General features: G+C 43.9%; 4 protein-coding genes, 1 long non-coding RNA gene and 1 pseudogene across 11 annotated transcripts; 2 read left to right on the forward strand and 4 right to left on the reverse strand.

Moving 5' to 3' along the window:
* Window positions 1-8,317: 8,317 nt before the first annotated feature.
* LOC146894647 (uncharacterized) lies at window positions 8,318-12,056 on the reverse strand. Its single transcript, XR_015001848.2, has 4 exons — window positions 11,895-12,056; window positions 11,696-11,798; window positions 11,039-11,207; window positions 8,318-10,766 (listed from the first exon to the last, which is right to left on the reverse strand). It is a non-coding gene; the product is annotated as an uncharacterized LOC146894647 (long non-coding RNA).
* Window positions 12,057-12,987: 931 nt separating this feature from the next.
* Window positions 12,988-16,384, forward strand: Foxl2 (forkhead box L2). The gene has a single exon (XM_085689598.2). The coding sequence runs from the start codon at window positions 13,935-13,937 to the stop codon at window positions 15,054-15,056; it is 1,122 nt and encodes a 373-aa protein (XP_085545724.1). The 5' UTR covers window positions 12,988-13,934; the 3' UTR covers window positions 15,057-16,384.
* Window positions 16,385-52,724: 36,340 nt separating this feature from the next.
* LOC125388857 (fas apoptotic inhibitory molecule 1) lies at window positions 52,725-66,874 on the forward strand. 3 transcript variants are annotated; one of them, XR_015001850.2, is made up of 7 exons: window positions 52,725-52,861; window positions 57,141-57,199; window positions 58,206-58,338; window positions 58,646-58,874; window positions 62,889-63,000; window positions 64,252-64,301; window positions 66,411-66,500. XR_015001850.2 is itself a non-coding variant. In XM_048417205.3 (6 exons), the coding sequence occupies exons 2-6, from the start codon at window positions 57,156-57,158 to the stop codon at window positions 66,558-66,560; spliced, it is 606 nt and encodes a 201-aa protein (XP_048273162.1). In that variant the 5' UTR covers window positions 52,725-52,861; window positions 57,141-57,155; the 3' UTR covers window positions 66,561-66,874. The 3 variants fall into 3 exon arrangements, 2 of the variants coding, with proteins under 2 accessions (XP_048273162.1, XP_048273163.1); XM_048417205.3 differs by lacking the exon at window positions 62,889-63,000 and having other exon boundaries at window positions 66,411-66,874; XM_048417206.3 differs by lacking the exons at window positions 57,141-57,199; window positions 62,889-63,000 and having other exon boundaries at window positions 52,728-52,861; window positions 66,411-66,874.
* Window positions 66,875-70,732: 3,858 nt separating this feature from the next.
* LOC125389095 (coxsackievirus and adenovirus receptor homolog) lies at window positions 70,733-100,998 on the reverse strand. Of its 3 annotated transcripts, none has more exons than XR_015737698.1 (9): window positions 93,536-94,255; window positions 87,801-87,970; window positions 83,970-84,174; window positions 81,404-81,573; window positions 79,900-80,104; window positions 77,052-77,221; window positions 74,558-74,762; window positions 74,357-74,432; window positions 70,733-71,019 (listed from the first exon to the last, which is right to left on the reverse strand). XR_015737698.1 is itself a non-coding variant. In XM_087905482.1 (9 exons), the coding sequence occupies exons 1-8, from the start codon at window positions 100,886-100,888 to the stop codon at window positions 74,384-74,386; spliced, it is 1,212 nt and encodes a 403-aa protein (XP_087761608.1). In that variant the 5' UTR covers window positions 100,889-100,998; the 3' UTR covers window positions 70,733-71,019; window positions 74,357-74,383. The 3 variants fall into 3 exon arrangements, 2 of the variants coding, with proteins under 2 accessions (XP_087761608.1, XP_087761607.1); XM_087905482.1 differs by lacking the exon at window positions 93,536-94,255 and adding an exon at window positions 100,846-100,998 and having other exon boundaries at window positions 74,357-74,427; XM_087905481.1 differs by having other exon boundaries at window positions 74,357-74,427; window positions 93,536-94,272.
* A 3,030-nt stretch (window positions 100,999-104,028) lies between these two features.
* Window positions 104,029-211,808, reverse strand: Pik3cb (phosphatidylinositol-4,5-bisphosphate 3-kinase catalytic subunit beta). 3 transcript variants are annotated; one of them, XM_085689599.2, is made up of 24 exons: window positions 211,619-211,806; window positions 191,794-191,893; window positions 173,824-174,010; window positions 169,248-169,473; window positions 160,902-161,125; window positions 157,025-157,204; window positions 151,424-151,594; window positions 150,057-150,134; window positions 141,434-141,685; window positions 139,425-139,524; window positions 138,403-138,533; window positions 134,622-134,672; window positions 131,936-132,124; window positions 129,728-129,849; window positions 127,467-127,610; window positions 124,357-124,456; window positions 120,090-120,268; window positions 118,606-118,715; window positions 117,386-117,464; window positions 111,802-111,969; window positions 110,045-110,168; window positions 108,409-108,554; window positions 106,330-106,462; window positions 104,029-105,508 (listed from the first exon to the last, which is right to left on the reverse strand). In XM_085689599.2, exons 3-24 carry the CDS (start codon window positions 173,992-173,994, stop codon window positions 105,371-105,373), a joined length of 3,216 nt encoding a protein of 1,071 aa, XP_085545725.1. In that variant the 5' UTR covers window positions 173,995-174,010; window positions 191,794-191,893; window positions 211,619-211,806; the 3' UTR covers window positions 104,029-105,370. The 3 variants fall into 3 exon arrangements, 2 of the variants coding, with proteins under 2 accessions (XP_085545725.1, XP_085545727.1); XM_085689601.2 differs by lacking the exon at window positions 211,619-211,806 and adding an exon at window positions 211,140-211,160; XR_015001849.2 differs by lacking the exon at window positions 108,409-108,554 and having other exon boundaries at window positions 105,370-105,508; window positions 211,619-211,808.
* A 43,598-nt stretch (window positions 211,809-255,406) lies between these two features.
* Window positions 255,407-255,762, reverse strand: LOC125388789 (SRA stem-loop-interacting RNA-binding protein, mitochondrial pseudogene; annotated as a pseudogene).
* Between the last annotated feature and the right edge of the window lie 32,596 nt (window positions 255,763-288,358).

Consider the following 288,358-nt stretch of genomic DNA (forward strand, 5'->3'; position numbering starts at 1 on the left):
TGTGGAAGGAGAGGACCAGCTCCCAAAAGTTGCCTTCTGACCTCCACACACACACATACACATAAACATACATCATACACGCATACATCGTGTACATGCATATGTACATGCACACACCTGCACATGAGCACACAAAATAAATAAATGTTATCTTTTCAAAAAGAACCATTCTTGTCTGCCAGATTCTTAGGCGGTGACAGTGGCTGAAGGTTAAGGGTCTGACAACACAAACAAAGCCTGGGAAGCCACACAGCATGACTTCCACGGTAGCACATGGCTCCAGGCAGCCACAAGCCCACCAAGATTCAAGGAAGAGGACAGACACCCCACCTCGAAGAGAAGAATGCACGGGATTTGGAAGCCACAGTTTTAAACTGTCGCCCGTATTTGTAGCCCACCTGAAATTAGGTGCGCTTCGCAGAGGGAGATAAGGTGTAAGGTCTATTACTGCTGCGTACACAGTGTTCTGTCGATCGTCCATTTTGACATCACAGGACTGTGTGCTCAGACTGTTGCAAACGTCCAAGGTCTGACACTAATGAGTGGCCACGTTCAGATCAAGGGTAGTGACATGGCAGATGTGTGACTCTTGGCTGTTGCTCTTTGGAATGCTGGCTGGCCTTGAGCTCATGTTCTTCACGCAGCCTCTGCTGTGCTGGGGTTTTAGGTTTGCGCCATCATACCGAGGAAGGCCACCCTTTTACTCTGCTTTCAAACAGAAATAACTGGCTTTAGTCACACTCATTGAACCAGCCTGTGAGGATACAAGTTTAGAGTCAGCCATCAAGAGAGGGAGGTGTTACCCAGCAGCAAGGAGCGGGCTTCCTGTGTAAACAGGAGGTTCATGGGAAGCAGGACTGTGGTGCTGGGACAATGGGCAGCGAGCAGGCAGGGCTTCCAGTCTCCGGTGGGTGATGAGGACTGTAAGGACCAGGCAGGAACAGCTGGGGCCCAGTGCTCTGCTGCTTGGCCCAGGAGAGGAACTGGCCTGCTCCTGGCTTTCCCAGGAGGAAGTTCCCCACTGCTTCTCGGGAAGCCCTTCCCATCCCAGGCCTCCCTGTGCCTCAGCTTTCTTCTTCAGTAGCCTGTTGTCTTTTGGGCTAATCTGGGAGACAGGCCTCTTGTGAAGTCCCTGTGGCCTGGGGGTGGGGGTGGGCAAGGCAGGTCAGGCCCAGATGCCAATCAGGGAGGCAGTGCCTGCTGAATGTTCACTAAAGAAACACACACACACACACACACACACACACACACACACACACACACAAGGCAGAGAGAGAGAGAAAGAACCAGCAAGAAGACCCAACTGTAATCCCAGCCCAATTCTGAATAGTTTTGTGATTAAGGCAAGGCGCTTATCTTCCCAGAGTCACCATTTCCTCATCTGTAAAGTCAGGAAAACCATGTCTATCCTTGCTTGAGGATAAAACAAGCTAACATATGTAAAGCGACAGGCCCCAAACGTTGTATGAACGGAAACATGAGTACACAGAACGTAAGAACCTGAACGCTGAACCACATCTAAGAGGGGATCTGGGTGGGTGGTGTCCCTGAAACCCAGGGAGAAGGAATGTTTGTGTGCACAACTATGTGTGCATTCTTGGTGTGTGCATGCACACACATATGCACAGCACATACTGCAGGACATACAGCATCCTCAACATGTTTCCAAGTTAGTGCGTACCTTTATGATGCTGAGAACACTAGGTCACACAAGCAGTGCAATTTGGAAGAAGCGTGTTTAGAATCTTTTCAGGAGGTCATTCAAATTGCAGAATTGGAATTCTGTCCTAATATCAATCCAAAAGTTATGGGAGGGTGTGTTTTCATTGTGTATGGGTGTTTTACCAGCCTGTTTGCCTATGCATCAGCACGTATGTGCCTATTACCTTTAGAGTCCAGAAGAGGACAGACAAAGGAACCCTTGAAAATGGAGTTGAAGACAGTTATAAGCCACCAAGTAGGTGCTGTGATCCTCTAGAAAAGCAGCCAGTACTCTTAACCACTGAGCCATCTCTCCCGTCTTAACCATCCACTCTTTCGAACAGGGTCTCACTATGTACTTCTGGCTGATCTGCTACCCTCTTATGTGGAGCATTCTGGCCTCAAATTCACAATGATCCACCTGCCTCTGCTCCAAGTGTGGAGATTAAAGGAGTATGCCACCATGGCTGGCTTGTAGAATCATTTCTTATGTAACTGGAATCACCAACTCAAAGAACAATTTTAAAGACCAACTCATCTAACAAACTACCATCCAAGAACAGACTAATCTGATGCTTACATGATGGGAATGAAAAACATTTTAAAATGATCTTTACAGCGTGTGTGTGGTTGATTTGCCTGCATGTATGTCTGGGTGCCACATCTCTCTGTGCCTGCTGCCCATGGAGACCAGAAGAGAACATCAAATCCCCTGGACCTGGAGACAGACGATTAGGAGTCACTGGGAGGGTACTGGAAACCCAACCCTGCCCTCTGGAAGAGCAACAAGTGCTCCTGACCACTGAGCGTTCCCTCCAGCCCCTGAAAACATCCATGAAGTCTCTATTTCCTGTAGTTAAAGCCGTGTTTCTTTAAGAGCAGAAAACTTCCCTTGTAGAGTAAAAACATTCCTTTATAACACAGTAGCCTCCAGCCTGAGTTCATGGATTCTGGCAAGCACACCTGGGAGGTCAGAATTGAGGCAGCCCTTGTAGTCGCCCATGCGCTACTTTCAGGCAAGTCCTGCCAGAAACACCTGAATTATGTGTTTGGTTTTTTAACTCTTTTTTTTTTTAACCTTGACCATCAGAAAGTTTTTAGTGTTGCCATTTTTTTTCTAGGCCTGACGGTCTATTATGGCAACCCACAGTTAAAGAAGCTGGGCCTTGACATCCCGTCCCATAACAAGTTAAATCAGGCAATCCCAACTACCTTTAACGACTGTGCACAAGCCTCCCAGGGGTCTTCAGCTGGTCCTTAAGATTGTCCCTACCTGGGTAGAGCTGCCCTGGGCCTTCCTGGCCTGCAGGCCTGCCTGTACTCCTGTGCCACATCCTGGAGGAGGCAAAGTGGCGGGCGCTCCAAAGCGAAGACGCTCCCACTCCGGGAGCCCTGCTGCTGGCCAAGAGAGATGCCTGCATGAATCGCTGCACCAGCAGGCTTGGCACACAGAGAGGTAATGCTCCTTGGTCCTCCACCCAAGAGCCTGGCACTCAGTCTCAGAGCGCCCTCCCCATTTCCGTTCTGCTACTTCCTCGAGTGAACACCACTGCTTCCATGAGGACACTGATGAGAGCCACAATGCTGTGCCAGATTCCCTTGGTTTCTACCTCTCATCTACCTATAATTAAAATAAGAATGGCTCAGACTACAGAGATGGTTCAGTGGTTAAGAGCACTGACTTCTCTTTCAGAGGACCCAGGTTCGATTCCCAGCACCCGCACGGTAGCTCACAGTTGTCTGTTATTCCAATCCCAGGGGATCCGAAACCCTCTTCTGGCCTCCTCGGGAACCTAGCATGTACACTGTGCACAGATACACATGCAGGCAAAACACAAATACACATAAAAACCTCTAAATATGGAGTTATAAACACTTATTCAATAAACATTTTCTGACAGATACTATACATCAAGTACTTAAAAACGTGAGTAGTTGGGTAGTGGCGGCACGTGCCTTTAATCCCAGCACTCCGGAGGCAGAAGCAGGCGGATCTCTGTGAGTTCAAGGCCAGTCTACTCTACAAAGCTAGTTCCAAGACAGTCAAAGCTACACAAAGAAATTCTTTTTCTAAAAACCAAAAATAAAAATAAAACAATAAAAGAATATAAATATAGGGCTGGAGAGATGGCACACCCACTAAGAGCTCTGGGTGTTCTTGTCGAGGACTCTGCTTTGGTTCCCAGTACCCTAAAGGTGGCTCACAAACATTCGTAGGCACACAGAAGCTATACATACATATATACATGCAGGCAAAGTTATACACATAAATGAATCTTATAAAAGAATATAAAGATGAGTAAGAGACCAGGTGTGACAGGAGTGTGTAGTCCCAGCTTCTGTAAAGTGAGGCAGGAAGGTCCCTGGGATGCAAAAGTTTCAGGACAGTATGAACAACACAGCAAGGGAAGGCAGAAATGGGGATACAGAGATGGGAGAGAGCTAGCCAGCCCTGCCCTCTGGGAGTCCCCAATCTGGTGAAAGGAGACAGACAAATTAACAAGTAAATGACAGCATAGAATAGCAACTGCTCAGGCAGGAGTAAGCACAGGCAAGGCACCTAGGAGCCCAAAGAGGGCCATTCAAGAATGGGCCTATGAGTCCTCCAAGAGGCTGCAAGACTGAGCATGGGTGAAAAGCTGGCTGGTTATCTGGCGATGGATGGAGATAGAGACAGAGACCCACGTTGGAGCACTGGACTGAGCTCCCAAGGTCCAAATGAAGAGCAGAAGGAGGGAGAACATGAACAAGAAAGTCAGGACCGCAAGGGGTGCATCCACCCACAGAGACAGCAGGACTGATCTAATGGGAGCTCACCAAGGCCAGCTGGACTGGTACTGAACGAGCATGTGATCAATCGCACTCTCTGAACGTGGCTAACAATGAGGGCTGACTGAGAAGCCAAGGACAATGGCACTGAGTTTTGATTCTACTGCATAGACTGGCTTTGTGGGAGCCTGGTTTGTTTGGATGCTCACCTTCCTATACCTGGATGGAGAGGGGAGAACCTTGGACTTCCCACAAGGCCGGGAACCCTGACTGCTCTTAGGACTGGAGAGGGAGGAGGAGGGGGAGTTGGGGGAGGGGGAGGGAAATGGGAGGAGGTGGACATTTTTAATTAATAAATAAATAAATAAATAAATAAATTCTTTAAAAAAAAAAAAAAGAATGCAAGGAGAAGCCAGGGGGTGGTGGCACATGCCTTTAATCTCAGCACTCGGGAGGCAGAGGCAAGTAGATCTCTGTGAGTTTGAGACCAAGTCTGGTCTACAAGAGCTAGTTCCAGGACAGGCTTCAAAGCTACAGAGAAACCTTGTCTCAAAAATAAATAAATAAATAATAAAAGCAAGGAGAAAACCAACTCCACAAGGTTGTCATCTGACCTCCACACATGCTCAATGGCACATGTGCCCACACACACATCATGCTCATACACGTGAAATAATGCTTTTTTTGGAAAGACCCTGAGAGCAATTCAGCTTTGTCATGTCCATGGAAGGCAGCCAGAAGAATGCACTTCTATTTCCAGGCGGCAGGAAGTAGACAGGCAGAACACCCAGAATGTGGATATCCTGAGACAGCCAAGAGGCCACACCCACCCATCCTCCTGACACATGGGCACCTTGTTCAACCGTACCGAACACGTGGATATCATGGGCACAATGACAATACTGACACCTCCCAGCACACACAGGACCTACGTTGGCACCTGTTGGTGTGTGGTACCCCTGGACCTGGACGCTAGCACCTGCAAGACCTGGAGGTGAGGATCAGAACCAATCTGCTGTGTTCTGATCCTTGCCTGTGAGACCATCTCAGATGGCCCAGTCTCAAGCCCCCCACCTTTTCTTAATCTCCCTGCCTATAGTCCTAGACCACAGGCTTGAAGAGCTTCAGGGGACGGGGCCATGTGCCCTGGAACCCTGCTCGGCAGCTGTCCCTTAAAGGCCATGCAGCACATGTTGGCAAAGAAACCCGTAATGTGATGGGAAGTTGGCGTGTTTAATATTCTTTTTCTTTCTTTTTTTTTTCTCGGGCAGAAGACTATGCTGAACCTTTCAAAACTCATGAAATCAGCAATTTCCCAAGTGACTACTTGAAATCCCATTGTCATTGTTATAAACACACAAAACACTCCCCCCCTGCCTGCCTGTCATCCACAGCCCCAAATGGTGGTTATTGGTTTGTTTGTTTTTTTTTCTTTTCTTTTTTAAGTTTCTCTCTATGAAATGACTTAGTTAATTCCTGAAGAACGATAGAATTAAATTACCACTGTTTTTGCAATCGCTAATGAATAATGTCTCTAGGCAGTGATCATCACTGTTTGTTAAAATATAAAAGAAAACTAATTCAGATGCTGGTGTTGTCTGTCCCCTCCCCTGTGGAATTTCACACGATGCAGAACTATTCATAAGCTCTTGGTTAATCTGAGTGAGCCTCTGGCCCTGCTATATTGACCTTCCATCGCTGGACACGCAGGTATTCCAGCAAATACCCTAGACAAATCACCTTTAAAGGAGGCAGAGTTTATCTGAAGGTTTCCACGAGCCCTGTTACTGTGGGAGTGTAGTAGCACAGTGCCTCATGGCAGGGGTCTCAACCTCTAGAAAGGGTAGAAAGGGACTGAGTCTGACATCCCCTTCGCACTGTGACACTTAGTGTCTGTTGCTGTCATAAAATACCATGACCAAAAGCAACTTAAGGAAGAGTTTATTTTGGCTTTCAGCTCATGGCTCCAGAGGGATAGAATCCATCATGGTAGCAAGATCAAAAAACATCCACACACAGGAAGGATGGGGCAGTGGCGGGGGGGGGGGGGGGAGGAGAGAAGGAGAGAGACAGACAGGGGAGAGGGAGAGGAAAGTGGGGAGAGAGAGGGAGGGGAAAGAGAGGGAGGGGGAAGGAGGAGAGGAAGAGAGAAAGAACGGGAAGTGAGACAAGATTATAAACCATCCTGCCTCATTATTGGCCATTCAGCTTCTTATTAGACCAATCAGGGGCCTTAAGCAGGCAAGGGGGAAACAGCAACACATCTTTACATAATTAAACAAATGCAGCAAAACAAATGTAACACATGTTTACATTGTTAACAAAGGCAACAGACACAAATGAAACACACCTTCACATAGTTAAAGTAATATCCTGCAGCGTAAACAAAGGTGACACACCTTTATATCGTTAAATATACCACTACAATTATCAGTACTGTTGCTTATATGCTTATCTTATGAATAATAATTGCTGATATTTTTCTATTTCTTCCATGCCAGGCTCTATACTAAATGTTTACAAATGGAACCTCAATTTGTCTACTTGGGAAACCCACTGGATGCTACCATCACCATTTGCATTTGAGAGAGACAGGTCTCGGAGAAGCTGTGCAACCATTCTAGAGCCAGCTTTTACTGACAGGGCTGAAACCCAAGCTCACACTTTCTCCCACTGTTCCTTCTTGTCTGCTGGCTCTGACAAGATGGAGGCTCCACTGGGGCAGCTGAGGCTCTGCTTGCTGGTAATGCAGCAACTTACAGATGCCTGTCGCCTTTGACCCAGCTCTCCCACCCTTGGCAAACTGCAGCCCATGCACAGTAGCAGCCGTGTATAAAAAAGCCCAAAGCAGAGCTATGGGTAACAGTAAAGACTAGGAAATGATCCAATGCCTCTCAACAGGAACGTGGATAAATAAACCACAGCGTGTTCGTACAATGGAATGGTGCCACGCAGGGGTAATGAACAGCGCTTGTCTTTGTGCATCGACCAGGAACTTTTTCACAAACATCTGGTTGAATCAAAAAAGCAAGCACGTGTCTTTCAGAACAGCCGGACGCCGGTTAAATAAAGCTACAAAAACCCAGAACTTAATTTATTGCCTAGGAGCACATACACATGTCACACACATGTCATAACAGGTACAGAAATATTAAACACCAAATTTACTAGGATGTTCACTCCAGGAAAGAAACACACAGAAAGGAACCAAAGAAAGATGCAGATGAGTCCTTGACTAATCTGTAAGATTTCTATCTTGAGGGGCTGGAGACATGGCTCAGCGGTTAAGAGCACTGACTGCTCTTCCAGAGGATCTGAGTTCAATTCCCAGCACCCACAGAGCAGCTTACAACTGTCTGTAACTTCAAAATCTGACACCCTCACACAGACATACATGCAGACAAAGCACCAATGCACATAAAATAAAAATGAATTAAAAACAACAAGATTTTCTATCTTGAAAAGAAATGATGTAGTGGCCCACACCTGCAATCCCGGCACTTTTGAGGTTAGCCTGGCTACTTGGTGAACCTCTCTCTGGCCCCTAAAGTGTATACTGAAGTGAGGAAGACACAGGGATCTAATTCACTGTTGGTGGGAGCCCATATGGTTCTTCCTAGAAAGACAGTTTTCACAACCAACCAAACTTACAAATGTGCCATTTGACCCCATCTGCTAGAAATTTTGCTTTCAAATATATGGATATGTTTACAAAGTTAAGTACACAGATTGTACACTAAAGTATTGCTTGTGAAAACAAAGGCTTGTAAACAGCCTAGATGCCACTGAGTTAATTAAATTTTTGTTGCTATGATAAAATATCTGACAGAAGAGGCTGGAGAGATGGTTCAGCAGACAAGATGATTTATTGTTCCTCCAGGGGACCCACTTTCAGTTCCAACACCCACACTAGGCAGTTCACAACTGCCTGTAACTTCAGCCCCAGGGACTCTAACACCCTCTTCTGGAATCCTCAGGCCCCCTCACACACACACACACACACACACACACACACACGCGCGCGCGCGCGCGGGGCGGGGGGGCGGGGAGACTAACAGTTATGTTTCCTGGGTAATTCTAAATCCAATCACGGTGACGGTGAAGACGAACCAGCTCGGGCACTTAGTTTTATTAAAAAAAAAAAATGCAGTAAGATGGCGTGCCATGATGCATATCTGAAGCTGAAGAAGTGAGCGCCTAAAGGAAGAGTATCTCAAGTTCCATGGCAGCCTGGGCGAAAAGAAAGACCCTGCCGGGGGGGGGGGGGGGGGGGGGTGATGATACACAGGTGCAGAATGCAGGACACTAGTTGCTACCACATACAGAAAGTGGCAGTGTGCGGGAGAAAATGGTTTATGCTTGTATATGCATAAAATATGTGATAAAGCCAGGGTTCTGCCCACCTGTGAGATGGGCAGCTTGGCAACAGAGACTTTGCTCTGCAAGCATCTTATTTTATTTTGGTTTGGGTGAACATGATGCTACTCAAAAATAAAATGTAAAAATGTAAAACTCTCAAGCAAGACAAGATCCCTTAACTTCCCAGGCTGATATTGCTGATAATTAAAAGGGGCCCTTGTCATCCACTGTAGTGTCTTCCAGCCTGTCAGTACAGGTAACAGAGCCAGCATGCCCAGTGTGGTGGTGCATACCTGTAGTCCCAGCACTCAACAGGCAGAGGCAGGCAGATCTCAGGCAAAGACCAACCTGGACAACAAAGAGAGCTCCAGGCCTGCCGGGACTACACAATGAGGCCCTGTCTTAAAGCAAAAAGGCAGAGCCAAGCATAAGGACCCTCATGCTGCCTGCGCCAGGTATCTCTGTGGGCTAATGCAGACCCTGCATGCTTCTGGACTTGAGTTTCCGTCTTCCATACAACAGGAACTTTTCTGTTTCAGATGTGCTACTGAACCTTCACTCCACCAAGTAAAATGTCGAAGTCAAAAAGTGCTGGGGACAGGGCACACCAGGATCCTCAATTATCCACTCCCAGAGACCCCAAATTCAGACTATTACCTCCCCAACAAAAGCCTGCTTGTACCACCACAGCAGTCTGCCAGTAATTACTCCCAATCACAAACCCAGAGCCAGCAAGGCCTCAATTACTCTGCAAAGGGGCCAAAGGAAGGGTGGGTTACCCAGAGAGTGTAAAGCCCACATATGACCTCTGCGGTGACCTGGTAACAAGGGGTCCTGAGCAAAGGACTGTTGGTTGTCTGTCTCACACACACACACACACACACACACACACACACACACACACCAAGACCCTCTTCATAAATCCATTTTCTGTTCTCTCACTGTCTGCAAATTCTCCCCAGCTCCCACTTTTCCAGGTTAAGGTGCAGCATCTTTAAGCCATCGCCTGGTTCTACAGCGCGTGACCATCCCTGGACAAACACTGTGGAGAGATGCCCAGGCTGGGCCTCTGAGGGAATCTGGAATCTTCTTTGTGGTATCCAGAAACAAAAAGGCCCTGGCCTACTCTACAAATGTCCTGAGAACACCATTAGGTCTCCAAACCCACAGTCTGGCAGGTTTTCACGAAATGGAATCCCCCTCACATGAAGCAAAGTGCTGGGACACCATGAGATGGGAGGGCTTGCTGGGGTGTAAAGAGGCTTGGTTGGAATCTAAAAGTCAATTTAACACGCTCCTACTAAAACGTGTAGGATCTGACCTAGTATATGCAACAGGTGAGCTCAGAGGAGTGGTGAGGCAGAGAGGATTTGGAGTTGATGAAGAGAGATGGACAGAGATCAACGTGAGTGTGTCAGAGTGATGCGGATATCTGAGGTCTGGATGTGAAGTTGAAAGTCGGTAGTTATTGCCTGTGGAGTTGGGTAGGGAGGGCTAAGCCCCATCGAAGCCCTCTTTTCAAGGGCTTCAGGGCTTGTGCAGAAGAGGGCTTCAGTTCAGCCTCCTGGGTTCTTCTCTCCGGGCGAGGGAACGGGAAACTGGAACTGTTAGCCGATCCATAAGAAAGGGAACCTGAGAGACAAGCAGCCGATCCGGTGCCTGTGTGTCCAACCTGAACCATTCTGGGGAGCGCAGTTTGCCCCCCCCCCCGCGCGCACAGGGGCGGCAGGGCCTTCTGCGACAGCTGCCGGAAGCCCCAACCCGGAGAAAAAGTCTTCATCAGGGACCAGTGACTTGCTCAAGTCTGCCGGTCTAGACGTCGGAGCTCCCGGCCGGCTTGCTGAGAGACTGCTGCGTCGGCGACTTCCTAGCTCGGCATCTGCAGGAATTTCTCTCGCAGCACAAGGAGCTGGAGACGCTGATGGCTCCTGGAAACCCTGGCCAGAGAAACACGGTCCTGCTTCAGGACCGTGGCCGCTGGAGGTGTGCGCAGGCCGGAGGTCACTAAGCAGACGCCCAGCTTTGTCAGAAGGAACGGGGCGAAACGCGGTGGTTCACACAACCTCTGTAAACGGGCCTAGAGGAACAGAATCCCTCTCTTGCCAGAACGTAGGGCCCTCCCTACCCAGCCTGTCTAAAGGGGTAGAGTAGGAGTGGGAAGTAACTCAAAGTTCACCCCACCACTTTCTGGTACGCCTGCTGCACCCACCTCTCGCTGAACCGCGGTGCAGACAAGCACCTTCTCCCCAGTCTCCAGTCCTTAGCTCTGACTGCTTACCGCCCGCCAGATGCGGCCTGGGAGGTGATCCCCAGTTCTGTTTCCCAGCCTTGTGCACACATGAGGCACCCTTTCTCCACCTGGGATTAGGGTGCTGATCCTGCAAAGGACAGCAAGAAATCAATTCCCAGGAATGCAAGACTCCTATTTCCACAAAAAAAAAAAAAAGAAAGAAAGAAAGAAAGAGAGAGAAAGAAAGAGAAAGAAAAAAAAAGTTCCATAGAGACTCTGTCCTACACCCGCAACACACACACACACACATACACACACACACACACACACACACACAGGCTCCTTAAAGACTGAAAAGGGAGCCGACAGAGGAATTTGGGGAAGCGATGACACACACAACAATGCTGTCACACCTGGCTGCTGAGGAGCTGAGCAGCGGAAATAGAGCCGTTTGAGGGGGTGGGGAGAGAAGGACCCAGGGTCAGCTTGGGTGGTCAAAAAGAGAAAAAAGAAGAGAAAGAAGAAAAAGAAATTGGGGGGAGGAGAAGCCACCACCTCCAGAATGGGACCAGAGCCAGATGTTTTGCCCCTGCCCGGACCAACCAGACTCATCATGCCTACCGGAGCTGGACATGCCTGTTGTTGAGGAAGACAAACACCTGCAGGCCTGCTCAGATAGCAGTCGGATCTTGAAGAAGTGCTGTTTGCCCCTGGTGTGCTCCGGACTGCAAGAGATAGCCTAGAAAAACATTCAAGCCATTTGGGGATATTTTCAATAAGAGCTGGAAGTGGGTATCTCCCAGGGAAATCAAAAGAACTTCAGCTCCCCGCTCACCCCAGCGGTTAGGCCAGGTTTGCCCTGCTGACCTATCTGGAGACATCTTCAAGATGCTGAATTCCAGAGGCGAGCACCCACCCAAACCCCAAACACACACACACACACACACACACACACACACACACACACACACTGTCCTCCTTTCCCTTCATCTCAAAGTGGGGAACACACAATGTAGATAGGTGGTCTGTGGATTCTGGAGCCACTGACCACTGCCGGCTCTCGGGATTCTGGAGAATTCTTGAAGATCAAGCAGCCTAAGAGAAAGAAGTAAAAACAGACACTGAGCTAGCCACCTAGACATGCCAATCACCGAGACACCTTCAGGGTGTTCATTCAGACCACCACCCTTCACAAAGCGTCTGGGCACTCTGCGTGGGGCACCCAGGAGTTTGAAGATTTCAAACACCAGCCTCTCTTCTGCTTCAAGACTGTGGGCATGCCTTAAGGCTAAGTTAAACGGCACACCTGATTTTGGGCTGGCACAGATTTCCTCTGAGTTCTTTTCTGTTCTTGAGGGTGTAACTGGATACCCACCAGACTTCTGTTATCTTGACAAAACCTTTAGAGAAAGCAGATCAAAACTACTGCCCATCATGCCTGAGATGTGAGCAAGCGCCTCCCCAGCCTGTTGCTTTTCTTTTGAGTCAGTAGTAACAGAATTACCGAAGCTGGGAGGGGAGGAGGCAGGTAAAGATTGTGGGGGTAAGGAAAAAAGAAAAAAAAAAGATGTTATATCCACGAACCATGTTTAATCTGTACTTGATTCCTACACCTCACTAATGAGCAGATACAACTCTCAAACCTTGCACGTAAGCATACCTGTGTTTCCGAACAGCTCATTTGCACTTGCGCAGTATTTCTTACATCGCAGCCCATCCTCCGTGTGACACCTGTGCACACAACAGTCCTCTAAATCCCTCAGCAACATCCTCTTCGGTTTCCTAGCCGGAGTACAGGGAATGCTAGTTGGTCTTTAAAACACACATCCAACTCGTGGGATTGCAAGGAAAATTCCGAGGAGAAACCTGGTGCCTACATCCACCCGCAGCACAGAGAGAGAAGCAAAGTATCGATGCAAGCAGTACTCCTGGGTGCCTCTTCCCAGCGATCCTCTCCCCGGCCCCTGTTCGACCCAGAGAGCTCGAGGGACAGAGCAGGCCAAAACTTCTGCCTTCCGTGACACGAGCTTTGGGCTGGTTTACCTCCAGCTGCCACAAAGTTCTACCACTCCACCCCGGTCCGGCCCCTCGCCATCTCGCCCCTCCCTAAGCCTCAAGCGAGAAGTCTAGCCCAGCACAGCCCCAAGCAGAGAGCAAAGGAGTTGTTTTCTGTCACCTGAACGCTGCCAGGAGGCTTGGATCTGTGTTCCCGGGACACTGGCAGGGTGCAGCTAGCCTTCATCCGGACCTTCCGTGAAGCAAACACCCGCAGATTTCACGCACTCATGAGTGCGTGAGTCCGGCGGGGTCTCCTAAACTTCCAAGGCCCGGGGCAGGCCGGTCTAAGCTGTGCCGGCCGTTTAAAAAAAGAGAGAGATTTAGAGATGAACTCGCCCGTGCGCTGCTGGCTGCCCCGCTATAGGGGCGAAGGCCCCTGACGCAAGCGGAACTCTGCGGAGCCCATACGAATCAGAACGGAGCAAGGCTCCTGGCGCACTAGGGACTCCAGGAGGCAGCTGCGCCAGAGACGCGGGTCGCGCCTCGGGAAACCGGTTGGTGGGGGGAGGGGAAAGCTCCACCAAGAAAACCCACCGAGGCGGGGACTGGCCTGGGCGGGGAGGGGCGGCGGGGCCGGAGCCCCTCGCTGTTGGGCAGACTCCCGATGGCCAGAGGCTGACTTCCACTCCCGCCGACCGCTCCCCGGGGGGAAAGAGGAGGGAGAGAGCGATAGCGGCTCGAGGCCTCCGGTTCCCGCAGCCTGCAGAAGTTGGAAGCTCAGCCGCGAGCGCACACTTCTGCGCCCGCTTGTAAGGCGAGCCTGCACCCGAAGAGCACAGCCCCGGGGCAGCCCGGCCGAGGAGCTCCGGCTTTTGTCATGATGGCCAGCTACCCCGAGCCCGAGGACGCCGCGGGGGCCCTGTTGGCCCCGGAGAACGGGCGCACAGTCAAAGAGCCCGAGGCGCCGCCGCCGAGTCCGAGCAAAGGCGGCGGGACAGCACCGGAGAAACCGGACCCCGCGCAGAAGCCCCCGTACTCGTACGTGGCGCTCATCGCCATGGCGATCCGCGAGAGCGCCGAGAAGAGGCTCACCCTGTCGGGCATCTACCAGTACATAATCGCCAAGTTCCCGTTCTACGAGAAGAACAAGAAGGGTTGGCAGAATAGCATCCGCCACAACCTCAGCCTCAACGAGTGCTTCATCAAGGTGCCGCGCGAGGGCGGCGGCGAGCGCAAGGGCAACTACTGGACGCTCGACCCGGCTTGCGAGGACATGTTCGAGAAGGGCAACTACCGGCGGCGCCGCCGCATGAAGAGGCCCTTCCGGCCGCCGCCAGCGCACTTCCAGCCGGGAAAGGGACTCTTCGGGTCGGGAGGAGCGGCGGGTGGCTGCGGCGTAGCGGGAGCGGGGGCGGATGGCTATGGCTACCTGGCGCCGCCCAAGTACCTGCAATCGGGTTTCCTCAACAACTCCTGGCCCCTGCCGCAGCCGCCCTCGCCCATGCCCTACGCCTCCTGCCAGATGGCTGCGGCCGCTGCAGCAGCTGCGGCAGCCGCTGCAGCAGCCGGCCCGGGCAGCCCCGGTGCAGCCGCAGTGGTCAAGGGGCTGGCTGGCCCCGCCGCTTCCTACGGGCCGTACTCGCGTGTGCAGAGCATGGCGCTGCCGCCTGGCGTCGTGAACTCGTACAACGGCCTGGGAGGCCCTCCCGCCGCGCCCCCACCGCCGCCACCGCACCCCCACCCGCACCCTCACGCACATCATCTGCACGCGGCCGCCGCACCCCCGCCAGCTCCACCACATCACGGGGCTGCCGCGCCACCCCCGGGTCAGCTCAGCCCCGCCAGTCCGGCCACCGCTGCACCCCCGGCCCCCGCGCCCACCAGCGCGCCGGGCCTGCAGTTCGCCTGCGCCCGGCAACCCGAGCTCGCCATGATGCATTGCTCTTACTGGGACCACGACAGCAAGACGGGAGCGCTGCACTCGCGCCTGGATCTCTGAGTGGCACCGTGTGCGGGAGCGGCCCCGAAGTGGAGGAGCCGAGCTCGGGTAGCAGCCGCAGCAGTCAGCCGGACAGCGTACACTCCGGGACAGCCTTTTGAGCCAGAGCCCTCGAGTCTTCTGCGCGTCCTCGTTCCGCCCTGCTCCTGCGACTCCGCTTTGTCGCCTCCGCTGTTCCTCCGGTGTTCTTCCCCACCGGGCCTCTGTCTTCGCTCTGTCCTGACCGGAGACCGCCCTCTCCGCGCTTTCCACAGGCCTCCTCTCCTCCCGGAGTCCCGGAGTCACCGCAGGGAGTGTGTCTCCGGCCGAGCTGCGGCCGAAGTGTCGGCGGCGCTGACCTCTTGGCCTTCTCTTCCAGGTCGGTGGACCTGCGCTCGACTTTCTCCATCCCACAACCGCCGCGCTGTCTGTGGCTAGAAGCGCTGGACTGCTGGGGTAGCAGGACCCACGCTGCTGGAGAAAGGAAAGAACGTGCCTCGTCGCTCTGCGATCCCTCCAGGAACTGATCAGAAGCCGCTTGCAGAGGGGCCGGCTGGGCGGGGCGGGGGTTGAGCCCCAGGCTGGAGCAGGGACAGCCTCGTTCCGCGGCCTGTAATCCGGTTCACATCCCCTCGCCTAAAGAGGCCGCGGTGCCTCCGCTCTTCAGCGGACTGCTTCGGGTACCTCCATGCCAGGGTGGCTGGCTAACGTCTTGCTAAAAAGATCGGTGAGGTCTTTAAAATATATTAAAATATACTTTTTAAGGGGAAAAGAGAGAGAGAGAGAATAAAACTTTCATCGGGAAAAACGGTGAAGTGTTATGGCCTTTGCTAAAACCAAACAACAAAATCAAAAGTTTTAGTTTCTTCATCGTCCCTGCCGGGAGATTTGTGTAGAATTCCCGTAGTCACTTCAGAAGGCTGCGCTCAGAGCCAGGAGAAAATAACTAGCTAAAAGAAGAGTCCCACTACAAATCGGGAGTTTTCTATTTTAAAAAATAAATTCAAAACAAATTTCCCCGGATCTTCCGATTCTAGCCCGTGATGCCAGAAGATCTCTCGCTGCCTGGCTGGGCCCCACTTCGGGGATGACACTTCCCTCCCTAGTTTTTGTTTTTCAAACGCCTTGCTTCTACCTTTGGAAGGAGAAATGTGAAACCGGCCAAGGCCGGCCCACACGGGCTTGTGGCCCCAGCCGGCTAGCCCGAAATTTCCGAGACCTGGTGGTTGGGTAATGTCTTCGGGGACCAAATTTTCTAGAGTAAACCAGAGCACTTTTGCTGTATTCGTATGTGTGCGCGCCTCCCTTGTCAATTCCCAAATAAATTTTTTTTTTGTTTTTTCTTTTAACGCGGACTTACACTGTTTCTTTTTACGTCGTAGTTCAGCAGCTAGCTAGCTCAAAGAGAGAGCTCTTCAGCAAAACTGTGGCCTTTCAAAAAATGACACAAACAAGGGTTGAGAGCAACCAGCGTGGCAGTGGCTTATGACTGTCACTACTGCGCTACTGCTTTGTTTTTCTGGAGATTGGTTTTCTGTGTCGTGGCTGTTTAACACCGGCGAAGTTACCGGCGCCTCACTAGAGGCTACTCTAGGCATGGCTTGTTCTAATTTTTTGTGCCCGTGTAAGTTTATATTTTGCCTCTTATATAATTGTACTAGGTGTATGCACGGTGTTCTCACTACTATCCTCATACTACTAAGGGTTTTTTAGTCAAATATAAAACATTTTGTAGGAGTTTTTTCATATAAAATCCGGATTTCAGAAACACACTGCAAGCTTCAAACTTTTCTACACTATACTAGCTGACTTGCTGTACTGTTGTTTTTAACAATTCACATTCATTTGTCGTGAAATAAGAGTAGAAAGTTTGGTACTTTTCCGGAACTTGAGTGCACTACAGAGATGAACTTCTGTTTGTTTGTTTTTTTTCCTTTACTGAGCTCATGAAATAACGAATTAAGATCCATGTTTTCATTAAGATACAAAAGGTGTTTGACCTGGTGGCAGTCTAAATCTCTCCGACTGATTAGAGGTAGCTGGCTTTCAGTTTTCAGAGGGGGTGGCAGTGATTGGATCTCTTCCAGTGACTGGGAGCTGATATAACAAGGACTAGATCCCATGCTGAGCCCTGCGTCTTACACCTCCTTTCTCCCTCCTTCGGTAAGAGACAGGTCCAGAGAAATAAGCTGGGAGCAGCAGTGAGCTTGGGGAATGAGTTTACAGGTCTCCATGTCCCCTAACTGAAGATCTAACCTTGGGAATGTCTAATAGTATCTAGACTGTATGTTTCTGGGATCAAGGGGAAGTCATTCCCACTCCAAATGCCCTTTCCTCCTCCTCCTCCAAATATCTCAGAAGAAGGATCCAGGGTGGTCGAGAAGGTTCTGTGGATTCTCAAAGGTAGAGACTAAAGCCTGTCCAACCATTGCGGGCAGACTGAAAGGAGATACTCCATCGCTGCAGTGGGAAGTCAGAAAGTTTGATCAGGCCCGAGGCTGCTTCTGTAGCTGGATGTCTCGACTGTCTGATTAAGGGGAGGGGGTCCCAGATAAAGATAGCATGCTGTGTGTGCGTCTCCACGATTTCTGTATCGAATATGTGTCCTACGGATAGTTGTGTAGTTTGTGCCTGATGTAAATGTGTTTATAGTGTCTGTTATTTAACGGTGGTAGGGTAGGAGGTGTGTGTTTATATATCATTCACCTGCAAAGAGGGAGAATGGCATATTTAGGACCCTGTAATAACCGTATGATGAACATTAGAGAGTGCGTACTGGACCATAGTGTGTGCAGCCTGCATACCTCATGCTTATGTAAGCGGTTGTGCTCTGAGTGTGTATTTCTGGCTTGCTGAACGATAACAAAGTATGTACACCCTTCACTTCATCTGGCAGAGGCTCCCTGTTCTGGGACTAGTTGTCAGCACCCCTTCAAACTGCTATCCAGAGCAGAAGACGGGGACAGCTTCCGAGGCAGTGCTCTTGGTAGACAGGTCACTGCCCACCTCCAGTGAAACGGAGAAGCTGAGCAGAGCTGCACCCAAGAACTAATACCAGCAAGAGGCATCTACAGCGGGGAGGCTTTGCCAAGTAAGGACAATTAGATGAAGGAATTCCTGGGGGCTTCCCAAGAGTCTACACCGCGGTTGGAGGAGGTAAGAGAAGGGAGCCACTTCGGGCGTGGATGCCTCCCGAAAGACATCTGTCTCTAATTCCAGCCCTAAGGGGTTCTCCAAAGCGCGAAAGTTTAGTCGGTTTCCCTAGTTGGGGACAATAACAGATCTTGTTCGGCTCAAATTTCCTTTCTCTCCTCTCCCTCTTTGCACTTTTGAATTTGTTAAAGAATCTGACTCAGATAACTTCCTAAATGAGAGCAAAGGTATTTAAAAGAGTCCCTGACACAGCACAATTATGCCTTCCCATACACAGTTTGACTTGAATAGCTAGCAGCAGCCCATGTAGGTATGAGCATACATGTTTGTAGTGTGCTCTATAAATGTGACACAGAGTTTGATGCAAATATCCTGCCAATTTCTGAAGGTTCTGGGTAATGAGTTGTTAAATGTGGTGAATGATGTGTGGTGTGTGTGTGTGTGTGTGTGTGTGTGTGTGTGTGTGTGTGTGTGGTGACAGGGGGTGTATAAACATCTCCAAACCCTGACAGAATACAGCGTTTTCTCACTTTTACATCCAGATTCTTACAGTTACTTTTGCTTTCCCTAAAAGCCTAAAGTGGGTTGGTGGAGAGAGATACAACTCTCTAATGGGACTAGGGAAACATTTTCACCAATGCAGGAGATATACTGAGGAACTGTGCATGCGATGGTGACCTAAATAGTATTGTTCCTAATCAGTATAGTTCCACGCTCCTCGCTAGGGCTTGGAGGGGTATTTTTTCTTGGGCATCCGTAGAGAGTTCTCAGCTCTATACCCTGCTTGATGGGCAAGATGCCCAGGCTCTTTCACCTGAAGTTAGGGGCAGTTAACCTTTTCATCGTCTTCTGCAAGCCAAGCCTGAACAATCAGCCTTGTAGAGCCCCCTGGTGTTGAGTAGAAACCGGGAGGGGGGGTGCAAATCCAGTCTTCGCTGGAAAGTTCTTTGGTGAAGGCTAGGAGCTTTCCTACCCTGGCTAAAAATTTTGCCCCCCCCCAAAAGAGGGCCCCAAGGCCAGGAAGTGATTTGGTCAAACCCAAGATTCCCAAAGGGTCACCCACTTTTTTTAAATAGCCATTAACTGTGTCCTGTTAACTGTGTAATCACTGGATGGCAGTCCCTTTAGAGACACCCATGGAGCCTGTTAAAAAGGGTTGAAACCAGGGAGCCAGATCTCCGGCATAGGACAGAATAGGGACCAGGGGCAATGAACTGACAGGAGCAGTATTTTTGCCCTGCCTTCTTCCCCGATGATTCTTCAAACCAAGAGGGTCAGTGGCTGTGTGCTTTCTGGACAGAGAGGGTTCGGTGCAGTCCCAAAGGAGTGCCTGGGTCCCAGGAACCAAACAGACAATTGAGTACTTGAAGATCTGAAGTGGCCAGCTGCGGGTCACTAGCCTCAGAAATCCTCAGAGGAGCCTGGAGAGCAGGTGGCACTAGCTGTCTCCTGGCTCTGTGAGTCACTCTCTGAGACAAAGTGCCACCCTGAGTGTGAACTGAGGCAGACCCTTCAACAGGAACTGTAAATTGTGACTCTGGTTCTGACTTGAGATGAAGCTGTGACACCTTGTTCCGAGTCCATGTTACCCCAGAGAGGTGGCTCCTGCAGGGTGAGATATAGGTAGGAGCCTATATGCTGGGAAGAACTGGTGTGGAAGCCAGCTATCCTGTTTTAATAACTATAATCTTGGCTAAATGTTTGGTTCCAGACTTCAGTTTTCTCGTCTAAAGAACAGAGATCTACCAGTGTGATTACAATAGTTAAATATTCCGATTCAAAATACTTAATTTGTTGTTGACTAAGAAGGGAAGAAGGGTCAAGCCTTTAATAATAACTCCATGGAGTCCCAGTTGTCACTGCCAGGTCACCACTGGGTACCCCAGGAACTCAGACAAGTCAGCACCTACCGGGGTCCAGGCACAGATGATGGTGTCTGCCTTGCCCAATCCATTGACATCAGGAATGAGGCACCAATGGCATTGAACATTTGACCCCTGAGGGCACAGATGATGAACTCTTGGACTTACCCTGGAAATCTTCCTATGGCTTCCTTCAAGGTCATTATCTATGATATTCGAGGTTTTCCCTGAGAAAGATGCTTTTCCCATCAAAGGTCACACTCCTCACCGATGCTGCAATGTTTGGGGTTTCTATACCCTTTTCAGAAGAGCAGAAGGTGGCCACCCACTGTGGGAGATATGGAGTGGGGGTGTTAGCCTGTGGGTAAGGCTCCCTGGGCCTTTGGGTAGAAACAGGGAAAGGAGCAGACAAAGGCAGAATGCGGGCTGTATTGAGAGTCAGAGGAAAATGTGGCTGCAGATGAACCGCGGTAGTGCGGGACCAACTGCTGGGCAGGGGTCCGGGAACGGGTCCTGAGCCTCCAAGGACACGGGCACCCTCTTGTGGGCATCCTGGAAGCTCAGACCCGCAGGCTTGGACAGAAACTCTCCAGCTAGCCGCTCTGCACTTACTCTGGGGATGGGATGAAATGATTTGACAGGCAGGTCTGAGCCCAAAGTAGTTTTCACTGTAAGGGTAGAAATCTTGGGAAGGCTGGAAAGTCCGTAGTGGGGCTGCAGCAATTCGACCCCAGGCACGAAAAGAGACCAAACTGAGACCGCAGCCTGCTTAGCTGTCTTTGGTAATACCACTAGCACATCAAACGATGCATGCCTTTTCCTGGATTCTCATCTGTGTAAAAGGAACATTGGGCAGGCAAATGGGAAAAGCAGGATCCCAGAAAACGTTCATCCCTGTGGACTAGGGGGAAGAAACTTTGGCCATTTTCTTTTTTGTTGTTCGCTTCTAGAAGAGAAAAAAAGGAAATTCTCCACGTATTTTTGAAAAAAATTTTCCCAACTACCACTAAGGACTGTTAGAGCGAGCAGAGAGTCAGGAAACCGGGCCGCCGCCCGCGGTGACACGGGGCCTTTGTCCTCTTTCCTGAAGCCCCCGCGACTGCTGACCGTGCTGAGATAAAGCCCGGGTCAGGGCCCTGTAGAATCCCTGGGGAAGGGGCAGCGGGTCGTCCGATGGCCCCTTTCAACTCCCGCTTGGTGAGCTGACCATTCCACCCCGCTGACCTCGTGGGTCTACCGAACAGGGGCCACAGCCTGCCTCGGTTCCCAAACCGCGTTTGCCCTGAAAGGTTTCTGCCTGCTCCAGTCTTCCAGCACTTTTATTTTCTATTTAGAGACTGGGCCAGGCAAGAGCTGCGCTCCCTGTGGACCTGCTTCTCATAGGAGGGAACAGTGCTAAGCCTTTGCTAGGCTTGGTTGTCCCTGTCAGATTCGGTCTGGTGTCTGTGCTGCCATAACTACGTGCTTGCTGTTCTTTGTCCCCTCCTGCTGAATTTCAAATTGTCTGTACAGTGTCTCCTGTCCTCCCAAACACTCTACAGAGAAGGCACGAGAAAGGCTATGGGCCTAGGCTATCTACTGCTGGGATTTAGAAAGCTGAGTCTCCACAGAACTCAAACCTGCCTGAGTAACTTTTGTGCCATAGGCTCCCCGGGGAAGCCTAGACATACCCGAGAGCCCTCTGCTCTGATCCCCTTTGAAGGAACAGAGGAGCAGAGCCAAGCAACGGACTGGTACGGAAATGGAGAGTTAGCCTGCCTCCTTGTTGAGAGCATTGTTCATTCAAGCCTTGCAGTGTCCTGAGCTTCTTCAGCTCCAAAGGACCCTAGAGCCATATACTCTCCCAAGTCACCAAATCAGTTCTATTTCTTCCAAGGAGACTTGTGGGGTGGAGGCTCCACACAACCAGCCCTAAGCTGAATACTTGATCCCCAGGATAGTTATACTTGGAGAGGTGGACAGAAACAAGAAGAAGGCCCGGGGCACCCTCTACCACCTCCTTCTCCTGCTCCCTGCCCCCATTATCTAGCTCTGGGGTCTCTGTACCCAGTGAAACTGGAGCTGCCCACCGCCGGCAGATGAGAGATAAAGGAACCCGGTGGCGCCTGAGTCAAGCTGACCTACAGACCCGGATCCGGCCTTTTCCGCACCCCAGTGCAGCACAGGAGACCCTGCTTCCCCGGAGCCATTGACCTAGCTAGGGAGAAATAGGTCCGCTGAACAATGTAGACACTCTGCCTCCAAACATAGATCTTCGGTTGGCCTGCTAAGTACTCTTCACAGTAGGAGGATGTCCTGTATCTGTGTCCTTGTTCGAGCATCCTTGTCAATGTTTGTCATGTCTGCATAGAGACAAACGTGCACATTTAAAGTAGGAATGATGTAGATGTAGATGCGTGTGCACACAAATGAATGATTCCAGCGTCTATCTGTTGTCTAGTGGGCAAAACACACAGGCCTGGCTACTCTTGGGTCGCAACGAGGACTTACACTTAGGCTTTTACAATTCTCAAACATAATTTTCACAACAACCCTGGGAAATGCTCTCCTTTATTTTACAGAAGGAAAAAAGAGCCAAGAGTAATCAAATAGAGCCCGTTTACAATCAATCTGTGAGAGGCAGAAATTAGCCAAAGCTCTTGGGATCCTGGCTGCTGCCCAAAGCTCTCCCAAGTGAGTTTGCTTAGTGTTTTCCAGGGACCCCAGCTAGATGGGCCCTCTGACAGGCTTCCTTACCACCACAGCAAACATAAATCCCCCACCCCACCCCGTTCCTTTGCAAATGCCCCTTTCCAGGTCTGGGTGACCCAAGTGCTCTTTACAGAAGAGTTCCAGGCTGGTCTGAAATCTGGGTTTCTAAGGCAGCAATTCAGGCACGGAGAAAGAATCTTTTCCCTCAGAGTCAAACTGAGCAGCTCTGCGTAGAGCCAAAGCCAGTGCAGCAAAGAAACCTGAATCCATTTAGCTCCTGCTGTCTGGAATCCCTAACTTAAGATCCAGAGCCGACCGGGCCCATTTCACAGCAGTGCTTATTAGGAGAATGGAGCCGAACCGAACAGTGAGTTCCTTCAGCTCAACACCCAGGAAAAAAAGCCAGGGAAAGGCTGGAGTCCCCAGTTAGGTTTGTCTGGCCGCCTTACCCAGGTCCCTCTGCTCCCAGAGAGGATCACCTGGTTACTGATAACGAGGTGACTCCACGTTGGCGCTATCCCCCTATTAGCCTCTGATTTCCCTTGCCAAGGACGCGAAGTTTTCCCTAGCGTTCACTAACATAGTAAGTTTCTACACGCTTGGACTCTACTGCGGGGAAACATTCCTGGATGCAGAACCTTTGCTTTCTTTTCTAAGGCAATTAGTCCTCCGGCCCAGTCCCCTTCCCCGCAAGCCCCCATTGTCGCCGAGTGAGGTTGCCCGAGGACTGTAATTGAACAGCATCTCGCAGGGTGCCCTTGGGCCTCAGCCTCTGGCTCCTACGACCAAGGTTGCAGCTCTCGGTGCTCCAAGGCCACTCTTACTCTGCGGGGTCGGGTCATTGGAGCCCAGCCCGGGTTCGGCAAGGTCGTTGTTCGGCCTTACGGCCTACAGGCTGCCCTCTGCTGGCACCAAACGACATCACCGCCAGCCACCTCCTTTGCCACTCGGGAACAGCAGCCATAAAAGAGTGCAGAAAAAAGGCGTCCTACTCTCACTCAGAACTCCAAAGTGAACGTCGCACCTTCAACTACCGAACCCTCGATATTCACCAGCCACCTATACTTGCTCCCCACGGTTGCCGGAGGCTCTAGATGGCCAAAATAGAAGTTTCGAAGTCAAGCTGGCAACTCTGTTGCATTGCGGCTTCCGCGGTGTCAGGGCACGCTCAGCCCTCTGCAAAGCAAGCTTTCGACGTGGGAAGCCGCAACCCGGCAGCACTCGCCAAACCCTTAGTTGCAAGCCACTGGCGAACTCAAGGGACCCTAGGGAGGGCCTCAGGCTGTGCACAGGTCTTTCAGCCACCAGAGCACCAATCTGATGAAGCTTGGGCATCCTGACCCGCGCCGCCAGAAGCCTGCCTCTGGCGTACTCTTAACGCCACTTGGACGTTGCCTCGGTTCTAGGCGCCTCCTAATTTTTGCAAAAAATTTGTCTCCCCCAACAAATGGGCAGCGCTGCAGTGACAAGGAAGGGCTTCTCTCTCTGCCCTACACCACAGGCCCTCCTCCGGGTTTTCTGACTGAACCGATTTCTGACGTCTCATCCTGGTTCTGGAAAGACTTTGGCAGTGAGGCAGAGAGCGTTCCACCGACTGCAATCCACGAATCCACGCTGCAGTAGAATCAGTAACCACACCTGTGCGTTTCCAGGAGGATTCCGCACATTTTCACTTTTCCTCTAGTTACAAAAATAACTCAAATTAAAAATAGTAGAGTATTAAGGTTCTCCCCCTCCCTCCCTTTCTCCCTCCCTCCCTCCCTCCTTTCCTCCAACCTTCCATCCTCCTCCTCTTCCTCTCTCTCTCTCTCTCTCTCTCTCTCTCTCTCTCTCTCTCTCTTTCTCTCTTTCTCTCTCTCCACCCCCTAGCATCCTACCAAAATTACAGTAACTCCAGCCATCCTCTGGTAAAGGTAACCACAGCTAATATCTTGGTAACATTTCTCTTGTCGTTTATTCATATGTTGTAATAAAAATAAGTCCAATTTCCTAGTTAACAGACCGTAATTTCCATAGAATTTACAGAGTCTTGTATATATGTAGCCCCGGTTGACCTCCTGCTTCCTTGGCTCCCAAGTGAGAATTTTGTGCCCTGCTTGTCTTAAACTTTGTTTAAATGGATCTCTCCAGATCTTGTTGGAAAAAAAATTATGCAATGATTGCTTAATAACCCATCCAATGAAGGAACCACCAATTCTATTTCCTGACCAAGAGTATTTCCTTAGCCACACTCTTTGGGTCATTCAGTGCACAATTAGTATTTAATCAGTAAATATTTAATAATCTAATAAGGAGAGCTAGGGTCCCATTCTCAGGACACAAGGAATCCACCCAAAAATTTATGACCGGCTTGCTCTAAATTAGAAGAAAACCTTCTAGATCCTTCTAGACAGCTACTTCCCTCTGCTGGAGACCCAGGGAGCCAAACTGATTCGGAAGGATGGCTTGAAAACCATCGGGAATCAGTATTGAGTTGAACAGTCATCCTATGCCACTCTTAGGACCAAAGCCAGGCAAACTGAAAACAAAAGTATTTGTGACCTGAGTTTCTGCAAAGCCTTTCAAGGGTAGGGGGTCAAACATGCATTCAGTTGACCCTCAGAAAAACCACTTCTGTTCTCTGAACTGCCGACTACAAATTCCAATAATAGAGTCAATAATTGCACCCTCAGTCTGGTCCCCATGCAAAGAAAGCTGCAACTTGTGGTAGGTACCACTTGTCTGTCTCTGTCTCCATATCAGCTACGGCTGTTGCTTCTGGCAGTAGCTATGGGCTTTGGGTTTTGGGATCACGGCAATTGCCCTCTCCCTCAACTTCTGACCTCATCACTACCGTTAAATACAAGCCCAAATTCTGGCACAAAGCCGGGCACAGGTTCTCAGGGCTCAGGCAGTTGTTTCCAATGCTCTGGTTGGGCTGCTCATGACCTACTGACAATCAGGCCTGGACTTGGGTTGTTAAAACAGGAAAATATGCAAACCCTTCATTCACAGGGATCCGGCTATTGTTGGGTTAGAAGTGATATTTTTGTTTCTAAAATAAAAAGTACATTTGCGGCTACACACACACACACACACACACTTTGCTTTCATCTCTGGAGCTCAGAAGGCAACTGATCTGATTCATTTCACCAGCTCAAGAAGCCAAGCTAGAAAGACCCATTTGGCTTGAATTTATATCTTATGTACTCCAAGAGGACTGAGCTTCACTGGATTCTGGTTTTGTGTTCACAATAAAAGTAAGCCTTCACTGGTCTGCCAAACAAAATGCCTTCCAAAATCTATCCACCAGAAGGGATAGTATGATTAGAAAACCACTTCCTTCTAGGAAAGAAACTCAAAAAGAATTTTATTATTACTTTTTGTTGTTGTTTTTGTTTTGAGACAGGATTTCACTATGTAGCCTTAGTTAGTCTAGAATTCACTGTGTAGATGAGGCCACTCTCAAACTCAGAGGCCTGCCTCTACCTCCCAAAATCTTGGATTAAAGGCATGTGCTACCATATTGTGCCTAATTTTAAAAACCTTAGCTCAGACCCAGGTTTAGTGATATAATCTCAGCATGCAACAAACTCAAGCAGAGGATCCATATATTTGAGGCCAGTCTGGGCTACATCAAGGCAGAGCAATCTCCCTTGGCAAGACCTTGTCTTCAAAACAAAACAGCAAAACCCATTTTAACTCAAACAGTCTAATCCTGTAATCTCAAATTCACACACACACACACACACACACACACAAACACACACGTGGGGGTTGTAAAGGAGAGAGAAAGAGAGAGAGGGAGAGAGAGAGAGAGAGAGAGAGAGAGAGAGAGAGAGAGAGAAATAGATAATGTTGGAGTGGAAGTCTCACTTTGTAATCCAGACTGGCCTGAAACTTGCTACATGACCATTCTAGCCTTAAATGCATGGCATTTTTGCACCTTAGTCTCCTGAGTATTGTTATGAGAGGCATGAGCCACCCTACCCAATTGGCTGAGCAGGGTCAGGAGCTATCCTGGTCCTGTCAGCTGCAACTGTTGTTGAGGAAAAGAGTCTGATTATGAGCCCTTCCAGAAGGCGAAGATCAGTTAGCATTCATTAGGAAGCAGGCAAGCAGACACTCTCTAGCCTCTTATTATGGTTAGTCTGGAACCAATCCAAACATTTACATGCTGTGGTGGTTTGAATGAGAGTGGCTCTCATAGGCTCATATGTGTGAATACTTGGTCCCCATTTGGTGGAACTGTTGAAGAAGGATTAGGAGGTGTGGCCTTATTGGAGGAGGTGTGCCTTTGGGGAGGAGCTTTGAGGTTTCAAAAGTCCATGCCATTCCCAGTGTTTCTCCTCTGCCTCCTGTTGTTGATCCACTGCTGCTTCCAACCTCTAGTCTCCACACCTCACTCCACCATCACAGACTCTAGCCCTCCAAAACCATAAGCTCAATTAAACACTTTCATTTTGTAGGTTGCCTTGATCATGGAGTCTTATCAACCAATGAAAAGAATCCAACACACTTTCTCAAGAGTTTCTGATCCTAACTGGTATCTAAAAGCATCTAGATGGCTTTAAAAAATGACTCTTCCCAGGCTCCACGTGTAGGTGTGGCCAGGACACTTAGGATTTTTTAAGTAATCATGCTGGTTCCAATACAGAGCTAAGGTTGAGTCCTGTGGCAAAAATCCGATGCAGACCAATAAGCCAATTTAGTCATTCCCTAATAACATGGACTCAAAGTAACCAAAATCAAGAGGAAAATTATTAAAAGATGGTATTTGGGAGATGGAGAGATGGGTCAGAGGGTAAGAGCACTGATTGCTCTTCCAGAGGATCCAGTTTTGAGTCCCAGCGCCCACATGGCAGGCAGTTCACAACCGGCTGTAACTCCAGTTTCAGGGGATCTGATGCCCTCTTCTGGCCTCCTCAGGTACCAGGCACACACATAGTGCACAGGTATAGAAGTAGGCAAAACATAGACATAAAATGAAATAGATATATTTATTTTAAATTGGTTCTTATACAGCTTATTTTCATCTAGAGACTAGCATCTTTATCTAAATTTCAAATGCCGTGATTATTCACCTTTGGCATTTTCTTAATCTCTTAAAGGGTGTATTAAATTCCTAAAGAAACTTGCTTTTCTATAGATCTCAGGCATAATATTCCACTGTCCTTTCCTGGGATCTTTTGTCAGGGCAGTCTCAAAGCTCTCCAAATTGGACACTATTGACCTTGCTTGCCTCCATCCACAGTCCCAAACTTTAGGATGATCACAAAAGAGTCTCGAACCCATCTATCTCCCTGCCTTCAGGTCATAGGAGAGACTAGACCTCATTCAAGTTGGAAAATAATAACCCAAACCTGCTCTAGTCTGTGGTGCATTGGATGGGCGTCACTCTGCCTTGTTCATTTTGTTTCCACTCGGGTAGTTTTCCCTACACATTCAATCAACCAGCAGATATGTCAAACATGTCTAGGCGCATGGGTCCAATATAAAGAGAAGTAGCGTCTCAGAGACTTGTCCCTGGCAGAGGGGCCTGAGCTACCACTCTAGAGCACATGAAAGGGAGATCATCCTTTTCTCAACCACCAGAGAGCAAAGGAAAGCACGGAGAAGAGTTATGGGGAATGCAGATAGGGGAGTCACCCCAGGGACCCCACATCTCAGATGTTGCCAAGCTTTTGGAATCCCAAGCAGGTCCCAAGGAGCCAGACATAGTTCCAGTTTGTCACCTCGGCAAGAATCGCTGCTCTTCAGCTTGCTGCCAGCCCCCCTACACCCCCGATCTTGTCTCCAAACTGTTCCTGCCTGGAGTCACTGTGGCCCAACAAAGGGTCTGGAACATTCCTAGACCATGTGCAACTGGGAAAAAAAAAACCAAAACAACAACAACAACAACAACAACAACAACCCTCATCAGGAGAGGTTGCCAGGAGATCTTACCCGGTTTATTCCTCAGCTTTCAAAGGGGTTTGATAGCTGCACACACACCACCAACATGGGTGCAAGGACAAGTCTCACTGGCTTCAGTCTATCAGGGACCAATGTGTTCATCCGCTGGTGGGCCCGTGTGTGTGTATGTGTGTGTGTGTGTGTGTGTGTGTGTGTGTGTGTGTGAGAGAGAGAGAGAGAGAGAGAGAGAGAGAGAGAGAGAGAGAGAGAGAAGAGAGAGAGAGAGAATGGGGTGGTTAGGGGACAGACCCAAAAGCCAAGTTGCTCACCTGTTCCCACCTGTGAAATGGTTCTCAAAGTGATAGCACAGCCCAAATTACCTGGAAAACACAAATTGGGGGCTCCAACCTCACCACACCTATAGAACCAGAAATTCTAGGGGTGACGCTTCCAGCTCTTCAAACTTCACCTGGCCCCTCTGAGGAACCTTTGCCTAAACTAGAAGGTGACTTGGGGTTGCTCTGGTCTGCTCCAGTTCTGAGAGCAGCTCGCGTGCCCAGAATCGCGGGTCGTCAGGCCCCTGGGCCGCCGGCGAAGACTGGCGGGGAGGAATGACGGCCGTGAGATTCCGCCCTGACTGATTTTGTTCCATTCCAGGAGGAATAATTTGTTTCGTATTGGAATCAAAGCTCCTCTCGTGGTTCGTGCGTTTTATCTCGGCGGCTCTCAGGTCCCATGGGAAGGGGCTTGGCCGCTGCGCGCCGGCTGCTTTCCATTAGGCCCAGCATGGTCCCCATTACGGGGCCGACTCCGTGCGGAGCCTGTCCCCACTAACTGGACGCAGCTGACCCGCCTCTGCGCGACGACACCCAAGACTCGCCCCTCCCCGCTGGGTTACAGATGGCCCCACGGGGGAGAGGAAATGGATGACTGCTAGGACAGTTCGAAGGGACTCCCTTCTGACCAAATGCTGTCTGTTCCCCAAAGTGCATCAGAGACACCTGTGCCTTGTGTGGAAGGGAGTTCACAGGCCTCCTGGCTTTAGTTCTGAGCCTGCCCTACGTGGCACTTAAGGAGGAAGGAATAGCAGGGGCCCCTAAATCGGGAGAGAAAAGTGCGTCTCTTTCACCTGTGCACAAAAGTTGGGGCTCCCACACAGACTCTGTAGAACAGTTATTCTTCTTGAGTGGCATCCGTTTCACGAATCGCATCGAACACCAGTGAGAAGAGAGAAAAGCCACACCCAGTTCCCTGTCTTAACATCCCTGGCAGGCTTGGGGACAGCTCCAGAACCCACAGTGAAGCGAGAGAATTGCCACTTGGTTTGGGCAAACCAAAGAGCTGTTACTTCCACAGTCTGGCTTCCAGAGGGCCAACGAGTCTGCCTTGGGGACCTGCCTGGGATGGGAGAGACAGCTAATTCTACAGCTACAACCACAAGAGAAAAGACCAGACCCCCAAAGTCACACATGTTCTGATCGAATTTTACACTTATTTTCTTTGATTTCATTAACTTTTTATTACAAAACAATATTGTAGTAAATCATGGCAATTTATAAATAGGATGGGAAACCGACAATCTTCTAAAGTCTGACCACGAATAAGGCCATTAATGTATCCATTTTCCCATGCTGCTACACAGTTCTTAACCACTTAACAGCTGTAGATTGTTCAACTATGCAAAGGCAACCTAATTTATTTAGCTCCCCCACTTAGAAGGCTACCAAGTTTCCTCATGTAAAAAGAAAATGTGACAGTGAGAATTATGATTGCTTCTTTTCCTTAAATTATTTGTTAAGAAGTTCACAGTGTGTTTTTATGAGTTTTATGTGATTGTGCAGGTAGTAATTGTTGGTGGGTAATTTAAAAAATTTTAGAATATTATAAAAATGTAAAAACTAGCTGGGGTTACAATCCCTCTTTTGCTCCTTAAGATTTTCTTGCCTTGACTCTATATGTTCCCATGACTCCTGTCCTTCGGCTGGTGTATGTGTCTCGTTTTGCTTTGTATTTCACGGCTGCCTTTTTTGTGCTCCATAACTGTAATATGACTAAAGCAGGGTCCGTGTTTCTTTCATGTGGATTAGAACCACCATGGCTAGTTTGTATTGTGTCCCTGGTGTGTTACAGCCACAGTACTTTATCTTGCTTAAGTCCCCAAAACTATATTTTCGTTTCTTTCAACTTACAAAGAAAAGTAAGATTGATAAAAATGAAACAACTTGTCGGAGTGCCCAGTTTGGAAATAGCAACACCGGGGCAGAAACCGATTCCACATGCAAGGACTTTCCTCTATAGAATCCAGAGCAGAGTTACGTTGTACGTAGGACCTCTAAGTCTCCTTCGATTGATTCAGGATACACTGATTAAGTTGTAATTAATAGCCTGCCATATCTTTGCATCCATTACTTAAATGATGAAGATGATTCTCTCTCTCTCTCTCTCTCTCTCTCTCTCTCTCTCTCTCTCTCTCTCACACACACACACACACACACACACACACACACACACACACACGGAGATCGGTGCCTCTAGTACAGGTACAGGAGCTAAAATTTCCTTAGCTACTTAGCTACCTTTCACCACCTGAAACTGCAGCAAGCATCACATTCACATTTAAAATACCCAAGGCAGGGCAGGAGAAACCAGCTCTTGAGGATTCCTCTTAGGAATCTGAACTACATTCCCAGAAGTCTTTGGTGATTGCTACATTCACCTTAAGTGCTGACTGAGCATGCTCACTGAAGTTTGTTAGAGTGGACACTAGATTGCTTTAGCATTGAGTTACTTAAATCCCCAAAGTCAAGGTCCTCCAAAGAAGAAGACAGATACCACTCTAATCTTGAAGAGAAATGTATTGCCCAAGATTAACAAACTCGGCATGCCAGAAGCCCAGCATTTGGAAGGCTGAGGCAGGAGGACCACAGTCCAGAATAGTCGTGTACAGAGGAAGTTCTAGGCCAGTCTGGATTTTGAGACCCTGTCTCAGAAAATAGCTCATATATGTGAACTGTAAGTTAAGCAATTTGAAATTTTCTTTCCCCCACTTGGAATATTTATAAACGTACTTTAACTTGTTAATTGTTGGAAGTAAATCAATTAAATGCAGATTTTCACATTAGCATGGTTTGGACCATGAAGTTTCTCTGAGGAAAGAAAAGGGATTTCAATGTGTGGTTTAAGACTGGATACCAGTGGTACCAGGGGTGTCTCTGTGGTCTGGCTGGCCCTCCCTCCTGGGCAGTTTGCTGCTTCTCTTAGAATCTCCACAGTCTGTTGGATCAACTTCTCGCTCTCTCTTGGAGCTGGTAAACGTGTGGCCTCAAGTAACCCTCCAGTCTCCACCCCCTCGGCAAATTGACAGCCTCTCTGGAATTTGGAGAGCAAAACAATTTGCTTTGTTACCCAGCCTGACCTTGATGCCTGGACAAGCAATCCTCCTGCCTCAGCTTCCCAAGTAGCTGACTTGTATCACCACATTATGTTCAACTTACTAACTTTCTTTCTTCCTTTCTTTCTTCATTGTTCCAGTGGGGGTGTGAGTGTGGGTGAGACCATTTCCACTAAGTAGAATTAGTTATATATAAATCAGGCTGACCTGAAACTCAAGATCCTCCTGCCTCTACCTCTGAGTGCTTGGATTACAGACGTGATTTACCACACCCAAATGGTCTGACTTTATCTTTTTAGTATCAGACTTGGGGCCTGGAGGATGCCAGACAAGAAGTCTACCACTGAGTAATATCCCCAGCTCACCTGGTTCTTAGGTACAAACTCCAGGCAAATAAGTCTCTTTGGGGTTATATCTCTTGCTTATCTAAGAGGACCATTGATGTTACTATCCGGCTTCTTGAATCCCATCGTTCCAACCAGCAATGGCTGAAAATAGCCTTTGTTTGGGCCTTTGAATTTCTTTCCAGCCCAGAGCATCTGGGGTTATATGATTCCTTGGTTGTGCACTCTCTAGCCAGGATACCTGTGACCCATAGCCACACACACACTCCATCCTTCAGTAGCTGTGCTTGGGCAGTGCAACATGAGTGTGCTCCACGGCTTCATGCTCTCCAGACCACTATGGACATTTGGGTTGTGAAGAACTGTCCAATATAATACAGCAGCATTTCTAGTCTTTGCCACTAGATGTCAGTGCTCCTCTCCTCATGCCTCTTTGGACCTTAGCAACCAACACACAGTGACAAAAGTTTTGTGTGTGTGTGTGTGTATACATATTTCCCCAGACTGAGTAGCAATTAGGATTGGAGCTAGAAGCTGAGATCGGAAGGCAGTAGATCCTACCCCGAACAACCAAAAACAAGGCTAGGAATGTCCCTCACTTGAATGAGTGTTTGCCTACTGTGTAGAGCCCTTGGGTAAGTCACCAGCATCACATAAACCAGATGTGTTCACACAGGCTTGTAATCCCAGTATTCAGGAATCAGAGACAGGAAGATCAGTAGTATAAAGTCATTCTGGCTACATAGTGAGCTCCAGACCAGCCTGGATTAGAAGAGAAACTGTCTCAGGAAACAACATAAAACAAAGCACTGGTCCTCTATCAGAAGCATACACTTTGTGCCAGGCACACCAATAATCTCAAAAACCACTGCATGAGCCTGGTTGTGGTGGCGCACACCTTTAATCCCAATACTCGGGAAGCAGAGGCAGGCAGATCTCTGTGAGTTCGAGGCCAGCCTGGTTTACAAGAGCTAGTTCCAGGACAGGTTCTAAAGCTACAGAGAAACCCTGTCTTGAAAAAAAAAAAAAAGGAAAAAAACCCACTGCATGTGGTAGGCATCATGCTCTCCATTTTACAGAAGACAAAACCAAGGACTGGGGCTGGAGAGATGGTGATTCAGTGATTAAGAGCACTGACTGCTCTTCCAGAGGACCAGAGTTCAATTCCCAGCACCCACGTGGCAGTTCACAACTGTCTGAAGATCCAGTCCAGTTGCAGGGGATCTGACACCTTCACACCAATGCACATAAAATAAAGTTAAATAAACCATAAAAATATTTTTAAAAAAAAGCCCAAGGACTTGAGTCTACAGGATGTTGTAGACAAGGTCTAGGATCCCAGTCTTCCCTCCTCATCCACAGCTTCCTCTGCCTCACAACCACCTCCTGCTGTACTAGAGCACAAAAGATACTTCTAGACCCAATACCTCAGCCACTGACACACATCAGAATCAGCAGGAACATTGCTTAGACACATCCCGGTGCCCAGACACTATCTTTGGAGATTCTGGTTGAATCAATCAGTAGTAGGTCCCTGAGCATCACCACTCAGTTTTACCTCAATTAGGTGGTTCCAATGTGTGGTACGCTGGCTGAGAAACTGGGACCATGAAAGGCACGGACACCTTCCCTCTGAACCGTGTAGATGGCCAAGTCCAAGATACAGACCCAGAGGAAATCAAGCTGCTATAAAACGGCCTTTAGGGGAAACTATTTCCTCTTCCAGCACGGCATTAGTCACTTCCCCTCTCTTTGAAGCAGTATACAGCAAGTATTTCCTTAGTTACTTAATGGGAGATGCAAAAGAAGAGATTGGGCTTAATTTATTGGCGAACTCCCTATTGAGTGTTGGGCATACAGCAGCCAGGTCTCAGGAGATTTCTGTGTTAGTCAGCTAGTCATTAAGTGAGTCAGAGAGACTCATATACCAACACAGAGAGGGCCATGGCACAGCCCAGCCTGAAGATCCTGGCATCCACACACTGTACAGGTGAAACACCAAATTTGGTTCCATGAACTCTCTCTTCAGAAACTCGCTCCCCAAAAGGCTGGTCCTCTTGACTGTTGAGTCCCTTATCAAGGCAGCCCCCTCCTGTGAAGGGAGCCAGTAGGGATCCAGATGCCCATCAGAGTTCCTGCTGGTCTTTGTCTATTCCAACTAAAACTGATGTATTGGGGCAGGGGGACGGATCCCATATGGAAATTGTCAGTGTTAAAATGACCCTTCTTAGCTGGGTGTAGTGGCACACACCTACAATACCAGTGCTCAGAAGGTGAAGGCAGGAGAAAGATCAGAAGTTCAAGGTCATTCCTGGCCACATAATAAGATAAAGGCCAACTTGAAGAATGTAAGTCCTTGCAAAAATAAATAAATAAATAAATAAATAAATAAATAAAATCCCCTTGGTTTTTTTAAAATATTTATTTATTTATTTAGTATACAATATTCTGTCCCAGGCCAGAAGAGGAGGGCACCAGACCTCATTACAAATGGTTGTGAGCCACCATGTGGTTGCTGGGAATTGAACTCAGGACCTTTGGAAGAGCAGGCAATGCTCTTAACCGCTGAGCCATCTCTCCAGCCCCTCCCCTTGTTTTCTGAACTGCCAATATGATCTATCTTTGCTAACGTCCTGATCAGCTACACCAGTCAACATGTCTATATTGTCTCACCAGTACCTCAAGGGTTCATAAAGTCCAAAACCCTGGAACTGCCCACTAAGCAATAGTCTGGAGCTCACGGAAGTGGGAGAACCTTGGCGTGGCCACTGAGATTTGCCCTCCCTCTTCATTCAGAGTCTCTGAATGAGACCCGTGGCATGGAGTGCCAGCTGTACCACTGCAGTTCGCAACTGTAAAGCCTTTTCTCAGAAGGATGGCTGAACTGGCCGTGGATTGTCAAATGCTTAGGAGCAAACAAATACAATTTTGTACTATGGAATAAAGAAAATAAAGAGTGTGTTATTATTTTATTACCGAAACATTAGTTGTTGGGACTAGATACAACTGACTACACAGAGGAAATGAACCACAAACTTTGGCTTCTACCACAGCAGACCTGGGATCTTGGTTCATCATGGATGTGGCCCATTGAATGTCATCGTAACCAAGAAAGGGAATTCAAAAACAAAAGCAAAACAACCAACGAAAACAAGAAAGGGGCTTTAAAAGGTAAACCTGGAGGAAGGGGGGAAGGAAATTGAGTGGGCAAAAACCTGAAAAGTACAACAATAAATTTTTGGAATCAAGCAATAAAAAAGAGTCATGCGAAACCTTGGCCTTGCCACGAAGCCTCCCCCAGTCCCTGCTCTACCTTCAACCTGGTTCCCACCCTGGAGTGAGATGGGACAACCCTGTCAACATCCAGAAGGTGAACCTGGCTCTGCTAGGATTAACCTATTACTTCCGGGAAGCCAGATCCTTCTTGGATAAGAAGGGGAACCCTTCCAAGGGGAACTTCGCACAGTGGTTTAGAATCACTACTCAATGTTTTTACAACCACGCCCCTGTGTTTGATCAAAACAAAATTTAAATGTAGATCAATAGGTGGAAGACAGGAGAAGACAGAGACAGGAGGGAGCAAAGAAAAGGTCAGCCACTTTCAGTCCTGGGGTTACCCATGAAGGCAACAGAAACTACCTGACAAGTGGATTGTTCCTTCTTCAATTCCTCAAACCCCAGGCCGACTTCAGCGTTGTACAAAACCAGCGACCAGTATATCTAACTGACAAGGACTTGGATTCTTGGGGCAGCAAGGGCAGATCTGGAGCCAGCTGTGCACACCAGGATGAATCGTTGGGGCCTCCAGCCAAGGCCGGTGATTCGCTGGCATCCATTCCCAGGGGCTTACCACGCACCGCGGGAGAGCATCTCCTAGTGCCTGCGGTCGAAGAGATGCTCGACCCAGGTACTAGCCGCTCTATGTGACTCCAAAGCCCTAGCATCCGGTCAGGAGACACTGGGTCACAAAGTGCCTGAGAAGAGGAAGGGAAGAAGATGTCATTGAAGTGGGCGTCTGGAAAAAAACTAAAACTCTCCAAAAATAAGCGGTCTTTGCCCTTGAAAAAAGAAAGTCTTCCAAGTGACACAGAGAGAGAAGGCACAAGAACCCCACTTCCTTCTCCGGTCCCCACCGGTCTCGCCTTGGATCCGGCGCTCCCCAATTCTTATCTTCTTCACATCTCACGGAAAGCAGGAAAGCAAAAACCTCTGAAAGTCCCTATGAAATAGCAGGAATGTCTTCGGTGTCCAGCGCCTGCAAAGAGGAGCAACCTGAGCGGTTCAGGGAGTGCCCGCCAGAGGGCGCTGCCAGGAGGCAACCAGTTGAGTAGCTATAAAATGCGAGGTTGTCTGTCCTAGGCAGGGGATGTCTGCAAACAACAAAATAAAGCACAGTCCCTTGCCTTTGTGAAGCTTCTATTCAACTTCAGGGGGTGGGGCAATATTAAATAGACAGACATAGTAAACACATGTCAAAAGCGCTCGGATGCCACCAAGAACAACGAAGCGGGGCGGGGAAGAAGGTAACCTGGAGAGCTCTGTAAGCGGAGTGCCTTGGTCTGTACTTGAGGTACACAGGGGTACGATAGCAGACACTCACAGGAAGGGAGGGAGAGGTCAGCCAAGTAGCCGCTGGACGTAAACAGATGGGGTGGGAGGGCTGTATATATGCTAAATTTAGTAAACTTTAAAACTTACTACATTTTATTTATTTATTTGGGGGGGCGGGGCGCACATGTCTGCCCCAGTGAGGGTTCGGAGGCAACTTGTGGAGATGGGTTTTCCCTACCACTATGGATCCCAGGGAACAAACTCATGTCCTTGGGCAGAAGAAGCCTTTACCCACTGAGCCATCTCATCAGCCCTCAAATGAGTGAGCTTTGTTTATATTTTTGTTTTTTGTTTTTTTTTTTCCAGACAGGGTTTCTCTATGTAGCTCTGACTGTCCTGGAACTCTGTAGACCAGGCTGGCCTCGAACTCAGAGATCCACCCACCTCTACCTGCCGAGTGCTGGGATTAAAGGTGTGCGCCATCACTACCCAGCTTATGAGTGAGCTTTTAAAAGATGTTTTTATTAGACTTATTAATACACACAATGTGTTTCTTTATGACATTTTCATGAATGAATTGTGTGTTTTGATTATATTTAACTCTGATTACTCTCTCTGTCCGCTTGTCACTTACCATGATCCCTTTCCTTTCCTATTTAGTTCCCTCCCACTTTCGTGTCTTTATGTGTGTGCATGTGCGCATGCGTGTGTGTGCATTTGTACAGATACGTGTGTCTATGTGTGTGTGTGTCCCAGCGAATTTTACTAGAGTTCCTTACTGACGCATGAGAAAGATGTTAATTACAGAAGCCAGGGCATCTCACCAATAGCCACATTACTGAAGAACTCTCTCCCTCTCTCAGTAACCATAGTTGCCTATAAATTCCCATGGTAGTTGGAGGGCTTCTGGTTCCCCCATGACAGGCAGAATCTTGCATGGGTCTTAAGTAAGAATAGCTGGGAGTGCAGGAGAGCTGTGGCATGGCAGGTGTGGAAGGCGTGTCCCACATTGTTTACACAACACCCTCAACTCTGGCATGCTTTCTGCCCTCTCTTCTGTGATGCTCCTGTGTCACTGAGGGGTGTCCTATAGATGCCCCGCTTATGGCTGATCATTTAACAGTCACTTCCGCTTAGCATTTTGTCCCATTATGAGTCAATGAGTGAGTTCTGAAGTCCAGATAGCAAACTTTAGATGCCTCTCTGTTCCGGTTTATTCTGCCTTCCGCATCTGTCCACTCCCCTTCCAACTATCCATGCAAAACACTGTCCCTTTAGTCAGCCCTTGCTTACTCCAGGCAGGATTTTGAGAAGAGGTTTAATCATTGTGGTCCCACTGGGAGGGGGAACAGATGTCTGGCTTTGGGGCACTAACATGGGGTTTAGGCTTAAGTATGTAAGAGGTGTGTATAAGTGGTCTTGGTCACGGTGTGGTCCCAACCAGGAAGGTTTTTATCCTGGGTGTATTTCAGCTCTATATCCCCTACACACAGACACAGAAATAAAAGGGTTCTTAGAAAGGGGGCCTCAGTGTATGGTATACATGCATGTAATCCTAGCCCCGGGGAGAAAGAGCAGGAGGTTTGGAGGTTCTAGACCTGTAGCAGGCTTGTTCTTTGGGCTGTCAATCAGCTCTCAAATCAAGACGCAGAGACTTATTATCAGTTATGAATGCTCGGTCTTATCTTATTCTTGCCCCACTAGCTCTTATACCTTAATTTAACCTGTTCTCTTCATCTACATTTTGCCTTGGGGCTTTTTACCTTTCCTTCACCCTGCACATCCTACTCCATGTCTGGCTAGCTGGTGGCTGCCCGGCTGGCCAGCCCCAGGCAGCTCTTCTTTTTCTCCCTTGTTCGCTCTTTTCTCTTGAGCCTTGATTCCTCCTCCTACTGATTCTCTCTGCCCACCAGTCCTGCCTAGCCCTCTACTGCCTAGCTATTGGCTGTTCAGCTTTTTATTAGCCCAATCAGGTACCTTAGCAGGCAAGGTAAAACAGCAACACATCTTTACATAATTAAACAAATGCAGCAAAACAAAGGTAACACATCTTTACACAGTTAAAGTTAAAGCAATCTTCCACAACATAAATAAATGTAACACATCTTTACATCGTTAAAATACTGTTTCACAACATAGACCAGCCTAGGCTATCTTGTAAAATCATGTTTCAAACAACAATTAAAAAAATAAAGTAAAAGTCAGATAGTCTCATTCCTACTATGGTGGAGTCACAGAGTGTTTTGGAGACTGATGGGTGAGGCGACCATTCCCAGAAAGCCCAGTCAGGCTGAACATTTCCTATGGTGTCTGGGGCTGCTGTCTGGATCAAGCTGACTGGGTTTTAGAGCCATGCTATCATTTATCAGCCCTAGACCTTGGGGACGCTATTTACCTCTGGAACTCAGCTTTCATTTCTGTAAAATTAAGCCAAAGCTAAAAGGTGACTTGCCAGGTAAGATGTATCTATCCACTGGCACAACTGTGTCATGAAGGTTGGTTGTGTGACATTATTCCTGGATAGACATTAGCAAGCATCTGCTCTACTCATCCTGGATCAGGAACTGAAAATAGACTAAGGAAGGACACCACCAACACCCAACTTGGCAAACCAATGGGTTTTATTGGGGTTCCTTGCAGGACTATGAATTCAGTAAGGAATACTTATGGGAACAGAAGTGACTCAGACACCCACATCACCAAAGCCACCCCAGCATGGGTGACAGCTCATGAAGGCCAGAAACCTGTTTATGGCACCACTTACAGGCAGCTCAGTAGGTTGAAGAGTGTCTCTTCTGGGCACTGCAGACATCTGAGCCTCTTCTCGAAAGCAGAACTGGCCTCTGCCTGTCCTAGGCAGCTCACCTGGTCTGAGAGACTGTGTCTCAGCACGCTTTCCTGCTTATACATGCTTAGGAAGAGAGGGGGACTCTGAGTCCCTTGCTCAGTTCCAGGGACTTCCTGAAGCCTTTGAGCTGTTTACTTCCTGAGTTTAATGACCTTCCATGCAGAATGGAATGTTTCAGCTCCATTTTTACATCCCGGGTCTTAACAAGCTAACCCCTTCCCTCCAGGATGGAAGGTTTTAACCTAAGAGGAAATTGCTACACAACAGAGTCATGAGGGTAACCAACCAATTTCTGTTTGGATTGGAGGCCTGCTCTACAGCAGGGAATTTGTGCCTGGTACCATAAACTTGGTCAAAACCCCATGACCCTAGGGAGGAAACTACTATTGCTTTGCTAAAAGAACACAGTGTCAAATTGCCTTCAAAATATGTATGTTTATGCCTATAGATTGGTGCTTCCCTTGCCAGAGAAACTGGCATGGCATCAGTTAATGCTGGGTCTCCTAACTGCTCACAGTGCTGAATATGTGATTTCTGAACACTCAGCTCTGCATGGGACAGCTTGTCAACCCCATCAAGGTTCAGGAATACCGGGGAATGTTGCAGGTTCAGAGCTGAACTATCTTGAGCTTTCTTAGATCCCTAAATAGCTATTTATTGACTACTTCTGTGTGTCTTAACATCCCTGTAAGTAGTAGGTAAATTCTTTCAGAAACCATGAGCATCATCTACCTTCCTCCAGCACAAAGGCCAAGAATGTCATCATCGAGCATCTCGGGCCTAAGGCGATTTCCCAGCTTTGCTCTAGCATGCCTTCCTGAAGCTGCCACCAGTGTAACTGAAGAGTGTGTGCATTTATGACTTTCTCTGTTACACTATTATAAAATTTTCATGGAACGGGTATCACATTGGAACATGGAATTTGGGGAAATCTAGATTTATGTCCTAGGGTCACAATCACTTTGGTTCTATAATAAACTATCTTTTATTCTCTCTGAGATAACGGATGCACTTTTGTGTATCCCATTTTAAAATTAAGGGGTACACACAAGTTACTCTTTTTCATGCCAAACAATATACCAATAGCAGCCCTGACCCTTGTGAAATAGGGTATAGTCATGCAGCACAGGATAGTTGACCCGACTTCCAACTTGAGGTCTTCCTGCCTCTGCTTTCTGTGTGCTGGGATAACAAGTATGCACTTCTGTTACTGTAAGTGTGTGCCACCATGCTTTGTCAATAAATTCTTTATTGCCAAAATATTCTAAAAACCAATTGTATAAACCGATTGTGGTACTGCAGACTTGCTATCTCCTCTTAGGAAGTTAAACAGGAGGCTCTTGAGTTAGATGCCAACCTTGGCTCCATAATTGGATCTTGTCTCAAAAAACATCTTGCCGGGCAGGGGAGATGGCTCAGTGGTTAAGCACTGGCTGTTTTTCCAGGGGATCTGGGTTCAGTTCCCAGCACCCACATGGCAGCTCACAACTGTCTGTAACTCCAGTTCCAGGGGGTCCGGCATCCTCACCCAGACATACATGTAGGCAAAACACCAATGCAAAAGAAGGGTTTTTTTTTTTTAAATTAAAAAACAAACAAATAAAAAGTCATCACACATATTAGATGTTATCAGTTGAATTTTTGATTCTTCAACAGGAATGTTGACTCCCAGTAGGGTGAAGCTCCCTGGCAGTCCCAGCACTAGGGTAGCAGAGGCAGTAGGACCAGGAGTTTAAAGTCAGCTGCAGATCAAAGGTGAGAACAACCTGCATTTTAAGACAAGCATAACCCCAGACAGATGTCCTGAGAAAGGGATCCAGGTCTGATCTGGAGCTCATCATCCGTCTGTCTTGCCTCTCAAACCCCGGGCTACAGTCTTGTGACATCAGCGCTTAGTGCCATAGCTTTTTGTGTAGTTATTCATCTTAACAACTTCGATTCTCTTTACCATATAGCTTTCCTGCTCTAATTGCCACTTTTCTGTTGCCCTAAGGTGTGGGTCTGGAAGGTGGGGGAATGGTGAGAGCAGGTCAAGACTATTGGCACCTTGGACTGTTTTAAAGAATCCCAATGGTCCGGGCGATGGTGGCACACCCCTTTAATCCCAGCATTCAGGAGTTAGATGCCTATGAGTTCGAGGCCAGCCTGGTCTACAGAGCGAGTTCCAGGATAGGCTCCAAAGCTACAGAGAAACCCTGTCTCAACCCCCCATCAAAAAAAAAAAAAAAGGACCAGCGAAGGGCTCTGTTCCTGTGGAGGGGTAAGTGTATTGTTCCTGACCGCCACACAAGGCCGGTTAGGGAACACACAATACTCCCGCCACCCTTATCTCCCTGACTACTCCAAAGGGGCAGCTTCCCCAGCTAATCCCTCTCTCCTGCAACGCCATCCCAGCTTTCTGCCTGGAACCCATACCCTCCCCTCTCCTTTTTTCGGGGCTTAAATTCCTCCATCTCAGCCGGGGTGGGCACCGCGGGCCAGGTTAGGCGGTGAGTGCAAAGGGGCTGGAGTCCCTTTGTTCCAAAAGCCGGCCTGCAGCAAGCCAAGACTGCAGGCAGGGGCACCTCTGACCAGCGAGGGGCTCTGTTCCTGTGGAGGGGTAAGTGTATTGTTCCTGACCGCCACACAAGGCCGGTTAGGGAACACACAATACTCCCGCCACCCTTATCTCCCTGACTACTCCAAAGGGGCAGCTTCCCCAGCTAATCCCTCTCTCCTGCAACGCCATCCCAGCTTTCTGCCTGGAACCCATACCCTCCCCTCTCCTTTTTTCGGGGCTTAAATTCCTCCATCTCAGCCGGGGTGGGCACCGCGGGACGTACAGGCGGTGAGTGCAAAGGGACGGAAATCCCTTTGTTCTAAAGCCTGCCTGCAGCAACCTAAGGCTGCAGGCAAAGTGATTCCTGGATAGCAAGGGGCATTAATCCAGTAGCAAAAGACCCAACGGAGGGAAGAGCCATTGGAGAGCATCTGAAGGAAGAGATGGGCAGGCGCCAAGGCAAGAATTCCTCCAACAATCTGAAAAACAACACGAAAACACCAGATCCCAGCGATCTTATGACAGAAGGACTTGAACACCCTATACCGGAAGAAGTGGAAAACAGTGTCATTATAAAAGCAATAGAGTCTCTTAAACAGGGTATGAATAACTCACTTAAAGAAATAGAAGAGAAATATAACAAAAAGATGGAAGAAATGAGTAAAGAAATGGAAGACAAATATAACAAAAAGTTTGAAGAAATAAGTAAATTCGTAAATGATACCCTGGGAAACCAAGAAAAAATAATCAAACAGGTAATGGAATCAGTTCAAGAATTGAAAACTGAAATGGAGGCAGTGAAGAAAACACAAACCGAGGACCGGCTGGATATGGAAAATCTAGGTAAACAAACAGAGACTTCAGGAACAAGCATAACCAATAGAATACAAGAGATAGAAGAACGAATCTCAGATTATGAAGACACCATAGAGAAAATAAATGCCCTGACCAAAGAAAACAGCAAATCCAACAAATTCTCATCACAAAACATTCAGGAAATATGGGACATAATAAAAAAACCAAATCTAAGAATAATAGGAGTAGAAGAAGGAGAAGAATTGCAGTCCAAAGGTCCAGAAAATATATTCAACAAAATTATAGAAGAAAACTTTCCCATCCTAAAGAGTGATATTCCTATGAAGGTGCAAGAAGCATACAGAACACCGAATAGACTGGATCAGAAAAAAACATCCCCTCGCCATATAATAATCAAAACACAAAGCATTCAGATTAAAGAAAGGATATTAAGAGCTGCAAAGGAAAAAGGTCAAGTAACCTATAAAGGTAAACCTATCAGACTTACACCAGACTTCTCTATAGAAACCATGAAAGCCAGAAGGTCCTGGATAGAGGTACTGCAGAAACTAAGGGACCATGGATGCAAGCCCAGATTAATATACCCAGCCAAGCTTTCATTCACTATCAACGGAGAAAACAAAATATTCCAGGATAAAAACAAATTTAAACAATACGTAACTACTAATCCAGCCTTACAGAGAATATTAGAAGGAAAATTACATCCCAAGGAATCCAACATTGCCAACACTGACTACAATAACTCAGACATCTAGCGACCCTTCACTAGCACAACCCAAAGAAGGAAAACACATACACTCTACTACCTAAAAAAAAAAAAAAAAAAAAAAAAAATGACTCGAGTCAACAACCACTGGTCATTAATATCTCTTAATATCAATGGACTCAATTCACCTATAAAGAGGCACAGACTTAGAGATTGGATACGAAAACAGGATCCAACATTCTGCTGTTTACAAGAAACACACCTCAACCACAAAGACAGACACCTACTCAGAGTAAAGGGTTGGGAAAAGGTTTTCCAAGCAAATGGACCTAAGAAACAAGCGGGTGTGGCCATTCTAATATCTAACAAAATCGACTTCAAACTAAAATCAATCAGAAGAGATGGAGATGGACATTTCATACTCATAACAGGAACAACTCATCAGGAAGAAGTCTCAATCCTGAATATCTATGCCCCTAATATAAAGGCACCCACTTATATAAAACAAACTCTTCTAGAACTCAAGGCAGTCATCAAACCACACACACTAATAGTAGGAGACTTCAACACTCCTCTCTCACCAATGGACAGGTCAATCACACAGAAACCAAACAGAGAATTAAGAGATTTATTGGAGGTATTGAATCAAATGGACTTAACAGACATCTATAGAACACTCCACCCAAATAGGAAAGAATATACCTTCTTCTCTGCAGTTCATGGAACCTTCTCGAAGATTGACCACATACTCGGTAACAAAGCAAACTTCCACAGATACAAAAAAATATTAGTAACCACATGTGTCTTGTCAGATCACCATGGATTAAAATTAGAATTCAACAACAATGCTAACCCCAGGAAGTCAACAAACTCATGGAAGTTGAACAGTCAACTACTAAATCACCCCTGGGTCAAGGACGAAATTAAGAAAGAAATTAAAGACTTCCTTGAATTTAATGAAAACAAAGACACAACATACTCAAACCTATGGGACACTATGAAAGCAGTGCTAAGAGGAAAGTTCATAGCAATAGGTGCCCAAATAAAGAAAACGGAGAAAGCACACATTGGAGACCTAACAGCACACTTGGAAGCTCTAGAAAAAAGAGAAGCTGATTCACCCAGGAGGAGTAGAAGACTGGAAATAATCAAACTGAGGGCTGAAATCAACAAAATAGAAACAGAGAAAACAATCCAAAGAATCAATGAATCAAAAAGCTGGTTCTTGGAGAAAATCAACAAGATTGACAAACCCCTATCCAAACTAATCAAACGGCAGAGAGAGAACGTGCAAATTAATAGGATCAGAAATGAAAAGGGGGACATAACCACAGACACAGAGGAAATTCAGAGAATCATTAGATCTTACTACGAAAGTTTATATGCCACAAAGTTGGAAAATGTAAAAGAAGTGGACATTTTTTTAGATAAGTACCATATACCAAAGTTGAACCAAGAACAGGTGAACAATCTAAATAGACCTGTTAGTCGCGAAGAATTAGAAGCTGTTATCAAAAATCTCCCTACCAAAAAAAGCCCAGGACCAGATGGTTTCAATGCAGAATTCTACCAGAACTTCCAGGAAGAGCTAATACCTATACTCCTTGACGTATTCCACAATATAGAAACAGAAGAGTCATTGCCTAACTCCTTTTATGAAGCTACAGTTACTCTAATACCAAAACCACACAAAGACACAACCAAGAAAGAGAATTACAGGCCAATCTCACTCATGAACATTGACGCGAAAATTCTCAATAAAATACTGGCAAACCGTATCCAAGAGCACATTAGAAAAATTATCCATTATGATCAAGTCGGCTTCATTCCAGAGATGCAGGGCTGGTTCAACATTCGCAAATCTATCAATGTAATCCATCATATAAATAAACTGAAAGAAAAAAACCATATGATCATCTCACTAGATGCTGAAAAAGCATTTGACAAAATTCAACACCCATTTATGATAAAGGTGTTGGAGAGACTGGGGATACAAGGATCATACCTAAATATAATAAAAGCAATATACAGCAAGCCGACAGCTAACATCAAACTGAATGGAGAGAAACTCAAAGCCTTTCCACTAAAATCAGGAACGCGACAAGGCTGTCCACTCTCTCCATACCTCTTCAATATAGTGCTTGAAGTTCTAGCAATAGCAATAAGACAACATAAGGAGATCAAGGGGATTCAAATTGGAAAGGATGAAGTCAAACTTTCGTTATTTGCTGACGATATGATAGTTTACATAAGTGACCCCAAAAACTCTATCAAAGAACTCCTACAGCTGATAAACACCTTTAGTAACGTGGCAGGATACAAGATCAACTCCAAAAAATCAGTGGCCTTCCTATACACAAAGGATAAAGAAGCAGAGAGGGAAATCAGAGAAACATCACCTTTCATGATAGCCACAAATAGCATAAAATATCTTGGGGTTACTCTAACCAAGGAAGTGAAAGACCTATTTGACAAAAACTTTAAGTCTTTGAAGAAAGAAATTGAGGAGGATACCAGAAAATGGAAAGACCTCCCCTGCTCTTGGATTGGGAGAATCAACATAGTAAAAATGGCAATTCTACCAAAAGCAATCTATAGATTCAATGCAATCCCCATCAAAATCCCATCAAACTTCTTCACAGACCTTGAGAGAACAATAATCAAGTTTATATGGCAAAACAAAAAACCCAGGATAGCCAAAACAATCTTATACAATAAAGGAACTTCAGGAGGCATTACCATCCCTGACTTCAAACTCTATTATAGAGCTACAGTATTGAAAACAGCTTGGTATTGGCATAAGAACAGAGAAATCGACCTTTGGAATCGAATAGAAGACCCGGATATTAACCCACAAACCTATGAGCACCTAATTTTTGACAAGGGAGCTAAAGGTATACAATGGAAGAAGGAAAGCATCTTTAACAAATGGTGCTGGCATAACTGGATGTCAACCTGTAAAAAAATGAAAGTAGATCCATATCTATCACCATGCACAAAAATCAAGTCCAAATGGATTAAAGACATCAACATTAATCCGTCCACTCTGAACCTGATAGAAGAGAAAGTGGGAAGTAGTCTACAAGATATAGGCACAGGAGTCCTCTTCCTAAGTAGGACCCCAGCAGCACAGACAATAAGAGAAACAATGAATAAATGGGATCTACTGAAACTGAGAAGCTTCTGTAAAGCAAAGGACACTGTCAGTAAGACAAAAAGGCTGCCTTCTGACTGGGAGAAGATCTTCACCAACCCCTCATCAGACAAAGGTCTGATCTCCAGAATATACAAAGAACTCAAGAAACTAGGCACTAAAACTCTAATTAACCCAATTAAAAAATGGGGGTACTGATCTGAACAGAGAATTCACAACAGATGAACTTCGAATGGCCAGAAGACACTTAAGGTCATGCTCAACCTCCTTAGCGATCAGGGAAATGCAAATCAAATCCACTTTGAGATACCATCTTACACCTGTCAGAATAGCTAAAGTTAAAAACACCAATGATAGCCTATGCTGGAGGGGATGTGGAATGAGGGGAACACTCATCCATTGTTGGTGGGAATGCAAACTTGTGCAGCCACTTTGGAAATCAGTGTGGCGGTTTCTCAGGAAACTGGGAGTCAACCTCCCTCAGGACCCAGCAATTCCTCTCTTGGGAATATACCCTAGAGATGCCCAAACATACTACAAAAGCGTTTGTTCAACTATGTTCATAGCAGCACTATTTGTAATAGCCAGAACCTGGAAACAGCCTAGGTGCCCCTCAATAGAAGAATGGTTAAAAAAGGTGTGGAACATATACACATTAGAGTTTTACTCAGCGGTAAAAAATAATGACATCTTGAATTTTGCATGCAAATGGATGGACATAGAAAACGCTTTACTGAGTGAGGTAAGCCAGACCCAAAAAGAGGAACACGGTATGTATTCACTCATAAGTGGATTCTAACCATAATTAAAGGTCTTTGAGCCTATTATTCGTGATCCTAGAGAAGCTAAATAAGAAGACGAACCTGATGAAGATTATTTACCTATCCGCCAGGAGGTAGGAAATAGTCAAGAGTCCCAGGTAACCTTGGGTGCATGGGGGGGGGTGGTGGGAGGGTTGTTGGAAGGGGAGAGGGTTAGAGAGAAGGGAGTAGGGGAGGAATGGAGAAAGCTCGGTTGACCGGGATGGGGGGAAGGGAGGAAGGATGAATGTGGGATCAGGGAAGAATATATTTCAACTAAGGGAGTCATATTAGAGTTTACAGGAAACTTGATTATATATGGGATCCCAGGTCCAAGGAGAGATCCCCAGATTGTTCTCTGGACAGAGGAGGGGGTGCCTGAACCAGCCTTGGCCCGTGACCATACTGATGAATATTTTGCTTATCACCATAGATCCCTCACCTGGCGTTGGATGACGATACAGATGGAGGCCCGCGTTGGAGCACCGAACTGAGCCCCCCAAGTTCCAAACGAGGAGCAAAAGGAGGAAGAAAATGACGAAGGACTGCGAGGGATACTATCACCCACTGATACAAGGGGTCGGATCTAATGAGAGTTTACCAAGGCCAGATGGACCGTGACTGAAAGAGCATGTGATCCAACCAGATTCTCTGAATGTGGTTGGATTTTCTGAATGTGGCTGGCCTGCAGTCTTTCCGAGAAGCCATTGACAATGACACTGGGACTGGTTTCCTCTGCATATACTGGATTTTTGTGATCCAGTCTGTTTGGATGCTCACCTTCCTGGACCTGGAGTGAGGGGGGAGGAACTTGGACTTCCCACAGGGCAGGAGACCCTGACTTCCCTTGGGGACAAAGAGGGAGGAGGAGAGGGAGGGGGGGAGTGGGAGGGCGTTGGGAGGAGGGGCGTAAATGGAAACTTTTTATAATTTAATAAAATTACTAAAAGAAAAAAAAAAAGTAAAAAGGCATGAATGAAAAAAAAAAAAAAAAAAGAATCCCAATGTGCATGGCAGAATGAAGTGAGAATGTCAGGGGAGACTGTACCAAGCTATCTAGATGCCTTCACACTTTGAAATCTATATGCTTCCTCATATAAACAGAATACAGGGACTCATGAAGAGCCAATGGCAAAGAGAAGCAAATGCTTTTAATAAGGAGGCTTAGATGAGTATCTCTTACAGCAGCAGCAGCAGCAGCAGCAGCTGCGGCTTGGCCCCATGGGAAGGATAAAAGGTCCCTGGCAGCCATGGGCATGTTTTCACAGCGTGTTGTGCTCTGCATGGCTGGGCACAGCCTTGGGCACACACCAGGAAGTCTGGCCAGTTTTCCTGGCGTGACGTTGTCTCCTCCATATTTAAACATTCCTCATGGAGGGAAGGGGGGGCAGAATAGGAGGTTGCTCAGGAGACTCCGGAAAAGTTCAAGAACTCAGAAGAAAATCATTAAGATTCAGCAAGCCCCTCTCCTTGCAAGCCATAAAATATATGAATCTGCCCACCAAGCTAGTCATGGTTAGACTAGGTTCTTTGGCCGAGGCTTGGTCCACTACCTGGACTGAGAAGATATTTGTTCATATTACTCCAGGAAAAAGTTACACAACAAGTTTGAACAAGAAGGACACCTTGTCCCACTTTTGATTTCTAGTCAGTCAGTAGGAGGGGGACTAGTGTCTGTAAGCGTGACGTTATATGGTTCATGGAAAAAATGGTGAAAAAATGATGTGAATCCTTTCTTTTCCCAGCCCAACTCCAGCTGGCCCTCTGCCTGTAGTTGCTTGTGCTGTGCAATCATTCGCTTAACATGCTTCCCTTACGTTCAAGGTGCCTGCTGGACTAGTTTCCTACTGCGACTGTAACAGAAAGCCACAGGCTCAGTGGTGGCTTAAACCAAGGAAGAAAGAAGGAGGAGGAGGAGGAGGAAGAAGAGGAGGGGAGGAGGAGAAAGGGAGAAGGAGGAAGAGGAGGAGGGGAGGAGAGGAAGAGAAGGGGAGAAGGAGGAAGGGAGAAGAAGGAAAAAGAGGAGGAGGAGAGGAAGAGAAAGAAAAAGAGGAGGGGAGGAGGAGGAAGAAGATGAGGAGGAGAGGAGAGGAGGAGGAGGAAGAGGGGAGGAGAAGAGGAAGCGGAGAAAAGCATTCTCTTACAGTTCTAGAGCCCGATGGCCTGACATTATGCACTGGCAAGCCCTGCTCCCTCTGAAGCTTCTGAACTCTTCCCTGTTTTGCCTATTTTGATGATCACCAACAGTCCTTGGTTGTTCTTTGACTTATGACTGCATCGCTCCAAACTCTGCCTCTGCTTTCAGTTTCCCTCTGTATCTGTATGTTATGGGTTAAATTACTCCCTCTTCCAAATTCATATGTTGAAGTGCTAATTTGCAGAACCTCAGAATATAACTTTGTTGCCTGAGTGTTTTTACAAAGTTAAAATGAAGACTCTAACTGGTCTAAATGGTCTCTAATTCTATTCAACTTACATGTTATAAAAAAAGAAAATGGTTCACATATGTGTGCAACACACACACACACATCCATGTGAGCATGCACACCCACACTCACGCACACACGTTCACAGATGAAGCCAGAGACGAGGATATACCTTTATAAACTAAGGACTGTCAAAGATGTAAAACCAGCAGGAAGGGCTTCCCTCTCAGCCAAAACAACCAACTTTTCCAACACCCTGACTTGGGACTTGTTGTATCCCAAACTGTGAGGGAATACATTTCTCTTGTTTAAGTCACTCAGTTTATATACAGTCATCATCCTTTTGCTGTCTATGGAGAATCAGTTCCAGTCATTCCCAGTAGGTACCAAAATCTAAGGATGAGGGCTGAAGGTTTAACTCAGTGGTAGCACATATGCCTAGCATGTGGGATGCATTTTGTTTAGTCCCCAGCACTTAAAAAATCCAGGAACACTAATATTCCATATATAATGTCCCTGCATTTGCACAGAACCTATATGTCCTGTCCCATACATGGACTTAATCACTGCTAGATTATTTTAAATAACTAATATAATTGCTATATAAATAAATAGCCATATTCTATTTATGGACTAGAAAGACAGGAATAATGCATATATTCAGTCCAATTAAAATATATGTGTATACACGTATGCATATTGAGTCTGTATGTGTGCTTTGTAGTGTTGAGTATTAGACCAAGGGTTTCACTTATGCTAGCAACTGCTCAGACCTTACAAAATATTTTTGACTTACAACTGGCTGAGTTTGTGATAAGATTAAATTTTTTTCAGTGCTGGGGATCAGAAATAGTAAACTCTTTTTGAGTTCACCATTTATATTTCCTGTCCTCTTAATATCCTACTTGTATACTTCACCAAAAATTTTAAAACATTATTTGGTATTTAAAAAATACATTCACAGAAACTCTTTTATGTAAAGGGTGCAATGTGGCTGCCATCTGTTTTGTCCAGTTCTCTTGCATTTGTGTTCTTTTCTTTAAAAATGTATTGCCATGTCAGGCAAAATTTTCAAAATATTAGGTAGACTAATAATATTCTTTAATGTTCTTTAATGTGGGTATCCTGCCTAACACTTCTGCTTCACTAAGGCAGAAGTCACACTACTTTAGTTTTTGAAACGCAGTTTAGTTATAGAGCTCAGGATAGCCTGGAACTTGAAATCTGCCTTCTCAGCCTCCTGGGTACCAACTAAGCTCTGTATCCAAGCAGTGGGGACACTGAGGCAGGAGACTCTGGAATCCAAATGTGAGGCTATTACTGATTACACAGTGGGAGTCTCTTAAATATCAACCAAACAAGCACAAAACGCTCCCAAACCAAGATCTTTATCAACCTTTTTTGTTTTGTTTGTTTTTTGAGACAGGGTTTCTCTGTGTAAGAGTTTCAGCTGTTCCGGAACTCACTCTGTAGACCAGGCTGGCCTTGAACTCACAGAGATCCTCCTGCCTCTGCCTCCCAGGTGCTGGACTTAAAGGCGTGTGCCACCATGCTCAGTCACTTTTTTTTAAATCTCTGAATTGATTTGTTTTCTTTACTTTATAATATTTAGTTGTAGATTTATTTGTAGATTTTTCCCCCCAGACTGCAATTGTTTGCCTGAGATTTTCAATAGCCCTGGATTGCAATCGAGACAATATGGTGTTTGTGTGTTCATGTATTTTATATATATATATAAATATATATAAATAAAAAATATATATAATTATAATATAATATATTATAATATAATATATAAAAATATATATAAATAAAAGAAATAAGCTAAGTAGCAGGGCAATAGTGGCGCATTCCTTTAATCCCAGCACTTGAGAGGCAGAGGCAGGCGGAGCTCTGTAAATTCAAGGCCAACCTGGTCTAAAGATTCCAGGTTCCAGGACAGCCAGGGAGGGCTACACAGGTAACCCAGGACTTCACCCAGGGATAGCTAAGTGTCCCATTATTGAGCTCATCCGCCTCCCCCAAGGTCTGACTGTCAGGAAGAGAAATTCAAGCATCTCACTTAAAGGAAGGGCTATGAAATTTCCCTACAACAGGGAGATGAGGCAAGCAGAAATATCTGGGCTAAGACATCATCTGCGGTTGCGCAGAGATGAACACAGACGTGTTCCAGAGGCTGGACTTTTCCACCTAAAATGATCGCTCGTATTGCAAGGAATGGAAAGCCAGTTGGATTGTGAAAACAAAGGGTGTCTGCAGAGGAGCTGCCCAATCAGGAGGTGCGGGTTATCCCTGAGACTACAAGCAGAGACAGTATCCTAAAACGCCACCACCCGTAAGGCTTAGCGGCTGCAGGTCACACAACGGGGCGCACAGGGGAAGCGAGATTGGCTCCAGTTCGGAGGATAGGCGGGGCCTCGGGAGGCGGACACCGGGTATTGGCTCTGGCGCGGTTGGTGGGCGGGGCCTCTGGCGGGGGTGTGTATGGATGGGGGGGGTCTCGTACTTGCGCAGGCTCAGTCGAGCAGTGGGCGGGTGTCTCGGTGAGCCCGGAAGGCAATAGGAGGCTGGGACCCCGGCATGTGGATGCGGGAGCCGGGTGGGCTCGTCCGCGGGAGCTAGCGGCTGACTGCGCAGCGGGATCAGGAGCCCGTGGCCGGGCGCCGGGCAGGTGAGCGCGGGAGGTGGCGCTGGAGGTTCGGACGGGCTGGCTCCGAGGTGCGCGGTACCCAGGCCTCGGGCGGCAGATTACGAGTCGCGTTGGGCTAGGGCAAGAGGCCCAGGAGAGCGTGGGTACGGGACGGCCGGGCTGGTCAGTGCGGAAGCCTCGCAGCTGCGGACCCTCAGGTGCAGCGTTCGCGGTGCGATCCGAGGTTCTCCGACTTCTGAGCGGTCAGAGTCGGGGTGCAGCAGCAGACGCGTCCCGTGCGGCCTTGGCCGAAATACCCCGGGGAGATGTGAACCGAACATACGCTGCTCCCGGGGGTTGCGGGAGCCGAGCTAACCGTGCTGTAGGTACTCGGTGGACGGGAGCCCTTGGGAGCAGCCCGTTGCAGCATTCTTGCTGACTCTGGCTAGTTCTTTCGTGCAGGTTGGCATTGGGGGTACTTTTATTTCTGAACCTTTTTAATATTGCAATACGCTCAACTGGTGTTGCTTAATGCAGAAGCCTGTTATTTTACAGCGGCCAGAGTGGGATTCTGTAGTCTCTTCCTAGAATTCTGTAGTTTCTCCCTTGCGAAGGCCGACTTGGAAACCTGTCTCAGGTATGGAATGAAGTAGTTCAATGAAACCCCGCCAATTAACACTCAACTCAAGGTGGAAGATGGTGGGACAGGCAGTGTGAGTTGTTTTGCTGTTTAACCGATCTAACCTGGCATTTAATCTGTCACCTGTAACAGCTTGTAAAAACACGAGTATAAAAATCTACATTGCAACCAATGCTCAAGTAAATATCATTGTGGGCTTTGTTAGTTACTGCCTGGTGAAGTCATCATAATTAACTGAGTGGATGTTTGGAAATACAGTTTCTAGTAAAATCATCTCCACGGAGTCCGAGTGCTTAGCAGGTCCTTAGTCATTTGGGGGTTGTTGGCTGCTCTGTAAGGTTTTATGCTAAAGCAGACCTGCGCAGGTACTGATGTAGCATGTAACAGAGTGGTAGCTTTAGGGTCCGACTTTAGATCTGAATGCAGGCATGGAACAAAGGGGATATTGAAAGTTTTCCTATACACTGTATTGACCACAGCCAGAGTGATAAAAACAAACAAAAACCCACAACTGCTGGGCCAAGAGAGCAACTCCAACGAACTTTTAAAGTGCTGAACTTGGGATGAAATGTGTAAGATCACAGATCACAAGACGAGTGGAACTTCTGGCAAAAGCTTGTAGTAAATCCCAAAGGCAGGACCCTTGCAGAGTTATTCTGAACATGTTCTCAACGTTGTATGAGATTTGTTGCTGAGGATTACACTTCGAGATGGGATGCTGTGGAAGAAGCTTCTTTACACCCAGGGCCCTCTTGGCCTTGTGGGAAAGTTGAGCAGGTTAAGGTAAGAACCTAGAAAAAGCAGTGGGTGTCCCTTACAGGGGTGTCTCCTTCCTGCGATTTCCCCACAGTGAGGAAGAGGGTCTAGACGAGGTAAGCCCATTGGGTTTCGGTGTGACTTTTCTTTCAGAAATTGTATGGCTGGGTGAGGAAGAGGGTCTAGACGAGGTGAGCCCATTGGGTTTCGGTGTGACTTTTCTTTCAGAAATTGTATGGCTGGGTGAGGAAGAGGGTCTAGACAAGGTGAGCCCATTGGGTTTCGGTGTGACTTTTCTTTCAGAAATTGTATGACTGGGTTGTGGCAAGGTCTAATCCTTCTGTAGAAAACACTTTAAGGTTTCTCTCTCCTTGAAAATGTCTCAGGAGTTGAAGCTTCACAGCCTTTCAGAAGCCACAAATGCTGTTAAAGATTCCTCAGCTCTTAAAAGAGGAGTTTTAAGCCTTCAGGAGCCATGACAAGCGGTTAAGAGGGCCCCTGCTGTGGCAGAAGACCAGAGTTCAGAGGTGCACTGCCACCTGAAACTCCGGGTTCAGGGGCCCTGCCATCCTCTTATGACCTCCATGGGATTCGTAGTGGTGTGTGTGTGCGCACACACACACACATTTAAAAATAATAAAAACAAGAAATTAAGTCTTTTGCTTAAAAACAGCAGATAGCATAGAAAAACTGAAGTGCTGCTGACTTTCATTAAAGCAGCCTTTTTCTTATTTGACCATATCTATAGAAAAAACACATAGAAATTAGTTTTGTATTGATTTGTGAATTTGTGTTTTGCCAATTTGATATACACAAATATAATTTGTCAGGTAGTTGCTTACTCTGATCATTTTATATAAATGGTCACATATAAATCGTAAAATGTGCACTCTAAATTATTAGAGAGTGAAAAAAAAACATTTTTTTGTGTGTATGTTTTTTCCAGACAGGGTTTTTCTGTGTAGCCTTGGCTGTCCTAGAACTCACTTTGTAAACCAGGCTGGCCTCAGACTCACCGAGATCCACCTGCCTCTGCCTCCTGAGTGCTGGGATTAAAGACGTATGACACCCTGGCAGGCTTAAAATCACTAATCTATAAATATCTATGAATAATTGTTACGTGTATGAATATCTATTGATAGCTTAGAATGTTTTAGATAAAACAATCTTGGTTTTTAAATTCCGTTTGAATTCACTGTGGAAGACTCGCTGTGTCTTTTTCTTTATTTGTTTGTTTTAGATAGGATCTCTCTACATAGCCCTGACTGTCCCAGAACTCAACCTGTAGACCAGGCTGGCCCCAAACTCACAGAAATCTGCCTGCCTCTGCCTCCCAAGTACTAGGATCAAAAGCGTGCTTCATTATACCAGTGACTCAGTGTCTTTTATGCTTGGATTAGAAAAGGTGTTAAAATCAAGGTGATTTTGTGAGTCTTCTTTTTAAAAAAACTTATTTTTAAATTATGTCCGTATGCATGTGGGGGGTACCCGCATACACTCGAGTGCAGGTGCCCTCAAAGAGTCTTGAAGAAGACAGCAGACCCTCCTGGTGCTGGAGTTGCAGGTGGTTGTGAGCTGCCTGACCTGGGTGGTAAGAACAGATCTAGCGTTCTCTGAAAGAGCAGTAGGTGTTCTTAACCCCTGAGCCATCTCTCTGGCCCCCATGCCTTAAGTGCATCTTAGTAGTACTTGGAGTTCTTTATAACAAAATACATCAACACTTTTAGGTTTGAGTGGCAAACACTCTAAAAGTTGTATAGCAAAATTTGAGTGTCATCCCTTCCTTCTCTCTGATTTTCAGAGATTGCCTCCAGCAGTTATATCGCGCCCTGACTGTATTCCATTGCCATGCATAGAAACCTTTCTTCTCTAACATCTTGGAAAAGCAATCTGTGGCTCCTGACTTTTTCCAAAAGGGGTTGACAGCCTCCCACTGTTGAGCGCCTTTGGTCATCCAAGGGGAGAAGGCACTCGTTGAGGAGAGTGTTAAAACTGGGCTAGGCCTGGGGAGCAAAACACAGCCAAATTCCTAATAGCTTTGCAGGAGCAGGCTGCTCGCTGTAGCTTTCTCATATGCGCCTCCTGTGCCTGTTAGCGTCTGCACGCTTCTGAGTAGTTCCTTAGGGCTGCAGCCTCCTCCGTGCTGTGTTTGCTGCGCACCTAAGTGTAGACGCACTTCCGCCTTGTGAAACCAACACCGAAGCAGTGCCCTGTTGCCTGGTCCTGGTCTCTGCTTCTCGGTGAGACTCTGCTGATAAACTGAATGAGTCTTCAGACTGTGGAAACTAGCTTGTGGTAAACGAGTAAATAAACTTTGCTCCCACACAGCAGGCCAGCATATCCCTAGCTACTTCACACAGCTTCACAATTCCTTTGAAGGAAACTGGTTTAAATTATGTTTTAGCTTTCTAAAATAAAACTGTAAAGATTGGATTTTAAATTTCACCCTGAATATTGATGCTGCCATCGTGTTTGCTTTGGAGGTTTCCGTATTCACTGGGCCAAGCTGTTTATCTTAACAGTGATGTGCTCCCTGAAGCCCTGCCGTAAACCCACGGGGCTCCTGTGTTCCAGGCTGAGACACCTGAGAGTGGGACTGGCCTTAGCCTCTAATGTGCAACTCGAAGATGATGTAATATTCCAGATAAACTAGAGTTTATTACCCCGTTTTAATAAACCTATTTTTAAGAAATTATAAATGCTTAAGATAGAAAAGTGGAATTGGCTAATTTGTGTGTTCAAACTCTCTCTGAAAACAAAAGACTGCCCCTCTGCTGTACTTAACTGCTGCTTCACCGGAGCATGCAGGCAACTTCTGAAAGGATTGCAAAGTTAAAAAACCCCTTTGTAGCTGTCTTTGTTGCTCCCAACCTCTCTCTGCTGCATTTCTGCTTTTCTCTTTCCTGGCTGCTAATTGGATTGCAGACTGTGTTGCTAACCATGGCATCTGGAGATGACAGTCCTATCTTTGAAGATGATGAAAGGTAAATGTTTCGTTTTGCAATAAAACTAGCCTTTGAAAGTCCCGGGATGTTAGGATAGGTCCGGAGAGTTCTGTGTCTGTTGGAGACACGGTCTGTGTCTTTGCAGAATGCAGAGTCTGCTTTCTGACTTACACGAGGATAGTAGATCACCTGCGTGATTGTGGCCACCTTACATATGGCCTCGTCTTCCATCGATTCTTGGCACAGAAGTCGTGGCAATCACTTGAACATGATTTAGAGCATGCAAAGTAAGAGATTAAAACGAGCAAAGAAGGAAACAAAGAGAGCAGTGTTGGAGTCAGAGTTCTGGATTTGCAGCCTGCTCCTCCTGCTACTAATTTTGTGACTGTAGCTAAAACCTTAGCGGCTCTGTGCTTCCTCTGCAAAGTAAGGGACTGACAGCATCCGTCTCACGGAGAGGCTGCTGTGTTTTAGGGACTAGAGAGCACTGAGCAGCTGCCGTCAACTGTGACCCCCATTGCTGCAGAACATGTTACTTCTCAAAACTAATAATCTGTATCAGTATCAAATTCTTCCATTACAGTTTTTGAATACCAAATTGGAACAGCTTCTTTGTTGTTTTTGTTATGTTAAGACAAATCCCAAGGCACTGGTTCTGAAAAGTTTGAAGAATTCTTATTTGGGGTTGATCTGATCTGAAAAAGGAAAAACACGTTTTTTTGTGGAGATGGTCATCAAGTGGAGACTTTTACTGACCTTTACCTGTACTAGACCAGCCTAACCCAGAGTGCTGGTGGGGATTAACTGTTACAGTCTTAATCTTATTAGCATTAAGGTGACTTTGGGATTATTAGACTATACCTGTGCATAGTTGTCTCTTGAGGGACGAGCCAGTGAGAGAGAGAGAAGACAGTTTCATGTACTGTGAGTGGGATATCAGGAAACATCACTATATTATTTTATAATTTTAGGACTTTTGAAAATCTGGTATTATCAGGGTGGAAGAATTTTGGACCATTTTAATGGCTTTGTTTTATCCCTTTAGCCCTCTTTATAGCCTGGAAAAAATGGCAGACCTCGTAGCTGTGTGGGACGTTGCATTAAGTGATGGAGTCCACAAGATAGAATTTGAGCATGGGACCACATCTGGCAAACGAGTTGTGTACGTGGATGGGAAGGTAGGAAAACATGTGACTTTGTAAAATGTGACAATGAAGCTTGGTTTTGTCATTGTAGCTTCTTAAAAAGTAAAGTTTTTTTTTTTCTGACTGTGGTTGTTTTTCACTTATATGGTCATTACAGAATACACAGACTATAACATTTAACATTTAAACTTAGAATGACTACTTTGTGGAACCTTGACATGAAATAATAAAAATATAAATAGTATTGCCATTTGGACAGTCTTAATTTTTACATTATTTAAAAAATTAAATACTAATTTTTCTGTTTGTGTTTATGAAACTTTTATACCTTATCATCTAGGAAGAAATAAGAAAAGAGTGGATGTTCAAATTGGTGGGCAAAGAAACCTTCTGCGTTGGAGCTGCAAAAACCAAAGCCACCATAAATATAGATGCTGTCAGTGGTTTTGCATATGAGTACACTCTGGAGATCGATGGGAAAAGCCTTAAGAAGTACATGGAGAACAGATCAAAGACCACCAACACCTGGGTGCTGCACTTGGACGGCGAGGACTGGAGAGTGGTTCTGGGTGAGTTGGGGCTGCTTCTGCAGAACCCTTTGGCCTTGATGATGTCCTGCCCCCAGACTTCTGTAGGCGCTTTCAGTGGAGAGGAGATAGTACTTCTCCCTTCCTTCAGGAATGGGGATTCATTTAACCCACTGGATTTATATGTGGTGTCGTAATTCCAGGTTTGATAAGGTTGGCTTTGATGACTGTAACCCTGGGCTTAAGAAGTGATACTAATGCAGGCACTGATTGTTTAGTATTTCTCTTTATAAATAAAAAGCAGTTAGAAATTTAAGATTCATCATTAGGGCGAGAATCTTCATCAGGTAATAGTAGGACTAGGGGTTCTATTAGATCAGAGCCATCCAAGTCCAGCTAAGACTTAAGAAGTAACCTTTTTCACTATTCTGGTACCCCCATATTATGAAATTAAAATGGTTTAATAAACCATCTTAATTCATTTATTTAGGTCTTATTTATTAACTGCCTCTGAAAAGAAAGATAGTCTGTCTACCAGGGATTGAGGATGCACAGACAGAAGGAACTTTGACCGTGCCGTAGTGGTCCACAATCTAGTTGGGTGCTAGCAAATAGAGTTTTTGTTTGAATTTTATTTTTTTAGATGAGAAATGTTTATTATCTGATAAATCACATAAAAAACTAAAAGCCAGGCATGGTGGCTTATACCTGCAATACCAACCCTCCAGAGACTGAGACAGGAGAACCAGAAGGTTGAGGCTAACTGGGCTACAGAGTAAAACTATCCTTAAAAGGGGAGAAGTAAATAAAAGAAAAGAACCTAAATTAATTACTTACTATAAAAAGTCAGCTTGGCTTGTGGTGTGACCTGAGTTTTGCTGATTGAATGCCTGTGGATTTTCTGTAAAGTGATACCTAACTGAAGAATTGTCAAATTGAGTTTTGATTGAACATTCTTTCTGGCAAAACCAACTTACAGTTTGCTGGTATCTTGAAGCACACAGTTTATCATTCTCTTTCTCTTCAGTGTTGACAACTGTATTAGTCAGATTCTGGAGGAACAGAATCTAATAGAGTGACTGTGTGTGTGTGTGTGTGTGTGTGTGTGTGTGTGTGTGTGTGTATGAGAGAGATTTATCAGATTGGCTTATCTGCTATGGTCTGGGTATTCCACTAATGTTGGTCCCACACTGGTGAGGCTGAAGTCCTGGTTCCTTCGGTGAATCTGATGCCCTAGCAGTACCTGCCGCTGACTGCCTGGAGAACTCTTGGAGACCCCACTGGTCTCAGTCCACAGTGGAAGCCTGCTGAAGCTGGGTCCTGATATCAGTGAAGGATGATCCAGAAGCATCAGGGTGAATGCACTATGTAGAGCGAAGGCAGGCAGACAGAAAGGCAGAGCTTCCTTTAACCCTTTTCATTAGGGGTTGCCACTGGGAGGTGCCGCCCACATTCAGCTTGGATCTTCCCAATTACCTGATCAGGAACATTATGACATGCCCAGTGGCTTACCTTCTGGTTGGTTCCAGATCCAGATAAGTTGACACCAGGATTAAACGTAATGCTTAATGGCTAGACCATTCATCCATCAGTTGTTGCCAGATGTCATTCTTGGATTCTTTCATTCTTTGCTTCCTATCTAGGTGTTTATCTAACTAGAAACTTCCAGTCACATACCCTACATTTCTTGTAGAAGTGCAGGGTAGCTTTGCCATTCCCTGTAGTCACCAGCCTTCAAACTATTGAATTGTTTCCAGTTTTAAATCATTGTTAACACAGAGAAAAAACAATTTACTTCGCTTTAGTACATTGCAGTTACCATGTTCATTAATGCTTAAAATGTCCCTTTTTGGGAGAGGGGAATTCGTGTATGTGTGTGTTTATTCTGAGACTGGGTTTTGCTCTGTCTCTCCCGGCCTGGTGCTCACTGTCACCCAGGCTGATTTGAAACTTTTGTTAATACTCCTGCCTCTGCCTCCCAAGTGCTTAGATAACAGGTGTGAGCCATAAAAATGTGCTGTTTTGAACCACTGAGGGACTTCTCGTTAGAGTGGTCCCTGAGTCCTTGCAGCATATTTCTAGTGGGCTTTGGCAGCTTATCTCAGATTTTGCATAACAGGATGATTTGAACTGTTTTGAATATTTTGGCCTAGACATGAATATTAGATAAAAATGTATTTCAAGAGGATAATCTGACCAAGTACTGAGTGTTATTTCATCATTCCACAATCCTCAGTGAGCAGAGCGAGGAAGTTAGATTGGTGGGTGGGTAGGTAGGGGGATGGATGGATGGATGGATGGATGGATGGGTGGGTGGGTGGATGGATGATAGATGATAGATAGACAGTTAGGTAGATAGATATAAAAAACAGAACAAGGGGATGGGTAATAGGAGAAAGGGAAGAAGGAAAGCAGAAGGGATAGGGACAGATCTTTTCTGTTTTGAGGGGTTTTTTTGAGACAGGGTCTCTGTGTTTCCCTGGCTAGTCTGGAAATAATATGCAGATCAGGCTGGACTTGAACTCACATATCCACCTGCCTCTAAGAGATTTTTAAGGTGTCTTCTGAGTTCATAACTTGCAGATCAAGTTGAGGAGTATAGGTTTTACTTAATCTTATCTAACATCTGTATCTTCTTTTTTTCCTGACACTTAGAATCTTCCTTCTCAAGGACACACAGGATGATAGAATTACAATATCACTACTTAATTTGCTATTGCAGACACTTATAATAATTTAATAATACTAGCAGTACTACTGCCATAAATATAATTACCAAAAATCCTTCTACAGTTTCTGCATTGTCCTCCAGTTTGCCCTGTGCACCTTGTCAGGATGGATAACTGTTCCGTGCCCTGCCTTCCTCTTGTCAGCCCACACTTAACGCATAAATGAAGCCATTGTGCTGCAGCTTGTCTGGCTGCAGCTTGTCTGGCTGCAGCTTGTCTGGCTGCAGCTTGTCTGCCTGCAGCTTGTCTGGCTGCAGCTTGTCTGGCCACTGTGGTTCCTGAATCTTTCCTGTTAACTCCCCTTTTGAAGGATTCATGGGAACAGTATTTTGAGTTCTTATATACTGATAGCTTTGGGATATTTTGGGGGGGGGTGTTGTGTGTATGTGTGTGTGTGTGTGTGTGTGTGTGTGTGTGCGCACGCATGCACACTTGGAAGTCAGTTTCACTCTATGTAATAGTCTCAGTTTACATTTTCTTTCAAGAATCTTAGGTATTAGAGGGTAGAAGGGGAGCAGAGAGGAAAGGGAGGAGAGCACAGAAAAATATATAACTCAATAAAAACAATAATAAAAATCTTATTTAAAAAGTTAAAAAATAAAAAGAATCTTAAGTATTATGATTTGACTTTGAAAGTCCCAGACAGCTCATGTGTTTGAATGCTTGGTCCCCAGTTGGTGGCCCTGTTTTGGGAGACCATGAAACCTATTGAACCAAGGGTCTGACTGGCAGACACATGTCTACAGGGGCGGGACTTGAGGATGCTAGACCATCCTGCTGTCTGCTGAACTCTACTTCCTGGCCCACCAAGGTATAACATTGTAGTTCCCACTCCGGCTACATCGCTGCACAGCCATGCTTTCTTTGCCATTATGGGCTATATCTCCTCAAGCCACGCCCGGAATAACCCTCTATTCTCGTAAGTTGTTTCTGCCAGAGCGAGAGAAAAGGGACGGGCACACACATGGCTTCCTTGCCGGAAGTGTCAGTGAGAACGCTGAACCTTTAACCACTCTGGTTATTCTTACCTGGGTACCCAAATAAATTTTATCCCTTTCTTTAAAAGCCCTGTGTTCTGTGATGATCAATTGTATGAATGCGGTGAGTCTTTTCACTATATAATCAAAAACTTGGAAGAAGTTATATATATATACATATATATATACATATATATGTATAAAATCTGTGTCCATTATTCAAAATTACTCCATTTTCATCTCTTCAGATTTGAATGATATTTTAATGTATAGTTCTTATTTTCTGGGCTTTCATATTGATTTTCTCTTTTTATTTCTATTTATTTATTTATTTTGTTATTTTGAGACAGGTTGTCTTGAAACTCACTCTGTAGACCAGAGATCTGCCTCTGCCTAAGATTAAAGGCGTGCTCCACCACCACCTGGTCTAGCATTCGCTCTTCTTGTGGGAAGAGAGAAAGTGTATGTATTATTTATATATCCTTCCATTTTTTTTATGTCAGCATTTTTTCTCACATCTTTATTGCTTGAGTTCCTTTCTTTTAAAAAAAAATTTGAGCTGGGTGGTTATGGCACAGAGGCAGGCGAATCTGTGAGTTCAAGGCCAGCCTGGCCTACAGCATGAGTTCCAGGGCAGCCAGAGCTACACAGAAAAGCCCTGTTTGAAAAACAAAAACAAAAATTGTGATTTTCTTCCTTTATATGTGTGGTGTTTTGCTTTGTCCTTGGAGACAAAGGCTGTGGTGCAGCCTTGTCCTTGCTTTGTCCTTGGAGCCTGGTGCCCCTGCAGGTCACAAACACAGGCTCTCACTCTGCTTCCTCATCTGGCTCCTTGGAGATCACAGTCTTCTTCCAGCCAAACTCTTGGGACACTAATGTTGACAGGCAGTGTTGGGGACTCCCACCTGGCAGTCAGCTACGGTAGCAGACTGCTGCATGAGGTTGCCACAGCAGCACTGTGTTCCCTGCCGCCCCACACTGTAGAGTGCACATGCTTAATATATTTTTTCTTATAATCTAGTAGTTTTTTCCAGAGTAAAACCACTATAAAATATGATTATTGTCCTGTCCAGCACGAAACTAAAAGCTGAGTTCCTACTATGTGCCTTCTGCAAACCCCAAGGCCTATGGTCTTTACAACATCATCCAGTTAGCTCTGTCAGTGCGGGAGGCGGAAGTCATCTCGTCAGTGATGCTAAATCACATTTCCGATGTTGGTTTTATTTGTTAACCAGTTTCCTAGGAACCAGGTCCTCCTCGTGCCTTCATTCATCTGTCTGTAGCCCCTTTAAAAAGATTGTCCTTTAGAATCTATTTTAACAAGATTTTTATCACATTGTGATGAGACTGTGACTTTCTCTTTAAAAATTTCAAAGTCAGGCATGGTGGTACACACCTTTAATCCCAGCACTCTGTGAGTTTGAGGCCAGCCTGGTCTTCCGAGTGAGTTTCAGGACAGCCAGAGCTACACAGAGAAATCCTTTCTCAAAAATCTCAACAAAACAAAAGATTTTTAAAAACCTGGTTTCATCTATGAACAAAGTTTCTTCAAATTTTGAGTTTCAAAGATCTTCAAAGTATTGAGTTTTAGAACAGCAAAACTATATTGCAAAAGTATATTGCAGTTTAGAAATATACTGAATTTGGCTTTTAAAAAAGTGGTTAACCTTAGATATAGAACTATAACTTTTGGAATTTATGTTGCTTTTACAGAGAAAGATACTATGGATGTATGGTGCAATGGCCAAAAAATGGAGACAGCAGTAAGTTACCATTTACCTATTCCTAGTGAGTGTGACTAACAGGTCCTCATTCTAGACAAGGGGTGTGAGGAGGATGAGAGCTGTGGAGATGGCTGGGGTCAGTTAAACTGCCAGGCATGCACAAGGGCCTGAGTTAGGATTCCCAGTGCCATGTAAAAGGCATGTTCATACACACACAGAACATCTGTAACTCCAGTCCCAGGGGGTCCAGTGCCCTCTTCTGACCTCTGCTGGCACCAAGCACACATGTGGTGCACAGACAAAGCATTCAGACACATAAAATTTAAAAATCTATAAAAATAAAACTTTTTTTCTTTTGAGACAAGACTTCTCTGTGTAGCCCTGGCTGGTCTGCTGTCCTGGAACTCACTCTATGGACCAGGCTGGCCTTGGACACAGAGATCCACCTGCCTCTGGTATCAAAGGTGTGCACCACCAACACCTGCTTCTCAAAGTGTTTTTTTTTTTTTTTTTTTGTTAAAATAAATCTTAACACAATAAATCAAGGCTAGGGTTGTAGCTCAGTAGTAGGGCACTCACCTAGCTAACATGTGCGAGGCCCTCAGTGCTGTCCTCACCTCTGAAAAACTGACAATAAGGCGGGTTTCTAGAAATTATTAATGTATGTCATTTGTACAGAATAATGGTTTTCAGTATAAGTACATGTGACTTTAAATAGGATAAAATCTATGATGTGCTTGTTCCTAGTAACTGGCAGGAAACCAGTGCAAAGACAGCCCTCTATAACCCCACTGCCTGCTTGTAGCTACAGTGGCAGAAGCGTCCGGGCAGCTTCCCTATCTCAGCCTGCCCTGATCTGTGTGCATGCCCAGACTGCTCCTATACAGCATGCGCTGTTTTCACCCCAGTATCGTCACTAACGGGTGAAATTGCCAAGAAGCAACTTGGAGAGACTGTGTGTGGCCTTCCACAGGCTCCTTCCAAGGGCTCAGGATAAAGTGCCCCAGGGCATGCCTGGGTGGGCTTATAGTACACACCCTCCAAAGACCACCTGCTGGGGTTGCCCAGACCTCCAAAGAGCTTTCTCTGATGTCCCTGTACTTGCTGCTGCTTAGAGTGTGGACTCCAGGCTTGCTCGCTCTGTCCTCTGTGATGCTCAGGTGTGCTGTGTTGTAAGGAGCTGGGACTTAACGTTCTAAGCAGAGCCTCTAGCCCAGGTTACAGTCCCAGACCATGCAGGCAGGTTTTAAGTCTAACTGTGAAAGATTTCTGGCACAGTTCTTTCCTGTCCCCCAGCTCCTGATTTTTCATTCTAGAGCATCACCCTTCTAGTAGCAACACTAAGGAAATTTAAGGTGGATTAATTTTAATGTTTAATTTAAATCAGTGTATCAAAAATGTCATAAAGACATGTATGGTGGCACATGCCTTTAATCCCAGAACTCAGGAGGCAGACAGAGACAGGTGGCTCGCTGTGAGTTCTGGGACAGCCTGATACACATAGTGAGTTTTGGGGAGCCAGGGCTATGTAGAGAGACCCTGTCTCAAAAAAAAAAAAAATAGTCACTAGTTCTTCGCATTGTTTCATGCTAAGTCTTCTTATATTTCACACTGAAACCGTGTGTCTTATTCAGACTAGTCCAGGCTGTGGTGCTCCGTGCTCAGGGCTGTTGGTTACACTGGGTGTGTGCTAACCTTACGTCTGGAGAAGCCGCCTGTCTCTGCCTGTCTCCTGAGCCCTGTGGGAACCCTTCTGTCTTACTGGACAGGCTTTCAGCAAGTCATTAAATTTGCCGCTCTTCATTTCTGTGTCTATAAAATGAGGACAATAGTGTCACTTATGGCAGCTCTTGTGACCACAGTGACACGGTGCCCCATGCTAGGGTAGTGTACGTAACTGAGAATGTTTTTTGACACGCCCACTGTTTTTAGTTTTGTAAACATTGTCCACACTGCGGACACAGAGCTTTCTTCTCCTGAAACTTAAAATCCCTCAAGATTTCAAAAATTAGAGCAAACCACAGGGCTCTAAACATAACCTTTGGGCTCTGATTTTGAAGTTTGATGTTACGACTGGTACTTTTTAGATGATGCCAGTGCTCTGACAAGTATTTCTGGACACTGATGCTTCCTCCCTTGCTGTCCTAGGGCGAGTTTGTAGACGATGGGACTGAAACACACTTCAGTGTTGGGAACCACGACTGTTACATAAAAGCCGTCAGCAGCGGGAAGAGAAGAGAAGGGATTATCCATACACTCATTGTGGACAACAGGGAGATCCCAGAGGTCTCTCAGTGACTGCTTCCTAATGAGTTCTGGGCTGAAGAGGTGACATCAGGTCTTGCTAATGACTGTGGTAATTAAGTGTGTTCACGCTGTACATATTGGTAGATTTAATCTGCAATGTTTTTATTTTTATCTTTTGTTACTTGAAACTGTAATATTCCAATGGTCAAGAAAAATGGAATCATAAAAATTTATTTTTTAACTACTGTGTTTCTAATTCAAATGGAAAATAAAATATGGACCAAAACCACTAACATCTCACCACAGTAACCTTGACTACAGTAAACACTGTAAAATAAAAATGGTGCTGCTGGCTGTGTCCGACAGTGGGTGTGTTTTCATGTCTCACATGCGCAGATAGGTTGGCCTGTATTTGAAGCAGCTGGTTCATAATCATACAATTTGTGTAACCAGAGAAGACAAGAAGCATTTTCTGTCTGAAAACATGAAAAAAATCCAATAATGTCATATAAGAATTTAATATAGGTGCTAGAAAGATGGTTTAGCAGTTAGGAGTTCATGGTGCCCTCTTGAGGAGGACCTGGGTTCCATTCCCAGTATCCACACGGTAGCTCATAACCATCTGTAATTCCAGTCCTTGGTGATCTAGCACCCTATTTTGGCCTCCAACGATTATCAGATATGCATCTGGTGCATATACATACATTCAGACAAAACATTTATATACATAAAATAAAAATAAATCATTCAAAAATGAAAAGATTTTCATTTATCTGGGTGTGGTGGTATATGTTTTTAATTCCAGTACTTGGGAGGCAGAGACAGGCTGGTTTCTGTATTTTGAAGGCCAGCTTGTGAGATAGCAAATTCCAGGCCAGCCAGGGATGCATTGTGAAACCCTTATCTCAAAAAAAGAAGGAAGAAAAAAGATGGTTAAATAGGAAGGTGCCTGCCACCAGCCCAGTGACCTGTGTCCAGTCCCCAGGACCACATGTCAGAAGGGAGAACTGATTCCTCAAAGTTGTGCTTGGATGTGTGCTCTGTGGCACATGAGTCCAAATCCATACACACAAAATTAATTTTTTAAAAACTGAATTTAGAATGTGGGTTTATGAAGAGGTTGCTTTATTTTCATTCGTATGTGGGAAGAAATAAAGAGGAAAATAAATGATCTCAGTTACATGGACTGCATCAATCAGAAGAGAGTACCTCCGCTGTCCACAGCACTGCGCAGGCGCCTCTGCGGCAGAGGAGGGCACCGCTGCTGCCCACGGCACCACACAGGCCCCTCTCTGGATAGACTCGCAGAGTACTACTTTCCCGTGGTTTGCCTCCCTGCTCTTCTCTGAAAGTCTTTCATGGCTGGCACCCAGTGCCCACATCTGAAGGTCAGAAGACAATCTCTGGTGTGGTCCTCACTGTTACAGGGAAGAACCCGAATCACCACCTCAAGACCCACTCCGATGTAGAAATAGAGTCTTTATTCACTAGTTAACTCGGTTCCCTCTGCCCATCTGAAGCAGCAACAGGTACAGCGCAGAAGAGACCCACAGCAGAAAACAGAGGTTGATGGGAATTCCAAGCCCCAGGACTTGTGATTGGTTGCCCCCTAGTGGTGAGGGGGAATTCCAGACTTCCAAGCTTCTGATTGACTGCCATCCAATGATGTAAGGGGACTTTCCAGACTTAAGGGTAACTGCCTGAGGCTCTGATTGGTCTGTTTTTCCTGTTCGGGGATTGGCTGGTTTCAAGTCAGGGGCAGAGATGGCTCTATTTCTGGGGCCAAACTGTGTTTCTTTCTTTGGTTCTTTCTACCTTTGTAGCCCTAATTTTGGGGCCAAGACAACTTTCTTTGGTATGTCCTGAATCTAGGGACTTAGTGCGTTCTTTTGGTCCTAGTTTCAGGGTCCGGGAACTCGTCTCTGGCTCTAGGTTTGGGGACAGAGTGTCTTCCCCTACCTCTGGTTCCGTTTTCAGGGTGTGTTTCTTTCCCTGCCTCTGGAGCCAGGCTGTTTGGGGGTTGTGCTAGGGCTATGGACTCACTGAATGTGGGGACCTGGGCCTCTCACTCACCTTCCACTTGGTTTGGACGAGGCCTCTTGTTTGATATTGGCCAGGCACTTGGAGACCTAGGCCTAGGTGCAGGAGAGGATGGACCCCACACTTGCACTCCATTTAGACATAAACACTGAGCGGCCCCAAGTCGGAACCCCAACCACCATTCAGCTGGCCCATAACAACCTGACTAGGTGAGAGTAAACCCATATAAGTGTCCGCTCAACAAAGGCGGAACAGATAACATATCAAACACAACCAAAAACCAAACCTCCAGATAAAGGTACTACCACAAAAGCACAACATGAATGACCAAGATAAAACATCTCCAAAAGGGTGTATTCTCATACTCCCTGAGAAAAAGCAGCTTTAAAAAAACAATTTCAAAATAGCTATATAAATATGTTGAAGGAACTCAGAAAGGATGAATGCCAGAATGAAAACTGAAAATAGTTGAATGAAATAAAGGAAGCAATTCAACATAAGAAAATTGAATTGAATGAAGAGAATTTCTGAAGAAAAGCCAAAATGAAATAAACTCAAAATTAAAAATTCAGTAAATCAAATGGATGATGTGGAAAAGAGAATATCAAGGCTTAAAGACAAGGTAGAGGTATTTCTGGATAACTAAGTCAAAGAAAATGTTAAATCTAAAAAAATAAATAAATCAAACCAAACCCATGAACAGAACATGCAGAAACTCCGAGACAGTGTAAGATGGCAAAAACTGAGCCACAGAGAAGAAGAACCCCAAGTCAAAGGCACAAAAGTATTTTCAACGAAATCATAGAAGAAAGCCCCCAAAATATAAGAAAATAGAAATGGCCAGGCGGTGGTGGTGCACGCCTTTAATCCCAGTACTTGGGAGGCAGAGGCAGGTGGGTCTCTGAGTTGGAGGCCAGCCTGGTCTACAAAAGCTAGTTCTGGGACAGACACCAAAGCTATAGAGAAACCCTGCCTCGAAAAAAAGGAAGGAAGGAAGGAAGGAAGGAAGGAGGGAGGGAGGGAGGGAGGGAGGGAGGGAGGGAGGGAGGGAAGGAAGGAAGGAAGGAAGGAAGGAAGGACGGAAGGAAGGAAGGAGAAATGACTATCAGAGTGCATGTGCATAACACCAGTTAGACAGGGCCAGAAAAGAAATTCCCACAGCATATAGTAAAACACTGATGTACAGAACAAATAAGACAGGATACTGAAAGCTTCAAGAGAGAAACAAGTCACCTATAAAATCAAGCCTGTGAGAACAACTGACTTCTCAGTGAAGACTTTAAAAGCCAGAAGGGCTGGGACTAATTACCTGCGGTTGCTGAATGACCATATGTGCCAACCCAGACCACTGGACCCAGCAACACTATCAGCTGTAATATAAGGAGAGAACAATCGCCAGGACAGCCGATTAAAGGAGTCTGTGAGCACTAAGCCACCTCTGAAGAGGACACTGGGACAAACATTTTGATCAAAGAAAAGGATGAAAACAAGCAAGAGAACACAAGAATATAAACAGTTTAAGAACAATCAATCAAAAGATTTAAGAAAATGTATCAGAGTGATAATACATGTCTTTGAACAATAATTTACCATCTCAATTACCCAGTAATGAGACACAGACTAGCAGACTGGATTAGAAAGCAAGATTCATTTTTTTTTTTTTTTGCTGTCTCCAAGAAATGTATGTGTTTGTGTGTGTGTGGTGTATGTGCATGTGTGCATCTGTATAGGCCCCCTCAGAAGCCAGAAAAGGGCACTGGATGCCCCAGAGCCAGCACTACAGGCAGTTGTGAGCTAGCCAAAGTGGGGGCTATGCGCTGAACCCCAGCCTGGGAAAGACCAGCAAATCTGTGATCTCCGGGTTCAGGTCACAGACCCCAACTCAACAAAATGGAGTGGAGCCTGACTGAAGAACATGCATGCACGTGCACCACATGCGACACCCATGCATACTCACACCAATAAAGCAAAATTTACACATTAGTGTGACACCTTCAGTCCCCTGGGGGAGGTGCTTCCAGAGCTGAATTACAGGAGCCCTGCCCTGGAGAGCCACGGCTGTAAGAAAGGACAGAGCAGGACAGTAAGCACACTGTTGGTGTTTACACCTGCCCTCCAGAGAGCATGGAATGGAGCTACAGCAGTACTATTTGTTTGAAGGACTTAGATTCTTTTTCCAAAGCTCAAAATTCAAATCATGTTTATTTTCATCAACTGATATCCAGAAAAATTACATCTCTTATCTCCAAGATATTGCTGCTGGGTTCTCTAACATTAGAATACAGGGGCGAACTGATGGCAGAAAAATCAAAGAGAATGCCGAGACACTGGTTTATTGTCACAAAGGGTTCTTTCGAGGTTGAAGGAACGCAGGAGCACAAGGCACATTTCATGAGATTCACAGGATCAAATACTTGGCAAAACTTAATTAGAAGTTCAATTGATGTGATCTCTGGGGAAACTGATTAGCCTGAAAAGAAAGGTATTTGCTTAGGGAAAAGCAACTTGCATAATAGGTATGATTTACATATACCTTGTCCCATAGCCACACTGATGAATATCTTGCATATCACCATAGAACCTTCATCTGGCAATGGATGGAGATAGAGACAGAGACTCACATTAGAGCACTGGACTTAGCTCCCAAGGTTCAAATGAGGAGCAGAAGGAGGGAAAACATGAGCAAGGAAGTCAGGACCATGAGGGGTGCGTTTACCCACTGAGACACTGGGACAGATCTAATGGGAGCTCACCTAGGCCAGCTGGACTGGGAGTAATGGAGCATGTGATCAAACTGGACACTCTGAATGTGGCTGGCAATGAAGGCTGACTGAGAAGCCAAGGACAATGGCACTGGGTTTCGATTCTACTGCATGGACTGACTTTGTGGGAGCCTGGTTTGTTTAGATGCTTACCTTTATAGACCTGGATGGAGGGGGGAAGACCTTGAACTTCCCATGGGGCATAGAAACCTGACTGCTCTTAGGACTAGAGAGGGAAGGGAAGGTGGGGAGGGGGAGGGGAAAAGGGAGGCGGGGAGGAGGTGGAAATTTTTAATAAATAAATAAATTTTAAAAATTAGAAATCTTTTAAAAACCTCAACAATGCAAACCATTTACAGATACAAATATGCAATTCCAAGACTTGGGAGGTGAGGCAGAAGGAGCCCAACTTCAAGGTCAGCCAGGGGACCCTTAAAAAAGAAACCAATAGTACAGTTAAGAGTGCATGCTATCCTTGAAGCTTAAGAAATGGTTCAGTGGTTAAGAGCATTTGTTGCTCCAGAAAGGACCCAGTTTGAGTCCCAGGACCCATATAGTGACTCATAACCATAACTCTAGATGCAAGGGATCCGACACCCTCTTCTGACCTCTGAGGGAACGAGGCATGCCTGTGCTGCAGACATACCTACATGCAGGGAAAACACATAAAGCAAAGAAACTGAAGTATTTTTAAAAGAATCTGCTGTCCTTGTTAGAAAGCACAAACAGGGCTGGCTCAGTGGAAAAGCACTTGTTGATAAGTGGCGTACCCTGAATTTGACCCTCGGGACACACATGATGGAAAGAGACACCAGCTCCTGTAAGCTGTCTTATGACCTCCATCATGTGTCATGCATGGTACATGAGCATATACACACATGTCAATGAATGTGATAAAATAATAGCTGAAGTAGTAACTGATAAAGAGAGAAATGCAGCTAAGTGCACTGAGGAATGCCAAGTGTCTGGAACAGTGAGATCATGACTGAGAACTACAATCACTCAGGCTGGGTCACTTTTCACACTGTAGAAAGCATTTTTGACTGACGGCGCTCAGACCAGAGTGCCTTGGATCAGCGTCTGCACTCAGTGCTGCTGCCAGCAGGCAACAGCCCTTAATGCTGCCTGGGGATGTGTTCAGTGTGCCTTCTCTTTCCTGGTCTCCGTACGGATATTCCTGCTCTAGAGGACAGCAGTGTTCAGACGACTCCAATTCCCACATGCAACCCTTCTTCACCTGTCCCTTTGATGAGTCCATCAGATAGAAGGAACAAGGCATAGTTGGCATGTGTGTATGCGGGGAGGGGCACTGACTGTTTACTTCTAGGGTTGTGCCAGACAATCAGAAATACCTACAAAACGTGTGTCCAAGCATCTTCTAAAACGAGATCTTAGGTCGCAGAACAAGAGCTTGCTGCCCTAACAGAGGACTAGCCACCACCCACCTGTATGAAGCCTATACAGTAAGGCGCTCAAGCGTAATGCGAACTATCACCTTTCTGATTTCTGAACATGAGGGGATTGATATTGGGCACATTACCCCACGATCCACAGAAAGAAAAGAAACTTCGCAGCCCGACAATCATAGGAGTTCCCCTTTGTCCTCTTGACCATCAGCGAGAGAACTTCACCACCTCCCAGCCTGTCTCGTCTCCCACTTTAAGGAATGAAAACAGCGATGAAAATGTGACATCACTGCCTGATGTGGACTGGCTTCTCCATCAGCTTTCTCCTCTGTTTCGTCCCCAGCATCTAAACACCCAGCTCTGCACCATAGACACCTCATCTGTCTTTATACAATGAAAGCAAGAGCTCAGAGCGCTCCCGTGCCGCCCTGAAGGGGTGGCTCTGACACCCCTACAGTGACGATTAAAGATTTTTATGGTCAGCACTATGTTCCAGTACCCCATAGTGTATCGAATGAGGTCCAAGGAAATGTAGAAATGTATTTAATTCTCAGAGAAAACCTAGAGGAACTAGATCCAAAACAACAGTCACCATGACATCTGTGGCGGAATATTAATTTAAGAAGTGTTACATTCGTTGATGCTGTGGAACATCTGTTTAATGATGTACAGATGTCTTGCATTCTTTTATGTTGCATTTGTTTAACTCTCTGAACTGTGTTACTTTGCCTGCCTAAAATACCGGACTGGTTTAATAAAGAGCTAAAGGGACAATAGCAAGGCAGGAGAAAGGATAGGCAGGCCTGGCAGGCAGAGAATCTGAGGGGAAATCTGGGATGAGAGATCAGGGCGCAAGAGAACAAGAAGAGGACACTAGGGGCCAGTCATGAGTAAGAGTGAACATAAGACATACAGAAGCAAGAAAAGGAAAAAAGTCCAGAGGCAAAAGGTAGATGGGATAATTTAAGAAAAATTGTCCAGATATAAGTCAAGCTAAGGCCAGGGATTCATAAGTAAGAATAAGCCTCCGTGTGTGATTTATCTAGGAGCTGGGTTGTGGACCTCCAGAGAGTAAAGCTCCTAAAGAGTAAAAAAACAACCAACAACAGACAACAATGCAGCTTTCCTGAGTCCAGGCTCAGGGTTCTTTCTCAAACAACAGTTTTGGAAATCATAGATGTAAGTCCCTGTCTCTGATCTCCATCTTTGGAGGCCCCGCCCCTGTGCCCACCAAACCTTGACCCCTCCCCAGAGAAGTGTCTGTCGAGGCAGCCTGCCAAGCCTTGGCCCCTCCCTTAGTCTATTTAAACTGCTCCCCAGAGAGTCCCTTTGTGGTCCCATGTCCGTGCTGTCTCACCCCCCACCCGTGGTCATATTGGTGGCTTCCCGGTTCCCTTGGGGGGAACACCTAAGAATGCAGAAATCCCGTTAAACCTGGATATCCTTTAATTCAGCTTGTTATGATTTGACTTGGTTGGGATTTTTGGTGTCGGCAGAGAGCTCACGTTAGGAAATATTCCTAACAGTAAAGAATTTTGCAAAGGAGTTAATTGATTCTTATTTTTCTTATCTAAAAATGTGGTGGCTTTATGTTTTAAGATATGTGAGGACATTAGAAATACTTCAAAAGTTTACTTACAATTCTAGGGACAGGGGTGTGGTACAGTCATAGAGCTTTTTCATAGGAAGCATGAGGCCCAGGTTTCACTCCTAGCCTGTCAAAAATGAATAAATACAATTATTGGAAAATATAAGTTTGTCTTACATGAATGCTTGATTTTAGTACCGTGACCTTTCACCCTGTTAGTGAGCCATCTTTCTACCGACAACAGTAACTTACCGACAACTGTCAGCTGAATGGCCCTCTTAGCAGCAGCGGCACCATAGAACACTTCACACTGGTAGGTGCCAGCATCAGAGAGCTGAACATTGGTTATATTTATAGAGGCATCACCAGACCAGATATCATTACTTGTAAACTTCACACGTCCTTTCATATCTTGATAGAAGCCATCATAAATTTTGTCTGCTAAACTTACAATAAGCTAAAAGAAAACCAAAACATAAGAAAAAACAAACATTGGCTGAGGAAATGGCTCAGGGGTTAGACGCGTGTACTTCTCTTCCAGAGGACCCAGGATTGGGGCCTAGCACCCACATGGCAGTTCCCAGTGGCCTATAACTTTAGACCCCTGGGATTAAGCAGCCACTTCTGGCCTACACGGGCACTAGGCATGCACACGGTACACAGATGAACATAAAAACAAAAAGACTCACATGAAATGAAAAATGAATCTTAAAAAATCTTTTGTTAAAGCCTGTCTATACCATGTTATCACAGAATTTAAAAATGAAATCGAAATGAGAGACAAAAGAGAGAGAAAGGGAAGAAGAGAGAAAGAAAGTAAAGAGAGCCAGAGAGGAGACTCAGGAAATAAAGTGTTTGATGAACAAGCACAAGAACCTGAGCTAGGAATTCCAGTGTCAGTGTAAGAGCTAGACACGAGTTCACATCCTTCCACTAGAGGCTGGGGGCAAAGCCTAGGCACTGGTGGCTAGTCAGTCTAGCCGTCCGTGAGCTCCAGTTTCAGTGAGAGATCGTAGCACAAACATGTGACAGACAGAGAGAGGAGATGACACCCGGCCTCCACCTCTGGCTTCCACATGCATGCTCACGCATCTATACATGCATCTGCACACACATGTACTACATTACATACACAGAAAGAAGAGAAAGGAAGGAAGAAAGGAAAGAAGGAAGGAGAAGAAGAGAAAGGAACACATTACAAGGAAACCCACACTACTTAAAAACAGAATGAGGAAGTAGAAATGGGCCAGTGTGGCCTGGGGTGTAGCTCCACAACCCTATTTTTTATTATGATTTTAAGCTTTTTTATTATTTTAAATTATATTTAGGTTGCACTCACCTATAATCCCAGCATGTACTGGGCTTTTTTCTTTTGGGCCACCAACCAGCTCCCAAATCATGGTGCAGAGACTTATTTTTAGTTTTGAATGTTCAGCCTAGCTTAGGCTTGTTTCTGGCCACCTCTTTTAAATTAAATTAACCTGGGTTTTTTTTTTTTGTATCCTTTTTGCCTTGGGGCTTATTACCTTTCTTACTTCTGTATATTCTACCTTCACTGCTTCTCTGTGTCTGACTGGTTTTGTGCCCCAGGCTTGTTCCTCATTCTCTTCTTCTCTTGTTCTTTCCCTTCTCCTTCCAAGCCTAAATTTCTCCTGTTTATTCTCTCTGCCTGCCAGCCCCACCTATCCTTTTTCCTGCCTTGCTATTGGCATTTCAGTTCTTTACTAAACCAATCAGGTGCCTTAGGCAGGCAAAGTGAAACAAATGCAGCATATCTTTACATGATTAAACAACATCTTCATATCATTAAAACAAATGCAGCATAAACAAAAGCAATGGCTAAGCTAATATTCTGAAGCATAAAAAAATGTAATACATCTTTGCCCAGCTAAAATAATATTCTATACCATCAGTACTCAGAGACCAGAAGAAAGTTCTGGGTCACCTGGAACTGAAGTAACAGACAGGTGTGAGCTGCCATGTTGATGCTGGGAACTGAAACCAGGTCCTCCAGAAGATCCTCTAGAAGAGTAGCCAGTGCTCCTAAGTACTGAGCCAAATCTTTGGCTTCTCTATTCCCATTATAAATGGAAAACCCTGAGTCCAATGTGGTTAAATAATATTCATCATAATTAAATAGCACAGCCCAGTTCTGGAGGAGGGTTTGGTAACACTGAACAGGACCACACACTTGCTCATTCTGGTGTGCGCTCATTTTTCAGCTGCCTCTGAGGGTGTAGTAAAGAAAATCAAGAAAAATCAAGAACAGGCCAACCTTTGTCCCCCCACCCAAGAAAGCCATTGTAATTTGCCTATGAAATGTAACTAAAAAGGACAAATTGCTTTTCGTCTTATTGCGATTTAGACACCAGGCAGGATGGGCCATACCTGTAGCTCCAGTAACTCAGGACGCCAAAGCTTGAGGATGACAAACATAGCGGACATCGACTCTGACATGAGACAGAGCCTAGTGACTCTGTCACACACACTCAGCACACACACACACCCTTGCTGCCCAGCCCGCTCGGCACACCCCTCTTTTTCTATGCTCCTGTCACGTTCAAGTCCACATTTTCAGAACTTCCACAACATCTTCTTGTCCATGATGTGTTCAAGGAATCTGATGGCCCCTCCTCTTCTGAAATCTCCAGTCATGCTATCCATGTTCACAAGCCTGGGAAGTGGGGATTCTGGCCATGATACCACACCTGCCTAATGAGAGTGAGCAGGGACAGGGCACACTTACCAAATGATTCACCACCTCATTTTCAGGTCCAGTGAGCAGCATCCAGTCAACGTCCAGTGGTCCTTGGTCCTCGGGGCTAAGGGTGAACATGCAGGGCAAGTGCGCAGTTTCCCCTTGGACTGCCTGAACTGTCTGCTCTGGAGTAGTGATGCTCACACTCCCAGTGAAACCTAGAGAGAGACATGTGCATGACACTGAGCATCTGCTGTCACTCACTGGTTAAAGCCAATCAGGAGATGGGAGAAGGAGATGTGGGTGAGACCTGGACCTAGAAGAATGTAGTTCCCTCCCCGATGCCCAGGTTTTAGTTTGTGCCTTCATGAAAGTGGAATGACTGTGGACATTACGTCATCCTATATGATTCCCTTAGAGCACCACCCACTTCCCAAAGTTGTACTGACATAAGTTTCTGCTAGCGAGTGCTTGCTCTTCCCAGCAGATGTAGACAAGAGGATTTAGTCAGAGTTTTTGGGAGATGATGCGGGACAATTGTCTATATTCTGTCAATTATGTTTTAAATAAATGCTGATTGGCCAGTATCCAGGCAGGAAGTATAGATGGGACAACCAGACAGGAAGTGGAGGTGGGTCGATGAGAACAGGAGAATTCTGGGAAGGAGGAAGCCCATTCCTCCCCAGTCCTGTCCCAACCACAGAAGAAGGAAGATGTGATTGCCCTGCTGAAAAAGGTACCAAGCCATGTGTCTAACATAGAGAAGAATAATGGGTTAATATAAGTTATGAGTTAATAAGAAGCCTGAGCTAATGAGCCAATCAGTTTACCATTAATATGGACCTCTGTGTGATTTCTTTGGGGCTAAATTGCTGTGGGACCTGGTGGGAGGACAGAAACTAGGCAGGACAGAAACACAGACAACAGAGAGATCAGTTTTATCTATAAATGGGAGGTCAAAATGATCCATGCTAGCCACAGTGCCACAGGCTCCCTGGGGACTCTGTGTTTGTTGCCCCCAGAGGCCAGAAGAAGGCATAGAATCTGAGACTGAAGTCACAGAGAGCTGTGAGCTGCCAGCTGGGTGCTGGAAATCAAATTCTAGTCCTCTGGTAGAGCAACCAATGCTCTTAATCTCTGATCCATAGCACTAGTCACACACAATATTTAAAATTTAAATATTTAAAATTTTTAAATTTAAAAGCCTTTCAATTATATCACACTTAAGGATGATGCTGAAAATTCTGTTTTGTTCTGTTTGATGTTCAATAATCTGAGTACTAAACAAATAGTGGTTTCTACAAAGTTGGGGTGAAGCTCCATGGGTAAAATGCTTGTCATGCTAGCTGATGACCTAAGTTTGATCCCTGAAAGCCACCGTGAAAAAAGAATGTCAACTCCTGACATTCTTTTAAGATGCTATGGTGCCTGCGTACCCACACAAATACTCACATTCTCTCTCTCTCTCTCTCTCTCTCTCTCTCTCTCTCTTTCTCTCTCTCTCTGTGTGTGTGTCTTTCTCTTTCTCTTTTCTCTCTCCTCTCTCTCTCTCTGACACACACACACATGCAATTACATCCCCAGCATCCTAAACACCCACCTCTGCACCATAGAAACCTCTTTTGTCCTTTGTGCAGTGAAAGCAAAAACTCAGAGCACTCCCATGCAGCTCTGAAGAGGTGACTCTGACAGGTACAGTGACAACTACAGCTTTTTATACACCATGTGTCAGTACACATAGAGTAGACCGAGGCCCAAGGAAATGCAGATATTTATTTAATTCTCGGGGCAAACTCTAAAGACAAAGTTCAAAGCAACAACAACACAGCTCTCCTGAGTCCAGGCTCAGGGTTCTTCCTCATACAACAAAATTCTTGTCCATCCTGGCTGTCAGAAATATGGAGAGCCATTCATCTCCCATGGGCCTTCTGGCCTCTCAGGATCTCCCATCCCAACCTTCTGTTGACCAGAGCTTACTGAAGGTGGAACTAGACCTGGAAAGACAGGGGAGAGGGAGGGGAAACCCAAGGGAGAGGGAAAGAGACAGGAAGAAGTTGAAAAGGAAAACAGGGAAGATGGGAGGGATAGGGGAGTAATTGGAGGTACCAACTGGGGTAGAATTTTATAAAAATGAATTATATGTGTGGATGAAATTCTTAAGCAAAAAAATAAACCCCAACCTACACTTATTTTTTAAATTGTCAATGAATTTTACAAAGTTTGAAATAGGCTGGGGAGGTTGCCATATGCTTTTAAATCCAGCACTTGAGAGGCAGTGTAGGCATACATATCTCTGTTAGTTTGAGGCCATCGCGTTCTGCACAGATCCAGGCTATCCAGGAATGCATAGGGGGACCTTGTCTCAAAAACACAGAAAACAAGTGGCTGGAGCGACGGCTCAGTGATTAAGAGCACTGGCCATTCTTCTGGAGGACCCAGGTTCAATTTGCAACACCCACATGGCAGCTCCATAACTCTCTGTGATTCCAGTTGCAGGGGATCCATCACCCTTTCCTGGTTTCCAGGCATACATGCAGGCAAAACACTCATATGCACAAGATAAAATGAAGAAACATGAACAAAATGAAGTAACAACAACAAAAAGAAGTAATTCCTTTTGCAGAAGAAAAAAAAGTGTCCACTTTATGTCTCATACAACGTGAAGACATTAGAAATACCTCAAAGTTGAAAATTATCACTCTAGAGCTAGGGGTGTGGCCCAGGGCCAGAGCCCTTTCCTAGCAAGCATGAGCCCTGGGTTTCACCCCTAACATAGCAAAACTGAGTCTAATTATTACTCTAGAATCGAAACTTTGCCTTATAAATCGCTGTGACTTTAGTGCTGTGAGAGCCCACCCTGTTTCTAAGACACCTGTGACTAGCCACAGAAATTTACCGGTGACAGCTAGCTGGATGTTCCTGTTGGCAACGCCAAGGCTTTGTTTCACTCTGCACTGATAGGTGCCAGCATCCGATAGCTGGATACTTGTTATATTTATGGATGCGTCCCCAGACCCGATGTCATTACTGGTAAAATGCACTCGTCCTTTCAGACCTGGATAGAAGTCATCACAAATTCTGTCTGCAGAATATAAAATAACCTGAAAGAAAATGAAAACAGAAGAAAAAATAATAATAAACTGGCTAAACACCGAACCAAAGCGAGTGTACTTGTGCGCATGCGCATGGTCACCTGTGGGTGACGGCACTGAGGACAGAGAAGGGCACTGGGTATCTATCTTGTTCTGTACTCGCTGTCTTGTTTCTGAGAGAGGGTCTCAAATTGAACCTGGATGTAGACTAGCTGCCAGAAAGTCCCAGCCATCTTCCCGCCTCTGCCTCTCGCAAGTTGAAGCTAACTACATGAGTTACCACACACAGCTCCTCACGTCCAGGCTAGGGATTCCATCACAGTTCCTTGCTCTTGTGCATACACTCTCACGCACTGAGCCAACATTCCAACCCAGTGTTGATCTCTTAGATAAAATGTGTCCGATGAAGCTAATATGCAGCATTTGAGATAAAACAAAATACTAAAGAACCGTCTAAAAGACAAGTGTGATGCAGGGACTAGGAGCCGGGATCCTTGGATATGCCTCCTCCTCAGAGCTTTCTTTGCCTTTCCATTTGGCTCTGATCACTTTGATTATAGAAAACTTCTGCAAGCCGGGCAGTGGTGGCCCATGCCTTTAATCCAGCACTGGGGAGACAGGAGCAGGTGGATTTCTGTGAGTTCAAGACCAGCCTGGTCAACAAGAACTAGTTCCAGGACAGGCTCTAAGGTTACAGAGAAACCCTGTTTGTCTCAAAAAACAAAACAAAACAAACAAACAAAAAAGAACAAAAAAAGAGAAAACTTCTACAGCAATATTTTATATATCTTATATGATTTCTATAATTTAATGCTGATATTTTATAGGCTTTAAAATTGTGTTTGTTTGTTGTTTTATTTGCTACAGGGCCTTACTGTGCAGTTGAGACTGCACATAAGGCTACGTAGCCCAAGCTGGCCTCAAACTCTCAATCCCCCTGCCTCAGCCTACCTACATAGAGAAGGATTGCATGCATGTGCTGCCATGCTCAGCTTTTCCTTTGCTTTGAAAGAAATACACTGTGTGGGAGAGTGAACTTGAAATTAGAACAGACCGTGGGAATGTGGACGTTCATCCTACTGTGTACACCTCGTGACCCCTTTGCTGGTTATGGGAGCCAGGTGCAGTGAGGTACACTTGCACACCAGAACTGAGGAGGGGAGGTTACAGTAGGAGTCTGACTGGATCCTGGACCTCTCCTCTTCTGAAATCTCTGGTCATTCTATGTTCTCAAGCCTGGGCAGTGGGCCTTCCAGTCACAATACCAAGCCTGCCTTGTGAGAGTGAGCAGGCACAGGGCACACTCACCACACGGTCCACCTCTTCGTTATTAGGTCCTGAAAGCCGAAGCCACTCGATGTCCAGTGGTCCTTGGTCCTCGGGGCTAAGGGTGAACATGCAGGGCAGGTGCGCAGTTTCCCCTTGGGCTTCCTGAACTGTCTGCTCTGGAGTAGTGATGCTCACACTCCCAGTGAAATCTGGAGAGAGACACGTGCATGACACTGAGCATCTGCTGCCACTCACTGGCTGAAGCCAATCAGGAGACAGGAGAAGGAGATGTGGGTGAGACCTGGACCTAGAAGGATGCAGTTTCCTCCCCCTGCCCCCCCATGCCCAGGTTTTAGTTTGTGCCTTCATGAAGGTGGAATGACTGTGGACATTACGTCATCCTATGTGATTCCCTTAGAGCACCACCTACTTCCCAAGGTTGTACTGACACAAGCTTCTTCTAGCGAGTGCTTGCTCTTCCCAGCAGATGTAGACAGGAGATGTAGGCAGAGCTTCTGGGGGTGGGGGTCAGTTCTGTCTATAAATGTAAGGTCGAATTGATTCATGCTAGCCACAGGCTCCTGGGGACTCTGTGGGCAGGGCACACTTGGGTAAATTTTGATGAACTTTCGGCCAAATTGTCTTTAATTCTCAAATTTTTTTTATGAAAGATGATAATTTTTGTTGATACTTTTTTCTGGTGGCAGTGGTACTGAGGATCGAAGCCAAGGCCTATTGATATTAGGCAAGCAGTCTACAATGGGCTGCATTCTTAGCCCAGAATGGTTAAAATGGTTTCTGTACAACCCATTTTAATGAGGAAAATTTATAAAGAAACACTGCTAAGTTTCACATATACAGTATCAGGTTCTTTTCTCCTGTTTTCGTTATGACTCCACGACCAAGGACACCTGCAGAAGGAAGTGCTCATTTGGGTTTGCAGTTCTGGAAGGATAAGGGTTCATCCTCATCTCAGGGGAATGGCTGTCATGGCAACTTGCGCTGGCAGCTGCACAGTGATCAGAGAGCTCCCGTCTTGGGTAGGAAGCAGAGAGTGTACTATAAACAGTGTGTTGCTTCTGAATCCTCAAACCTTCCTTCAGTGGCACACTTCCTCCTAAACCCACCCAAATAGTGCCAGCACCTGGGAGCCAGACTGAGCCTGTGGCGGGCAGTCTCATTGTAACACTGCACACACATAAAATCACTGAGTGATTGGCCTATGTATAATGTTGAAGACGTTCCTTATTTCATCTTCTTTCCTAGTTCCTTTCAAAAAAGGTCAATCATAATTATTTTAGTAGTTTTGAGAAGGCATTTTAAACTTTCATCGCTTATTCTAAGGTTTGTATTCTGTAACACATGCATTTAAAGCAGGCAAAGGAGCAGCTTCCCATGCAAGCCTGGCCACATGAGCTGGAAAGCCCCCCGCCACACACACACTATTCCATCCCCAGTGTCCTAAACACCCAGCTCTGCACCATAAAAACCTCATTTGTTTTTGCACAGTGAAAGCAAAAGCTCAGAGCACTCCCACGCAGCTCTGAAGGGTGACGCTGTCAGGTACAGTGACGATGAAAGCTTTTTATACACCACCATGTGTCAACGCATATAGAATAGACTGAGGCCCAAGGAAATGAAATGGATTTAATTCTCAGGGCAAACTCAGAAGACTGGACCCAAAAGACAACGAAGCAGCTCTCCTGAGTCCAGGCTCCGGGTTTTTTTTCAAACGACAAAATTTCATTTATTTTGGAAATTGTGAAGAATTTTGCAATGAAAGTAGGTACTTCTTATCTTTCTGTAAATGGAGACTGCACATTCATTTCCTGGCCACCCAGACCTAAATAATCACAGAAACTACATTAATTACAACACTGCTTGGCCATTGACTCAGGCATATTTCTGGCAAGTTCTTACATCTTGAATTAACCGGTTTCTATTAATCTGTGTATCACCACAAGCCTATAGCCTACCAGTAAGTTTCCGGCATCTGTCTCCTTCAGCAACTACCCTGCCTGCCATAGGCCAAAGCAGTGTCTCTCTTAAGCATTGGTAATAAAACATATTCATAGCATACAGAGGGGAATCTCACATCATTTTCATCTTTCTTTCCTTCTTCTTCTTCTTCTTCTTCTTTTTTTTTTTTTTTTTTTTTTTTTTTTTTTTTTTTTTTTTGAGGGGGTTCAACAGGATTTCTCTGTGTAACAGTCCTAACTGTCCTGGAACTCACTCTGTACACTAGGATGGACTCAAACTCACAGAGACCTGCCTGTCTTTGCCTCGCGAGTTACCAGTTAAAGGCGTACTTCACCACCACCTGACTTCTTATTTTTCTTATGTAAAATATGGTAGTTTTTGATTCTGTGTTATGTGAGGAATTTAGAGATACTTCAAAAGTTTAACATTGTTACTGTAGGCTAGGGGTACAGCTCGGTGGAAGAGTCCTTTCCTTGTAAGTATGTTTCATCCCCAGCATATAAAAAATAAATAAATACAATTATTACTGTAAAAGCCATGTTTGTCTTACACAGATGCTGTGACTTAGTATTGTGACCTTTGACCCTGTGACTGAGAAGCTGCTCTAGCAATAACAGTGACTTACCAACGACTGTCAGCTGAATGGTTGTCTTGGCAACACCAGGGGCTTTCTTCACTCTGCACTGATAGGTGCCACTGTCTGAAGGCCGAACGGTTCTTATTTTTATGGATGCGTTACCAGACGCGACATCATTAGTTGTAAAATGGACTCGTCCTTTCAGGTCATAGTAGTAGTCAGAATAAATTTGATCAATAATATACAAAATAATCTAAAAGAAAATCCAAAGAGAAAGGGAAAAATTAGCCAAAACAGAAAACAAAATACACAAAACTTATTTTATTAAAGCCCTTTTCATGCCATGCTGCCGTAGAATCAAAAATCAAAAGATAGGTAGGGAGGGAGGAAAGACGGATGGACGGACAGACATGGGAGGAGGAGTGAGAAAGAGCGGTAGGAACAGGCAGGGTGAGAAAAACCTACGCTATTCAAAGCACAAAATGACAAAGTGCTACATCCATGACTGTCTCACCAGTGTAGCAGAAATGCTGACTGGACGGGCAGGTGTTGCCGGAGGATTGGGATCTGTGCTTCTCGGAGCTGTGTTCCAGGCTGTCCCTTGGCAATTAGTTGTGGTGTAATGCCACCTGAGTCACCATTTGTACTGACTCGACCTGGCTGTCCTTGGAGCCATATGTGTGTCCTTTTCTTTGTCTTTGTGTTCTTCGTGATCCTTGCATATTGCTAACAGATCAGACTATTCCAGGCAGTTGTAGATACAAACAAGACTGCTGAGGACATTTTTGAGCTCTGCCCTACTATTCATTAAAGCCTTAAAAGAAGTAGCCAGTTCCGGGAATTGGCAGGGTCATCATTAGGACAATTCCTTAATGATGTGGAGCAAAAGGAGTTGCTCTTATCAGGAGAAACCTTAGAAGCCTTCTGTAGGAAAACAGCCGCAGCAACACTAGATGTTTGCCTGAGAAATACGTGCAGGAGGCCTATGCAGCCTTCCTTATGGCCAGAATAAACCTAGGCTAATTACAACATCTGACCCTGAGAGCCGGGGAGGGAAGAAAGTTGAGATTTATGGTATGGGACCAGTTTCAGACAAGTTTGAGATCATGTCTTTAAAATTTCCTAGCAGAAAGTTTTCCCAGGAAGATAGTGGCCTTCTCCTCTCACACCCCAAGATATTCTGAGCACAAGGTCACTTAGCCCAGCCAGCCGCCTGTTACAGACTGGGCAAAAGTCCTTGTGCCCAAGTCAAAGCATTTTCAAAGATTCTTTCTGTAAACTGTTTTATGCTTTTTTTTATGATCTGATGATGTGTGCCTTTGCCAAGTTCTTTGTTTGTAAAAATATAAAAGCTTTGCACTGGAAAAATAAAATTGCAGCAGCATTCTCAAATACATTGAGGGTGGTCTGTCTGTCATTTCCTCTGCTGTATCCTAAAATTTCCTGAGCCTTCGTCCTGTTCCCCCACAGTCTGAGTGGCTCCCCTGAGCCGGTCAGTAGCAACAAAGTAGAAGTGCGCCCACCTGGTCCTCGCCGTAGCCACACACTCCCATTGTAAATGGAGAGCGGGAGGCGTGGTGTGAGAATAAGCTAGCACAGCCTGAGAGAGCTGGGTTTGATGAGGCTGGACAGGAACACAGACTTGTTCATTGCTGTATGCTCCTGCTTTTCCAGCTGCCTCAGAGGCTGCTGTCCATCCCCAAGAATAAACAACAACGTCCTGCTCCTTTGCTTCTGAATAAGGCTGATCCTAACTTACCTGAGGGATCTAATGAGAAGAAAAAATTCTTTCTGTCTTGATACAAAACTGGAAGCAGACATGATAGGACATACCTGTGCTTCCAGTAACTAGGAATACTGAGGCCTGATCATGAGTTCAACCAACATAGCAAGCTCCAGGCCAGCCTGAACTATAGAGTGAATCATTATCTTAATAAACTAAACTAAAAAAAAAATACTGCTGAGCTGGAGAAATGGTTCAAAGGTTAAGAGCACTGGCTACTCTTCCAGAGGATCCAAGTTCAATTCCCAGCACCCACATGGTGGTTGACAACCATTTGTAACTCCAGTTCCATTGGATCCAGTGACTTCTTCTGACCTCTACTGGCAACATACACAAATTATATATATGCTCAGTCCTTAAGAGTATTTGCTAGTTATCTAGAGGACCCAAGTTTCATGCTAAGTGGCCATGCTGGAGGCTCCCAACAGCTTGTAACTCCAGCTCTAGTAGATCCTAACTCTATCTGGTCTCTGTTGGAAACCCTTCCATGGGGTACACACACACTCCAAAATGTATATCCAATATGTATTACTATATTTTCATGTGCTTCCTTTCTCTGGGCTAATATAATTTATTAACATCACTTTTTGTCCTAAATACTTGATTTTTGCTTATTTATTTGGGGAGTGTGTGTGTGTGTGTGTGTGTGTGTGTGTGTGTGTGTGTTCATGGGCCTATGGGTCTGCAAGGCAAGTAGACAGCAATGAGCCTGTTCATCACAATCAGGCTCTACCTTAGTCCCTTGAGACTTCGCCTTAGTCAGGGTTTCTATTGCTGTGATAAACACCATGACCAAAAGCAAGCTGGGGAGGAAAGGGTTTGTTTGGCTTATGCCTCATCATCCCTGTTCATCACTGAAGGAAGTCAGGGCAGGAACTCAAACAGGGCAGGGACCTGGAGGCAGGAGCTGATGGAGAGTCATGAAGGGGTGCTGCTTACTGATTTGCTCCCCGTGGCTTGCTCAGCCTGCTTTCTGATAAAACCCTGGTCCAGCAGCTCAGGGATGACACTACCCACGATGGGCCTCCCTCATTAATGACTAATTAAGAAAACACCTTATAGGCTTGCCCACAGCCTGATCTTACGGAGACATTTTCTTATTGAGTTTCCCTCCTCTCCATTGAATGACTCTGGTTGCATCAAGTTGACATGAAACTAGCCACATAACAAGGTCTCTCATTGAGCCAGCTGAGATAGAAGCCAGCAGGCCTCCACGATCCTCTTGGCGTCTCCCTGCTCCCTCCACCCCAGTGCTGCCATGACAGGCACACATTCCCACACACAGCTTTCTACATGAATGCTGGATTTGAGTTCAGGTTCTCGTGTTTGCACAGCAAGCCCTCTTACACACGCACCCACCACAGTTTCCAGGCCACCACTGATTCGTTTTTAAAGTCAATGTGTCAGAAGAAGCTTAAATAAAGTAAATACTAAAGAACCATCCAAAAGGCAAGTGCGAGCCAATGCTTGGACATGGATGGGATCACTGGGTGTGCCTCCTCCTCGGAGCTGTCTTTGACCTCCATTCAGCTCTGATCACTTTGATTAGAAAAACCTCTGCAACAGTATTTTATGATTTCTATAATTTAACACTGATATTTTACAGGCTTTAAAATTCTGCTTTTTTGTTGTTTTATTTATTACTTGGCCTTTCCAGGCGGCTCAGGCTGGCCTGGAATTTGCTATGTAACCCAAGTTGGCTTCAAACTCTCAATCCCCCTGCCTCAGCCTACCTACATAGAGAAGGATTGCATGCATGTGCTGCCATGCTCAGCTTTTCCTTTGCTTTGAAAGAAATTCACTGTGTGGAATTTCCACTGTGTGGAAATGAGGAGAACAGACCGTGGGAATGTGGACGTTCATCCTACTGTGTACATCTCGTGACCCCTTTGCTGGTTATAGGAGCCAGGTGCAGTGAGGTACACTTGCACACCAGAACTGAGGAGGGGAGGTTACAGTAGGAGTCTGACTGGGTCCTGGACCTCTCCTCTTCTGAAATCTCTGGTCATTCTGTGTTCTCAAGCCTGGGCAGTGGGCCTTCCAGTCACGATACTAAGCCTGCCTTGTGAGAGTGAGCAGGCACAGGGCACACTCACCACACGGTCCACCTCTTCGTTATTAGGTCCTGAAAGCCGAAGCCACTCGATGTCCAGTGGTCCTTGGTCCTCAGGGCTAAGGGTGAACATGCAGGGCAGGTGCGCAGTTTCCCCTTGGGCTTCCTGAACTGTCTGCTCTGGAGTAGTGATGCTCACACTCCCAGTGAAATCTGGAGAGAGACGTGTGCATGACACTGAGCATTTGCTGTCACTCACTGGCTGAAGCCAATCAGGAGACAGGAGAAGGAGATGTGGGTGAGACCTGGACCTAGAAAGATGCAGTTCCCTCCCCCGATGCCCAGGTTTTAGTTTGTGCCTTCATGAAAGTGGAATGACTGTGGACATTACATCATCCTATGTGATTCCCTTAGAGCACCACCCACTTCCCAAAGTTGTACTGACACAAGCTTCTGCTAGCTAGTGCTTGCTCTTCCCAGCAGATGTAGACAGGAGATGTAGGCAGAGCTTCTGGGGGGTCAGTTTTGTCTATAAATGTAAGGTCGAATTGATTCATGCTAGCCACAGTGCCACAGGCTCCTGGAGACTCTGTGGGCAGGGCATGCTTGGGTAAAATTTGATGCATTTTCTGCCAAATAGTCCTTAATTATCAATTTTATGAAATCTGATTCTATAATTTGTTGTTGATGTTTTTTGATACAGGTTTTTTTCTATGTAGCCTTGGCTCTCCTGGAACTTGCTCTGTATACCAGGCTGGCCTTGAACTCATAGAGTTTCACCTGCCTCTCCATCCTGAGTTCTGGAATTAAAAGTGTGTACCACCACAAGCATGCAGTGCCCTCATAAGCCAGAGAAGGTGTCAGATTCGTTGGGATTTAAGCGTTATAGAGAGTTGTGAGCGTTCATGTGGATGCTTGGAATCAAACCCAAGTCCTCTGAAAGAACTAGTGTTCTTAACCACTGAGGTATCTCTCTGGACCCGAGAGCTCATACCTTGATCCACAACCAGGAGGTAGAGAGCACACTGGAAATGTACAAATCTTTTGATACATCAAAGCCTGCCCACCGTGATGTACCTCCTCCAACAATGTCACGGACCTTCTAATCCTTCCCAAACAGTTCTATCAACTAGGGACCAAGGATTCAAACATGTAAACCTATTGGGGCCATTTTCCTTCAATCCAACACATACAGTAAAAATAGATGAAATGGAATTTTAAAAATGCAGATTTAGATCTGGGCCTGGTGGTGCACACTTTTAATCCAAAAACTCAGGAGGCAGAGGCAGGTGGATCTCTGGGAATCTGAGGTCAGCCTGGTCTACAGAGTGAGTTCCAGGCCTGCTGAGGCTGTTTCAACACCCTCCACTCTCACCTTTTCCCCAAAAGACAGCCTTTAGAAGCCACGGATTTCTTGTGCCTCCTGATGTGAAAAGACATGGCAATGCTTTCGTCTGATACAAGCTCTAAAATGCAGTCAGAATGGACAGCTACGGAGTGCACTTAACCACAGGTGCTTTTACTAGGTAAATATTTCCCCTTATTTCTAGTAGCTTAGTTTCATCTCTACATTCTGTACTAGGGCAATTGCCCCACCCATCCCCACTGCCTATAACTGTTTATTACCTCTGCCTGTATTACCCACATGGTACTTGGCATATACTGGCTTGGATTTTCTTTGCCATTATAATTGCTATGATGAAGCTCACGGGTAGAGTTTTATCACAGCTCTGATGGTCATGTCATTTCCCCAAACTACCTCATACCCTTCGGACTTTTAAAAATGCTTATCCTGCTGAAGAACTAAATCATTAGTCCCATTGGGACAGGAGGAATTGTAGGTTCCTCTGCACCGGTTGTAGCTACTTTCATATTGAAGAGAGCTGGTACCTCAGTGAACATTTGGTGACATAAAAATACTGAATGAGGTTTCCCTAAATTCAACTCCTGGAAGGAGGATTCCGAAAAATCATTAATGTGCCAGAAGAGACCCCTGAGATTTCAGCAACTTTCTGATAAATTCCAGTTTATTGCCAGTATTTAACTTCTCTAGGCATAAGTGTTTTATGTTTCCAGAGAACATTGAGTTTCTAAGTATATTACAGTATGAAAGTGGGTCCAGATCTAGCCCCCAAATATGGGGATACTAATGTATAAATGAGGGCTGGGGAGGTGGCTCAATGGTAAAGGTGCCTCCCACCAATTTTGACAGCCATGTGGTAGAAGAGCGAACTCTTGCAAGATGTCCTCTGACTTACTCATGTGAGCTGTAGCACACATATGCATAATACACACATCCACACAAACACAAATAAGTATAATATAAATATTAAAAACACGTACGTGTATAGGAGAACAGATATTTTTTTAACTAACAAGGAAAATGTCCTGACTTCTGTATGTCACCACAATTTTTATTTTATAGACTCAAACAAAAATTTAATTATCTGCGTTTAACATTAAACATGTAAAAGTCCAAACCTTCCTATTTTATGCTCAATTCTTAGCCTACTTCGACAGTCATCATAAGAAAATACAACTTAGTTTGCAAAATATATCTTTCACCCCTTCTTATTTGCTACACAGAAATGCTGCTGTTTTGAAAGACTGCCTGCCAGGCTGGATGTGTAGCTCATCTGGGAGTAGCCTGTGTAGCACCCAGCTGGGTTCTGTGTCTCCCTCTGAGTAAAACTAGATGTGGTGGCTCACCCATAATCCCAGCACTCAGGAAACAGAGGCAGGAGGATCACAACTTTAAGGTCATCCTCAGCTAACACAGTAAGCTTGAGATAGGCCTGGGATACATAAGACCCTGTTTCAAAATCAAACCAATTAATTATTTAATTTAACTTAATACTGCCTCAAGAAGAGCACATGTTATGTGGAATTATCTGGAAGGATAGGTGCCAGGCTGTTTAGAGCAGCTGTTTTTGAGAGATGAGACTTTAAGAAGCATGACTTCCTATGTTCTTGTACGTACAGTGCTTAAGAAATTTTAAATGGGTTTCAGGATTGCTCTTGCAAAACAAACAAATACAAAAGGTTTAAACATCCAGTTGTGCTTTACTGGGTTGAGCCAAAGTGAATTCAAGTCTCAAGACGATATAGGAGATTTCCATATTGGGTTTCCTAGCAACAGTAAAGTGTCTGTCTTAGTCAGGTTTTTATTGCTGTGAAGGAACACCATGAGCACGGCAACCCTTATAAAGGAAAATATTTAACCGAGGTGGTGTCTTACAGTGTCAGAGGTTTAGTCCATTCTCATCATGGCGGAGAGCATAGCAGCTGGGATTACAGCATGCCGGGGGATGGACACAGTACATCTTGATCCAAAGGCAACAGGAAGTGAACTGAGACATTGGGTGGTATCTTGAGTATATAGGAGACCTCAAAGCCTGCCTCCACAGTGACATACTTCCTCCAACAAAACCACACCTACAAGCCCACACCTCCTAATAGGGCCAATTCCCTTGGGGGCTATTTTCTTTGAAACCACCACAGGGCCTCTTTTCTCAGAAGTACTGACATAGGCAATAGCAACATAGGACAAAAGACAGGTACTTGGTTCCCTGTGTAACAGCTGGGAGAACTTTAATACTATCCAATGTAATTCATGCAGCAAACTAGATTGATACATATTTTAAAGATTTATTTATTTTTAATTTATGTTTATGGATGTTTTGCCTGCATTATGTAGCATGAATAATAAAAATCTAGAGATAGATATTGGGATTCAAGCTGAAGATCAGAGAAGCAAAGCCACTGTCTCTCACCTCTACCTCAGACCCAAATGTGCATCCTGCCTCCAGGAATCCTCAAACTGAGACGGCACTGTGTCTCCACCAAATCTCAGACTCCACACTCCAGTGAGCTCCTGTTTCTTCCTCTTTATATTCCTCTCTTTGCTCAGCCATAACGCTCCTGTCTCCACCTTCCTAGTGCTGGGATTAAGGGTGTGTGACTCCGAAACACTGGAATTAAAGGTGTGAGCCACCACAACCTGGATCTGCTTCTGGATCAGTCTTGTGTAGATCAGGGTAGCCTTGAATTCACAGAGATCTGTCTGCCTCTCTCTCTCCCAAATCCTGGGATTAAAGCTGTGTGCCACCACTCCCTAGTGGCTTACCTTTATACTCTGATCTTCAAGCAAACTTTACTTATTAAAATACAAACAAAATATCACTACAGCATTGTATCTATAAACCCTCGGCAAGAATTGCCACTGGGGTGAGAAGAAGGTGTTGGAGCACCTGAAACTGGAATTACAGATGATGGTTATGAAGGTACTGGGAATTGAACCGTGATCCTCTGGAAAAGCAGTCAGTGCTCTTAACTGCAGAGCCACCTCTCCAGCCTCACTTTAGAGTTATTTTAACTCACAAATGGCTCGTGGATTCAAATACAAACGAAACATCAATCTTCCTACCGTTCTATCCCAACTTGTACACAGAGTGTGCTGGAGTGTGTAGCACTTGATACTTGATGAAGTATCAAGCATTTGTGGGATGCAGTTTAGTGCTCAGCACTGAGATTATGTAGACAACAAACGGCCACTTCCGGGGCTAGCAGTGACTGAAATGACAATCCCTGTCTTCTGCTTCCTTTTATCTCCCTCTCCAAGTTACTTGAACCTAAAGAACTTTTTTCCTGCCCAGCCTGTCCTGCATTTGTCATCAAAGTGACAAGAGGTCGCCCAGCAGCAGATTTGGGCCCTCGATGCCACTTCCCACTGAGACCCCAGAAAGCATGTTTCTGCATTGGAGCTGTACTGAAGATGAGAAAGGGCGAGAGAAAAGGTTTGGCAGCCAGAATGTGACCGCATTTCTTTAATTAGGTTTTGAAAGTTTAAGCTGTTGGTTGATCTAAAGCCTTTGGTGACCTCCTTCCTTCTGTGAGCCTTAGATTATAGAAAAATAGAGCTCACGGAACTTTATATAAGAATTCCAATTTTTCTTTTCTTTTGGAGTGAGGAAAATCTTAGAGAAAAGTAGAAAAGAAGCACCAAATTAGTGAAGAACAAACAAACTTGCACTTAAAAGTTTAAGTTAGAAAGTCATCTCTTGGTACCATTTGGCAAAACCATGGTGATTCTCATTTCAGGAAGATGCTAGAAACTGGCGAGCAGAGAAAGACAGAGATCAGTCATGATGCATGGTCTACAGATAATTATAAGTGTGTACTTAATAATTATAAGTGTGTACTTAATGACTTCCCACTGGAGAGTCCTGACAGTCAGCATCTAAGTCGGAGGATCAAAACCACCTGCTTCAGGGCAAGTGGCCCCAGAACATGTCTCTATTCCGAAGATACAGTGGGGCTTCCCCACTGTAGCCCAAGTGCAAAGCCCAGCTAGAGAATCGGAGGAATCATGAACTCACTTAGGTACAAGATGGTAGTCTGAAGAGGCTGCACACTGCACTTTCAATTCTAACACAGTCTGCAAACAGCAAGACTAGAAAGACAGTGAAAAAAAAACAGTGGCTGCCAGGGACAGGCCGAGAGGGGAGCAGGAGCAGGGCAGGAAAGCCCTTATATAAATGGTGACTGCCTGTTATGACAGAGTGACCCAAACCACCGAGAGGGAACCCTATGCAATATGTGGACTTGGGGTGGAACTCAAGCATTGAGGTCGGTGTAGTACTCCCTGGGGATGCTGTGCTTGAGTGGTGGCAGAGGTTGCAAAGGAGCATGCTATACTTTGTGCTCAATTTTGCTGTCAAGTTAAGACTACTGTAAAAAAGTAGGTATCCTAAAGTGGGGGTGGGGGTGGAGACTTACACGTAAGACAGCAGCCAAGATGCTGCCTCTGTGTGACCCTGATAAAGAAAAGAAAGCGCAGACCCTGTTTTAAAGAGGAAGAGCTCCTGGGTCTCACAAAGGCAGACTCAGATCCGCTGAAGAGTACTTGTGAAAAGATGGATGGCTCCATAGAGAAGCTGAGCTGAGCCACTGCTCAGTTGCCTGGTACAGCAAGGGGAAGCAGAAGCCTCATCCGAAAGGTCATCCAGGTGACCTGGGGAGAAAAGACTGGCGATCCTGCCCTCCAGGTTGGCCCACAGGTCTCAGGCATCTCAAATGAAGTCTCCAGTTAGGGGTCACAGTGGTTCCTCACAGATGGGTCAGCCGTGAAAAGGATTCCTATCTTGTTACTCTGTATGGTTTGGAGAGCAATGGACAGACATGGTCTTGATCCGGAGCCTACTGTATATAACCGGCGACCTTCCTGAAATTAGTTTAGCATTGCCCGGTGTGAGAGACACCTCTGGGTGTCAGGAGTGAAGAGTGGAAGACACGGTGGCAAGAGTCTCAGATCAGGCTGTGATTTGTGTAGGGAGAGGCCGCCCTGCCCTTGGTAGCCAGGAGCAGACTTCATCCACTGGCAATGACTTTTGAGTTCGATGGTCTCAAGCGGGGAGTCAACAGATGGAGCAGCCTCTGGAGTCAGCTATCTGCTGCTCACTGCCGTCGAGCCTGAGAACTGCGAGGGTCCAGTATGTGACTTGACATCACAGGGGCAGGAAGAGCGACATCTAGGGGGTCGAAAATGACAGCAAAGATGGGCCTTCTGCCGGCACGGATCACCATGCTGTGGTTGTTTCTCCCATCCCAATGAACTCAGGCAACACTCCTCAACTAAGCAGCCACCTCAGGGTGAAGGTGGCAGAGCAGTACCTGCCCAGTCCGTAGACTGAAAAGCTAAGTGTGGCCACGTGGAGGCCCCTGGTGTATGAAGAAGGGAAGCACTTAAAGAGGAGACAAATGTGGCAGGCAGTGGATATTTGTCCATGAGTCCACATGTCCCAAGTCACAGCACTCCCATGCAGATAGCCGGCAGTCTGTAATTTGCAGGGATCCAAAAGGAGCTCCTCCAGTGTGCCTCTGTGCTTCTCATTTTTGTATTTTATTTTGAAGAGTCAATTCTTTTTTATTTTACACGAATGGGTTTTTCGCTTGCATGTCTGTCTGTGTACTTTGTGCATACAATGCCCATAGAGGCTAGAAGACCGTATCTGATTAGATTCTCCTGGAACTGGAGTTGCAGATAGTTGTGAACCACCAGGTAGGAGCTAGGATTCAAACCTGGGTCCTCTGGAACAGCAGCCATGATCCAAGCCACTGAGCCATGTCTCCAGCCCTCCCACTCCTTTGTTTTTTACATTTTTAGTATTATTTTCACTTTACAGCATTAGAAAAATCTTTTATGCCTTTATCTTCTGTTATCCTTCATCTAACAATCTAATATTGTTTAGCAATTTTTACATTATTGGGGAATCTCTCCCCCCTTTTTCCCTTCTTTTATACTTTCAACTATACTTTTATTGACTTCTTTTTTAAAACTGGTATTTCTCTATTTTGATCTTCTTCTTGTTGTTTTTTGAAACAGGATCTCATGTAGGGTGACCTCAAACTCCAATGTAGTTGAAGATAATCTGAAACTCTTGAGGGCCTAAAGCAATGAATGCTTGCTGAATGGATGAAGTTTTCCTTGTTCCAAGAAAACAAAGCAAAAGGAATGGTTTGAGACATTGTTGTGTAATAGTTTCCTCTGCAATTGAATCATTCCATTCTACAGGGAAGTTCCTTAAACAGCAAGAAAAAAAAAACTCAAAATAGCTCCAGGAAGTCCCTGAAACTGAGCAGATATGGTAGGCTCCTCCCTTTCAGAGTAAGTGATAAACTTGCTGAGAATCATTCTCAGACAAGCCAACTTGCAAAAAAGATTCTAATACCTGACCAGTGGCCTGGAAGAAACAGAAACAGAGCTGAGCTGCCTGGAAGAGATTCAGACATGGGTCTCTTGGAAAGGACCCTCCAGGCTGCTGAGCTGCCTGCAAGCTGTGCAGTGGGCTCCAGGTTCCCAACCCTTGTGAGCTGTCACCCATGGGGGCTTTGGTGATACAGTTGTCTTTGAGTCATTTCAGAGTAACACCAGTAAAACTTAGAGTTTACCCTAGTCTGTCATGGCTTATTTTGGATGAGTAGACATGGGTACAACGTCACCCCAGGAGAAGTTCTGCCACACAACACGTTTTCACTATCCTAGTGTAAACTGAAGTCTCCAGCTAGAGGCAGGATGCATAGTGGCATCCATTTCTCCCTGAAATATTCCTATCTTTGTTATTAAGAAAAAGTCTGGTAAATGGAGGTTGCTATAAGATCTTAAAACAGTAAATGGTTATATAGACATTCTACAGGGAAATCCAGATCCAAATTCCTTTCATGAGTTGACACCTCAGACAAGACAATGAATTACTTTAGTTAAAAAAAAAAGCTTGCCTCTGATCATACTCATTATATTGACTAGTCAACCACTGCTATTGATAATTTTTTCCTTTCAGCATAGTCCTAGTGGGGTTTTCTGGCAACAAGGACCCATCCTATGGGTACTTGAACATATGTCACCTGTAAAAATTGTTATAAACTTAGTTTACCTGATAAGGTTATTACACCATATACCCAGACAAAAATAACTTGGCTACAAAATTTTGCTAAAGATTGGACCTTGTTTTTATGCACTAATCTGGTGCAGGAGCATTATCTGTATTCTGTCAGTCATGTATTTTAATAAAACGCTGATTGGCCAGGCAGGAAGTATAGGCAGGTCAACCAGACAGGAAGTAGAGGTGGGGTGATGAGAACAGGAGAAGGCTAGGAAGGAGGAAGCCCATTCCTTCATTCCTGCCCAGACCACAGAGAAGCAAGATGTAACCTGCCCCCGCTGGAAAAGGTACTGAGCCACATGGCTAACACAGACGAGAATTATGGGTTACCTTAAGATGTAAGAATTAGTTAATAAGAAGACTGAGCTGATGGGCCAATCAATTTATAACCTAATGTAGACTCTGTGATTTTCTTTGGGACTTGCCAGCTGTGGGGTACTGGGCAGGACAGAAACCCCAAGAAGCCAGCCCTCATGTTACACTAATCCCTGCAAGTTTGATAATCATTATCCTTCTGATAAGTTGGTCACCTTTTTCAAAAATCATCTGGTATGCTTCCCTAAAGTTATTTCTTTACAGCCTCTGGCAGGGGCATGAAATATGTTTACTGATGGATCTTCTACTGGGAGAGCTATGGTAGCCTTCCCTCCTGATTTTGATATTCAGCCTATTAATGCTAAATCTACTCAAATGGCTAAATTGATCGCTGCACAAATGGCCTTAAAAATATGTTGATATTTCATTTAATCTTTTTACTGATAGTCAATATATAAACAAAATTCTTACACCTTTAAAAACTACAGCTTATATTGCCTCTGTATCTCGAGTCCAGATGCAATTATTGGCTATTCAAACTTTGCTTTGGGCCTGATCTGTTCTCATTTACATAGGGCATTTGCGGGCTCATACTGACCTCCCTGGTCCCTTGAGCAAGGGGAATGCATTGGCTAATCAGCTTACCTGCCAAATTTATACAGTTAGTCAAAAACCTTATAAAGCTACAAAAAAACCTCATAATCATTTTCATTTCAATGCTGGGTCTTTAAGATTTCATTTTATGATTTCTCAAAAACAAGCCACCGATATTGTTAAAAAATGATCTCTATGTACAGAACTTTTAATTGTTCCCCATTTAGGAGTTAATCCTCGTGGACTTGCTCCTAATCATTTATAACAAATGGATGTTACCCATGTTCCTTCTTTTGGGCACATACAATATGTTCACATAACCATGGATACATATTCTCATCTTATTTTTACCTCAGCTCACACAGGAGAAAAAATACGGGATGTTAAAAGTCACTGTCTCCAGGCTTTTGCCTAAATGGAAGTTCCAAAAACTGTAAAAACTGATAATGGGCCAACCTACACTAACACTGGCTTTGCTAATTTTTGCTCTGAGTTCTCCATTTCTCATAAAACAGAAATACCCTATAACCCTCAAGGACAAGCTATAATGGAGCAAGTGCATCGTACGCTCAAAGCCTATTTACATAAAACAAAAAGGGGGAATATGGTTCCACCCCCAGAGACCATTTATCTTTTATTTTATATGTTTTAAATTTTTTGACTGTTGATGCTCAATCTCATACCGCTGCTGATCGGCATTGGCGGCCAGATTCTTCCGGGATGCCTCATGTTAAATGGAAGAATCTAGCAGATGGCACCTGGTATGGTCCAGATCCTGTACTGGTATGGGGAAGAGGAGCTGTTTGTGTTTTCCCACAGGATGCTGACAGTCCAATATGGGTACCTGAGCGTCTGGTACGTGCTGTGAATTTTCCTGTTCAGAAGCCTGAAGACAGGACAGAGCCAAGAGATCCTACAGACTCGGTCAACTAAAATGTTGCTGGGATCCTGAGGAGCTGGCTATGGTGGTCCGAGTGCCAGGATTGTTCCTCTACCTATCAACCCATCCCATGATATTGGCAGCCATTGCTGTGGCTGCCAGAGTGGCTAGAGCTGCTAGATTTCCCATTAGTCAGTCAGCTGCTTCTGCTAGCACAATGGATACCCTCTCAGGACAGGTTGCAAATGCCTTGGCCATTCAAATTGAGCTAAATTTACAAATGATTTGGTTGTGTTTAATGACCTCTGCTAGGTTACAGTAAGGCTCATTGCTGTTATTCACAGACCCTGGAATGCACAAATTTCAAATTGGCTATTGATATTATTTTAGTTAACTATACCAGGGTTCCTTCTGTCAATGCTGAGACCTTACTTAAAGGGCTCCAATTTGGGCAGACTTATTAAGGATTGAGCAGGCACAGCCTCCTTAAGGAGTGCTTATATGTGCTGGAGCATCATTTTCATGTTTTCATGGCGCCAGAGTCAGAGGTAAGCTCAGGTCAATGTCACCACGTGGCGAGTCCTCTTAGCTATTGCCCTGGAGGATCTTTCAGATTTTAGCAAATCTGGCTAACTCAGTGATGGGTGACTAGTGAGCCAATGACAGGAAATTTTTTGGGGGGCTACACCAACCTAAGACAGGGGATGTGTTTTGACCTGGACTCTTTCCCATGATGGGTAAGGGGTATTGCCCGACATCCAATGCCACCTAATGACAGGCCTAGTCATATAATTTATATAAAAGGGGGCACCTGTAGGGCCTGGGTCTGCTCCTGCTCCTGGGGTGCCTCTTGAGGACAGTTTCTGCTCAGCCAGCTAAAACATTCTGTTTGTTCCTGTGCTCCCTCTGCCCCTCTTGGTGATTAGGTGTGGGGCATTGTTTCATCTTTGGTATGGTAATTTCCCACCTGCCTGGGGGGAAATCCTTGTGCAGCAGCTAGGTATATAAGTATTTCTCCAAGGTTAAATAAATGGCTTTCAGCTGATCTCCTTCGATTGACCCAGGTCTCTTGTGTGCTCTTTCAATCTCCAGGCCCTTGCCTGACTCGTGTACGGTACAGTGGTGCGCGAACTGTACCGAGGGGGTAACACAGAATCGGGTGTTACATGGAGGAATGATGCAATTTTATCTTAACTAAATTTTAAAAAGGACATGCATGCGACAGGAAATAAAAACCTGGAAACAAGCTTTTCTTTCTTCCTTTTTTATTCTTCAGTTCACTTCATGTGATTCCTAGGGCTCAGCAGTTACTCTGCAAATGCATATTTATTAGATGCAGTTAACAGAAAAAACCAGTCTGGAAATGCAACATGTGGCTGAGCATTGATCCAGTCCCCAGGAAGGAAGGGAGGGAGGAGGGCAAATTCCCCAAATCTTGAGAGAACCCTACTCCCATGTCATCCTGGAGTTGAATGTCAAGGGTTCAGAGAAACAACAGAATGCTGGAGGCTGGGCAAGGCAACACCCACATCGTTCAGAGTCATTCAAGCTGGCGGTGTGATTCAGTGTGACAAGTGTGATTCACTGAATGTGACCACAGTGGACAATGCGGCTTCACAGGAGTGAAGGGGGTGGAAGAATCAGTGTTCAGTATCAGAATGCTCTTACTGAGCCAATCAAAATGGAACTTTCAGAAAAAAAAACCCACTCAATTTCAGGGCAGATATTATTGTAAATGACTTCCATCCTTCCACATTTCTGTGTTCGATAGCTCTAAACTATTTTCCCCAGAGGACACAGGGTTTTTCGACCCCAGCTCCACGGGGCATGAACCAGGGAAACTGGTAACTGTCCCTTATCTTTTCAGGAAGCATTACCAGAAACTTCAGCCAAGCTTAATGTATCCAGAAGGTGTGGGCAGCCATGTAGACTCAGATAAGGAAAAGGCTTGGCAATAGAGCACTGGCTCATGGGTAATGCTCACACCTGTGTCATCCAAGAGTGTAATAAAGATTTTAATGGAAGCAGAACCATTCTGGCAGAAAGGCTATCAGAACTCAGAACATTTAACAACAGGGGCTCTCTATGTAACCCAGGTTGTCCACAGATTCACCAACCTCCTCCCTCAGTTTAAAGGCTGGGATTACAGGTTATACCATACACATGACTGGTCCCTGCATTTTTACAATCCCCCTTCACCTCACTGCCTTCCCACCAAGAGAGGACATAGGAACACAATGCATTTGGTGTATCCTTTAGGAATTACCAAGTCATTCAGTCTCATTAAAATGAAAAATATAATCAGCCAATGCATTATAGACTTGAAGCAGAGAGCAGAGTTCCCCTTCATTCTGCTCTAGGTCTGTAAGAAGCAGCACTACTTCCTAGCTTTCTTTTGCCTTTTAGTTAGCAATCCTGACTGTGGCTGTCCTCTAAACCTAAGAATGTGTCATTCAGTGCCCCTCTCTTAGGGCAGCTGGACCATCCAAGGCTCAGAGCAGCTGGCTGTCCAGTGGATAAGACTTCTGTCAGTCAGTCCACACAGGGCCAAGCATTTGAAAACGTTGGCAGGCACTACGGAGAGACTGAGAGTCTAACATGACGAGAAGCATGAATAAATTACATTCTGCACTCTGGGCGACAGTGCTCTGGGAAAAAGCGGGAGGCTCACTTATGTGCCTGCAGGCTCCCCCACCCACCTTTGAGTTCCCGTCCCAGCTCTTACACCCTGCACCCAAGGGACTCTCTGCAGAGGTTCCCTACCCTCCCAGCTCCCCGCTCCAGTCCTTTCCGTAACTTTGCTGTTAACCCCAGGGAGACACTGAACAAATGCTGGGGACCTAATGGCCCCTACTCACCTGTGACTCCCAAAAGGAGGAGGAAGCCCAGCAGAAGCACCATGGTGGCCGTCCAGTGGGTGGCAGTGACAGGAACTCAGCCGTTGCTCTGGGTCCCCAGCTTTCCTTGCATCTAGTTATCTATCAACGGGCACCAAGATTGTGCCATCCAATAGGGAAGGTGCATCTCACCCCTGTATCTGCTCCACCCCAACGTGAGGTTCCCAGGGCAATCTGGCACAGCTCAGGGTTAAAGGGAAATTCCCAGGGCTTCTTTTGAGCTGGATTCTTTGACCTAACCTGTTCAGTTGCCTAGAGGTTGTGCCTCTCATCCTCTCCTGGCCCCTGCCTTCCCTCCAGAAACCAAATGTAATCCATGCTGCTGCACCCATACTATTCGCCCCACTAAGTCAACCCCGTAGACATCTCCGGTCATCTGTGCCACCTTCTGCTGTTCACTGCAGAGCCTGGCCTGGGGTTCTAGGAGGTGACAGAATTGGGCAGTGGGATTCATTAGCAGTCTGAGGTAGGTGAGCTAAAGAAGACGGCATAAGATGACTTTTCTTTCGTAAAGATTCCAAACCTGCAGCTGGGACTCAGGGATTTGTTTTAAAGATTATTCTATCAGTGTTGCTGGTCAACATGAATTAGTGATTTAAAAGTGGGACTAGGCAGGGATGGTCGAAGGTATCAGATAAGGTGCAGGGTGGGAGGTGTGGGTACTCCAAGATCTTGCAGTAAAATATTCTGTCATTCAGAATTTCTTCTGTTATTCTGCTGCTCATTCTGGGTTGTTCTTCCTGCACAATGCCCACTGAACTGCAGAGAAACTCAAGGACGGTACCAGAAAAGCAGCAGCTGAGATGCAGTAGGAATAAGACCTAGGACAGGAGTGGTCACCAGATGTAGGGGAGGCCCCTACAGGTCACTGTTGCTATGAAAATCACATACACACACACACACACACACACACACAGAGAGAGAGAGAGAGAGAGAGAGAGAGAGAGACAGACAGACAGACAGACAGACAGACAGACAGACAGAGACAGAGACAGAGAGACAGAAAGAGATAGAGAAAGATTGAAATTCCTGCCTGGCACATAGCAAGTAATTAAATCCTTTTTATTGGGTCAGAAAGTACAGGGAAAATTAATCAGGAAGATTAATAATTTAGTTGCAATACTGGTTGTACAGTAAGATTACGTAGAATACTTTATTTAAACCAATGGCAGAGCCACACTCCAGGACATTCTAATCTGACGTGTGTAGAATTCTGCTGACTTAAGATGAGTCTGAATACAGCTGGAAGGTGGTCTGATGGGTCTTGAGAACCCGCTCTTAGCCCAGGAAACAAGAGCCTACCAGTTATCAATACAGGTACACAGTATTCGGGATTTAAATCTTTACCTCATCATATTTTATGAAGTAAAGGATCAAGCATCGAGGCCACTCACTTTTGTCACACTGTCTAATGAAGATTTGGAGAGCAGAAGGTAACAGGAGGAGGACGCGGAGAGGTGGAGATCAGACAGGGGACCTTGAGGTAGGTGCTCTAAGTCACAGCAACAAAGAAGACACCGCTGCAGAGAAAACTCGGGGGTGGGAAAGTCCTGCCTTCCACCTCTGGTGGCTTCTGAACTCAAATCTAAACTCCTTCAGGAATGAGCAACCGTCTATCCCAGTTTATTTACTAAGTGGGTAAATAAGATGACATTATTCCAACCTCAGTTGGTACAGGAGGATGTATTTTTCTCCTCAGGGTTTCTACTGCTCTGATAAAACACCATCACCAAAAAGTAACTTGGAGGAGGAAAGAGTTTATTTCAGCTTACAGTCCACATCACAGTCCATTGCTGAAGGAAGTCAGGGCAGAAACTCAGGCAGGGCAGGAACCCGGAGGCAGAAACTGAAGCAAAAGCCATGGAGGTGTGCTGTTCCCTGGCTTGCTCAGTCTACTTTTTATAGCACCCAGGACCACTGTCCCAGGGGCAGTACCACCCACACGGTTTGACCCCTCCACAACAATCACTAATTTACAGCCCAATCTTATAGAGGCATTTCCAAGAACGCCATGTAACCCACAGGCAGAGGCTGAGACACAGAGCCTGGGTTTAAGTACATCCTAAGGAACCAACACAGGAGCTTGTTAAGGTAGATGTATCAACCACTCCAAGACTTAAGAGGACCTGCTGAACTAAGAGAGGTTAAGCGGCGTTGTTAGGGTATCTCAGTCATTGAAGGGAATAGGAATTAGCTTGTGGGCAGAAGTCCCAATCTTACAGTGGCAGTAATATCAACACTTCTGAAAATTGAATTAGAAATACTAGAAACCATTTCTACGTGATGGTTTGAGTCAGGGTCTGGTGTAGCTCAGAGTGCCCTCAAACTCACCAAGCTCAGAACAGTCTTGAGCTCCCAGCTCTCCCAAGTGCCAGGATTACAGATACCTAACACATGGACTTGGATTTTATTAACCTGAATAAATTATGAGACACAGCAACATACACCCTGGGACAAAGGATAATCACTGTTGACAATCTATCTGTAGGGACATGCTTCCTGGCAACCTAACTGTTGCCTGACATCCCCCATACTACTACCAAGCTCTCAAAGCCAACCTGGAAGAAGTCTGGGCCTTTGGCTCAGAGTCAGAGAGAGAAAATGTGTTATGTAACAAGTGTGGCATTTAAGGATGTAGAGAAATGTGGGATACACCTTGCTGGTTAGCCAGTCCTTGTTCAAGCAGGTATCTGTATAGCCTAGAGTGCTAATTCATTCTAGAGGGTGGCTAACTTTCTGCCTTCCGCCTTCTCTTCTCAGACGAGCAACTCAGCAAGCATGGATGGAGTGTCTGTCTGTATCTACCTACTGAACCACACCACCCTGGCTGGCTTTCCCACACATCTGTGCACAGGAATGCAGTAGAGGCAAGCGAGCTGAGGTCACAACAGCAGACTGATGAAAACACCCCCTCCCTTAGGCTTCCATCAGTCCAAGAAGCCTTCAAGACTGTCCATGGTGGAGCAAGGGGAAGCTGGGCAGAGGTCCTGAACCTCAGTCCACTCCTTAGTTTGGTTTCTCTACTGACTTGGCCATTTTGGGAGAGCCCCAATAGCAGCAGGTTCCAAAGACTCTGTGATTCCCACAAAGAAAGCCCACATGTCCCCAAACAGCCGAAACTACCCATTTATTTGACAGAGAACATTAAGAAGGACAACAAAATTAAACAATCTTTAATAAAATTCCTATAGAAAACTGAAGTCACAGGGCAAGTACTCAGTTGTCTTTCCCATGTCACTGAGGATTGAGGGCTCCCCATGTCTTTGGAGAAGAAGCAGTAGTTTTGCTGGATCTTGACAGTACTCAGTATGTGTGCTGCTAAGGCGAACACTCCGCCATTACTCAGGAAGAACATCCATGTACACACCAACCAGTAGTTCCTATTGCACATGTTAGCATCACATGTCACCTAGCACCCTAACTGTATGGTACCTCAACAAATAAATTAAGATTCCCATGTGGCATGAATCCACTTCAATTTCAACAAATACCATTGAAAAAAAATCACATTATTATACATTTCAATAAATATAGTAAGAACAGCTGGCGTATTACTAAAATACTGAAATTTGGGTTTGGAGTTTATTCCATAAATAGGTTCCTTTTTATTTGCTCGCTTCCTTGGATACATCTGCTCAAGTATTGTGTTCTATGAAATGAACTCTCAGAACTATGCAGAGAAACTGCATTCATATGTGCCTCAGGACTGAAGCGGATGGAAGACCTGGATCCACGGTCAACTGAAAAGTAACTTAGGAAAAGTTCTGCTTTTGGAAAACTTTAAAACACAGGCTGAAGAATACCAAAGAAACATCTTTTTATATAGAACTCCCACTAGAAATTTTATAAATATATATGCAATATATATATATATATTATATTTGCCCCACAAATAGATTCTCAGCAAGTCTGGCTGGAATGATGCTATCATGATAGATAAATATTAACAAAATTAGTGAGTTTTCACAGATTTAAAATATTTCCTTTAAAAAATAATTAAATTTAACACAATCAATGTAATTTGTAGCTTACATAATTTAAAAAGGGAAGGGAGATACCTTTCTTTGAAGCCTTGTTTGGGCAATCAGAACAGCTCCAGTCCCCCCAAATGTTATGGTGAGTGGCTGGCTGAGTGGCAGCACTTGGTCACAACACTGAAAAGAAGTATTTACACTCTGGTAAAGTACCAAATACTGAAGGAAAACAATCCCAGAGTCCCTAGTAGCATTCCTCGGCGTGCAAGGTCAGCAGGAAAGGGTCCTCCATGCTGTCTGTTGGCAATGTTCAGGATGAGTCCTAGGAGCATTTGAGAAACAGGGTGGGCATCGGGATGGTTCAGATCAGGCTTTGTGGGAGGCCTCATTCTTGATTTCACTCTGCGTTTCAGGATTTCATTCCCTTTGTATTTCTGGTAGGGTCATGTTTAGTGCAAGTGCAAAATGGAAAGGAAACAAACTGACAAGTCCACTGGGAGCCAAGGCTGATGCTAAGACCTGTAGTCTTTGCGGACTGTATGAGCCATCCAGTTCACCTTGGTAGTCCAGCTTTCCCTGAGGGCCTCATCAAATTTCTGCTTAAATTGTTTGAGTGCTTCTTCTTCACTCTTTCCTAAGGCAAGAGAGTCCTAAAGATGAAAGAGAAAAATGTCTGACTTCATCCACCCTTGACAGAGACATGCAAACATAATCTATGGGGAGGTATGGCCAGTCTCCCCATCCAGACACTTTCATGTTCCCATATAAATGTCGCCTGCAGAGCAAGATGAACACCCAAGAAGAATGACCATACAGTCTTAGCAAAGGGTTTTTGAGGATGAAATTAATTTGTAATTAATGTAAGACACTAAGCTGCTTTTCTGGTCAGATGACTGAGGATCCATAACACATAAGTCAAAGGCAAACCAGTGGAAACCAGTGTTGGGCAGCTGATGACCTAGCGTGTGGGCAACAAGTCCCGGTCTAGTACCCTCCTTTGTGTGCCCTTTCTATTGTGGAGAAATTTTCTAAGTTAACAACTCCTTTAGAAACTGCTCCTTCATGTGAACCTCACAGATTACCCGCTTCTACCCTTTGGCTAAAAACCAGAGGAAATAACTTTGTTTTACTCCTTTGGATGCTTTATTTTTTAAAAAAATGACTGGAGGTTGGTATTTCTTAAGTCTTCTTTGTAAAATAATAATGATGATGATGATGATAACTATATTCATCTTGTGTGCGTGTCCATGTATGTGTGTGTGCCCGTGCACGGGCACATGCACACAGAGGTTAGTGGGAATCTTTAAGAAGTCAGTTTTCTCCAGGAACTGAACGCGGATCCTCAGACTTGGCAGCCGGCAGCCCTCTCATCTGAGCCATTTTGTCAGTTCCTTGTGGACATTTTGAACGGAGCTCTAACTGAGCTTTGTGCTCACAAACGCCAACAAACACACAGAGGGGGGGTTCTTACCTTAAGATACTGTATATCTTTGACTGACGTAAGCTCAGGAAGCCCTGCAGTCAACATCAGTGCAAAGAGAGTGATGAAGAGGTTCCCATGCCGCCGTAAAATCAGATAGGCATCTTCACAGCACTGGCGAAACCTTGAGTTGATGTAATACCCATGTGTGTGGCGTCCGAGGGAGGTGGGCATTTGCAAAGGAAGAAAGAAAAGCAGATATCTTTAGAGCCAGGGCATCCCCATGAGCAAAAGCTTCAGCTCATGTGTGATGCTTTGAAAACAGCCCCAGACTACAGTTTACATAAAGAAATCAAACTCTCTAAAACCATAGGGCTCTCTCTTCAAATCAGAAATAACTAATCTTCTACAGGAATAGGCAATGCAACAACCTGGGCTTTGATTTACTACAAAACAGAGAAACACTAAACAAGCCATTATTATAATGCCTGGGCATTTCTGAATCCCCGCCCGGGCTCTGCCTTTTAATCTCTTCCGTCCCTAAAAACAGAGTCGATGGTGTACACTCCTTGTTGTTTTTTGCTCTTTCTCCCCTTTAAGATGATAATGGCCAAGAGTTATCCAACTAATTCACACAGAACAAGAAATGTTCGTATCAGCCTTTACTGAGTATGCAGTAGAGTGTCCACATGATACATACCTCTACTTCACTCATTACTTTTGTTCTCATTAGAACTTTTGCTTACATTTATCTATCTATCTATCTATCTATCTATCTATCTATCTATCTATCTAGTGTGTGTGTGTGTGTGTGTGTGTGTGTGTGTGTGTGTGTGTAGGGGTTGGAGGACAACTTGAGGGAATCAGTTCACTCTTCACACATGGGATTCTGGAGATCAAACTCAAAGTCCAAGCTTGGTGACAAGCACCATTACCTACTGAGCCTTCTCTTCAACCCCTTTTGTCCACCTTTCTTCTTCTTCTTTTTTTGAGACAGGGTTTCTCTGTAGTTTTGGAGCCTATCCTGAAACTAGCTGTTGTAGACCAGGTTGACCTCAAACTCACACAGAGATCCACCTGCCTCTGCCTCCCGAGTGTGTAGAGAGCTGTGTAATGCCACGCCTTAAAGATGGCGCTGGTTTCCGCCTTCCACCTCCCTGATGGTGACTGCTCTCGGTCGTAAACAACTCCATATATGGCTAAGGCTAAGGATCTGGCTTGCTTCCACGGTTCTGGACCTATCTGCATTTCCCACGTGGCATGCTGGGGTTGGCTACCCAGAGGCTATTTAAGCTGTGGGCTGGCTTTGCCCTGGGTCAGAAGATTGTTCAAGGTTTCTGAATAAACAGCAGTTAGAAGAGTCTGTGTTGTGTTTTCCTTGCTGATTGAGGCGGACGTGACACGAGTGCTGGGATTAAAGGCGTGCGCCACCACCCAAACTTGATGACAAGCACCATTACCTACTGAGCCATCTCTTCAACCCCTTTTGTCCACATTTTAAGATTAAAAAAAAAACACAGGCAAGAAGATAAACGCTAGAGAGCACACTGCCAGTAACGTCTGCTTAAAGCCCAGGCTCCCTTACTGTTCCCTAAACAGAGTGACAATAAAATGCTTGTTCTCCCAGCATCTTACTGTCAAACAGCTTTGTAGTTTGGAGATAAAATTTTCCGAAACAGGTAGAAGGTGCAATAAAACACAGTAGCTCATCACATGTTAGCATTGTCTGTCTCCATCTTGGTCACTTCTGAACAGGTGAAGAACCCGAATCTTCTGTTACCAGACCAAGAATCTCCCAGACCAAAACAACCCTGTTAGTGTGATGCCTGATGCTGCCTGCTGGACTAAGTCTAGAGTCAGCTGGAGACTGGCCTCTGTGCAGGCCTGTGTGGCTAATCAGCGGGAGGACTGGGTGCTGATGCTCCCTGTGGACCGATGCTCTGCCACTGTGGCTCCCCCACGGCAAGACCCCGAAACTCGAGCCAAAATAAGTCCTGTCTGCTTCAGGTTGCTCTTGTTGGAGCATTTTATCACAGACACAAGACAGTAACACAGGAAGAGTTAGAAAATGTGAGCGACCTGGTCAGAGAAGTGGTAGATGTTTCTCCTTGACACAAGGGCAATACTCACCTGCCAAATTTTTCTGTATTTCCTGTTTTTCCTTGCTGAATGACATGAATGAAGTCATAAGTAAGGATAAAAGGTACTCGCTCTCTTTTAATGCCAAATTTAGATTTGAAATTTCCAAGAATATGTCCAAAATCTATGTGGAAGAGCTGAAAAATAAATGGGATCTTATTTCCCGGTGTCTCTTCAATATTTCTATTTGGTATGACTACTGTCATACTGATTTAATATCAGGCCCCAATTTAATATATCTGAGCGAATTCCCCCAGCACAGTCTACACAGGACCCACCTTACATATTTGAGCCATTCCCTTGATCCTCATGTTGAGATGACCCTCAGCCATAAAATTATTTTCATTGTTTCTTCATAACTGTAATCTTGTGTTATGGACTGTAATGCAAACATCTGTGTTTTCTGATGGTCTCAGGGCAAACCCTGTTTCACAGCCCCCAAAGGGGTCACGGCTCACAAGTTGAGAGCACTGCTCTACTTCCTCGGTTTTCTGAGAGCCAACTATGGCTCTCCAAGACCCTCAGGCTTCCATTTTCTCAGTTCTGCTGAGTCACTGGACCATCTTACTCTCTATGCCTGTGCACAATACAAAAACCTTTACGGAGAAAACCTAGTTGTTGTAAATAATTGAGAAAAGACTGAAATTAAATCACCTCATCTGGCTTCCCTAGCTACCTTAGAAAGATACCACCTGCATTTCTCCCAACTCCTACAGTGATCAAGTCTGATGTTCCAAAATTAAAACAAAAAACTCGGGACTGGCTCCGTGACCAGTGTTTAAGAGCACTGGCTGCTCTTTCAGGAGATGACCCAGCCTGGGTTCCCAGCACCCACATGGCAGCTTAGTACTGTCCGTGACTCCAGTCTTAGGGGAGCTGACACCGTTTCTGGCTTCTATATGCACCAGGCACGCACATGGCGCACAAGCAAACACACAGGCAAATAGCTACACAGAAAGTAGTTTAAAAAAGAAAAGAAAAAAAAAAGGTGGTACATTTTGATTCTACTCTTTTTTTTTCAAAGCGTTGTTTCTTACCAGATTTTATTTACTTTTATTTTATTTGTATTGAGTGCTTTGCCTACACATGTGTTTGGTGCCTGAAGAACCAGAAGGAGGTATCAGATCTCCTGAAACTGGAGTTGCAGACAGTTGTGAGCTGGGAACCAAACCTGGGTCCTCTGGAAGAGCAGTCAGTGTTCTTAATCAATGAGCCACCTCTCAAGCCCCCACCTTGTTACTTTCTTCCATTTTCACTTACATAGGTTAAGACAGGGTCTCAAGCAAGCAACTCTCCTGCCTCAGTCTTCTGAGTGCTCTAATTATAGGTCCATACCACCATACCAGCACCGCATACAAATTCTTTTTAAAATTTATTTATTTATTTTAAGTTTTTTTTCGAGGCAGGGTTTCTCTGTGTAACAGCCCTAGTTGTCCTGGAATTAGCTCTGTAGAGCGGGTTGGCCTTGAACTCACAGAGCCAAATACAAATCTTTGTAATGAGAGAACAGGTTACTTTTAAATAATAGCAATAGCAAATGGTATGTGAAATGGGGTTGGTAGAAAGGTGAAAGACAAAAACACAACTTAATGCCACCCAAGCCCATGGCTTCTGCAGTGCAACTTACCTGGCCGGTTTTCTTCACCATGATGTTGTCACTATGCCTGTCACCGATGCCAAGGACATAAGAAGCTACACAGTAGCCAGCACAGGACAGGGTGAACTCCTCAATTGCTCGGTCCAGGTCATCCCTGGAGACAGACAGAGAAGCAGCTGAGTCAGGCCTCAGTGTCGGGGAGAGACCTACACCATGTTGATGCTCTCAACCATGCAGAGAACTCATAGAACAAACCAAAGCTGAATGGCCACACGGTGCCTGAAAGGCAGGAGAGTCAGACAGCTTTCAGGACATCGCCTCACTGAACCTCAGCTGTTTAAGTCCCTATGTCCTAGGAGTCCTGTGCTAGTGGGACTTACGCTTTCATGAATGGTACTGTGAGAGGCCACCATGGCTTTGCTATACCATCCTGGGGCCGAGGAATTTTTTTTTTAAACTAGCTTTGGTTTCAGTTTACAAGGTCTTACTCTATAACCCATTTGGGCACAAAAATCACCAAGGAACTTGCCTGCCCTTGAATCCACGGCAATTCCCTCCTCCCTTAGACTCTCAAGTGCTGGGGTTACAGGAGGAAGCCACTTTAGTCAGGGTGGTCTCAGACTAGCACCCAGGTTTTAGAGTCAAGCACTGTCATTCTCACCATGCTGGTCAGTGACCTCAATCAGAAGCCAGGATACAGCCCCTTTGGGGAAGGCTGTTAGACTGAAATTGATTCAATTCTCACATGAAAGTCCCTGAACAATGTGAATGATAAAATTTAAATCTGATTTAAGTGGTTAGTCAAAAGTACTTGTAAAACACTTTCCTTCACAGCAAAATATTTCCTAGAATAGTGATATTGTTCATCACCCTTACTATAAATAAACTTATTCTTCTTATATTATTATTGAAGCAGGGTCTCATGGTTTTATAGCTCAGGATGACCCTAGAGTTTTTGATTCTTCTGCCTTTACCTCCTGAATGCTGAGGTTATAGGCAGGTGTCACTAAGTAAGTACCTGTGGTCCTAGGGATCAAACCTGGGGCTTTGCCAATATTAGGAAAGCCACCAACTGATCTATATCCTCAGCCAAGGACAAAATTTTAAATATTTTTCTTTTAGCTTGGAAAGATCACAGACTATACAAACTCATTTACTTAAATCATAAAATTAACATATTAGGGTTGGGAAGATGGCTTCTCAGGTAGGAGCTTTGCTGGTCCCTAGAGCATCTGAGTTTGGTCACACTCCTGTAGCTCCAGTTCTAGGGCATCTGAACCTCCTTCTGGACTCTCTGGGCACCTGCAGTGGTGCACATACCCACACACATGTACATTTAATTAGAAACAACAATAAGCCTGGGAGTGACAGCACACACCTTTGATCCCAGCACTTTAGAGGCAGAGGCAGGAGGATCTCTGTGGTCTACATAGTGAGCTCAATGACAGCCAGGACTAGACACATTCAACCTCCCCTCCCCCCAAAAAAACCCAAAAAACAAAACAAAAATAAACAAATCTTTTTAAAAGAACTAACCTATTAGAAACCTAAGTTCATATAGTTATATAAGTTGATGCTATAAACAACAGCTTCAACCCGCTATCTTAAAAACGCACTCTAACATAGTGAGAGGCTTCTAAACGCTGAGATAAAGTAGATGTCTTAAGATTTAATAAGGCTCACGAGGCATCTGTGTTGACTGAGGCAGTAAGCAATGGAAACACTTCTGTCTGGTCACTATTATCTGTGCTCGTGTTCGGGTAAAGAAATGATGATGACACACTCACCCAGAGTTGTACTCCTTCAGCCAGTTCAGGAGTGCATCTTTGTTGAAGGCTGCTGTGGCAGCCACATTGCTACTGTTCAGCTGAATGTCAGCGATTGTCTCAGAGGTGCTCACAACCTCAATGAGGCCAGAGCGATCTCCCGTTGCTAAACAGCCATAAGGAAGCATCCTGGAAGGAAAAAAAAATAGACATAAGGGACCGTGTTTTCCATGGGGGAAACATTAATTTTCTAAGTTTTTCCTTTGACATAGAAGAAAAGAATTTTATCATGGTCAGACTTGTCATCACTTGGTAACACCGCATGGAAAATAGAAGCTCTATCTTCTGCTAGAGAATAAACTTGGGCCAGCGGATGGGATGATTTACCAGAATGCTGCAACTAATGCATTGTCTGCTACATAATTATGCTTGTGAAATATTCGATTAGACTGAACACATTAACAGATGCACATTAGATAAACAAGGAGTCATTGCCTTTTACTCTAAAACTTTGGAACCAGGATCATTTTTTTATGAAACATGTAATGGCATCTTTATTAAAGTAATTTCACGCTCCAAGTACTCCCATCTACAAACTTATGGTCTTCTTTCACTCTCCTCGTAGCCAACATTTAGTTTACCAGACTTAAAACTGATTCAGACCCGGGAATGGTAATCCTAGAACTTGAAAGTGAGACAAGTTTGGAAGTTCAAAATCGTTCTGGGCTATGAGATGTGGGAGAAGGAGAAAGAGGAGGAAGGGGGGGATCGGGAGGAAGAATATGGGAAGGAAATGAGGAAGTGGAGGAAATAGAAAACACGAACTCAGAATCTTAGTGCTTTTGTACCCTACCTGCTAATACCCCAGTCCAAGTCACCATCAACCTTCACCTCAGAATTCTCAACAGTTTCTAAGCTGGGCTTCCTGCTTTCCACAGCAGTAAGACCTGCTTAAAATGTCGTCACACCACTCCTCTAGTGAAAGGTCTCTATGGCATCCTAGCACAACCAACCAACCGAAGGACAGGGTGCATGGGTTCAGTAAACGGTTGGGTGGCACACGTTCTACCAGATGTCAGACATGATTCAGAAATGAGCAGTCCCTATCCTCCCTGAGCTTATGAAGCAACGAGGCACAATGGTAATGTGGTCACTATGAAGAGAGGTCTTGGCAGAAGTCCAGGCACACCTCCGTGGATGGGGCAGGGGAGCAGGCTTAGTTGTTAAAAGCACCCGCTACTCTTACAGAGGATGGAAGTTCAATTCCCAGCACCCACATCACACAGTTCACAACAGCCTGTAACTCCAGCGCCAGAGTCTGGGGTCTTCTTCTGGTCTCTAAGGACACTTGCCCTCACACGCACAGACATACACAAATAGACATAATTAGAAATTTAAAAATCTTTTTAAAAGATCTTTGTAAGATAAAGAGATGACTCAGTGGGTGACAATGTTTGCTATGCAATTGTGAGCTCTCAGCTCAGACCTCCTAACATCTACATAGAAAGCTGGGTGTGGTGTGGAGACCAGGCTGGGGGAGCTGGTGTGGCTTGCTGGCCGCCAACCTACTCCAGGTTCAGTTAGAGACCTTTGGTCAAAGGAACAAGGTAGAGAGTGATCGAGCTGGATACCCGACTTCCTCCTCTGGCTCTGGGCATGCTCCTCCCTCATCGCCCTTTCCACAGACTTGAAGGCTGTCTGAGCTACACAGTAAGATCAAGGCCAACCCGAGGAGCTAAGCAAAGCCCTATACTTAAACAGTAAAGGAGGGAGGACTGGGCTGGCAGAATACACGAGCAAAGTGAGGAGAAGATATGAGTTGCTGGAAAGATGGCATGGGGGTCCTACAGGTCATGCAAGGATTGAGAGACAAGAGCAAACTGTGTGGGCAATAGAGTGCATTAGTGAGTATAGTAGAGATAAGAGAATAGACTGTGCTGGTTTCTAGCATTACTTCTAAAAAACAATTCAGTCATTGTATATTCCTTTAAGTGAGAGCAACACTGGCGAACTACATTCTGGCAGACTGAAATACTAAGCCTATATTATTAATTTACTTCTCTTTCTTTTAGAGAACTAAGGAAGAACATTAAATATTTCACTACTGCCTGGCAGCCTATTGTGACACAACCCATGTAAAGCAAACACGGTTGGGTTAAAGTGCACTTTCTTGCTTCCTGCACCCCCTAGCAACCCACTACAGGCCAAACTAGGCACAAGTCCAACAACTTCCTCTTCAAAAGCAAGCAATGATGAAAGCAATCAGTGACTTAAGGATGGAACATTCACAATGGGAAGGAAAAAACACCCTCATCTGAAAGACAGTTTGACAGAAGTCATGCTGGGGGCAAACTCTTGGAACTCTCCCTAATCATCTCATTGGGGCCTTCTTGACCCTGAATGTCTACAGTTTTTTATAAAGCACATGGCAATATTTCTGCCATTTACCTTTCTTTCTTGCACTTTCTGACCTAAGGACAATGTTACCTTCATGAGAAAACAGCACGGGACACACTGCACTGAGGGAGGTAGGTAGCAGCAGCCCTTTATCCCTCCTTTGCCACACAGGGTGGCGAAGGTCACAGTGTAAACTCTCCCTTGCTTGCACATGCTTCCTTTCCTGATCCTGCCAACACCAACAGCATCGAATATCTTACATACAACTTTTGCACAGTCTCTTGTAAGTGAGAAAATTCTAACAGTAGAGTCAGGCATGGTGGCACACCCCTTTAGCTCCAGCACTCATGAGGCAGAGGCAGGTAGATCTCCGTGAATTTGAGGCCAGCCTGGTCTACAGAATGAGTTACATAATGGAGAGTTCCTGCCCCCTTTGCCTGCCTCAAAACTCAGATGTGTAAGTGAAGACAACTACTCAAATTTTTTATTTGACATGTAGCACAGGGACACAGGATGCAGAGGACTGTCAAGTCTACTGAATGTCAGACAGATTTGAGGTTGACAACGTTTCAGTCGACAGGAAAAGCTAACTGACAACTAATTGTTAAGCAAAAGACATAGTGTCAAGATATTTATACCTTATGAATGTTCTGCTTTTGACATGAAAGACACCAGAGTATCATGAGATATCAGAGAAAATTTAAATGAGCAAAAGTATTTTCGTTAACGGAAGCATGGCATTGTTACTAAAATAGTAACATATAGGAGGTACCCAAACATTTGGGACTGACTGAGAGTGCATGCTGCATGACCCAGTTCAATCTGAACAGCTGGTCAAAAGAAAAACAAACACAAAAGGCACACTGGAGCACAGATATTTATAGAAACAGTAAAGAAGGTTTGGTGAGAAAGAGATGGGCGTTTGAAAGAACTCAAAGCTCCACACTTTAAAAATATGGGGTCAGAGGACAAAGTGCCAGTAATATCCCACTGGACCCTTGATGTTTCCTACTGCACAGCAGCTGAGAACACCCAGCACTCCCACACATGGCTGTCTCCGTTATCTGAGGTGACAATGATGCTCATGATGCTAAATGTATGCCAACTTTGGATGGAATGGACAAAACCAAACAGAGACAACAACTGGGCTGGGGTTTTCGACGAGGCTGACGAGACTAAGAAGCAGCACTAAGCAGCCAGTCTTCAGCTCAGTCTTTGCAACTGATGAAGGCCCATCCTATGGCCAAACCTGCAACCTGTGAAGATCACCCAGCAGCCCCTGCTGTCTAAGGCTAGGAGCTGGTCTTGCCTCAGTGAGTTCCCCACAATGGTGGAATGATATCCTCTGAACCATTAGCTCCAAATAAACCTTTCTTCCCTCAAGCTGCTTCACATACTATATTCTTGCGTCTATATGATTGTGCTTCGGTGTCTCTCCTTCCATCATGGCATTTGGGGACTGAACTGAGCCAAGTGTGCTTGTGCTGCTCTTTTACCCACTGAGAATCTCACTGGCCCCTATGATACTTCTTCGTAGAAATTTGGTCTCAACAATAACAAAAGCAACATACTCAACTCTCTACCTGTGATATACTCCTTACGAGTGGCTAAAGGAGGGAACAACCATTCACACATGGTAGTATTTTTAAGTAGTTAATCAGAAACTCATTAAGGTAAAGGAAAATATACCACATATAGTGACCGTTTGGTCCTTTCTGGGTGATTGTTGAGAGGGCATCCTAGAGCTGAAAGAAGTGGACAGATGCTCCCATCCCTAACCCAGAAGCTAAGTCCAACTGATGACCACTTGCAAATGAAAACTTAGTTTCCTCCAAGGGAGTCTCACTGGGGAAGCAAACTACTCTTAAGGGTAGGCTGCCTGCCCAGAAGTAGATGCCAACAGAAAATGAACTCAACAGAATCAGAATCATAATGTCATGCCAGGGCTTTTCCTTTTATAATTTTATCTTTTTTTTTTTTTTGAGACAGGGTTTCCTCTGTGTGTAAAGTAGATCGCTACCCTTTCTATGAGTTTACCCCCTATTAAGTAAACCTATATTATACTCCATTCTGGGCTAGTGTGGAACTATTTTATTATAAATTGGAACTTACTCTGCTGGCCTCAAACTCACAGAGAACTGCCTGCCTCTACCTCCTGAGTGCTGGGAATTAAAGGTACAGGCCACCACTGCCTGGACTTAATTTTATGATTTTTATTTCCTTTTTATCCCTCACGTCCTTTATGAATATTATGGCTTTCAGTTTAGAGTTTTTATGGGATTCCCGAGTGTGAGAACAAGTGGGTCTGTTCCTTGTGCCTTCTCTTGTGTGTCTTTTCCTTCAGCTTGTCTGTTTTGCCCAATTCTGATGTGTTAGTTTTTGTTTTATCCTACTAACTATATTTTATTTTACTATTATCCCATAGAAACCTGTTTGTTTTCTAATGATAAACAAAAGGGGTTGGATCTAGATGGGAGGTGAGGTGAGGAGGAACTAGGAGGAGGAGAGGGAGGAGAAACTGCAATTAGGATATATTTTGTGAGGGGACAAAATTATTTTCAATAAAAGGGCAAAACACAGACATCACATTGCAATCACAGCTACAGTGCCATGAAAGGGAAAAAAAATCACACTAGATTGTTCTTATTTAAGAGGACTGGAAAAGTATATTCCAGAAGGATCTAGAAACAAAGACTCTTCCTTTAAAATACAAACAAGGTGGCAGATAAGATTACTCAGTAGATGTAAGTGCGTGCTGCCAAACCTGAGGTTTGATCCCCAGGATCCATAGAAGCCAAAACCTCAACTCTCAAAAGCTGTCTTCTGACTTCCACATGTGTCTCCACACATGGCTGGAATCTCAGCACTTGGGACGCCGAGGCAGAATAATGAATTCCAGTCCATCTTGCCTGTACAGCAAGTTCAATACCACCTTGAGCTACATAATGGACCCAGTCTCAAAATGAAAGACACCAAGCTTCAAACTGGAACCTGGCACTTGATTCTAGATGCCTGTTCCAATCATATTAAAGTCCAAATCCCTTCTCTGGAATCTCAAGCATGCTCAGTTTTAATCATGATGAGACTCAAATAGAGCAATGTTTGGGCAGCACACTGTAAAAGGCCATACTATTATTATGAACAATAATCAAAAGGGAAAGGAAGGAGGAAAACATCATGAAATAAGCAGATGCACTGGAGTGCTCACCGAAGGTCCAAACCAGCCTCTTTCCAGAGCAGATCCATCAGGCGCAGCATCTGCAGCGTCAGCATGTCCTGCCGCAAATCTAAGGAAAATGCCTCTCAGTTAGATGCACTTGCCATTTTCTGCCCCCACTCGTTAACTCAACATTAGGCATTTGGTCAGATTTGCTAAACCTGTTACCAAGCACTGAACTTTTCCCTCCAATTTTAATCTTGTCCATATTCACTGAATTTATTTACCGTCATGTCCATGAGAGCTTCTAGTCTCAGCACTCATGAGATTGAAAATTTGAAGCCAGCCTCCATTATATAGTGAGATTTTGGGCCAAAATAATAACAAATAATAAAAGTTAAAGAGTACTTTCAGGCCGACATGATGGCACACACTGTAATCCTAGTACTTGGAGGTGGGGAATGTAGCAGAGTGCAAAGCCATTCTTGGCTACATAATGAGTTCAAGGCCAACCTGGGTTGCTTAAAGTTGTCTCTCCCTAAAGAGTACTTTTGGACAAAATAATTTCAAAGTAATAACAAGTTATACTATTTGTATAGTCTACTAAAGTAAAATATTTAGCAATACATCATGAGGGCTGGCTATGCGGGCACATTCATGTGATTCCACTTTGGGAAGGCTGAGTCAAGAACACAGGTCAGTCTTTGCTACAGAGTGAAACACTATCTCAAGCAACACGAACCACTTTGAAGAAGTTCTACTAAGAAGTTGCAAGCACGTATAAATAAGTTATTTGCTGTGAATCCTTTAAGGACTCTAGTACAGAGATGTTATACCCTCATGAGATGAAGACCTTAGAGCTAATCAGCTGTAGGACTTCCTTGTGGCCGTGGAGCTTATAAGCCATGACAGCCTTTGGCATTTCCTTATCAAGTCTGGGTCATCAGCTTAATCCAAATGTGAAACTCTGGCAATGATATGTAACAGGATGCATGAATGTACAGAGATAGCCTTTCCTTTATAAGTTTTTCATCAAAAGATTTAATATTTTTATTTTATATGACAAAATAGGAAGGCTTATTATTTAACTAATTAAACTGTAGAAGCAATTTCTCAGAAAGAAAAGAGCTAATGTTGTGAGCACTGGCAGTGGCCTCTTGGCTGCTATCACACCGACACACACACACACACACACACACACACACACACACACACACACTCACACACACACACACACCATTCCAATAAGCTGTGAAAATTCTAGGACTTACCATCACCATTTTTAAAGATCACTCCAACCGAGTCCTCTCCAAAGCCTCTGCTGCTGTAGACCAGCCACAAGGGCTTCATCTTGGAATCCATGTATTTGCACTTTTCAACACTGAAATCAGCAAGGGGGAATCAACCACTTCGGTACAACAACGTGCATCAGGCATGCAAACCCCTCACCTATTTCTTTCAGAGCCTACACAAGTCACAGTCAGAGGACTTTCTCTGGGTAGAAAAGGAACCCTGAGGTCAGTTCTGGCTGGCACCCGACCTTTGATTACCTCCATTTGAAATTTCTCCTTGTTTTCTTATACTTCCTTAACTTTTTATGTTTAGTGAGTAAAAGATTAGAATACATTACTGCGTTAAAATTAGGATTACAAACAACTTCATTTTACAAGACATTTCTTATTATGTGTGTATATGTACATGTATATGTGCATAGTACAGAGGCTAGAATCTTACTTATATGTGTATATGTACATGTGTGTAGTTCAGAGGCTAGAATCTTACTTATGTGTGTATACGTACATGTATGCATGCAGTATAGAGGCTAGAAGAGGGTGTCAGGTCCCCTGGAGCTGGAGTTACACGCTATTGTAAGCCATCTGACATGAGTGATAGGAACAAAACCCTGGTCCTCTACAAGAGCAGCAGGGGCTCTTAAATGTTGAGCCATATCTCAAGCCTGGATTTTTTTTTATTTCACAATGAGGATTCAATTCTGAATACCGCTGTTGACACAAATTATAACTTTCCACTTCTGTATGAATGAAAAGATGGGAAAGAGTTCAGAGATTCATTTAAATATTGTTTTAAAATAGGAAATCAGTAAATATGTCATGATTTCCAACATTTTGCTCATGCAGGATTTTCAGTTCTTAAAAATGGATAATATATCCAGGAATGGTGGCACATGCTTGTGTTACCTGCACTCAGCAGGCAAGAGGATTATGTGTTCAAAGTCAGCCTGGGCTAGCTATATAAGACCCTGTATCAAAACTAACTTAGGCTGGAGAGATGACTCAGTGGTTAAGAGCATATACTGCTCTTGGAGGGGACCCAAGTTCAGTTCCTAGCACCCAAGTCAGGCAGGCAGCTCACAACAGCCTGTAACTCAAGCTCCAGAGGATTCAATGCCTCTGGCCACTGTGAACACTGAATACACCCCCACAAATAAAAATAATGAAATCGTTTTTTAAAGCTGGCTTATATATGTTCCCATATACAACTGAAATTATGTATAATTTAAAGAAATTAATTTACAATATTTCTAATTCCACAGATAAATCTAGCTAGTAGCTCTACAGTCTCATAAATACAAACACAGTCTCCGAAGACTCTTGAGATTTTCCTTCCCCAGTTAGATTTGACGACCTTGGGCTAACAGCCAGCCCCACCAGTTCCTCAACATAGCGACTCAGAGATCTTCTGCATTGCTATGTTCGTAGGCTCCTCACTGTGCAAAGCAGAGACAGCCACTTACTAGAGTTCTGAGAGGATGACACACGGATTCAGAGGCGACTGAAGGTCTGAGAGGGCCTCCCGGTAAGCGTTCTGCTTTAAACAAGTGTGCATAGCCTCCTTTCCTTTAGCTCTGTTGAGCTTCACGGCATTCAATTTGATTAAGCTATTTAAAGTTTTTAACTTATTGAGTGCTTCAACCTGAAAAATAAGGTTCCCCACCCCGAAAATTCATATATGGTTAAAAATAATATATTATACACTCACATTTATTAGTAGCTCTAACCAAACACACATATACAATCCTTCATATAAGAAGAATTTACACACAGTAAGTTACTATCATTTACCAGTTAAGGTACCATTTTTAAGTCCTTTATTAAATGATATCTTATAAATTTGAGACAGTGAGCAGGCACAGACTGGGCATTTTCAGACAGGTGTGAAACTGTATTCAACTTTACAGTTCACCGAGTAAGGAAATCTGAACCACTCCATCTGGTCTACACAATGAGACAGGGGCTATGTACAGATGTAACCTGCTGGTCCTGGTACTGAAACCTTACTGCCTACTCCCATGTCCTTGTTTTTCGGTTGTTATTTTAGACACAGCCTTTTATGTAGCTCAGGCTACTCAGCTGGAATTAAAGATATGTGCTATCGTGCCTGGCAAAACCTATCATCATGTGCCTGGAATCTCAGCCTGTTTTCTTTCTACTGCCAGAACAACAAGAACAGATCATGATTGAAGGTATTTGTTATCCAAGATGAAACTACTTGCTTTTAAGTTGGGTGCAATGGTGCATACCTTTAATTCCAGCACTTGGGGTTGAAGTTGGGAACAAAGACAGGCTGATCTCTGAGTTTGAGGCCAGCCTGGTCTACAAAGGGAGTTCCATGACAGTCAGGTCTATACAGAGTAACTCTGTCTCCACCTCCCCCCACAAATTGCTTTTAGCTTTAAGATTTGTTTTATTTTTATTAAGTGTGTATATGTGCACGTGCCTGAGTATATGTACTATGCATATGGAGGTGCCCACTGAGGCCAGAAGAGGATGCCAGATCTCCTGGAACTGGAATTATAGGTGGTTGTGAACCGTCTGACATGGGTGCTGGGAACTGAACCTGGGTCCTCTATAAAAACAAGTGATTTTAACCACTGAGTCATCATCTAGCCCTAGAATCTGGGATAACTCTGGCTAACAAAACTTAAGCCAACAACAAACAAACAAACATTGTACTCGTAGTGTAGCAATGGCCAACTAGATCAAAAACATTATTCGTAAAAGCCACTTTAGTCAAGCATGATAGAGCATGCCTTTAATTACTGTGTATGTGGTGGTGGTGAGGGAGTCAGGGAAATGGTTAAGGCAGAGGGACCTCTGTGAGTTCAAGGCCAGCCTGGTCTACATAGTGCGTTTCAAGTCAGCCAAGGATACAGTGAGACCCTGTCTCACTCTATCAAAGAAGGAAACAAGCACTCACTGTAGTCAGTTCTGACCATGAACACATATGACCCCAATACTCAGGAAGTGGAGGCAGGAGAACAGCTAATATGGTTTACATAGCAAGTTCCTAGCCAGGCAGGGCAATTATAGAGACCCCACTGTCCCCACAGAGGTTCCTGTTATTACTTAATAACTGAGGTTCCATTCATATATTATATAAAACTCATGAGAACACAGTAAGTTCCATTCACATTGCATTATATAAAACTATTGAGACACAATAATCATAGCCAATCATGAACCAGAAGAAATGTTTCATATGTCATTAAAACTAGAAACAACAAATAATAACAAACACATATAAAGAAAAGCATAAAATACATGAGGCAAATATAATCTACACTGGTTTGAAATCCCATTATCAAGGAATTCATTTTGCATCATGTTTTCATTTTAAAACTTTGAACTTTGCTTCCATGCAAAACCATTAAGACTATGAAAGGATGTGGATGTATTTTTCTACAAGTAGGAAAATAGCACGTAGTTTCCCAAAAGAGAAGCTGAGACTTTGCTCATAGAAACTTAAGATGGTTTTATGTAACTTGATGATAAAATCAGGATGGCTGGTGCTTGCCAAGTTAGCCATCTGTCAAAACCACAGACACTCGATTTTTCAACAGACTCAGGGGCTGTACAAACACTGGTGACAAGGAAACCAGATGAAAACTGGTCTATGAAACCAGAACTTTCTGAACTATTTCAAATTAGGATTTCTTCCATGTTGTACAGTTGGTAACTGCTATGCCCCATTGATAATTGTGTTGATATTTATTTTTTGGAATAGTATCCTAAGATATCGTAAGTCAAAAAATACTTTTAAGTATTTCAACAATTGTCATTTAACAATTTTATAGTGATGGTGGGCTGGCACAATAGCTTAGAGGATAAGAGTGCTTGCTGCCAAGTCTGGAGATCTGAGTTCAATTCCCAGGATTGCCTGAAGGAGAAAACAACTTCAACATGCCTTGTGGCAAGCCTGCACCCCACCCACCATGGAAAGGGCACAGAGTCTTTCTTTTAGAATTCATCAGTCATGGAAACAGTAAAGGCTGGGCCTGGTGGCAGAAGTCTGTAATCACTTTTACTCAGGAGGTTAAAAAGTGAGACTGTCTCAAAATAGAATTTTTGTTTTTAAATAGAAAAACAGGGTGGGTCAAGGTGGAGATTGGGCCTGAAGAGATGGCTCAGTGTTTAAGTGTGTTTACAGAGGACTGGAGTTTAATTTTTATAACTCATGGTGGATGGCTTACAACCGCCTTTAACTCCAGCTCTAGAGGATCTGATGCCATCTTCCAGCCCCTGTATCTGTGCCTGTGCGACCACACACACACACACACACACACACACACACACACACACACACACTACAAAGGGAAAAAGAGGGATGTGGCTATAACTTAGCAATAGAGTGTATGCCTATGACACAAGAGGACTTGGGATTGGGAAAGAGGGAAGGGGAGGTTGATTGCATATACATTGTTAGAAGTTGTACTAAATGCTCCAGAGAACAAAGATAACAAGCAGTGTGGTCAGAAACAATGAGTGAGAGAAGAGAGTGGACTGGTGAGGTCAAACAGCTAGGAACCAAGTGGGACCCTGGGAGAAAATCTGTTTTTTCAGTGTTATGAACAATTACTGTAGGGATTTAAAGAGAAAAATAATATGATTGGAAATAAAGATCACTTATCAGAGGCTTGCAGGGGAGGGGAGGTGCAAAGGGCAGGGTGGGAATTAAGGGTGAATGGAGGAAGGGGAAAAGGTGGTCACACAAGGATGGTCACTATGAACACTGGGTTCTAAATTGCAGGGATTAATGATATCTTTCCACGTTGTAAATAAATGTTAGCTATTATTACCACGCCCAGTGGGCTTTCCAAAAGGTATAGCCATCTCCTAAAAGCCTATGAAAGCTTGTTTAGCAAGGCAAAAGAGATAGGAATGGTGGCACATTCTTGTAATCTCAGCATTTGGGGCAGGGAAATGAGGCAAGAGGATCATGAGTTCAAGGGCAGCCTGGGTTTTACACACATACTGGTGAATTATCAGGAGCATAAAAAGACAGCATACTTAAAGCAGTATAAACAGTATGATTCTTGGTAATTATTCAATAACTTACAGTAATATCAACATTACCTCCTGACTGTTAGAGCATATCACAATTTTAGGCATGAACACATAGCTTGAAACGGTAACAAGGATTCTGAATTACAGAAATCATGGTATCTGTGGGTTTATACCTCAATAATCTCAGTCTGAAAAACAAGTCAAACACTGGTTTGTGTTCACCATGAAATATGTATAGATCATTAAAATTTAAGGCAAACATTAATACAGAAAATATGAGAAAACCTGGCTAATTGTGTTCCATTTGTTATTTATTTACGCTTTAATTCTAAGCTTGTTGAAAATTCCTTTCTTGACAGGTTTTTCTAAAGCATGTGCTGAAGGCTGGGAAGTAGTTCAGTGGTAGACTGCTTGTCTATCAAGCACAAAGCCTTGAGCCCAGTCCCTAGCAGAGCATAAATTAAGACACAGCACCACGTGACAGCAGGGATTCCAGCACTCAAAAGTCTAGGGCAGGGGGATCTCCTGACCGTGGTCTTCCTCAACTAGATAGTGAGCTCGAGGCCAGCCTGGGCCTCATGAGACTCAGTCCTTTCCCACAAAGTATTGATCAGGTTAACCGACTGAATGGGCAAAGAAATATGCAGTCAGAGAAATTGCATTTGATAAACTCGATTGATCACTGTGCACAAAACTGAATAAAACAGAAGCTCATACCTGCTTGGAAAGCACTTTCATGTGTCCTACGCTTCCTCGACAGTATGCTTCAAGGATGACTCCAAACTGGACAGACACGGCGGGAATATGCACTTCTGACCTGCAGAAAGGCAATATTCAGTTGGTTTATTTATCAAACACTTTAGACCATGGGAAAGGAACACTGCCTTCTTTATTCTACCATGAAATACTCATCCAAGCAGGTCAGGAGCTGCTCCCAAGCACTTAATATGTCAGACCCTGATGTATTAAAGGTTAGGACTCAGAAGTTATGAGTGTTTTAGTGGTTAATTCTGTAATTCCGAAAACCAGCATTTCCACATTTTACTTGATTTGCCTTATGAAGGGAAAAAGAAATGTAACTTGGGAATTTAAAAGAGAATTGGGCAGAAAAAGAAGTCTATTTTGCTGAAGTCAGTAAGACCGATGCCTCAATTAGCCATTAGCCAGTTCTCTACTCTCCTCCTGTTGTTGCTGAGTGTGCATGACAGGAGTGGGGCTCAAGACACAAAGGACACATGGAGGTCAGAGGACAACCATGATGACATCAGTGGGGCACAGCTACAGGGGGCACGCGAGGTCAGAGGACAACCGTGATGACATCAGTGGGGCACAGCCACAGGGGGCACGCGAGGTCAGAGGGCAATCGTGGAGAGTTGGTCTTCCTCCTTTACATGGGTTCTAGGGATTGAACTCAGGCTGCCAAGCTTGCCCAGCAAAAACCAAGTTCATCTTGCTGACTCTAGTTTTCTCTTCTCACTTAAAGAATGGTGTAAAGTTGAGTGGTGGCGCACGCCTTTAATCCCAGCACTAGGGAGGTAGAGGCAGGCAGATCTCTATGAGTTTGAGGCCAGCCTAGTCTACAGAGCAATTTCCAGGACAGCCAGGGTTATACAGAGAAACCCCATTTTAAAAACAAAACAAAACAAAAACAAAGAATGCTGAAAATTTATGAATAAAAGAAGAAATAATTATTTTGTCATTCTGAGGGGTTCAAAATAGTACTGACTTGGATGAGAAGACAAATTATAAATAAAACAAATCTATCAACAAGGAAACCACTGCAGGGGAAATACACTAAAATTAATACCAAAGTATTATAGAGCTCATACTTTCTTAGAAAAAGCTTAGCCAAAAAGGAAGGCATTTTTTTTTCTGATAAATTTAAGTTTCAATGGTGAAGTACAAATGAGGAGGGGAAAAAAAAGGAGAATCCACGACTCCCATGGTCAAACAAAGGAGCAACTTTAGCTTTTAATCCTGATTTTACTGCTGCTTGATTAGTGAGACAGGCTCATGTGCATCTGAAAATGACATAGTCAATATAATAAAGTCACTGACTAGAGATCTAGCTCAATGGTAGAATACTGGCTAAACATTTGCCAGACCTTGTGTTCAAGTCCCAGCACTGCAAAGTCAAACAGATACACAAATATGGGCTGGAGAGATGGCTCAGAGGTTAAGCACCTGTAGTGCTCTTGCAGAGGACTCAAGTTCAGTTCCTAAGATGCATAGTGATGGCTAACAAAAGCCTCTAACTCTAGCTTCAGGTGGATCCTAGGCCTCTGGCCCCTATAGCCATTTGTAATCACATGTAAAAAGACATGTAAACAAACACAGTGTAAAAATAACATAAATAAAATTATTATTGCTTTAGTAAAACTTTGGCTTTACTTAGTAACAGCAGGGATAATAATATAACTCATAAACTGGAGCTAGAGAAATGACTTGTAGTTAGGAGCACTGGCTGCTCTTCAGAGGACACAGGGGGCATTCCCAGCACTCTACATGGCAGCTCACTATTGTCTATAACTCCATTTCCAGGGTATCCAATGCCTGCTGTGGGATAATGCTTTTGTACACTGTAAAGATTTGTTACTTGTATTGGTTAAACAAAACACCGATTGGCTAGAAGCCAGGCAGGAAGTATAGGTAGGGTGACCAGACTAAGAGAATTCTGGGAAGAAGAAAGGCAGAGATGCAGTCACCAGACAGACACAGAGGAAGCAAGATAAGAATGCCTCACTGAGCAAAGGTACCAAGCCACATGGCTAAACATTGATAAGAATTATAGGTTAATTTAAGTTGTAAGAGATAATTAATAATAAGTCTTTGGAGGTTTTGCTTTTGTTTCCATGGGAAATGGGATGCTGTGGATTCATTCTGGATTAAGAAAAATAAGGTTTGATCAAGGAAGATTCCCTAAAAAAATTTCTGATAGGAGCAGATGGCCCAGATGATCCAACGTTTCAGAGGACCTCTGCTGCAGTTTCCTCCGAGTTCTGCATCCAGAACAGCTTCAACACTGCTGGCTGAGATGATCAAACCTCACTGGTACTCCAGTCAGGATTTGACCGTAATCCTAAATTTTCTTTGAAGCAAGATAAGAATGCCTCACTGAGCAAAGGTACCACACCACATGGCTAAACATTTAAGTGTAAGAACTAGCTAATAGTAAGCCTGAGTAATAGGCCAAACAGTTTATAATTAACACAAGCTTCTGTGTTTTTTTTTGGGGGGGGGGATACTGAAAGCTGCAGAACTAAGTGGGACAGAAACTTCCATCTACAAATGCCCTCTTCTGACTACTACAAGTACCAGGCATACAAGTATGTCTATACATGCAGGCAAAGCGCCCATACACATAAAATTTAAAAGTATATATTATCCAAAAATTTCTGAAAGGAACAAATAGAACAGCACATAGTTAACACATATTAAGACAATTAGTTCATTTTTAAGAAAGAGCTCATGAAGTTGGAGGGAAAAGTGGCTGAGGGACAGAGGAGGAAATGGGGGGGAGGATGGAATGGATTAGATCAAAACACATATGCAAGTATAAGTATTAAGTATTTTAAACAGAAAATATTACAATATATCAGTTACTGCTTTTAGTTAAAAATCCAGAAAGGATCATGGGATAGCTGCCTGAATGACTTTCCCAAATGACAAAGTAGAGTCTGGGTATGAAAGAAGACACCAAAAGAGAGCGAAGTTACAGGTGGAGCGGAGACCACGAAGCCTCTGGCGGTCCCACTGAATGCCTTACATCACACCGGATCAGGTATTAAAGCACACCAAGGTCTCAGACTGAAATATGAAAGACTCACCTAAGGTGCCAAAACAGGAACTGCCCAATCCTTCGATTATCAAGTGCTCTTTCTAGCAGGAATCTAGAAAGGGCACAATCAAGAAAAGGCTCATATTTCAAAACTTGCACCAACTGTAGAAGATACTGAGAGAGCTCTTCATCACTGAAAGAAACAAAAGGGAGAGAATCTCAGCCACTGGTGACAGAAAAAGACCCTACCAAACCCATATGCTAAATGGTAACAACACATGGGACTTCCGGGCCAGGCTAGTCACATGTTTACACTCGCTGTACCACACTAGATGCTGACCAAAATATTGAGATTTCAGATGTGGGGAGGGAGTGAGTAGCATCAAAGAACAGATGCACAGAATATGTACACATACATACATATATATGTACAGTAGCTATGGAGCCAGTCCTGGAACTCGCTCTGTAGACCAGGCTGGCCTTGAACTCAGAGATCTGCCTATCTCTGCCTCCCCAGTGCCAGGATTAAAGATGTGCGCCATCACCGCCCAGCCATGGAACATTCTTATCAAACCTCATACGTTGTTACAACTGATGATTTACAATATAGCCAGCCAGGAGTAACACCCCTGCCCTCAAATGGCTACTTGAACACAATTCTTTATTTCTATTGTACGTGAGACATGTATGTGTGGTGTGTGTGCCGGTGTTCATGTGGGGGTCAGAGGACAACATGGTGGAGCAAATTCTCTCGTTCTCCTTCTACATGGTTATTCAGGACATCAGGCTTCGACCAAACAGTTTCACTTCCTGAGCTACTAACCCACAGGTCCCTGAGAACAGCTCTGATCTCCCTAACACATTTTACATTTAGTCAAACAAGTATTTTTTAAGATGAAAGCCTTAATGATTTATTTTTTTCTTTGCTATCATGTGGTTTTAAGTAGTTCATTCTTTTACATCAGTAAACTAAAACCTTGATATCAAACAGACTGAAATCTGTGCAAGGAAATGAATGCACCTTTAGGCAGGGATTATAACGACTGCACTTCATAATACATTATTATTAGAGGACTGAATATACTCTGGTCAGTGGCCTCTGCTATCACAGGCAAGCCCAGCCATGCTGGAGGTCAGAATACCCAGCCCTCCCACTGTGCTTCCCAACACCTAGCTACAAAAACGGGTAGCTGAGATGAAACTGGGGCCAAACCACAGCATTAAATGAGAAACAGAACTCAGAGCACTAGCATTCACCAGAGGGAGAGGTCAGAACTGGCCACATGGGGCAACATAATTATTTCAGTATCTCCCTCTAAAACTGAACACTTAACCTGGAACGCAAAGTGTTTTCGTCAGGCCTCCAGTGCAAACACAGGGAGACAAAGCAACTGGGGGCTTCATTTTTAAAACTTTCTAAACATCAATTTAATTGATCAATTAATTAATTATGATGATTCATGTCCACTCATAAAAAACAATAGCTAGTATTAAATACAGAAGTATAAACCAGGTGGTAGTCATGCACGCCATTAATTTCAGCAGTCAGGAGGCAGAGGCAGGCAGAACTCTTTAGTTCGAGGCCAGTCTGGGCTACAGAGAGACTTCTGGGACAGTCAGGGCTACACAGGGTCTCAGAAATCCCCCCTCCCATAATAAACTATAAAGAAAGAAAAAGAAGAAAAAAAACACAAATAGAAGTATAAAGATGGAAGGCTCCTTCCCTTACATATCTGGTTTTGCTTCTCAGACCACTTTAGAGAGTTTACATAGGTCCTTCTGCCCACCAAACTATTTAAAACAGATCAAAGCGAGGAGGGACCACTAACAGGACTGGGGACAGGGGGATCAGTCAGAGACTGAGAACTCTCACTAGCCTGGGCTACAATGAGTTCAAGGGCAGCCAGTGTCATCCTTTTTGAAACTAAACAAATACTCCTCCATTGCAAAATACTAACCCTTTTCATATGGGGTGAGTTGGAGACTGCTGTGAAGGAAAGAGGCAACACTGTTATGGCTGCTCACTGTGGAAAAGCTGGCCTCTGGGGTTGGCCTGGGGCAGACATTAGTAAACTAAGGAAGGTTTCAGAACTCTCTTCTATAGTAAGTGGAAAGCGAGGCTTACTGTACCTAAACTGTTTGTGCAGGGCCAGCAGAGGGCACTACGGTAAGAGCTCACATGACCTGGTCACCATAGCTCAAACAAGCTTCCTTTGGCCCTTACCTGTCCTATGCCACATTCAAAGAGCCACCCTCTTTCTTACCCACCCAGGTAATTCCGTGCCCCAGGTTGGTCCCATAAAGAGATACCTCATCTGTCGTAGGCAGCCCACAGCATATTCCCGGACGTACTGATCTGGATAGTTGAAATCCAGGAGCTCCAGTGCTTCCCTGGGGGGCAGTTTGGGCCAAATCTGCAGGAGTGCCTGAAGCTGTTTAAAGTTAAAACTGGGTCAGAAGTTTGGCAGACAAAAGTAGTGTATCTTCCTGGCATATGGGAGACAGTGAGTCAAAAGAAGGAAAACTTGACTACTGATGCCTCAAACATCTTGGCAGAGGCAGACTAACAAAGGTTGGTTTTGTTTTTGAAACATTCTATATACATATGTTTAAAAGGTTCCTATGTGCTTAATTAACACTTCGGATGTAGATTCTACAACCATTAGCCATGATATAGTTTAAGGACAAAGAAGAAGACAGAAACAATCAAGAAGCATGTAAAGGTAAAGCTCACGTATAGACCTAAGCTACGGCTCATCTAGCTGAGACTTAGACTAGCGAGGATGTTAACAGTTCAAAATTACAAATGTTACTTTTAATCAATTTCCTTCCTCCCTTCTTTTTTTCCTTCTTCCCTCCCTTCCTTCCTCCCTCCCACCCTCCCTCCTTCCTTCCCTGTTTGATTATTTGAGGCAGGGTTTCAGGTTTGTAGACCCTGGCTGTCCTGGAATTTCCCCTGTAGACCAGACTAGACTAGAACTCAGAGACAGTCTATCTCTGACTCCCAAGTGCTGGAATTAAAGGCATACACATGCACTATCAAGCCCTGCTAGTTTTAAATGAATTTTTAAAGAAATCTATCACTTTACAGAATCTTTCATTAATCAGAACACAATTGAGTTCTTCAAATTAGAATAAACATAAGTAATTCATGAGAACTAAATAATGGCTACTTTCTTTTTAATGGATAATAAATCTTATTCACAAATGCTAACTGGACATCAGACAACCAAGACTCCTGGGCAAGAGCTGGACCTACACATGGAAGATATCTAATTGTGGCTACACCTGGGTCTTCTGGAGAGGACTCTGAGCTGCCTCTGCCATGGCTCTGTGCAATGCAGAGCCTTCCTCCAGTGGGTATGATACATTTACAGGGTACAGTCTCATGGGGACAGACATCTGGGAAGAAAGCTGATTCTGAGGGAGAGTAGGGGAAAAAGTTTGATTTCTGGCCCTTGCAAAGCTCAGTGCTTTGCAAAGTCTTTCTCTTTAGTATTTGCTATCTCTTGTTGGGTGTTCTTGAGGATCCTGTACCACTGACAGCAATTTACTGGGTAAGATCAGTACTAGAGAGCTCTGTCTCTTAAACTGCAGTGGTGAAAGGATGCCCTTGAGCTGGCTGCTTATCTCAAAAGCAACTCAGTCAGGGATGGTGGTGCATGGCTTTACCCAACACTCGGAGGCACAGGCAGGTGGATATCAGTGAGTTTGAGGGGTGTGGAAGTTCTAGGCCAGCCAGGGCTACATAGTAAGACAATAAAACCACTTGAGGTCCTACGATGAAACTGGTAGAAGATACCCAGGACTGACTACACCTCCTTTGATGGATGGCTCTTAAACTACTATCGTAATTGTTGTTAACATTGGGCATGGTCACCCCACCAGATTCCAGGATCCCTGAAGTCTTCAAAGTTTATGGATGGTACATAGAATAAGTAACCTTTTAAAACCTCAAAAATAGCTCCTGCAGGGAATCACTCAACAAGGTAGGTATTATGGTGCACATTTACAATCCCAGCACTTAAGGGCTGAGAAAGGAGGATTGAAAGTTTGAGAGCAGCCACAGTCACAAAATGAGAATCTATCTTTAAAAAGCTGGGAGGTACTGGTGCATGCCTTTAATTCCAGCACTCAGGAGGCCTAGGAATGTAGATCTCAGAGTTTGAGGTCAGCCTGGTGACAGGGTGAGTTCCAGGACAGCCAGGGCTACACACAAAAACCTGTCTCAAAAAACCAAAACAACAACAACAAAAAAACCCAAAAAATAAGTGAAGCAAAACAAAAAGCAAAGAAAATAGAAAATTTATCCAACAAATCTCCTGTGGGGAATGACACATCACACAAAATCAACGAGTATATGAATGTACACACAAACACACACACAGAGCTGAAGAAAGGGTTTGTTGTTGTTGTTGTTGTTGTTATTGTTCTATGGGGGAAGGAATGTGGGGGGAGCGTGGAGAGGAAGGGATGCAGAGGGGAAAAAAGTGGAGGGAGGGAAGGATTTTCTGTTACCTGAGCAACATCTTCAAGTTTATTCCACTTGATTGACAGGAGTAGTTTTGGCAGTGACTGTGGGAAATTTTCTCGGCAGTCTTGCCGTAGAGTCCAAATAAGATCCATTTCGTTCTCACATAGCTGAGACAGGGGGTCCCTGTCCAAGATTTCTTTCAGTACAGCAAGGAATTTTTTTCCACCACGACTCTTAAGAAAGTAAAATAGCCATTATTTAACTATGCAAACCACAGGCAACCATTCAGCAAATTTATATGCAATGAGTTTATAATTTTGAGCTTTACCAACTGAAACAAAAACTGAAATTCTGTACAGAGATTAAAGTGGATCCTTTTAAAAAGTTTGCATTGCTCAGTATTAACTTTCTGAGCCACATTATAAAAAAGGTTCTCCTTTTTTGTTTTTAAAACCAAGAGCAAACACTAGATGGCACTATTGCTTTTAGGTTAAATTCCTCTTATTTAATATAGCTTATCGTATAAATTCACTATTATTTGAGTAGAATTTCTTCTTTAAGCCCTCCTCCCCTGTGCATGAGTGCACACACACTCAGGTGCCACCGTATGGGTCCTGGGGATCTAACTTAGATTGTTAGACTTTTATCCACTGAGACATTTCACCATTTGTGGTTTCTACCAACCTCCTCCCTAACCTACCCCAAACACAAGATACCCCAAACATATAAGGAGTGAAATAAAAGTACTAAATAGAGAACTTCTTGCTTGTGCCTTGGCTTAAAGGCATAAAAATTTCTATACAGCAGGAACCCTGTGATCATAAAACAAAACAACAGAGAAAACTGTCTTAGAATGCCAACTCAGTGCTAGAGCCCTGGCCCAGCGTGCACAGGCCTCTGATCCAACACAACAAAAATAAAGAAGTTGAATTTCACAGTGATGGTGTAAACACAGCATTGAGGAGGTCTTGGCAGAAGGATTCAAAGTGCAAGTCAACATAGGCTGATCCTGATCAAACAGCAACAACAACAACAAACACCTGCAACATGTGAACTGCACAGCTGCAAGCCCAGCACTTAGGAGGTAGAGGCAGGAGATTCAAGGCTACGCACTGAGTCTAACGCCAACACGAATCTCACAGGAACCCTTCAATGAGAGAAGGAAGGTATGAGGAGGGGACGGTGCTGCTGGCCATGCATGCCCCCTCCTGTTTATGCTGAGACAGAAACTCAGTGGTGAAGAGTCAAAGTGCTCTGTCCCTGGGAGCTACCTGGTCCCCGATTGCTTGGGGACCTTCACAGGTAGCAGACTTCATCCTGAAGTCACAGTACAGTGAACAGGCAGACAACCAGAGTTTAAAGCATATGAACAGGGAAAGTAAGAATCCACACAACAGAGGAAACACCCTACCCCCCAAAATAAATAAATAGATGATAAATCGATCGATAGACAGATAAATGAATAATAAAAAGCAGTAGTTCAGAACAGATGAGCTGAGAAGGTTGCTCAACTGGGGTGGTGGGGTGCATGCTGTGCAAGCACAAAGACCTGAACTTTGATCCCCGCAACTGTGTGAAAGTCAGACCTAGCATGCATCTGTAACCCCATCTATGGAGAAGCCAGAGCAGGGGGCTTCTGGAAGCTTGCTTAGCTAGTCAGTCTGGACACCATCTCACACAGACTGGACTCTGTAGGAAGCAATAAATCTTATACAACGTCTCCACTTTGTTCTATAGAAGAATGCCCTTACTGAAGATGCTTAAAATCTGTAACTTAGTAATGAAGGAAGAGACTATTAGACTGAAGCTCAGTCCAGTACTGTTTTGTTTGTTTAGTTGTTTGTTCTGGTATCTTCTATATCGCCAAAGAAGACATAATCTTTCTGCCTCTAGTTCCCAGCTGCCAGATTACAGGCGTGCAAGGCTTTAACAGTCACCCAGCTTTGCTCCTAACACATCAAAGGCCGAGTGAAGCAGGAACACTGAGCATTCAAGGCCAGTCTGAAGACACAGTAACTATCTGACCAAAGCCCTCCATCCCTTTACTTTCCTTTAGTACTGGTACCTCTTACTCTTAGCCAAGAACATAGCAGTCTGGTAAGAGACCATGTTGTCCAGCCTCACTTATGGCCTAGTCATGTGTCCAGGGTCTAAACCAGGAGGTGTGAGCAATATACATATTAACAATAGCCTCAGAATAAATGATGTGATATATGGGCTAGATATAGATGGTTTAACCATTAAATGCTAGGCTCAAAAAACAACAAAAATAATATTAACAATAGCCTCAGAATAAATTATATGGACTCTAGTCTTACTTCTGTGATATAGTAAAAAAGGAAGCTGGGACAGAAATAGTAAATCATAAAACAGAAATGGTATTTTCAACTTGGCAGAGTTCTCAGGGAGAAGACTCAGGTCCCCCACTGTAAAGCTAATCCATACTATACTGGCTTTGCTACATGAAAGAACACAGCCTCCTAAGTTAACTAAATGATGATAAGACAATGCTGGAAATCTATGAGGTTTAACAGCATCCACTGAGGGCCACTAACCCTGAACTTGTGCAGAATAGGGTTTACCATTCACATGCAAGTCACCAAAAACTGAGCTACCTTTTGCCGGCACTGAATGTGAGACTGCTTTGGAGTTATGTCTCCAGTGGATGTGGTCAGTCCCTCATACTGCACACAAGTCTGTAGTAAGGACCAGATGAAGCTCGATACTTACTGACACATTAGCACTGTCACCGCTGGCAATCTCAGCTGCCTTCTCAATGATCTGTTTTAAAATAATAAAAATAAAAGTTAAATTTTGGTTCTGGTATTTGTAAAATTTTCAATATTAATAACTACTCTGCATGTGGATGACTAGTCTCTATAAATGGGAATAATTTTTTAAAATAAGACAACAAAAACCCAGTGTTTCCCAAAGTGCTTCAAACCCTTGATAATGAGAAAGAACGATGTCACTGAAGAGACTGTGGCCCTCTCAGACTGTAAACAAGAGTTACTATGGTAGCAGCTGCAGAGATGACTCAGTGGCTAAGAGTACTTGTTATTAACTTGGATTTGGTTCCCAGCACCCACATGGTGGCTCACAGTCATCTATAACCACAGTTTCTCTTTTGGCTTCCCTGGGGACTGCAGGTCTACAGTACACAAAAATATGTGTATAGGCAAACACTCTACACATAAAATAAAAACAATCTAAAACAATTTTAAAACAGTTACTAAGGTAGAATAGGTAAGCCTGATCATTATATTTGGTTTTTCAAAATCAATAGCCATCAAAGGGTGAGGTGTATGTAGGTCAAGAGTCATGCATAAGGTCCCAAACAACAGCAAAAGTCTCATAATCCACTGAGGAGTGGTGGTGCACGCCTCTGCTCTGCATCAGGATGCTGAGGCAGGGGGATAGCAAGTTTGAGCCTGGTCCAGGATACACAGTAGGGATGTGATGGGATGAAAAGGGGACGGAAATAAACAAAACACAGGCACTAAAGAGGAAGGCTAGGCTTGCTGGAGGAATAGCTCAGTGGTAGAGCATTTCCTAATGTCTGGGTTTGGTCCCCAGCACTGCCATTGCAAATAATGCAGCAGTAAAGGACAACCAGCCTACTGGCGCAAGCCCAGAGAACTGAGACAACAAAGAGGACCCCAAGAGAGACAGACATGGATTTGCCTAAGAAGGATAAAAAAACAAGATCACCTGACTAAATTGGGAATGTGGAGGGCAGCGGGAAGGGTGGAAGGGGAGAGGAGAGGAAGGGGAGTAGGAAAAAATGAATAGCTCAATAAAAACAATAAAAAATAATGTAGCAGTAATGACATGGTAGAATTCGAGAAGTATTTCTCAGTTCCCTCAGTTTATAGGAACTGACTTACTCCAGGAAAGGAGGAGAGAACCACTAGTTCCATGTTGTTATTGAGCTCTACAGTCCTAAGTAGGTTACCGACCTATGATATCATGTGTTAAACGTGGTGATTTGCAGCCTGTCTGTTCCAAATGGTGTTGTCTAAGATCAGGTAAGAGTATAGTCACTAAAATTAAGCAAGAGTCATAAACTGACTTGTACAAGAGACAGGTGATGCCAGTGGCAGTACTAAATAACAACACAGCACCGGAAGATGTGTCTTTTACATCCGTGTAACTATTTAGTGAGCATCATAAACAATTCACTGAGGCAGAAGGGCAGATCAAGGTCTGCCAGGCAACTTTGCAAGACTTTGGTGCAAAAAGAATTTTAAATGGAGACCAGGCAGAAATACCTGGTGAGGCCCAGACTTTGCAATGGAGGACTTGCCCAGCACACAGGAGGCCCAAGGATCTACCCCTTATCCCAGGGAAAAAGAACCCCAAAACCAAACCAAAACCTCTCCATGTGGCTCATGCCTACAACCCCAGTACTTAGCAGGCTGAGGCACGGGAACTGAGATGATTACTTAAGAATGAAAGAAGCAATAGTGAAACTACACAAAGAAATTGGACTTCTCTAAAATTAGATAAATGCAAAAATATTTGCATAGCATGCTAGACTTAAAAAATGCCTTAAGAAGCATCTAAGTTGATGCCCAATAAACTGCAACAGGTCAATGAACATACACCATAGCCGGTAACAGTCACCAGATGAGATTATGGGATACAGCACATGGAGCAGTGGCTTACGGACCACGACTTCCTATCTAAGGAAATCTACAGATACCACAGAAATGTAAGATGAATCAAAATGTTGTTTTTCCCCTACTCAGTATGTGTTAAAATGGAAAGTTCTTAACATACTCAGCAGTTGTTTTAAGAAGCACAACTTTTAATTTGGCTTTAAACTGCCAATCAGAACAGTATTTTAATCTTATTTTTAAATTCATTTACTTTACAATGCTGGCCCTTTAACCCTGGACTCTGCACATGCTTGCAAGCAACTCTACCACTGAGCTGTGTCCACAGCTTTTTTTTGCTCATGTTTTTGAGAAAAAGTCACTTTATATGTAACCCAGGTTGATTTTCAATCCCCCTGCCTTGGTGTCACCACTGCTGGGTTATAGGCATGAGGCACCATGCTGGGCGGAAAAACCAAAGACCTTGTAACGATAATCTGGTTCTTGGGTAGATTCAATTCACTTGAAGTACAAATGAAGAAGGCAACATTGAATTACATAATTAAATTTGCATAATACTCTAAAATCCATCTCTGGGATTGAGTATATAGCTCAAAGTATATAGTCTGAGTTAAGCTTAGCATGTGTGAGGCGCTAAGGTCCAGTATCATCAGCACCTCCCCAACAGTTCCAACACATACAGGTCTCCTATACACTTTTGGTAGTGCTCTGTAATAAAACGGAGTTTGTGAGTGGATTTATGTAGATACTATTTAGTGCTTTAAAAGTAGCTTTTCCTCATTTGGATCAAGAAATTTCTGGTGTATGTTTTGGAGATTTGTCCAAGATTTCTATATTAAAATCAATACTAACCATACTTAAAAGAGTAATGTCAAACCTGATAACCAAAACATATTAGAGGGGGTTGGAGAGGTGGCTCAGTGGTTAGGAGCACTTGTTGCTCTTCCAGAGGACCCAAGTTCAGTTCCCAGCACCCATTTGGTGGCTCACAACAGTCTGTAATGCCAGTTTCAGGGGATCTGATATCCTCTTCTGACTTCCTTGAGCATCAAGCATACACAAAATGTATATTCATATGCAAAAAAATATTCACACACATAAAATAAAAAACAAATAAAATCAAAAGAACATTACAGAGGGCTGGGGGTGCTACTCAGTGGTTAAGGATTTGCCTCAAAGACCTGGGTTCAACTTCCAGGGGATGGAAGAGAGAAAGTGCAGGACAGTCCAGTTCAGCTTTTTTTTTTTTTAAATATATAGCATGTTTCAGTTCTGTTTTCAGCCACCAGTAAACAGTCTAATTTCAGAAACAGTATACCAGTATACTAAGGACATGATTTGAAATAGAAACCCTTCTATAGAGTCTCCTGAAGTCATTCCCAGGCATAGCACCTTATACCTGTAGTCTTGACTCTTTGAAGGCGAAGACAAGAAGACTATTGTGAATTCAGGGCTAAGTGTGGACTACACAGTGAATTCAAGCTCATGCTGGCTAGAGTGAGACACTGTTTTAAAGTCCTGATGATAGTAGCACTCAGCATGAACCATCTCTTATTTCATTGTATCTTTTCTCTCTGAATCAATATGTCAGGCGTGTTTTACAGAACACATTACATAGAGTTCTACGTGAATACACCTAAGAGGCTCTTTAAATCAGAAAAGAATTCAGAACAACTCAACTCCTTTATAAACACAGCCCCTGAACTCCAGAGACACTGTGTTTCACTTGGTCAGAGATAAGCCAGAACCAACTGCTGTACTGCACAGCCTTCAACTGGATCAGTGTCAATGTATGGAGAGTTTGGAAAGAATTGGACACTGAGCTTGGACCAAACATTTATATCCAGGAATAATCAATTCCTTTATCCATGGTGGACTTTCTGTTAGCTTACCTTATCGAAGGGAGGGTAATAATAAGGCTGCTTTTTATTATCTGGGAACTTAATATGCAAGGCAGTTGCATTTTCAGCATACGGGTTCGTCTGCACAGTGCCCATGGGATTTAGCATCTCTTCCAGCTCATCTAAAATGTGCAAATAATTTGAATTTGTAAGAAAAAATTTTTTGAAACTTTAAAAAACAAAAGTCTGGTTGGGTGGTAGAGGTGTACAACTTTAATCCCAACATCCGAGAGGCAGAGGTAGGTGAATCTGTCAGGTTGAGGCCAGCCTGATCTACTGAATGAGTCCCAAAACAGTCAGGGCTACACAGAAAAACCCTGTCTTGAAAAAAACTAAAATAAAATATAATTATTAAACAAACAAACAAAAAACAATAATGAAAGTCTATAACTGATTTTTCTTTCACAAAAATGTCCTAAATGTCGTGTCACCTAAGAAAGGTTAGCAAATTGAATCAGGAGGCCTTTAGGCATATTTGAAGGACTTCATTTATCTTGGCCAGCATGCTAAATTTACCCAGGAAACAAATCCTTTCACTGTTTGCTAACTGTGCAGGGTGCTCATTCACCAGGACAACTATGAGCAATTAAGCTGGTTACAGAAGACACTGTTACCTAGGAGGTTTCCAAAAACACAGACAAAAATAAAATGTTTAAAATAAGAACGCATTGAAATAAAAAAATACACACTCACGAACTTGTCTATAGCAAAATACTCATTGTACGTCAATTAGAATAAATAACAGATGGAAATGGGTGTGCCTTTAAAACAAGGATTCAGAAGGCAGAAGCAGACAGATCTCTGTGAGTTTGAGCCCAGCCTGGTCTACAGAGTGAGTTTCAGGGCAGTCACAAAGAGACACTGCTTCAAATACAAAACAAAACAACAAAAAAGAATAAATAACAAAGACAATTTCTTTACTGAAATACAACAACAGCAGTAAATCAAAGAAACCCCGAGTCATGCACAGTGAAATGCTAGCTGCTCCCCAGCACTAGGAAAGCACACCTTACCAGGAAAGGATGACCAGCTGTGCAGTATGACGTCTCCAGATCTCAGCTGTCCTTTGAAGTCAAAAACCATCGTATTTACCCACGCTACAGGATAATGTTGCTGAAAAAAAGTATCATTACATAAATAAACCAGAATGGACTTCAAGGTGTGACAATGCTCATGAAATTTCTGAAGTTCTAGGTAATTTCCAATTCATGCAAAATGAAAAGAAGATATAGATGAGCCCAATTTCAATTATCTTTACCACTATTAGGAAAAATTCTACAGGCCAATTAATATACCACATATATAAAACAATAAGCCCACAAAACAGAAAATTTTGAAAATGACAAGTTTTTAGATGACGAATACAGTGTGGGTGCACAGCAAGTCTCAGCATGGGAGAAAGCTGTGCCTCTGGATAATGCAGGAATTACTTATACTGTTAAAAGGGAGACTCACACCTGCAATCCCAGCTCAGGAGGCTGAGGAAGCAGGACTCCTGTTAGCATGGGGCCACCCTGGGCCACATAGCAAGCTACAGACCAGTTTGGTTTACAGAATGAGAACCTGATGTGTTGCTGTTGTTGCTGTTTGCTTTTTAAAAGCTAGGCATAGTGGCACATGCCTTTAGACCCAGCAAAGCTACCTACAAGACTCTGTCTGGAAAACAACAACAAAGGTGGCACTACAAGGTTAGAACTTTCATGAGGCCAGCCTAGTTCAGTGTGTGGGGGGGTGTATGTGTACATATATTTCTTTTCAAATCTTGGAGAATTCTATTATCAAGATAGGAAAGCCCACATAGGAACTAGCCCCTCTATGACATTTGAGACATTAAAATTTATTTTCAGAAGAATGTATCATAATAAGCAGAGATAGAGTGCTTATATTCCCATCTTTAGTGTTCTGTTATACACCAGGCTGTGCAAGCAAAAGTTCAAGGTCATTCTCAACTAGTAGTCTAGTAGACTACCTAGAGATCTAGACAGTTTCAGGCTAGTCTGGGCTATGAGAAACCCTATCTAGAGAGAGTAAGACAGGAGAGACTTTGGTGGGGGTGGGAAACCACATTTGACTAATACATGAAAAAGGAAGGCGAAGACTGTGGTCAGTGGTGAACTCGAGCACACAGATGGCCCTGGTTCAATCACCAGAGCTGAAAAGTTGCTGGTTCTGAGACTACTCAGGTGCACACACTTTTACTCAATAAGCAGAGGCAAGGGGGTTGAGAGTTCTAGGACAACCTAGGTGACACATGACTTGCAGAGCAGCCAGCACTACACAAAAGACCCATCTTTAAAATATTTATGTGTGCATGCCTCTGAATGTATGTGTGTACACACATACATGTATGCGCAGGTAGAGATACAGAAGATGACCATTTGACATCAGGTCTAACATCCTTTAGCTAGGATTTCAAAATTCAAGAGATTCTGAAAGTTAAATGTGTTTATACTAAGGTGATAGCAAATCAGAAGCAGAGATTGCCTAAAACTAGCAAAAAGGCTTGATTTTTCACATGGAGTGCAAATATTCTTATTTCATTCCAAAACTGATGTCCAGTCAGGCATTTGTGTCTTAAAGTCACAACAAGTGTGCTGAGTGAGGTGCAATCTATAATTTTTTTCAAAAATAAAAAAAAATCTCAATTTTCAAATATATATACTTGAAATTTTAGTTTAGATACTATGGACTAGCTGTTTTTAAAATGTTGTCCCTTTCCAGGTTCAGTGGCTCCTACCTGATGGTCCCATCATGGAGAGGCTGAGGCAGGAGTGTCACAGGAGTTCAGGGTAGGCTGAGCTACAGGGTGAGTGCTGGGCCCCTAGATTTTTTGCTTCTATAATAGGACAACTGTATCATGAAATTGCCTCAAATTTGAGAAAAGACATGAACACGGAACTTTATCACCTTAAAATTAGTTCTTAGGGTTCAAGTCACACGAAATAATTTAACTCCTTTTAATTATTTCAGAGCCTTAAAATACCCTATTATATAAACAATTTTCTGAAATTATTATCATTACCATTTTCCCAGTTTTCCTGATGGTCTGATATTTAGAGGGATTAATAGTTTTTGTTGATTTCTTCGTTTTTACTTTATCCAAAACAGCATAAACAGCAAAACATAATCGAGCCATTCTTGGTAAGTCACAAATATTAATATCAAATTCCAGGGGTTCATTCCAAATATGGTCATTTTTTCCTGTTATCTCCGAGCTTACAACAGTTTTACACAGGAGCTCAGTTCCATGAAAAAGACCAGCTCTGACATGAACCTGTGAAGGGAGACGAAAACAGTCAGAGTGTTGCACAACCAAAGAGCCCCTCTCAAGGACAACAAGACCCGAGAAGCAGAGCAGCAACATTAGACACTTGTATACAGAAGTCGACGTGCACTCACGGTACGATGGTGAGTTAATCCAGTGTTCCGTTAGTAAACAGAGTAGCTACAACATCAAATACTGATCAAAACACCAGTGGTCTCCACAGAGGAATGGGGCTAGAGAAACTCAGACAGTAAGAATGATATTTTACATATAGAAGAGGCAGAAGCAAGAAGAAAAGAATTTCAAGGTCAGCCTCAGCTATATAGTGAGTTTTGAGACCAACGTGGACTACATGAGACCCTATCTCAGAAAAACAAAATAAACAAAAGTAAAAATTATATGAATTTGCCATTATTTGTAAATAGACAGTTAAAGAAATCTAATCACCCCCACACATTCCTGGCTTTCTGAAGATTCACATGCAGGACAATGCAAAGCACATGTAAAATGTCTAATAAGATTTACTCGGTTGTGCTAGGATGTAGCTTAGGTGGCAGAGCATTTGCCTGGCATGCACAAAGCCTCTGTTCTGATTCCCAGCACTGCACATAAATTAAATGGACATCTTCTCTAATTATCCTTCATTCCTGTACATTTAGTTGTACCTTGACATGGCATATAGGAACTGTTTGCCAATTCAATAAGAAATGCCATGGAAAATAAAAGTGAAATAAAAAATGAAAATGAATTAACTTCATTCAGTCACTTGTAGATGTGTGTGCGTGTATATGCTCACATGTGTGTGCAAACAGAGGAAGAAGGCTACATTGTATATCTTCCTCTTTCACTTTCTGTTGTCCTTTTAAAGGCAGGTTCTCTCAGAGAAGCTGGACCTAATTAATTCAGCACGGCTGGCTGGCCAGTCAGCTCCACGGAACCAACTAAGAAGAGAGATTGGACTCTCCTTTGAGGAGCCTGTATTCAGTATTTGGGCACCTGCTTTTTTTCTGAGCACCTCTTCCTCCAAACCCTCATGCTAAAGCCCAGATCTTTAATAAAACCTCCAACTTAGCTGGGCAGTGGTGGCGCACACCTTTAATCCCAGATCTTGGGAGGCAGAGGAAGGTGGATCTGAGTTTGAGGCCAGCCTGGTCTACAGAGCAAGTTCCAGGACAACCAGGGCTAAACAGAAAAACCCTATTTCAAATAAACCAAAAGCAAACCAAAACAAAATCTCCTACTTAAAAAAAAAGTGAGCAGTAGAAATAAAAACTTGAGATGCACTTGAGATGTGGAAGCAGGAAGAGAGAGAGCTCAAAGCCAGCCTGTGCTACATGAGACCCTATCTCCACACTGCCCAATAGTTAGGGTTCTCCTATCATTCAGGAAATAACGTGGGTTTTAGAAGCTGTGCCAGTGTTAATCTGTTATATCACAATCTGTCAAGAGGCTGCTTTGTTCTGACTTAGAAGAGGAAAACTACCCAGGCATGTGGCGATGTTGGGGATGGTTTCATTAAATGTGCAAAGTCACCACGCATAATATTTAGTGTCCCAGACACTAAAGGAGGGAGATAAAAAGATAGAGCTTCGATGTTTTCTACTTACATATATTTCAAATTATTAGGGGTACTGAAACCCACATGAAAGTCACATCACAAAAGCTAGGAGGTTGCAATGAATGACCAATATATGTAATGCAGAGGATGTCTGTATCATGTCTGGGTACAGGCAGTTTCTTGACTCCGCATGCTTATATCCTTTGCCAACATGAAAGGGCTTCCAGTGTTACTTTTTTGAATGTTTTCTCTGAGCTAGAACCTTTTCTTCTCCTTCTGAAATCCAGAGAACAAGGCTGCCAGACCTTCTGGGATTGCCTTACAACCCTTGAAACACATACTATTCTGCCCAACATTCTGTTTTACTCTGTGGTGCAAAATGTATTGATTAATCTTTAAGTTCATTAACGTTTTCCATAATACCATTCTGCAACAGCATTTTCTTAGTTCATATAAAATCTAATATACTGCACGCTTTAGGTTTGGTTTGGAGTTTATAGCACGTTTTGGGGTTTTGAGACAGAGCTTCCTATATCCCAGGCTGGTCTATAGTTCAACTTACTATGTAGTAGAAGATGACCCGATTTTCTTGCCTCTACCTGCCAAGTGTTAGGATTATAGACAAGAGCCACCATGCCTCACTTAGCCTCTATTTCTTGATTTAGATTTTTGTTTATTTTGGAGACAGGTCAGGCTATATAGGCCAGGCTGGTCTGGAATATCACCCTGCCTCTGCTTCTTGAGTAATGAGATAACAAAAGTGTGTCATCATACAACTCTAGCTTGTTTCTTCTTTTACATATTCTGTTTAGAATCTGTGTTTGCCCTTGGTTGCAGGGGCTTATTTATAAAAACTTTTCTAATGTCTCTTTGATACTTGAGTCATCTTAGCATTGCATCTGATGACTGTCACTGTCCATACAACTTGGAATTTTCTTGGGTCTTTCCATTCCAGGTGCAGGAATGAAATATTGGATTGTGTGCACATCCAAAGCAGAGCCCTGCCTTTTTATCTGAGGCATTTGAAGGAGCCATCGCTGTCAGATACAGTTCCAATGCTCACCAGGCCTTCAGTGCTTCTGTAGGGCTACTTCACGTGTGTGTGTGCGTGCAAACACACACACACACACACACACACACACACACACACACACACACAAGAGCCAGTCTGAGACTGAAGACTCAGACCCTTATATGCACAGCCAAGGAACAAGCTGAAACAGTATATGAAACTTAGCCATGCTTTTCAAGCTTCTCTCTCCCTGCAATCTTCCATGTACTTTCCTTTTTGTAACTTGAGTATCTTCTTTATACAACCAGAAGGATGGAGTTTTATTCATGTGTATTTCCTGCAAGACATGCTAAGCATTTTCTGTTCAAAAGAAATAGGGAGAAAAGCCCCTGCTGATGTACCACATTCTTCAGATTACAGCACCTCTAATGGAGAAGAAACTTCAACTCTTGAGACTTAGGATTCTGCCCATCCTTGAAGCTGTCTATGCTACTGCTGCTCCCACAGTACAGGAGCTGGCCACAGCTCAGTGGGTAAAAGTGCTTCCCACACAAGCCTACCAGCCTGAAGTCAGTCCTCAGAACCCACAGAGGAAGGAGAGAATCTACCTAATTTTCAAAGTTATCCTGAACGCCACACAAATTGTACATGCCTGCACTTGCATACACACAACAGATTTTTAAAAATTAATTTAATAGAAAGGAGGAAAAAAAAAAAGGAGAGTGAAACAAGGGTGAGATCTCTGCTGCCTCTGAAGTCAGAAGATGCTTGCCCACTAGGGCAGCTCCCGGCTCTGACTGCCTAAAGGGACCTTCTGCACTGTGAGCAACAGTCAGCTGAAGCATCTGCTGAACAGTAAGATGTACATGTGTGTGGCAGCACATGCCTACATAAGATGGTACATGTGTGTGGCAGCTCATGCCTATAACCCCAGCACTTTAGAAATAGACAGGAGAATCAAGAGTCTAAGGTCATCCTTAGCTACACAGTGAGTCTGCGACCAGACTGTGACACTGTCACAAACACCAAACAAAACTATGTACACACAAAAGATGAAAAACCACAGCACTGGGCAAAGACTGACCAGGAATTGAGACATAGAATCCTACCCTCTTTGCCATGGCTAGGACACAATCCAGGGTAGCCACGAATAGTGAATCAGCACTGAGCATCTCGAGTTTTCTGCTCAGATCTCACAGAACCTTGTCTGACTTCTGGTCCTGTAACTGTGATGGGCTGAGCTCTCGCGATTAGATATGCTACATGAAAGAACCAACTTCACAGAAGGAGGTTATCTTCCTTGAGCCTGGCCCACTTGGCAATTCTTTAAAGGGATTCTGCAGAGGAATGACTCAGCAGGCTAGGAGCTCTGTTCTTCCAGGGGTCTGAGTTCAGTTCCTAGCACCTAAAAAGGGCAGCCTACAACCACCTCTTCAGGCCTCCTTGGGAACCTATATTAACATGGCATATACACACTCATACAAGTATGCACCTGCAGACACAGAGACAGACAGACAGAAACCCTCCCCTGCCCCCCACTCAGTAAGTGCCGACAGTAGCGGCACACGTCTTTAGTTCCAGCACTTCAGAGGTGGACGTAGAGGTTGGTGGATTTCTGTGAGCTGAGAACACTGTAGTCTACATAATGAATTCCAGGATGGCCAATGCTACACAGTGAGATCATGTTTCTAAACCAAACAAACAGAAATAAGAAAGGGTGGGGAGAGCACCCTATAGATCAGTAGGTACTTCTCTGAAAGATAAAAATTACCAAAATGGACACAAAAGAAACTGAAAATTTTACTTCTTATATAGCCCCAGAGGAAACACTAAATTTTTTTCTTTAAAATTTTAAGTTAACTTGTGATCATTTATGAATGTGTTCAATGTACTGTGAATATGTAATTAAAGGTTTAAATTTTTACATTTACATGCACATGTGTGTGTGCCAGGTTGCAAATGTACAGGTCAGGAGTCGATTCTCTCCTTCCACCACACTTCTGGAGTCAAGCTCGGGTCATCAGTCATGAGAGCAAGAGAGGCACCTGCTGAGACATCTGGCCCACCCCAAATTAAATTCTTTTATTTGTTTTTATTACGTGTGTGTGTGTGTGTGTGTGTGTGTGTGTTGTGTACATGTAAGTGCAGGTACCTGTGGAGGACAAAGGTGTCAGATCCCTAGGAACTGCAGTGACAGGTGATATCAGCCACTCAATGTGGTTCTGGGAACTGAACTCTCGAGCCCAATCCAATTTTCTTTTCTTTCTCTGGCTGGCCTGGAACTTGCTTTGTAGACTAGGATGACCGCCAGCTCATACAAATCTACCTGCCTCTTCAAACTGAGTGTTGGGATTAAAGGCTTGCATCACCCGCTACTCCAAATTCTTTTTTTTGAGACAAGGTTTCTCGGTAACTATAGAGCCAATTCCAGAACTTGCTCTGTAGACCAAGCTGGCCTGGAACTCACAGACATCCTCCTGTCTCTGTCTCCAGAGTGCTGGGATTAAAGATGTGCGCCACCTTTCTTAATCAAGCCTTTCCACAAAAAAAAAAAAAAAAAAAAATCAAGGATCAGAAATTTTGAAGTAAATTCTTTCAAACATTTAAGCAAGAAAAAAGAGCAACTTTATTACCTTATTTAGAAAATACACAAGGCGGGAAGGGAGGGCCTTAAGGGATGGCTCAGTGGCTGATAGTACTTGCTGCAATCCCTTTAAGGAGTTGAATTACATTACCAGAACCCACATAGCATGGCTCACAACTTCCTCTAATTCCAGTGGGTTCCGGATTCTTGGAGTATGGGGACACATGTGGCATTCCTTTACACATACACACAAATTAAAACAAAAACAATTAAAGAGCTGGGTGGTGGTGATGCACACCTTTAATCCCAGCACTCTCAAGGCAGAGGCAGGAGGATCTCTGAGTTCAAGGCCAGCCTGATCACAGAGCAAATTCCAGGACAGTTGAAGCTACATAGAGAAATACTGTCTCAAAACCAAAAACAGACAAGCACACAAGCAAACAAACAAACAAAAATCCAAAAAGTTAAATAAGAGAAAACAGACAAGAGAAAGAGCTCTCTACTTTATCCATCTAGCCACTGTCTGCCTGTCCATACGGCCATATTCACCTACCCATCTGTCCTCATGCTAACATATGGCTGACAAGCCATTCTATTGAACTCCACCGCGACCCTTCTCATTTCATCTGAGCCAACACTATCCTGATACAAATGAAAAGCTACACACGTAAGGAAGTGTGTTAGTCAGGAAGTACATGCCTATGATCAATGGTGAGGCTGAGCAGGAGGATTACTGGAAGCTCCTACACTGAAGTGTAAGACTCCTGTCTGGTCAACTCTTCAAAATCAAAAGTGTAGCCCAATATTTCCCACAAGCAGAAGTAAAAGCCCTAAAATAAGGCACATACTGGAGGCTTGATTAATCGCTTAATGAAGAGACTGAATAGAAGTAAAAAGGCTGTTGTTACTGAATAACAATAAAGAACCACAAAAGCAGCAAAGAACTAGGGCCAGCAAGATGGCCCAGCAGGCAGTAGTGTCTGCTGCCATGCACAATGATGCCCAGGACCCACATGGTGGAAGGAGAGAACCAAAGTCTGCAAGTTGTCCTCTCACTTTACGTGTGCGCACATGTATACACACAATAAACAAAATGCAATAATTTTTAGAAGAAATAAAGAATTGATGAGTGGGGGGGCTTCCTTCTTATGTGCAAGGCCCTGGGGACAATTCCCAACAGAGTCAAAAAGCAACTAATATCAAAACAAATGAACCGTTAAATTATCTTTGCAAGTCAAACACAGTAGCCTACAGGCAAAGAAAAATGATGCAGTCTCTCTGTACCCACATACGTTATCCAGCTGTAGAGAAATCACTGAGCGAAAGCACACATATGAATAAAATATAAAATATACACTATGTTTGATGATATGAACTCTGCCCGTGTTTCTTCCCAGGGTCTCATGGAACCCAGACTGGTTTAAACTCTTGACCCTCCTGCCTGTTTCCACCTAAGTGCTGAGATTACAGATCATACCACCACATTCTACCACTATGTTTAATTTCTGCTTTTAAGAATGAAATCCTCAGAGCCGAACAGTAGTAGCACATTCCTTTAATCCCAGCACTCAGGAGGCACAGGCAGGTGGTTATTTGTGAGTTTGAGGCCAGCCTGACCAACAAAGTGAGTTCCAGGACAGCTAGGGCTGTTACCCAGAAAAACCTTGTCTCGAAAAACTAAAAAGAAAGAAGGGAGGGAGGGAGGGAGAAAAAACAAAAGAGAGAAAGGAAGGAAGGAAGGAAGGAAGAAAGGAAGGAAGGATGGATGGAAGGAAGGACGGACAATGCTAACATCCTTGCTATCCATCCCATGTGTTTATGTATTGGTTTAAACACAGAGGATACTGATGGGGCTTGTTGAGTTTGATTCTCTTCTGATGGCAAGAAGACGACAAGAAAACATGGACATCTTATTTCTTCATCCTATCATACTTTGCTGTAAAAGTCATGATATACATTTTACAAGTTTTACTTTTTTATTATTTGTGCACATGCATGTGTGTGAACATGCATGTGTGCATGTTCACATGTTCGTGCCTGTGTCAGTTAAAGCACACCACAAACATGGAGGTCAGAAGAGGGTATTTGACAATCTGGAACTGGAGTGACAGACAGTTGTGAGCTGCTATGTCAGTGATGGGGACTGAGTCTGGTCCTCTGCAAGAGCAGTTCAGTGCTTTCTGACACGGAGCCATCTATCTGGTCCTGTAATATATTTTTTGAATTTGAAAAAAATAATACAGGTAACATATGCCTGTAATTCAGGGCTTGGCAGGTTAAGAGACAGGGAAATTAAGAATCCAAGGACATCTTTACTACAAGATGTAGTTTGAAGCTAGCCTGCTATATGAGAAACTGTCCCTATTAAAAATATTTTTTTTTAAAGGGAGGGAAGGTGCAGTGATACACACCTTCAATCCCTGCACTGGGGAGGCAGAGGCAGGAGGATCTCTTTGAGTTTGAGACCAACCTGGTCTACGGAGCTGGTTCTAGTAGGACAGTCAGGCAACAGGGCTATATTGAGAAACCGTCGAAAGAAACGGGGGAGGGAGAAAGGGAGAGAGGGAAAAGGGAAGAAAGAGAAATAAAGAAAGCATAATGATGTAATTTTAAATTAGAAGGAAAAGATACCATTAAAACAGAAAACAGGCAATCTGCAAATGAGCCAGAAATGCACAGTTTAAAAAGAAAAACTAAGCTGAGATAAACACGAAGCACTTATTTTAACACCAGCTGCCCAACCAATATCTGTTAAATTGTATACATTTTAGCTTTACTTCTAACATACAAACACAGTAAACTCTTACCACATCTGAGTAACTTAACGAGGTCATCGGTAGAATACAAGCTTCTTTCTGCTTAGTTCTGAATCTGAAGCCAGAATATCCTGGGACATACACTACAAACATAACATCAGGCATTCCAGTAGAATTTTACTAGTCAAATAATTCTTTAGAACTAAAAGTCTATTAGACATAGTGATTCATGCCTGTAGAGGCTGGAGGATCAAGGAGTTCAAAGCCAGCCTTAGCCACACAGTTAGTTTGAGGTCAGTCTGTATTGTATGAGACTCTGTCTCTAAAATCCAAGACAGAGAGAATATTAATAGTTTTATGACAAGCCGCCACACTCTATCTTTCACAGTTGATGGGTATGAATGATAGCAGAGAGCTCACGAATTAGACAAGGAAGGGTACAGGCTCATGCAACCTTAACAAGTACTCACTTTCACAGTTTCTTCTGTGTTAAGCTTATTTCCTTTCACCAAGACAATTTGGAAAGGGTTGTTGTTGTCCCAGACATGCTGAAAAGGAACAAAACACACACTGAGCCTGTTCAGTCAGAGATGGAGACACCATAGCTGTGGTGGCTAGTCATATGTCAACCCAAGCTACAGTCATCTGAGAGGAGGAAACCTCAGCTGAGAAAATGCTTCCATATATCTGGCTGTAGAAACCTGCAGTGTATTTTCTAGACTGATGGAGAAGGGCCCAGGCCATTGTGGGTGGTGCTACTGCCAGGCTGGTGGTCCTGGAGTGCAGAGAAAAGCAGGCTGAACAAGCCATGGAAAGCACGTCAGTAAGCAGCAACCCTTCATGGGCCCCTGCAGCAGCTCCCGCCTCCAGGTTCATGCCCTGTTTGAGTTCCTGCCTTGGCTTCCCCCAGTGAACTGTGTGACTTGGGATATGTAAATAAACCCTTTCTTCCCCACGTTGCTTTTAGTGACAGCGCTTCATTACAACAACGGCACCTAAAGTACTAGTCACGGAAGTCTTTCAGCTCTCGCATAGGGCAAGTTACGGAAACAGAGCTCTGACCTAACAGTTAAAAACCCACACTGCTGGGAGAGGTGGTCACACCTCTCATCTCAGCACTCCAGAGCCAGAGGCAGGTGGAGTTCTCAGTTTGAGGCCAGCCTGGTCTACAGTGAGTTCTGGGAAAGGCAGGGCTGTTACACTGAGAAGCCCTGTCTTGAACCCCATCCTCCCACACCCACCCCCCTCCAAGATACCATAAATATCAAAAGAAGCATTATAACTACGAGCGCTTGGTTTTTATGTCTGTTACTTCTAAGAAATGAAGTAGGGAGAGAGGTGGGAGGGAGTGAAAAGGTGATGTGCTGGCTCCCATCTGTAGTTCCAGCACTAGGAATCTGAGGCAGGAGGTCTGCCATGGGCCTAAACTAGCACAGTCAAAGACTGTTTCAACCCCACACTCACCCCAAAACATTTTAACAGGTTAAGCTGATAGAATGAAATATACTGCACTCAGGCAGCTGAGGCAAGTTTGCCACAAGTCAGGGGACAGAGCTATAAGCAAGACTGTATGGAAAAAAAAAAAACCAGCGTAACTACACTAGGTGTTCAAATGCTCACGTTGATAAAGCATGATCTAATCTGCTATTTTGGTGTGGGAGCACCAAATGGCGCGCAGAAGGAAGCTACTTTTTGAATGAATGGCAATGAACTTATGGGAAAGATGTTGATTTTCACAGAAGGAGAAGTGAGCAAAGGAAACTGTCTGAGAGAGCAAACACACAGACTGAAAATCATGTGGCTTTGGGGTTACAAGAGGCTGAAACAGGAATCTTACAGAAATAACTCGCGTTTTCTTTGGTGGTAAGGGCAGAGGAAGGCTGGATGAGTTCCGGTTGATGGCAGCCTCTATGGCAATCATTTCTTGCTCATACATTTTCTTGATCTTGCAACATTCCACAAGGATGAAATGGGGCAGGGTCCTGTTCATCACACAGTTCCGGATATACTACAGTAGCAAAAGAGACACAGCTTTCAGGCAAACACTTAAATCAACAACAACAAAATCATCCGAACAACACTATGCTAAATTTACACTATAGGTATGCTACAGAATTCAGTATCAAAATTATAATCATTTGAAATCACAGCATAGGAAGCTTGGAGATGGTGCAGGTTACTGGCAGCTTGTCCAGAGGACCTGAATTGAATTCCCAGCACCCATATAGTGGTTCACAACTGTGACTCCAGGCACAAGGACCTTGCATCCACTTCTGGACTCTGAGCACTGAATACAAATGGTGCAATCCATGCACATGGGCAAAACACCCATACACTTAAAATAAAAATAATTTAAAAAATATTCCAACACAAGAGCCAATGAGATGGCTCATTGGGTAAAGAGCTGTGTTTATGCCTGACCTCCATGGTGGCAGGAGAGAAACAACTCCAACAGGTTGTTCCCTGATTTCCGCAAGCACACCCTGGTGCACACACATACACATAAAATAAGTAAATAAATGAAAATGCAATAAAATCTCAACACAGTGACCGGCCTGGTGATGCATCCTTGTGGTATACTGCTGGGAAGCTAAAGACAGGGATCACAGTTTGAGGCAAACCTGGGAAAACAGCAAGTTAACCCAAGTATTAGCAATAGAGACCTGAGATCACCTGCCCAGCAGGTGCAAGGAACCCAGTCCAATTGCCAGCATCAAACAACGAACGACAAATCCCACATAAAACAGCTATTGTTAATTGAGTTACCAAGGAACCTATAATATTGTTATTCTTCATTAACAGTCTCCAAGAGCCCAAGTTCCACTTCACAGAGTATAGAATCAGAAGGGGAACTCATACATCTGCATTTCTAAAACCCAAATATAAATTGCTTTGTCTGCTGCCTAGGTCACACTTTAGTCAATCAGCCAGGAATGGCAAAGATTCCCCGAAATACCCTTTCCCAGCAGAGGATTCTAGGTGAGCATTGCCAGCAGTTTACTCAGAAGACCTCTGATCATTTCAGCCTAAGCCACTGTTTTAGCTTCAGGAAACACCACAAAGAATTCTTAAATTCTAGACAGTACTAAACCATTTCTCCCTCTCCTCCCTGGTTTTTTTTTTTTTGTTGTTGTTGTTGTTGTTGTTGTTGTTTTTGAGACAGGGTTTCTTTGTGTAAAAACCCTAGCTGTAGCTGTCCTGGAACTAGCTCTTGTAGACCAGGCTGGCCTCAAACTCACAGAGAGAGATCCACCTGCTTCTGCCTCCTGAATGCTGGAATTAAAGGTGTGCACCACCACCGCCTGGAAGTAACTATTATTATTGCCAAAGGTTCCAAACAAAAACATAAATACCATGAATTGTTCAAAAGACTAAACTTCTATAGGTACAGCATATGATCCAATGTGTTTTATGCTAGCCTGATGGAGATTGCCAAGCAAGACGGCAGAACACGAGGAAGAAGTTTGTGCCTTCAGGTTGCTCACCAAGCACTTTCACCTTCTTCCTCCTGATCAGCCAAAGTTTAATCACTTATTACACCAAAGCTATGCACACAGCCTGTGTCCTAGCCTTCCTCCTGAGGAGGGGCCACACCAGAACCTTGACAGGGGGTATAAAATTCTGTTACCTGTTAAATGCATCTCAAGCCCTGCTTTCTTTTTGTGTGCTTGAGACAGGGTATCATGCAGCCTGGGCTGGTTGTGGACGACAGAACCTCTGCCTCTGCCTCTCGGCTGCTGGGAGCACACGAGCGGCACTGCCGCACTGGCTTCAAATCTTTCTTTTCATACACACATCACTCAATATTTGGCACCTGCCTTATCCCTTTACACCGAACAGAATAAAACAAGGCAGGCACGTCAGCTACCTCACTTGTGTGGTTCATCAACTGGGAGCCTGAAGCAGGATTACTTCCCTGAGGGCTACAGAGTGGGACTTGATTTCAAAAACACCAACACCACCACCACGCACACACAAGTCAAACAAACAACCTCAGCTTTAAATGGCTACTACTGACCTCTAACTTGGCCCTTGCTCAATTACTACTCCTTTAGCAACGCTTTTTAGTTTACAAATCAGTACAAGTATCTTTAAGTTCCTTGATGACAAAGTCAAGAATGGATCCTTTCCAAAAAAATCTTGAGCCAGGCATGGTGGCACAGACCTTAGTCCCACTACTCAGAAGGCAGAGGCAGGTAGATCTCTGGGAGATCCACCTACAAAGTTACAAGGTAGTTACAAGGTACAGTCTACAAAGTAAGTTACAAGACAGCCAGGTATTCACAGTGAGAGCTTGTCTTACTCAATTTTAAAAGCGCTGTACATCTCTTAGGTGGACTACACGTGACTCCAGAAACAACTTAAGGCAGCTTAATTCTTGCAATGAGAGGGTGAGACAGCTGGTTTGTGTTAGGATAAAAGGGGAGATTATTGAATCTATTTTTAACCAAAAAAGCAACTACTAGTCTGAAATATTTTACATTGGTACGGATTTTGGTATAATGATTTTTGGTATATTGATACAAAATTGAGGTTATCTTTGTTATATTGGGATATGTTTCCACTCATGTTTAATGTTTTTTATATTGATGCAAATTTGAGGTTATTTTTGTTAGAACACACTGTACATACAATTCTACTCTTGTTCAAGGTATTGTACCTATACAGTTCATTTAACAATGTAAATTTTTTTAGTCCTTGAAAGTTATTATTACAAACTATTTAGGATAATAAAGAAATGCAGGTTAACAGTGACCTATTATGATCAAACTTGTAGTCATGTTAGATATATTATCAAGGTCAAACTGATATATTTTAGGTAAACAGGTGGTCTTCAAACATTTCAGAGATCTATAGACTATGGCACTTAAGATATTTTAATAATATAAGGTTCTTAGCCAGGCAGTGGTGGTGCACACCTTAAATCCCAGCACTCCAGAGGCAGAGGCAGGCATATCTCTGTGAGTTCAAGGTCAGCCTGATCTACAAGAGCTAATATCAGGACAGGCTTCAAAGCTATGGAGAAACCTTGTCTCACCCCTCCCCCAAATTATATAATTTTTTTTATGACATTGAGACATATCTGCTCCTGGCAGCACCAATCTACTTTAGAAAAGATAATGGGCACTGAAGAAACTCCATATGGAGGTTACTTTCTTTACAGCAAAAGTTGGTCACTGGGCAAGAAACTGTTCTTGCCTAAACTGCTGACAGTGTGCTATCCAAATTGGATAAGCAGGACAGAAAAAAAAGTGATTGCCAAACTTTGCCAAGACAAAATAGGATTCAAAAATCCTACTTCACAAATAAGTCTGTCAGATATTCTAGGCCTGTAGGCTGCAGAAAGATGCCCCAACAGTACAAAGGAACCTTGCCTGACTATCTAGGCAGTCAAATGTTTCTGATATTTCTCACATTTTTTGGAAGTTGCTTATTTATACTTCCTACTTACTTGAGTAATAATGTTTTCTTCCTGCGTCTCTGATGAAGTTGAAGACTAGACAGTTACAGTTTTCCTTATTAACAAATTCAGAAAAGAAACTCACAAAAGATGTGATATATATATATAAAATATATAGGGCTGAGAGACATAAAAAGATAGCAGCTTTGGGTTGGTAATACAAGTTAGGATAGAAAGTGAATTAGTACAACACTGGATTCACCAAGATAGGACAGATAATAGAGTATTTTCTCTGAATTTGTCAAATGCATACGGTCGACAATGTTAATGTGATCATTGCCTGTATATAATTGTAAATAGTTATTACACATTGTATACAGTTTTTAAGTTAGTTAAAACCTTTGTTTCTTTATTTAGACAAAAGGAGGAAACATGGGATATTTTGTTTGTGCTCTGACAAATAAAGCTTGTCTGGAGATCAGAGGATGGAGCTGGTTACTATTTAACCATAGAAACAGGCACTGGTAGCTCATGTCTTTAATCCCAGCAAACAGAGATGGAGACAGAAAGTGATAAGGTGAGGTGCAAACAGGATCTCACCCTTTTAAACTGAGAAACGAGAGGGGAAGGAAGCAAATGGCAGCTGCTCCTGGTTCTCTGATCTTCCAGGTTTCTATTGATAAATCTAATTAGGATCACACTTCAGGTTTGTTTGCTTATTCATTTACTTATGAACAGAGGGGAGATGTATGCCATATAATACACACGTAGAGGTCAGAGAACAATTTCCACTTCCACCATGTGTGTCCCAGGGATCAAACTCAAGTTATCAGGCTTGGAAGCAAACATCTTTTGCCCACAGAACCATCTCGTTATCTCACTGGCCACTGCAGACAACATATACTCAAAAAATTTAGTGGGAAAAAAAATGTATGGAAGGCCAATTGGAAACTAATGCTCGCATAATTCTTTCCACATGTGGAAGTTATAAAAAAGGACAAAGGATTAAGAAATATGAAAATGACAATGAACTGGAATGCAGACAACGGTAAAGCACATGATCAACATTCAGAAGGCCCTGGGTTCAGTTCTTAACAACAACAAAAACAAAAAATTAAAAGAATCTTTTCTTTTTAAAATGTATTATTATTCTGTGTGCATGTTTGCATACCATGGCTCTCATATTGAGGTCAGAGGACAACTCTGAGAAATTGATTCTTTTTCTACCTTTACATGACAACAAAAAACTTTTTACTTTTTCTATGAATTGCTTACAAGTATCTATTTAACAAGTAGTTCTTTTACTTCCTCCAGAACATAACACTTAAATCACATATGTGTGATATAGGATTCCCTTCTGTATACTGTGATTACCATTAATGAATTAAAAGAACTGGCTTGGCCTGACAGGGTAGAACAGAGTTAGGTGGGGAAAACTAAACTGAATGCTGGGAGAAAGGAGGCGGAGTCAAAGAGAAGCCATGGAGCCACTGTTGGAGACAGATGTGCTGAAACTTTGCTGGTAAGCCATGACCTCGTGGTGATGCACAGATTAATAGAAATGGGTTAAATTAGTATTTAAGAGTTAGCCAATAAGAAGCTAGAGCTAATGGGCCAAGCAGTGATTTAATTAATACAGTTTCTGTGAGGTTATTTCGGGGAGTCTGGACAGAAAAGAAACAAGCAGCCTACTACAACATATTTGCATAAAGAAATAGCAAGCAGCTATACATAACAAACTGTGTTAGGAATTTATAATGCTATTATGAAAATGTTAAGCACAGAAATAATTCACAAGCAGAATGCAAACACATAAACACGCAATCACATGAACAATCCTTGTGCTCAAATCAAATATATCAGGTTAAAAACACAAGCACTTGCCCAAACTTTAGTAATGACTTCCTAGGGGTAGGGCCCAGCAATAGATGTTTAAAATATATTTCTGCAAAGCTTTCTGTGTGATCCAAACATTCAGTCTGCTGCAGAGAAGTCAGAGGCACCATGTACACTGTTCTAGTCAGCCAACATACATACCTGGAACTGAATTAGTGGATATTCTCCAAATACATACTCCACTCTCCCGCTGACTTGTAACACACAGTCATAGGGGCTAACTTCATCTTCCTTTCCATGAATAGTCAAGCGTTTCTGGATTGCCAATTCATTTATTTTTATAGGAGTCAAATTGGGAGACACTTGAAAACTAAATACATCCTAAAAAGACAGAAGGCAGAAAATGTAATACATCTTATGCTTAGCTAGAAATTTTAATTATATTCAAAGAGTGCAACAGCATGGACAATGATAATGTGTGTGTATACAGTCCAGTAAATAATTCTCCATACTAAACATGTACACATATAAATTGTTTTATGATAATTTGTAAACCATGTTCCCATATTCTGAGTGTCACAACTCCCAAGGTAAATTTAATATTTAGCTAAAGTTGCTTGTATGTTGGTGTTCTTCTATAATCCCAGCACTTGGAAAATGGAGCCAGGGGATCAGGAGTTAGGGGCCAGCCTGGATACTTTCAATCTGTATACTAAGTTCATGTTTTTGAGAAATACAGTAGTCATTAAATATATATGTTCCTTGAAGTGCCTCCTGGATTCATGAAAATAGAACAATATGATATATATGACTTTACTATTCCTTTACATAAAGGTATTATTTAAATGTCATAATCATTTATTTTGTTTCAAAGAAAAAAAACACACACACCAAAAATCAGTTGAAGTTTACAATCAAGTAATAGGCCAATGGATAGTGTCCTACTACTAATTACAATGCCTGGGGCTAGGGGTGCAGCTCAGCAGCAGCCCACTGACCTAGCATGATGGCCTGGTTGTTTTTTATTGTTGTTGTTTGTTTTGCTTTATTTAATTTTCAGTTTTGGACACAGAGTTTCTCTGTGCAGCCCTACCTATCCTGAAACTAGCTCTGTAGACCAGGTAGGTCCCAAACTCAGAGATTCATCGGCTTCTGCCTCTGGAATTAAAGGTGTGCACCACTAGGCCATGGCCTAGGTTCTGATGACCAGGACACAGTATGTGTGTGGAGAGCTCTTTATTGGCAATTAGTAAGAAAAAAGCCATACCTTATTACTGGTTAAACCATAAATTAATGATTTGTCTAATTTTATAACATGCAGGAAGGGAGGGAGAGAGGGAGGGAGGGAGGGAGGGAAGGAGGGAGGGAGGGAGGGAGGGAGGGAGGGAGGGTGTCTGTGTAGTGTGTGTGGTGTGTGTTGTCAGAGACTGAACCTATGGCCGTGTGCATACTAGGTAAATGCCCTACTTTTGAGCGATACAAGCAAACAACAACAGAGGTTAGATCTATAGTTCAAGTGTTTGTATGGCAGGCATGAAGGTGGATCCAAACCTCAAAGATGCATAAACCAGGCTAGCACGTATACCTGTAATGCCAGCACTGGGGAAAAGGAGACAGAGGGATCAAAAGTTAAAGGCCAATCACAATACCTGCCTGAAAAATAAATAAAAAAAGGGAGGGAGGGAGGGAGGGAGGGAGGGAGGGAGGGAGGGAGGGAGGGAGGGAAGGAGGAAAATGAGGGGGGGTATTGACTAGGCTTTTATTGTTCTCTCCTGTTTAAAATATCTGGAGATGACTCAGCAGATAAGAGCAATGGATGCTCTTCCAGAGAACCTGGGTTCAATTCCCAGCACCACATGACAGCTCACAGCTGTTTGTAACTTCAGTTCTGAGGGATCCAATGTCTTCTTCTGGCCTCTGGACACCAGCCCTGCATGCAGTGCACATAAACTAAGTCCATCAACTCTAAGTACTTTTTGTTTGTTTGGTAGTGCTTTCTAAGCAAGAAGTTCTAAGAATAGAAAGCATCTCTTCAACAATGGTGTCGGCATAACTGGATGTCAACATGTGGAAGAATGCAAGTAGATCCATATCTATCCCCATACACAACTCTCAAGCCCAAAAGGATCAAAGACCTCAATATAAATCCAGTCACACTGAACCTCACAGAAGAGAAAGTGGGAAGTAGCCTTAGCCTTCAACACATGGGCACAGGATACCATTCCCTAAATATAACCCCAGTAGCACAGACACTGGGAACAATAAATAAATGGAACCTCCTGAAACAGAAGCTTCTATAAAGCAAAGACACAGTCAATACAACAAAAAGGCAGCCTACTGATTGAGAAAAGATCTTCACCAACCCCATATCAGGCAGAGGACTGGTCTCCAAAGTATAAAGAACTCAAGAAATTAGATATCAAAATACCAAATAATTCAATTTAAAAAAATAGGATACAGATCCAAACAGAGATTTATCAACAGAAGAATCTCAAATGACCAAAAGACACTTAATGAACTGCTCTACATCCTTAGTCTTTAGGAAAATGAAAATCAAAACAATTCTAACCAGTCAGAATGGCTAAGATCAAAAACACTGATGATAGCGTATTCTGAACCGGATGTGGAAAAGGGGAAACACTTCTTCATTGCTGGTGTGAGTGTAAACTTGTACAGCCACTTTGGAGATCAGTATGGTAGTTTCTCAGAAAATTGGGAATCCCTACCTCAAGATCCAACAATACCACTCTTGTGCATATACCCAAAGGATGCTCAATCATACTACAAGGACATTTGTTCTATTATGCTCATAATATAGCATTATTTGTAATAGTCAGAACCTGGAAACAACCTAGATGCCCATTAACCACAGAATGAATAAAGAAAATGTGGTGCATTTACACAATGGAGTACTACTATTCAGTGGTATATATATCTTCAAATTTGCATGCAAATGGGTAGAACTAGAAAAAAAACATCCTGAGTGAGGTAACCCAGACCCAGAAAGACAAACATGGTATGCACTTACTCATAAGTGGATATTAAACGGAAAACAAAGGATAACCAGCCTATAGTCTACGACCCCAGAGAAGCTAGGTAACAAGGAGAATCCTAAGAGAAACATACATGGATTCCCCTGGATAGGGGAAATAGACAAGATCTCCTGAGAAAAGGGGGAGTGTGGGAATGGGGGGGGCATAGGGAGGGTGGAAGGAGAGGAGGAGAGGAGAATGGGAGTGGGGAGGAGAACATGAGGGAACGGGATGGTCAAGATGGGGGAAGACAGAGAGGGAGAGCAAGGAAAGAGTTATCTTGATTAAGGGAGTCATTATGGGGCTAGCAAGAAACCTGGCACTAGGGAAATTCCCAGGAATCCACAAAGATGACCCCAGCTAAGACCCTAAGCAATAGTGAGTGGAGAGGGTGCCTGAACTGGCCTTCCCTTTTCACCAAAACCTTCTTCATCCAGCAACTGATGAGATCCACACGGAAGCACTGGGCTGAGCTCCCAAAGTCCAGGCGAAGAGAGGGAGGAATAAGAATATGAGCAAAGGGGTCACAACCATGATGGGGCCAGCCACTCAAACAAGCAGTGGAGCTCACTGACTCTGGACTGCCAGTGGCGGGAAACAGTATAGGGTCAGAGAAGGCCTTCTGAATATGGGTGACAGTTGTATTGCTGGGGCAGACTGTGGCGTCACTGGCAGTGGACTAGGATTTATCCCTACTGTTTGAACTGGCTCTTTGGAGTCCGGTTCTCTTTGGAGGGATACCTTGCACAGCCTAGATATAATGGGGAGGACCCTCTTAGTCCTGCCTCAAAGCCATGTGCTAGACTTTGTTGACTACCCCATGGGAAGCTTTATCCTCTCCGACAAGTGGAGTGGGGGGTACAAGGGAGTGGGAGTGTAGAGGAAGTGGGAACCGGCACTGGTATGTAAAATGAGAAACGATTGTTTTTTTTTTAAAAAAAAATAAACTAATTAATTTAAAAAACAACTATTTAAGAAAAAAAGAATGGAGTAGCAACCAGGAAAAATCAGAGACTCATTACAAAATAACAATAATCAAACACTACCTGGCTATTTTCAAAATGCACAGCCACGATCAGCTTCCCTCCATAAAGTTTATCCTCCAAGTTCTCCAGGACGGACGGCTCGTGCTCAGGTGGGTACGTGTGCTTCAGCCAGTCGATCCAAGACAGCCCCACCAGAGACTGAATCTTGTCCTCACTGAATTTGCGCATTTTCCTCCTAAACTCATTCACCTCAGGATCCTTCAAGGCATCAAATTCATGAAGACCTACAGAAATTTTGTAATGATATAATTTTTTAGCAGTTAATAACAATTTTTTTAAAAAAAAGAACACAAAATATCTTCAATACAAACTAACTTGGATATTTGTCTTTTACCAAGCAGACAAAAAGATGACAAACACAGGTAAAATAAGTCTCATGTATGAAATATCCATGCTGTTGGGTCTCTAAAACACACAAATTACAATATTATAGAAATGGATTATTTATCAGTATCACAACTATCAAAACTGGACATGGAGGCACACCTGTAATACTGGCAGAATTTGGAGGTGGAGGCAGGAGAGCTGCTACAAGTTTCACAACAGCCAGGGTCACAAAGTAAACACATATACACTCATAAAAGTATGTATTGCAAAAATTGAAATTCATAATACACAATTGAAAACCACATGATAAAAGATTGTCCTGGATAGTCATACACTGTTCAAAAAATACATTATTATAAATTAACTGTGAAAGACATGCAATTATAGTAGACACATTTGGACTCCCAGAAGTCATATCTTACCAACCATATATGTCCCAGGGTAGTTATAAATGTGTGTCACAACACAAAATATTAATGAATAATTGAGGGGGGTAACCTTTACATGGTTCTTGATCATGAATTCTGTAGGTAATATTACCATGTCTCCTACAATGAGAATTTTAGAGTTGACTGTTAACATTCTTCTATTGATGAATAATAGATAGGTACTACAGGGAGGAAACAAATGAGTTTCCAGGAACAAAATCTCTACTACAAACTATGTCTAATCCACCTCTTTTTGTGGGGTTTGGAGGCATGGGGGACTATTTGAGACAGGATTTTACCAAATGGTTGCTCTCAAATTCAAATTCCAGACATTCCTCATGGCTTGGCCCAACTGCCTGGATGCACCACCATACCCAGCTCTAAAATACCTTTAAATGTCTAAATTGCCTACCTGTCTCAGTTTCTACAGCCAGGAGCCTAATCCTAGCCCGCAGCATTCATGTGACTATCACAACTTTTTCACAGATTCTTTACTTTGAAGCTTTTTAAAAATTTACGCTTATGTGTTTGGTTAAAGACACACATGGATGCACACATGCACATCAGAAGACAGCTGTGGGAGTCACTTTCTCCTTCTGCTTTGTGGGTACCAGGAATCAACCTTAGGTTGTGTGGCTTAGTAGCTGGTGCGTTTACTCAGTAAACAGCCTCACCGCCTTCCACTTGAAGGTGTAACCTCTCCAATTTTACAGTCTGAACAAACTTTTTTAAATGCAAACCTAATCATGTTACTTCCCATGTAAATTCTTTCAATAAAAATTTCCCAGAATGGGGCTGGCTCAACTGCCAAAAGCTGGTCTTGCAGAAGACCCAGTCTGCACACTGCACCTACTTTAGGGGGGCTCACAACTACATACAACTCTAGCTCCAGAGAACCTGACACCCCCTCTTAGCCTCCAGTGGCACCGCACTCTCATGCACACATGCAAACACAAATACGTACTAAGAATAAATATAAAACTCTTTTTAATTTCCCAGGGAAAAGAAGTGAGACAAGGGCCCGACACTAACTGGACCAAGAGAATCTTCACAAAATGAACTCCACGGGACTAAGACGGTACTCCAGTCCTCAGCTTTCAGCAAATGGGCCTCCGGAATGCCACTGCCCTTTTTGGAAAGGTTTTGTGTGAATGTTTAACTTTGCCCATTCTCTTGAATTATCAGGGAAAAAAAAAATTCAGCTCAACCAAGATAAAATGAATCCTTCCACACTGATAAATATCCTGGGTTCGTTTGTTCCACTAAAATTACAAATGGAATTTAAGGTATCATAGAAGATTCAGTGTCTTTCATGTTTTCAAGTTCAATCATTTCACTAGATCTGAGGGGTAATGGTGGGACTATTGTTTTGAACATATTCTTGATAGTCTGTCACAAAGTGAACTCATGAGACAAGCGTGCTTCTCTGAGGAACAGAAACAGTTCCCTGTAAGGCAGCGGGCTGCTCACGAAGGAGAGGCTGCATCTGCTTAGTCCTTTGTTCTAATGACACATGAAAAGGAAGTAGCAGGAGGAGGGGTTCCCAAGAGCTTTGCAGTAGGATTTTTCTGGGTGATTTTCCCTGCTCTGAGCTACTGTTACTTACATAGTCTTTGCTATGCATCTTTGTGGCCTCTTTCACAACCATTATCAGTTCTTGTTATTATTCAAGATATTCAGGTTCCATTCCCTTTTGCTGGCCTTTTCTACAACCCCCTTCACCTGCAAACTCCTCATCAGCATGGATGCCTGTTCAGAATTACACTCTCCAAGCAGTCTTCCTCAACTCTCCGGTACACGTAGACAGGACCTTGTGACTTGGCGGGGTATTTACTGCATTCTGCTTGTCTGCTTACTGATCCATTACTTCTCACAGTGAGTTCCATACAGCATGGCTGCAGCTCCAAGTATAAAGATTCAACATACATTGAAGAATGGAAGTCACTACTAATCTTGCAATAATGTCTTTTTTACCTCATATGTGTGTGGATTTAGCACATATGTGTTCATATATGCACGTGGGGGTCAGTGAACAATTATTTTCAGCAACATCCTCCACCTTGCTTTGTTTGAGACAGAATCTGTCACTGCTCTGGAGCTCACTAATTAGGCTAGACTGGGTAGCCAGCAAACCGTCATGATCCTCTTGCCTCTGCCTCCTGAGTGCTGGGATTACAAGCATTTGCTCAGCATTTTGTTGCTGCTGTTGTTTATTTTGTTCGTTGGGACAGGGTCTCTCTATGCAGTCCTGACTGTTCTGGAACTTGCTATGTAAACCAGGCTAACCTTAAACTCAGAGATCCTCCCTCCCATGCCTCTGCCTCCCAGTGCTGGGATTAAAGATGTGTGCCACCACGCCTGGCCTATGGATACTTTTCATGAAAGTAATGCGTCATGAATCTTTAGAACACTACAAAAATCTTTCAAAAATAAGATCTGGGGGCCAGCAAGATGACTTGGTAAGTAAAGATGCTTGCCACCAAAGCTGGTGGCCTGAATTTGATTCCCGGAACCCACGTGGTGAAAGGAGAGAATGGATCCCCACGACTTGTTCTTGCACAAACAAGCACACACATAAATAAATGCAAAAACTATTTTTTAATTAAATTTTGGAGCAAGTGAGGTGGCTGAGTGGGTGGAAGAGCTCGCTGCACATAATGAATGTTAGAGTCCAACCCCGGAACTCAGAGGAAGGAGAGAAGCAACTGAAAAGTTGTCCTCTGATTCCACGTGTGCACCGTGCACTCATGAATCCACACACTTATAATACAATAAAAAGTTAATATTTTAAAAATCAGGGGCAGGTTGTAGAGATGGCTCAGAGGGTAAGAGCATTGGCTGCTCGTCCAGAGGTCCCAAGTTCAATTCCCAGCAACCACATGGTGGCTCACAACCATCTGTAATGAGACCTGGTGCCTTCCTTGCCAGCAGTACATTGTATGCTTAATAAATAAATAAATCTTTTTTAAAAAATCAGGGGCTAAGACTAAGCATAGTGGCATACTCATGAGTCTAAGACTACATACTATGCTTTACATAGTAAATTCCAGTTTACTCTGGCCGGAAGGGCATAGTGAGACTCTGTCTTTTTAAAAATTATTATTATTATTATTATCATCATCATCATCATCATCACTATTATTATTTTGTGAACGGGGAGGAGACAAAGGTCTGTAATCTGAAGAATTCAGAAGATAAAGGTAGGACTATTTCCAATTAAGGGCAGTAGGGTCCACATAAACTGGCTCCAGGTCAGCCTGGGTGGCATAGCAAGACTATCTTAAAAATAAAGCTACTATGGCTAGTGTTCTTGCTACCAGAGGGTACCTGGCATGCTACCAAAGCAGAAGGGCAAACACCAACTCAATTACAAGCCATTTGGTCTATAATTGTGTCCAGCTTGCAAAACAAGCTAGGGCAAGGGTATCACAAAGCTTGTGAGATAACCAACTAATATCTGATTTGAATGAAGGCACCCTCCAAGAGATGGATTCCAAACCTGACAATGCTTGAGTGACCAAGAATCTGAGATGAGACAGTCCAAGGACCTAGAGGAAAACCCAATACTACTGTTCTACTAAAGGTATGTAGCATTGACTCCTAATTATAATTTTTCTGTTCGACTCATAGATCAGTGCCTTGTCCAGTCATCATCAGAGACGCTTCCTCCTGCAGCAGATGGGAACAAATACAGAGAACCACGGAGAGACAATATGCAGATAGTGAGAGACTTTGGAACCCTCAGCCCTACACAGGATCCCTTCATCAAATCCCTCCCCTCAGGGCTCAGAGAGACCTGCAGCTAGCAGAGGTAGAAAGAGTTTAAAACCAAAGGGGATGGAAGACACAAGGAAACAAGGCCTTCTAAACACAGCAGGACCAACGCACATATATGAACTCACTCATAGAAACTAAGGCAGCATATACAGGGCTTGCTCGGGAAAACACCAAATGGGGACCTAGAGCTAAGAAAAGTGGACACATGCCCTCATCCCTAACCAAGAGCTATTTTTAACTGCTAACTACTTGCAAATGAAAAAAAATTAATTTTCTACACCAGGCGGTGGTTGCACACACCCTTATTCCCAGCACTCGGGAAGAGGCAGAGGCAGGAGGATCTTTGTGAATTCAAGGCCTGTCTGGTCTACAGAGCAAGTTTCAGGACAGGCTCCAAAGCTACACAGAGAAATCCTGCCCCCCTCCAAAAAAAAGAAAAAAGAAAAATTAGTTTTCCACAAGGGAGTCTCGCTGGGGAAACAAACTATTAAGGGTAGGCCCCATGCCCAGCAGCAAATGGTCAACACAAAACAAACTCAAGGGCATCTTTATCTTTGGAGGTTCTTTTTCTTTTTAAAGTCTTACAAGCCCTTTGTGTATATTTTATGGGATTCCTGTGGGTGGGAACATGTGTCTCTGAATTTATATGTGTTGCTTGTGCTTTTTCTTTGGCTCTTTTCCTTCTGTTTGTTTTATACTATTCCAATTGGTTTGCTTTGTTTTTTATTGTACATTTTATCATTATCCTTTAGATGCCTTTTTGTTTTCTAACAAGACAGAAAGGGGGCGGCTTTGGATGGGAGGGGAAGTGGGGAAGAACTTGGAGGAGTGGGGAGGAGAATTAGAATATATTGTATGAAAAAAAATCTCCTTTCAGTAAAATATAATTAGTGTATAAAAACTTTAAATATTAAAAAAATAAATAAAAATTTGGGGCTGGAGAATGCCTCAGAAATGAGCCTGCCTAGCATTCATCGGGCATTGGGTTTAATTGTCAGACTACCACTGACAGGAACAGCAAATGCCATTAATAACTTAGGCTAAATAATAAGTTTAAACTTAATTTTTGATATACCTTCTCCGACGAAAATGATAGAAAACAGTGTATGATGCATAGATAAATATTACAATCAAAAAGCATGAGAAAATAGTTTGGTCACACTAAAAATATTACTAAACTCCTACATACTGCCAGGCAAGCTGGCAAGTAAGCAGTCTCAGTCAGCACCGCTTAAGTGCAGAGATGGGAGCTCAATCAAGCCAAGAGCTGGAGACCAGCCTGGGCAAGACACTTAACCCAGTCTCAAACAAAACAAAACCCAAAACCTGCTTAGAAGAGGACTGCTGTGTGGTGATGAAGCTGGGGACTGAACCCAGGGCCTGTCACATCTCAAGCCAGCGAGCGGTCTACCACTGGGCTACATTCACAGTTCTCTTCTGAAATAAGTTTATTCTGAGACTTGCAAGGCAGCCTTAAGGCTTGAGTTTGTGATCTTCTTTCCCTGGTCTCTCAAGCATCTGCGATTACAAACCTTTGAAACCAGACCCAGCTCAAACATTCTCTTCAGGCTGCCGATAAAACCCAAGTGACTGTGACTCCATTTTACAGGGTGCTGTAGAAAACAAAGCAGGAGAACATGCACTTCCACGGGAGGGGGCAGTCAGAGCACAAACAGCAGCTCTGCAAACAATTATTTAGAATAAACTGTAAAGAAAATGTCAAGCACATCACCCTAGAGGAAACGGTATTTTTAGCCTGCTCAGGGCAGTTCTGCTCTAAAAGTTCTATTGTTTTCTTTGGACAGAGGAGGCAGCAACCTTGTTCCTGAAGTTAAACTGAAGTAATTGTTTATTGTTTTCTCAGGAGGCATGACCTCACCCAGCCCTGGATACAGTCATTATGGACAAAGCAAATGCAGACACCGACTCCTTAGGTATTAAGAGTGGGGGCTTGTTCTAAAGCACAGACTTCCTACATAAAAACTACCTTTCAGCATAGGAGCCTAAAGAACTGCCAGATCTGCTAAAATGCAAAATTTATAAAACAGCTAAGAGCATACAAACTACTTAATCTGTGTCATACACTGTTTATATCTTGGTCAACCAGCAGAACGCATTACACAAAACACAGAGACAATAAGCCACAAGATACTGCATGAAATAAAATATAACATCGATTGCTTTATATCAGACCTCTGTGCTATAGGGGGACAAAGGCTGCCAGATGAGAAAACAGCACTCAGCTCAATGGCACCATAGATAAATCCTGAAGACATGCTTTGGCAAGTATATCCCATGTAATGTTTGTATTTCCTATTTATTTGCTAAATTTGGTAAGCTTTGGTAGTTAGTAGCGGTTAGTTAATACAGATCTAAGATTTAAATGACCATTAAGAGCAATCACAGCATGTCTTAGTGGGTAAAGATGCTGACCATCAAGGCTGAAGACCCGAGTTCAATCACATGTATGCTGCATGCAGACAGTGTTAAGCAAACACCCATATAAATAAATAAATGTAACAAAAAAATTGGGGTGCTAGGTAAAAGTTACTTCCCCCAAAGAAAAGCTAACTTACTATGCTACTATAGTACATCTTGTCAAAGCAGGTAGCCAAATCCTAAAAGCTCCAAGGGACTTTCTGATTTGGGGCTAATCTTCAAGGCCCTATCCTCAGTAACCCCGTGTAGTTCCTAAATCGGATCAGCACTTTCTTTAAAGTATTGACAGATATTAAATCTTCTCTGCTATGATTTCTATAGCAAGAGAGGATTAATTCCTCTATGTTCTTAACTTTCTCCAGAATTTTTCTTTTTTAAGACAGGGTCTTGTGTAACCCTTGGCTAGCTTCCAACTTGCCATGTAGCTGAGGATGACTTTGAACCCCTGACCATTCTAGCACAATCACACTGGCCATTATTGCTTGTTTGCTTGAATGGGGTCTAGGGATTCATGAATCCTAGGCAAACTTCTACCAAATGAGCTACATCTCCAGCACCTAGAAGTAATTTAAGGAACCATGGATATATCTTTATTTGATGCAAAGATAACTTCTAATTAAAAATAACCAGTAAAAGTGCAAAAATTTGCCACAAACATGAAAAAATTTATAGAAACATCGATCAACTTATGGTCTTTGTTTGTAAACAATGACATCTGAAATAAATTCATATTGAGGGGATTATAGATAGTTTATAAAAAAGTAAAATAAAAATCATTTACTAGGAAAGTTTCTCAACCAAGAAATGCAGTGCGTGCAAGGGTCCAATATCTGCACCCGCGAGGCTAAGGCAGAAGGATGGTGATTTCTTCAACCTGCCTGCCTGAGGCAGGGATTCACTATGCATCCCTAGCTGGCCTGTACCATGCTCTGTAGGCCAGTCCAGCCTCTAAGAGTGCTGGAACTAAAGATGCACATCGTCACTTCAGTGGACAATTTCAAGCCCTTGCCTGGTCTACATGGTGAGACAGAAACCAATAGCAGACCATGGACTGGGGAGTTTCTCAAATTATCTGGGATAAAAAACCAATTATATCTTTCCCAGTAACTGAAAATCAATACTTTTGTAAAATAAAAAGAAATCAACAGGAAAGAAAAAGACATACAGAATGCAAGACCTTGGATGCTGCCGCAATATCACATTACTAGAGATGCGTCTAAACAGTCAAACTTCAGTTCTCACAGACCTTAGTCCCAAATCCTGAACATACCAATATTAATCCATGGACAAAATGCTGAAAATAATATCCCAGAATATACTTCCACAGCAGAACAAAGATAAAGCTGAGAATTCATAATGAAACCTTTTACATTACCTTTTCCTATAAGAACTCCAATTTTTGAGTCCAATTTTTCTGCTGGGTCACAACTTCTTGTCACTAGTTTTAGAACAGGAAGAAAAGGTCTGACATCACAAAGTCTTCGTGTTTCATCTTCAAGTTCCTCATATACAGCAGTTTGATTCACACATGCAAACATGTAGGAGTCAATGTCCATAAGGAGGTTAAACATTGGGTAATTGTGAACTTGCTTCCATAACATCTGCAGGAAAAAAGAGTAAGATATTATCTGGAATATTGGAACTTATATACAAAGATACGTACACAAGGATGACCATTACCTGTTTGCAAAAGTCAAAACTCATGGGGCTAGAGATGACTCAGCAACTGAAAAGATCAGCTGAGGTCGGTGGTAGTCCACACGTTTAACCCCAGCACTCAGAAGGCCAGCCTGGCCTTCAGAGTGAGTTCCAGGATGGTCAGGGCTAGAGAAACCCTGAGGGGGTTGTATGTATATGTGTGTGTTGGGAATGATGGTGGAACCAGCTGCTCTTTTAGGACCTAGGCTCAAGCACCAGCGACCTCACAACAATTCACAACCACCTGAAACTCCAGTCCCAGGAGATCTGACGCCCTCTTCTGGCCTTTGCAGACACTTCAAACATGTCAAACATAGACATTCATGCAGACAAGATATCCATAAGTATTTGGAAAAGAGTCAAACTCATAGATAAACTATATGTTTAGCAGTAAGGACCTGTCAGTTGAGTTACAGATTATAATAAGCTAACGAAAACAAAAATAAAAACCTGACTTGAAGCAGGTGGTTGTGGCAGAGGTCTTTAATCCCAGTACTCAGAGGCAGAGGTGGATAGATATCTGATTTCAAGGCCAGATTGGTCTACAAAGCAGGGCTGGCTCCAAAGTTACACAAAGAAACCCTGTCTTGAAAATCAAAACGGGGCGGGGGAACAAGAAAAACAAACAAACAAAACAAAACTGACTTGAAAATTTGTGTCATATAGATCAATGGTTCTCTTTTTTGGGAGGAGGAGGTATAAGTTTATATGTGGAGAAGGTCTCAAATTGTAGCTCAGACTGTCGTAGAAACACACACACACACACACACACACACACACACACACACACACACACACAGAGCCTAGATGGGTCTCAACTTATAGTAATATATTTCATCCTCCCAAGTCCCTGATTACAGACATGAACAACCATGCCTGGCAAGGCTTGTTTGTTAGTTTTTCTTGTCTTTCCTTTTTTAAACAAATGTTGCATACAGTGTATTGGTAAGTTATTATGTGCTCTTTGAGTTCACTGAGAAGTTGGCTCTGGAAGCTAGGTTGTTCCCTTCCCTACTTCAGACCCAAAAATCTGTCTCAACTGTACCTTCTAGAGCCCTTGTCCAGGATGGGATGGGGGTCACCTAACTCAGTGACAAAAATGGTAGAGAACAGCAAAACAGCCCAAGAGTGGAAAAAAAAAACTGTGTTCTTGAGAACAGCCAGAAGATGAACCATTCCTACCCTTGAGTTGGCTGCAGCAAAAATGGAGTCAGAAATTCAACCATGGGCAGCTCATCTGTGAGGAAGCTCATCCATCAGGACTCCAGCTGGTTCCTGCTGGATGTTTGTTTGCCCTGATTTGTTGATGTTTTGCTATCTGCTACTTGCTATTTGTTCTTTTACCTTTGTTTGCTATATACTTAAGTTCATTCAATCAAAACCAAAAATATAGCTACTGTAGTTCATTCTCCTAACCATATGAAACAGCAAATTAATTATATAGTGAATTATTAGTTATATATTATTAGTTATTAGTTATGTGGGAAATTATTAGTTATATATATTAGACACATATTATTAGTTATATAGGGAATTCCTATGTAATAAAACAGAACACAAAATATGCAAAGAAACTTCTCATGAAGAATCAATGATATTTAACATTCCTAAAAATAACTTTGAATCAAAAAATAAAATTGAACAAAGTATGATGGTGAAATGGACCTATAGTCCCAGCACTTGAGGCAGTCAGGAGGATCAGGAGTTCAAGGTTATCCTCCAATATACAAATTCAAAGTCAGCTTGAGTGAGTTCTGAAAAACTAAAAATGTCTAAATTGCAAATCTTAATGATCATATATATCTCATAATTTCAAAAAAAATTGGAAAGTAACAATGGTTAAGCTAAATTTCAGGCAAGGTTAGATGTCCTACTTGTCACTAGCAACTGTTTAAAAAAAAAAAGAAAAAGAAAACTGGTGTGGTTCAAGGTCATCCTCAACTACACAGTAAGTAGAGCCTAGCCTGGGTTACATGGTCTAAAATAGACAAACAGCCAGGCATGGTAGCACATGCCTTTAATGCCAGTACTGGGAGGTGGAGGCTGGGGATCTCTGTGAGACTGAGGACAACAAGAACTATATAAGAAAGACACTGACTCAAAACAAAAAGACCAATAGAAACTCTCAGCAGTGATGCAGTAGCTAAATTCTGTATTTTCTTTTTACTTCAGAAATGACAGTTTTATAATTCTTATGTTTCGGGGGCTGGAGAGATGGGTCAGTGGTTAAGAGCATTGTTTGCTCTTCCAGAGAGCCCAGATTCAATTCTCAGTACTCACATGGCAGCTCACAAACATCTGCAACTCTGGTTCCAGGGCATCTGACACCCTCATGCAGGTAAAATACCAATGAATATAAAATATTTTTAAAAAATCATTACAAAATTCTCATGCATCAATTATTATAAAACATATTTCACAACTTTTCTGATGCTATTACACAACTTTCAATTTAGTCAAAGTTGAACCATATAATTTAATGAGACTTTATTTTTCAAACATCTGTGTTTTAGATGTAGTTCCTGGGGAATTTCCCTCATGCTTTGTCTTGTAGAACAGGCACTGTAGAAAGTAGGCAAGGTGGATCAATGGATAAAGGCCCTTGATGCCAACTCTGATGACCAGAACCCACATAACAAAAGGCAACTCCGGCAAGTTGTTCTGTGATTCCCATGCACGAACAGTGGGACATGCACACACAGCCACACACACACATGAACACACACATAAAAACACCTGTAAAAATAAATCAATAAACGCTGCTGACAAAGAACTCAGGACAACTAGCAAAGCTTGCCGTAAAGGTTGTAAGTGTTTTGTTGCAGACTGGCAATGAACCAGGCTTTAGGATCCAGAGTACATGACCTTGGGTAGGGCCTAACACCTCTCCCCAGACACTTCCTAGAATTTCAAACAACCGTTACCAGTGTTTACAGTGAAGATATGTTAGCTTCCTGAATCCCTAGGATCTAGACTTTCCCTTCTCAACTGTAGTGCTTCCACCTCCCCCCGGATCCATCTGGTGATCCATTAACAACCATTAAAAGAAAGAGCCCTCCAAGCCCTAAACAGTATATGTGACTGCTGTCACAATTTTTTTTATTCCTATCTTCAAGAAGCCCACAAGCAGTTAGGTGGTGGTATACACCTTTAATCCCACCACTCAGGAATCTCTCTGAATTCGAGGCCAGCCTGGTTGGTCTACAGACTGAGTTCCAATACAGTCAGGGATACACAGAAAAATCCTGTCTTGAAAAACCAAAAAGAAGCCCAAAGCATCTTTGCCAAGCTCATGCCTTTGATCCCTGCACTTGGGAAACCGAAGCAAGAAAATATCTGTGGCATTCAAAGTCAATTTACTCTATATAGCAAGCTCCAGGCCGGCCAAGGCTACAAGTGAGTGACACCCTGTCTTAAAGCAACCCCACAAGAAGACTTTACTAACACACACGGTGCACAAACATACATGCAGTCATACACATAATTTTTTTTAATATTGGAAACTCCTTGGGTTACTTCATGCAACAGAGTGGGGAGTTGTGTCTGTGCCCTCACCACTGACATGAGCAGTTGGGAGGCTGAGGCAGGAAGTTGGCTACAAGTGCTAGGCCAGTAAGGGGCCAGAGTAAGAAAGACTCTCTTGACTAAATAAATAAAGAAAGGAAAGGAAAGGAAAGGAAAGGAAAGGAAAGGAAAGGAAAGGAAAGGAAAGGAAAGGAAAGGAAAGGAAAGGAAAACGGATTTCATGCATCTGTTGATTTTTAGTGGAAATTCTTCTCTAGGCTCATGACAAGGGGGACAGGGACAACCAAAACATCACATAGAAGGAAAAGGAAAAAGGTGTGACTAGCTCAAAAATCAGTAATTTTTTACTGATTCAATTCAATCAGTAAAATTTTCAATTCAATTTTCTAGCCCATCCACAGCAATGTCTACTAGGTAGCCCAGAATGAACTTGGACTTACGGCCAAGGGTGGCCTGGAATGCCCCTTCCTGCTTCCATCTCCCACACGCCTACCCCAACAATGCACATCACCATGACAAGTGTTGATCTTTCTTAACACAGCTATCACATATGGATCAAAAAGTAAGGTAGGAGAATAAACATGGTTATATACAACAAAATAGGACATATCAAAAATCCTTAAATGCAATGGTCTGAAATTTAAATGTCTCTCAGCTTTACCATATGATTTCCACTAAGTTACCCAGAAAGTAGGCTAAGTCTTGGGAAATTCTAACTATAAACATACCTGTTTAATAGAAGAAATGGTAGCTTCCCGAGGTACTTCCAGCTGGATATAAATCCCGGTGGGCAGAAGGAAATCCACAGATATGGCGCCATCAGGTGTGATCTGTGAATCCACTGCCCAGATGTCAAGGATGTCTGCCATAGCAGGAGGCATTATAGAGCTGAAGCACATTCATAACCTCGGGGCCCTGGACAGCAAGGAAAATGGAAAAATAGTCATTAGCTAATTGTTACTTAAGACACAACAATGTAGGCATGTTGGAACACATGTACAGCCCTAAGCTATTTGGAATGTTGAGGCAGAAACATCAGTTGAGCCCAGGAGCTAGAAGGCTTGAATGTGAAGCACAAGATTCTCGGAAAGAAAATGGAAAACCACCAATCTATAACTAGTTCTTTTTTTATGTGTATGTGTTTCTGCATGTATGTGCACCATGTACATGCCTAGTGCTGACGGAGGTCATGGGGTGCCCTGAAGCTGGAGTTACAGATGATTTTGAGCTCTTCAGACTGGGTGCTGGAAACCAAACTCAGTCCTTCTGCACGCGCAGCAAATGGTTTAAACCTCTGAGCAGCCCTATAAATAGTTCTTAATTTCAATAGAGACACTAATATAATTTGACCAAATAAATGGGTTTTTTTTCTTATTTTAAGTATGGGGGGGTATGTGAATGTGGATAAAGATATCCACGGAGGCTAGATCTGAAGCTAGAGTCATAGGCAGCTGTGAGCCATCCAGTGCTGTGCTGGGGAACTGGACCTGGGTCCTCTTGAAGAGCAGCTGGTGCTCTTAACCACTGAGTCATCTCTTCAGACTCCTAAATGTGGTATTTGAAAAAGCAAAGGGGAGATTAGTGAGCTGGCTCAGCACCAGGACCTACATGAAAAGACTAGAACCAATTCCCACAAGTGGACTTCTTCTAGGGTACATATACACGTAAATCTGATTTTCAAAAATTTAAAAATAATAAAATAGCCAGAGAAAGACAGGAATGGTGGCTCATGTCTATAATCCCACTATATTGACTTTAAGGACAGCCTGGGCTACACAGGAAGACCTGGTTTTTTAAAAGTAAAATTAAGAAAAAAAAAAAAAACAGGGCTGGAGAGATGACTCAGTGGTTGATCCTTTTTGCTGCTCTTATAGAGGACTCAAGTTTAATTCCCAGCACCCAGGCTAAGTAATTGGAACTCCAGGGGACCCAACACTTCTGCCTTCCGCAGGCATCCAATATTATGCACACATACCCACAAAGACACATATTTAAAAATAAATACTTAAACTAAAAAAAGAAAGTCACTAGAAATCAACTATTTAAAGTCACTTTCAGCTATCACTACTCAGAATTTACACAGACAAACATATAAATATTCCAGCGATTCAGATTTAAAGACCTCAGCTGTATGGTATGTGTTTATGAGCACAAGTAACAGGCCCTTGACAAATACTAACAGAGCAACACGCTTCTGCAGAAGTTTTGTTGGTTTTTGGCTTTGGGGTTTTCACTTGAAGCAGAGTCTCCATATATAGCCCAGGCTAGCCTCAAACTGGAGACTGTTCTGCCTATCATAGAACTAGATAACAAATCTGTGCCATCACCTCCTGCTTTGTAGAGACTTGGCTTGGTTTAAGGAGTTAGTGGGGGAGGCCAGGATCTTGCACTATATTAGCCTAGGCTGGCCCTTGAACTCACAACACTCCTCCTACCTTGATTTCCCAAGTGTGTTACCACCATGTCCAGAATTTTATTTTTCCAAATGCTGGTGATGAAACCCAGAGCTCTGAATATTCTAAGCAAGCACTACACATACTGAGCTATATTCCCAATACAAATAATGATCTTATTATTTAAGAGACAGAGCCTCATGTGACCCAGAATAGCCTAAAATGTCAGTATCTCTTGTTCCACCTTCCAAATCCTGGCGTTATAGGCATACACCACCATGTTTGTTCCTATTAGAAATACTTTTAAACTGGATGTGGTGGTACAAACCTTTACTCCTACCACTCTGGAGGGAGAAAACGGGCATATGCTTCAGGGCTACACAGAGAAACCATGTAAAACAAAAACAAAAGGAAGAAAGAATTAAGGAAGGAAGAAAGGAAGGAAGGAAGGGAGGGAGGGAGGGAGGGAGGGAGGGAGGGAGGGAAGATTTTTTAAAACAGGGCACAACAGCCCATGTCTTTAATCCCAGCACTCAGGAGGCAGAGGCAGGCAGATCTCTGTGAGTTTGAGGCCATCCTGGTCTAGAGAGCAAGTTCCCGGACGACAGCCATAGCTGCGTGAATAAAGACCTTATCTCAAAAAGAGAACTCCACCCTCCAAAAAGGAAAAAGAAATACTTTTAAGAAAATAAAATTCCTAGTGTTGAGTGTAATGTACTGGGGGAGGACTTGCCTAGCACACTTGAAGTCCTGTACCTCCCACTGCTGCATCTAAATTGAAAGTAAAGTGTTTGATTCTTCTTTGCCTTTCTTGCCATCCTTATTTCACGGAGAGTAACACATGCATAGTCCAGTCTATGAGCTCTGGGCTGGGAGATGTCTTAGGATTGACAGACTCTCCTAGTTTTAAAGTTAAGAAACTAACGCCCAAGAGACATCCCTATCCAGGAAGACAGAAGCAGGAGCAGGAGGGCATTGTTTTAGTTTCAAAGCAATTAGTCCATGTTTCCCTTGTCTCCTTTAAAGGAAGTGTTCTCACAGGGCTACTAAGTCTTCAAGGTCTTCAGTTTATGAAAGCATATGATCAAACACTGAAAACAAGAAACATTTTTAAAGTATGAAAACAACTTTTCAGGAATGCTCTAAGTGTGCAGAACACAGCAGGGACAACTGGCCCCACTGAGCCTTTAGACAGTAGTTACAGCACACAAGCTGCCATCTGGAGAAAGAGGAAGAGTTGAGAGACCTCCACTTCCCAGTGACATGCCAGGAAAGTCACTAACGTCTGTAAATCAAGAGACAAGGGGAGACCAGCACACACCTCTGACATGAGTGAACAAGGGGAGACCAGCACACACCTCTGACACAAGTGGACAAGGGGAGACCAGCACACACCTCTGACACGAGTGGACAAGAGGAGACCAGCACACACCTCTGACACGAGTGGACAAGGGGAGACCAGCACACACCTCTGACACGAGTGGACAAGGGGAGACCAGCACACACCTCTGACACGAGTGGACAAGGGGAGACCAGCACACACTTCTGACATGAGTGGACAAGCACAAGCACTCTGAAAACTAATGGAAAAACTTTGAGAGAGAATGAAAAGAAAATTAAGGATTATTATTTCCTGTTTCCATGAAAAAGCGAGAAAAAAGGCAAGCATTTACTGTGTCATGTATGACTTGAGTACAGAATGACACCCACTCAGCCTTCCAGGTTCTGTGTCCTGGGGAAAAGCTGGCCCAGGAGCACATGGACAGTAACAGAAAGTCTCTAACAGAAAGGCAGCCCTGAGAATGGAAACACTAGAAGACCAGCACAAGAAGTAAATGGTGGGGGTCCCACAGCTCTCCACAGGTCTGGAGATTGGGTCTCTCCCTTTGAGCATACTACCTTTTACACGTAGCCCTAGTGGTCCAAGGTTTCCTGCCTTCCTCTGCCAACGACATTCTGTCCTGTTGATCTGAATGCTTCTCTCCAGGCCCTACTCTCCAGACACTGGAAGGCACCATATCCACTGGCAGCAAAGGCTAAGTTTGCCACTGCAGCCTTCCAGCTTCCTTCAGAGGTAACTCATGGGACGACATGCAACTAGGGCTCAACCCCATTCTACTGCCTACCCTGCTCACCACAGTAATCAGCCTTGTAAAAACTTAGCAACTTCGTTGCTTGGTGAACGAATTTTCATTTTATAACCTGCCCTAGCCTCAGACTTGCTGCAATCTCCCTGCCTCTGTAGCAAAACCACAGAGAGATTACATAGAACTGCCACACAGGACTTAAGGGCTTCTCTTTAAAGTCATTTTACTTGAATCACTGTGATTCTATAGAAGAGAGCTCTCTAAAATAACTTTTAATTTCTTCATGTGAACACATGCAAAGTGTAAAACAAAAGGAAAATTTATTATGAAGTTCAAAGTCTAATTTTACACAACTCATTAAACATATATTTGACTTTTTAATCCTATAATTATCACTTTTGTTTTGAGACAGGATCTCTACAGAGTCCTGGCTATTCTGGAACCCACTATGTAAAGTAGACTAGCCTCTAACTCATAGAGAGCCGCCTGCACCTGCCTCTGCCTCCGAAGATTAAAGGCACATGCCACCATGACTGACTGATTATCACTTTCTAATTTCTACTATATTAATAGTAAAAAATTTACTAATACAGGGCTGAAGGGATGGCTTAGCAGTTAAATGCACTGGCTGCAATTCCAAAGGTCTTGAGTTCAATTCCCAGTACCCACAGGGTGACTCACAACCATCTATAACTTTGGTCCCAAGGAATGTGATACCTTCTAGTGTGCAAATGTACAAACTGACAAAACACCCATATACATAAAGTACACAAATAAATCTTTTTTAAAACTTCACTAATACTAAACCAGATCCATAGATAGATACTGAAACACAGGTGCTGTCTTTTTTCTGTGTGATTTTTTTTTTCAAAATGTATTTCACACATGTACATACTACAGTTTGGTCAGTCTACCCTCCCTTCAGGTGACCCTCACCTAATGAACCCCTCTTCCCTGCAAGAATGTCTTCATAGCTTTCTGTTATGAGAGTGCTTTTTGTTTGTCTTTGTTGCTGTTATTTTTGAGACAGGATTTCTCTGTGTAGCCGTGGCTGTTCCGGAACTCCCTCTGTACACCAGAGATCCACCTGCCTCTGCCCCCTGAGTGCTGGGATTAAAGGCGGGTGCCATCACTGCCCAGCTTTGTGGCGGTTTTTGGTGATCCACTAAGTTAAGTGCTGCCTGCAGAAGCATGGTTGGAAGGGTGTTGACTGAAGCATGGGCAACTAACTTGTAGCCACTTTTGAAGAAAACAACTTCCCGTCCCCTGGCATTAACTGTCAATAGCTGCTCGGAGATAGTAAGGCATGAATCCCTCCTCTCAAGGAAACTTTTGGATAATCTGGTTTTATCTCCATGTTTTTTGGAAACTAGCTGTTATATACTTAAGTTGTTATGACCTTGAATAAGAAAGCAACTAAATCTCTCTGGCCTTTGGCACTCGGGAGGCAGAAGCAGGAGGACCTCTTGAGTTGAGGCTAGCCTGGTCTATATAGAAGGTTCTAGACCAGCCTTGGCAATGCAGTCAGACTGTCACAAAAAAATAACTGGATTAAATTTCTGATGTTGTTGTTTGAGACAGGGTTTCTCTCTGTAGCTTTGGATTCTATCTTGGAACTCACTCTCTAGAACAGGCTGGTCTCAAACTCACAGAGCCTGTTTCTGCCTCCCAAGTGCTGGGATTAAAGGTATGTGCCACCATCACCCAGCTGGATTAAATTTTTTAAGAATATCACCCAAAAGGTACCTGGAATAGCCCCTGGCATTTAAAAAGCACTGGAAAGAATGTTAGTTTACCCGCGGGCTAATAGTAACAAGACTGCCATTCATTCTGCGATGTAAGAAGCAGTGGTGTCTCTCTATCATGCTTCCAGTCATCATCCCTGACTGCCAGGCGGGGAAGCATTTAGAGCAGTGTTTCTCAGCTCTGTCAGCATTTAATTTCTCTTGGGTAACAGTTAGACGGTTAATGGGACGCTGTGAGTCTTAGCAATGACATTTCGACTTCATTTGTCACAGAGATTTCTTTTATTGATTTGATTTTCTCTTTATTACTGTGCTGAATCAGTCCTCTGGGATCAAAGACTAGGGGTGTCACTCTGTAGCAGAGTGCGGTAGATTAACAATTCAAAGTCAGCTCAGAATTACAAGCTAGCAAGACAGCTCAGCAATGCTGTGCAAGCATGGCAACCTAAGCTTGATCCTAAAATCCACATAAAAGTGGAAAGAATCTATCCATGGGCCCCATGTAGCATCCAGGCACATACACAATGTTTATAAAAAGGGAGATCAAAAGAAGGGGCATATTTTAAAATTTTATTCCTCCTGACCAAAACAAATACAATTTACATAATTACAGCATTTCAAAACTCAAGATAATGTGATAAAAATGTTCAGAAAAAAATAGAATGGGCTACTACAAAACTTCTTCCTCCAATGACGAAGGCAATATTATCATGTGACTACGTACAGCGGAGCCACTCCTGCTGTGTACATCCTAGAAATTCTGCCTTGTGACACGGGTCTTTCCTTAGCACTTATTTGAGGAACAAGTGCTCAATGGCTTTTTGTTCTGTTTGTGAATGAAAGCCATGCAACAAGAGTAGGGGCTTTTTACTTAGGTTGTTAATCTATAAGCCAGTGCACAGAATCAAAAGCAGCAATGCCCTGGTCATGAAGCTGCTAGCATGCACTGCAGGGTCAGGGGTGCTTGTAAAAGACAATCAACAGTGACCCAAGTCCAGACATAAACATCATCTACGACAGTTTTGCTTAAGTAGTTCTTTAAAACAACAACAACAAAACACATCTTACTGGTGTTTAGCCATCATGGTTCCTGAAGCTAACCGCCAGACAGTACTTTGCCTGGCACAGGGGTCACATGGGTCTTCAAAGACAGAAGAAGATATGGAGGATATGAGTAAAGTCTAAGAAGCAGAGCCAGGCAGTGATTGTGCTCACCTTTAATCCCAGCACTCGGGGAAGCAGATACAGGTGGATCTCTATGAGTTCAAGGACAGCCTGGTCTACACAGAAAAACCATGTTCCCCAAACCCAAAACAACCCCAAAAGGCTAGAAAAATCTTGACCGGTATAGAAGGAAATGATCCACAAGTTTCACTGTTTAAGAGCTGGCATCTTTCTGTTCTTACTCCACTGGTTGTGTCTAACAGGTTTCTGGGCATATTTTTGTGAATGTTAATAAATCTTCCAAGGACTTCTGGTTCTTACTTGTAAGTACCATGGCAATCAGGAAAGACTGTGTAGCCAAAGATACCCACATGTAACTGCTGTAAGAATGAGTCAAGAGCCAAACTGCACAAGTGTGTAGTGGAGCGAGTGAGTAACCGACAGCCTCACATCTAGGAATTGAACCGGGGCCAGAAAGCCATCTGGATGGCAAACAGCAACATGAGAAGAATTTTAAATAGCTTCAGCTATAGAAAAAGCACTGCTAAGGCTGTGGACCTTTTAACTATTTATCTACTATAATTTTAAAAATAAGAGATAAACACACAATTTAAAAGGGTGTGCTACCAACACTGGCTTTTCTCCATAGCCATTGTTTTAATTTTTTTCTCTTGGTGACCAATTTTCCTCTTAACGTATCTGGCTATGAATGACAGAATGCAAAGAGGAAGTAGGGAGCTAAGAACAGTATGGAGGTGTCTGTCACTGGAGTCTCCTTGAACCGTCTTTTCTCTCTAGAGGATACAGTGAGCCACAAAAGGCAAGATGACAGTGTCATTCAATGCAGAGCATTGAGCAAAGAGGAGGAAAGAACCTATCTAGCAAGACAAGGTCCTGAGTTCAATCAATATTTACTAAACATTCATTCTGTTAAAGGCATACCACACATTTGAGGAAAGATAAGATTTAAAAAATAAAACACTGGGACTGGAGAGATGGCTCAGCAGTTAAGAGCATTGGCTGCTCTTGCACCCACATGGCGACTCACAACCATCTGTAACTCTAACTCCAGTCCCTGAGCTCCACTGCCCTCTTCTGGTCTCTGTGGGCACTGAACACATAGGGCACACAGACATGCATACAGACACTCACAGATGTTAAGTGGGAGTCGTGCCTGATCTGCTTTGCCTGGAAGGTGTTCCTTCTTTTTTTTTTTTTTTTTTTTTTTTTATTTTTCGAGACAGGGTTTCTCTGTAGTTTTTGGAGCCTGTCCTGGAACTAGCTCTTGTAGACCAGGCTGGCCTCGAACTCACAGGGATTCGCCTGCCTCTGCCTCCCGAGTGCTGGGATTAAGAAGGTGTTCCTTCTTACATGAAGGAAACACATGAGAAGGTAGCTAAGGCTTAAATGGCTCATTGCAGTGATTTCCACCTCGGTCTAGAGGAGCTGCAGCTGCAGGAAATGAGGGTGACTGCTGGGAAAGAGGCCTACAGGGAGAGTATTTGTCTGACCATCCCAAGGAGGTAGGAGGTAAGGTGAAGCGGAGGGGCCCTTAGGAGCAAGTATGGCAGGTGAGTACAGGCACCACACTCTCAAGAGACTCAATGCTGTTTTCATAGGGCCTATTTAGTGTATGTGTCTGTGTATGAATGCTGTGCACACCCTTGATCCCAGCACTCCAGAGCCAGAGGAAGACAGGAGACCAGCCTTGTCTACACAGTGAATTTTAGGCAAGCCAGGGTTCCATAGTGAGACCCTGTATTAAAAAATAAAATATAAATAATCAAATAAAACTGTCATATTTTCCAAAGAATACAGACTATTTTAAACATTCTTAATTTAATACTCTAAAGCCAGTTACTAATATGTCTGCCAACAACTTACACAAATGCATAATCTTATATTTCATGTAATAACTTCTATTTGCTATTCTGAGATTACAGAATGTGCTACCATGCCTGGCTCCAAGATGAAGCCTGCATCAGGATCTGGGGGAAGCTAGTGAACTTTGAAAGCCTGACGGTAATAACAAAGATGGTAAGGACCACGTGTTACAGCCTAAGTTTCTACAACACGGGATGTGCACTGCAGATGCCTGGGAACACTTTGCTTTAGTCACTAAGGAAATGCTCACATGCTATAAATATTAAGAGTATGGATTCTTGGACTGGAGAGATGGCTCAGTGGTTAAGAACTCTGACTACTCTTCCAGAGGACCTTGAGTTCAATTCCCAGCACCCACATGATAGCTAACAACTGTCTATAACTCCAAGATCTGACACCCTCACACAGACAAACATGCAAATAAAATAAAAATAAATTTAAAACCAGGCGGTGGTGGCACACACCTTTTATCTCAGCACTCAGGAAGCAGAGGCAGGTGGATCCCTGTGAGTTCAAGGCCAGCCTGGTCTACAGAGCTAGTGCCAGGACAGGCTTCAATGCTGCAAAGAAATTCTCTCTCCAACACCCCCAAAATTAAAAATAAATGAAAAAATAAATTTTAAAAGAGAGTATACTGGCCAGGTGATGGTGGAGCATGCTTTTAATCCCAGCACTCAGGAGGCAGAGACAGGTAGATCTCTGTGAGTTCGAGGCCAGCCTGGTCTACCAAGTGAGTTCCAAGATAGTGAGGGTTGTTACACAGAGAAATCCTGTCTTGAAATACCAAAAAAAGAATATGGAATTCTTACTTGTAAAATTATATTTATTTTGTGTGAGCATATGTGGGGGCATGTGTGTACATTACAGCATATGTGTGAATGTCAGAGAGACAACTTGTGAGGGTGGATCTCCTCCTTCCACCATATTGCTCTCAGGTTTATTAGGGCTTGCTGACAAGCGCATTCACGCACTGAGGCATCGTGCTGGCCTAGAGCATGGATTCTTTTTTTCCCCATAAGACAAGACAGTTTCTCTGTGTAACAGCCCTGACTATCCTAGAACCCACTTTGAAGACCAGGCTAGCCTCAAGAGATCCATCTGCCCACATACCTTCGAACACCTGATTTTTGACAAAGAAGTAAAAAAATCAAATGGAAAAAAGAAAGCATATTTAATAAATGGTGCTGGCAAAACTGGATATCAACATGTAGAAGAATGAAAATAGATTCATATCTATCACCATGCACAAAACTCAAGTCCAAATGGATCAAAGACCTCAACATAAAGCCAGCCACACTGAACCTCATAGAAGAGAAAGTGGGAAGTACACTTGAACGCATTGGCACAAGAGATCACTTCCTAAATAAAACCCCAGTAGCACAGACACTGAGAGAAACAACTAATAAATGGGACCTTCTGAAACTGAAAAGCTTCTGTAAAGCAAAGGACACGGTCAACAAGACAAAACGACAGCCTATAGAATGGGAAAAGATAGATCTTCACTAACCCCACATCAGACAGAGGTCTGATCTCCAAAATACACAAAGAACTCAAGAAATTGGTCATCAAAAGAACAAATAATTCAATAAAAAAATGGAGTACAGACCTAAACAAAGAACTCTCAACAGAGGAATCTAAAATGGCTGAAAGACACTTAAGGAAATGTTCAATATCCTTAGTCATCAGAGAAATGCAAATCAAAACAACTCTGAGATTCCATCTTACACCTGTAAGAATGGCCAAGATCAAAAACACTGATGACAACTTATGCTGGAGAGCTTGTGGGGTAAAGGGAATACTTCTGCATTGTTGGTGGGAATGCAAGCGGGTACTTTGGATGTCAGTGTGATGATTTCTCAGAAAATTAGGAAAGAACCTTCCTCAAGACCCAGTAATACCACTTTTGGGTTTTTATCCAAAGAATGCTTAATTGTGTCACAAGGACATGTGCTCAATTATGTTCATAGCACCATTGTTTGTCATAGCCAGAACCTGGAAACAACCTAAATGCTCCTTGAACAGAGAATGGATAAGGAAAATATGGTACATTTACACAATGGAATACTACACAGCAGAAAAAAATAACATCTTGAATTTTTCAGGCAAATGGATAGAGCTAGAAAACATCATTTTGAGTAAGGAGTGAGGTAACCCAGACCCAGAAAGACAATCATCACATGTACTAACTCATCAGTGGTTTTTAAACACAAAGCAAAGAAAACCAGCCTAGAAATCAAAATCCCAGAGAACCCAGACGACAATGAGGACCCTAAGTGAGACATATGTAGATCTAATCTATATGGGAAGTAGAAAAAAAATCTCCTGAGTAAATTGGGAGCATGGGGACCTTGGGAGGGGGTTGAACTGGAGGGCAGAGGCAGGGAGGGGAGCAGAGAAAAATGTAGAGCTCAATAAAAATCAATAAAAAGAGAGAGAGAGATCCATCTGCCTCCATCTCCCTGAATGCTGGGATTGAAAAAGTATGGACACAAACATTTAAAACTAGGACCTAGGGAATAAGATAACTACATCCATGTCTCCATGACAGACTTGGAATTGTGGTGGGACACCAGGGAAGGCAAAGATTCCAGCTTCCTGTGAAGTTACAAGCGGCTGAGTATGAAGTTCTCTCCACCGTATGCAGAATGGAAACGAATGAGGTTCCTCAGGTCAGGAATCTGCAGGCTGACTACTGCCTGCATCACCGCATTCTCCTTACAACACCCACAGATAACAAACGACAGCCACAGGGTGGAAGCAACTGCTTCTTGAGCAAAAACACAGAGTCTGCTATGTTTGGCCATTATTAATGTTCAGTCTGTTACAATGACCTTCACTAATTTAGTCACAGACACGTGGTGGCAAGACTAGGATTAAAACTCAGAATCATTAGTCATGGGTAGTCCAATATCAAGTGTTTCCCTTCTCCGTCCACACAGGAAACAGAATTATCAGTAACAGTGGAGAGACTTCCACCATGACTCCAGCGAAGCCTTCGCTTCTACCCCACACTCACCGCTTTCCTCCGGTCATTACTTGGCACTGTATTTCAGAGCACCCCCACCCCATGGAAATGAACACAGCAGTTCTCCTCCTTTAGTACCTCTGAGAACCACAGTTTCCAAAACAGCTGCAGAGGCACAGTGAATATGAATCTGACTTACGGCAGACAGGAAATTAGGCAGAGAGAGACAGGACATCAGAAGACCTAAGTATTTTAAGAAATGCAAGACCATTAAGTCTGGGGCTCGGGGAGCCAGAGGACTGGCACAGAGTGAAGAGGAGGCTGAGTACCTGAGGTGTTCTTCATGATGAAGATGAACAAGAGGAGATACAATGAAAAATACTTAAGAGGCAAGACCAAAATGATTAGACGAAGCGTGTTTTAGGAGTAGGGGATATAGCTCATCCAAAACCCAAGCTTAACAGGACATGAGTCAAAGCACACAACTTATATAGCTGATGAGCTACAGTGTGAAAAGGACTATCAAAGGAATATGAACCCAACTTAAAGCAAAACAACTAGAAATTTACTAAAGCCCAAGTCACCCAAAAGCATACAGATAAAAGTGCTTAATGCAATTCTTTACTAAGAGATGAAGATCAAGATCACCATCAGGACAGTGGGGCTCACACCTTCAAGCCCAGCATGGCAGGAGAGGCAGGTGGATCTGAGTGAGCGAGAGCTATGGTGTCACTGTGTCAAACTAAAAACCAAACACAGAAACAAAACCCACTGCTATCCATAGATCACTGTTAGCAGGTGAACAAACTCATTCTTCTCTAAGCAGAACACCAAAAACTCCACTGGTCTTTATTCTGTGATACTCTTACCTAAAAATATTAGAGGCATGTGAACATTAAAACTAAAAATTTTCAGCCAGGCAGTGGTGGTGCACACCTTTAATATCAGCACTCTGGAGGCAGAAACAGGCGATCTCTGTGAGTTTGAGGCCAGCCTGGTCTACAGAGCAAGTTCCAGGACAGGTTCCAAAGCTACAGAAAAACCCTGTCTCAAAAAACCAAAAAAAAAAAAAAAATCCACAAAAATTTTTCAAAATAACCAAAAGAAGACTCAACTCAAACAGAAATTGCACTGAATGTTTTACAATATGAAAAATAATTAAATATAACTATACACACCATTGATGACCCTCACAAACACAGTTAACAGAAACAAAAGGCGCCAGGCATGAACTCACATCTGTTGTATCCACAGTACTCTGGGGCTGAGGCAGAAGAACTGCTACTCAGTTTCCCACCAGTTTGGAATAATGTGAGACACTGTCTCAATTTTAAAAAGGAGGGAGGGGTAGTAAAAGAACATATACCATAAGATTCAATTTACTTAACTACATAAAACATTTGGAATATCATTAGAGATAGACATGGTGGCCCACTTCGGTGGCTGAAGCAGGAAAGTCACTGCTGGTTCCAGGCTACAACATAAGTTCCTAACCAGCCTGGTTACAAAGTAGGACCCTGTCTCAAAACAAGCAAAATCAGAACCACTGGGAATGGTGACTCGTATTTTTAGTCCAAACACTCAGAAGGCAGAAGTAGGTGGGTCTCTGTGAGTTTGAGGCCAGCCAAATCGGGGGAGCTATACAGGGAGGTCTCAAAAAAATGGTAAATATTATTAGAGATGCAAAGACAGATCACGATCATAAAGATAGAAAAACAAACTAAGAAAATGAAACGTAGTTCAGTGAAATGTCTTTTGCAAAAGGAAGGAGCAAAGGAAAGCACTACTATTGCCTAGGGTTATCACTCACAGGTCTTATTTTCACGGTTCTCTGTGAATTTAAGTCTTCACAGGCATGTCTCTTTTCTTCTTGTGTGTGATGTGCATGTGTGTTTATATATGAAAGTGTGTATGTGGATGGCTAATTAAGAGCCTTCCTCCATTGCTCTCCATCATACTCACTGGGGCAGTCTCTCCAGCTAAGCCCAGCTCACAGAGGACCCCACCTCCACCTCCCCAGTGCTGGAATTACAGGCAGGCTGAGTGGTCCAGCCAGCGGTTCCTCGGTTTGGAGAGGCAGGGTCTCTACATTTGCATGGCAAGTACTTTAATCAGGGAGCAACTTTCCCAGCCTCACTGAGTGTTTTTTATGCAAGCAAATTTTCACAGTGACAGCAAACGCAAGGCTTGGCATGAAGAGTTGTGTGATGGGAACTCTTTCTCTGGTCCTCTCAGCCTATGGTGTTAGTACTGGTGTTAACAAAGTCAAACTCCACACTGCTCTGGTCCCTGTAACTGGACTCATCCCGCACGGTTCCCACCTCTAAGTTGTTCCTATCATGCACCTGTCCAACTGCTTGTTATAACTTTGTCTTTTTCTCAAAAGTTTAAGACAGAATACACATTATAGACTGTAGCAAGGCTTTGTACTTTTATAATTGATGTTTATAACACCATTATAATGGTCCCTGAGCTCCGATAAGGCTCTGAGCTCAATTCCTAATACCCCATACACACGAAGTCTGGATTATGAAGCATTTCAGAACTGGAAACTCAATCTGTACTATGCATTTTGTAAAATTTCACTTAGAATATATCCTGCTGGGCAATGGTGACACACGCCTTTAATCCCAGAAGAGACAGGGGGATATCTGTGAGTTCGAGATCTAGGACACCCGGGACTACACAGAGAAACTCTGTCTCAAAAACAAAAACAAAAAAAAAGCATATATCCTATATGTATCCTATATGCTATGCATTAAAGCAGTAAACTTCCAGGACTGCAGAGACGGCTCCTTACATGAGAGCGCTCCTGCATAAGCGTGAGGACTGGAGCTCGTACTCCAGCATGGAGCGAGCCAGGCATAACCACACATCAGCACCTCAGCTCTGAAGAGAATGGAGACGACGGCTGCCCAGGTTTGATGGTTTCGAGCCTAGTTGTGAAAATGGGAGCCCCAGGTTCAGAAAGAAACTGTGCTTCAAAGGAACAGGATGACAGCTGTAGACCCAAAGTCTTCTAGCTGGAATGTGTACACACAGGCTTACAGGCACCCATACATGTGCGTTCATATAGTCACACAGTCAGACACACACACATAGTATATAAAAAATAAAATGAAACCCTTTGGGACAGATGGCTCAACAGTTACGAGCACTTGTTCTTACAGAGGACCTGGGATGGATCACCAGCACCTACACGGCAGCTGACAACTATCCACAACTCCAGATTCAGAGACTTCCACACTCCTTTATGCCCTCTATAGATACCAGGCACATGTGTGGTGCAAAGACATACCCACATGGTGGCAAAATATTCACACATAGAAAATAAACTGTCAGGCAATGATTGCACACACCTTTAAACCCAGCACTCAGGAGGCAGAGGCAGATGAATCTGAGTTTAAGGCCAGACTGGTCTTCGGAGCGAGTTCCAGAACAGCCAAGGCTACAGAAAAACTCTGTCTCAAAAAATTAACTAATTAATTAATTAATTAATTTAAAAAAACACAAAAAAACCCTAAAAGATAATCTACAACAGACAAACCTGGACTAGTGAGATAACTTAACAGGTCGAAGTGTTTTCAGCAGCAGGGAAAGACAGCCAGAGTCTGATGTCTGAAATCCACATAAAGGTGAATGGAGGGGACCAACTAGACAAAGATATCCTCCAAATACATGAGAGCTTTGAAACATACACCATCTCTCTCTTTTCTCTCTGTCTCTCTCTCACACACACACACACAACAACAACAACAATAAATAGTAATAATAATTTAAGACTGCCTTAACCTAAGCTTTCACATAAAGCTGTAAGCATGAAATAGCACGGACAATTCAACACCCTGGAAAACTGGACGGAGAACAAGGCAGACATTTATTCTGCCCTTTAGCTACTACTTCCTCTATCGTGTGGCTGTCAAAAGGCTAAATGAGATTCTGGCAATGTAAAAAAACAGTTTTGAAAGGTCATGCTATGTAGACAGTCACAGCTTTCATAGTGTCCTTACTGTCTAAGGAAGACTACATGACAATCTGACCAGTTATATTCTGATTAAATCAAAATGCACATTGCCACTGCATTATCAAAGAACCAGAACTGTAGACACTCAATTATATCTTTATGAACATCATTTCCAACTGTATAAACACCCAGTGCTATTAGTGAAAAGGACCCTTGAACAATGAAACAGAACTAGAGGTAGGACACCAGCTCCTCCAAACACTGGCAGGCTAAAACTGGACCACTCTGCTCACTCAGTGTTTATAAATATAAAAAACTTTCAAATGAAAACAGATCAGCACCAGGCTCGGTGGCACCTGCCTATAATCACAGCACTTAGAACAGGGAGACAGGAGGTTCAGGAGTTCAACGTTATCTTCAGCAACATAATGGCTTTAAAGCCCGCATGGACTAAATAAATAAGACCCTGTCTCAAAAAACCAAAAACATGATGGTGAATGCCTCCAACCCCAGCATTGGGGAGGTAGAGGCAGAAAGGTCAGGAGTTTAAAGACAGCCTTAGATACAGAAAAGAATTAGAGACCACACTATGCTACACAAGACACTGTCCCGATAAACAAAATCAAAACCACACACACAAAAAAATTTTTAAATGTGTCATTTTCCAAGGAAAAGCATAATAGCTATATTCACAGCTGGATGTGTACTTAGTGACAGAGCACACGCTTAGCATGTGTGAGAGGCTGGGTTAAGGCTGTAGCACCTAGAACATAACATTAACACTGTTCACAGACATGGTGGGGCATGCCTCTAATCGCAGCACTCTGGAAGTTGAAGCAGGAAAACAGTCCTGAATTAAGGCCAGCCTGGGCTACAGAGTGAGCCCATATTTCAAATAAATATCTCCACATTGACCATTCTTTTAAATTAGCATATAAAGTAACAAGTTTCCTATGGATATTCATGCATAGGTATTAAGTTTGGACTGGTGCCCTGACATGCACCCTGCCTACCCTCTGTTTCCACCCTGCAGCTGCCTGTTCCCTTCCACTCCCGGTATTCCCCTCTCCACTTACACATCATGTGTTTTATTCTTCTTCCTGACTCACCCTGATCATTCTTCAAAATTTCCCTAATTTGATTACTTCAAAAACCTGCCAGCTGGTCATTAACAATGCATGATTTTAATCCCAGCACTTAGGAGGCAGAGACAGGTAGATTTCTTTGAGTTTGAAGCCAGTCTAGAACTAGTTTTAGGCCTGTCAGAGCTAGTGATAGTGAGACTCTGCCTCAAAAAAAATCAATCAAACAACCAACCAACCCAAATAAATGGGGCTAGAAAGATAGCTCAGTGATTAAGAGCACCAGCTACTTACTCTACCAAAGGACCCAGGCTTAAATGCCAGCACCTACACAGCAGTTCACCACTGTCTGTCACTGCAGTCAAGCATACAAGTGCTGACAGGGCAAACATGCATGCAAACACCCACAAAATAGAGCAACTGGTGAAGACAAAGCTGTGTGGTAGAGCATTGGCCCACCCAAGGTTCAATCTCCAGTACTGGCATACATCCAAAAAGGGCAATAAGTCAGTAAAAATTATCCAGCTTCTTCTGAAATGCTCAAACTTGGGGGGCTAGAGAAATTTTCTGGCTCAGAAGTTAAGAGCATCTGTTACTCTTCCAGAGGATCCAAGTCTGATTCCCACCACCCACATGGTGGCTCAAAACAGATAACTCCAGTTGCAGAGGAGTTATCTTCTTCTGGCCTCTGAAAGCATTGCACACACATATATTAGACAAAGCACTCATACACACAAAAAATTAACTGTTCAGACTCATAGGTTGATAACAGCAGCCTGGTTTTATGCTTGCTTTTGTTATCCATGCTAGGAATGGCCTTGTGCTCTCGTAACTCCACCACGTGATAAATGTTTTTATTTTTGTTTGTTTGTTTTTCGAGACAGGGTTTCTCTGTATAGCCCTAGATGTCCTGGAATTAGCTCTTGTAGACCAGGCTGGCCTCAAACTCACAGAGATCTGCCTGCCTCTGCCTCCCAAGGGCTGATATTAAAGGCATGTGTCACCACCGCCCAGCTCACCTGATAAGTCTTTATTTAAAATAACAATAATAAATAATAAAACAATAATAAAAACACCTTTATATAGTAATAGTGTCTTTCTACTGTGATCCCAGAACTTCAGCCTGAAGGAGCTCAAGCTCCAGGCTAGCCTGTGCTATACGGTCAATTTCAGGCCATCTTGGACTACAGTTTCAAACAAACAACAAAAGCAAATAAACAAAAACCTCCCCTGTATTAAGCAGCCCTCAATAGGCCCTTAGTTTACTTTAAAAAGATGCGTAGGACTGTCCCCCATATAAACTCTGTCTCAAGAAATAGAAAAAAAAATAGAAGCTAAACAATATTCAAACTTTTTTTCTATATTCAATTTTGTAAGAGACTAAGAAATAAAATCTACAAAACTGGACACTTACCTCAAAATAACAGCCCCCATTTCGGTGTTTTAGGAACGTGTGACATTACTTGTGTTTAAAGTGAAATATTCATGAAAACTTTTCCAGATTAGAAGATAAACTGAAAAATAAAAGGTTGAAAGCCAAGTATTAAAACAGATAATGTTTACTGCAAGTATGCAGCATTTGACAGCTAACAGCCACACACATTTAATAAACAGGCTGAAGATCTAATAAGGTTGAAAAACTTTCATGTTGAGGACCCAGTGTTCTCAGTGCTGGACCAGTTTAAAAATCCGATACCTTTCCTTATATATTTAGGTTTATAGATTTAGGATCAAGTCTAACTAAGTAATTTATAGAATGTAGAACAAAAAAGAAATGTAGGACCCCCTAGGCCAGCCAGGCCCCATCTCAAAAAAAAAAAAAAAGAAAAGAAAAGAAAGAACAACAACAAATTGAAAACTCGTACCCTAAGATAGTTCTACAAGGAAATATGTCTAAATCCAAGCAAAGCTTAGAGGATAAGAACACAAGCTGAGCAGAGTCCACCTGGTATGTCAGTATTCTGGTGGCCAATTACTACTATAGTTTCCGAGGCTTTGGAAAATCTTCCCACAGGAAAAACCAGCTTAACCGCAATGCTACCACGAGGTGTCCCCTGACCATTGAGAGAGAAGACAACAATGACACTTAGCTCACAGCAGATGTCCAAGGCTAACAAGCACCAGATCAAACAGGATGTGAAAGCTGTGTTAACTGACATCACCAAGGTCAACACCCTGGGTCCAGTCTAATGGAGGAAGGCAGGATCCATTCAACTGGCTGCTGACTAGGATTCTCTGGACACTGTCAACGAAGTCGTGATCACCACAGCCCAGCTAGCTAATTCTAAATGTAAGAATACTTAGTTCTGGGGAAAGAAACTTTTAGTATTGATCTTTCAGAGGACCCAAGTTTGAGTACCAGCACCTGATGTTGATCAGGCAACTTACAAAGCTCCTCGAACTCCAGTTCTGGGGAAATCAAACAACCCTGGTCTCTACAGGCATGCGCATTCACGTACACACACCTACATACTGGTGTAAATGTAATTAAAAATATATTTTTAAAAAATTTCAAATAAATTAAGCTAGCCACAGTGGCTCACACCTTCAATTCCAGAACCCAGGAGGCAGGGGAACATGGATCTCTGTGAGTTTGAGGACAGTCAAAACTACAGAGTTGAGATCCAGTCTCAAAAATGAATGAATGCAGGCGGTGGTGGTGCATGCCTGTAATCCTGGCACTTGGGAGACAGAGGCAGGCAGATCTCTGTGAGTTCAATGCTAGCCTGGCCTACAGAGTTAGTTCTTAGACAACCAAAGCTACACAAAGAAGCCTTGTCTCAAAGGAAAAAAAAAAAAACTCAGAGCAAAAAAATGAATGAATCGATGAATGATGCAGAGTTACTCGTTCAAAAAATAAATTTACAAGACAGAGGATGGCTTAGTATTAAATTAAGCACAGTTCCTCCTTAAGTAAGGAGCCCAAATTACACACATGATGTCAGCCACAGTCAAGACATTAATTCAGGGCATGGTGGCGTATGTTTTTAATCTCAGTATCTGGAGTATCTCTGAGTTTGAGGCTAGCCTGGTCTACATAGAGAGACCCTGTCCAATAAATAAGTAAACAAATAGAGACACTGACTCTATTAAGTGAACAGCATTATCTGCACAACATGGTGGAATGCATGTGCCACTGCACTTAGAAGGTGGAGACAGGAGAACTACAATTTCAAAGTCATCCTCAGTTACATAGTAAATTTGGAGCCAGTCAAAGTTGCATCAGATGCTTATGCCAAAAAAAAAAAAACCCCAACGAATCACATTTGTCTTTCCATTCCCCACTCCCCTCAGACTGGAAGCTGACCACAGCACCTCACTAGGAAAATCCCTACCCATTACAAACAGGCTGCCTCTCCAGTCCTGTTTACATTTCTTAAGACAGTAAATATGTCTGTCTTAAACAGACATTTCCAAGACTGAATTTGAACTCGTTCTACCTCAAGTAGATCTTGAAACTACAATCTTCCTGCCTCAACCTCCCAAGTGACTAGGCTTCCAGGCAGGCACTAACAGTCTTAATTTCATGTTCTTCACACAAACACACTCTTCTTATTTTTTGGCTTTTTTTTAAAGATTTATTTCTTTATTATGTATACAGTATTCTGACTGCATGTATCCCTGCAAGCCAAAAGAAGGCACCAGATCTCATTACAGATGTTTATAAGACACCATGTGGTTGCTGGGAATTGAACTGAGGACCTCTGGAAGAACAGCCAGTCCCCAGACCCTTTTCAGCTTTTAAAAGCAGTGTCCCATGTAGCCTATATGACTTTGAACTCCCTATGCATATACACCTGAATGAACATGCCAAGGTCCACACCCATGAGACACACACAAATGGTCCCTGAGCCCACTTACTCTTGTTCAATTTATCATGTAGGGTGTAGCCTGCTTACTATAATGAGCTAAAAGTTACACATTTTCAAACACAGGAAGCTGGGGATAAGATTTTAACAAAATTCTCTAGAACCCAATTTCTCTTTTCTATAAACAATTTATTTTTACGATGTGCATTGGTGTTCTGTCTGCATGTATGTCTGTGTGAGGGTGTTAGGAGCACTGGAACTGGAGTTAAGGACAGGTGTGAGCTGCAATGTGGGTGCTGGAAACTGAACCAGGGTTCTCTGGAAGGCTAGCCAGTGCTTTTGACTGATGAGCAATCTCTCCCGTCCCTAGAACCCAGTGTTTTAAACTTGGGGTAATGACTACACGTAGGTTTTTTTCTGGAGATCACAGAAAAATTGGCAATAGTAAAAGGTCTGTGAACATGCAACAGCCAAATACTAATTGGAAATGAACTAATGAATCTTAGGTGTTTCTGCAGCTTGCACTGCATTGCATCAGGAGACTGCTGCAACCTTGTTTCTGAACAAAGCAAGAACGCTGTGCAAGGCCCCCGCTGTCATCATGCTGCCTGAAACAGCTCGACGCCTATCTGAGACTACTGCACGTTATGAATGACAACGCTTCCACTGTACATACAGGGCTCTCTGTTCTTACAAACGTACTGATTTAATTATGGAACCAACACTTTTGGTTATTTTCTACTGTTACTCCTCAGCATGCTAAGTACCAAACTACTGTGTCTTTAGATAGTGCTAAAATCTTCTATTCTGTCACCAGGCATTGGTAGCGTATGCCTTTAATCCCAGCACTGGGAGGCAGAGGCAGGTGGATCTCTGTGAGTTTGAAGCCAGTCTGATCTACATAGAGAGTTTCAAGACAGCTGGGGCTATACAGAGAAACCCTTTCTAAAAAACCAAACCAAAAAACCAAACAAAAGTTATATTTGGGTCACTATCACCAGAATACATTGTACACACGTAAAAAGCTGTCAAGAAAAAGAGAAGAAAACAAAAACGTTTATTTTTTTATTTGTTTTTTGAGTTGCTGACTTGAGTTTCACAAGAAATGACTACATATATTTTGGCTTAGGATTAGAATATGATTTTCAACAATTTCTGAAGTGACCTTATACATACTTACTTCCGCCATTAAAAATAAATAAGCGCCTGAGCACTGACTGCTCTTCCAGAGGTCCTGAGTTCAATTCCCAGCAACCACATGGTTGCTCACCACCACCTGTAATGAAATCTGGTGCACTCTTCTGGCCTGCAGGCATGCATGCAGACAGAACACTGTATACATAATAAATAAATATTTTTTAAAAAAATTCTCTGTTTTAACTGGGCGGTGGTGGCACATGCCTTTAATCCCAGAACTCAGGAGGCAGAGGTAGGTGGATCTCTGTGAGTTTGAGGCCAGCCTGGTCTACAAGAGCTGGTTCCAGGACAGGCTCCAAGGCTACAGAGAAACCCTGTCTCGAAAAACAAACAAACAAACAAACAAGCATGCAAGGTGGTGGGGTGGCGGCACACACTTTTAATCCCAGCACTTGGGAGGCAGAGGCAGGTGAATCTCTGAGTTCGAGGCCACACTCTCTGGTCTACAGAACGAGTTCCAGGACAGCCAGGCCACCCAGAGAAATCCTGTCTCATAAAAGCCAAAGATAAAATATAAACAAGTATATCCACCTGTTGTAAAATGTTGTTTTCATCTTTAATATGTAAAAAAGTTACTGCATACTAAAGAATTATTTTAAAATAAACATCATTATCAATAGACCTTTGGTTTGTATAACTATTTCATATGCCTATGTACTAGGAGGTCAACAAAAAGTGTCTCGGGTGAAAAGTCCCAAAGGGAAAAGTACAAAAAGCCTGCTCTACAGTCAGTAAAAAGAGAGTCATTAATCAAAACAGCAAGAAGCCAGGTGTGGCAGCAGCAATTGCAATCACAGTGGAGGCCAGAAGGCAGAGGCAGGCGTGTGGTGTGTTCAAGGCCAGCCCGGAAGATGCAGGAAGCCCTAGTTCAAAATTTAAAGAGATAAATTTAGGTCTCAAGAAGCTGGCTTATTATTAGATTCTAGCAACTGATATCTACTGAATTTTAATTACAACTAACTTTAAGGTTTACTTTATCTGTTATTCATGTGCTGAAAGCCTGCTGTCCTCCCACTCGAGAGGTGGAGGACCACAGAAAGCCTAAGGCCAGCGGCTCTACAAAACTGTTTCAGACTGCCAAGGTTACACTGAGAGCCTGCTTTTAAAAACGAAAAACGTTACTAAAATTCTTTTTCTTGCGGTCCCACCCAGGCCTTGAACATGGCAATCAAGAACTCTACTATTGGATTGTATTCCCTGCCCTATTAAAATTATTTTTAGCACACTTTTAATCCCAGAACTCAGAAGGCTGAGGCACTTAGACCTGAGTCTGAGGCCAACCTATCTACTACACACAGCGAGTTACAAGCCAACCAGGGTTACATAAACAACAAAATGTGTGTTTTTTACAACAGATTATGTAGTTGATGGTGAGGTAACTCCTGACTCTTCAGCCTCTACCAAGCAAGTGCTGGAGTTATAGGTAGACTCCACCATACCTGGCTACACTTTTTATTTTTATTTATTTATGTGCATGAATGTTTTGCCTGCATGTATGTCTCCACACCACATACATGTCTGGTATGCTGAGATCAGAAGAGGGTGTGGGATTTCCCCCAGACCTGGCGTTACAGGCAGCAGTGAGCTGCCATGTGGGTGCTGGGAATCAAATCCAGGTCCTTGGAAGAGAAACCAGTGCTCTTAACCTCTGAACCATCCCTCCAGCCCCTAAAATGTTTTTAAGGTAGGGTCTTACTATGTAGCCCTGGAACTAATTATATACACCAGGTTTGCCTCAAACTTAGGTGACACACCTACCTCTGCCTCCTGAGTACTGGGATTAAGGTGTGTGTGTGTGTGTGTGTGCGCGCGCACGTGCGCGCGCACGCATGTGTGCGCACGCCTTTCTTGAACCTTCATCAGCTTTGCATGCTCAGTGTCTCACACAGCATGAACCCTCATCCTCTTAAATGTTCCATGAAGAAATTAATACAGGAAAATACTCACGTGTTCTAATGTTAAAAGTGTATGTTGATGAAGTAGATTTTCCCACAACCAATAGAAATGTATGAAAGAAAACTCATGATAAATTGATAGCAATGTCAGAGGAAGAATAAAGAATACATTCAGACCTGGTGGACACAGTAGAGCAGACCTTCAAAGTTCTGCCCTACGGCAACAAGGAAAGCTGATCCCAAAGGCAACTCAACTCCAAACACCCACAGCTCCAGTGCTCTGACCAAAAAAGCATCCACCTCGGCATGGAGACAATCACACCACTGTTCTTAAAGGGCGGGAGGGGCAGTGCTGAGGAGGTAGGGAGAAGCCAGCCACTGGTGACTAATAGGAGTATCTGCAGTCTGTGAAACTCATGCGTATTTGAAAATTTCGTTAAAAAGTAGTAATAAAATAGGGCTGGTGGGGGGACAGGCATGGCCCTGAGCTCAAACACCACCACCAAAACTAAATTAAATATTAGTGTAAAAAATTGGGGTAGGGATTGACCACAGTGGCAGAGAGTGTGTAGAGGCCCATGCTGCTCCAGTCTCACTAACACACACACACACTCCAAAATAAATGCAATAAACAAATACATCTGGCCTACTACCTTGGTGATATACCAGTTCACTAAATATCTGAAGAAATACCTTTACCACGGAGAATAAGCTATCTGCAGTAGGACCCAGGAGATTGGAACAAGATGCCACACTAGCCAAAGAGAGCGCATAGGCAATCCTCAGCCTCCCCAACAGCCACTGCAGCCTTCGCCTTAGCTGACAGCTTCCTCTGCACCTCTACTCTCAAACTGTAAAATAAACCCCTAAATGCAGAGGCTGTTGTGATTTTCAGAGTCTCTTTAACTTGGGGACCAGAAAGCCTCCAGTTCTTGGAACAAATCTGGTATCCCGATGATTTGAATCCTCATCAGTCAACTTGCTGATGGTAAACATCATGTTGGAAACTCATCCAATTATGGTTAGATCATTTACAAACTAGTTGATACTGCTAGCACATTTTCTTTATGACATCTAATTACTTATTTAATGTCTGTATGTACACACACATTTTCTCGCTTGCTTATACACATGACCTGGTATCTCGAGTAAATGAAGGACAGATGACTCTAAGGAATCTTAATGTCTGGACTGGAGAGAGGACTCTGGCTGAAAGCGCTTGCTGTGAGAGGAGGAGGACCAGAGTTTGGATCCACATATGCAGACACAGGCAAATAAACACTTTTTTTCAAGTCAGGGTTTTTCTGTGTAGCCTTGGTTGACCAAATAATCTTTTTTTTTCTTTAAATACTTAGTTTCTACTGGCTTTTCTGTTGTATACTTAAGAATAAAACACTTTAGGGTCTGGAGAGATGGTTCAGCAGTTTGGAGCACTGGTTGCTCTTCCAGAGGTTCTAAATTCAATTCCCAGCAACCACATGGTGGCTCACAACCATCTATAGTGGGATCTGACGCCCTCTTCTGTCATAAAGCTGTGCATGCAGATAGAGCATCATAAACATATCATAAATAAATCTTAAAAAAAGAATAAAACACTTGGGATGCAGAGTCAGAAGAATAAGAAGTTTAACACTACCCTGGCTACAGAATGAGATCTTTTCTAAAATATTTTTTTATTTATTACATATACAATATTCTGTCTGCGTGTATGCCTGCAGGCCAGAAGAGGGCACCAGACCTCATTACAGATGGTTGTGAGCCACCACATGGTTGCTGGGAATTGAACTCAGGACCTTTGGAAGAGCAGGCAATGCTCTTAACCACTGAGCCATTTCTCCAGCCCACAGAATGAGATCTTGTCTCAAAATCACAAAACCAAACATTTACACAGTTTCTTCTTCCAAAGCAGTGGTTCTCAACCTTCCTAATGCTGTGACTTTTTAATATACATCTCATGTTGTAGTGACCAACTATATAATTGTAGTGACCCCCAACTATAAAATTATTTCGTTGCTACTTCATAACTATAATTTTGCTGCTGTTATGAGCGCAATGTAAATATCCTGGTAAACAGGATATCTGATATGCAACACCTGTGAAAGGGTTGTGAGCACCATCCCTCTGCCCCAGGGGGTCAAGACCACAGAATGAGAACTGATGTTCCAAGGTCTACTGTAGGCAGCCTTTAGAAGATCTGAGCATAAGGAAGGTGGGGCACACCTGTAACCCTAAAGCTTAGAAGGTGGGAGGAGGATCGAGTTCAAGGTCAGCCCCAATATTATTACAGAGTTTAAGACCAGCCTGGTCTCACAGGCCTACAAGACACCCAGTGTCAATAATAATACTGACAATAAAGAAAGAAATCAGGATTATGAGAGCTGCATCAATTAAATTGAAAGAACCAATAATGTCTACATAGACTGAGAGAAAGATGTTAACAATTAAAAATATGTCTGGGGGGCACTTTTGGTTTTTGTTTTGTTTTGTTTTTTTACAAATCTTCAGTGATTTTTTTTTCCAGATGTGAAGAGAAGGTACAGGACCATCACTGTCGTATTCATTCTCCCACACTCGGATAATGGAGTCCTAGGCCGAGCTGAGACCCAGTGGGATTAAGAATAGGACTGAATGATGATGGGATTCAGGAAAGCTGAGAAGAGACCAACAGCAAGTGAAGTGCTACGGTAGCCATCAGAAAACCAAGCCCCTAGGAGCTATTTCCGGGATGCAATCACTCTAGTGTGACACACAGTTTGGGTCTTGACCACTCCCCCATAAAGCAGGCCAGAGAAACTAGGAATCCCAAGGCAGATCATACAAATCTTAGCTGGATGTGATGCCTATGTGCCTGCATCTGGGACCTGATGGTTAAGTACCAGCACCTGGGAGGACAGTGAGTTCCAGGCCAGCCTGAGCTACACAGTTAGACCCTGTCTCTAATAAATAAATAAAATTCAAGTCTGGCTTCTAGATATCTTCCATTATTAGCCCAGCTTATACTTATCACTTCATAATTTATTGCTTACACCTGTAACCCCAGCCTTGCACTCTGCCTATATACAGAGTTGAGGCCAGTCTGGGCTACAGAAACTCATCTCAGAATGAGAGGACACACACACACACACACACACACACACACAAAGAGAGAGAGAGAGAGAGAGAGAGAGAGAGAGAGAGAGAGAGAGAGAGAGAGAGAGAATATGCTGGAGAGATGGCTCAGCAGCTAAAGCACTTACTTACTTTTCTTACCAATGACCTGGATTCAGTTCCCAGCACCCACATGGCTACCTACAGCTGCCTGTAACTCCAGTTCCTGGGGATGTAAGGTTGTCTTAGGATGCCATCTTCTGACAGCTGTCTTCTAACCTCCGAGGATGCCAAGCACATACATGGTACACTGCCATGCATGCAGGCAAAATACAATCACACACATGGTGCACTTACATACACACAGGAAAACAATCATAAAATAGGAATCTTTAAAAAAAAAAAAAGGAAGAGAGGAAAGTGGAAAGGAGGAAGAAAAGGAAAGAAGAGCCCATACATAAGATGGCTCAGTAGGGCAAGGTGCTTGCTTCTCTTCTTGGCAGCCTGAGTTCAATTACCTGAACCCACATGGTGCAGAGACCCAATTCTTGCTAGTTACACACACACACACGGAAATGAATGTTTAAAAAAATTAAAGAAAACCCCCTATTGGGGGGCTACAGATAGTCCAGCAAAGGACCCAAATTTGGTTCTCAGCCCGTCAGGTAGCTCACAGCCATCTGTAACTCCAACTCCAGGAAATCCAATGCCTCTGGCTTCCACAGGCACCTGCGTACACACGCACATACCCACATGCAGACGTGTACACCCACACATAATTTCAAAAAGTAAAAATAAAGCTTCAAATTAAAAAAGCAAAGAAAAGGGAACCCCCATAGGGTCTAGGTACTACTGATGACAGATGTAACGTTAGCGCATCCTCTCCCTTCTCGAACATGAACGAGGGAAGAAAAAAAGGTCTAACAGTGTAAATGTTTGCTCTATTTATCTTTTAAAGTGAATGGTTTATCAATTGTATCACGTGGTTTATCTACTGCAGTGTACTGGTACAATGTACTGCAGCAAATCTGTTTCCTTCCTTTCTGCCCAGTACTTTAAGATTAAGCTCAGGAAAATCTCCAAACACCCATAACTGACAGCCCAGAAAGATTAAAACAAACAAAAAACAAATACTCACGGCCTTCTGACCTGAAAACCTTTCATTGATTTGTACACGCTTACGAGTTAACTATGCTAACTTGATACATTTAAGATTAGGAAGTTTTTATTTGCAGGGGTGGGGGTGGCAAGGTCGCTCACTATGTGGCCCTGGCTGGCCTGAACTCACTGTGTAGAGCACAGATGGAATTGCAGGTGTGAACTACTACACCTGGATCATTCATCGTCCTAGCTATTTAAAAAAAGGGGGGAGGAGGGGTATAGCTCAGAGGCAGAGCCCTGCACAAAGCCCTGGGTCTGAAGAGCCTATTCAGAAGTACTCTAGAGTAAATTACACTTGAAAAGAGACCAAGAAAAGAGCTACAATAGTTACCAGAAAATACCACAAAAAATAAATAGATGATCAGTGTGTGGTGGTGCACGCCTTTAACCTCAGCACTCAAGAGGCAGATCCCGGAGTCTGATACCAGCCCAGTCTATGCAGAGTTCCCGGCCAGCCAGGGCTACACAGGGGAACCTTGTATCAAAAACCCTGAATGAATGAATGAATGAATGAACGAACAAACGAATGAATGAAAGAAACAATGAATGGGAAGCTGGGTATAGTGCCTTACACCTGTAACACCATCATTCAGGAGGCAGAGGCAAAAAGGATTACTCCAAGCTCCAGGTTAGCCTAGGCTACGGTGAGACTTTAAATCTCATTTAAAAAGAAAAAAAAAAAGAAAAGATTTTTTGTTAAGACCTGCGGCTATAACTCAATGGGAGAATGTTTGCCTAACATGCATAAAGTCCCAGGTTCAAGACAAGATCAGCCTTGATGATGATGGTAAGTGATGATGATGGGCTGGTATGGGAAGAAGATCAGGGCAGCCTGGACTGCATACCCAGACCCTCGGAGCAGGGCAGTAGAAAACCAGACAGACCTAGAGTGGGGCTAGAGAGATGGTTCATGGTTAAAAGCCCTGGCTCCTCTTCTAGCACCTTTATGGCAGCTCCCAACCACCTATAACTCCAGAGATCTCATGTCTTCTTCTGGCCTCCATGGGCATTAGGCATGCACATGATACAAACAACATGCAGGCAAAAACCTCATACAACATATATACGTGTGTGTATGTGTGTGTGTGTATTGTTTTTTAATTTGACCCTCAGAACCTGAGAGATGGTTCAACAGTTAAGAACACTGCCCTTTCAGAGAACCTAAGTTTGACTTCCAGCACCCACAAGGCATGGCAGCTCACAGCTGTCTATAACTCTGGTCCCAGGGAATCAGATGCCCTCTCCTGGCTTCCTTGGTCAGCTGGCACACAAGTGATCCATAAACATACATGCAGGCAAAATATCCTTACACATAAAATAATATTTTATTTTGTTCTTACATCTGAATCTACCACTAAAAACTTTGCTTCATTTGACATGTAATTTTCTGAAATTCAAATTTCCTCCATGGGTGATGTCTTTAGTACCTTCATTAGAGAATTGTTAAAAAATTACAGAGAAAGCACTTAGCACAGCCCAACATGTAAGCAAGCATCCAATAAATGTTTGTTATTCTTGGTCTACTTAACTCCATACACAGTAGGAGACACTTGGGAGTTTTTCTAATATGCTATATGTACAGCCACAGCTTTAAAAGGCAAAGGCCATAAGAGGAGGCTGGTGCTAGGCACAGAAGCAAGCATCATTAATACCAGAGTATGGAGGTAGAGTCAGGTGGATCAGGGCTTTGAGGGTAGGCTGAGCTACAGAGTGAGTCTGAGGCCAGCCTAAACTACTTGAGACCTTGTTTCATAAACTAAAACGTAACACAAAAGACAGGCCAGTCATTGGCTTGGCGAATGTTCGCCTAGCATCATGAGGCCCTGGTTCAGTCCCTAGCACTCATAAACTAGACAAGAACTGCTGCAATGCCAGCACTTAGGAGACCAAGAGAGGAAAAATGCTGAACATTCCAAACCAGTGTGAGCCACACAGGGAGTACTAGCAAGGCCTACCAGGTCTACATAGCAAGGCTGTCTCAATCAAATGCCTTACATCCTCTACCCTGCCCCAAACAAGAACAAGTGACAAGCTGGCTCATCATAAAGGCAGCATGAGAACCTTGCACCCAGAAGTTCCTCATCAAGAAAAGACAGTGTGGTTCTGGTTCACAGAAGTGGAGGCTGGCGGAGCTCTATGAGTTTGAGGCCAGCCTGGTCTACAGAGTGAGTTCCAGGACAGTCAGGACTACACAGAAAACCTTGTCTCAGGGGTAAAACAAACAAACAAACAAACAAACAACAACAACAACAAATTAATAGAGGGCTAAGGTGTAGTCAGTGGTAGAGCACTTACTGTGCGCCAATTAGAATGCTAGAATAAAGGTGAAGTCATACAGCAGGAGTTAATGATGGTCTGGGTGTGATGGTACCCAGGCAGGGGAAAGGAACACTTTGCCTCTGAAGACAACCTTAGCTACACTGTAAGACCTTGCTTCAAAGGAAAAAAGATTTTGGAAGTGAGTGTGGCTTAGTGGCAGAGGGCTTGCCCAGAATGCAAAAAAAGCCCTGGATTCCAATCCCAACACTGCAAAAAAATAAAATAAAATAAAAATAAATAAATAGTAACTTTAAATTCTATGTCAACTAATTGATAGAAATTATCCTGTTATTATATATAATTTGTGTGAGGTAGTAGTGACCTGGCCTCAAAGAGAGCACCTCTCACCTCAGAAGCTGAGGGAGGAGGATGGCAAGTTTGAGGCCACCCTGAGCTCCAGAGTGAGCCCTTGGGTGGGGATGGGAGGGTCTCTTATACTTCAGCTAGCAGGCAGGCCTTCTGGGTATTTAAATTCTATGAAAACTGCCATAGATTATTTTAAACAAAGCAAACTCCAACTGTGATTATAATTATGACTCTGATTGTCTTAAATGTCAATTATTCAGGATCTGAAAAATTCAACCCTTTAAACTAGTAATCTATAAATGTATCCAAACGGAGCTTTGACCTCTTGTTGACAGCCACCGAGAATGCCTTCCAGTGGCTCAGCAGGTAAAGAATTCATGGAATTCATGTCTTCAGTCTAGCAATCACTGTGGTTGACCACAGTCAACACTAAATTATTTGGGCAATGCTGGTTGATCATCTAACTCCTTAAAGGTTTTCCATCTTTTCCCTACTTCACAATGGTCATTAATTACTTCAAATGACAGAAAAAGCACAATTTGTAAATATTAACAGTTAGGAAATATTCCTAGCTAGTTATTACAAATGTCCAGGGACAAACGACAGTCAGGAATGTGGATAAACTGTAGTTTAAAACAAAGCTTCTGGATTACCCCTGATTTCTTCTAATCCACTTAACCCTCCAGTGCAGGCATGGGTAATCAGGATCACAGTTCCCTCTTAAGGCAAACGGTCACTCGTCTGGTGGTCTCCCCAGTGGCGCAGCACTAAACCAACCACGCCATAGAACAAGCAAGGGATGCCAAGCTGTAGCCCTCCTAGGTTTTCTCTAGAGGATTGTGAACTGGAGATCTGACTCTTGACAATACTAGAAACAGGACTGTTCAATTGCAGCAATATATTCCAGAGGTCCCAATGAAGGACCTCAACCTCAGGTTACCTGCTCAATATTAAAAGAACTATTTAAGTCACATACTTATTTATAATTCTAACATTGTATAGCTATGAGTTCCAGGCTAGCCTAGGCTAGAGACAGAGACCCTATTCCCCAACAAAGGAAAAAAAAAACCCAAAAGACAAATCAAAGATTTATATATTTTCTGAGGAAGTAACAGAACCCTAAATTAACCATGTTCGGGTAGAATCAAGTAGGTAACAGAGCAACTACATCTGCAATGCACTAAGGCAGAGGTAGTGTATTATCCCTTAGTCACCAAACTATCTACAAAAGTGTTGGAATAAAATGAATAGGCCAGCAGAATGTATACAGAAGGCAAGAGAGAGGTCATGAAGAAAAGCTGAACCAGGCATAGTGATGCATGTCTTCACTTTTTTTATGCACTTATTTATTTTGGATTTTTCTGAGACAGGCTTTCTCTGTGTAGCCCTGGCTGTCCTAGGATCTGTAAACTAGGCTAGCCTCAAAATCAGAGACCCACCTGTCTCCTCTCAAGTGCTAGGAGTAAAGGCAAGCACCACCACACCCAGCTGGTACTCTAAGCCCAGCTCAGGAGGCAGAGGCAGGAGACTCTGTGAATTCAACAGGCTGGTCGACATAAAGAGCTCTACGACATCCAGAGCTACATAAAGAGACCCTGTCTCAAAACAAAAAACAAAAACAAGAGAAGGAGAAGAAAGGCTGAGACTTCAGAACATGATCCACACTAACTGGCATGCTAACAATAAATATATGAGAATTCCATTTTATCACAGGTGAGGGGAGGATATGACTCACCAGGTAAAGGCACTGCCTGCCAAGCCTAACAATCTGAGTTTGGTCCTCAAGACCCACACACTGTGCCAGGCAGTGGTAGTGCGTGCCTTTAATCCCAGCACTCAGCAGGCAGAGATGGAAGGATCTCTGTGAGTTCTAGGCCAGCCTGTTCTACAGTGTGAATTCCAGTACAGGCTCCAAAGCTACACAAAGGAAACACTATCTTGAAAAACCAAAAAGACACACACAACATGTTCTCCACACATGTGCTGTGACAGCCACTCCCCACCCCTACACACACACACTAAAGAAATGTATTAAGTGATACATTAAATTAAATTAATACATTAAATGTATTAATGTATTAAAAAACAAACAACAACAACAAATGACCAGACACGACGATGTCACGACGATGTCAGGAAGTCTAAAATATCAGCACACTGAGACACAAGGATCTAAGTTTCAGGCCTAGCCTTGGATACATATTAAGATTCATTCTCAAAGCAACAAGAAACATCTTTTAATTTAAAAATCTCTTTAGTCAGCCAGGAGTGGTAGTGCATATCTTTAATCCCAGAACTTTGGAGATAGAGATAGGCAGATCTTTCTATTATGAGTTTGAGACCAGCCTAGTCTACATAGGAAGTTCCAGGATAGCCAGGGCTCCCCAGACAGACCATCTAATCCCAACCATGCATCTAAATCTTTGACTTTTTCTCGCTGACTACAATCTTGAGACTCAATTATTTAACCTGGAGATAACACAAAGACAATTATGGAATACATGCAAGAATATATCCACCAGTTAGAACCATTCTAAAAGACCAGAGTAGAGCCAATGTCAGGACTTTGATTACAATGGAGCAGGAAGAGCCCTTTCAGCTGGAAGGATGCCTCTCACAGGGGTACAGGCATTGTGAACTGCCCCCTGGAGCATAAACTCTACTCACAAAACAGCCCAAACAAACCAGGAAATACATGGAGAGGGGAAGAGAGGAGAAAATGCAAGAGTCAAAATCTAGGGCGTAAGTAAAACGAGAGGTGGGGGAGAGGAAGGGAAAGGAATGAGAGCTGTCACACACATGCTGCAGACTGGTAACACCTGACACAGCTTTTCTTCCCTTGTACTTCATCTTTATTGAAAATTATTCTTCTAAGACTTTGAATTCCAATGCGTTCCCTAATATTTATTTCTACTTTGACAACGGACATGCATACTTTGGGTTTGCTTTTGTGTTTTCTGAGACAGGGTCACATACTGTCACAGGGTCACATAGTGCAGACTAGCCTTTGACTCAGGGCCATCCCTCTACTTCAGTCTTGTGCACTGGCATTACAGACATGGTTCACCTCTGATTCTTCTATAACCTTTCTTTGCTTTCAGACCTCCTGAGCAATTTCCAGCACTGACAGCTCAGGCAGACACAGGGAGAAATCCTGAACGATTTGGCACTTTATACAGTATGGCATCGCTGTCAAGTAAGTAGTCAGTAGAGACCAAATGACAGGGATTTATTACAGATGGAGAGAGACACTATCTTTAAAAAAAGACAAACAAACCAGGAACTGAACCTAGGTTCTCTGGAAGACCCGTAGGTGCTATTAACCATTGAGCCATCCCTTCAGCCCCATTTGTAGGCATTTTAAATATAATACGGTCAGGACTAGACCTGGAATTTATCTTCCTGCCTGTTTCCCCTTCTGCTGGGATTATAGGTATATATCACCATACCAGTCGGAGCAATTTTTACCATTCTGTTGTTCCAAAGGCGTCTCATTAAGAGAAAACCCAAACCTTATTTTTATGTCTTCTAATTATTTTGCCTACTCTGTCTATGTCTCTTTCTTTTGAGACAAGGGTTTCATTGTATAGCTCTGGCTAGCCTGGCCTTGCTAATGTAGTCCAGGCTATACTCAAACTCACAGATAACTACCTCCATCTCTTCCAGTGGTATGCTGGGATCAAAGGAGTGCGCCACTAGGCCTACCTCTGCCTGGTTTCTTGTTCCCTCATTTACGATCTTGTTCCTCCAATATAATATGGGTTTTCTGGTAACAGAGACATTTTCTGTCTTCCTTGATATTCTCAAATCAGATCTTGGCCTGGAACATTATCTGGTTTTCCTATCCTGCCTGCTGTTTTTTATTTACTTACTTTTTGAGATAGAACCCTCCTTTGTGTTCCAGATTGGTCTCAAACTTGTGGTCCTCATACTTTTGAATACGAGAAATGTAGGTTTGGGCCACCATGCCTATCTATAATTTTTGTTCAATTAAACAATTTATTTTTTGAATCTGACACCTTCCATTATACTTAAATATATGTATATGTGTGAGAATAAATGTGCATGTGCACACATGAATATGTGTGTAATCTTCTCAATCATTTGTTTCATGTGTAATGCAGGCTAGCCTTGAACTCTTGGTGATTCTCCTGCCTCAATCAACCTTCCGAGTGCCAACATTTCAGGTATGCACTCATAAACCACTTCTCTAATCACCATTCCCTCTACTCTACACATAACCAGTTCTTTAACCCTTTCAGATTTACTTCCAAAATCGACCATCTGCAATCCAGAACCAGAGGATCCAATGCTCTCCTGGCTTCCACTGGTAGCCTGACACTCACATGATTCACATACACACGTGCATACATACATACAAGCAAGCAAAACACTCACAGTCATAAAATAAACTTTAAAAATAAAAAATAAATCCAGAGGCAGGCAGATCTTTGTGAGTTTGAGGCCAGCTTGGTTGACAGAGTGAGTTCCAGGACAGCTAGGACTGTTTCACAGAGAAACCAAAAACAAACAAACAAATAATAATAATAAAGGATGCCTATAAACAGAGCAAGGAGCCAGAAGAGCTCAACAGTAGCAAGGACAAGGACCTGGATTCCAGCTCCAGGACTGCAATACCCCTACACTATCCAGTGGCACCCCGCCACCCCCCCCCCCAAAAAAAGAGAGAAAAATGTATAGGTCTAGATAGAGCAGAAGTTTGATGCTCAGGACTGGTGATAAAAATCTGAGTCAACAACATGTGATAATCTTTAAAGAGGAAGAGAATGATGTCATTCAGAATGAGCACAGGTAAAGAAATGAAGAGGGACAGGCAGAAGGCCCTCAGGGATTTTGGATGTTTTCAACTCAAGGAGGCAAAGGAAAGAGGAAAGAAAGCCTTAAAATTCTAAGGCCTAGAAAGTTCCTTGGCATTTTACAATTCTCAGACCATACAGCTCCTCCACCAAGGCTACCTCTTCCTATCTGTCACATATTTATCTAGACTCTATAAATTAAAAATCTGTAAAAGAGTGGATGGGGGAAGAGGGGAAGGGAACTGAGAGGAGGGGAGGGAGGGAAAACTTCAGTTGGGATGTAAAAAAAAAATTAAGAAAAACGAGCAACAATAAAAATCTGAAGCTTAGAACTGGGCCAAACCCTTGGAGCCATAGCTGTTTTGACTTTGACTTAGATCAAGGTCTAGAACCAAAGCAAGCTGCCACTCCTGACCCTTGCCTTTTCATGGTGGGTAGTGGGAGCAGCAATCCATGAAGCAGACAAGGAAGGCCTTAAAGAACACTTGGGCCACCAGAGTCGCCTTTGCTTTCCATACAATTTACTGACATTCACAAAACAAGCTGATCAGGAGCCTTTATGGATCAACCTGCAGAAAAATGAAGTCAAAGCAGAAAAGCAGCGCTAGGGATATTAGCTAAGTGCATGTTTATCTTGTGTGTAGACCTGGGTTCAATCCTCAGCCTGCAAACAGGGAAAAAAGAAAGGAAGGGAAGGGAAGGGAAGTCAAGGCAGCCTTAGAGATGTAGCTCAGCTGGAAGTGCTTACTTACCTACCCTGCAAGGAAGCCCTGAATTTGATCCCCAGCTCAGCATAAAAACAGGTGTAGCTTACTGGTGTGTGGTGGAATTCCAAAATTAGGGAAGTAGAGGCAGAGTTACCCAGATACACGAAGCCAAAGCTACAAAATAACTTACAGGTCAGCCTGAGCTACAGAGTAATATTCTGATTTTTGTTTGTTGGTTTGAAATACACAAGAGGGCTGGGAACATATAAGCTCTGAAGTACAACACTTGCCTAATATAACAAAGCCCTAGGTTCAAAAAAATAACATCCAACTTGTTGTCAGGCCAACGATCTTTAGCACCACAAGAAAATCACCTGATTTTTCCACTTTGTAAAAACACCCTGAAGGAGGAATGTTCTAGTCAGTGTGTTAATCACAAGGGCAAACTAGAGATGTTTCTTCAGTCCTTTTGGCTTTAGTGAATACTATTTCAGTTTTACATTTTCAGATTTTTGCCTTCTGAAACTTGGGCAACATCCTAATCCAAAGTATTTGATCTCTGCCATATTATAGAAACTGTTCCTACACACTTTTGCTTTCTTTTTTAAAAACTGTGTGTGTGTGTGTGTGTGTGTGTGTGTGTGTGTGTGTGTGTGTGTGTTTGCCGGCTGAAAGCTAACCTCGGGTGTCCATCTCATTTTTCTGGTAGGCTCTCTCATTGGCCTAGGGTGCCAGGATTCTGACAGGCTGGCAGGTTCACCAGCAACCCCCTGGGACCTACACAGCACTGGGATTACAAGTGGAGTACTTCACAGAGTTCTTTAAGGACAAAAGAGAAGATGCAAATTCAAGGCCAGCCTACTCTATAGAATGAATTGTAGGCCAGTACCGCAAAACTCTGTCTCATAAAATCCAAAACAAAATAAAACAAAAATCCTCACACGCAAAGTAGCACAAAATCTGCAAGTGATAATGAACTCCTGGAAACTCAGACTCCGTGGAGATGTTACTAGGAACCATATTTCCAAACATCCATTCAACACTTCAGAATAAATACTCATCTAATTTAATTATGATGACTTCACCACACAGTAAGTAACACTGCCCACAATGATGTTTACAAAAGCACTTGTCACTCCCTTCGGATGTAGCAATGAAGAAAAAAAAAAGGAGTATGTTTCCATACTCTTCCTGTGTTTATACTCTGTAACAAGTGACATTTTAAGTGCCACTTCAGATGGGTTAAATAGCAAAGCAATTTTGATAGGTTTTGTTGCCCTAATTCACTCGTATCTGCGACAGGTTTCCAAATCAGCCTTTGAGAAACTACAGAATTCTAGGAAGAGACTACAGAATCCCACTCTGGCCGCTGTAAGATAACAGGCTCCTGTATTAAGCAACTCGAGTTGAGCGTATTGCAATACTAGAGCAGTTCCGAAATAAAAGTATCCCCAATGCCAACCTGCACGAAGGAACTAGTCAGCGCCAGCAAGGATGCTGCAGCGGGCTGCTCCCAAGAGCTCCGGTCCACCGAGTACCTACAACAGGGTTAGCTCGACCTCCCGCAACCCCAAGAGGTGAGTATTCACAGTTCCCGCTCCACGTCTCCCCGGAGTATTTCAGTCAAGGCCGCGGGACGCGTCAGCGGCGGCACCGCGACTCTGACCGGTCCGAAGCTGGAGAACCCGGAATCGCGGCGCGAACGCGGCGCTCAGGCACCTGAGGGTCGGCAACAGCCAGGCGTCCGCACCGACGCCAGCCGGGCCGCTCTGTACCCGCGTCTCTTATGATCGCTCCCCGGGTGCTCTGCCTGTTCGGTGTCCGCTGCCCGAGGCCTGGGCGCCGCGTACCTCGGAGCCCGCGCGGCCGCGGCCAAGCCCGGCAGGAAGCGCCGCCCGAGCCGCCAGCGCCGCAGCCCGCGCCGCCGCCTCCCGCGCTCACCTGCCCCGCGCGCCGCCACCGGCTTCCGAACCCACAGCACGATCAACAGCTCCCGCGGCCGCGCCCGCCTGGCTCCGGCACCTGCATGCCCAGCACTCAGCCTCCTGCTGCCTTCGGGGCTCAGAGTAACACCCGCCCACCGCCCACGACCATGGCCGGCTCCGTCGCAGCCGCTGCACCGCCCGACGGAGCACGCGCGCGCCACTGTCGTGCCCGCGCCTGCGCGAGCGCGCGCGCTGGTCTCCCGGGCTCTCCTCCCCGCTGGCCGGCCCCGCCCACCCTCTAGGGCCAATCCCCAGACGCCCGCCTCCAGGCAGCCCCGCCCACTACCGCGCAAGGCTCGGTCCTGGCCCCGCCCCTCGGGGGGAGTCCGCTCCAGCCTCTCCCTGTGCGGCTGTCTGCGCCGCGTTCCTACTGCGCTGCCGGCGCGCTTGGGTTGGCTTGCGGAGCACTGCGGTGTCTGCAGCACCCAGCTCGCCGCCTTCGGGAAAAGCCGCACCTCCGCAGACACCCTTTGTTCCCATGGCCCAGCTGGCCTTCCATTCCCTGCGATGTGAACGATCCTTTAGGTTTGAAGTGGCCAGCCTTCGAAAGACTTCTGTGTTGTCTCCCCACACGACCACACTTGACGTTTGGCTGCCGAACCTTACACTTCGTCCAGCGCTTTTTGCTTGCCTCATCTCCCTGCTGTCGGGAAATTTCATAGTCCTTTCCTTTAGTGAAACGCTTGAATTTCACTTGCTGACAACCAAACCTTGGGGGCTGGGGATAGAGCTCAGCGGTAGGGCTTGCACATAGCATGCGTGAGGTCCTGCGTGGGATCCCTATAGTCTTTTTGTTTGCATATCATAAAGCTACTGTAACCCAATGCTACTCTTAACAGTTCAGGCAAATACTTGAATGGTCTGGGATAGAATCTACAAGTAGAATGAAAATGAGGCAAGGTGGCAAAACAGTTTGATTCTGGGAATGTAGCTCAGAAAATCAAGGTTGGTGGTCCAAGTTTGTAAATCCCAGCGTTCGGGACCCTAAGACGGGTACATTGACAGGCCAGTTGGGTTACAGTGTGAGTTCCAGACTAGGCAGAGCTGCAAAGCAGGACTCTTGTCTCAAAAAAGCAAACAAACAAAAAACAACAGACGTTAGCCTATTTCACCATTGTCCTACGAGTGTGGGGCTTTTATAAACAATTGTAAGAGGAGCTGGCCTTTGAGGCTTCAGACCATTGCCAATGGAGCCATCAAAATGCTTAACCCAACAGTGAACCCGGGTCTTTTCAGATGTCCAGTGAATAAAATTACCCTGAAGACTCAGAGAGCTCACAGCCAGAAATGTCAGTAAAGGACCATCACAACTTGACCCTCAACCCAAGTCACAAGCTTTCACCCCCACAGCACCACCACCACAAGGTTGGCCTCAGGCCCAGGACAGAAACGAAAGTATCTTTCAGGTCCGCAGAAAAGGACTGTGAAAATATTACGGTCCATGCAACGAGAATGGCAGGAAAAATTGAGATATCTTGAAAACAGAAGATATTTCCAGCTTTAAAGAGAACTAAGAAGTGTTGGTCTTAAGAGAGATGGGCTCCAGCATGGTGACACATGCCTTTAACCCCAGGACTAGAGAGGCAGAGGGAGGTAGAGGCAGGCAGGGTTCTAGGACAGTCAAGGCTACCCCGTCTCGAAAAGCAAAATAATGACAATAAAATAAAAAGAGAGATTGGTTGGACAAACAGGAAGGCGGGATGAAGAATGTGGATATAGGCGCAATTCATCTTAAAACCTAAGGACACTAAAGTCCCTAGCAGCCACAGAAGCTAGGAGAAGGCCATAAACCAGAGGCTTACATTCCTTAAAAGGAACCAGCCTTGCAGACATCTTGACATCACTTTTGGAGTCTAAAACTATGAGGAACTAAGTTTCTGGATTTTTTCAAGCACAAATTTTGCAATCGTTTCCTCAACTAGAGAAAAGACTAGCCCTGATACTTACTGTGATACTCCTTGTCACGGCAACAGAAAAAACTGGAAATGAGGAACATGGTTGGCAGTCCAGCACCTTGTGTTGTTGTTGTTGTTTAGAGGTTTTTACTTTACTTATTAATTTTTGACAACCTTGGATGTCTGAGGTGCTGGGATTGAAGGTGTGTGCTCCCATTCCCACCACCAATCTTTCCATTGTGGGTCTTGGGTTTTGTTAATGGGGGGCACAGTATGGCAACAGAAGGCAAAGGACTACTTTGGGGGAATCTGTTTTCTCTTTACGCCGTATGAGTCTCAGGGATTGAACTTCGGTCCTCAGGCTTGGGAGCAGATAATTTTATGGATGAGGCTGAATCTCAAACCTTTCGTTTGGTTTTGTTTTATGTTTTTAAGAATAGCTGGGACCTAAGAGATAGCTTGGTGTTTAAGAACTCTGGATGCTACCCAGAGGACCAGGACTGGATCCCAGCACCCAGATAGCAGCTGCAAACTGTAACTCTAGTTCAAGTAGGAACTAGAGGACACCCTCTCCTGATGCCTCTGAGCACCAGACACACATGTGGCACAGAGATACGCATATAGGCAAAACACCAATATACATAAAATATATTTATTATTATTATTATTGTTCTTCTTCTTGTTGTTGTTGTTACTATTGTTAATTACTATTATTTGGTTTTTTGAGAAAGGGTTTCTTTGTGGAAGCCTGACTGTTCTGGAATTCACTCTGTAGACTAGGCTGGCTTTGAACTCAAGAGTCCTGCCTGCCTCTGCCTCCTGAGTGCTGGATGTGTGCCACCACTGCCTGACTGAGATAAAATGTATTTTTTTAAGAATATTTTTAATTTATTCCTTGACAATTTCACACTTGTGTACTATGTATCTTGATGATGTCCACCTTTTAGTTTGTTTGTTTTGTTTTTGTGCAATGTTGGGACTGCGTCCAGGACCTTGTGCATACCTGACAAGTACTCTACCACAGAGCCTTGTCCCAAACCCTATTCACTTATTTATGAGACAAGGTCTCACTATATAACCTTGGTTTTCATGAAACTTAATGTGTATACCAGGTTGGCTTTGAATGCACAAATATCATCCTGCCTCTGCCTCCCAAGTGCTACCATGTTCTTTCTCTCCTCGCTCCCCACTTTCATGGAGAGAGAGAGAGAGAGAGAGAGAGAGAGAGAGAGAGAGAGAGAACTAAACCTGGCATCATAACACGTGGCTGTGACCTCAGCATTTAGAAAGCCAGGAGAATTAAGAGTTCAAGGTCAGCCTGGGCTACGTAAAATAGGTGAAAGGGCATCCATGTTTGTAGACTGCTGCACCTCCTGGCTGGCCTCAAGTTAAAGACACTCCTAGCACAGAAGCAGGAGGAAGTCTGTAGTTCAAGGCCAACCTTGTCTGCAATATCAAGTTCCAGGGCAACAGAAAAAGAATTAAAAAAAAAAATCAGGGCTGGAGAGATGGCTCAGCGGTTAAGAGCATTGCCTGCTCTTCCCAAGGTCCTGAGTTCAATTCCCAGCAACCACATGGTGGCTCACAACCATCTGTAATGGGGTCTGGTGCCCTCTTCTGGCCTGCAGACATACACACAGACAGAATATTGTATGCATAATAAACAAATTTAAAAAAAAAAAAAGAAAAAAGTTAAAAAAAAATCAATCCTTCTGTCTTATCCCTCCCAGTGCTGAGATTGTAGGCATGTATCCAGGCTTAACTGGTTATTTACTCAAACATTTGAGGCTTAAAATTCAAACCACACAGCACGTTCATTATAAAATGGGGGTGGGGTGGGGGTGGGGTGTTGAGAGAGTGTCTATACTCCAGGCTGCCTTAGAACTCATTCCTCTGTCTTCCAAATGCAGGGATTACAGTCCTGTGTTACCATGTCTGGTTTTACTCAGTGTTAAGAATGGAACCCAGAGCCTGTGCAAGCACTTATCAACTGAGCTACAGCTCCTGAAATTAAATAAATATATAAGTGAATGTAATTTTTTAAATGTTAACTAATTTTTTTTGAAAAGTGGGAAAAATTGCACATGGCATAAATTAGTTACTATCACAGAATTATGGGGAAAGCCTAAATGGTGACCTCACATCCTAGAGAAAGCCAAGAAAACCTCATCCTGCTCCCCGCCACCCCCTCTCTTCCCTTTGAACACCAGGAGATCCAGGCTCCTATATTAGTGCCATTAACCTTGGGAGGAAAGGGGTAGAAAGAGAAAGACGTCTAGAGAGAAGACAGGGTATAGAGACAGGGACAGGGAAGACTAAGCAGCAGCCCCTTGAGCAGAGGTGAACAAACTGCCCGGGGAAACCTGCAGATAAGAGAGGGAGGAACTTTGGAGGGAGAAGGTGGAGCAGAAAGCTGCCCCACCCCATCTCTTCTTCTCTCAGACAAGAAAAACATAGTTCCGTGAATGCTTGAGACCTGGCATTATTGGCTTGAAAGTGTATAAATGTTGACTTGGCCCTTTAAGGGTGAGCACGTGGCTGTTGGTGGCTGATCCCTGGGCTTCAAACATCTTATCAAATGCTCTACCACTGAGCTACTTCCCTAACCCATGGTTTGTTGGTTGATTTGTTTATTATTTATTTGGTTTTAATTTTTAATTTTTTAGACAGTCTCAGTTTGTTTGTTTTTTTTTTTTTTTTAAAAATGATCCTGGCTGGCTTTCAGCTCACTGCAATTCAGCTGTCTCGGTTTCTAAAGTAAAGGGTTAGCAGATATCAATCACCATGTTTGTCTTGAATCAAGTTTTTCTGTTATATGAATGACTTTTCTTTAAACTTGATTTTTCCACACTATATTTTGCTAATATTCTTTACTCTCCTCCAAATTCTCCCAGCTTTCTCCCACTTCCCTACCCACCCAACTTTGTTTTCTTTTTCTAAAATAAAATAACACAGAGTGGCTTGTGAGTGAATTAACTACTCTTGAGCCTATTGAGAAAACCAGTTTTCCCTCTCACAGAAGTTATCAATTGCAGATTCCTTCTTAGTTAAGGGTAGGGTCACAAGGCTTTTGTTTTGTTTGTTTTGTTTTTTGTTTTTGGTATTTGGTGTTAGGTTTTTCAAAACAGGGTTTCTCTGTGTCACAGCTCTGGCTGTCCTGGAACTTGTTCTCCCTAGACCAGGCTGGCCTTGAACTCAGAGATCCACTTGCCTCTACCTCTGCCTCCAGAGTGCTGGGATTAAGGGCATGCGCCACCACTGCCCGTTTTTTATCATGACCACTTATCCTACGGTATAACTATAATGTATTTGTTTTGTATTTACATATATATGCATAAGAACATAAATACTCTCTAAGTGGTAGCACCTGCCTGTAATCCTAGCACTTTGTAGATGAAGGCAGGAGGGTCAGAAGTTCAAAGTCAGCCTCTGCTACCTACTTAGTGAGTTCTAGCCTGGGCTATTTAAGATTTCATCTCAAATCAGGCACAATGCCCTTAATCCCAGCACTTGGAAGGCAAAGACAGTCAGATCTCTGTGAATTCGAGGCCAGCCAGGTCTACAAAGTGAGTTTTAGGACAGCCAGAACTGTTACACAGAAAAACCCTGTCTGGAAAAAAACAAAAACAAAAGAGAAGAAAAAAAAAACATGGGAGGACTGTAATTTATTGAGAAAATGACTGTCATTGAAGAAAGAAAAGCAAAAGCAAGAAGACAGATGGTTAGTGAGGAAGACAGTGTGGCCTCAGGGGTAGCGCAAAGGGAAGGGAGCAGGAAACTAGCCTTGCAGAGAAGGCCATTTCACACATTTAAGAAATAATACTCAATCTTGTAAACTTGTGGCCGTAGAGCGGCACCATTCTGCACAGAGACATAAGGAATAACACATCAGGTGCTGTGCAGGTCACTTTGTGCCAGAATACGTAAGGAGCTGGACCAAAGAGTATAGCCCTGATTCCCAAGAGGCTTGAGTGTGACTCTGCCTTGTGGAATGTGAGCTATCTGTCAACAAAGGCACTGCCCTGTTGTTGTGGACAAGTCTCTCTAAACTACAATTTAAATTTCTTTTCTATCTAAGGAAGATAATGCAAGTAAATAAACAATTTACACAGCCTACACACTACTTAAGAAGAAAGGAGCAAGGAGCGACTGTGGGCTGGCTCCTCCATCAGGAGAGTGAATATCCAGGTGGATTAGGGTTCATTCTCCAGAGAGAGAGAGAGAGAGAGAGAGAAGGAGATCTGAAGTTCCGGAGTTGAAGGCCTGCCTCTCTAGTCTTAGAGAAAGAAAGGAGGGGACTTAGGCAGAAATGTCCCCACAACCCCAGTGACACTCCTGCAGCTCTTCCTGGGTAACTCATAAGAAAATTCTTAGGATACAGCATGCCTTCCTAGATAGCATACACAGCCCTTTAAAAACAAAGTCATAGCCTCAAAGAGAATTGCTTTAATGGACTTCATTACAACCTTTTTCTTTAAAAATAAATAAAACACCTCCATCCCACCCCCATCTGTCTCTGTCTTGACATGTACTGTCATGTAGTCTGAGCTCCTAACTCAATAGGTAGTTGAGGATAATCTTGAACTTCTGACCTTCTGTCTCCATTTCCTCAGTTCTCTGATTGCAGACAATCAGTTTCTCAAATCTTTATCTCAAAAAACAGAGCTGTGTCTGGTGCTTTGGGTCTGTAATCTCAGCTACTCAAAAGGCTGAGGCAGGAGGATTGAAAGTTCAGGGTCTAGCCAGGCAGTGGTGGTGCACGCCTTTAATCACAGCACTCGGGAGGCAGAGGCAGGTGGATCTCTGTGAATTTGAGGCCAGCCTGGTCTACAGAGCTAGTGCCAGGACAGGCTCCAAAGCTACACAGACAAACCCTGTCTTGGGGAAAAGAAAGGAAGGAAGGGAGGGAGGGAGGGAGGGAGGGAGGGAGGGAGGGAGGAAGGAAGGAAGGAAGGAAGGAAGGAAGGAAGGAAGAAAGGAAGGAAGGAAGGAAAAAAGAAAGAAAGAGAGAGAAAAAAAGTTCAAGGTCTGTGGGGACTACAGACCAGCATAGGCCATTTAGCAACTTGGAGAGACAGTATAGTGCTCTGTTTGAAAATTTTAAAAATTAAATTATACACACACACAAACCAAGAAGGCAGAGACTATCACAGGTGTTCAGTTGAGTGTGGAAACCCCTTGGTTTCTAGGTTCTTGTGTCCTAGAGAAGGAAACTGTACCAGGGACACATGGAATAGAAGCAGAAATGGGGACCGTTTATTAAGAAGGGGAAAGGGACACCTAAGGGAACTAGGAAGACAGATATCCAGAAGTGTATTTGCACATGAGTTCTGATTATTCATAAATGACTTACATAAATTGATGTGTTTTTAATTTTCTATCGCAGTGATTTATTTTTATTTACTATAGGAAGGGGACACATGCATGCTAACAACTTACAGGAACTGGTTGTTCTCTCCTCCACTCTGTGGGTCCTGAGGATCAAACTCAGATGGTCAGGCTTGGCAGCAGGGCCTTTACCTTCTCTGGACCATCCTTTCTTTCTTTCTGTCTGTCTTTCTTTTCTTTTCTTTTCTTTTCTTTTCTTTTCTTTTCTCTTCTCTTCTCTTCTCTTCTCTTCTCTTCTCTTCTCTTCTCTTCTCTTCTTTTCTTTTCTTTTCTTTTCGGTTTTTCGAGACAGGGTTTCTCTGCAGCTTTGGAGCCTGTCCTGGAACTACCTCTTGTAGACCAGGCTGGCCCTAAACTCACAGAGATCCACCTGCCTCTGCCTCTGCCTCTGCCTCCTGAGAGCTGGGATTAAAGGAGTGTGCCACCGCTGCCCAGTTTGGAATTACGGAAGTTGTGAGCCCTCATGTGAGTGATGGGTATTGAAACTGGGTCGTCTGGAAGAGCAGCCAATGCTCTTGCAATAGGGCTCCAGACCTTAGTAGGTCTCTAGATCTTAGCATAACTGACTCCATGGTGAAAGTACCATTCAGGGTATAAAACTCAGCACACAGACAACACCACTAGCCAAAACTAAAACAAAGACCGAATCCATCAAAGTCTTCTCTAAATGCACTAATGTTGCTTTTTGCCTTCTGTACTTCAGCTTCTGGCTGACTGTTCATGTTCAATGAGTATGAAGACATTGGGCTACCCTGGGATCCCGAACACCCAATGTGGTCACCAGCTGGCTAATAAGGATTTTCTATTGGCTCAAACCCATGCCTGTACATTGGTGTTTTTTCCACATGTATGTCTGTGTAATGGTGTCTTCTGAGTTATCATGTGGATGCTGGGAATTGAGCCAAGATCCTCTGGAAGAGCAGCCAGCACTCTTAACCTCTGAGCCATCTCTCCAGCACCATTTGAGCCATCTTGATTATCCTACAAGAGCTAAATTTTAAACCACAATTTTCTCTTCAATATTAGTGTGACTAATCTTCTGGGTTTTTAATATCCCAGAGGCCAAAGCCAGGGAGCCTCTAAAACAAATGAATAAATAGCCATGCATTGTGCTTCAAAGTAATACCAGCACTTCAGAGGCATAGGCAAGTGGATTATCATGAGTTTGAAGGTGGACAACCTGGAGTACAAAGTGAGATTCTGTTTCGAAACAAAGCAAAGGCAAAAACAAAACTGAAAATCAGAAAGGGCTGGGGGATTGAATCAATGGTGGATCAATTGTCAAGCCTGTGAGACATTTGGTTTGATCTCTAGTACTGCAGATGAAATAACAAGGTGAAGTTAGAACGTGGTGGAACAGTTTGGGAGTAGTGCACTTGCCTAGCAGGGAGAAGGTATGGAGCTGTATCCGCATACCACAATAAAAAATAATAACTAGAATAATAAAAGAATTGAAAGCAGTAGTTATAAGACAGTTTGGATTTCATTTTTGTTTTTGAAACAGGGTCTTTCTGTGTAGCTCAGGCTTGCCATGAACTAGGGACACTTCCCCCTCACTAGACTCTAGAGTCCTAAGATTGCAAACGTGTCCCAACAGGCAGTTTGAATTCTTGTACAAGCTTTTGATAATTAGTTAAGTGAATCTGAAAGATGTCGTAGGCTTGAAAATTCTTATGCAAATGAATGAGAAAGCTTGCAGGTACAAGAACCCTCTCGAAAACAAAAACCTGTCTTGCTCAATCCGAAGGGTGGGGACAAGATACTTGCTTGAAGTGACTTCCCTAATCTTCAGTTCCCTACACTGCACAGATAAATGCTGTTCCTTCTACGTGATCAAGGTTCACACTCTGGGGTCATTGGCGTGGCTCAGCTGGTAAAGGTGTTCGCTGCCAAGCCTGACAACCGAGTTCAACCCCTGGAACACACACACATGTAATAAGAAAAATATTTTTTAACTCAACAACAAACTTTACACATAGAGAAGCTATGGTATGACTCAGTGGTAGAGTCAATCAATCCCTAGCGGTGATGAAAGATATGCGCCGTTCAGACGAAATTTCAGAATGGAATTGACGAAGGTGTTTCTGCAAATCTACCAAAAGATGGTTTAGGGATATAGCTCATTGGGAGCAAGGCAGGAGAACACCTCCAAAAAGCCATATAAACTTAGCATAGGAAAAAAATGGCTTGCTAATAGTGGCACCGGTCTTTAATCCCAGCACTTGGGAGTCAGACGCATTTCCAGGCTAGTCTGGTCTACAAAGTGAGATCCAGGACAGCCAGGTCTATTACACAGAGAAACCCTGTCTCGAAAAACAACAACAACAAACCAAGCAAACAAACAAACAAACAAAAAAAGTTAGCAAAGAAGGAGGCAGTAACACTGCCACCCCCACCCCAATCTACTAAATCTGGCTCCTGGTTCGGGCATAAGGGCACCTCAGAGTGGAGACTTAAGATGCTAATGTAACTTTTGCCAGGCATAGTGGTGCGTGCCATTAATCCCAGCATTCACAAGGCAGAGGCAGGTGTCTCTGTGAGTTTAAAGCCAGCCTCATCCATCTCAAGGACAGCCAGTGCCACACAGAAAAAACCCTGTCTTGAGAAATCCAAAACACAAAAACAAGATACTGATATAAAGATTCTACTTATTTATTTTATGTACATATGAGTGCTCTCTCTGAACAGACGCCTTTAAGGCAGAAGAAGGTATCAGATCCCATGTGGTTGTGAGTCACCATGTGGTTGCTGGGAATCAAACCCAAGGCCTCTGGAAGAGCAGCCAGGGCTCTCCACCACCGAGCCATCTCTCCAGCCCCACTAATGTAACTTTCTATTCATGAATTTGTAGGTAGCAGAGCAAGTGTGAAACAGCCTGCTTTACACAAATAAGCAAAAAAAAAAACCCACACTACATAGCATACAAAGTTGAAGTTCCTTGCTGATGAGGGGCTGCCTCATCAGCAGTGGTGGGCGTAGAGACGCAGCTCCACACGGCAGCCCGTGCGAGGTCCTTCAGGTCCTTCAGTCCTTTAGGGACTTCATAGAGTCAGATCATTAGCTTTGCCACTGAAAAGAATTTCAGGAGATGTCAGTATAAAGCAAAACTCATATTAAAATCTGAAAGAAAGGCCTGCATGGGGGTGGTGGTGCACGTCTTTAGCCTCAGCACTTGGGAGGCAGAGGCAGGCAGATCTCTGTGAGTTCAAGGTCAGACTAGTTTACATTGTGAGCCCTGTTTCAAAAATAAAAAAATAAACAAACAAACAAAAATTGAAAGAAAGGAGAACAGAGACTTAAGAGCACAGATTGCTCTTCAGAGGAACCAGTTCAGTGTGATTCCCAGCATCCACATGATGGGTTTCAACCATCTGTCTCTCCAGTTCCAGAGACCCTGAAGTCCTCCTCTGACCTCCTCAAACATCAGGCACACGGACGCATATGCAGGCAGATGTACATAAATTAAAATAAAATTGTTTTTTTTTTAATTGAAAGAAAAATGCTCAGGGAAAGAAGAGCGCACCCTCAAGAGTCGAAGTGTGGGCTTCTCAAAGCTTTGCAGTTTTTCTGTTTCTGTGCATGTGCTTATGAATATGTGTGTGCAGTTGCCCACACATGTATACATACATGTGGGTGGAGGCCAGAAGACAACCTTGATGTCATCCTTAGGAATGTCATCCACCTACTCTGAGACAGGGTTTCCTGTTGGCCTGGAGCTCACCAATCAGACCACAGTGTTTATTGAGAGACATTTTAAGGACTGAAGGGATGTCAGCTAATAGTGCTTACTGTTCTCCCAGGGGACCTGGGTTTTGATCCCAGCATCCGCAGTGTGGATCACACCACTGTAACTCCAGTTCCAGGAGATCCGATTCCCTTTTCTGGCCTTGGAAGGCTCCTGTGTGCGTATGGTGCACATATATTCACATAAACTCACACTCAAATACAAATACATGTTTAATATTTAAAAAAAGACCTAAAAACTTTCTTTTACTTTTAATTTTATTTGTATGTATGATGTGTACTTGTATATGCATGAGTGCATTTGTGTAAGTGATGCTATGACACATGTATGGAGGTCAGTGACAAGCTTGGGTGCCAGTAACCCACTTCTACCTTATTTGAAACCGGCACTCTTTGCTGTTTTCCCACCAGGCTAGTGAGTCCACCAGCTTCTAGGGGTCCTTCTGTCTCTATCTCCCATTTTCCCATAGGACACTCAGGCTACATATTCTGATTCTAACATTGTTGATGCTCTGTTTTTATTTGTTTGCTTATTTTGGTTTTTGAGACAGAGTCTCACTGTGCCGCTCTGATTGTCCTAGAACTCACCCTGTAAACCAATCTGGAATCAAGCTCACAGAGATCTACCTGCCTTTGCCCTTCAAGTGCTTGGATTAAAGGTGTGTGCCACCACAGCCAACAAGCAAATATTAATCATGCTGGTATTCATGATTTTCAGCTGCCAAAGGATTTAGCCAGACTCCTGGGTATAGTGGTTCTTTTCCCCTGTGCCCCTATAACTTCCCCGTCCTTCTAGTTCATCTCGGTTTAAGCTACTGGACTCTCTTGTTGCTCCGGGCCTCTTCACCACCCAAAGTACATCTTTTCCTTAAAAACTGTCCCTGTTTTTGCTGTGGTGTATGTCTGCTCAATTCTATGTTCTAGTACGTAAGAATCTGGAAGCAAGTGTCACCTGATCCCCAATTCAGCCAATAAAAGTAGAGCTTTTGACTAGTAACTAAGGACCCCCATCTTTCATTCTTAGCATGCGCACACACACACCCCACCACCATACCACAAATTGATCTTGTTGGTATATACTTGCAATCCCAGCACTTAGGAGGCAGAGTCAAAAGGATCATCACAACTTCAAAGCCAGCCCTTGTAGTGATACTTCATTTGTGTTTTAATAAATAAAGCTTGCCTGAACTTCAGAGAGCAAAACAGCTACACTGATCAACCTTACAGACCGGGTAGTGGTGGCACACACCTTTAATTCTAGTAGCCACACTAGTTTGCAGTAGAAACTGGGAGATAGTGGTGCATGTGCCTTTAATCCACTAGAGAGGAATGTAGACAGGAGGAGTCAACTCTCACAGTCTCATTTGGAGATTCTCATTTGGAGGCAGGATTGCCATTTTGGACTGACGTAGAGGTAAGGGCCTGTTTTGCTTTTCTGACCTTCAGGTTGAACCCCGATTTCTGTCTCTGGGTTTTTTATTGACTGTCACAAGCCCTGTCTCAAAAACAAAATAAAGCACAGGCTGGAGCTATAGGCCAGTGGCCAAGAGCACCTGCTGTGCAAAATGCACCAGCATTTTGATTCCAATACCTACATAACAAGTCAGACATCTGGTATAGCAGTAATCTCAGCTCCAAGGTAGAAAGAGACAGGGGCATCAGTGGGACTTGCTCTCAGGCTAAAGGAGAAAACAAGCAGCAAGTGGAGGGAGAGATTCTGCCTCAAAGGAATGGCGTTGGAGGATACTCAATACCCTCTGTGGCCTCTGCACACGCAGGTGCATACACCCAACACACGCCACATGTGGGTACATCAGGGCACACACACACTCATAAATAAATCTTGAACAAAAGAAATGGCTACCGAAAGAAATTCGTATAGGCATTGTTTTTCAGCTTTCAGTAGTACATTTTAAAGGGGAAAATTTGTTCCGGGAACCTGAAGACTACCCAGTCTTCCACTCAGCATCATTTAGAGGCACTGCGAGGCAGGGGTGGAGATACGAAGAATGAACAAAACAACACGACTCCTGCAGCTGGGGCTGCAGCGGAAGAAACAGTCATAAATGAAGTCATCACATGATTAACTGCAAATTACATCTAAACGACATGAAGCCGGGGCGCCTGATGTTGTGAAAGCAAATAATAATAGGGGAATTGGCTTAGTCAGAGGGGAAGCAAGGGTTTCCCTAAGGAAGGGACAGACAGATAGCTTAAGTCTGATGGAAGTACAGACTTAACAGGAAGAGGGGTAGTTAAAAGGACGACAATCACAAACAGCAGTTTGGGCAGCCTCGCAATAGCATAAGCGGATGCTCCTTGCACTTGGGAGGGAGAGGCAGGAGGATCAGGAGTTCCAGGTGGTCATCCTCAGCTGGATGGTCAGCTTGAAGCTAGCTTGGGCTCCCTAAGACCCTGTCTCAAAACAAACAAAGGCACAACTGGAAACAACTTATGGAAGAGATCTGTGGATCCGTGGAAGGAAGGAAGCTGGGCAAAAGAGAAATCCAGAAAAGCCAAAGGAGGGGCTAGAGATGTAGCTGTCACTCACTCACATACAGAAGTCCTGGGTTTGATCTCTTAGTATTGGAAAAGCACCAAATAACAAAAAAGCAAAAAGCAAGAGAGCAGGCAAATAAGCACACTCAGGGGAGAAAAAAAAAACCCTTATTTCTCAGTGGCAGTGTCAGCTGGGTATGTGGCAGACACCTGCAACCCCCAAGACCCAGGAGTTGAGGCAGGAGGTCAGCCTGGACCATGTAGTAAGGTGCTGTGTTGAGAAACAAATCATGGTATGTTTCTCTAGGTCCTCTCTTTCTTGAATGCCGACACCGAAGTCCACAAGGAGAGCCTTCTGGGCTTTCGCCAACACCAAGGAGAGCTAACTGGAGAGCTGCCAGGATGGCAGAGACTATTCTAGAGCAAGCCATTTGCCATTGTTAACTATAAATGACAGGAGGTCACTGCTTGGTACAAAGCTCCCGTAGAGACAGGCTAAAGTCAAAACAAGTTGGATGGCATACGCCTGTGATCCCAGCACTAGGGGAGGCAGGAGCAAGAGAGTCAGGAGTTCAAGTTCAGCCTCAGCTACATAGCAAATTTGAGGTTATGTTGCATGAAACCCTGTTTCATAAAATTAAGAACCACCAGACCCCAACAAAATAAACAAGGGTGAACCATTAAGGCCAGGTGGGTGGTGGTGGTGGTGCATGGCTTTAATCCCAGCAGTTGGGAGGCAGGTGGAGCTCTGTGATTTGGAGGCCAGCCTAGTCTGGTCTACAAAGTGATTTCCAGGACAACCAGGACTGTTTGACAGTGAAACCCAGTGTAAAAAACCTTTAAAAAAAATCATTAATTAAAGGTTGACGTCTCTACACTGAAACTAAGGTGATTATTTGACCTTAAGTAAATCGGGATTACACAAACAACACCAAATTTCCTAAATTATCAACTGAGGAGATAATGACATTTTCTCTCATGTAATCCTTGCACAAACGAGGAAATCTGAGGTTAACTAATCAGTTACTTTTCTATTGTTCTGTCTCCTCTGCTTTTTGTTCTTTGTTTCTGCTTTTCTCAGACCATCTGTGTCCATAAACCAACCTTTTCTAAGCCTGTTAGGGTGGTGAATGTCCGTAATCCAGCACCACCCCAGGGAGGGAAGGCTGGAGCAGCAGGAATGCAAGGGTGGCCTCAAGGACACAAAGAGTTAGAGGTCAGTGCAGGCTTTGTAAGAAGCGCCTCTTTCAAAACACCAAAAGCAGGCCAGAGGAGGTGGGCAGTTAAGAACAGGTACTCATTCTTGCAGAAGACCTGATTTGGCTCCCAGTACTCCCTTAGGGCAGGTCACACCATCTATAACTCCTGCTCCACGGGGATCTGATGCCTCTGATCTTCACAAGCTACTGTACACTTACATACACATCCCTTTACCCCTTCCCTACACATACACATGTAATTAAAATAAAAAAGGGAGATTAAGACAAGTGGATAAAGGCACTTGTTGCCCCATCTTATGACCTGAGTTCTAGCCCTAGAACCCATATGGTAGAAGGAGAGACTCAACTCCTGTAAGTTGTCCTCTGATCAATATACACCTACCATGACACCTGTGAACTTGCGCGCAAGCGTGCACGCGCGCGCGCACACACACACACACACACACACACACACACATTTAATCCCAGCACTGGAGAGGCAAATTAGACAGATCTCCGTAAGTTCGAGGCCAACCTGGTCTACAAAGTGAGTTCCAGGCCAGCCAGGGCTACATAGAGAAATTGTCTCAAAAAAAAAATATAACAATGACAATGTAAAACAGTGTTGGGATTCTAGGTGTGTGCTTCTTACTGCTTTGGTTTTCTTTTCTTCTCTATCTCGGTTACCACTGTCTGTCTTTCCTTCTCTTCTCTGGTTGCAGAGAATCAAATAAGTTCCTTTCAAATGCTAGGCAAACATCCCATCACTGAGCTATGTATACCAGCCCTTATATCACATTCTCTCTCTCTCTCTCTCTCTCTCTCTCTTTCTTTCTGTTTTGCTTTTCGAAACAGGGTTTCTCTGTGTTTAACAGTTCTGGTTGTCTTGGAACTCACTTTGTGTACCAGGATCAAAGACAAACTCACTGAGATTCACCTGCCTCTTCCTCCCAAGTGCTGGGATTACAGGTGTGCACCACCACTGCCCAGCTAAAATCCCAACTTTTTTTGGCGTTTTTTGTTTGTTTGTTTTTTCGAGTCAGGGTTTCTCTGTAGCTTTTTAGAACTTGCCCTATAACTCTCTCTGTAGATCAGGCTGGCTACAAACTCAGAGGTCTGCCTTTCTCTGCCTCCTGAGTGCTGGGATTAAAGGCATGTGCCACCACTGTCTAGCTATTTTACATCCTCTAAAGGTGAACAGGAAACATATATTGAAGCCAGGTGTGGTGGCACATGCCTGTAATTCCAGCCCTTGGCAAGAGGCAAACAGACTATGTGTTCCAGGCTACCTTGGGCTACTGAGCAGAAACCTTGACCCAACAACAACCAAATTAAAGGAAGAAAGAAGAGTAGAAGGAGGAGGAAGGGGAAAGGGAGGAAGAACACGTTAGGCAAGCACTATACCACTAAAAATCTAACCCCTACCCCCCCGGAGAGGAAATGCTTTATTTGACTTACACTTCCATATCACAATTCATCATCAAAGAAAGTCAGGACAGGAACTCAGACAGGGCAGGAACCTGGAGGCAGGAGCTGATGCAGAGGCCATGGAGGTTTGCTGCTTATCGACCTCCTCAAGGCCTGCTCAGCCTGCATTTCTTTGTCATTGCTTTTATTGAGCTATATATTTTTCTCTGCTCCCCTTTCTTCTTCTCTTCTCCCCTTCTATCCTCTCCCATGGTCCCCATGCTTCCAATTTGCTCAGGAGATCTTGTCTTTTTCTACTTCCCATGTAGATTAGATCTATGTATGCTTTTCTTAGGGTCCTCGTTGTTGTATAGGTTCTCTGGGATTGTGAATTGTAGACTGTTTTCTCCTCCTCCTCCTCCTCCTCCTCCTCCTCCTCTTCTCCTTCTCCTCCTCCTCCTCCTCCTCCTCCTCCTCCTCCTCCTCCTTCTCCTTCTTCTTTTTCTTTATGTCTAAAAGTCACTTATGAGTGAGTACATATTAAATTGGTTTTTCTGGATCTGGGTTACCTCACTCAATATGATGTTTTCTAGATCCATTTGCCCGCAAATTTCAAGATGTCATTTTCTGCTATGTAGTACTCCACTATGTAAATGTACCACATTTTCCTTATCCATTCTTCAATCGAGGGGCATTTAGGTTGTTTCCAGGTTCTGGCTATGACAAACAATGCTGTTATGAACATAACTGAGCACATGTCCTTGTGGCACGATTGCGCATCCTTTGGATATATACCCAAAAGTGATATTGCTGGGTCTTGAGGTAGGTTGTTTCCTAATCTTCTGAGAAATCGCCACACTGACATCCAAAGGGGTTGTACCAGTTTGCACGCCCACCAGCAAAGGAGGAGTGTTCCTTTTACCCACAACCTCTCCAGCATAAGTTTTTATCAGTGCTTTTTGGTTTTTTTTGTTGGTTTGGTTTGGTTTGGTTTTGGTTTTTTGTTTATTTGTTTTTGGTTTTTCGAGACAGGGTTTCCCTGTAGCTTTGGAGCTTGTCCTGGAACTAACCCTTGTAGACCAGGCTGGCCTCGAACTTACAGAGATCCACCTGCCTCTGCCTCCTGAGTGCTGTGATTAAAGGCGAGTGCCTCCACCCCTGAGCAAGTCATCAGTGTTTTTGATCTTAGCTATTCTTACAGGTGTAAGATGGAATCTCAGAGTTGTTTTGATTTGCATTTCTCTGATGGCTAAGGATGCTGAGCATTTCTTTAAGAGTCTTTCATCCATTTTAGATTCCTCTGTTGAGAGTTCTCTGTTTAGGTCTGTACTCCATTTTTAAATTGGATTATTTGTTCTTTTGATGACCAATTTCTTGAGTTCTTTGTATATTTTGGAGATCTGTCTGATGTGGGGTTAGTGAAGATCTATCTTTTCCCATTCTGTAGGCTGTCGTTTTGTCTTGTTGACCGTGTTCTTTGCTTTATAGAAGCTTTTCAGTTTCAGGAGGTCCCATTTAATTTGTTTCACTCAGTGTCTGTGCTACTGGGGTTATATTTAGGAAGTGGTCTCCAGTGCCAAGGCGTTCAAGTGTACTTCCCACTTTCTATTCTATGAGGTTCAGTGTGGTTGTGGTTTTTCTTTTTTCTTTTTTTGCAATCATTTATTTCAGAGTACAAATTTCAGGCTTTCTGGACAAGTCCCCACTACAATTAACACTTACACAGACAGCACTCTACTATACATTTAGGAAAGAAAATGAAAACTTTCAAAACCTAATAGAAAATAGAGCAACATGCTACAGCCCAGTTAATGAGTTCCCAGGAAAGCTTTACCTCGTCATATTATTACACTTCCAACCGCCATGAACAAAAATCAGAATGCACGTTGTCCTGCGAGGGGCTTATTTTTACATTTATGTTTGAAATTGTTGATAAAATTCTCAAGCTAGGATCCCCAGGTGGTTGATTGCTTAATTCCCTTATTTACAAAAAGAACAATGGGGAAAATACTTATTTAAATGATAGGTACTCAGGTGTCTCTACATTAAAAAACACAAAAATAAAACTTCGAACATGATAAAATCATTTGAAGATGAGAGCAGTGTGTCTTCAGCTACTCCCTTTCAGCCGGCTCAAGGGGATGAGGTTTAAGAAGTAGGTAAGGCTCCCGTACTGACAAACCCCTCTTGGTAACTGTCCTAATCTTTTCGTGTGTGCCCCTCAAATATTTCTTTGAAGCCATTTGCCCAAAAACTAATTAAGGCAGGCAGAATCACACATGATTGCCAAGTTATTATCTATGCACAAGGACATGTGTATTTCCATGAGTATCAAACATATAACCCAACCAGAGGGAAGCAGGAAAAAAAATATACTGAGGATGCTGAATGGCCTAAGGAAGAGTCAGGAACTTGGAAGACTGTCTTTGTGGTACCTACAGAGTGAGATCGCAGCATCTGAAAGTAAGAAGATGCTACACACACAGCATTTTAAATCCTGTACAGTACTGGGAAACTCACAGGAAGTGAAATTCCTATCAGGTAGCATTGACACTAAGTGGTAATTTGGAGGGTGTTTAACACAATGGAACAAGCAACAAGAACATCCATCCTGTGTGTAAAGAAAGTGCCACAGAGATGTACCTGAAATTCCCGAGATCAGTGTGGTTGGTTTTATGTTGAGATCTTGGATCCATTTGGCTTGAGATTTGTGTATGGTGATAGATATGGATCTATTTTCATTCTTCTACATGTTGATATCCAGTTATGCCAGTACCATTTGTTGAATATGCTTTCTTTTTTTACATTTTATATTTTTGGTGTCTTTGTCAGGTGTTCATAGTTCTGTGGATTGATATAAAAATCTAACTTTTTTTTTAAAAAAAGAGCTTTTTATATAGTTTAGGGTAGTCCAGAACTTGGAATTCTCTTGCCCCAGCTTCCAGCGCCAGGACCACAGACAAGAGTCCATGTACTCTTCTCTTCCTTTCTTCCTTTCTGTGTCTCAAAAAAAGAAAAAGGAAAGAAAAGAAAAAAGAAAGAAAGAAAACAAATTAGTTGCAGTAAGTCAAGCCTGTTATGGCACAAGTAGGGAGGGTAGGAAAGGTAGGGGTTCCACCAAGAGTTCAGGGCCGTTCTAGAGTAGACGGTCAGTTCCAGGTCACACTGACCTCTGCAGTGAGACCAGGACTAAACAAACAAACAAACAAACAAAAACAACAACAACAACAAAGAAAAAGTAAACAATTAAAGTCATTTATGTCTGCAATTCTAGAGGTAGGAATGTTGAGGCAGGAGGATTGCCTTGAATTAAAAGTGGGCCTGAGCAACATAGTAAGTTCCAAAGTAAGACCCTATGTCAAAATAGAACTCCTGTCCCCTCCTCCCATCCTCCTGGGGATGTAGCTCAGTTGGTAGAGTGCTTGCTCAGCATTTAAGAGGCCCTGGGCTCTGTCCCCAGCGATATATGAACTGGTTCTGACAGCCTATGCCAGCAATCATATGATCCTAGCACTCATGTGACCCCAGTACTCATGTGACCCCAGCATTCATGTGACCCCAGCACTCGTGTGACCCCAGCACCCTGGGGACAGGAAGATTAGACTATGAACTTCATCCTTTAGGGACTGACCTGGGTAACTCTATCTAAAAGAATTTGTATATATACATTCACAAAACACACACACACACACGATTCACATCTAACTGAACATGGCTGAAAATTTATTTTCCATTTGAGAAAGCATCTCACATAACCCCATCTGACTTTGAACTCACGGTGGCTAACTGGTCCTTTTACCTCTGCCTCCAAGTGGTAAGATTACAGGCTTGGGCCACTGCATCCCCAGCTGGAAAATATTTTTGTATGTTCAGCTCTAAATATTGTTACCTGTTATTTGGAAGAGAAAATAGAGAGAGGACACACCTGACTATACATGCAAGCGAATGATCTTGAGGAGGCAACACAGCACAGAGATTACTTCGCAAACATCTGAAGTTGTGTCTCCACTTCCACTTGGTCCTTTGAAGGAGCTTTACGGATGTAATGTTCCAATAACATGACTACAAGTCTGGAGATCTGGGACCCTTGGAACAGGATTAATGCTCCTCTTGTTGCACGCCTGCTCAGACAAAGATCTGAGCAAGGTTTCTTAATCTTCTCATTGATTCAATAACCAGAAAGGATGATCTGTTTGCAATATTGTACATGAAAGTGCAGATTTAATGACAATGTCGTCTACATACAATGTTTCTCTGATGTCTAATTTATCAATTATTTACTTATTGTGTGTGTGTGTGTGTGTGTGTGTGTGTGTGCGTGCGCTGTGGCACTTTGTGTGGCAGTCAGAGGACAGGTTTTTTCCTTTTCATTTGTAGGTTCTAAGAATCCAATTGAGATGGTCAGCCTTGATGGCAAATGCCTTTATCCTCCCAATTTTTTTTCTTTTTAAAATTGATTTATTTATTTTTATTTAATATACATTGGCTTGCCTGTATGAGGGTGTTGGGTCACTTGGAACTGGAGCTATAGATAACTGTGAGTTGCCACATGGGTGCTGGGAATTGAACCCAGGTCTTCTGAAAGAAGCAGCCAGTGTTCTTAAGTACTGAGTCATCTCTCCAGCCCCATCATCTTATGTTTTTTAATTATGTATGGGTATGGCCTACATTAATTGCAACACTGCTTGGCCAATGACTTTAGTGTATTTCTAGCAAGCTCTTACATCTTAAATTAACCCATTTTTATGATTTTATATTTTACCACGAGGCTCATGGCCTACTGGCAAGGTTCCAGCAGGCAGCTGGCATCTTCCTCCTCTGGCAGCTACATAGCATCTCCCTGACTTCACCTCCCTCTCTCTCTCTCTCTCTCTCTCTCTCTCTCTCTCTCTCTCTCTCTCTGCTTGGAACTCCAGTCTTGTCCTATTCTTCTAAACCACAGGCGGAAACAGCTTTATTCATTAACCAATAAAAGCAGCACATAGACGGAAGGACTTCCCCCACCACAGGGCCAGTCTTGTCTCTATAATAAGACTCTGTTTCAAAGAAGAAAAAGAAATCTGGTCATAAATTGAGCATGTGGATGCGTTGATTCTATCAGTACTTGGACAGCTGAGGAAGGAGGACTGCTTCAAACTGAAGTTCAAGGCAAAACGTGGATATATGAATCCTTATCTGTATGTGTGCAAAATAAACTTCCAGGTTAACTTTCGTTCTTGTCTTCTTCCCCATCCCCACCACTATTTAAGGAGCTTTTACAGAAGCAGAATTTTATAATCCAAATGTTTCCTTGTTCAGTTATCAGTTCTAGTTTTTTTTAGATGTATTTATGTTTTATTTATAACTGTTTTGCCCATGTGTATATACATGTACTGTATGCATATTTAGTGTGCTTGGAACTGGAGTTATGAATGCTTGTGAAGCACCATGCAGGTACTAGGTACTGGGCACTGAACCTGGGTCCTCTGCAAGAGCAACAAGTGTTCTTTACTGCTGAGCCATCTCTTCAGCCCCCTTTTATTTAAAACAGAACTGTCATCTTAAGCCATTTCACAGTAAAGAGTTATAGAATTAAAGCCAGGAGTGGTGGCATATACCTTCTAAAAAATTACAAATTTCAAGAAAAGAATTCCTTAAGTTTTTGGACTTTGCCTAAAATTCTTTCTGTAGAGTCTCTAAAACAATTTATTTTTATATTTACTGGGTTGTGTGTAAGTGTGATTTTTAGGTTAAGTGACCTAGGACAAACACTGTTTATTAAACTTGACATTTGTTTGGTACATAAGTTCCAAATTTTCTTTCTTTGTTTTGTTATTTTTGTTGTTGTTATTGTTGCTTTTTTTGGATTTTTTGAGAGAGGATCTCTCTACTTAGCCCTGGCTTTTCTAGACTCTCTGCATAGAGCAGACCAGGCTGGCCTTCAATTCCCAGAGATCCCCTTGCCTCTGCCTCCTGAGTGCTGGGATTAAGCGTGTGTCACTATGCCAAGCAGTTTTCGTCCCTTTTAAAACTTGTTTTACATTTTGCAATCTTTTTCAAAATATTTAAAATTTTTGCTGAATGTAGTGGTGTACACCTTAAATCCCAGCACTCAGGAGGCAGAAGCAAGCAGATCTCTGTTGAATTAGGGGCCAGCATGGTCTATGTAGATAGTTCTAGAACAGTTAGGAATACACAGAGAGACCCTATCTATATAGTGAGTTCTAGCATAGCCAGGGCTATATAGAGAGACCCTGTCTCAAAACATAAATAAAAGTTCTAACGCTTATATATTTTTCTTTGGTGAAGCACCTGTATCTCTTTTTGTGGTCCCTGATGGATTTTAAACAGCTAGCACTCTTAGCTGCTTTTGGGAAAACTCTTCAGTTTCGGGGGGCTTATACTTTACTGCTCCAGCTGTATCAGCTTGAGAGCTGAGGCACTCGGGAGACTCAAGCATATGAGGTCATTCTGTGTTATCAGTGTCTAACAACACGCTGGTGATTTTAACAGCCATGTCTTGAATAAGAGGAAACAGGCATCCACTCAACATTTTCTTTTGCCCTTGAAGTGGGATAGATGCCAACAAGGAAGTAGTTAAAAGTCCTTGACTTTGTACGTGGACAGCAGGCTGATGCAAGGTAATTTGTGTCTGTCTATTAAGTTGTTGCTGGGGACCGTAAACTACTGTAGGATATTTATACCAGGGAATGATGCAGACAACAGCTGCAGGATGCATACCCATTGTCTGTGTTGATATGTTTGCCACAGGGTATGTTGACAAAACTCCTGGAACTCGTAAGGAAGCTGACATCATAGTACTAAATGGTGGGCCGGGAGCAGCTGTGCAGTAGCACCCAGTGTATTTTGGAATGGATAACGTCTGGTACCCTGAACAATCCAATAAGAGCTAGATCTTGAACTCAGAGATCTGCCTGCTTCTGCTTCCTAAGTGCTGGGATTAAAGGTGTGTGTCACCATGTCTAGCTTGGTCTTAGTTAAGCAATTTGGTTAGGAGGATAGTATGCAGCATGGTTCTGAGTTAATTGAGTAGCTGTTGTGAAGCAACATGAAGAAAGTGCTGACTGACTGGGGACTGATTATATATTGGACCTGTACACTCATCATTCTTTGTATCCTGGTTTCTATTGCTGTGAAGAGACACCGGGACCACAGAAACTCTTAGAAAGGAAAACATTTAATTGGAGTGCTTACAGTTCAGAGGTTCAGCCTATTATCATGGTGGGACATGGCAGTGTGCAGGCAGACATGGTGATGAAGAAGCAGCTGAGAGTCCTGTGTGTTGCACAGTCAACAGGAAATGGTCTGTCTCATTGAACTGTGGCTTGAGTACATATGAGACCTCAAAGCCCACCTCCACAGTGACACACTTCCTCCAACAAGACCACACCTACTCCAATAAAGCCACATCTCCCATTAGTCCCACTCCCTTTGGGGGTCATTTTCTTTCAAACCATCACAACTTGTTAATGAGAAAAGCCTGAACCGCTTCTCTGTGCTGAGCTAAAGCTACATATAGTGACTTCTGGTTTTTGTTTGGTTTCTTTTTCTTTCTTTCTTTTTTTCCTTTCTTTTTTCTTCTTTCTTTTTTTAAAATTTATTTATTACTTATATAGTGTTTGGGGCACCAGAGCTCATTATAGATGGGTGTGAACCATCATGAGGGTGCTGGGAATTGAATTCAGGACCTCTGTAATAGCAGTCAGTTCTCTTAACCCCCGAGCCATCTCTCCAGCCCTCTTTTCTTTCTTTCTCACATTGTGCTTTGTTGTTGTTTAGTGTGAGAGAGATTTCACTATATGAACCAGGATAGCCTGGAATTAACATTCTTCCTGCTTCAGCCTTCCCAGTAGGTTATACAGGTTAGGCACCACCAAACCCAGCCTTACGAGGCGAATTTTATTATCCACTGAGTCTCATAGCTTGGAAAAACACTGGCCCAATGCATGCACAGAGTCTACCATAGCCCTTTAAGCATTTTGTGCACCGAAGTACAAACACTGTATTCACTGAGTCTTTGGTGACTCCTGCAGCCATTGTTCTCTGAAGAAACGAGGGTGTGGATAACTGCCACAGGTAACAGAACCAGGAACTGGAGTGGAACTGTGACTAAGATGGAAAGCCACAGCCCTAAGAGGGACGTCTGTACTGACCTCCATCTCCCAGCCCCTGCAAGGTGCGGAGACATTGAAGAAGACAGGGCAGAAAGAATGTAAGAGCCAGAGGCTGGGGAGGAGTGTTGTGAAAGGCTGTCTTCAGGACATGAAGCGGCCATTGCACTCCTGAACTGATTGTAACTATAGTTACCTGCACAAGACCAAGTCAACAAGATCAGTAAACACGCTGGCGGGGAGCACTAATTGAACTCAGCTGGTTCCAGCAAAACAAAACAAGAAAGGAGGGGAGGACATGAAGGAAGGTTGGGGACATGTGCCTGGGGAAAGTGGGAGGGGGAATTGGAGATGGATATAGAGCAAGATATATCGCTTACCTTCATGAAACTCTCACACAATAAACAAGAGATAGTCTGTTTTAAAAAAGAAAGAAAGAAAGAAAGAAAATTAAATTGGGAGCAGCGATCTAGGAATCTGTTCCCTGGTGGAATTTACAGTCTAATGAGAGAGACAGTTTTTCACCTATTATTAAATGAAATCAAAAGTTAAATAAAAATTTTAGTTTTGATATGGCACTAAGAGTGCTAGTTAGGTTTAATTAGGTGTGAGCAGTCAGGGGACGCTACTCAAAATAGCTGACAGTGAAGTAGTTGACTAAGGCCAAGTAGGACTTAGTCACCGAGGGTGTGAGGGACAGGGTCTGGGGAGATGACGCAGCAAGGACACGGTCTGCAGAGATTCTAGTGGTGGAAGGAGAGAACAGACTCCTGTAAGGTGTCCTCTGACCTCCATGCACATACGATGGCACATGTACCCCGCCCCCACAAAATCAACATAAAATGGTTTTGTTTGCTTAATTTATAGAATTGCAAAGCAAAGCTGGGTGAGATGGGATAGGTCTGCAGTCTTAACACAGAGACTGAAGTAGGAGAGCTGTATGCCAAAGTCAACCTGGGTTTACAAATACGACCTTGTCTCAGCTGGGCCTGGTGGTCTGTGTAGCCCTATATCAGAGCTGTTCTGGAGGTAAAGGCAGGAGGTTTATGAATTCAAGATGTGCCTGGGCTACAAATTATGTTCAAGTCCAGCTTAAGTGAGCAACTTTGTGAGATCCTGCTTCAAAATAAAAGATCATAAAAGGACTGGGATTCAGGTGTGGGGACACACAGCTTTGATCCTAGCAGAGGTAAGCAGAGGCAGAAGGATCTCTGTAAGTTCAAGGCCAACTTGGTCCACAGAGGGAGTTCCAGGGAGTCCAGAGCTACATAGTGAGACCCTTGCCTGGAGGGGAAACACACACACACACACACACACACACACACTCACCCCAAAACAAATAACCTGGTCTTAGAAACAAACTGAAAAATGTTGAACATAGGTAAGTATAGGTAATAGTTGAACACGAGTAGGAAAACCCTCACCACCACTTAGCCGAATACAGTGGAGACCTCAACATTTAGGAAAGAAAGAAAAGAAAAATCTATTCCCAGTGACCCTCACCTGGACCAGTGATGCACTCCCTTGGAGCTGGAAACTGCTTATGTTCTTCCACCTTGGAGGTCCAAGCCTAGCCTTTGTATACCAAGTCTGTACAACCTTTGGTAACCTATCCTCAAGGTTCTTTGCTGAATTCAGGTGCAACGGAAAAACTTGGGGTCAAGAGGGCAGTGGGATGAAGAAAAAGAAAAAAATGTTAAATCCAAGATGAGAATCTTGGCCCGGCTTCATTGTTGTAGCCAGCAAACAGGATGTGGAAGCACAAGAGGGACGGAAGGCGTGTAGAGAGAGCAGTGGTGACTCCAAGTGTACTGCCTGGTCAGCTATCAGAACCCAAGCCGAAAGCCACTCAAGTCAGATGGAACACTCAGACCACCAGCTTTACCAAGTCATGCTAAAACAGAGTTGAAAGGGATGTGCAGGGGATCACATTCAGGATGGGATGCAGAGGGATCAAGGTAGCAGGCTATATGAACCCAAGAAAGTACCACTGTGTGTATGTCTGGTTCTTGACTGCATTGGTGTTTCTTGCTGGTGGCGCAGGCACAAGAACCAGAGTGAGGCTTGACACTTGGAAGGCTGAAGCAGGAAGATGGAGCGTTCTTGGCCAGCCAAGACAGTAGGACTATCTGTTGAGATCATGTTGAGAGTCATGCTCTGAGTTACTTCATATTGTGTAAAACTGTTTCCGACTGTGTCTTGGCCTGAGATACTCCATTTGAAGCAAATTTTGACTTTGTTTTGAATGCAAACTCAGAGACAGGATGCAGGATAGGTCTGCACTGTGGAAGACACTATAAACACCAACACCTGCCTGGATTACTTACAAGGCACAGATTGATAAATAAATTATCTCTTAAAGTGGGAAGGGTGCCACCCATTGGGGACTACAGGACCACATGGGCGTATTAAACTCTTATCAGGGAAGCCAGCGATGAGAACTTGCCGGATATACTAGACTGAGTAAAGTGTGTAACTCTCCCACTTGGATCCTATAAAGACAACACCTAGCACTAAGTCGGGGATGGCCCACAAATTTGTCATCTAGGGAGGCCCAAAAATGTGAGCCTCCTTCCACCTTGTCTGATGGTCAGAGAGTTTGGAGGTTGCCCAAAATTGTTGACAACAAGGGTAGCTACCCAGGATGTGGTAACTTGGTTCTTTTGACATTAAGATGGCTCATACAAGTAGAGCCATTCCATTCTGACAGATGGTCAGAATATGTATGCATACTTCTGCTCCTTCTTTTGTAATATGATGTTACCTGGGGACTGGCTGCCTTCAGGATACTTGGTCTAGGGTGGCTTCACTGCCTAAACAACAGAATGCTAATGACTTGATGTCTCAAAGTGTTAAAACAACTAACTGCTTGAGTTGTCCTTTGTAAAGAAGTCTTTTGTTGCCTTCTCCCTGTTGTATTGTGGTATAAGAGTGTATGGAAAATTAAATGTGGGTGATTTCAGTATTCACTGGAACACCCTCCTGGTACTATTCTATGTTTTCTGTTTTATTGCTTTTAAATGCATCTTCATACTCTTTACTTACATTTCTGATACCCCACGCCCCTACCCTAGCAAGAGGTATTTTTGTCAAGGCTGGTCCCCAACAGGCATCCAACCAGCTAATGTGTGTGTCAGGGAATCAACGGGTAGAGAATTCCCGATTATCCTGGAACTCCAGTTTGGTTTGGTCTCGGCTACAACGTGGCCTACTCAAATTGCTGTGCAGTGTGGTGCTACACTTTCCTCTGTCTGGATTTGCTGTCTGTTGTTGTGGGATATCCCTTTACGCTGTGTGAAGATACGTCAGTGTGATTGGTTGAATTAAAAACGAAATGGTCAATAGCTCAGCAGGATTTTCAGGGCAGAGAGAATGCTGGGGACAAGAAGAAGCTAAATGCAAAGAGGATGAAGGCATGCAGGAGGAGAGGAAAAAGCCATGAGCCACTTGGCCACATGCAGATGAGTAGAAATGGGTTAATTTAAGTTACATGAGCTAGTTAGAAACAAGCTTAAGCTACTGGCCAACCCTTTATAATTAATATTAAGTCTCTGTGTCATGATTTGGGAGCAAGATGGCAGGACAGAAAAGTCCACCTGTAGTCTGTCCATATACCTGCTTTCTCATGTGGGCCTGGTCCTTTACTCTGCATCTTCTGGTTGCCCCTTACCCTACTTCTGCAGCTCAAGTCCGTCCTGGAGTTTGGTTCATACACTGACTCAACAACTGTGCCTCCAGGAAACCTCCAGCAGGCTTAGCCAGTTGACTCGCTTACCCAGATAAACTCTTCGCCCTCTTCAGTTTCCTAGTTTCTGCCTATCCGATTTCTTTGAAACTCTAAACTCTCCTACAGTCTATTTAACCCTCTTTAACCCCATTCTATAACCCCCCTCCATTTAATGTGTGATCTGAGAGTTAATATTAGTAATTGAGAATGGAATAAAAGAAACTGCATTTGCCTCAGTTAGCCACCAAGTACATCAATCAACATGACTTAGCACATTGCTGCCGAGGAAACTGCTCTACTCTGTGAACTGATTGCTATTCGATGAATTCTGGCACTGCAGAAAGATACAAATGTGTTCATCTCTGTTTGCTGTAGTATGCTCATGACACTGTCCCAAACACCACAAGCCAAAAGAACTTAGAGCTGAGGTTTTTATAAAGATGTCTCTGTAGGTGACCGCTTCTCTGGAATATTCAAGGCATGGTGGTACACACATCTAATTTCAGCATATAGGAAGTGGAGGCAGGAGGAACACAAATTCAAGATCATAGTTGACTACATAGTGGATTTGAGTTCAGCCTGGGCTACATGAGACATAAAACCATTTCACCCTTCAGCAACCCCTACCCCACCCTCCCCTTGAAGTAAAAACAAAATAAAATTTAATACCTAAGTCAGTCTGTTTGGCTACCAGGTCACTTTACGAACTAGGCAGTTGAACACTATGGGTTTTATTGCTGCATTTTGGACTTTTGATGAGGCCAGAATTATCGCCATGAAGGCTGGTCATGGTGGCACACAGCACTGGGGATGCCAGTCAGGAGTGTTGAGAGTTGGAGGCTAGCCTTGACTATATAGTGAGACCCTGCCTTAAAAGGAAACAGCTGGTTGTGATGGTGCACGCCTTTAATCCCAGCCCTTGGGGGGAAGAGGCAGATAGAGCTCCATGAATTCCAGTCCAATCTGTCTGGTCTACACGGCTAGCTCCAGGCCAGCTGTGACTTCATAGTGAGATCCTGTCTCAAACAAACAAAACCAAACAGCTAAACTCATTGTTGTGACCCATATACCTGTAGTCTCCATTACTCTGGAAACTGAGGCAAGAATTGGGGACCAGCCTGGGCTACATAGACAGACCAAACATCTTGAGAAAAGAAAAAAAGAGTAGAAGATAGAATGGCGAGTCTAGTTTAGGGTAAGCAAGAGGAGCAGGAGGTTCCTTTAAAGAGGATGCTGAAGGGCCAGGACAAGAGTGATATAGGAGCCAGGACAAGCAGGCGCCACCTACTTCTAACCTGGACAGGCAGGCTTACTGATGCCCTAGGCTGGAGCTGCTGACTTCACCTCTAAGAAACACAGCAAAGAAGAAGTTTGAGAAGAGGCAGGGGGAAGCCCAACCCTACCCTGGTATTGGTGAAAAAGACCAGTTCAAACCGGGACTCTCCAGGTCACTTAAAAATCTGCAGCTTCCTTAAAGCTGGTAATTTTTGTCTTTCCTTGTTTCCCTGTAGGGTTAAGGTGGAGAGAGGAGGTGGTAGGGCTGGGGAAGCAGCTCAGATCTTGGCGTATTTGTTGGTTGGCATGTGGGAGACTCTAGGCTTGATCCCCAGCACCACATAAAATTAGAGGCTAGCCTGCAATATGTGAGACCATGCCTCAACATAAAAAAGAAAGAAAGAAAGAAAGAAAGAAAGGAAGAAAGGAAGGAAGGAAGGAAGGAAGGAAGGAAGGAAGAAAGAAAGAAAGAAAGAAAGAAAGAAAGAAAGAAAGAAAGGGAGGAAGAAAGAAAGAAAGAGGGCCTGGAGAGATGGTTCAACAGTTAAGAGAGTACTGGCTGTTCTTTCACAGGACCTGGGTTCAATTCCCAGCATCCACATGGCAGCTCACATCTGTCTGCAGCTCCAGTTCCAGGGGTTCTGACACCCTCACACAGACACAAATGTACATAAAATAAAAGTAAAAATAAATCATCCAAAAAAGGAAGGACTACTGGCTGCTCTTCCAGGGGATGGGGCTTTGATTCCCAGCACACACAGACTGGTTCCCAAGTATCTGTAACGCCAGATCCGGGAGATCAGACGCCCTCTTCTGGCCACTGCAGATACCAGGCACACAAGTGTACCAGGCTTACATACAGACAAGACACCCATACACATAAAATCAAAACAAATTAACTAGAACATTAGCAACTTGGAAAAAAAAAGGAGGAACAGGAGAACACTACAATTGGAGGTGCTGGGGGCAGTTGGACTGTGAGGCCTTTGGCTGCAGCCTCCAGACTACGTGATGGGGGTGGGGTAGTAGAGCTGGGGAAGTTCTGACTCAGGCAAACGGGAGTAGCCCCATGGGGAACTTTGGTCTACCAGGTGGGGGACTTTTTCCTCTCAGTTGCTTTTGCAGTTAGAGGTCTAGGAACTTGACTGCTATGGGAGGGAGCAAAGGGGGAAGTGAGTTTGCTTCGCCCCCTCCCTAGGCTCCCGCAGGTCCACCCTGCCACCTCTTCTATCACTGAACACTCATTGTCCTCTCTTGGCCTCCTCCCACCAGACCGTGAGTGTCCCAGGGAATGGACACTGGGTCTGATTCACCTCACCCAGCCTCACCATGCGCCCGCCCCAATGTGGGGCTTGACACTTGGGAGTTCCCCCAAAGAATGACTTGTTGAATGGATGAACAAGAGAATGCTTTCTCTGAATGAGCAGGAACTCCGAATGGGGTTTACAAAGGACAGGCCTGCCCACAGCTCTTTACATCCTTACCAAGATGTTCCTGTGCTCCTAGGATTCAAGCGGGCAGAGGCCTAGAGGTTGACTTATATGCTTGTAGTATTTCTCCTGCTAGCAGGAGTCCATCTTTTATCAGAGCTCCACAGGAGACTCAACAGGACAAGAACTATTATTTGAGGGAAGAGCTACAGCACAGGAGGCAGCTAACAAGAGAGTGCTTATATAGAAATCATGGTGTTCAGAAAGGCATGGAGGGGGTGCCACATGCCCATGGAGGCAGGAGGAACAAAAGTTCAAAGCCATCCTCAGTTACTGATAGTTTTTGAGGCTAGCCTGAGCTACATGAGACTCTGTCTCAGGCTAACGAGATGGATTATCAGGTAAAGGTGCCCATACCAACACTGATGACCTAAATTCTATCCCCAGGTGGTAGAAGCAGATAAACAATCCCAGAAGCCCTTGGTACATCAACATCAATATATATTTGTGCATACACAATAAATACAGATAAAAAAATTTACACACACACACACACAAAATAAATAAATAAAACCGGAGGAGGGGTTCATTCAAGGTTACAGAGTTAGTACCAGGGTAGGGATTTTATGCAAATATGCCCAGCATTGATTTTCTTAAACCAGCTTGGTCTTTCGCCCAACACTTTTTCTTCCTGTATATAATCTGCTCAGCCTGTTGTTCCTGTGCGTTGGAGACTCTGGCTCACTCAGTAACAAGATACCATCACTTTCGAATTCTCCCAGAACCTCCCACTAGTGTCGCAGCCAAGGCACCTTGTTCAACGCCAGTTTCCCCTCCACTGACTGGATTCTGCCAGCACACAGAGAGTGCCATGTAGGTATGGAAGTGAGACCTCAAAGGCAGAGGCAGAACCAGGAAGGGAAAGCTGAGATAGCCTACTACCTGATCCAGTTCTCTTTTGGGCAAGTCCAGCAGTTGCCCCTTCCTCTTCACAACAATAAAGGGAAAGAGGAAGTGGGAAAAATAAGGTGTAAGTGAGTTAGGAGGGGTGATTACCAGGATCCTGGCACTAAGAAAAAGAACCAAGAAAGGAGGGTTAAGAAACCTCAGCATGTTGGGTAGGATGGCACACACCTTTTATCCTAGCATTCTAGAGGCAGAGGCAAGCAGTCTTTGTGGGTTCAAGGCCCCCCAGTCTATATAGTGAGTTCCAGGACAGCCAGGGCCATACATGGAGAGACCCTGTCTCAAAAAACCCCAGTGCTTTTGAGGTAGAAGCAGGAGGACTAAGAGTTCAAGGGCATCCTTGGCTGCTTAGGAGAGTTCCAAGGGAGATGGCCACTTGAGATTCGGCCTCTGAAAGAAAAAAGGAAGGAAGGAAAACAAAAGAAAAAGAGAAGGGAAGGAAAGGAAAGAGAAGGAAGGCCTGGGAAGATGACTTCATAGGCACTTGCTGTATAAGAATAAGGACTTGAGTTCAAATCTCAAAAAGCTGGGCATGGACACACATACACATGCACACATATGCACACACACACACACACACACACACACAAACAAGCAATGAAGTTAGAGTATTGGGAAATTAGTAACAAATATTTGCTTGTACAGAGAAGCAATGAAGTAAAGACCCCAGTACTGATTGGTCAGGAACTGGGGAACCCTGAGGTTGTCAGTAAAGACTACTGAGACTTCTGGAGAGGAAAGACAGCTCCGAGTCAGTCAGCCTGGGGTTTGTCATTTAAGGCTGTCGCCTGATACTGAGCATCAGTGACCCAAGGAATAGATGAGTCAGTCCTAGAGCATCCACTCTTCCTGTGACGGGGCTTGCTAGCAATCTCTGCATAATAGAGTCCTAGCTTGGCCCAGGATATGGAGGAGGCCTTGGCCCTGCAGGAGAAGCGCATTTCCATGGAGACTAAGCATGAAGAGCCATTTTAAACTCTTCTTCCCCACCCTGGAAGTTTCAGCTGGATCTGCCACCCTTTGCTTTCAGAGTTATCTAAAGTCAAGGTTGCGAAAGGAAAGATGCCAACGGACTCCATGCCATGCTGTGAACACATCTTACTGCAGGAGGTGGGAAAGGAACTTGGAAACCAAGACTGTTTTTTATTATTGGTGTGGTTGGACATCCTGGATCTTGTTAGTCAACCTGGGCCTGGCACCTTAGAGGAAGGTAAACATCACCTCCCCAGCCTGGTATCCACGGCTATAGGAAGGATGGCAGCATTATGTTGTGCCACTTAGCCTGAGGCTGTTTGGAAACATGGAAAATGACTTAGAGTAGGCATTGGCTGCTGTAGAACTTGTGATGGGTCTGAAGTGGTGGTGTATGCTGTAAACTCACTACTTGGGAGGCTGTTGTGTAAAGGCTAGCCTGGCAAGACTCTGCCTCTAAAATTGAAGGGAGGGAGGGAGGGAGGGAGGAAGGGAGGGAAGAAGGAAGGAAGGAAAAAGGGAAGTCTCCACACCTGGTAGAGGTGATGATTTTTTTTTTTTAATAAATATATAGGGTTGGTGAGAAGACAACGGAAGAAGGCAGAGGTTTAGTGCTGTACAAGCTGGTTTGGGGGCTGAATATCACCAAGAAAAAGACAAACTCACAGACAGACAGTTTGCCTGGCAGGCAGGACAGGACAGGTAGCATTCCAGGTAACACGTGGTCAGAGAGTGGTTTGAGGCAGAAGCCAACAGGAGGCCTGGTCCAAGATAGGCAGTGGCCCTGCTAGACCTGCCTCTCTGTCAGCTACAGAGTTTCTGGAAGTCAGATGAGCAGTTTTTGTTGAGTAGAATTAAATGGACCTGGTGGTAGGAGCAGGTGGAGACCATGCAGGAAGCGCAGCCATCACCGGGAGCAAAATGTGTGAAAGAATGGTATGTCCTTAATGAGGCCCAGGTACAGCAGCTGGTGCTTACCCCAGCAGTGCTGAGCAACAGCCATCTCCCTCGAGGGCTCCTCCATGATGTAATAATAATAACTTGCCTTGAAGAGGCTCCCAGCAGTGCCTAGGACATCTGAGTTCAGCGATAGTGTGCAGTATCCCAGTTCTGTTTCATGAACTCAAAACTATCACAGGCACGTTATCGGTACCTATGGACTGACACTGAGCAAGCAAACTACATCCTCTGACCTTGGGATGACATTTGTGGGACAGTGGTCGCTTTGTTTTGTTTTTTTCAAGTCAGGATCTCCTGTAGCCCAGGCTAGCCGCCAACTTGCTATGTAGCCAAGGATAATTTTGAGCTTCTGATCCTCCTCCTACCTCCTAGAAGTGAAAATTACTGATAAGAAGCTGCATTTGGCTGTGAACAATGATGGGCCAATTGGAATTTCAGTACTGTGGAGAGACTGGACTTTCGTTGCTTCAGAGGTGAATTTCCTTATGGTGGGCTAGCGCTAGCCTTCTGGAGCAGACATTCCTTGACCAACTCTGTATCGGAATTAACATCCTGTGACAATAAATGAAAGCCTCTTAGAACTGACTTAGCAGAACAATAGCTTCCATCACTCCAAAGCTAAGAATGTCATCCGCTGTCATCTTAGATCTGTAGAACAGCTTCCTGCGTCTCATTGTACTCACCTCTCTGGTACCCACCAATGTATTTTACACTTGCCCTGATTTGTAACTCCTTTTTTCTCTGTAGAACCATAAAAACTTAATGAAACTGCTTCCATTTTGGAACGTGGGCTTTGTTGTAACCTAAATCTATGTTCCCAAGCCAGGGTCACTTAAAATGGCCCCAGAGTAAACTATCCGCTACAGCCTGCAGATTTATGCACTGGGGAGAGCTAATCCATCCAAAAGGCAGTAGCAACTATGTCTGCTCCCTTGAAGATGACAGCTGTGGTTTCTACCTCGCGAGTCAACACTGTTAAGGGCTAAGATTATATCCCTTGGGGTATAACACCATCTTTGCCCTGCAGGCCTGTTGCTTTCTCTTTTTCCAGTGCTGCTAGAGAGTGAGCCCAGGTTGAGAGTGACTTACAGTCCTGGCCCTTTTAGGATTTTTATTAGGTATGCGTGTGTGTGTGTGTGTGTGTGTGTGTGTGTGTAAATGGAATGCTTGTGGAGGTCAGAAGACAGCTTCCCAGAGTTGGTTCTCTCTTTCCACTCTTTACCAGATGGGTCCCAGGGATGGAATTCAGGTCATCCAGATTGGTGACAAGATGCCCTTCTCCTTTGAGCCATCTAAATGGTCCCTTTCCTATGTTTTTATTTTGTGACAGACTGATCTCTAACTCATGGCAATCCTCCTGCATCAATCTTCTTAATGCTGGGATTGTGAGCATGAGTCACCATCTGTGACTATACTTCTGCATTTTTGCGCTTTAAGCAGTGTTCTGTTGCCCTGGCAAATTTATATGTGAGAAGGGAGCTGATAGTGGGCCAGAGAGCAGAACTAAGGAAAACATAGGCTGCTTGGATGTAAATTTGCTTAAAGGATCACAAATTGTATGAGAGAGAGTGAGACAGAGAAATTTTGTCTTAAAAAAAATTGGCTGGTGAGCTGGCTGAGCAGAAAAGGTTTAGTTGTGCAAAAGTAACAATGTGAGCGTGATCCCTGGAACCCACAGTGAAGGTGACAATCGAGAGCTGAGTCCACAACAGTGTCTTTTGGCCTCCACACATTCACTGTGGCATGTACACACTATTCCCCACATCATCACACAGACTCCAAAACGCTGTCTTCTGACAACACGCAAGCTATGATGTGTGCAAGAATTGTGACTCAGATGGAAAGGTATTCTGGCAGGGGGAAGCCAAGGCACACCCCAAAGTCCCTGAAAGTTAGCAGCTTACAGCTCTGCTGGAGGGAAAGGTTTCCACAGTGCACAGCAGACCTCGGTGGTGACCTCTAGGGTGAGAAGCATCAGCAAACTGAACAGGGCACAGAGCTTGTATAGGGTTTCTTGAGGAGGGGAGGTTGCTTTCCAGGGTGCCTTGGGATTAGTGCAGTTTTGTGGTCTGATTCTGGAGCAAGCTCAGGGATTGGTGGGATCTTAAGCCCTGGTCCTGAGGTCAAGATCAGAGTATTTTTTTTTTCTTTTTGACCAGGTCTCAGGTCTAGTTAGGAAAGGGTGTTTCCTTGGTTTTTCACCCTAGAGAGTATATACACACCATGACTCTCTCTCTCTCTCTCTCTCTCTCTCTCTCTCTCTCTCTCACACACACACACACACACACACACACACACACACACACCCTTTGAGTACTGTGTAGAGATCAAGTCATGGGCTCACACTCACAGTTGAAGGGATCATCTTGATTCTCAGGAGCGAGACATCTGGTCCTTGCCCTTGGAGCCCCTCCTACTCTCCTCAGGAGTTCTTTTTCATTTGTCTTTAATAATTCCACAGTCACTTTGAACCACACTTCAGGTATATCTGTGAAGATGTTTCTGGGGAGATTTGATGGTGATGGAAAGACCTACTCTGAATATAGGCGGTACGGACTCAATAAACTTGGGTCCTGGACTGAATTAAAGAGAGTGAAAGAAAGAGCGAGCTACGCAGCCGCACTCATGGCCCTCTGCTTCCCGACTGCTGTCGCCATGTGAAGAGGCGCTTCACACCCTTCTCCACAGATGCTCTTGCTGCCCTGGTGGACGGCACCCTCAGGCAATGAGCTATTTTTTTCTCTCTCATTCTCTCCTTAGAAGGAGGAAAGAGGGAAGCAGCTGGTTCCTTCACACTTTGAAATCTCTATGTTCCACACGTGAGCAAAATGCAAAGATAAACTAGACGGAAGCCCGAAGGGCCAATGGCACACGGAAGCAATTGCTTGCAATAAGAAGCCTCTGATGAGTATTTCATTCAGCAGCAGCTGTGCCTTGGCCCCCAGGGAAAGGATAAAAGGTTCTTTGGCAAGGACCCATGTGGATGTGTTCTGACCCTGCACTGTGCTCTGCTTGGCTGGGCACACCCCTGGCAAGCACCAGGCTACGTGGACAGTTTCCGTTTTCACAGGAAGAAGCCCAGTCCTAGACCCATTTTGTCTGTTTCTGCTTTCCTGGTCCCTCGGCAGGGGCAAGGGCAGGGGCAGGGGCAGGGGGGCAGGGGCAGGGGCAGGGGCAGGGGCAGGGGCAGGGGCAGGGGCAGGGGCAGGGGCAGTCTCCATGATCCACTCACTGTATCGCATCAGTCTGGCTCATGAGAAAATGTTTCATTTGTTGGGGTTGGGGAGATGGCTCAGCGGTTAAGAGCACTGGCAGATCTTCCTGAGAATTGGGGTTCAGTTCCCAGCACTCCCTTGGCAGGTCACAGCTATCCATAATTCCAATTCCAGGGATCCAATTCTTCTGGCCTTTGTAGGCGCATGCAGGCAAAACACTTAAATACATGAAATAATATTTTTAAGAATTAAAAAAAAATGTTTCATTTTTGAACAAATGTTTACCTTTATCCATCAAGTACATTTGAGTACTTTTTTTTTTGTCATTTGTTTTGAAACTTTTTTTCTTTGTGTAGCTTTGGCTGTCCTGGAACTCACTCTGTAGACCAGACTGGCTTTAAATTCACATAGATCCACCCGCCTCTGCCTCACTGAGTGCTAGGATTAAAGGTGTGCGCCACCACCCAGCATTTGAGTACATTTGTGTACATTTTTGAAATAGTTATTTTTTTAAAAAAACACTTATTCAGATAGAGAGAAAGAGAGAGAGGGTACGTTATCTGAAAGGAGGGAACCCCAACTGAGAAAGTTCCTCCATTCAGATCTGTATATGGGCGTGCATATAGGACATTTTCTTACTTAGTGATTGATGTGGGAGGGCCCAATCCCTAGTTGGTGTTGCCACCCTTGGACGGGTGGTTGTTGGTGCTGTTAAAGATACAGGTTGATCAGTCTGTGAGGAACAAGCCAGTAAGCAGTACTCCTTCATGACCTCTTCATCAGTTCTTGCCTCCAGGTTCCTGCCCTGTTAGACTTCCTGCCCTGACTTCCTTTAATGGCAAACAACGATATGGAAGCGTAGCCAAATAAACTCTTTCCTCCCCAAGTTGCTATTGATCATGGTGTTTCATTCCAACAATAATAACCCTAACTAAGAAGTATCTTTTAAAAACCATATATTTATTTGTTATTTATTGGTAGGCATGCACACACCTATGAAACTTAGAGGATCACATCGACTCCAGGTCCTCCTGCCTCTGTCTCTCTAGTGCTGGGATTACAGGTGTTTGACACCATACTCACTCAGCTTTGGTCTAGCAATATCTCCAGCTACTCAGTTGGCCCTTTATTTGTGTTGGTGCCACTAATGAGCCCAAGGTGCCTATTAGAGAAGCTCTCTGTTGCTGCCATAATGAAGTACGACATGTCTGGGACTTAAAATGAGTGAAACTCATTCTGTTGAAGTTCTAGAGGCTGTCTGTCGGAAGTGGCTGTGTGACACACTCTGCTTTCTTTAACACTTGTAGCAAAGCTTCTTGCATGCTCCTGCCTCCTTCTGGTAGCCACAAATAATCCTTGGTGTTCTTCTGTTTGTGTCTCTGTCATTCCAGTGCCTGAGTTTGCCTCACATCTCCCTCTGTGTCTCTCTGTTATGGGTTGCAAGGGCTGAATTGTGCCTACAAATTTATATTCCAAAGTCTTCACCTCTGGGACTGCAGAATATGGCATTGTTTGAGAAGGTTTTTACAGTGTAATTTCAGGGTTATTACAGTGACTCCTAATCCTAAATGAGTTAGTGGGCTTATAAAGACAGGAAATGGTACATTTGCATGCACACACAGAAACGCACACACGGAAATATATAAACACATACACACATGCAGACACAAACACACAATACATACAGACATACACACATACAGACACACACATACAAAGACACATTCATGCACACACAAAAACACATGCACACAAATATACACACATATAAGCATATATTCACACAGACAAAAACACATATGCACAAGCGTACACATATATTCGTATGCACACATACAAACAAACATTAATGTACACATATAAAACACATTAAAACCCACACAAATATACATACACAAACATATACATACAAACACATACATACACTACAAACACATATACACACTAGAAACACAGACACACCCTACACACACATACTAAATTTTTAAAAAATGTATTAAAATCTTAAAAGAAAAGACATAAAGGCAGCAGAAGCCAGGGTTGATATGTGGAACAGCTTTGTTCTCACAACCATTGGAAGCAACCAACTGTCAACACTATCATTTTGGCCTTAGCCTCCAAAAACTGTAAGGAAATTCATTTATCTCACTTAAGCCATTCCATCTATGAATAGTCATTCCTTGGTGGTAGTGGAGAGTTGGACCCAGAAATTGCCAGTAGATGCTGGAATCCCAGGACAGGTATTAGAGGCTTAGTCTCTTCTGAATTCTGCATCCAGAACAGCTTCACGGCTGCTGGTTGAGATGATCCAGCCTCACAAAATACTCCAGGCAGTACTTGACAAAAATCCTAAATTTTCTTTGGGTCTCCATAGGCTTATCAGTGCCCCCAATCAGCAGGAAGTAGCCTAGAAAACTACACCCACATTTCCCCAAAAGCATATTATGGATGTTTATCTTTGTTTAGAGTGTTAGTTACGAGTTTTTATGAATAGTGATCAGGAAAAAAACTAAACAAAGGAGATTAGATTCAAAGTTTTTGTTTTGAAAAGGAAAAAGGGGAAATGCTATGGGATAATGTTCTTATACACTGTAAAGATTTGCCACTCATATCAGTTAAATAAAATACTAATTGGCCAGTAGCCAGGCAGGAAGTATAGGCGGGACAACCAGACTAAGAGAATTCTGGGAAGAGGAAAGGCAGAGACACAATCACCAGCCAGACACAGAGGAAGCAAAATGAAAATATCTCACTGAGAAGAGGTACCAAGCCACGTGACTAAGCATAGACAAGAATTATGGGTTAACATAGTTAAGAACTATTTGATAATAAGTTTGAACTAATAGACAAAACAGTTGATAATTAATATAAGCCTCTATGTGTTTCCGTGGGACTGAATGGCTGCAGAACCGGGCAGGACAGAAATTTCTGACTACACGCCCCAATGGTGGACTGGGAGAGCACTTGCCTTGCATGTATGGCATGTGTAAGGACCTGTGTTTAGTTCCTAGCCTGGAGTTAGGGGTGGCGGGGCAGAGCATAAAGATGCTATTCTGCAAAGAACTGCTAATCTTAGCTATCTTTCCATTTAATTGAAATATTTTTTTTTCCAGACAGGATCTCTCTACATATCGCTGGCTGTGCTGGAACTCACTGTGCATACCAGGCTGGCCTCATAGAAATTTACCTACCTCTGTCTCCCAAGTGCTGACATTAACAGTATCATCACCACTCTGGGCAATTTTTTATTTTTGAAATAAAGTTTTATGTGTTACAGTTGCCTTCGAGCTCACTCTGCAGCAAAGGGTGACTTTGAGTTTCTGATTTTTCTACCTCCACTTTGCAAGGGCTGGGGTCAAAGGCCTGTTCCTTCACTCCGCACTGTTTCTGTTGCTGGAAATGGAAAGCAGGGCTTCATGCACACTAAGCAAGGACTCTAACAGTTGAGCCACATCTCCAGTTCCCTTGAACAAGGTCTTTAGCAATCCTTCCTTAGTCTCTTGAGTAAGTCACAAGCCTGTCCTGTCAAGCTCAAGTTCAGCTTTCTTTGTCTTCTGATTGGCGACAAAAGTTCACGTAGCCAAGGCTGGTCTCGAACTCAATATGTAGCCTCCAAATGCTAAAACTACAGGTATGCACCACAGCCCCTGGCTGAGACTTCTTTTTACTTTCCCTCTTTCCTCCTTTTTTTTCATTTTTTGGCATATTTTTAAAAAATGATTTATTTTGCCATGCAGTGGTGGTGCACGCCTTTAATCCCAGCACTTGGGAGGCAGAGGCAGGTAGATCTCTGTGAGTTTGAGGCCAGCCTGGTCTATAAGAGTGAGTTCCAGGATAGCCAGAATTGTAACACAGGGAAACCTTGTTTTGAGAAAAAAAATTTTTTTAAAAGAATTTTATGTACATTGATGTTTTGTCTGCGTATATGTCTGTGTGAGGGTGTTGGGTCCCCCGGAACTGGAGTTACAGACAGTTTTGAGCCATCATACGAATGCTGGGAATTGAACTCTGTCGTCTGGAAGAGCAACCAGTGGTCTTAACTGTTGAACCATCTCTTCAGCCCCCTCCCTGGCATTTTTGCAACAGGGATTTATGAAGGCAAGGCCAGTTTACTGTATAGCTAGGATGACTTTGAGTCTCTGATCCTCCTTCGCCCACCTCCTGGGGGCTAATATTACAGGCCAGTACCACCATGCCTAGTTTTACGTGGCACTGGAGAAGAGAGCCTCATGGATGCTAAGCAAGTCCTCTAACACCCGAGTGACATCCCCAGCCTCAGTTACACATTTTCTAATGAATAGTTTTGTCACATAAAGGTACAACCAGATATTAGGAAGGCTGCATTTTCAGCCTATTTGTTATTATACAAGATTTAAATTAGCCTTCTCCTTACTCCTACCCTCAAATCACCTCTTTACTCTGATAAAAGTATAACTCAACTCCAGAAAACTGTAATTCCATCCTGTTTTTAAAGTTCCATATCTTTCTAATACCTGACTGTGCTGTTTAATTTTTGGTGTCTGCTTGACTGGGTTGAGAATATGTAGGAAAGCCAGACATGGTGGTACATGCCTGTAATCCTAGTACTGGGGAGTGAGATTCAGGAACATCAAGAGTTCGGGTTGGTTTGGGCTACATGAACCCCCTTTTCAACTCTGTTCCTCCTCCTTACTCTGTCCCCCAATAATACCTACATCTCTGGAAAAGCATCATTTCTGGGGATGTCTGTGAAGATGTTTCCATGAAAAATTGGTTGGGAACTTGGTGTTCTGATGAAGAAAGATCCCCCAATATGGGCAGGCACCTCAAGTCAGCTGTGCTTCAAAACCCAAGCATTTAAGGGTAGGGGAGCTGGGCAGTGATGATGCACACCTTTAATCCCAGCACTCAGAAGACAGAGGCAGGTGGATCTCTGTGAGTTTGAGGCCAGCCTGGTCTACAGAGTGAGTTCCAGGACAGGCTCCATAGCTACTAGGAAACCCTGTCTTGAAAAGCAAAACGAAACAAAACAAAACAAAACAAGAAGGGTAGGGGAAAAGAAGCTTTATATTTTTCCTAAAGCTAGCACACCATTCTCTTATCCTTGAATGTAGAAACATAGTGTTTCACAGCCTTTAGACTCTAGAATCCCTTTTGTTCTGATTTTTACCCTAAAGACGGTTTTAGTCTTGAATACTAAATACCAACCAGCACCCATGTTCCATTTTTATGATAGGGTCTCGATATTCTAGGCTAGCTTTGAACTTCCTATTTAGTTGAGAATAGCCTTGATCTCCTGTTCCTCTTCGAATCCCCGATCTTCCTGCATCCATCTCCAGAATGCTGGGGTTACTACATGCCTGGGGCTTCTCTAGGACTTCAACTTCCAAATGACCATCACTAGGTTTCTCAGCTTCTGTAATGATATAAGCCAAGTCTCCTGTGTTAGTTCCTGCCATTGCGACAAGATATCATGAGATTATCCGCCTATTGGTTGGAGGGAGGATTCAGTGGTTAAAGGCACTCGTTGCTCTTGCAGAGGACTTGACTTTTGTTCCCTTTAAAGAAGAGTGACTCTCCATTTCTCAGAAGCCATCAACAGTCTATAGATCCTCAGCTGGGGGTTGGGTCAGGCTTGTGAGTCCCTTACCCCTCTATGCTAGCATGCTGACTGGCTCGATCTTGAGTAGGTCTTGTGCAGGCAAACTCAGCTGCTGTAAGTTCGTGAGCACAGTGGTCCTCTCCTGTCCACAAGACAGTTTCACTCATGTCCTCTCTGTCCTCTGGTTTGTCCAACCTTTCACTCTCTTCTTCTCTTCCTCTCCTTCCATTTACCTGAACCTCAGGATTTTGTGTGTGTGTGTGTGTGTGTGTGTGTGTGTGTGTGTTGCTACAGATGTCCATTTGTGACTGAGCACTCCTCTAACATTCTCTGTATTTTGACATAATTGTTAGTTTCTGAGTTAAACCATCATCTACTTCATACTGAAATCTCTCTGATGAGATCTGAGAGTTGAACTACTCTTGGGTAGAGGAATACCAATTTTAGAGGGTGTTTCAGAATACGAGTTGGTTCATCCCTGGGGCCTGTAAGCTCCCCAGCCTTGGGTTCTTGGCTAGATTTACAGTATCAGACATGTGTTTCCTTCTGTGAAGTAGGCTTTAAAGCTAAACAGAAACCAGTTGGTTATCCCCCATAACATTCATGTCGCTATGGCACCTATGGTTATTATTATACTTCACAGAGTTTATGGCTGAGTAAGCTTGTTGATGGCATTTCCTCCCTAGCAGGCTACATAGAACTCTTCAGTGCTATGAAAGTTAGCAAGCAAGGAGGAAGCTTTGTGGTCAGTGCCAACTCAATTTCTCCATGTCCTATGACCAGTGTGTATGGTGTCTTCAGCAATAGGGTCTTATCAACAATTTCTGGCTAGTAACCAAGAGCCATGGTGAAATAGTCTTTATTTGGGGGGCAGAGTCTCCAGGAAATACAGGTGTAGACCAGTTTCTTCTGTATTTACTTCAGAAAGATCAGTGACAAATAATTAAAACCCAAGAAGGAAAGGTCACAGGCTGCAGACTTGTAGTTGTGTTTATTGATGTTATGTGAACTGGGATCATAGGCTATGCTGGCCAACCTTCTGGGTCCATTGACTTTGGGCAAATAAACCTCTTTTAACCAACCAAAGGTAAAATATGCTGACTGAATCTTCTTCATCAGGAAAATGTGTCACAGTTCTGTCTCTGTGATATGAAAGGGTGAGCAAAACAATGTGTGACCCTACAGCTTTGGACACAGAGACCGCTCCCTGTTGCTGCCTGTGAATAGCAGATGTCAAGACATGGCTTCATTTGAAAAATTCAGGTCTCTTTGTTTGTTTGTTTGTTTGAGTCAGAGTTTTTAACCCTGGCTGCCCTCAGACTCAGTATGTATCCAAGGTTGATCTTTTTTTTCTCAAAATCTCAGTTATATGTATTTAATGGTTAGTACAATAATCAGCCCAGAAGTCTTTCTCTTCATCAGATGTTTGAGCCCCTTGCAAAAACTTTGGTTTCTGAGCTTGAATATGGATTTTTACTTTATCAATATGGTTTTCCTGTTGTAATACATTCTGAAGTTCTTCCTTTGAAGAAAACTGAACCCAACTCATGCCTCTGTGAAAGCCAGTCTCTCTATCAAAAGGTACATTGCACCTTTTTAAATGGCTAAACTGAGCAAAATGTTCTCTCAGCTCACTCGACACCACAGTCCAGAAATTTTTCTGATAAAAGCAGCATGCTGACCAGCACACCTACAAAATGCCATTGCCCAACTAACGGAGGAGGCTGCCATATTAAAAACTCCAAGGTTGGTCTTGAACTCCTCATCTTCCTGCCTCCATCTTCTGTAATGGGATTACAGACTTGCACCATCATGCCTGGCTTATGCAATGATCAGACTAAGGGTTCCATGCATAATAGGCATGTACCCTACCAACTGAGCTACATTCCTAGCCCATATTTCAGTATCTTTGCCCTAGGAGAGAAGGGAGATTTTGTTGTCATTTCCCTATGTATCACGTAGCCCTGGCTTGCCGGAACTCTTTATGTAGACATTGTATTTGTGTTAACCTGCCTTTGCCTCCCGTGTTCGGAGATGGCAGATGTGTGTTACCATGATCAGCCGAGGGAACTTTTTAAAAAGCAAATCTGCCAAACTTGGTGGCATACACCTGTAAACCCAACACTCAAGAGGTAGAGGCTAGAGGTTTAGAATTCAAAGTTAGCCTTCATACAAAGCAAGTTCAGGGCCAGACTGGCTACATGAGACCCTGTCCCAGCAAACAAACAGGGGGCTAGAAAGAGAGTACTGCTCTTACAGAGGGCAGGAGTTAGGTTCCTAGCACCGTATCAGGTGACTCACAATAAATAGTCGGTAACTCCAGCTCCAGGAGGTCCAACACCCTTTTCTGGCCTCCACTGGCCTGAAAACACATCTGTACAAATTCACACAAACCCACACAGAGAGATACATAATAGACATAATAAAATAAAATTAATAAATATTCAAAAGTAGGCAGGGTGTGGTGGTGCATGCCTTTAATCCTAGGTCTCAAGAAGTAGAGGCAAGAATATTTCTTTGAGTTAAAGGTCAGCCTGGTCTACTTACAGAGTTCCATGCTAACTAGGAGTACATAATGAGACGTTGCCCTAGAAAAACAAAATAAAAAACAAGCAAGCAAAAAAAACCCAACAACTGAGAATGGGAAGGGTTGTAAGGGAGGAATAACATACTTTCTTTTAAAATTAGAAAAATGATTTATGTGAAGCGTATGAGATGAGCCAGTAGCCCAACATTTTGCTTTCAGGTATGTATTCTACAAACACACATTTTACAGGTAAAAGTAATTACAGATGGTTTCTTTCCTCGTTTTGTTTTTCGGTATTAGTGCTGGAGATGACAGAGCCTCTTGCCTAGTACTCAGAAGACCAGTGCTTTACCAGTGAGCAACAGCCTAATTACAACTATTAAATTAAAGCATTTTAATTATGAAGTGAATCACTAGGCAAGGTGGTACAAGCCTGTAATCCAGTACTTGGAGGAGGGGGAACAGAAGAATCAGGAGTTCAAGGCCAGCCTCCCGAACAGATTAGAGATTAGCCTATAGTATAAAAGAGTCTGTCTCAAAAACAAAACAAACAAAATAAAAACACCAGACAAGGTGGTGGCATACTCCTATAACCCAAGCACTAAGGCATCCTCTGCTCTGTGTGGAGTTCAAGTCTGGACCACAGGAGAGCCTTACTCAACAGAAACAAACAAACAAAAAAAAATCAAGCAAACAAACAAAGGAGATGTTTTCATCTGAATTATGGCCAGGCAAGATGGCACACAGCTATAATGGGAGCTCTTGGGAAGCCAGCCAGGGCAATATAGCAAGATGCTATCTCAAACAACAACAAAACATGATTATGTAGTTACATTACATTTATAGATCACTTTATTGTGAACTGACATCATTATAATGTTTAGTCTTCCAAACATGATAAAAATACTTGTATAAATATATGTATAAAAATATACATATTTTTCTTCTTCTGGTTTGCTTTATTTGGAGAGGGAGCTTGAGATATATTTTGTTAATGTAGACTCAGCCGATTCCCATAGTGGTTGATGCCTTTTCCTGAGTCTTTCCAATTATTAGGCTTTCAAGCACACACTACTACATTGGGCCCAGCCTGCCTTTCGTGGTACCCACTGTTCCATCATTGGCTGGTTCTCAACACTGGGTAAACAGATGAAGTTTTTTGCAGTCAAGGTGATAGTGGTGGGAATGAGGGAATCAGGCCGCCTCAGGTCATACTGGGGAGACCAGCAGGGGAATTTATGTAGAACCCCTTCCCCATTGCCTTCCCCTCCTCCTATTATCTGGGCAGTGCCTCCCTGGGGAATCTACTCCTTGCCCCTGTGTATCTCTGTCACTTCATTTCCACTAATGGAAATTTCCACTAAGCCCTGCTTCTTTTTAGACCTCAAATACACCAAGCTGTTTTACATTCAGAGAGTGTTACATTTGCCTGTGTCCTGCCTAGACCTCTGTGGTTCCAGAAGACCACATGGTGGCATGCCTATCATGGGTGGGGTGGGTGGGATAAAATCACTTCATTTTATAAAATAAATAAGTACATCATTCACAGCTGATTTAAGGTGGCCAAACACTTGCCCAGCCCCAAACTCTACATGTCTCTGAACTTCTACACACTGAGAACTCTTCCATGGCCATTCTGAGGTGACAGCCCTGTGGTCAGCAAGAGACTCTGGCAAGGGTCACACCTTCACTCTCACTTTCATTTTGACACTAAAGTCACGTAGCCATCGGAGCTGATCCCCCACCTCTTCAGTCTGAACCTCTCAGGCTGAACGAATCCTGCATTTGCAGTCTGCACTGTCTCTGCACTGCCCCGCCCGCTCTCCTTGAAACCTTCACAGACCAAGACAGCAGCCTGGCTCTGGGTACACTCCAGAAACGGTGCGAAAAAGGAAAGCGCAGCCAGCTTGCTGCTCTGCCAGCTGGGCTCCCTGAGGCTTCAGGCAAGTGATGCCAAGCTTTGGTGGCTCGGTATTACCACCTCCACTGTAACCCTTGGTGACGGTGTGACCCAGTGTGTGCCCCCACCTCAGGGCCCACAGCTACATGGCCTGTATTACTTCCATCAGGGTTGTGTATTCCAGATTCAAACTAAATATGTAAATAAGGTTGGCCTTGAGTTCCTTATCCTCTTGCCTCTACGCCTTGGGTGTTGAGATGAAAGGTGTGAGCCTTGGGGCTGGCTCAGCCATTAGGAGCACTGACTGCTCTCCCAGAGGACCCGGGGTTCAATTCCCAGCACCCACATGGCAGCTCACAACTGTTTGTAACTCCATTTTCGGGGAATCTGATACCATCACACCAATACACATAAAATAAATTTAAATAAATTACTTTTTAAAAAAGGTGTGAGCTAATATATCCAACTTCATCCATCTTTTCTTTCACAGTTCTCTGTGCTCACTGGACCACCTTAGCCAAAGAGATCCCCTTCCCTGCCCCAGTCACAGTATTTTTCTTCCCTCTCTCCTTCCCTCTCTTCTTCCCTCTCTCCCTCCCTCCATTCCTCCCTCCCTTCTTTCCTTCCTGTCTCTTTTTCCTTTCCTTCATTTAATGTTTCTTCTTTTTAAAATGCATTTTTATTTATGTGCGTGTGTGCGTGTGCCTCCTTATCTGTACACTACATACATGTAGGTACCCCTCCCTCCATAGTCAAAAGAGGATGTTAGATCTTTTGGAGCTGGAGTTACAGGTGATTGTGAGCTGTCCTATGTGGTACTGGGGACTGAATCCAGAGATTCAAAGTCGGGTTGTTAGACTTGACAGCACAAATCTTTATCCATGGAGTTATCTCAACCTCTCCCTACATATTAGCTTTTTGTTTGCTTGTTTATTTTGGTTTTTCAAGACAGGACTTCTCTGTGTAACTGTCCTAGAATTTGCTCTGTAACTCAGAGATCTGCTAGCCTCTGCCCCACAAGTGCTGGGATTAAAGGAACGCACCAGCGTGGAAATGTGAGCATAATGGTCATCTTTGATAACCATCCTTATTTCCAATAGTTCTGCACTGATTTTTCTAATTCCAAGATCCGTACGATGGCACATTCCTATAATCTCACTGCTTAGGAAGTTAAGGCAGGAGGACCATCAGGACGAGGTCGAGGATAACCTAGTCTATGCAGTGAGTTTGAGACGCGTCTGGACCACAATACACAAATGACAACACCGAAATAATCCTCCCAAAGATTGAATTTCAGAATTGACTAAGCGTTTTATCTCAGAGCAGATAAATGCAAGCTAAGGTCAGCTTACAATTCATTAGTGCCCTGGGTTTGCATTGTCTCCCTTTATGTAGCATGGGAGAGAAAAAGGGCACCCTGGGGTAGGAAGTGAAGCTGGATCGCTCGCTTGGCTACTGTACCAGCCACTGTGTGACCATGATGGACAAGTCATTTAAACTTCTTTCATTTTCTGTGAGATAGGTGTTATTGCCTGCTTAACAGGGTGATTGGAGGAGGATTAGAGACAGTAGATGATTAACACAAGGTAAGAGAGGCCCAACCAATGGTGCTAATTGGTTTTAAAAAGCCTTTCTCCTGCAGGCGCCTCCAGAAAGTTCTGTCACAGGTTGGTAGATTCAGCCATCCTCCACTTTGTGCTGCACAGCCCAGGGCGCACACACACACACACACACACACACACACACACACACACATTTACAGGGAACTTCCCTTTCTAAGCACAAATAGCCCTCCGCAACTCAGCCCCTTGTGATCTTTCTTCTCAGCCTTACGACACGCCTTACACTAACTTCGACTAGTGTTAACCCCCATCTTGTTCAACGTTTCACCATCAGTTGCCAAACTGACCTCACTTCCTACCAAATTAACCTCATGTCCACTTTGGATGTGTTACCAAACAGGATGGTCGCTGGGGACACTGCTGACACAGCATATCCAGTGTCTGCAAGAGAGATGATAAGGTCCCACGGCCCCTCTGTGGTCAGAAGGACAGGGCAGTTAGCAGGAGTTACAATAGGCCACGTCATTCCTCTCTGAGCTTTGAGGGTGACAGACATTTGGCTGTGGGAAATGAGTGGGTGAACCTAGAAGAGAACTGATGCGTGCAAGAAAAGAACCCTTCAAAACCTAGGGAGCCCACTCCGTTAGTTTAGCAGATATTTACTGGGTGCTTATATAAGACTGAAAATAGAAGAAGGCAGCAAGCAGATTCTGGTGTTGGAGGGCCCATTCTAGTGGGGGCGGGGAGATAATAAGCACACATACCACCTCAGATAATTTTAAGGCTGGTATGTTTCCAAGAACGTATACTGAAACCAAAACGCTAGTGCACACACCTTGGATCCCAGATACTTGGGCAACAGAGTAAAACCTTAAAAAGGCTGGCCTTTAAACAAGGAAGAGAGGAAAAGGGAGGTGAGAGGGAGAGAATGAAGGAGAGAGAGAGAAGAGAAGAGGGGCCAGGAGCAAAGGCTCAAGGATTAAGTCTCTGTTTTTATTATTATCCCTTCTGAGAAGCAGCTCCTCTGACCCAAAGGGACAGTGGCACTAATTTATGGGCTTAAACATGATCGTTTAGATGACCGTTTGATGTCCTTGTCACGTCCTTTCAACGTGTTAGCGCTAGCTTTCCCCCCTGGACCTAGGACTTTCCTATGGGTGTTTGACCAGGTAATAGTAGCAGACATGAATGAAGCAGCTGGCTGGTCCCATGTATGAGTCACTTTCTGTTGCTATGATAAAATGCCAGGACTAAAAGCAACTAAAGGAAGAAAGGCCTTCTTTCAGCTTATGATTCCAGAGGGATAGAACCCAGCAGGGTGAGGATGGCTTGACAACCGGAAGGAGCAGGACACTAACCAACCACATTTTCATCCACACATGGGCGGCAGAGGGGTGGGAGGAGGGAAGAAGAGGAAGAGGAAGAGGAGAGAGCAGGAAGTGTGGCACCATAAGCCCTCGAAGCCTTCCCTTATTGGTGTACTTTCCCTAGCAAGGTTCTACCTCCTAAAGGTCCCATAACCTCCCCCAAACAGCACCATCAACTGGGGACCAAGCAAGTGTTCAAATAGGAGTCTATGGGGGTATATCTCACCCAAGCCCCAACACTCTATAACAGGTGAGCCGCTATTGAGCCAGTGAGCATACCTTGCCCGGCTCTTCAGGATCGCTCTGTATGGGGACCACAGTTGAGTAAGACTGTTTAGTGGCAGTTATCCCCCAGCAGTCTGCATAGCTCCTTCTGGCTATGAGAGGATTACAGCGTAGAAAGGAAGCTTCCATTTCAGTTCCAGCTTGATTTTGATATGCACAGTGACCAGAGCACACGATGTCTTCAACAAAAGAACATTATCGTATAGTTCTGGTGGGCAGCCAACCACAGTAGCAATTCCCTGTGTCATTTCAGGGGTAAGGCTTCAGGATGGTTCCTGTTTTCTGAAGTGAGGCTGGCCTTGAACTTTTTGACCTTCCCACCTTCACTCCAAAATGCTGGGGTTATATCTTGCTTAAAAGTAATTGTTTAAGGGGCTAGAGAGATGGCTAAGGGCTCTTGTTGCTTTTATAGAAGACCAGAGTTTAGCTCCCAGCACCGCATAGTGGTTCACAATCATCCATTACTGCAGTTCCAGGGATCTGATGTCTTCTTCTGTCCTCCTTGGTTTTTAGGCATGCATGTGGTGCACATACTAATATTCCTTAAAAATTACTGGCGTGACCCGGGCAGGCTCACAGAGCAGCCGTGAGTCAGGCAGAGGCTGCCAGAGCGGTGCAGATTCTCCGCGGCAGAGATGGCGGGAGTGCATCCTAGGCAGGCTGGCTGTGGGCAGGCAGGCAGGAGACAGAGACATGGACATGTAAATAGACATAAGGCTGAACATAAAGTTGAACATTTATTACTTAAAAGAAAAAGAAAGACCGAAACAGAGAAAAAGGGAGAGAGAAAGACAGAAAACACGTGTGCACATGCCAAGAGAGGAAACAGAAAGAGAGAAACAGGGCGATGAGAGGTCAGAAGTCGCTGGGGGTGGGCGTGGCTTGCCCCTTAAAGGGACCAGAGACCAAAAGAAATAACACATACATGCAGGCAAAATGATTACATAGGTAAATAAATCTAAAAAAAAAATTAAACTATCCTTAAAAAGTCACTTCATGCCAGGCAGTGGTGGTGCACACCTTTAATCCCAGCACTCAAGAGTCAGGGGCAGGTGGATCACTTGAGTTTGAGGCCAGTCTGATCTACATAGCGAGTTCCAGAACTGGCTCCAAAAAGCTACAGAGAAAAACCTTGTCTCAAAAAGAAAAAACAAAACAAAACAAAAAATTAACCAAACAAACAAACTAAAAGCTCAACTCACGTCATCAATGACTTTATTACCAGCACTCAGGAGGCAGAGGCAGGTGGATCTCTGCGAGTTTGAGACCAGCCTGGTCTTCAGAGACATTGAGGACATCCAGGGCTACACAGAGAAACCCTTTCCTGAAAAACCAGAAAAAAAAAAGAAAAAAGAAAAAAGTCACCCCAGTGAGGCATGGCTGCACATGCCTATAATCCCAGAATTTGGAGATTGAGATCAGAAGATTCCAATGAGTTTGTGGCCATCCTGGACTACATTTTGAGTTCCAGATTACTCAGGGCTACAGAGCAAGATCTTGTCTCAAGAAATCAAATAAGAAAATGAGCACACTAATCACTCCCAACAAAGAAAAAAGTTACCCCCAAACTGTCATCCAGAGTGCAGGATGCTCACGCTAAGCATCTTCTACTGAGACTTCCCATGTTCTTGTGCCTAGGTTTTGTGGTGCTGGGGATCAAACCCATGATCGCTGAGCTATGTAAAGCAGTGCTAAGAAAAAGATGTCACCTTTTATTAATAAATCACTAGAGCTGGCGTCTGGACAGAATTAAACAGTAGCCCTCCTGACCTGGGTGTGACCTTTAACAAGTTTCTTGAAAGTCTGTTTTTGAAACAGGGTCTTTCTTTGTTTGTTTTTTCGAGACAGGATTTCTCTGTAGCTTTGGTGCCTGTCCTGGAACTAGCTCTTGTAGACCAGACTGGCCTCGAACTCACAGAGATCCATCTGCGTCTGCCTCCCAAGTGCTGCGACTATCGGAGTATACCACCATGCCTGGATTCTTGACAGTTGTTGAATTTGCCCTCATCTGTCCATGGCATGACTACGAGAAAGCATCTTATAAATGCTGCGTGCTCATCGAGTGTGTATTGAGTGGAGAAACTGGTGAAGGAATCGCATTCAGTATAGAAGTTCCCTTTGATTTCTAGGATGCTAACTCATTCTTTAGTTCACTGAGACCAGAGAACATGCCTTACTCTCAGTCTGTTCAAATACCAAAAGCCCTAGGAAAAAGCATTTGCTTGGCCAAGTTTCTTTCATGCTCCAGAAGGTAGTTCAGGAAGTTTCTGTTGGAAGGAGTTTCCAAGGACAGATTCGCAGATTAACTAGTTTGTGTCCAGGAATTACTAATGAGGTAACTGCAAAGGTTAACTGACCTGAAAATATTTTGTTTGTTTGTTTGTTTGTTTGTTTTCTAGACAGGGTTTCTCCGTGTAGCCCCAGCTGTCATAAAACTCAGTCAGAGGCTTCCCCCTGCCTCTGCCTACTCAGTATTGGGATTAAAGGTGATTGTCACCATGCTCAACAAAATACCACCAGTTTTCATGGCACAAGGTCTTTTGTATGGGTTATACCTTTTTTTCCATTTGGTGGGACAGTCAGACTTCCTCACAGTTATGAGTCCTTCACTGATAGACAAACTGGGATGTAAAGAAGCAGTCAGCCTCTCCTCTAAATCCGGAGACCCTGGCTGTTCTGCAGACAAGTCTTCCCAGACAGGGTTTCACTGTGTAGCCCTGGCTATCCCAGAACTCGCTCTGTAAACCAGGCTGGCCTCAAACTCATAGAGATCCACCTGCCTCTGCCTTGTGAGTGCTGGGGTTAAAGGCGTATGCCACCACCACCCAGGCCAACAGACAAATTGCTTTCACTGTGTTTCTTAAGGCAGGATCTTACCCTGTAAGACTGGACCTCGTGTCAGTCCTGCTTCAGCCTCTTGCACGCCACATGCCAGGACCACGGTGGTGGGCCTCTACACCTAGCATTCTTTTTCACTTAACTAACAAGTCTGCCTTCTCGATGTCATGAGTGTCCCACACCAGAAACCTGAACACCTTGTGTCTTTCCATGATGCCAGAACTTATTGGATACCAACAAATGAACAAGCTACTTTGGTTTTATTGGTTATGGTTTGTCAAGGAATCCCAGTCTCCCTTGATAGACAGCAGGGGCAAACTGCGGCAAACATGGGTTCTTTTCTTTTTTTAAATTCATTATTTATTTTACATCCCGACCACAGCCCCCACCCCCGCCCTTGCATTTTCCCCTCCCACTCTCTCTCTCCTATCCCCCCACAATCCCCCCAATACTTTCCACTTCAGACTTCATACAGGAAGGGGATCAATAAAACATGGTGTATCAAGTTGCAGACTAAGTACCTCCCATGTATTAAGGCTAGGCAAGGTGACCCAAAACAAGAAGTAGGGTCCCAAAAGCCTAAGGTAAGAGAGTCAGAGACAGTCCCTGTTCCTGCTGTTAGGAGTCCCACAAAAGTACCAAGATACATAACTGTAACATATATGCAGAGGGCCTAGGTCAGTCTCATGCAGGCTTCCTGGTTGTTGGTTCAGTCTCTGTGAGTCCCTATGAACGCACTTTAGTTGGCTATATGAGCCTTCCCGAAACACGGGTCTTCTATCCCAATCATAACAGCTCAAATCAACTCTCTGGTCATATATCACACACTACACAGTAAATGAATCTCTACATATGTTTATATAGGGATTACTGACCGGTTATGAAGGCTTAAGGAGACTGCCGCAGAGTTCAAGGGGCAGAAAGTATACAGGAGTGTACAGGGACTCTGGAGAGGAATTAGATCCTGGATCCGCTGGAGGTCTTCCAGAGGTGCCTGTGAAGAGTCACGCTGAGCCTTAGGCTTGAGTCCAGCTGCAGAAGTGAAGTGCAGGGCCATGGAGGTCAGGGAGCCAAAGTGCAGGACCAAGTCCACACGGACAAACAGGAAGATGAACGGACAGCAACCCAACCACAGCAGAGACTAAGCCAAGCTGGAGACCCTTGGGGAGCCAGGAGTTCTCTGCCTGCCAGTCCCTTAGCACACACACTGGGTGGTCAGATGGCAGGTTGGTGGGGGCTGTCGCCATGTCTTAGGCATTCTGTTCAGAGGGTCTATCTATGAAGTTTCATCCTCCTTAGGCTGACTTCTTGGGTGTGGTTCTCCTGAAGTGATTTTGATATGCTTACGCCGTCATACTGTCCCAATTGACTTTGATAAATCTGTAGGGTGGTGCTTAAAAAAAAAACACTTAAGAATATGTTACATATTAGCCTATATTTGTGGGTGGGACCAGAGAGATGACACTCTTTAAATGCCCATCAAGTTACATCGTCATCCAGCTCTGGATTTACACTCAAGACAGAGTCAAACGCTGCTTGTGACAAGGAGACTCTCACGGCAAGGCACGGCCTGGGAAACCACCATTTCACCAATATGGTGTAACTGGGAGCAGGGTATAGTCTGATCCTGACTCTCGAGGGTAATTCAAAACCCTAGAGAGTCTCAGTTGGGCATAAAGGTTCATTTATTAAGAAATGTCGGCATCAGTGGGAGACAGCCTAACATTGACAGGATTAAGTACCAGCATTTACTCCTTAGCTGCAGCCCCAGCCCAAGCACCAGGAGGCCTTACCTGAGAAGTGGAATGGGAGTTGGGGCGGGCGGGGTGGGGCAAGTAGGGGGAGCGGAAGGAGGGGAGGGAGGGGGAGATGGGATTGATGTGTAAAATGAAAAAGATTGTTTTCAAATAAAAAAGTAAATTAATTTTTTAAAAAAGAGAGAGAAATGCCTAAGAAAAGACTACCGGATTATACCCAAGAGTGCAGGACTCCCTAAGAGAGTAGTATTTAGGATTTCAGACAGCTTGCTTTATGGCAGACTTTAAAGGTTAATTCATAAATTAAGATGGTGGTGGTAATTTCAGGAGGTAACTGTAATTTTTCAGGACTAGGATTCATTCCCGCTTTTTAATCCCAGTATGGGTTTCTCCAAGTCTGTTATGGAATCCAGTACATGACAGAAGCAGGCAATTTGGCAAGAAAAATTATATGCCATCTAGCCTGCCTCAAAGATTTTGCAGTCTCTTTTGTGTTTTGTTTTGTTTTGTCTTGTTTTGTTTTGTTTGAGACATTGTCTTGCCATCCAGCCCTGGCTGGCCTGGAACTTGCTGTGTGGACCAGGTTTGCCTGACCTTGAGCTTCAAGTGACCCTCCTGACTTTGCAACCTGAGTATGAACCACTATGCCTAATACATTCTGCAGTCTTGGAAGTGGGGTTTTTTTTTTTTTGGTCTGTAATCCAGTTCTCCATTCTCCCTCACCCCCAATGCCTGGTTTTCTGTTTGCTTTGAGGTAGGGTCTCATGTGACTTGGGCTGGTCATGTTCTCCAGAGCTTTCTGACCTCACCAGCTCTAGGGTTGTAGGAGTGTAATACCGTGTCTGCCTTCCATCTCCTTGACTCTTGAAATCTCCATGTTTATTTGCTATGCTTATCAACCTGTTCATGAATTTTTTTTAAATCCCATGATGTATAGGATCACTATTGAACTAATACTAATTCAACTGGTGGGCTTACTCTGGGGTGCCACTGTTCTTTGCAGTAACAGGTAGGTCCTGGTGGGGGGCGTGCTGTGAGTGGTTTTTAGGTTGAGACCCACTGGCAAGGTTGGCTTCCTCCTGGTGGGCCTTGTTCAAGTTTAGGGGAGCATGGTCTTGGCTTTGCTGTTCAAGTCAACACTCTCCCCACTGGACTAGGCGTAGGTTTGCTGATAACAAACAGTGACAGAAGGAGTTCTTTGTTCCAAATCATACTGCCTTGTAACCTAAATGGAGGGGTAGCTGGGCCTGAGAGAGGCTGGGGGTGGGGGTTAGATTTCCTGAAATCAGAGTATCTACCTTACTTGCGGAGGTCTTGTTACTAATTATGTAATGTAGTTCCATTCAGTCATTAAGGCCAGTTCAACAGGCACTCCTTAGCCCTCTAACTGCCTGTGTTTGGCACAACCTTCCCACAAGCTGAAAAGCAGTCTGAAGGTCACAGCCCAGGTGAGCGTTTCCTGTGCTCTGGGGTTAGGACCCAGGGTCTCCAGGCCAGAGAGTAGCAGAGGAAGCTCTTCCAACATCACAGCTCTGGGTTTTACCTAGAGGCAGGACCTGAAGGAAGACAGTGAGTGACTTCAGCAGAGGGGAAAATTCCAGATTAGGCAACTTCCTGGAACAGAAACTTAAACTGAGGACAGAACGATAATTACAATGTGAATACTGTTCAGTCTAGAGCTCAAATAGGTTAAACATTAGCCATACAAAGGAGGGAGTTCAAAAGTCTCATTGGAAAACATGGACAGATTTTTCTGTTAGTAGGATTGCAGCTGCTGTCTCCTTGTCACCTTTTGTGTTTTTCAATGGTTCTGTTACTCTTTCTTCTTTTGGACAGTTTCTCTTGTTTGTTTGTGGTGTGTGTGTGTGTGTGTGTGTGTGTGTGTGTGTGTGTGTTTGTGTGTGTGTGTTAAGTAAGGACAAGGCATGGTGGTGCACGTCTTTAATCCCAGCAATTGGGATGAAGAGGCTGGCAGATCTCTGAGCTTAAGGCCAAACTGGTCTACATAGCAAGTTCCAGGACATAACAGAGAAACTGTCTCAAAACACTGACTAAACCAAAGTCTGCCCATTTGTGTTTCGCTTAACAACAAAAGAGAACATTCATTCTTTCCCAGCTTTTCCAGAAATGGAGATTGTTGTTTTGTTTTGTTTGTTTTTAACTATGAGGGGCAGCAGGCTGGGCAGTAAGCATTTAGGGAGTCAGTTCTCGCCTTCCACCTTTGCTTGAATTCAGGGACTGTCAGGCAAGTTCTTCACCCATCCAGCCCTTTCGGCAGCCCTGTGCTATGGCACATTTAATTATCCTCTCTGTATTACAGATGAGTAACTGCTCAGATCTTTACTTTTCTTAGACAGGGTTTTGTTATGTAGCCCTAAATTGTCTTGTAATTGCCATGGAGTACAGGCTGTACTCAAATTCTTGGTAATTGTCCCGCCTCTGCCTTCTCGATTCTGGGATTCTGGGATTCTAGACATGGGCCAACATTCCTTGATACTTTTTACCCTTTACTGGCTGTTTGTATTGCTTCATTCATAAATTACATTCCATCTTCTGTCTCTGGTAATTTGTCATTGCCTGTGTACATGTCTTGCTGGGGGCCTTGCTCACGCTAAGCAGGTCCTCCACCACACAGCTGCATTCCAGTCTTGTCATTTTCTTTCCTTTTGAACAGTTACGTGCATTTCCCAAATATTTCCCAAATATATCACTTGTCTTTTCACTTTTGCAATTTTTTTATAAATGCCAAATATATTTTTATCACTTTTTAAGATTTATTTTTATTTTAAATCTGTGTGTGTGTGTGTGTGTGTGTATGTATATGTATGTGTGTGTTCATTTGTGAGTACATGCATAAGAGTGTGTGGAGTCCCAGGCAGTGGTGAGCCACCTTGTGGTGTTGGGAGCTGCACTCAGCTCTTCTGCAAGGGCAGTAAGTGCTCTTAGCCCACTGTGCCATCTCCACAGTCTTTATTTTTTAAATTACATATATGTGGATGTGCACATGAGTGTGGGTGCCTACAGAATCCAGAAGAGGGTGTCAGATACCCTGAAGTTGGAGTTACAGGTAGTTGTGAACTGTCCAGCATGGGTGCTGGGAACGAAATCTGAGTCCTCTCAAGAGCAGTGCGTGCTCCTAACTCCAGAGGCGTTTCCCCAGGCCAGCTCCTCGAATCCTCCTCCTCTTATCATTATTATTATTTTTTCTAGTGTGTCTTTAGTTTCATAGTAGGTCAGAGTTTTAATGCAACAGAAATTATCAATCTTTAAATTTTTAAAACATTATTATTGCTTTCTAATGATTTATTTGTTTTGGTTTCATATGCATTGGCGTTTTGCCTGCGTGTATGTCTGTATAAGAACATCGAATCCCCTGGAACAGGAGTTACAATTATGAGCTGCCATGTGGGTGCTGGGAATTGAACCCCAGTCCTCAGGAAGAGCAGCCAGTGCTCTAAACTGCTGAGCCACCTCTCCAGTCCCTTAATTATTTACTTTTTTTGAAACAGAGTCTCATTATATATCATGGCTAGACTAGAACTCAATGTATAGAGCAAGCTGGGTGTCCTTGAACTCACAGAAATCTGACTGTTTCTACCACCATGCCTGATTTCTTCTTCTTCTTCTTCTTCTTCTTCTTCTTCTTCTTCTTCTTCTTCTTCTTCTTCTTCTTCTTCTTCTTCTTCTTCTTCTTTTCTTCTTCTTCTTCTTCTTCTTCCTCTTCCTCTTCTTCTTCTTCTTTTTCCTCTTCCTCCTCCTCCTCCTCCCCCTCCTCCTCCTCCTTCTCTTCTCCTCCTTCTCCTCCACCCCCTCTCCCTCCTCCTCCTCCTCCTCCCCTTCCTCCTCCTTCTCCTCCTTCTCTTCTCCTCCTCCTCCCCCTCCCCCCTCCTCCTCCTCCTCCTTCTCTTCTCCTCCTCCTCCTCCTCCCCCCTCCTCCTCCTTCTCTTCTCCTCCTCCTCCTCCTCCTCCCCCTCCTCCTCCTCCTCCTCCTTCTCTTCTCCTCCTCCTCCTCCTCCTCCCCTCCTCCTCCTCCTCCTTCTCTTCTCCTCCTTCTCCTCCTCCCCCTCTCCCTCCTCCTCCCCCTCCCCTTCCTCCTCCTCCTCCTCTTTCTCTTCTCCTCCTTCTCCTCCACCCCCTCTCCCTCCTCCTCCTCCTCCTCCCCTTCCTCCTCCTCCTCCTCCTTCTCTTCTCCTCCTCCTCCCCCTCCCCCCCCTCCTCCTCCTCCTCCTCCTTCTCTTCTCCTCCTTCTCCTCCACCCCCTCTCCCTCCTCCTCCTCCTCCTCCTCCCCTTCCTCCTCCTCCTTCTCTTCTCCTCCTCCTCCCCCTCCTCCCTCCTCCTCCTCCTCCTCCTTCTCTTCTCCTCCTCCTCCTCCTCCCCCCCTCCTCCTCCTCCTCCTTCTCTTCTCCTCCTCCTCCTCCTCCCCCTCCTCCTCCTCCTCCTCCTCCTCCTTCTCTTCTCCTCCTTCTCCTCCTCCCCCTCTCCCTCCTCCTCCCCCTCCCCTTCCTCCTCCTCCTCCTCTTTCTCTTCTCCTCCTTCTCTCTTCTTGAGACAAGATCTTTCTTTGATCCCGTTCCGCCTCCCGAGTGTTGGCAGTACAGGTATGCTCCAGTATGTCCAGCCACCCTTTGTCCTCTCTTTCTACCATGTTGATTCTCAGGAGCTCAGGCTGTCCAGCTTGTCAGCAAGCACCTTAACCAGCTGAATCATCTCAGCAGCCCTTCTGGTGCTTTGAGACAGATTCACACATAGCCCAGGCTGATCTTGATCTCCTGATCCTCCTGCTTCTAATTCCCAAGTGCTAGCTGGGTGTGGACCAACGCATCTAGCTGTTCAGTTGCTCTTTAGAAAAACAAAAACTAAGCCTGGTGGTGATGGTGCACACCTTTAATCCAGTATGGGAGACAGAGGTAGGCAGATCTCTGTGAGTTCGAGGCCAGCCTAGTCTACAAAAGCTAGATCCAGGACAAGCTCCAAAGCTACAGAGAAACCCTGTCTTGAAAAACAAATAAACAAACAGGAAAAAAATAAAGAAAAAGAAAAGAAAAGAAAAAACTAGGGGCTGAAGGCTGGAGAAGTGGCTCAGTGGTTAAGAGTACCTATTGCTACTGCCAAGGACCTGGCATCCATACAGTGGCTCACAGGAACAGCGGCTCACAGGCATATGTAACTTCAGTTCCAGGGGATCCAATGCCCTCTTCTGACATTTGTGGGCACCAAACATGCATGCGGTACACATATATTCAAGCAAAACACTTTTACACATAAAAATAAAATAAATAAATCTAAAAACCATGAAATAGAAAAAAAAACAGTCAGCAAAATGGCTCTGTGGGTAGAGGCAGGAGCCTTGCATCCTGAGATGGACACCGACACCCACACAATGGTGAAAGGAGAGAACTAATTTCAGAGTTGTCCTCTGTCCCCCACACACATGGTGTGGCAAACTCATCTCTCTCTCTCTCTCTCTCTCTCTCTCTCTCTCTCTCTCTCTCTCACACACACACACACACACACACACACCATAAATGAAAAAAAATACTGTTTTAAAAATTAACAAAAAGGGGCTAGAAAGATGGCACAGTGAATAAGAAAGCTTACTGCTCTTCCAAAGGACCCAAGTTCAATTCCCAGCATCCACACTGGGTGGCTGACAATTACCTGTGACTCTGGCTCCAGGTGGAGTTTGCCTTTTGCCTCAGTGGGCATCTGTACTCACGTGTTCATGTGCATGGTCCCTGCACCACAGACCCCCCCCCAACATTTGTAGTTAAAAATAATAAGTATTTTTAAAAATAATAAAACTTACAAGAAAGCCAACAAGCAAGGGAAAGATTTCCAATGCAAGTGAACAAAGCAATGGAGCAATGCAAGCTTTAACATTTTCTTTAAGTATCGAAATAGGTTCCAGCCCATGAAAATAATGTGTTTTGAATTCAGAAACAGGAGTCTCGAGGCTTGCTGATTGTAGTGAATGTTTGTCATCCTAACGCTATAAGTTCCTCTTTGATGACCAGCGCCCACTTTCTGCTTTGCCAAGTGCAAACCGCCTCCCTCCCAGAGATGGATTGCCTTCAATCTCTGGTTATTTCATGGGTACAAATGCGTGTTGCCTTTGCCTCAGTTTGGACCAGTTCTGAAAGGCTGCCCTAGCTTTAGAGGTCCCTGAGGGCCTGCTGAGGCCTCTTTTGCAACTACATCACAGCCTAGCCTTGCTTTCAACTTAATCCTGCTTATCTCACGGCTTACGTATGTGTCTGAGCTCCTCTTAGTGCATTATCTACACACAAATGTATCTCAAGTCAACTTCCCGGAGTACCCAGCCTACAGTGATGTTCGAGAAACTGGGACTATGTTTTCTGTCTATAGAAACTTGGAAAAAACATATGAATCTATTATCAGAAGGAAAGAATGTCCAGAATCTACAAAGAACTTTAGGGTGCAGTGGTGAATACCCATCAGCCCAGCACTGAACGAGGGTGGGAGGCTGCTGGGGGTCTGGGTGTGACCCCCACTCATGGGACGTATGTAGAAATGAGCTAGTGAGAATAGGTGGGTATGAATTTCTCTTTTACATCGTATTCATTCGATGAGTTTTTGTTTTGTTTTATTTGAAGCAGAGTTGGGGTTTACTATAGATTTTTCTTTCGAGACAGGATTTCTCTGTGTAGCCCTGGTTGCCCGGGAACTCACTCTATAGGCCAGGCAGGCATGGAACTTATAGAGATCCCCCTGTCTCTGTTTCCTGAGTGCTGAGATTAAAGGAGTACACCACCCGTGCCTAAGATCCATTTTTATTATTTTTTTATTAGGTGTATGTGTCTATGTGTGGGTATCTGTGTGTGTATGGGTATCCAGGGAGGTCAGAGGGTGTGCAATGCCCTGGATCTGAAGTAATAGGTGGGTGGTCTACATGGGCGCTGGGAACTGAGTTTTGCTGGAGCAGAACATGCCCTTAACTTCTGAGTCACCTTTCCAGACCCCCGAAGATATTTTAAAATAGATTTTAAGCATGAAGAGTGAGCGAGTGAAAAAGAACCAGAAAGAGCGACACACCCGAGAGCATGGGTGTGGGCTTTTAGAGACATTCTGGGGTTTTGAGACAGGGCTTTATATAGCCCAGGCTGGCCTTGAACTCTTGATGTTCCTGTTTCTACCTCCCAATTGCTGGGTTTTCAGGTAGGCTCTATTACACTAAACTCAAAGTTTTTTACTTTTGTTTTTGTTTTTGTTTTGTTTTTTTTTGTTTATTCAAGACAGTTTCTTTGTTTAATAGCCCTGGCTGTCCTGGAACTAGCTCTTGTAGACCAGGCTGGTCACTGGGTGTGGAAACCTACACTTTTCTTCCTTCCTTCCTTCCTTCCTTCCTTCCTTCCTTCCTTCCTTCCTTCCTTCCTCCCTCCCTCCCTCCCTCCCTCCCTCCCTCTCTCTCTCTCTCTCTCTCTCTTTCTTTCTGTTTTGTTTTTGAGACAGTGTTTGTAGGTTCGGAGCATATCCTAGAACTTGCTCTGTAGATCAGGTTGGCTTCAAACTCAGAAATCCGCCTGCCTCAGCCTTCCAAGTGCTGGGATTAAAGGCATGCACCACCACTGCCCAACAATAATCATGGATCTATTTTCTAAGATTCTTTGGAACTGAGTTTCTAGAAGCTTTGGGGGAACATACTTTACTATATCTATAAAACAACCTACTCAATTCAAGCTCACCTATGAGCAACCTCGAGTGGAATGATTTGAAATGTTTCCCAAAAACCAAAGAGGACTAGAGTAATGTTCCAGCAGTTAAATGCACTGGCTGCTCTTCTACAGGATGGAGGCTTAATTCCCAGCATCCACATGGTGGCTCACAGCCAGTAGTAATTCCAGTTCCAGGAGATCTGGTGTGCTCTTCTGGCCACTGTGGGCATTGTATTCATATCTTACACAGATATAACCCAGGTACATATACATAAACATAAAATAAATTAAATAACCTTTTTTTTCAAGACAGGATTTCTCTGTAGGCTTTGGAGTCTGTCCTGGAACTCACTTTGGAGTCCCGGCTGGCCTTGAACTTATGGAGATCCTCCTGTCTCTGCCTCCTGAGTGCTGGGATTAAAGGTGTGTGCCACCACTGCCTGGCCAAATAAACACTTTTTAAAGTGAAGAACTTTGTTTGGCATGGCTCCAAGCATGTGAGAGGTAGAAGGATCACCCATAAATTTGAGGCCAGCCTGGTCTTTGTAGGATGCTCTGGGCCAAATAGGGCTACATAGCAAGACTCTGCTTCAAACACTCCAGCAATAATATCTACCCCCATCACTACCACCGCTGTTGCCATTCCTCCATTTCACTTGGCTGGGCATACACACACACACACACACACACACACACACACACACACACACATACACACAGAGGAACTTCAAAATTGAAGTCTGTTGATTGATCTGGGGTAATGGGTTTTATTTTTTATTTTTCTTTAAACACAGTGACTCCATTGCACAGTTCTTGTTTATAAATTTTATTTACTTATTATGTATACAGTACTCTGCCTGCATGTACCCCTACAGGCCAGAAGAGGACACCAAATCTCATTACAGATGGTTGTGAGCCACCACGTGGTTGCTGGAAACTGAACTCAGGACCTTTGGAAGAGTAGGCAGAGCTCTTAACCACTGAGCCATCTCTCCAGCCCCCAGGTTTTATTTTTCTTAAACCAACCCTATTCAATTCTAAGTTAAAAGAAACAACAACACAAACACTGATGAGAACATGGACAAGATGAAAGTTGGCTGTTGTTTTCAGGTTGGGAATTGAACCTAGCGCCTTATGCATGCTGGCACTCCCTCTGCCACTTGGCTATATCCTCAGCCTCCTGGAGTTTGGAATTTCTGTGCAATATTTTTGGGTGTATAAAATGGTATAATCATTACAGAGAAAGATCTGACTGGTCTTTGACAAGAAACCTCAAACATCTGGGTGTGGTGGCACACGCTTTTCTTTAGTCTCAGCATTTGAGAGGCAGGAGAATCTCTCTGAGCTGGAGGCCTGCCTGTTCTACAAAGCAAGTTCCAGGACATCCAGGTCAGTTACACAGAGAAACCCTGTCTCAGAGTAAAAAACAAGCAAAAACAAAACAAAACAAAACCAAAAACCAAACAACCACATCTAGCAAACCAAGTTCCAGTCATATGTCCAAAAAATTAAAAGCAGGAACTTGAAGAAACATTTGTATGTCCGTATTTACATCAACGTTATTCACAATAGCCCAAAGATGGAAGCAACCAGAGGGCCCAGTGGTAGGTAATGGATGAACTGAAGTGTGTACGTGCCATGTCATACAGCAGCTTTAAAAAGAAAGGAAATCCTGTCATGTGCTGCAACACAGACTATAAGTGCTTCATGCTGACTGACATACGCCAGGCACAAAGATGCAAACAGTCTATGGTTTCAATGGAGGCATCTAAAGTAGTCAAAATGATAGCAAGTTGAATGGTAGTTGTCACAGTCTGGGGAGACAGGGTCTTACTTTGCAAAATGGTAAGTGTATGGAGATTGGTTGATAACTATGTGAATGTACTTAGCGGCACTGGAATGGGTGAGCCACGCAAGTGTGGCAGTCCATGTCTCTATCCCCCAGCATTTGCAAGAGCAAGGTAGGAGTATCACAAGTTTAAGGTGATCTCTACTACATAGACAGATCAAGGCCATCCTGGGCGACATCAGACCCTGTCTCAAAATAAAAGAAATCAGGTATATTTGAATAACAGAATATAGACCTACAAAATTATTCAGTGATCATGAGAGGGAAACAAAGGGATGTTCTCAAACATGGATTGTTCAAAAGAAAGCCAAACATCTGAGTTGAGGGGCCCAGAAGAAAAACAGGACAGATGACCCTCCAAGAGCAAATGCCATAGGACATTTCCTGAATTGGTGGCAAATATTAAACTTGATGTAGAAATCACACTGAATCTCTACAATGAAAATAAATCCACATCACCATTCTTTATTAGTTTGAGACCCAGTCTTAATCTGTAACCAAGGCTGTCTGAGACTCACTATATAGCCTAGTCTACTGTGGGATAATGTTCTTGGACACTGTAAAGATTTGTCACCACATTAGTAAATGCTGATTGTCCAATAGCCAGGCAGGTGGGACAGCCAGACTAGGATTGTTCTGTGAAGAGAAAAGGCAGAGAGTCAGTCACAAGTCAGACATAGAGGAAGCAAGATGAGAATGCCTTACTGAGAAAAGGTACCAAGCCACGTGGCTAAACATAGACAAGAATTATGGGTTGATATAAGTTGTAATAACTAGTTAATAATACGTCTGAGCTAATAGGCAAAACAGTGTGTAAATAATATAAGCCTCTGTGTGTTTCTTTGGGACTGAATGACTGCGGGACTAGGTGGGACAGAAACTTCCGTCTAAAGCAGCCCTCTTACCTCAGCCTCCCAGTGCTGAGTCTGGCTGAACCCTCAGAGGGATTACAGGAATGAGCCACTACACAGAGCCACACCTGCTCTACTCAGAGGGATACTGCAGAATACCAAAGAGGAGGACTGCTTTAAAAGCATCCTGAGCACAACCAAGCCATATTTCAACCAGTGAATAGATAAGTTGGAGTATATTCAGAAATACAGAGTGTTACTTAGTACTAAAAGTCAATGAGAAGAGAGAGAAAACTGTGATGTATAGTGCTAAGTGAAAGAAGTCCAAATGAAGAGGCTACATTCTATATGGATCTACAGGACCATAGAGGGAGAGAAAAGATCAGTGGTCGCTAGACTGAGTAACTGTGTCTCAGGTTTCTACTGCCGTGATAAATACCATGGCCAAACGCTACTGGGGAGGAAAGGGTTTACTTAACTTACCCTGCCACGTCATAGTTCATCATCAAAGGAAGTCAGGGAGGGAACCCCTGGCAGGAACCTGGAGGAGCGCCGCTTACTGCCTTGTCCCTGCCATGGCTTTCTCAGTTTGCTTTCTTATACCATCTAGTATCACCTGCCCAGAGGTGGCATCATCCACAGTCGGTTCGGCTCTCCTATGTTAGTCATTAATAAAGACAATGCCCCTCAGAAACTATAGACCAATCTAATAATGGAGGCATTTTCCCAATTCAAGTTCCTCTTCCTAGATGACCCTGGATGTGTGAAGTTGGAAACAAAACAAGTAGCACAAGCTGGAGAGGAATGGATCGAGGATGACAGGACTTTTAGAGAGTGAAATTGTTCCATGGGATGCAATGATGAAAGATGTGTGTCTACGTGTTTGCCAAATCTTTAAGGTCAACAGAAGACTGACGTCTACTCTAACTGTGGGCCTCGGGTGATAATGATGCTAACAGAGGCTCACTGATTGTAATGTACCATTGTGGAGAAGATGCTGATGGGGAGAGGTTGTCTATGGTAGGGGTCATGTGCCAAGTGGGAGTGCTGTACTTTTAGCCTAATTCTGTTTTGAACCTAAAATTGGTTAAAAAAATGGGCTTAATGGTATATGCCTGTGCTTCCATCGCCCGGGAGGCTGAGGATGAGGAGGATCAGGAGTCCAGGGTTATCTTCCACTACATAGTAAATGTGAGCTGTCTCAAAACAAAACAAAAAATCGCTAATAAATAAAATTGCTACATCTGGTTGTGAGAGTCTTTGCTTGTAATTCCAGCCCTGTGGAACCAGGAGTGGAACCAGGCCTGAGAATGGGGTCAAGGTTATCTTTGGCTTAGTAAGTTCAAAGCATGCTTGAGCTATAAGAGCTACCTAAAAAACCAAAAACAAACAAACAAAAACCAGAAATAGTGTCCATAAGGCTGGCTCAGCAGGTAAATATCTTTTCCACCAAGCTTGATGATCTGAATTTGGTCCCTTGCACACTCATGGTAGACGGAGAGAAACAATTTTTATGTACTGTCCTCTGACCTTCACCCATGTTCTGCAGTATATTGTGTGTGTGTGCACAAATAAAGTAACAATAACAACAAACACTGAAGAAGGGCTGGAGACATTCTGTAGTTGTTAAGGTACTGCTCCTGCAGCACGAGGAACTGAATTAGGTTCAAAGCACAAGTGTCGGGTGCCTCTAAGGACACATTCAGGTGCTCATACCTACACACTGACACACCTATATGCACATAGTTTAGAATACATTAAAATAAAAATCTTTACTAAAAAAATTAAACTTTAAAAAATGAAATACATAGAAGAAAAAGATGATGAGGTAGATTAAAGGGGTTAGATGAACTGAGTGTAGCACTTCATGCTATAGCCTGCTACTCAGGAGACCAAGGCCATGAGGTTCAGATCACCCTAGGCCCTGTCTCCAACCAACCAACCAACACCAATAAGAGGGTAGGTAGAACATGTCCAGAGGCACAAGTCAAATAATCAGCAAAGGAAAAAAATAGCACACCTTTAATCCCAGCACTCAAGAGGCAGAGGCAGGTAGATCTCTGTGAGTTGGAGGCCAGCCTGGTCTACAGAGTGAGTTCCAGGACAGCCAGGGCTACACAGAGAAACCCTGTCTCAATGAACTAACAAACAAACTAAAATATTACATGACAAGGTCTCACTGTGTAGCTCAGGCTAACTCCTTGACGTCACGATCCTCCTGAGGCAGGATAGCGGAATAGGAAAACTAAGGGGACATGAGAAATGAGTGCCCATCATTCCAGAGTCTTGGACGAAGTCTTGGTGGAAGACTCTTGCCAGCTGAGAGTCCAGAATTTCAGCACAGTTAATCAAATTTCCTGGCACGATCACCTACATAGAGACACTTTTGTTTTCAGATAAGCACGAAAAAATAGTGATGAATCATGCTTGAGGCCCAAGCACTGACCTTTGGGTACAAACGGACTCTCTCCCAGGCCTGTGCTGTGGAATATAGTTGAAGATGTGTTACATTCATTTCAGCTGTGGAATATTTGTTTGATGATGCAAAGATGTGTTGCATTCTTTTATGTTACTTTTTTTTTTTTTAGCTCTATAAAGCTGTGCTTCTTTGCCTGTCTAAAACAACTAATAAAGAGCTGAACCGTCAATAGTTAGGTAGGAGAGAAAAATAGGCGGGGCTGGTGGGCAGCAAGAATAAATAGAAAAAAGAGACGAGCTATAGGAGGAGGAGAGAAGGGTGCCATGGATCAGCCGCCCGGTCACACAGCCAGGGAGGAAGAAGGAAAACAAGATTTATAAAGAGAGGTAAAAAGCCCAGAGGCAAAATGTAAAGGGAAATGGAATAAAGTTAAGTTAGAAAAGCTACTAGACACAAGTCAAGCTAAGGCCAAGCATTCATAACTAAGAATTAGTCTTCATGTATTCATTTGGGAGCTGGTGGCGGGTCCCCAAAGAGTTAAAAAAAATCATCTACAGACCTGAACCTGAAATTTTCTGGTAATCTCACACAAATATAAGCTTTTTTTTTTTTTAACAGTAAAAGTGTGACTTAACTCCCCATACGAAGCATGGGACGTAGAGCTGAAATTTGTCACACTGTAAGCCCCACCCTATGATCTCATCTAAATTCCCCACCAGGGGCCAGCAGGATGGTTCAGTGGCTGAGAGTGTTGTCATGTCAGTATGTCAGTATGATGCTGAGCTCCATCCCCAGAACCCCCGGGGCGGGGGAACTGACTCCTTACAGCTGGTTCTGACCTCCACACATGTATCCTGTGACATGTGTGCGCCTGCACACGACATAATGCAATTTAAATTCCTTAGTAACCCCTTTGAGATGTTACTCTGGATGCTATCAGAATCTATATGACTATTGTAAAGACACTATTGTAAAGGGAGACAGGCTATTTGGAGGGGTCCACGCCCACAATCCTGGGTGTGTGCTTTCCTCTTTAATATCTCTACGTTAACCCATGTGCTCAAGCCATGTTAAATCGCTTCTCAAAAGACTCCAGCTCCACTTCACATTGGCTTTCCTGAAAGCGTTTTCTGCGGGACAGCCAAGAATCCAGACTTCATCCTAGTGGCAGCCTCTGGATAGAACTCGGGTACTGCAGGTGGCAGGCAGTGAGAAACTGTCTCTGGCTCCTCCCTGCCCGTCTCTGGGATTCTGGGTTTGTGTGCAGGTGCCACTTTGTCTAGCTGAACTGTTCTCATCACTTCTGGTACCCCTCTCCCCCTATTTCAAGTCATTATTCACTTCTTTGCTCAAGTTCCTTCCCAGCAGGAGACATAAAACAGTATCTACCCCTCCCCCTCCTGAGGTGCGAAAGACAAACAGAAGCACAATACCATCACACTTCACTCTGGGGAACCAATGAGTTCCGTAGGCTTCCTTCCAGAGCATAGACGAGGGGTTACCTAGGGAGTGTGGGTGCTCCTGGCTCAAAAGGCCTCACTAGAACCTTTTCCCAGAAGGAATGAGGGCTCCCCACAGTTGCATAGTCTTCCCATAGTTGCATAGTTGTCTTCCTACGGCAGCATAGTCTTCCCGTAGCTTCCCCGTATTTGCACAGTTGTCGAGTCCCTCCGTAGTCTTCCCGGGCCTATACACCAGCCCTACCCACAGGCTGCGTGCAATTAGGGAGTTTCTGAATACTAGGGTCTTATGACTCTCCCCACTCCTCTATGAAGCGATGTAAACAATCAGTAAGCTCAGCGAGGATGGTCGTTAACAAGTGGGCACTGCTGAACACCCAAAGATGGCAGTTGTTTGGCTCAGAGGGTACACTTCTCGGCACAACCTCTCCTTTGGATGATTGCACTAACCTCCCCAAGGATCACATCCTGCAGGAGCACAAAGATGAGTGAGTGAGAGTGAGTGAGTGAGTGAGTGAGTGAGTGGATGAAAACCATGAAGGAATACCAAGGTGAGGCTATGACTGGCTGGTGGATAAGTTGAAGAGGTCATGTCTTATTTGGGAAAGGAAGTGTTTGGGGGCATGAAGTACTGTGGGAGGAGGGTGGCATTTTAATTCTTTTGGTTAAGTCTTTTCTCGGACATCATGCCATAGCAATGCAGAAGTGGCAAAGGGATAACTCTTTGCTATCCTAACATCCCATCCCGTAACTAGAATTCACTTAATATATATTTTATTTTTTGAAGATTTATCAATTTTATTTCATGTGTGTTTTGCCTATATGTATGTATGTATGTATATATGTGCACCACATACATGCCTGGTGTCCTTAGGGGTCAGAAGAGGGCATCAGATCCCCTAGAACTGGAGTCACACATGGCTGTGAGCCACCACTATGTAGATGCTGGGATTCAAATCCAGGACCCCTGCAAGAGTGCTAAGTACTCCCAACCACTAAACCATCTCTCCAGTCTCCCAATATCTTCACCATCCACTTTGGTCCCCCTTCTCAGTTGTTTAGACTCGATTTTCCAGCCTATGTTGCACATCCAACTAGGGAATGGGCTTTCACTTTCGGATTTACACCATTTCCTCCTTAAGTCAGCAAAAGCCCCTGAGCTAAGTTCAATTGAATTTCTCCATTGCGTTAATGAGAAAACTGCGGTTTACAGAGGCCATACTAGTTTTTTTGTTGCTTCTTTCACAAAGCACCATAAGGCTAATGGCTTTAAACAATATATCCTTATTATCTTACAGTTATGGGGGTCAGAAGTTTGAAATGGGTCTCTCTGGACTAAAATCTAGTGAAGGCAGAACTGCTCTTTTTGGGGGGAGATGGGCATATATTGGGTACAGTTTCATACAGGAATCTGGTGTGTGTGTGTGGGGGTTGTGTGGTGTGGATGCATTTATGAATAACTCCTAAGGAAGATCTGGATTGGAAGCTAGACAATCCAGACATGGCTCTTGAATGCTGGAGAGCCAGAGAATTGGAAGCTGCTCAGTATGAGAAGACCATACTGGGAAATTCAGAGCAAGGGGCAACCATGGTGCAGCTCTAGCCCAATAATGGTGGCCTGGAAGCTACGTGGAGAGATGCTGTCCTGAGCTTGTGTTGATTGGCCAAGGAAACTGGAGCCTGATACTCACACATAATGTGACAACAGCAATAGACACACTCGGGGAGTACAGAGTTTGCATCTACTGCTTTTCCTTTTGTCTTTTATATCATACAGGCCCGGAAGCCTCAGTCTATTGGAAGGTACTACCCACATTTAGGGTGGGGCTTCCCTCAACAGTTGCTCTCCTTCATGGCCATCTTCTCTTTAATGCCTTCACAGATCCACCGGGAAGGGAACTTTCCTGATCCCCTCAGAACCTCTCAGTCTAGCCAGTTTGACAATCAGGATTAACTACTGCAGGGCCTGGAGACATGGCTCAGCCTTTAAGGATACTTGCTGATGTGCACCTTTAATCCCGGCACCAGGGAGGAAGAGGAGGGTGGATCTCTGAGTTTGAGACCAGTCTGGGCTACAGAGTGAGTTCCAGGACAACCAGAGCAAGTTTTAGGACATACAAAGAAACTCTGTCTCAAAACCAAAACCAAAACCAAACAGTAAAGAATACTTGCTGATGTTTCAGAGAACTTAGATTTAGTTCCCAGTACCCAGGTCCGTCTGTGACACCAGTTCCAGGGAAATCTGACACGCTTTTTCTGGCCCCCAAGCATGTACATGGCTCTTGGGCATGTAAACACACACACACACACACACACACACACACACACACACACACACACACACACCACCGAGGCACTTTATCAAAACAAAATAAAAATAAATAGCTAATCAGAGATGGTATATGCTTTTAAGCCTCTAGTTCCAGCACTTGGGAGGCAGAAGCAGTAGGAGCTCTTGAGTTTGAGGCCACCTGATCTACAAAGTGAGCTTCGGGACAGCCAGAGCTATGCAGAGAAACCCTGTCTCAGATAGATAGATAGATAGATAGATAGATAGATAGATAGATAGATAGATAGACAGATAGACAGACAGATAAATCAGTCATGCACTTTGCCTCTAGCATAATACACATACACAGCTTGCTTCCAGCACATATATATATATATATATATATATATACATACACATACATACATATATACATATATAATAACAAGAGAGGGAGAGAAGGGGGAGGGTTTCATGTGTTCTAGAATGGCCTCAAACTTGATAGGGCTTGATGACCTTGAACTTCTGATCCTTCTGCCTTGCCTCCTGAGTGCTGGGATTACAGGCAAACACCACCATATAAGTTTTATGTAGTGTTGGGGAATCAAACACATGACTTCATGCATGCTAGCCACATGCTCTACCATGTGTACTACATAATAACCTATTCCATTTTAATGTTTAAAAATTTAAAATTTATATGCATATAGGAGTGTTTTGCTTGTACATATGTCTGTGTATTATGTGTGTGCCTGGTGCTGAGGCCAGAAAAAGGTGTTAGGTCCCCTGGAACTAGATAGTTGTGAGCATTCATGTAGGTTCTGGGAAATGAACCTAAGTTCTCTGGAAGAACAGCCAGTGCTCTTAACTGCTAAGTCATTTTTCCAGCCCCATATTACTCTATTTTTTTGAGACACGGTCTTACTCCTTAGCCTAGACTAGCTAGGTTGTTTATGTAGCCTTGTACTTGTAGCGGTTCTTCTGACTCTGCCTCCAAAAGGCAAAACACCAAGCCCGGATATAGCCTATCATTTTTCATCCCTATTCTGTGTTTCCTGTACACGAGTATGAAATGGTATTGGGATAATTTATTATGACTTACACAAGAACCCCCTAGTTTCCCTCTACCCTTTATTTCACAAGCTGTCGTGAAATCTTCTATTACAATTTTTGGCTTCCTTTAATATGCTGCTGATTCTAGAGTCTGGAGCCAGCTGGCTTGGGTTCAGACCCCCAGAAAAGCTATTAATTTGCAGTTTGGTTTTGAAATATTTTTTAAAAAGACAGAATCTCCTATGTCGCTCCGGCTGGTCTGGAACTCTCAGTGTAGACCAGGTTGACCAACAAGATCTTCCTGACTGTCTCTTGAGAGATGAAATAAAAATGTATGTCACCGCCCTTGGCTTGGGTAGGTTATTAAAGCTCTTTGTACTTCTGTTTCCATAGCTATAATGTGAGGGAAATAACATTACAAGGATAAAAAGTCATTATAATTGCAATGCATAACCACAATCATTTTTGCATTTTCCTGAGGGCTATTTGCACTGCCTTTCCAAATTGTTGCTCTCTCTCTCTCTCTCTCTCTCTCTCTCTCTCTCTCTCTCTCTCTCTCTCCCTTTTCTTCCCTTCCCTCTCCCATTCTTCCTGCCCTATTTTCATTTCTTTCTTAGTTTTTAGAACTGGGATCTCATTATGTCACCCTTCTTGTCCTGGACCTTGCTGAGCCCATGCTGGGCTAAAACTTGGGGTCATTCTCTTACCTCTGTTGCTCATGTGTTTGGATTACAAGCATGAGCCACTGTCGTGCCCAGCCCAAACTGCCTTTTTCCCCTTTTGGGTTTGGTTCTCAGTATTAAGAAAAATCCCCCCAAATTCTGGTTTCCCCATAGGCCCATATACTCAGTCTGGGGCCAGAGGTGGGCCAGGTGCAGGCAAAGGGAACAGAATTTGCAAAAGCAATCTTTAGAGCTTGGGCTGTGGTGACCCTGCAAAGGGGCAGCTGCTCAGTGAGGCCCCAGCCAGGTCCCTGTAGACCACTCTGAAGGTCAAGTCCTCGGTTCCACACTGTGATCTAGGCTTTAGTGAAACCACCAAACTAGACCTCTCTGTGTGTAGGAAGGAAAGTTTATTTGGGGAAACAAACTGCTTGGCTGAGAGGACAGTGGGGGGCTGGAAGAGTCTTGTCACCTTGTCAGTTTTAGGGGGACAGAGAGCAGCAGCGGGACAGGAGCTGCTAGGACAGTCTGGGAGTTAGCGCAGGCTGTTTGATTTAATAGGGAACTAAAGGCTTTTGTCAGTGGTAGGTGACAATTGGAGCAGATAAGGGAAGTAGTGGCTTCCTCTTAAACAGAAACCTACCTTAGGAGAGGGACTGAGTTCAGGTTTCTGTTTGTTTGTCCAGAGTCTTTCTGTTGAGGATTGTCACCAGCACCGCCATTTTGGTGTCATCAACACTGCCCTTTGGGGGCTCACTTTGTCCCTAACCGATGCCACTGCAGACCTGTCTCCAGGGAACAGTGGCAGGACTTTTGACCTCTTCATCCGCGGTCACCTAGTGAGGCTGCCAGGTAGAAAACATTCCTGCCACAAGGAAACGAAGGTTCAGCAGATGAGAAGCGTCCCATCCCCAATGGCTACAGCATTGACAGAGAGGTGTAGTGGCCCATTTTCTCAGGGTAAGTTTCACAACCAACTTGATCCTTTAAAAAGCTGTGTTCATTTTCTAACAATTTTGGAGACTGTGATGTCCCTGTAGCATCAGTGTATCTCTTTTTTAAAAAGACATTAGGGCAGGATGGGCGGGGGCGGGACCTTCAATCCCAACACTCAGAAAGGTAGATCTCTGTGAGTTCCAGGCCAGCCATGAGGTTTAGGATAGACAGAGCTACATAGTGAGACTGACTCAAAGAGAAGAGTAGATAAGAAGAACTTGGGGCTGGAGAGTGCAGCCCATAGGCAGAGAGCTTTCTTTCCCTTTTTGTTTTTTCCAGACAGGGTTTCTCTGTGTATCCCTGGCTTTCCTGGAACTCACTCTGAGTGTCTCTTCCTCTGCCTCTGAGTGCTGGGATTAAAGGTTTGAGTCACTACCACCAGGTTAGGGCAGAATACTTTCTGTCACACAAAAGGTTCAGGATTCTGACCCCTCAAACTATGAAAACATTTTATTTCTTGGATCTGGTATAGATTTATGTAAAGACTGGAGACTGCTCAGAGAGGTACTAAACACCATTCAAAATCCACTAATTCTTGTGTTTTGAGATAGGGTTTAACTCTGTGTCTCCTGCTGGCCTAGAACTCTATCTGCTGACAAGGTCAGTCTTGAACTTACAATCTCCTGCCTTAGCCTCCCAAATGCTGGAATTATGGGTATATGCTACTCTGCCTGGTTATTACCTTATGATATTCAGGCATGGTGGCTCGGGTCTTTAATCTAAAATCTCAGCTTGGAGGGAGGCTAAGGCAGGAAGGTCAGGAGTTCAAGGTCATTCTCAGCTACACAGTGTTTGAGGCCAGTTTAGGGTATACAAAACCCTGTTGAAAAACCACCAAACAAACAGAAACTAACCTTTTGCTAGTATGTCACATTTTTCTAAATAGTAATAAACTGATATTGGTGTACTTCAATTAATCTAAGTTTATTCTGATTTTCCTCAAGTCTTCTTTCTGTTCTGGGGTCCCATTCAGAATACCGAATTTCCTTTACTCTTTCATGGATCCCTAGGTTTCTGTTGACCGAGAGTTTCTTCCTGTCCTTGGGTTGTATGACCTGGCAGTTTTGAGGAGTCTGGAGCTTTGGGACTCTTTTCTTGGAATCTGTCTATTGTGGTTTTCTTGTTTGGACCTGGGTTATGGTTTTTTGAGGACAACCACAGAGGTCAAGGCCCATATTCACCAGATCATGTCAAGGAACATACCATCAATATGTCAGGGTTCTCTAAAGAAATAGGACTGATAGAATATGTATGGATGGATTATGTATATACACACATAATATACATATGTTATATATTAAATACATATATATTATACATTACTATACACACATATCACACACCATATGGAATTTACAACAGTGACTACAGGCTGTGGTCTGGATAATCCAACAATGACAATCTTCCAATGGAAAGATCAAGAATCCTATAGCTGTTTAGTCCACGAGACTTGAAGTCTCTGGAGTCCTAATCTAGTGTTAGAGCCCTGGAGGATTCCAATAAAGCTGCCGATCTTCGTCTTTAATCTACACTGGTGTCCTGGAGAAATTGGTTCTAATACCAGCACAGGAATGCCTCAGCTACAGGATAGATGAGCTTGCCATCAAGAGTGAGAGCAAGCAGGCAAAAAGCAAAAGTTTCCTTCTTCCATGCCCTTTAATGTGGGCTACCACCAGAAAAAGTGTGGCCCATATTTAAGGTGGGTCTTCTAACCTCAAATGATCCAATCAAGAAAATACACAACAGGTATACCATCAGTTTGGGTTTTAGTTGACTCCAAATATAGACATATTGACAGTCAAAATCAGCCAGCATGGTGATCCTGATGCTGGACTTGGCCACCTGTCCCCTTCTAGGCTTTTACAAGGTTTTCACAGTAAAGGAACTTTTGTTCTTGACAAGGTAGTGTATGCCTGTAACCTTAGCCCTAGAGAGGCTAATATGGGAGGACTGTGGAAAATTGGAAGCCAGCCTGGCTTGTATGGTGAGTTCCAGGCCAACCGGGGCTACAAAGTGAGACATTGTCTAAGAACAAACGAAAAGGGCTGGTATGTGGCTCAGTCGGTGGAGTGTCGTCTAGCAGGTCCAAGGTCCTGGTTTTGATTGCCTGTAGCAGTATATGCCTGTAATCCCAGCACGTGTAACTAGGAGTCCCCCAGACCTTAGCAAAACTGATACAATGAAGAAAGCAGCAGTCAAGCCTTGGAATCCAGCACGTTGACAGCGCTGCCTGCTAAAACTAGACCAAAGACTTAATCCATCGAAGTACACAGTTCTGGGAAAGTCCCTAGATGCACTAGCCTTGTGTTTTGGCTTCTGTAGTTCTGCCTCTGGCTAAGTGTTCTTACTAACTGAGGTGTGTCCACCCAGAGGCGGGGTTTGTGTTTAAAAATCTCACCCTAAGTAAGGCCCAGGACTGCACTCGGGTCCCGAATACCCAGTGTAGTTTCTGGCCAGTTAATAAAGACTTTCTATTGTCTGTCTGAGCAGTCTTCTCTGGCAAATACCTCACAACATTGTGAGGTGTAGACAGGGAGACCAGAAATTCAAGGTTACCCTTGGCAGCATAACAAATCTGGGACCAACCTAAGCTACAGTATACTCTGTTTTAAAAATAAATAAACCTCCAAGCAAATAAAAGTTACTTTCCCGTGAGGCTCCCACACTGGAACGACCCATTGGTCCAGCCCACCCATTCCACCACCTTGAGGGATATGCCTGTTTCCCAGGGCTGTGGTAACAAGACCACACTGGTGGAAAAATTTGTTCTCACGGTTCTAGACAAAGATGAAACCCTTTCAAATATACCCCTAGCAAATAAATAAATAAATAAATAAATAAATAAATAAATAAAAATA

The sequence above is a fragment of the Myodes glareolus genome, chromosome 4, assembly GCF_982192425.1.
Source record: "Myodes glareolus chromosome 4, mMyoGla1.1, whole genome shotgun sequence".
NCBI lineage: Eukaryota > Metazoa > Chordata > Mammalia > Rodentia > Cricetidae > Myodes > Myodes glareolus.

Bases quoted from the DNA above. Each gene is read 5' to 3' on its own strand.
- LOC125388857 (XM_048417205.3), top strand. From the start codon at position 57,156: ATGGCATCTGGAGATGACAGTCCTATCTTTGAAGATGATGAAAG. The intron at 57,200-58,205 runs GTAAATGTTTCG...TTATCCCTTTAG, and splicing joins ATCTTTGAAGATGATGAAAG to CCCTCTTTATAGCCTGGAAA. The intron at 58,875-64,251 runs GTGAGTTGGGGC...TTGCTTTTACAG, and splicing joins GGACTGGAGAGTGGTTCTGG to AGAAAGATACTATGGATGTA.
- Foxl2 (XM_085689598.2), top strand. From the start codon at position 13,935: ATGATGGCCAGCTACCCCGAGCCCGAGGACGCCGCGGGGGCCCTGTTG.
- Pik3cb (XM_085689599.2), bottom strand. From the start codon at position 173,994: ATGTGCTTCAGCTCTATAATGCCTCCTGCTATGGCAGACATCCTTGAC. The intron at 108,555-110,044 runs GTAAGTTGCACT...TTTATTTTTCAG, and splicing joins TGGTGAAGAAAACCGGCCAG to CTCTTCCACATAGATTTTGG. The intron at 105,509-106,329 runs GTAAGAACCCCC...TTTCATCTTTAG, and splicing joins AAGATATACAGTATCTTAAG to GACTCTCTTGCCTTAGGAAA.
- LOC125389095 (XM_087905481.1), bottom strand. From the start codon at position 93,686: ATGGAGCCATCCATCTTTTCACAAGTACTCTTCAGCGGATCTGAGTCT. The intron at 81,574-83,969 runs GTAAGTCACTGT...GTCTCTCTCCAG, and splicing joins CATTCAGCTGACAGTCGTTG to ATTTCACTGGGAGTGTGAGC. The intron at 74,428-74,557 runs GTAAGTTACTGT...TTGACAGGCTAG, and splicing joins CATTCAGCTGACAGTTGTCG to GAGTGAAACCTGGGCCTCAT.